Here is a 281,701-nt window from a genome sequence, read left to right on the forward strand (position 1 = left end):
GGCCACATGTGCTCCTGGTCCACTGGCAAGTCACACGGGAGGCTGTGTTCTTTCCTAACACTTAAAGAAGGTAATGCTTCAACTACTTTTTGCACTTTGTTACATCATTTCCAGGAAAAAAAAAAAAAAGCCTAACACATACTAGGATTAGAGAGAACATTTTTAAACCCCTTCTGTTTTGTTTCAGTGCCGTATTCTGCATTTCCCACATGTATTTAGGTTCAGGTTTCTCCTGTGCATGCAGATTTTTTTCCTCAGTAAAGCTAGTATTTATTTTTCGTAAGATTGTTTCAAAGGGTGAATAGTTTCTTCCGAAATTTACAATTAAACTTATAATTTGAGTGTTTTTTTTTGTTTTTTTTTTTTTTGTTTTGTTTTGTTACTGCAGTGTCTACAGACATTTCCCCACAGGAATAAGAGTTTTCTATGTATCAGTGTTTAAAATCATTTGCACTTGCAATTTACCCAAGGTGCTTTGAAAGTCATTAAGTATTTATCATATATTACCATGACTAACGTGTGATGCCAAGCATTCGACAGAAAAGTGTCTGAAAACAAAATAAAAGGAACACTACATGTGTATTTGTTGTTTAAGATTTCTAGTGCTTGATAATGGTTAAAGGTTTCGGCAGAAGCATACACAAAAACATTTGGAAACAGTTAAAGTCTGGTCTTAAATCTTGTCTTATGTTAAATGACAGTACAAATGAGAGAATTTGAAGTTCTAGACAGCTGGATACTTTTTCCCCCTTGGTATCTTTGTCTGAAATACAAGTTGGATGTTTGGAAGAGAGCGTGGAATGATTTTACATCTCTATAATAAAATACTGTAGCATTTTGTGTAGCTGATATCCAGCACTTTAACAAAGAGGGTGAATCGTGGTTATCAATCCTTTGGTTTGCAGCTGTAGTCGTGGTACACGTATGTCCATTTAAACACATTTTTAAAGACTTGGTGTCAGAAACCTGCCCGTTACACTTTTCAGTATATGAATGGAGACAACTATATTCGGGATTCCCAAAAGGGGAATGGCACAAGCAGTATTTGAAAATTTCTTGATAAGAAATAAATAGAGAAATTAGGTCACAATTTCTTTTGTAACTATTTTTTCTTTTGACTAGTCGTATTGATATTCAGGATTTGAGTATGCTAAAAAGCCAGAAGGCATGCTTTAATTTTCCTCATGTGAAATTTAGATTTGTGGTTTAAAAGAGATGTTACAAGCTTCCTATAGTATCATGTTCAGACTTAGGGAAGCACAGTTTTGAGGGATTCGGTACATGTTTTAAAGGCAGCAAGTCTGTGGGTATGGTAGAGAGAGGGACTGAGAACATTACAAGTGAGGCTACTATCCTGGAAACACGTCTCTATTTTTATCAGTCACGGAACAAGGAAGCTAGCGAGTTGGCTGCTAATGTGCTGTGGTTTCTGTTCCCTCTCTGGTAAATAGAAATAAGCTCCAGTAGATCTTCATTGGTAAGTGGAGCCAAAATTAATTTTGAGAGTTGAAATGTAGGGAGCACTGCTGATCCTGGCGGTGTTCGCAGAGCTGTTGCTCTATTTTCTTCTGATTTTGTTAACTTGTATGGGAAAAGAGTACAAACATCACAATTTTAACAAAAGCTTACCAAACTCCACTGGCAACTGCATTCTGTTTTTCCTCTTGGCCTTGTACAAATTTAGTTTAATAATCTCAGAGGGGAAAAAGAGATAATTGTCTCATCTGGAAGAGTAGTGAGGCACCAACAATTTGACATTTTCATCAAAGGACATATTTTACTCGTCTCCCAATGGACACAGGAGGCGGTGTGTTTCTGAAACCCAGAGGTGAAGAGCATGTGATCCAGGTGGGGAGCAGATGAACAGCATTTTGTGCCATGAAAATACAAAAGCTCTGAGAGAGGCCCTTGTGGCCTGCCTGATACATAAGAGCAGTGCGTGATAAAACAGGCCAGGAGCAGTTCTAATTTCATGCAGCCAGGGCTGACTACGGGGGGCCTTGTTTAAGTAAATGACAGCTTGGTGGAGTTGTGTTTATTGGGTGTACGACCTCTGGACATTTCATGATCCTGCACTTTTCCTAGATACATATTACCAGCCTATTCTTAAGAAATGCTGGTTCCCTGAATTGGGCTAGGCTTCAAGTACTAGGAGTAGTCACTGTGTTTCATGATCAGAAATTTCCACATTTATGGTGTGGAAATTGCACAGATGGAAGCAGGGGTAGGGACCACTCCATAGAGTGTCTCGACCCCTTCATAAATTACTCTTGCTTTGTGTTTTGTGTGTGGGTTATGCTTCCCCGTTAAACCTACTTCGATCCAGCCTCTGGAGGCTGAATCCCAAATTAAGACTGGGCTGTGTTAGGCACTGCACAAACATGGAGATAAAATGTAGTCCACCCTGTGCTGGGCAGAGCCTGGGCATGGTCAGGGGCTAGCAAAAGGTTGATTTTCACAGCCATGAGGCTGCCTTGCCTGGGGGAGAGAGTTCAGCTGTGCTCCTGTGGGCTGTGCTGGGCAGCCTTCCTTCGGAGCCACGGCAGCTCCTGTCCTGTTTTCCTGGCTGTAGAAGACGTAGATGAAGTCCCATTTGCAGCCCTGGCTGCTACAGGGAGTAGAGCATAACATTTTGGGTTTGTTCGCTTTTGTTGCAGCTGAGGGCTGGCCTGGACGTCCTGTTATTATCGGTGCTATCTGGATAGCATGAACGCGCAGCCTCGGTTATTGGCCCTACCGGGGTAGTGCTCCAGATGTTTTTCTTTACACAGCTGTTAAGCAGGAAGTAGAACCAAAACCAAAGATTGATTCGAACCATTGTTTTGTCAAAAGCCAGAACTGAAGCTGAATTATTATCTTCTTGTGACTTCATTGAATTCAGATCATCGCTGGCCACAGCTGGATGCAGCCAAAACTCAGAGCGAACCGAAACGCACAGACCCTAACCAGGCGTTTGAAGAGGTGAGACTTTGAGGGCCAAGAGTCTGCGTCTTGTAATGAGTGCAGCGAATGTTACCTTTATGCCAATACCAATTCCATTTTATCGTGCATGTGTGCATACATATTCATATGTGTGTATTTATCGAGCGCTGTTGTGTACACCATGTCATTTTAATGAAAAAAGCAGGCTTACAAAAAAAAATGCTTCTTGCTTAATTGGAAGATTAATGAAGGGTTAAAAAAAGAAGTCTACCTGGTAAAATACTGAGGTTTTAGCAAACAGATCTGTAGTTTTACTCACACAGGACTTGCACACCATTCAGACAGCCTAGATTTCCACAGTTCAGCTCTACTGCTCTCCCCTATTTTGTGAAAGGCAAAAGAGCTTGATTGAATGCAGACGACAAACTTGTTCGCTACAAACCTAGTTCAACATGAAATCTTGCCGGGATTAGCTTAATTGTTCTCTAAATAAAAAGGCTGCTTTGTACATAGACTATAATTTTATGCTTGCCAGATAAAGAAACGTGAACCTGTCAGGAGAGGCAGGGATCTGTCTGTGTAGGAGTATCACCGGGCCAACTCTCCTGCCTTTTATGTGATGCTGTGGCGTAAAACACCGCTCCACTGGTTTTGTTTTACAGAAAATAGTCGCTGCGGTGGCATCCTGTGGGAACTGAGGTATCAGGTTCTGTTTTCCCTTCAAACATCCAACTCCATGCGTGCCCCCCTCTCCCGAAAATGCTGTCCGCCCGCCGCACGGGCTGGGGAGATGCTCTGGCAGCACAGGGGGCTGCAGGGAACCTTCCCCAAGGAGCAGGAGGTGGAATGTTGTTTGTGATCAGAGTGGAAAATAACTTAGTAAAAGTGGAAAATGCTTCATTGTTTCATTTGTAATCTTCAGGAGTTTATTTGACACTTCTGATTTTCAGGCAATCTGGTTGCAAATTCCTCAATTCTTCTGCTGGCTTCTCTACAGCCTGCTTGAAAGCAAGAGTAATTAAAAAGTAATTAAAGCCTTTATTCTTTACAGAAATGTAACCACAAACAATGTGAAGCTCCTACCTCCCAAAGCTACCAGACCAAGCAAACAAAGACATTTCTGCAACCGCTCTCAAGTGACCTATTCTGTTTAATCTCGTTTCCTTTCCTCCCAGCCAGGCTTCTCCAAATGCTTCCCCGTGTCAGGGGCCAAAAGTTTAAAGAGGGCAAACACAGAGCAGAGAGGAGAGGCTGGCCGGGAGCAGGAGAGAAGCCGGGGCTCTGCAGGGCTCCAAACCGCTGCCAAGTCTGCGGGCCTGCCGCACACCCCAGCTCGATGAGCAGCACGGGGAGGTGATTTAAGTGGTAAGGTGTTGTTCACTCCTTCTTAACCCCAGGAAGGAGCAGTCTCAGTGCCCCTCACCCAGATGTTTAGCAGGGAGCAGTTACCTTGCCTCCATGCCAGGTGAAGCACTTCCACTGGGCTGTTCTCAAATCCACAGGGGCAGAGGCTGCACCTTCCCAGTGTGGTGGTCTGCACACATCTCCTGCTCATCTGCTTTGTACCAGAGGGCTGCTGGTGGCCAGGATGAACTGCTCCCACCAGCAGACGTGACCAGTTACACACCTTGTGTCTGCTAACTGGCCTTGCAGCCACATTTAAGCCCCCTCATGAGACACTCATGGGCAGATTTTCTGCAGCAACTCCTGGGCTGCTCCCAGCTGCGGTAGCTCACCTGTCACACAGACCTTCAGTGGAAAACACAAGGCCAGATTCTCTCTAAACCTGCAACCTGTTCCACTACGCACAGGGAGGCAACTGTGCTGCTGTGCACAGCCCCAGTTAGAGCAGCGGTTACTTGGCTTGGCTTCACCTCTGTCATGTAAAATCCTTAGGGGTCCTCCTGGTTCCAGTGTTCGGGACTGATGAGTCTTCCTTCTCTCGCAGCATCTTGTGGATAACTTAGCATTGTTTTTTCATGCTAACACAACTCCCTCTCTTCCTGGTAAATTGCCTCATTTTGTGCTATTGGAAAGTGCTTAAGTCTGGATTGGTTCAGTGCTCACATCTTACGGCTGCTGCTTTCTGTGTTACGGGCACGGGGCAAGGACGAAATACCTACAGATACCTGACACCACTGCAACCTCAAAGCAAGCGATAGTAGGAACTCGTCCTGTAGCCTCAGATGACTTTCATCTGCACCGCTTAAAAACACGGGATTGTTTTTGCAGTTAAGTGCGACACCGCTGAGATGGCAGCGGATAAAAGGGCGGCGCTATTGAAGTTAGGAGGAAAGCTTCATTTTGATTTGAACAGCACCAGGGTTTTACCTCTGGTCTTTCTGTGCCAGGGAAATTGGGAATGGTCTTTGCTAAGAAGATCCTGTCATGTACTGCCAGGTCTTGCTAGCTTTTAGTGTTGAGCTTTAGTGCCTCGTTTCATGGGTGGTCCCTGTGCCTTCGACAACTGCTCGCACCGCGGTTGGCAGCTCCGACCTGGGAAAGAAGTGGAGGACTTCTCTGGGCTCAGGGTCTGGCTTTGCGATAAGATGCAGGCAGCAGAGATGATTAATGGTTGTGCGAGTAACCAAACGCGTGAAGCTGTTTGGGTATTACCTTTGGGTTAATACCTAAGATTAGAATCTGGGAGTGAATTTCAATTCAAATACATCTAAGTCCTGACAAGCACATGACAGCAAATATGTATTGCTGATAAATCTATTGATTCTGTACCTAAATTGCATACTGTAAGTTGTAGGATTGCATCAAATAGGCTGACATGCCCTTTGCTGCTCAGCTGTTCATCCCGTGCTGTATTTCTTGTACACCTGTGGTGTGATCCCGATCACTCCTCTCCCAAGTAACCTCCCAGGTGCTCCCAAAACGGAGGCAGCAATCCCGATCTCCTAGCAATTAGTGCTGAATTCTCTAACATGGTGTTTCAGAGCAATTAACATTAATTAACCTTAAACCCTAAAAGATTTCCGAGTGTTGCCCTGCACACCTGCGAGGTGCCAGCTCGGCGCTGTCAGGCTCTTGTTGGTGAACCCACACGAAGCGAGCTCTGCTGGGCTGCTGTCTGCTCAGGCAAAGGCACAGCACCGTGTACTTCAACCTGTAAATTGCATATCTTGTTTTTTTCCTTAATACATTTCTGTGCAATACTTTCCAAACTCTGTTTTATTGTGTTCCACATTTAAAAAGCCACCTGGATATTCCTGCTCTTATTCTTTTTTTTTTTTTCTTCTTTTTTTTTTCTTTTTTTTTAAACTATCTCTAAGCCTCTCTGCATGTTTTTGTAATGTGTAAGGCAGACTCAGACGACAGAGGTTTCAGAAGACTTGTACAGCTGGTAGCCTTTTTGATGATTTCATTTCACAAATCTTTTGGAATAAATGTGGGTATTAACGAGAACAACGAGAAACATGTCAGTTGTACTAAATATAAGTGATCTGCTTTGGAAAAATATTAACAGTTTTGTCAGTTCAGTGACACCTGTGCATCATTTTACTACAGCGGAGTCAAAAATAGAGCCTAACAGATGTATGGTAAGTATACAAAAGGGGTGAACCAAGGAAATATCATAAATCCTTTATACTAGAACATTTTGTAAACGCTTTAAAGAGTAGCAGATGAGAATATATCCAGGTGTTCTTCAAACCCTGCTGGCTGATTAAAGTGAACAGTAAAAAGCTGAAGTGACAGGACTGAAATACGTGAAGATACATGCACAGCATTGGGATTTACACAAGAGGAATACTTGGTTCATAGGAATGGCAAGACTGCCAGGCATGGAAAATAGAGCCTAGCCTATGAATATTTACGGTTTTCTCCAAGTGGGAGAACTGGTCGTGGGGAACCTCTGTAAATACCTTGTTACACAAGAAGTAAATTTTTACTTGTTTATCTAAAGTAAAACATTCACTGCTCTGCTGAAAGAAAAATGAGAGAAATGATGAGTTGAAAGCATCCAGTGATCCTGCCAGCTCTCAGCAGCGTCTAGGGTCTTCATGTAGCAGTGAAATACTGAGTGCTAGAAGAGGATAATCAGTTTTATGCATTTTTAAATTAATACGAAATGCTACTCTCCCACTTTTGCTGCACAGCCTGGGTTTTAGAATGTCAAGAAACTATTTGACATTTACAAGAGACTGCAGGCACTAATACAAATCATTTCTATCCATTTATCCATTTTAACCACCATGCTGAGTGAATTGTTGGCTCTGTGCAATTAGTCTCTGTGCTCTGACAATATAGCCACAGATTATCAGGAATTCTATTAATAACGCAAGGTGGAAGCTCTGTTCTCCAAGCCTGTTATTTTACTTCTAGAAAAAAAAATCTCATTTCTTATAAATCCGATATAAATAAGCCAGCTGACAAGTATCCCAAAAGAACAGAGTATGCTCGGAATAGTGAGATTTGAACTGACGTATGTTTGGCCAAAAAAAAAGTTATCCAGGCTGTATTTGTCTGAAAGTTTAAAAATAGGAGCTTTTGTCATCTGTGGCAGGAGAGGCCAGGTTGAGTCATGATTGATGTCACTCGAAAGAACACTTTAAGCTTAGAAAATGACATCAGAATCATCAGAATTTAGGGAGATTTAGAGCGTTCCCTGAAGCCAGGGTGCTGGGGATTCTGGAAGAGGCTTTGTGGATGATACACAGCGTGCTGCCAGACGTCATCTGAATGGCAGCCAGGAGCCACGGTGCTTTCAGATTACATTTATAAACGATCGGTATCATTTGTTTTAGTCACATTCATTTTGAGTTAAATGCGTGTTTCGAACCGTTTGCAGTTTTTCAGCCTCGGTTCGAGCCCCAGCTTCACGCCAGAGCCGTCTGTCGCTCCCTGACCTTACACGACAAGCTTCCACGAGCAGCCCGGAGCGCTTTCCCTCTCACCACCAGTCTGCGCACACAGCGGGGGCTCTTTCCATTTGCTTTTCTCCCGTTTCAGTGCTCGATTCCCGACGACTTTACTACCGAGCTCTTAGAAGTCAGACTGGAACAGTCCACGGCTATGTCAGAGGTATTTCGTCTAGCTCCCAGGCTGAAACCAAACTGTCTGCCTGTCTGCTACCGCTCGTGCTAAGATGGAAGGAACACAGCAGACGAGGTGCTGGGGTTTCGCCGTGCCGCAGATAACCAATAAATCGTGCGGCGCTGGCTGTGCTCTTGGTCACGGCATGGCCTTGTGGAGCTCCTGTTGTGCACAACAGCCAACCTCCTTGGAAGACTTTCTTGCATTTCTCCGCTGATTTCCCACACGGAGCAATTCTTTGCTCTTTAGAGTAATTTCAGCGTGAAAATGAATGTATTTAGTGTAAGCGTGCAGCGCTACTTTTGGTTGGGTGAGACCTGTTTTGCTTTTAAATAGCTTCTAAGTGTAACGAAAGAACACTGCAGATCCCATTTCCAACAGATAAATTTGTACTTATTACAGTTAGAAGCAGCATCTTTTGTTCCTAAAAATGACAGGGATTAGTGACAAAAGGAGTGGTGCGGTTGCTCGGCTACACGCCTTTGACAACACTTTGTGCATAATTAGCTTTCACCCAAAACTGAGTTCATTCCAGGAAAAGTTCATCACGCGAGCAAAGCTCGTTTGTTTGCTAATTGCTGCCACTACCTGCCATTTAGATCTGTGCACTGTGCTTCTTCCTGCTTGGTTTGAGGAGCTGAGTGGTGGATGAATTATTCTTGGCATTCCCAATATTGTTTCAAGCCAATAAACACCTGTGCAGGACTGGCCTGCGGAGTTGTCTATCCCTGTTGAGCGTCTGGGCAAGCCCCAGTCCTGGTCCTGCTGCTGCCAGTGGGGCCCCATGAGGTGCAGGAATCATCACAGGGATCCTGCCCCCTGTGCACCAAACCCTCGTGGTGGTGGAAGTGGCAGAGAAAGGGAGGGGGACTCAGGTGGGCTACGAGAGTGGTGAGGGAGAGAGAGGCGCGAGCTATTCTTTGAGAGGGAGCCGCTTTCCGTAGGTTGCCTGTGCTATTCAGCACGTTGAAAAGACCTGCTCTGGAGGATGAATCACTGTGTAGTAAAAGCGCAAGATTTGTGGAAACAGCACTTTGTTTGCTGCAGCCCTCGGGACGTGCGTAGCATTGCGGCAGCCAGCTCTAGAGAGGAGAAGATGTTTTCATGATTAAGGCATGAGCGCAGCCCCGGGGAACCAAATCGTATCCCTGCCTTTGCCACAGATTTCCTGTGTGATATTAGTCACATCTCACATGTGGTTGGTAATTGTGTTTTTCTTGGTGCTCGGTATTTGTAGGAGTGCTGAGCACTTGCAAGTGCAGGCGGGAGGAGCAGGAGCTGTGCGTGGCTGCAAATGCTGCCCTGCCATGGGTACTAGAGAAACAGGCACTGCACATCACAACCAGGCGCTCAAGGAAAGCCAAGGCAAAGATTGCAAAGATAAATCTTCACCAGCTTGATTCATATGGCTGGAGAACAGCTGGTAGGGGCCTGTCCTTCCTAAACTTCTCCTTCCTTGCACCTAAAACAAGAACAGCGAATTTGAAGCTGAATACAGACACGGTGTTTGTGAACCATGCTGAGTTGAAGATACGTCTGCGGATCTGAGGATTAATAACGTTGTCTGTCCACGATCTCTCATGCTTTTTTAACCTTTTAAATGGAGATATCATATCACAGCCCAGTCACTAAAGATCATCAAAAAAACAATATTGTGAGTACATTACATTTTTACTGACTATATGCAAAGCAATCACCAAGGATTCAGTAGCCTCTGTGTTTTTTTTTTCCCCATAGTCTTAACATTGTACAGCAAAAAGACAACACTAAGAATACTATGCTGCTCTGTTGGTAGAAGTTGAGAAAGATACATGAACACACTTATCTGAAAGTACCCTTTGAAGTAAAGAGTTACCTGTCTGTTTATTCTCCAAACAAAACATGATGGCTTATATAATGATGTGATGTTATCTTATAAAATCACAAATTATATGAAAAAAATATGTATGGAATTGATATACAGAGCTATCCTTAAGAGGGGAAAGCAAAAAAAAAAGAAAAGCAGGTTTCATACAAAGCCAGAATAAGAACAGGGAAGTGTGTAACTGCAGGTTTTTGTAGCATAAATAGCTTTGTCAGCTTAAACATACTTTGTCAGTAACTCCTTGATCTCACATGCTGTAATCAAATGCCAAGGAGAATTACAATTTTTTAGAATAAATGTGCCATTTATTAGTTTACCATATTTTTTCAGAAAACTCTTCTATCCCCCTTAGTTAATCACACCTTAATAAAACATTGCATTTGGAAGTGTCTGTTTTATGTAACTACAAGAGGTGTGCTCAGTTCATCCAGAGGTGTCAGTTCCTTAGGTGACTAGAAAACTGCATGAATTTTTTTCTTTTAGAACTTCAGATCACATACTAAAATGGAAAAAAGCGTTATTTATTTCTTCATTTTGTTTATTTGAGATGTAGCCTATATTTTCCTTGGAATGCAGAGCCACACGCTCAGGATGCACGTAAGGAACCGAAAGTGGAGTTCAGGCGATCCAAATCCACAAAAGCAATTCAGAAAACCTCTGCTTGACTGACTGTAAAATCTGCTGTCCTGTTCCTGTCAGCCTCCTGAGTGCCAGTGCTTCAGTTTCTCTCAACTTCCCGCTCCAGCATCTTTTAATGCCAGGTCTGCATCGCGTCCCCATCAGCCCGTGCACCCTGGATGCACTTTTTGGCATCACAGGCTGTTCCTGCCTCTGGCTCATGTCCTGCACATGCAGCTGTGTGGTGGCTGCTGAGAACCAGTGTGGCATTGCATTATAAGCTTAAGTGGAGAAGGAAAACCAGCCAGAACATCCTGTACTCTTATCAGCATGGCAGACAGCACACAGCGCTTCCAGGTAACACATTCTACTTACACATAGAACAAAATTAGATTGAACTTCATTGTAAATTCTCAATACAGGGAGATAGAAATCATTTTCTTCCCCTGAAGATTGCACTTGGTCCCCCACCATTTGGAGTATTTAATTGCAGTTCTGCTTGCTTTAAGCTGAATGGAAGTTTTGTACCAAATTAGGGCAGCGAAGTCCTTCCACGCAGAAAACTACTGAGCTCACTGGATACTTCTCTGTCGCGCTGCCAAACCATACAGCAATCACGCTGAGGATATGGATGGAAGAAAGGTTGCTCTGCACAATAATTCCGTATAGGAATCACCATTGATTACAGAGAGGATACTTTATGGGTAGTGGTAAATTATGAGGTTTCTCTTGTAAGTGAGAACATTGATTTACATGAGTAATGCAAAGGCTCACATGTAAGCTGAACTCAGACTTTCACTGTCAGCCCTAACACATCTATTTATACCACAGATCTGTGCTTAGCCACTTATATTTAATTATAATCAGTTGTGGTGCCTCCATTCGCTGTGTTTACTCAGAGAATCGCATTTCTGAGGTCAAATGCAATGCCAGTTATACTGTAGTTATTTGGAGACAGGCTTAGTTGTACATTCTGCATGTATCCGAAGACAGATACTTTGGGGGAGAAGAAAGGATAGGTATAATTCATCCGTCCTTCCTTACAGGAGTCCTTTTCTCCCACATCACTTTTACTCAGGGAATAGCTGTGCTACACAACACAGAGCTGCGGAGAGGTGGCCAAAGCAGTTCGAGAGGAGCCAGCGTGGGTAACTGGAAGCAGTTTAACCACATCGCTTAGTGCTGCCTCCTGTCTCATTTACCCTGTTTCTTAGCAAAGTAAATTAGCTTTGGCAAAGCGTCGCACAAATGGGCTAGCCTGCTTCCAGTGCATGAGCTAGCTTTGGCATCAGTTTCTACACCACGCTCACTGTGCAGCACAGCGTATCCAGTAGGAGATGCAAAGGGCTTCTGGCGTACAAATGTGCAGCTTTGAGCCCTCAAATTCGATTCTGTGCTTCCTCATTTAATGGCACCAAACTTTTTTTAGCACTTAAATGTCACTGCTTCAGATGTAGCGGTGCTACCAAACCAAAATATCAAGAGAATAAAATGCCATTATAAATGAATCACTACAGCAATGTGTTTATATGATTAAATATGCTTGTATTTCCTTACTTGACTACTAATGGGCAGTAGATTCCATCAAGACCTTCAGCTTTACTGCTTCCAACCCCTATCGTAAAAAGACCATCCTCATTTCCAGTGTGGAGGACTTTACCGAAATCACAATAAATCACACACCTTTTACACTGAAACCTCAGCAGAAAAATGTCATTAATGTAACTAACCTACGTTTCACAATGTCACAGGTACTAGATATTTTGAGAGTGTGGTAACATCAAGTTTAGCTGTCTGCTGCTTGACCATATGGACCAAATCTTTCTTCCTGAGAAATCTACTGACACCAACGGCAAGGGGAGAGGATACTAAAGTCTTGCCAGGTATGATTTTCCAGTGGGGACAGAATCCCCTTCCAACTCAGAAGTGATTTCAAGCCACTCAATAAAACAGTCCTGGCATCATAACCAGCAATGTTTTCAATACCAAAGCAGTAGATGCTAGCTTGATATTCCAGGAAAAATTACATGCAAAATATTCAGTGCTGTTCTTCCCAGTCTAAACACAGCGCATGTATTTGCATTTTGAAAAAGTGGCCTGCTTCATCCCCAAATTTTACATTCAGAGTTGAAGGCTTGCTGGAAACCCACACCTCCTGTAAAAAAAATGAAATATTCATTTATGCATAAATTGGATGTAAAAAGAATAGACCGTTTTGCAAAATAGATTGTTTTAATTTCCATCTCTGCTTGAACTAAAAAATAAATGAAGATACAACTAGATGCAACTCTTTCTACAACAAAATAACTAACTACACAAAACGCGAGAGGGCTTCAGATCCTCTAAAACAACCTTAATGACTCTACATTTCAACTAAAATGCTTGATTTTCTACAGTTATTACAAGAAGAAGAAATGGAAAAAAATCAGAGGAATAAATGTACCCATATGGAGGACTCTAATATCCATGGCACAGATCTTGAGAATAATACCAGAAAATTGGCTGAATTAACTGTATCAGAATGTACACTATGCAAGAAGACATGTATATGTAACACGCACTTCTGCTTCTCTCAATAAAAATAATTTTGATAAAAAGACAAATTTCCTCCCCGGTTCGAACTTCTACTGTAAATGGATTTGGAAGGGAGCTATTCCCATCCATACAGCACGTATTTTTCATCTTCACATTGACAGAAGATGTCAGTATCATGAAATATAATCTATGGACGTCACAGAGGGTTGCTTTTTAATTTTATTTTGTTCAATAGCTTGCATAGTACAACCACTATGAGGCAGAAACTCAGATAAATTATTTTTCTACCAGGCACTGGATTAATGCTCAACCTTGCAACATCCAACTCTTGCTCCATATTAACTTTACAGCCAATTGCTGCTCGAACCCTGTAGCGATTTGGCTTTACTCTGGTCCCTACTCCTCTCAGAATTTCACATTTTCCCATATAATATTACCATACCACCATAAATGATAGAAGCAGTCTCTTCAAAACCCATGATTACTCCAAGGTGCTTGAATTTCTGCCTTAAAATGACCTACAAAGAAGAGAAAGCACCGTGATGTCTTTTCTTGGCCTTCTTTCTCATTATATAATGGGGGAAAAGTGATTTGGATTTTTTTTTTTTAATCTTACTTTCACAAGAAAAGTATGCAGGGAATTATCCAGAATTACTATTGGTGATTGTCTAGAGAGTGAAATGGGGCTATCACAGAGATAACTGCAAGCTGAATACCTGAAAAAGATTTTAAATTATCTCTCTCTCTCTTTTTTTTTTTTTTTTTTTTTATTAGAACTGTGTAGTGTAATATCTTTTGCTTGTTTGTACCAGCATCTAGTGTGAGACAGCGTTCTTCATGAAACAGCCAAACTCTCTTTCCTGATTAATATCGCCAAGTTATAGTCCCAAATACTTTCCACCAATACCTCTCATTTTTCCTCTAGGAAAAGAAAACCATAAATGGAGACTACTGATGCTTCTAATTTTAAAACAGTCTCCCATTCACACTCCCACCCCAAAACAAACAACTCAATTCTTTCTCCCTTTTCCTCCTTAAATAACGGGGACAATTTTTAAAAACCACTAGGAAAGCAAAGCAAAAGGCGTGTGGGAATGTCGGTAGCTTGCACTTGCAGAGGTTTATGTTTGAAAGTAGAAAACACTCTTCGATCACAGTATGAGACAAACTGGTCTGCAGTTTACTTTTAATATCAAGTTATTTCAAATGTCTAGCACCACAGCCTAAATTAACTAATAAGTGTAGCTGGCATTTTTTTTTCCCTACATTTAAAAATTATTTCTCATGTTCTGTTTTACTAACCAGAAATTCAAAATCTTTTCTAAAGTGCAAAGGGAAGTTTGTAGGGATACCAGTTTGTCCACTCCTGATGCAGACTGTTTTGGGTAAATATTCAGTATTTTTTTTTGGTGAAATATCTACTGTTTTGGAGAAAAATATTACCGCTGAACTTCCATTAATTTTTTATAATAGAAATCGGAGTGTCTTATTTATTTTGAAGCCTTAAAAGATTTCTGTATCTTTTTGATGACTGTACAGAAGCCATATTAACTTTTTACTTACAATCCATTCATAAAAGTAATTCAGTTACTGGACAAGCTTTAAAAAAAAGCTCAGAAGCTTGTATGAAAACTGAATTGCCATGCTTAGTCAGAATAATTAACTAGTTCTAGAATAAATGAACAAGTTCTAGAAACAAAACAAAACAGAACAAAACAAAACATTTTATATAAACATCAAAATTATAGACATTCCTTCTACCCAGAAAAATACATGCACAAGCAAAATATTAAATTTTGATGCAGGAAGCATCAATCAGAAATGTAAAGAGAATCGGCCATTAATCTTGTCTGTGCACACTGGGCTGTACTCCTACATGAACCACTTAACATGGCTTACGGTGTCAGTACTTGAGTGACTCCTGTAAAATCAGCATTTTAAAGCAAGTCATCAAGTGATTCATATAATAAATAACTGTGCTCCAGAATATCTTTCTTCACAGCTTTCCTTTTCTGTGTTATTATTCACACATTTTAAAAGGAGAAATTTCAAGACAAAATATTACTTGAAGAGGGAGTTGATTGAGGTTGAAGATGTAGAAGGATTGTAGGAATTTCATATTGTAGGGATTAGAAAGAAAAATCCTTGAATGTAATTATTCCCCAGTAAAGTATTACTAACTCACCATGTTAAAGCCCATGATAGCCTGAACTATATCTTCTTCTGATGCTACAAAGAAAACATATGAATGAACCTTGTCTTTAAAAATCACAGTCTTCTAACCTGGTACTCCAATCCTTATTATGACATAGTCACAGCCATGTGCTTATTACAATACTGATTTTTTTCTTCCAGATTATACTCACAAATATTCAAAAGACTTGAGCAGTAGAATGAAGCAGAAATGAACATGCGAAGAGAATAAACAACCATCTAAAAGTAGAGGGAATCGCAGTGCAGCGACAATTTTCATATTCTGAAATATTATATAATTTACTGATAAAAAACTTATTAAATCACATTCAATCTTGGACTGTAGACCATGATTCGCATCTGGAAGCCATTTCTACAAAAGAACAGCAGAATCTCTGTTATTGTCATTGCTGGGAAAATAACTATCCAGATATTAATCTATAACTTATTAACCAAAATATTTTCTTGCTTTATTTTCCTTGAAGACTTCAGAAGGAACTGTCTCTTTGCCAGACACCCATGCACAAACCTGCATACCTTTTTGTTCCTTGCACTGACTCTCATCTGAAAAACGGACATTTTTATTTTTTAATTTTGATAGTGAAAAAACAGTATATATTGCACAGTGTCCAATCTTTAATAAACCTCAATTCACATCATTTGACATTTTTGAAGCACATAGTTACTCAGAAAACAAGAGGTAAGTAGATCACATCATGGAAATCAGAGACTCAGTGAAAAATGAGTAGTCATTTGCTTTATAAGGATTAGATTTTGAACATTGTCTTCCTTAAAAAGACATGCTTAAAGAAGACATCAACAGATTCATCGCATCCTCTTTCTTTCTGTGTTCTCATATAAGCTCTGTTTGAGCTGAAACCCTGCCTGTTCATAAAATATGAAAATAGGAAACTCCCTATTAAAAAAAGATGGGACAATGGATTATTAGATTTTAACATGCATTACAAATGTTCATTACCAACTCTAAGCACCTAAATATTGCATTTAAACACATACAAAGTGAAGTAAATGCAGCATAACTAGATTTTTTATTTCCCTAGCTGAGCTCTTTTCACCACAACACTGGGACTTTTATTTCTTCTGTGAATGCCAAAAATATGTAAATAGTTGCAACAAAAGCAAGCTAATGAACAATAAACAGAAACCAACAAATACGATCTCATTTTCTCCTGATTTTCAACTTGTCTGACAAACTGCCTATGAATAGCTAAACTGCCACTTAACAGAAGGAATAGATGATATTATTTACCTTGAATGGCCTTTTGATTTTATGTAAGCTTCGAGAACTGTTTTTTACAACTTGTGTTACTGTTCTACTTTAAAAGCAATACTCTACACCCTATTCCACTATAATATGAGGAAAAATATACAAGAAAAAATGCTTACACATTCTGGCTGCAACTCTGAGATTGTAAAAAATTTTCCGACTGCATCTCTCCATGTTAAGAAATTCTTCATATTCCCCATTTCTTTGTGCCAGTACCTAATGATCTCATCTTTGACTAAGCTCAGGCAAACATTTCCCCTACTGTTTTATAAAATGTCTTTGACATTAAAAATGACTTACAGTAAAAAGTCTTTAGTACATAAACGTGCTACCACTAGTTTATAGCACTAGCCAAACACAGCGCAAATGCCATCTCTTGGTGGACTCAGCTCCTGAGTATGCTGGTTTTGAGACCAAATTACAACTTTATTACCTGGAAGGTTTTGCACTGGTTTTGAGTCACTGCAAGAACGCTTCCACACTTCTTTATGCAATTACTTGAAACTTGAGCTGTCAGACAAAATTTTCTAAGATAACCATTTATATTCTTGTGCTGGGAGGTATAACAGCACTGTTAAATCAAGTCTGCTAAAAGCAAAAAGTGGTATTAAATAAGAATATCCTTCAGTCCAGCTAAATAAGTGAGTCCCTAAGTGCTTGGTTTTCAGTGACAGCTGACTTAAGAAGGCATGACTTCTTGTCATCCAGGAAGACAAGCCCAAACACAACCAGAGGAACCACCTGGGGCTTAATTACCAATCCAATTAGCAGCAGCAATGATTTGCTACAGCCAACTTCTGTCTGAAAACCTACAAAAGACTACAGAGCATAGAGACTATGAGCAGAAATTGTTCATATTGCATAAGGGAATGAGTGAAGAGTTTTGGCACTGAAGAATGCTGCCTACAGGACCCAGCAAGGGCAGCCATTAGGTCGAGTGGCCGCAGACCCATACTCAAGTGTGGACTCCACCTGGAAGGGCCGGCACCTGCAAGCTCTGTCTAGGCTCCCTAACCTTCTCATCTGACTTGAACCTCTGGGAAAGAGTTCACCAAGTAAAACTGCTGGTAGGACACTGTCCATGTTGGACATAATTGCTCTCAGAGACCAGGTAAGCCAAGAATCCAATTAAACCTCCAGACACTGTGCGGCATTGAAGGGATGTTGTGTCTTGCTGGAGGACTGGCCATAGTCTTCCTCGTGGTAGAAAGAATATGTTCAGGTGGCACTGCAATGTAAAGAGGAGAATAAAATGATATTAGCAGAAGGAACTAATTATTCCATGAGCAACAAAAGTAATGAGGTCTGACTTCTTATCAAATTAGGGGCTTTGTCCCCTTAACTTCTGCTGCCTTCTCCAAAAAATACCCTCTGGGCCAGGCTGAGGTTACTCATACTAACTAGCTAGCACGGTAGGAACAGAATGCCTGGCTAGCTGCTTACTGCAGAACATCATCTGCAATTTATATACCTGCCTTTGCCTCAGGAAAGGCATTAAGTTTACTTTCCCCTCTATTCAAATACCCCAGGTTTTACAGAACTTGGAGGACCGTAATTATTTCTAAGATTACAATCCTCTGTGAAACAGAGCTTGAATTTGCTATCAGGACCAAAAGGTAGAGGCAGCATATGATAAATTCTTTTCTTTCCAAATGGACTTACATTTTATAAGACTGAACTGTGATATTATGCTTGAATCCTGAAGAAAGCTACAAACTCACTGACTGAAAATAAAAGTATCAAAGACACAATTGGTTGTATTATTCAACTTCAGGAAGACGACAACCCCTAACATGATCTGAAAAACAAATGTAATCTTAGAATGCAGAAGCTGAGGAACTTCCAAAAGAGATGAAGACTATTAATGTCATTTTAAAGGGTCCTGGTAAAAAATCCTTACAAATACTGCCATGGCTATTTAAGAAAAACAAGTTCACACTGGAACACAAGCAAATAAGGGACACTAAGATGGTAAGAGAAATTAGTAACTTGCAAGCAGAGACTGAAGGAGTTCACTTGTTTATCCTAGGAAAGTGAAGTCCAAGGGAAAATATTCTAACTCAGAAATTGGACATAAAAACTAAGGGGGTAAAATAGCTGTTGAAAATAAGGTGAAGGACCAGTGCTGGTGCAAAAACAAATAAACACAAAGTCGTCACACAAATGTAAGTTAGAAAGTCAAGCAGATGGCTTCCAGTCTTCAGAAGAGTTGGGATCTCAGCAGTCTTCCCATGAGAACAGCTGAGCTACAAAGCAGAAAGGGGAAAAGTACCTACAACCTGTAGGCCATCCATAGCCCTCTAATGTCTAATACCAGATTCCTTGTTGCTGGCTTGCAAGACGTGTTCTGCATGTTCATTTTTTAACTTATCTGCCCACAGGAAGCTCCACTGGTAACCGAGCCAAGCTCCTTTTATGGTCAGTGGAGATGCACACTCTTTCAGGGCAAATCATCCCATTTGTCTTAGCCACTGAAATATCTCCCTTTCTTGCAGTTCAGTAGAACAGAGTGAGCTCATTTAGGAATTCTATTTCTTACTCCACCGACTTCTTGCTTAAAATACTCATCTCTGTGTGAAAACTCACTGTCTTCACTCCTCACCGCCCGTGGTTGAACATACTTTTATTCCCCTTCACATTTTGCTGTTTGCACCTTCTGCCCATCAAGTTCAACCTTTAAATGGTTGTTATTTCAGTAAAAAGAGGAGATCTAATCTTTTCTGGAAATGCCTTCGTTGTAAGTATTCAAAAAGAAAATACACTAAGTCTTTACCCAGGCTTTTTACTAAAAATGCTCTTTCATTTCCACCTGATCAAATGATTTGCTTTCTGCCTTCTTGAAGTTATGCAGTGAAACAAGGAAAGCCAATGTTATCCTTGAGTCACCACTGTGTGGACTGCATGTACTCATCGGTAGTTATTGCTGGAAAGTTTCAGTAAGTGAAATGTACATGGACAATCATCTCAGAGAAAAAAATGCATTAATCCCGCACTGTTATTCTTCGAGATACATCCCACATACATTTCCTGACCTTCCTCATTACTAGCGGTTTCTTACCCCGCTGAGTTCTCAGTTGGTAAAATAACTCCTGGCAGCATTAACTCTATGCTGTTGGGACAGCTGGGCTCTTCTGTGGGGCTGTCCTTGAAAGGATCATTTCCTTATGCCTTCGGAAGGACACACGTACTGGGAAGCTGAGAACAGCATCCTCACCTCAGCTGGCTCTGCCCAGGGTTAAGCCAGTGGCTGCCATCTGATGGGTGTTGTGGTGGAGCCAGAAAATGGAACTGGGGGTGGGTTTATAGGGGCAGGGAAGGGAAGGGCAGGGAAGGGAAGGGAAGGGAAGGGAAGGGAAGGGAAGGGAAGGGAAGGGAGCGGAGCTGTTCCCATCCGACCAGCTCCACGAAAGGCAAGCCTGGTGGGAGTACATCAGCAGCCCTCTTACTTGCAGGCTCACCCACAGTGATGGCCTGTGCTTTCCCTTCTGTGTCTAAGGATGCTGCACTTGGAAGTCTATAGGTTTGTCCTGTCCTTAATATGCGAGGACTTCATCCATTGGCACTGCCTACCCTTCTTTCCTCTACTTCTTCCAAGAAACCCTAAATTCGCATTTTAACACCAGCACTTTGCACATCACCTGCCACACTGACCCAAGATATACAAACATCCCGTGTTACCCTGACGAATTCAAGCTCCTTTATTATAACGATCGCACTCAGGGGAAGGTTTAAGCCGTGCCCCTCAGGCGCTGCACCCAGCGCCGCCGCCCTCCCCTCCCCTCGCCTCAGCGGCCGCCCCGCCGCCATTGCCGCTGTTTACCTGCGGCTCCCGGCAACGGCCGCCGCGGGGCCCGGCTCCGTAGCAACGCCCGGGCCCGAGCGGCTCGGCGGGGCTGGGGGGTGCCCTCAGCTCGGTCCCGGCCGCTTTGCGGGGTCCCGGGGTCTCCTCAGCAGCGGGACCTTCCCCCTGCCAGCTCCTGCGGGTTTGGGGTGCCCCCCTGGCACCCCTCGGCTCGAAGAAAGGGTTTGGAGGCGGAGGGGGGGTCGCTGGTGGGTGTTGTGTGTGGGGGCTCCCCAGAGCACGCGGGGCTGTGCGACCCGACAAGGAGAAGCCTTTATTCTAACCCTAACAGGTCTGCGTCACCTCCGTCTAACAGAATTAATCAAAGTGAAAACTGTTTCTTTCCCACCTGATCCTCCTGTTTCTTTAAAAAATTTTGTTGGGTTCTCAATCCCCCCTTCCCCACTTCAAGGATTTACCTGGAGTAAAATCATTCCCAAATGTCTTTACACCTAATTACAGACATCTTTATGTCATTTTTATGACATTTTTAATTACAGACATCTTTACATCTAATTACAACATATTGTAGGAGTGGTTCCTTTTGATGGTGTTCCTTTTTTATTGGATTAGTAATGGTAAAACAGCATTTTCAGGCGATACAAAAGGCAATTGATGTTTAATGCTGTACATTTACTATGAAATATTAGTATGAAAAATAAAAGTATTCTGGAGTTATGAATTGATTTTGATAACTGAAATAGCCTCGGCGATCGTTTTAGCTTTAGGGCTTGTGATAATGCCCAGCATGTAGCAGAGCTGGACCTGCTGGGCAGAGGGGTGAGGTAAAACACCACAGAGGGTAGAACCGCAAGGAGTGGTGACAACGTCTGTGGTGGGCACGTGAGTGTGGGAGGAGGAGGTACATCAGCTACCCAACTTCAGCGGGTGACATTGGTGGTAGGGGGATGGTTGGACCAGGTGATCTTGGGGGTCTTTTCCAACCTTAATGATTCTGTCTGAGAGCTCAGTATGGTCATTCTCTGACTGTGTTTGCTCGTTAAGGTGTCCACCTTCTATACAAGGCAAGACCATGGGAGCAGCGTTGGCAAGAGCAGCTCAGTGGACTGCTGCTGGCTATGGAACTGGCACACTTGAAATCATCCCTTTGAATGAAGCTCTTTTAAATCAAATTATTAAGTTTGCAGAGGACTTCAGCACCAGACATCCTCAGGAAGCAGTGGTTGTCTTCAAGGAGCCCCTGGAGTGGAAAACACAGTTGGACTCTTCAGCCTTTGGAGAGGGTTATGAGATCGAGTAAGTCAGAACTGCAGTGTGTTTTGAAGTGTTGAAGGTGAAGTACAAAGCAAAATTTTACTCATGTGGCATTAAAAAAAGCCTCAGTATATTTGGGATGCTGAAGTGGGTGGGACTTCTTAGTGTTATATATGGATTTTTTTTTGAGTTAAAATGCATTGCTTTTTTGGAGAGTTTGACTATTCTGTTTTGGTTCTGAATGCAGACCTGCCCAGTTAGTATTTGTATGGCTTGCACTGTCTATTCCTAAGGCTTCTGACAATGTATCTAACTGAGTTATCCTGTGATTTCTATTAATGTTAGAAGTTGCTCCTGATTAAGCATAGGTTTTAATGCTGCTATTGGGGTGGATTAACAAACAAAACCTTGAATTTCAGCTTCTTTGAGAACAAGTTCTTTATAAGTAGTCAGTGTTAATGTATTAACATGGTTTCAGTCTTAATCAATGTAGCTGTTACAGTGCTATAACTTATTTATCAAATACTCTTAACAGTTCTTTTAGGATTTGAAAATTAGTGCTGAAAAAAATAAGAAGTTTATTCTTGTTTTTGAAGACATGAACTGGCTTTGTAATGATGCTTAAGACTTATGTGACCGTAACCCTACATAATTTTGGGGATTGTTTGAACAATGACATGACAAGGTGACCCAGATGCACAAATTCATTTTTCTTGGCTAAATCACAAAGCAACTAAAGAATTTTCAGAGTTTTCCTTGATAAGTAGACAAATTCCATTCCATTTAGATAATGCAGTAGAAATACCCTAATTCTGAGAAAATATTTTCTTCCCTTCCACCATGCAATTCTTTCCAAATAGAAATATACACCTAAAACATACATTTCCTAAAGGGTTACCCTATATCATCCTTTACATTTGGGGGGATTTTTAGGCACCATTTTTTTAAAGACTTTTTTTTTTTAGAAATCTGAAGAGAAAGTTCACTGTTCTCTACAGCTAGTCTTTAGTTCAAGTATAGTCATGATACTTAAGCTAAATAATATTTCCCCCAGATAAAATTCTGTATATGGATACATGTTTTTTTATTTTTTATTTTTCTATAGAGTCTTGGAACTTAATCTCGGACAGAACTATTAGTTATTTTTTCCTGACATTCAGCTTACTACAAGCCATTAGATGTCACTCAGTTACATGGGTATGAACAACATAACTAAAGTTTGCTTGAAACGTCATGCAGGACAGCAAGTCTTAGACTATAAGCTAAACTTTGTTTAAACTGTTTTTATCTTTTATCTGCCTTTGACTTACATGAAACTTCTAAGAATTCATTGACCTTTTTGAAAGAAGTAGGTTAGTGATCTATCAGCAGTCTCCAAAAAATAAACAGGTATATGAATATTAACCACAACAAAGATTCAAGTGGTGTATAGAAGAGCTTGTGTGGCTGTATTTTTAGCATTGTATTGAAGAGGAGAAGTTGAAGGAGAGAGGAAATAGCAAGCTTTGCTGTAATGTGGAAAACATGGTAACCTAACCCTGAAGAAAGGACTTTATAGAGAGATTCTGAAGGATGGTGACTGAAAAAATCTGATCTGATTCCACCTGTGGTAAACAGGATTTTCTACACTGTAAATTAAAAATGATTGAACCAAATAAATAACTGACATTATTCCTATCTTCTCTTAACAGAAACTACCTACAGGATTATTTTTATCTGTTGAGTTATATATCAGAGTTCAGTCTAGTTTCAGGATGGATAATGCAGAAGTTATACTAAGGATGGTTAATGGAAGCAGGATAATTGTTTACAGTAAGAAATCATGGCCACACAAAAAAAGGGAACTAAAATGGGAGTTGGAGGTATTACAAAAGGATTTAAAGCACTATCTGAAGTCTCAGATATAGATTGAATCAGTGAGGTAATTAGCAGCTTGGATGTCACAGACAGGAAGCTTTCTCTACAGTGAGAAGCAAGCAAGCAGTTTTGAGCAAGTAGATATTTACGTATGTGCTATGGAAGGGGAATTGACATAATTTATAGGGACCTTTAATACATACAAATACTGCATATTTACTTCTTCTAAATAAAAAGCATATATTTTTATATATAAAACAATTTATAATTCAAAGATGGTGGATATTACTCAGAGAAAATTGGTAAGGTTAAGGCATTGTAAGGCCTTAGTCAAGAATGCTTTCAATATTCTGTAGAGGCAAAGCTTGAACGCAGAAGAATCATTCCTACATAATTCCTACAGGTCGTGCTGAAATCTCAGAGCTTAATTGGTCTCAAGGAGAAACAACAGCTCAGATAATCCTAGAACTGGGTTTGAAAAATGTAAAATCAGAAAATTTGAGGCAAAGATTGCATATTTCTCATGCTAGCCATTTGGATCGTTTGGTCATATGATATATGTCATTTTAAATCAGTTATCAGTTCTGAACTCTATAGTCAGAAAATCACTTAGCAGTCCTGTAGTTGAACATGCAGGAGACGAGTGAACATTTTGTGAGACTAAACGACAGGTGTGACCAGTCCTGTTAGGACTCCTTTTTCACAAATCTAGTCTGTCAAAATTCTGTTAAAAGGTGTTGCCAAGGTCAAGCAAATGTTACAGGTGTTTGATTTGCAGTGAATAAAGTGGTTTACCTTGGAAGCTTTCTGAAAAAAACACATTAAATAAATTGTAAAGCTTTATAATGTGAAGCTTACATAATATTCAGGTTTCATCTCTAAAATTTGCTGTTTATTAAAGTTCCTCTTTTTAAAATATAAAATCTATTTTTTTCCAGTGGAGAAACTGTTAAATCTGAAGCCAGAGACAAGGATGGCCAGCCCTTGCTTCTCCTCACTGCATCAAATCTCAGAGTTCGCAGTTTTGACCAGCTGTCCCGTTTGCTACAAATCGCTATGGAGAAAAAGTTGAAGGAAGCACAGGCATGCCTTGAAGGTTTAATGTCTCTATTTTTTCTTTTTACATCTTTATTTTAAAAAGCTTGTCTTCTTGAATTTGTGTTTATGAAATTTGAAGAAAGAAATGCATGTCCTCATTTTAAGTATATGAAAATGTGTTGATTCATGAACGTGCCCCAAAGTTCTCATCCAGGACTTAATGAAGTTTCTGTTTCTTCTTTTGTTTTCACATAAATCAGTAACAAAGAAATCTGAAATAAAGTTAAAATAAAACTGTTGATTTTCATATAGAAATTCACGTATACTGAGTAATACACCAGCTATTGCAACAGACAGAAGGCTTAAATTTCAGCAGAAGAATGTCTCATTGGAAGCTTACAGCAATTTTTCCTTTGATTGCAGTTTAACCCACTTTTAAAATGTTACATCCCTTAAAATATTCAAGGAAAAAAATAATCTCATATGCTACGGACATTCATACCTGCACGACGTTCATGGTGAACATTTCCAGGTCCTTCTCACAGAAGCTTTTGAAATACAGGCACTGGTACTTTTATTGTGTCATATTCAAGTCCTAGTTTTACAAACTGACAAGACCCTTGGTATGCTGAACTGGATATCCTCCTCTCATTGGAGGCAGAAGAGATCAGTAATATTCCTTAGTACCATTAGTAGAAATTGGATCTGCAATACTAAAATATCAATACCTACACTGGATCAAACTTAAGATGCATCTAGCCCAGGGTCCTTCACTGGGAGTGATCAACCATGAATAATAGGGAAGAATAATATGGACTGAATATAGTGCTGAGACATTCACAGCTGCATGGGACTTCATTCTCAAGAACAGGGCAAATTGTTTTTGTAAAACCCACTGACATGAAGCTATATCACTGTATACCAAAAAAAAAAGGACAGCTGGCATAACTGAGGAAGTAATGGGACTATTGGGAATGTTGCTAGAAAACTTTAAACATGTTCTTTAACACTAAATCATATTTCCCAAATGATCCATTTTCAGTGAGTTAAGCCCACTGATTTCCTGTTTTGGTGATCAGCAGGGCAATTTTACACAAAAAGGGACTGTTGATAATTAATATTTACTTCTTGGTTGAATGAATCTTCATCTTTTTCTTTTTTTTCCTTTTTTTTTTTTTTTTGGTGAAATGCTGTTTTGTAAATTAATAGCACAGAAATTATTCAGCAGTTGAGATAAAAAGTGTTACTCTTACCTCATTGTTTTTAACGTAGTATCATCTTATACTGATTCTGTTTCATGTTTACAGCTAACAGAGACCCTATAGTGAAAATTCTTGGCCCTGAATATGGGACTGTTGAAGGAGAAGATAAGTCCATGTTGCATTTACTTGAAAAAGTGAAAAAAGTTGATGACCCTGAAACAGAGAAGAAAATGAAAATTTTTATTCTTCTTCATCAGCTGGATATGCAACTCCTTAATAGTTCTTTAAAACGGATTTCAAAGTAAGTGCATTTCAAATGCAACTTAAGTATGTCAGCTAGTGCATTTTTTCTTTTATAGTTAAGCTAGATTGTTTTCAACCCACAACATGTGCTTTTGGTGTGATATAGAGAAATTTATTGGAATGACTTTCACTGTTCACTGAGTTATTGAAAAAACACTTTTTTTTCCCCTTAAGATTTTGATGTAGGTGTGGGTATGTGAGTGTGTGCCTGCAAGTGTTTTTGTTTTTGTTGCATATGTTTTGCATTTTGGTAGCAAATTGAAGTAATTTGTACAAATAACAAACTAACAGTTAAATATTTTCAGGGAAATGTTTATTTCTTCATGAGAGCACTTTGAGTCTGGTTCATAGTTACAAGGCCTTCTTAGCTATGGAACTAAAATATCTCTGAACTAACAGATAAAAATCAAGAAAAAAATGGCAGATGACCTATCTCCAGATTTTTGTTGCTACTACTAAGACTCAGTGTACAATAAAAATATAATATTCTCTTTTGATATCTCTGTGCACATCCTTTTGATGATAGACCTTTTCTATTAATTGCAGAGATGTAAGACTAAGTCCAGCTGCTGTAAATAATGAAGTGAATCTTCTCAAGAATTTCTCTGGGAAGGGAGAAGACACAGTACTGGAATCACTGGAATATACATCAGGTCTGAATTTTATCATGTCTAACCCTTGCTTATACCCTTATTAAAGTACTTGCCTTCTGTGTGGAATGTGTTAAAATAATTGTGTTAATAAATATAAATAGTTTTTCTCCACCTCAATGTTATGAAGTAAAATAAAATGCTCTTCTTCAGCTTTTACTTACAGAAATAATCTCCAGTCTTCATTAGAATTAAAAGAAATAAACGGAGTCCCTGATCCTGATAAGTGCTAGGCATAGCTGTAGTTGTTTGTTGAATTGGACCATGGGTCACAGATTTTTGCATGACTGATTCCCAACTGAGTATGAGTGCTTAAGAGTAACATACTATTTTGGGAGCTTGATTTGTTTAAATTATATTAATCATCAGGAATAATTATTAAAATACACATTTAAATTGGATACAAATATTCATACTAATTGTTTTCAGATTACACGTTCTCTAATGGATGCAGAGCTCCTCCCTGGAGACAAGTGCATGGAGAAATTTGTTACTTAATTATCAAACCACATGACACTGATCCATTGTGTATCACTTGCAGCACGGCAGGAGTATTTTTGAATGGAGTAAGTAATAATGAAGGCTACTGCGAAGTGACAAATATTTGGATGTGCTAAAGTCAGAGATCCATCAGGTATAGGGGAGTGGAATTGAAGCTGTAAGACCTGCAGAGTTACTGTATTAGTACTGATGGAGAAGGAACAGTAATAAGTGCATGATAGTTTTCCCATACTTTTAGAGCTCTTTTTTCTTCAAGGAATGTGTTCTTTTTGCTAGGAGTGGTTGGTTAGTCTTCACATGTGCCCTCACTGTTCTTAACACTACTCCTATATAAAGTACTGTGGGACCAGATGCCTCTCTAGTCCCTCATCGCTCTTGATCTGATGTGTGGCTAATATTGATGACACGTGATACTGTCACTCATATGTACAGCTTGCATTTGTCTGTTTGTAAATCATAAGCAGTTCTTTCTCCTTTCAATAGAAACTTTTAAAACTTTTATTTCTTTTTGTCTACTTTTCGTTCTGGTTACCTCTTTCTTTACAGATGGGTTTTGTACAGGCATAATAGCCATACAGCTTAAGCATTAACCGAAACTTTGTAATATATTTAGAAGAGAGACTGATGTCCCTCAGGTATAACTCTACAAATTGCTTTTCCCTGAGAGTCTTTTAAGGGAAATTTTGATTTAGGATGTTTTTAATGGATAAAATTAGTAAAGCATATGCTGAGTCAGGTCACGTTATTTTCTGATCCTTTTAGCCATCCACTGCAGTGCATTGGAAGCTCACATTTAGGTGATTGTTTGCCATGAGCCCTAAACCCTTTACAATTGAACTGCCTACAGTACAATGAATTTTAACTGAGAGTAGTTATTTGCAGAATTGTCTGTAAGATCTTGGTTATTTGTTGGGATCTGTGGAGGTGATCCATGCACCTTCACTGACTGTTACTGAAGTCTGATGCTGATCATGAGGCTTCTGGACCTAATTGTTACAGTGTATGATGTCTGTGCTCTTTAGCAGTATTTTATGATACAGATTAAATTACCTGTGTACGGTGATACTGTTACTAATTTTATGTTTGTTCTTTTTTAAAGGGTGAGCTAAAGAGTAAAGGTAACATTGACTACGAAAGAAAAAGTGACATATATAAAGATATTGTTACATTTTTAAGGGAGAGATCACCTAGATTTGTAGAAAATATGGCTAAGCAGGTATGTATTTACTGAACTACATGTATATTGTACTTTGTAATAATTGGTAAGAATTACGCAATAAACTTGTCTGAACATACATGTTCTTTACCAAAGCTAACTGATTAAATGCAGAATTTTAAAGACTGAAACGCCTTTATTTTACTTCGTGTTTTTTCAAAGTTTCTACTAAATATATTGCTTTTTTAAATAGCTAACTTATGTAAAAAGACAGTCTCATTTAAAGAAGTAGCAAACTTAAAAATATTTCTTTATTTACAGTACACTTTATTTACTTACATTACGTTGTTTTTTTTTTCAAAATAATTTTCCCAAGAATGTGAAATGTGTTTCAATTATTAGTTTTATTTAATTTTACCATTTAATATATCTCTGTTGGGAAAAGTTGCCTTGTCAAAGTGCTGTACAGCTTTCCTTGGAGAAGCAGTGTGCATAGCTTCAAGTCCATATTTAATCATTTCTCCGCAGCCCTTTCATCCTATTTTCTGTGATACACTGTATGAGTTTCCCAGTTTGTCTTTTAAATTCTATCATTATAAGCCATGATTGAAACAAAATTCAGAAGAGTTTGTATGAAAGGCTATATGCAGGCCACTGTATCTTATGTATCTGGACTGTCCTCAGTTGCATGCTTCCTGAATTATTTCTCTCTCTGTGTCACCATATTTTAGTCTATTTGTTATCTGTCTGCAGGCATCACCCTTATTCTAATCACCGCTTGAGCTCAGACTATTTCTTATGCTTCTAAGAAGAATGTTGTAACCAACTTACTATTCCGATAATTGCAATGTAATTGCAATTTTAAATGCAGTAGCTGCCAGTTTACATTCAGGTAATTGCAGGTTAGAAAGTACTGACATCACAGACATTATTTTATGGACTGTCTAAACCTTGTGTGAAATTACTTTGGGCTTCCCAATGAGTTAGCTCCACTGTTGTGAGATGGAACATACAAGTCTTACTAAGCAAAAATTGTTAACCCTTGCAAACATGTAATCCTGAAAAGAAAAATACATTTGTGTTCAACAGTTCTATGGTAAAAGCACAAAATGTGTGCTTAAAAGAAAGTTCCATGTTAAGAGTCTTAGTGTCTACTTAAAAAGCCTGAAGTTGCCTGGAACTCAAGAGTTATTTGTGGAGAGGGCCTGTACTACATGGCCTATTTCTCTGTAGCATAGCTGCAAACACATCTTCCCCCAGGAATTATCCTAATTGCCCACTACTGGAGCACAGACCTCTGTTGGAAAGTAATGACTCTGGAAGCCAAGTGCAACTGAATAATGGTTCAACTGGACCTAAGTTTAGCATGTTTTAGCAGAACATGTTTTGTCATCTCATGACCAAAAAAATAAAAAAATAAAAAAATAAAATAATAAAGGCACAAGCCACTGTCATATGTACATAAAAGTTTTCTAGAGGAAATAGGAAGCATAATACAAGCAAAGATAGAACACTTACATTGAACATGACACTTGATATGTACTATTAAAACTAGATTTCGTAATACTTAATGTTATTAAAAAATGTTTAAATTTTGGAATCATGAATAGAGTTTTTTTCCCCATAATGTTTTGTGTTTGAAAGCAGATAACACACTATTTTAGTAATCATTCTATCATACAGTATTATGTGTTTTGATCCAATATGTGAAGTCAGCTTCTAATTTTGCATAAAAAAATCTGCTTGTATTCTGGTATTATTCTTTATGGAGCACTGGAAATGTTAAAGCAGGAAAATATGATATCCTTATGGAAAAGGTCAACTTTTTATGACAATATTTTCCTGTGATCAAAACCACTTGAATTTTTATCTTCATTCTTTCTGACCCAAACATAAATAATAGCCCAATGTTTTTACAAGAACTGCCTGATTTAAATTTCAGAGCTAAGAGTTATGTATCCAGCTTACACAGTTGCTGTTGTTCCAGTCACTCAAAAATGCAAGGGCTTCTGGCATTTACTTAAAGTGCTAAACTAGGTAGAGTGAGGAGCATCATATTTTGTCTGCTACAACAGAATCACACAGTACCACTACAATTTTAGTTGTTTCATCATTCCTGTCAAAAAATACTTTTTACAGATTTCTAGTGTGCATATAACAGATTGATAACTTTGTGGTAAAATTCATTACAGGTTAAGTCTATCAGAAGTTTTGTTGTGGTTATTTATATTCAATTTTAATTGTTGTAAGGAGGAAATCATTAACAGGGAAATTTACATATGCTTAGGTTCTGATTTTGGGGGTTGTAGTACTGATACTTGCTTTTTTGAAATACAAAAGCTTGACGGTTTTGAAAGAACAGCATTTCATATTGCACACATAAATACAGTAGCTTATAGTAACAGTAATGGAATTAAATGTTCAGTTCTTCTGTTCAGAAGAGCAATGAGTTCTAAAATGCATTTTTATCCTATATGCAAATATTTCTTTAATATTTTATCTCCATACTGAGTTACATTTCATAAGTATGACAATATATGAATGTTTTAGATATAGTTACTGCTTTAATGTATTTTCAAAGTGGTTTGGCTTCATATGATAGTCATGGAAGCTAAAATAAGGTAGTATTTTAAATAAATATTAATAAATATTTAAAATATTAATAATTGTAAATATGAATATGGATGTTAAATAAAGCGTGTACCCTTCTTTACTGTTTTTCTGCCCTGCTTATAAATATAATGTAGCTATTCAAGAAATGCTTACATGCTAGATAAGAGTAAATAAATAGAATTTATCCCATTTTCCTTCAGTTGTCATATAGAATCATAGAACCATTTATTCTGTATTTCCTGTGTAAATTACTGAAGAATGTAAACTATACCATTTTAACAGTTTATAAATATCATATCCTATTGCTTTTCTGATAATATAGTTCAGTACATTCTGCATTCTAAAGTTAAAATTTAAACAAGTTTAGATTGTAGAGCTGCACTGCATTTTATTTAAAGGAAAATCAGCTCTACTCTAGAATTCTAAAAGGTACAGAAGTATTTTCAGGCTTCCCTGTATAAAATAAAATATGACTAGAAATAATTTTGATTGATTTTCTGAGGAGAGGACAGCTTCAAAAAGTTTATTATGTATACATTTGCTGCAAAGCCAATTAACTTTTATAATATCTTGTTTAAGCTAACATTTAGAAGTGCTGTGTTGGTATATGGCACTGTAGGAAACATGCTTTGAAAATGTGTTTAGCTGGTCTAGCAACAGCATCAGTTCCCTCATGGTTTGACTATCATGGTAAGTTGTCTTGTTTAAAGTATGTTTTTAGAATGAGAGAATTAACTAGAATTAATTTACGATTGGGTGGTTGGGTCAGCAAGCCAGGAACAGCCGATTCTCATCAGAGACTAATCGAAGACAGACCATGCTGTGACAGTCTCCTTAAAACTGCCTTGAATCAGATACATAAAGGAATGTCTTCACCTTTCTGGTAGTGACAGCTGTAATAATAATAAGTAACGATCATATGCTGTCTTTCCTGTGAAAAATGACTATGTTCCAATAGAAAATAACGGTTGACAAGAGTCCTTTCTGTTCTGGATATTTTTGATCAGCTATGGTACCAGACACAGACAGCTGAAGGATTCGTAGGTGCCACTCAGCTCCATTCTTGCATGTGACTTGTTCACCAATGTCTTGTCCTGAGAGACAGAAAATGAAAAAAATTAAATGGATTATATTTATATTCTGACTATAAAACTATTCTAAACTATATCAAATTAAATTACTTGGAACTGAAGTCTAGCAGTTTATCATAGCCTATCTTCAGTTTTATGTTCATTATTTTTTTTGTGGGATTTTTTTTATAAATCCTTTATGCAGGGAAATAGTTTTTTTATATAAACAGTCCACTGAAAGCAGAATGACTGAGTCTTGAAACTCATTTGGAATTAGGTTCTATAAAAGCGCTTGTGTCACAAATTACTTAACACAGTAGAAATTGAGCAACACTCAATATTCAGGTATATTCAAGAAGTTCCAAACTTAGATCATTCATTTATTTCAAAAACTTTAGTTTGCATACAGTAACAGATACTTTTCAGATTAATTTAACATTTAATTCTTTTAAAGGTAATCTTATTGCATGCCTATACTTTAATTCCACATTTAATAAATACATTTTTTAATCACTGCATCCTGGAATTTTGCTTATAACTTATTGTTTTAATGTGCATTATTCAGACAGCAGTATGGCTGACAAACCCTGTCTCCTTCTTTTGTTAGGAATATACTTTTTTTAAAGAACCAACGCATGAGAAAAATTATCAGCATGTAGAAGCAGTTGATGCTAAGGTCTCTGGCCAATCCCAGAACCATTATGATCACACAGAAAAGAATACACATGAGAAAGTGAAAAGTTCTGTTGCAAAAAGCAAATCCATTGAAAAGAAGAAATTAGAACCATCTGTGAAGTGGAAGAATACTGGGCTTTCTGCTGCCCGCAGGTAAGTAGTTATCACCTTTGTAATTGAATTTTCAATAGATCTCTCTAACCTGTGCTATGATTGGACTGCCTGTTACAGTTTGCATTATTATCCCAAGTTAAGAGCAATAAAATGAAGTTTACCGCATGCAAATGTCTAAGGAAAGAGACCTGACTAGCAGAGGAATTTCTTACTGTTCTTTCCTATCATATAACAATTTTGATGATGTTACAACAAGACAAGGCAGGGAAATTTCTTGTAACCATCTGCATTGCTTGGTCCTTCAGGACTGTCATGTGATAGTTTTGCTGCAAAGTGCCCTTTAAAGCAAGAAAGAGTAGACTATATCATCTGAACAACACTTTCTAAGGGAGGCAGAGGACATCCAGGATGGAAAAACAAGATGACTCTTAATTATAATAACAATTTTTAATGTTTCCAAATCATATGAGCTACTTTTCTAACTCCTTTTAGCAAGTCTTCACTAATGGGGCTATCTCAAAGTTCGGATACCCAAAACAGAGTATATATTGGATACTCCATTTTAGATTTTTCATCTGAAATCAGAACCCTATTTCTGATTTCATAATTTCTTATTTTGTGTTAATAGATGAAAATTAATATCTAAATAAAAGGCTTTGATTGCCATCTTACAAAAATAAAAGAGGTCAATATCCTCTCAGGTCTGCCATTTTGACATGTTGACATGTTGCAAGAAATGTTTTATGAGGTTTTGGGTGTGTCCTACAGTCATCAGTTTAAAAAAAAAAAAAAAAAAAAAGTGGTTTGCCAGGAAAAAGAGCTTATTTTTTTCCACAATCATTATTTCTAGATGTAGATCTACATCTAGATATAGTCTAGATGTAGTGAAATTGGGTGTAATCATACTTTCATAAACAAATTGTGAGCATTCTCCCTTATTGTTATGACTGGGATAGTATGACCAACCCAGGTTCAAAAGGACATTTTGTTTTCACTATATTATAAATTAGGAACAAAAAAAGTACCAGTGATTTTGCCCAGCTGGGCCTGGGACTCCTCTTGGAATACGAGGGAAGGAAGATATATTGTATGCACTATGATCAGTATGCACTATGATCGTTTTTCACAAAATGTGTGGCTAAGCTCTATTTTTTTTGCCACAGGAGAGTAGAGGCTATTCAATTATGTGAGTTAAAAAAGCAACCAAGACAAAGTAATGGAAGAAATATCCGTAAGAAATATCCGTCCAAAACCGTTAACATAAGGACACTTAGGATTTCCCTGAACTAGAATTTGCTGAGGAATATTCTGGAAAAGTATTCCTCTGTCATTCTCCTGCTGCTACCTAGATAGATGCTATTCATCATAGTTAAAGACAGTAACCTAGGATAGATGGTCTGGCTACATATACTTATTCTTTGGTCTTGTGTTGCATACAGGTCAGCGTAATGCAGATTTTCTAATATTCCACTGTTTTCTTCAAGCAAAATTAGTTACTTAAGACACAGAACACTTTTGTTTTAATGAAGGTTATTGTGCAGGTTCATAAACTCATCTGATCTATGTGTCCAACCATAACTTTTGGTTATATATATGTAAAATAACATTTATTCTTTTTTTTTTTTTTTATAATAAAAATGAATATTTTAGTGCCAAAGCTGCAAAAAAAATAAATGAAGAACAACGGAGAAGTAGTAGTGTGTCTACAAAATTCAAAAAGAAAGTCAGTTGTATTTCTTCCGCATCTGTTAAAATGCAATCATCTTTGAAATGGTATGGCTTACTTATTTTTCTTCCTTCATTTTTTTATTTTTATTTTCTGTATCCACTGTATTTATCACCATACTTACTGTTTGGTAATGATAATTACATTTTGCCAATGCCATTGTTACGCAGAGTTGTCATATCTATTTAAAATATGCTTGTTCATTTTACTTTATAGCTGGGTGGGTGATGGTCTTTTTTCATTTTTAGTAAAGTATCAAGCAAGTCTGAAGAAGTTAGTGAAAGTTCCTCAGAGACTGAGGAAGACGAAGAACAGCCTGTACGTCATCAGGAAGGAAACACTGATTTGCCATCAGAATATTGGGGAATTCAGAAACTTGCAAAATATTTAAAGGTAGGTTAGAAGTGTTGTTTAAAAAAAAAAAAAAAAGCCACTTTTTCCCTTCTACATCTGAGGTCACCAGACCAGATCCTCATCCTTTTTTCCACCCTTCTTTCCTTTTTTTTTATTTTTTATTTATTTTTATTTTATTATTATTATTTTTTTTTTCAGTTGCCCTGCTATGTTGCATGTTCAGATCCTGGAGCTGTGTGTTTTCTTATCACCCACCCTTTCTCCTGCATTTTTGATCTGCTGTTTTTGGCTTACGTAGACCCTTAGATTAAGCCATCTGTTCAGTGTTATTTAATACTTAAGCTTGTATAATTTCTTTATTAATTATTAGGTTTCTGTTTTGCTTTTTGAAACTTTCCAAGATATTTCTTTATGTGGATAATAACTTTCAAGAGTTTTTATTAAAACTGAATACTTGCCTAAAGTCTTTCATCAACTATGATTAACGCATAACTGGAGTAGTTCTAACATGGTCTTGTGTCTGGATAGTTTCTGTTGGTGGGCAAGAAAGTGTATGATAAACAGGCATCCTCTAAAACAAACAAACAAAAAGTCTTTTTACACAGACCTGTTGAAAATCTTTTGGAGCCTATAAATACATATGTTTAGACTTCAGTGTATGTCTGAAAAAAAAAACACATCGCAAAACAAAGGCCTCTCCACCATTCTGGAAGACTCTAAAACTAATCATGTTTTTGCCTCAGGAGAAATTCCTTAACAAGTTTGTACAGGAATTTAAGTAATGTAAGTTACTAATAAAAGCACTGCCTTATCTGTTTCTTGGAGTACAGCTACAGCGTATGCTCATCCGACAGATAAAAACGACGGGGCTGGCATTTAGTTCAACGGATATACTAGCAAGGAATAAGAACAGCTTTGGCTCCTTCCAGTCCTTTAACCATTGCAGAAAAGTAACTCGGTCATTTAATGCACTCTCACTACTTGTTCTGTGTTTGTCCATGTGGCACCTATTCTATTTGCTGTAGGACCTATTCTATTTTCTGTAGCCAAAAAAGCACAGAAATGCTTTGATAAATACAAGTCCCTACAATTCATTACACTTTATCATTTCTAGGTTGGAACTTTATATTCTTGTTACTGTGGCTATGCTAAAGTAACCCTTTGCAAGTTTAATCTGGTGTAACATTCAGCATTTAACTTGTTCATCTATACACTTATGGAGAGCGTACTTGAAAATCCCTACTGTTGATAAATTCACAAAAATCTTTTAATTGGCCCATCTGTGGACCACCATCTTTACCAAAGTCTTTAAGGCTCTTCTCTCCTGATAATATATTTCTCAAACTCTATCTCCTCTTTAGATTCTTCCTCTAGACATGTTTGGATTTTAGTATTGGACGTGATTCAGTACTAAAACATACCTACACTTGCATGAAACCATTTTGAATGAAGTGTGAGAATAGCAAATAGGAAAATATATTTTTCATGTTCCTCCATTTTAGAACTGAGTATATTTTCTTCAAGATGTCAACAGGCAAAATTGCTTAATGGCTTAGAACTAGAATTAGGAAGGGGAGCACTGTTGATCATACTGTGAATACCTGATAGGAAGTATTTGTAATATGAAATTCTATCGTATGAAAAGCTTTGTTTTGAAAATTCAAATGTATACTTGTAGTCATGCACACCCCTGTCTTCCAATAGCTCTTCAAATTAGAAATAAATTAAACAAAGTACTTGAAAATAAAATAATTTTCTGTCAATTTTTAGCTACGTAAAGCAAGAAATCCCTAGTGTCAGATAAAGCTGAAAAGAGATGCCTCTGTGCCATACCACAGACAGTGGTTGAAATGCTTTATTGATGGAGTGCTACTTTAGCTTGCACATGGAATTCATTTTAATTCAAGTATAAATACTGCATTTCTGGCTAGACTTAGGAGATTTTTTGGCATTCTTGTTGTTCATGTAGGCAAGTGTTCATGACACATGCAACATAAGAGAAAATAAATTTATGACTATGTTATTTAAGTATCTACAAGCATATTTATATAGAAACACATTTTGGAGGACTCGTGTGTTTTCAAACATTGAATACATTGTTTGCACATCTTAAAAAAATCAAATAAAATGCCTTAAATAATAGATGTTGGATATACCGAGTTAGAAAATACAGTAATTCATAGGTGCAACAGTTTTTGAATGTCTGCTAAAGTAAACAGGATTCACAGTTCAGCAAGACTCTATAACAGATCAATTTGCAAATGCTAAACTTCCATAAAGCCTGAAAGATATGTAGGTTTTATACCACTCTTGGATCGCTGTCTTAAAGAGACAGTTGCTTCCTGTGTAAAGCAAACTTGCTGGGTCCTGTGATCTGTACCGGCAGATGGTACAGGTTTTGACATGGACAAAAATCCAGTGCAGGGGAAATTCCCTTCTGACTTTTTGCCCTTCCCCGTTTCCCCTCCTTTTTGGGAAGGAGCAGCCATGCTGGAATTGCTCCACTGGGAAGCAGCTGCTTCTGTGGTCTGGCTCCTTGTCCTACCTTCAGGCTTCCCAGGGCTGTGAAACAGAAGATAGAACATGTGTGCTCCTGCGTGTCTCCCCATCGGCTTAAGAGTGGGCAGCAAGGAGAGACCAGTGAGCTTGGTGATGGCATTGTGTTAGGCATCTTTTGGGGCTAGAGTAGATTAAATTGTGATGAGGCACTCTGCTGATGTGTATCCTGAGGGAATCTCACCATTACAGCCTGGTTCAGATTTTACATTATTTATTGAAATAGTCTTTCTGAAGTGTGAGATTTCTGGGGAAAGGACTACATTTTACATGTGGAAATTTTTAATAATAGGTGAAGAGGCCATATTTTACAGTGGCCTTTTTGCTAGAAATGGGGATCACTGGGTAGCGGTGCAGAATCTTTGCAGCAGAGCTGGGGTTGTTCTCCACTGAGGAAAAAAGAGAGAGAAAAGTGGTGAGAGCTGGGCACCATGCTTTGCGCTGCCTGCTGTCGAGCACCGATTATTGCCAGTTTTAAGATAAAATTGAGATGTTGAGAGGTGAACTGGGGCTAGTGACTGTGCCAGGAATAATTCTAATCTCAGAATAAGTCTTTAATCCTTTAAGCCCTTGTGTCGCTCACTTTTGGTTCCCTGTAAGGGTGTGATTAACATGTACTCTTATGCCAGGGTGCGCTCCAGACAGAGGTCTGCAGGACCATAGCAACTGCAGAATTCTTCCTTCAATTTCTTACATGGAAAGTCATTCTATTTTTGGCTCTGTTTCAGGGGTACACTAGTGAAACCAGACAGGTTTCATGCTTCCTGTAAAATACCAGCTGATTTTGTTTCTGTTTTAAATGATTCCAGTCTGAGCAAATCCTTTCCTAGAGCAGCATTGTCCCTTTTCTACTTCAGAATCATAGGTGAACAAACCTGATGCCTCTCCCTAGCTGTTTTCGTCTTTTGCCAGGTCCAGGAGCTGGAGAAAGGCTGTGGTGTGCAGAGGAGCTAGGGAGAAGGTACCTCACGTATGGCCTTGAACACCAGCTCCCAGGTGCAGATGTGCCCAGGTGCTGCATGGAAGCGAGCAGTGGGAAGGTCCCCCCAAAAGTCCTCATTTATTTCTAGGCAACTTGCTCAGGGAAATGAAAGTCAAAGAGATCAGAGCCATGGGTCTAGTTCTTTTAGTGTGTTTAGTGTGTGTGTTGCAGTGAGAATTGGTTGGGTAGGAGCTACAGCCCGTCGTCTCCTTCGCAGTGTCAGCAGAGCAGAGGCAGAAGGCTGTTCTGTGGCTGCTGTACCACAGACAGAATTTATTTCCCTTTCTCAGGGAGCTCAAATTTATCAGTCAGGGAAATGCAGCTGTGTGTTGGCTTGCAGGAAGGCACAGTGATTCTCTGGCTGAGCTTTTTTTTTTTTTTAGTACATGGAGGGCACTAACGTTCTTGGGGAAGAAATGTAGAGGTTAGGAATGCAGAAAGTCAAATAGACGGTGAAAATATGGAGGGAGGCTCTGCCAGGAGCTAAGATGAAGGATTTGGAATGAGGTGTTCACGTAGATATTGTTGATAAACAGTGTGGGAGGGTTTTCTTCCCCAGGAAAAGACAGAAAGGCATCTGGAGCTTGAAATTTAGGGGGCTGAGGCAAACCAGAGTGCAGGAAATCCATGTGTGCATGAAAGTTAGAAGTGCGGACAACGAAAGTCGAAACTATTACAGGAACAGGGAGCCTATTTCATGACGTTTGAAGACCACAGTCTTAAGTGGCAGAATTGTATATGTGGGGGAATTCTTTTGCAATCTGTACGTGCGGTTTGCACTGTGGCATTTCGCTGCTCAGAGGGGAAGGAGGAGCAGCAGCAGTGATTCACGTACTTCCCGACTGTGCATTAGCATAAAGTCAGTCACAATTTGTCTCTAAACTGAGCCTTGTCATATCCAAGGTCTAACATTTTAGCTATCTGAAACTTCCTCATAAAATGTTGTGACAGAAAACATCCAGTCTTTCAAAATAATTGATTCTTTTCTTTTGCAAATGAAAGATTAGCCCAAGAGTGTTATGTAGCAGTCTTAGCCCTCCTGCAGTTCAGCAGGTGGTGTATACAGCAACTCTTTTATATGAACCAATTATAAATTTATGGCACTGGGGAAGACATTGATGTGACTAATATATATATATATATATTTTTTTTTTTCAAAATTTGTGTGAAATAGAAGATAGACACGGTATTTTTTTAACTGTATAATGGAAAAGTATAGCTTTCTTAAGTTACAGTGGTGTTGGACGTGTTCCATATTATTAAGATTACATTAGTTCTCATTATAAAATTTTAAATCAACTTCATAAACTATGCATGGATTAAGAAATCAATTTTGGGAGTAGTAGAATAGTGATTCTGTTTTATTTTCAAACACTGAACCTCAAAATAGACCTGAACATTTTAGCCTAAGGAATAAAATGTGTCTTCCAATACTAATTCATTTAAAGTGAAACTAATTAAAAGTTATTTGAAGTTGTATAAGACTAGAAAAAAATGGTATTAGTGTTACAGTGTACCCACTAAAGTATTAATTTCTTGCTTTACTTATTTTACATGTTGTAATAGTGCTTTAAAGCTTTCTAGTATTAGAAAAAGTCTAAAATCTGATGTTTTCTGATACCCCTGAATTATTTGCCTGGAGAGCAAGTATGAGTTTTGATGAACTAACTGCCTTTCTTAATTTGGCTTCCATTTTATCAGGAAGATTTACTGATGGGTAGAACTTACAACCCTGGCTGAATACTTGGACAGTTAACATAAAAGTTATGAATTTGGGTAGATATGTAATCAACTTAGAAATTATTTTGTGTGCAATATTATCAAAGGAATTTATCAGTAATCTTGAAATCAGGTCCTAGATGTGCAACAGAGTCAAATGTTAGAACCTAATAGCAGTTGCAAAAAAATCTGTATAGGAAATATATTTCATATTGTATTATTTTTTCCATAACCTGTGGTTAAGAGTTAACTGTTTTTCCTTTATAATAATATATTAGCAAGGCTTACATGAAACTATTTTTTATCTACTAAATAGTAAATAAGTGTATATGAGGATATAGAGAATATTTTCATATATAAAATAAGTTTACCAGTGTAACGCATTTTTTCAGGACTGACCAAATTTGTGGATATTTTAGACTGTGTTATTGGTAGAGTATCTAACAATAAACCTTTTATCTTTCCTTAAGAAAGTATATGTTGGGAGAATATGAAGGAGGTTATTCAACTGAACCGAAGGATCAAGATGAAACAATAATTTTGCTGTAGTTTGGCAAAGGGGTAGACTGATATTCTTCAGAAAATACCAAATATATGAGCCGTAATCATGTGCCACCTGCTAGTGTTTCTAGGCACATATTTGGCTAACCTGTCAGCCTTGGCAGGTAATCTTTTTATATCCCTCTCTACTCCACTGTTCGTGAACATCTCTTGTTCCTATCTTCTGGTATTAGCCAAGATTTTCTTTTAAATTGCTGAAAAGAACATGCTTGCTGAAAAAAGAATGGGATAAAAACATGGAAAAACTGCATTTTATAGTTAAGATATGTATTTTTTAACAATCTAGCCAGTGCTGATCATGAAAAAGAAATCTTTTTTATGATAAATTTACTGGGTAGGAAATATTGGCAAATGGAGAACTCTCAAATTATTATTATAATTGGCAACTCTGAAGAACTTGCATAGCTCTCTCCTCAAAATACTGTACAAACAATCATTCTTCATCATGAGACATATAAAATACATAACTGCCATTTGATTTTTGACCATAAACACTGATTCTGAGGAATTTCTGTGTAGTGGAGGTTAATTAATGTTCTAAGGATCACCCATTCCTAAGTGTTTTGAAGCTGATGAGATGAAAGGCAAGATAGACATAACGAAAATAAGCAGGAGGAAAAAAAAAAAAAAGATTTCAATGGAAAACAAGAAAGAAGAGATGATCCGTCAAAAATTCAGGGCAAAGGTAAAGAATGTAAAATAACTGAAGTATGATTCTCCCCTTTCTGTGGAATCGTATTCTATTGTAAAAGCAGGTATGTTATATAAATTAATGTGCTACTGCTTTAACACCATAACTACTATACCTGTAACATAATTGTAAATCACCACATCTGTCTCAGTCTGACTTAAGATTTTATAATCGTGAAATAGATAATCAAGTTGTTGTCTTTCCTACAGAACATGATTGTGTCTGAAAGCTACCAAGTGTTTTAAGAACAACATTCCACATTGGTCTTAAATGTTCCACATTGGATCTCAGCTCAATTTAATCACAGTTTTCTATATACAGCTATTGCAGAAGCATGCCTGTGCTTCTGCCATGTCCTCATCTATATTTATTTTTCCTATGCTCTTACTGACTTCAATTTTTAATATATTTAAAAAAAAATTACTTCTCCAAAGAACATTTTTTTTTTTTAATTTTCACAGGCTATTGCTATCGTTTTGTTTTTCTTTTTTTAACTGGTTTTGAATCATACTGTCTTTTCTGTTTGCTCAGTGCTTATGAAACTTAAACAGCTTTGCTAGCTCTCAGTAGTCTATAAAGGCGCAGGTCTTTCTTAATTCAACCTCATTAAATTTTCTTCAAGGGTTCACTGTAATAACATTAAGGCTTTTATTCTCTTTGTTAGCCAAGTGCTATGCAACCTCTGCATTGCTCACGTGGTCTGACACTATCACACACAACCTAGACTAGTGTATGTGTATTAGGTGCAGCATAGGTCATGTCTCCAAGTGTGCAATCAGGATTTACAACTATCAATGTTAAATTAAAAAACAAGACTGTTGTTTGTGTAGGCTGCTGCTTCTTTTAATTTAATACCAGACCTTTTTGTCTTTCCAGTTCAACCCTGCTAATTTGTATACGTTCTTTTAAAAAATATAAGTGACCAAAAGTAGGGAGAGGTCTATATCTTTGTTCTAGTATCAAGACATAGAAGTCAATACGTAGATTAGATTCATCTCATCTATCTCTAAATATAAACAGAGTAGGCATTTGTAGCTGAGCCGGTCATTCAACACTACCTTTATGATCCATGGAAAAAATTAGGCATTTTAAGGATGTGATTCATCTGATATTTTAAATATCTAATTCAGAGTGAGATGGATCATGTTTTCAGCTTCACTGTTGACCTGATCTGAGTTAACAGGAATGTAGGATGGCTATAGATGACTCGATGTTAATTGTCAGGAATGTGGGATGTTTGTAGATTAGTGAGCTTAGTCAGATGACTTCCATCCCAACACTCGTTCGTGCATTTGAAGTCTTCAGTAGGTGTAATAGGAAATAGTCTTTTGAATGTTTACTCATATTACAAATTCTTTAGGTATTTGGCAATTTGGGGTTGTATGTTTTTTGGCCTTTTTGCTTCGGAGTGCTTTTCCAAAGCTCAGCTTTTTTGTTAACAGAAACAAATTGGCAGTTCTTAAATAGGGAAAATCAACTGACAAGCACCTGCTAGATAGCCATGGTCATAGCTTTGGCCTCACCAGTTTGGTGACTGTGCTTGAGCTTTGTTTACACGGACAGTATGTATGTGATCAGCATCTTACTGGTTTGTCTTGCTACTGCTTCTTCCGAAGAGTTTGAGTAGATCAGACCTAATGGCTTTGCACAGCTTTTTACTGTCTTATCAGCAAATGCTGCGCTGTCTTTGGAGTTCTTCCAGGAGTGGAATGCAAAGTATCCTGTCATTTTCAGGATGGTTCTTTTGACAGAGTGTTGGTGAGCAGAGGGAGAAACTATCAGGATTCTGGAGAAAAGCAAGTGTAAATAAACATCTGGAATGAATTTGCAAGAATTAGCTGTCCAAATAAAGCAATGTGGTGATTTTATGACACCTTCCTGAGACTGATGTTGAGTGAGCAACAGGAAAGTAAAAAAATCCCATAATTTCTACTCAGATGCATTCTGCCTTCTGATCACTAAAATATGTCTTTTCTTTCAGGAATTTTATGAATTTAAGTTATTGGCATACTGTTCTATGAGAGAAAGCACATTTAATCCTTTTACCCAAGAATCACTTTTAAGTTTATGTCTTGGCATTCTGATTTACCTTAGTCTGTATTAGCCCAACTGGCTGTTCTCACTTAGCCATACTGGCACATAATACCTCTGAGAGCTTGTTTGTTTTTCTTGCAAGCCAAATCTAGCCATATTTAGCGGTTCTGAAATCATTTTTTTTCCTGAAATCTTTTATTCGATTAATATCTTTTGGCTTTCTCAGCCTATTTGGTACCCTTAGCACTGTTCTTTCCTGTTTATCAGCTTCTTTTCAGTGTTTCTGATTCTTCTTTCCATTTCTCTCCACTGCAAAGCAGCACACCTACATGCAAACAAGGTCTGCAAGAGGGACATTGTTTAGAAAGCATAAAGGGCATTCTTACAAGATGGGAAGGAAGCACAGCTAAGGATAGCAGACCAAAGTGTTCGCTGTTCATGTCAAAGAGACACTGTGAAGGCCATTGAATCATTACGCCTGGGTAAGTTTGTATCAAGAGCTCGTGAATCATGAGCATTGCTTATGGCTCCAGCCAGAGGCTGAAGGTAGAAAGGGAGGAAAGAAGGTGGGTAAAGACCAAAGCCTGTACAAAAAATAAAATAATAAAAAAAAATGTTTGCATGTAACTGTGCTCAAATGTGTAAATTAATGGGGATAGCCCACTTGGAAGAGAACAGTATAGTACTGTAGCATTATTATATTACTGTAGTATTTATGTAGGCACTATTGACTTACAGCAGTATAGTGTATTGAGGCTTACCATCAAGGCAGGTATCTTACCAGCATTGATGTCGTCTAGGTCCAAAGAGAACACAAATGCTGCAGACTTGTGGTGCACACTCATTGTATGCAATATTAATGTCCCAGATGGTTCTCCAAGCTTGATTACAAAGAGAGCAGTCTTTTTGTATATATAGTTACCATCCCTTTAGAGCAGGCAGGAAGAAGGAATATGAATATATTCTTTAATCTCACAGTTGAAGATGTTTTGTCAAGTTGTGAATGGTATTAGTCATGTTTCTGATGCTCATCAGGCAGGTCAAGTATGTATTTGATGACATTGCATGTAGGTGGTGCCTGTAACTTCCCAAAAACAAGAACCTTTCACTGAGAATTCTGAGGTAAATCCTTTGTTCAGGGACTGCATCTGTGTTGGTGACAGTGACAGCTGAAGGCAGTGCACTGCTGAAGGGAAGCGATGGTACCAAGACCAAGGAAGGTGACTTCTCTTACAGAGAACTGAGGAAGGTCATGGTTTGTGCATGAAGTCAAGCAATGTGCATATGCTGAAAGGACCTACTGAGAGGAAGTCTTTGATGGTTGTTGAGACTGAGTTCTTTCATGTTGGTGTGTTGGGAGCTGATGGTTTGAGTTGGAGGTGTTATAGGATTTACTCCACGGATACAGTTACCTCAAGCTGCTTTGCCAGATAAAGTGAAGTCTAAACTCTGGTATGGGTACCAAAGGTACTACAGGCAGCCTGTGGTAACTAAAACCTAAGTCAGAGCTAAAACTCAGCATGACTTAGTGTTTACACAGTCTCTTGAATAGTTACATGTTGCAGTAGCAGTAGTTTAGATTAAATCTCAAATTAACATCTGTTGCAGTAATCTGATCTAGAAATCACAGTGGGATTGTGGGTTTATTGCCCACATTTTTTTTTCCCCTCCAAATTTATCTAGGTTTGAAAAGACTGGTCCATTGTCTCTACAAAATTATCCAGATGCAACTGGGGAACAAATACACTGCTAAAATGAAAACTTCAGAAATGAGAAGAAGATAACCTTGCATTGTTAAGTTATTATATATTACCTTGGCCAGGTTTCCTGAGTTTTTGGGTCAGCATTTCACTTCTCTCTAACTGTCAGGATTGAGAAGTTACTGGGAAAAGCATTCTACTGTTCCTAGTCCAATGAAGTAAAAGTTCATATGTTTGCATGTGAACTGCATTGACTCTTAATCTATTCTATAATTGAATCCAATTGCTATGCATCAGAAAAGGAAAGCTAACAGAATGGATACATGTCTAGAGAGAGTTTTCAAGAGGGAATCAAGTTCTGGTTCACTCAAAATAATAATAATAATCAACTTTTTCTTTTGTTTGAGAAGTCATTTCTTTTCACTTTCATAAAATATCGTGGCAAGTTTAACTCAGTGTCTGGGTCCTAACATATATGTCACTTCTGCCACTGTGACATAAAAGCAGGGTAAAGGAATTAATCTGCAACTAAAACCGTGCGACTTCTGTGCACTAAAACTTGTAGTCCAATATAAACGTTTTGGATTTTGTGATTTTGTGCTGCCTGTGATTTTCCACTGGCTTTAGTTATACTAATCTGTATGGTTTACACGCTGCCAGGCTGTAGCCCAAGAACTCCAGAAGATTCAGGAAATGGGGCAGGGAATTATTCCATAACTCAGTTATACTTGTCCATAACTCATCTCTAACAAGTTGCAGCTTGTATGTTTTATAAACTAAAATGAAAAATTGGAACTAGTATTTAAACCAAAACAATACTCAGAGTATTTAGAGGTTCACTAACATAGAAAAATTGCCTTGCTGAAGCGTACTGAGCATATCACACTGCAATACTCAGTCTTCCATTAAGCGTTATCGAAATGTATATAAGTTTTTGAGCTGTAAATTACAGAATGATCCAAGATTTGAGAGTCCAATTCAATACAAAATCACTAAGTCTTAAAGGTGTAAATTAAGAATTCTGTTTTATAGTTTACCACTTAAATTTTGACTTTACTGTTTTATGAAAGTGGCAGTTTGGGCTTGGATTCCACTTCAACAATGTTCTTGTTCTATGATTATTTTCATCCCATTAATGGATTTTAATTAAGTGATTTCTGATATCACAATAACAGTCCCAATAATTTGTTCTACTTTCTTTCAGATAACATAAAATTATTGGTTGTTTGGTATTTTCTAAAACTATATTGACTTACTACGTACAGTTTTATTTTTTTTCAAGTATATTGTAGTAAGCATTTAGATTATATATACTTAAAATCAAAACGAGAGTATTGTTTTACATAGGAATGACAAAACCACCCACCAACGGCAATTTTCATTCCTGTTTTTCAGTCATAGGCATATTATCACAGGCATGCACATTAAGGTATCCATCCAGTACTTTCCTGATACAGTAAACTTTTTTTTTTACAGTGAACTTTTACTGTGGCAAACTAAATTTCAGCCGTAGGTCTAAAGAGAACAAAAAAATCCCTGGCATTGCCCTTGCAGTTTAAAACAGTATTTCCTTTTCTGGAAAAAAGAAATATATTAGGTTATATGTTATTACATATTATGTTATATTCAGTCATATTCACTATTAATCCACATACTAAATGAATAGATTAATTAAAAACCCTCCTCCAAATAGATACCATATTTATAGAGATGTTTGTGAGCCAAAAGTTGTGTAATTTTCATTTTATTTAATCTTGCTTTCTTTGAGGAAACTGAAATGCACTGCAACTTCATTGTAATATTTTTATTTTTCCATGCGTGTACATACATTTTCCTATGAATTGGACAATGCACTTGGAATCAGTTTCTTTATAGTCTTGTTAGTACTTTTATTACTTGTACTCCAATAATGCCTTTAGATTTCAGTTGAAAGCAGGGAACAGAGATGCAGGGAGAAGGAACCTGGCCAGCAGCAGACAGGAATTCTGTCAAAGGACTCAGCTCACTGGCATCCTGAATCTAGGCATGGTGTGGTGCCTTTCTTGTAAAACCAGCTTTTCCTTAGTCTCATCGGTGACAATTCTAAATTCTGATATAGGTCCTTACTGTAGGGAGATCTATATAAAATGCTATCATATCTGTCAAAGTGGCACAGTTATGCCACAGATGATGTTGGAAGGTTCAAACAAAAGGAAGAGGACAATGCGTGCCATAATGTGGACTGAACCAGATGACAATAATTGGGTTTGATGTTCCATAGGTCTCCTGTACAGCTCCTCTACTGTCTCAGCTGTCTGAAAAGCTAATGTTTCCGCCTGCTGGCAGAACATCTGCAAAAACTTTAATGATATTTAGCCTTTCCAGAGATGACTCCAGAGGAAATTTTATATCTTTCTTCTTTAGCCTTACTGAAATGAGATCATGGTTTCAAAATTTTAAGTTTTATATTGACTGGGAAGGGTTTTACTTAGGATGGGATATGTGATATTGAAATCTTAAGCCTGCATATTTTGTTATCTGTTATCTGTATCTATTATCTCATTATTATGGGTATTTTTTAAGAAAAAAAGAGAAGGAAATCAGACATTTTATATTTACAAAATTTCATGTTAATAAATGTTCATTAGAAAATAAATAATAGAAAACAGGCCTAGGAAGATACTAACTCATTTTGCTTACTCACAAAACAGGATTAATTCCTTGTTTGTCAATTTTTACGTGTCATTTTGACAAGTATTTCTGTAACTATTCTTTCATGCAATGGAGATTTCATAACTTCTGGAAGCAATATATTCCAAAATTCAGATCTTCTTACAGTTTAAAAGATTTTTTTAGTTCCTAGCATAAATCAGGCCTGATACCATTTAACCCCCCTGCCTCTTGTCTTATCCACAATGGACCTGAAGAATAGATGACTGTATTTGTAGCTGTTCTCTGTGTGTCTTTCCGCCACTGCTGTTGCTGAGGAGCCACGAGAACTTGAGATCTTTGAGCGGTGTTTTGTAGACAAGCTGTATTTGAATGTGCTCCCACCAGAAGGCGTCGGGAGGTAACTGGATACTTCAAAAGCAGTGCCCAACATTCTCTGGGATCCTAAGGAACACGTTCCAAAGGCATGAGGGTTTTGAAATGGAGAAAGATAGGATGCTAAATGAGCTAGTGAAAAGGGGACCTGGATGCAAGCAAAAGTTTATGCATCTTGCATAAGCTTGCATCTTGTGCACTCAGCATGGAATAATTGATGCATAGTCATATCTGGGGAAACATCACCAATATTATTTCTATTATAGAACTGACTAAACCAAACACTGGTTAACTTTTTTTTTTTTTTTTTTTAAGAGTTATGGACATGAATATGAAGTCACTCCTGAAAATCAAAAATGGCAAAGAACGTGGAATAACAGGACAGGCTCTCAAAGACAGATCTGAATTGCTTGGCAGGGTGTCTCCATTCACATTCCATGTGTTTCATGATGCCCTGGTGTGAAGTTAAGTTGGTGGGCGCACAGAATTCAGAGCATGCCTGTACAGTGAGGGGCTGTCTTCAGGAAACAGTTACTCTAGAAATTTCTCAAAAGTTAACATGAAAGCAACTAAGAGTTGCTCAGTACTTCTAGGGCAAAGACAGCGAGTGCCCTGTTTCATAAATGGGAGCAGTGAGTAGGCTTAGGGAAGAAAGGTTACCTTGTTGTACACTGTTGGTAAGACTGATTTTGAACCAGCAAATCTTGTTCTGGTACCCACATTTTCAAAACATTGAAAAAAAAGTGATGAAGTCAGACAAGCTCATTATTTTAACACTAAAGATAATTAGCCTTTAGATTTCCTGTTTCTTGATATCTTAAACCAAGACCAAAAGCATGCCCTAGGCAGATGGAAAGTATGTATTATGCAAATGTTAGTTATTTTGCATTACACTAAAATAAACAGATAAAACTTAATGACCTATTTTTAACAGGCAGTCAAACTGGTTGGGCTAATATTCCTTTTGACATTAAATCTTGATTTACCTTTTTATTAATGAACAGATTATTCAGCAACTTCTGCACGACACCTCTGTAGCTTTCATCATTCCTGAAATGCCCTTTAAAGCATTTAAAGGTGAAAGAATATAATGGTGGGCTCCACACCCTGTCCTATTGTAATGGAGAAGTTTCATGGGGAAGGTCTCATACTGGTCTTTTCCTAATCTTTCACCCACCCAGCACAGAAAGTGAGATCAAACTCATAGATACCAGATGTGTATAAAATCTAATCATTGTCTAATAAAGCTGGCATTGTATACATATATTTCTATATCTTCTGTAATTCTCATCCATGAGCTCTGAGTATCAGAAAAGTGACATTACATACATTTCACAGAAGATGTTTTACTGATAGTATAACACTGATGCTCTTAAAATTTTCATTTAATTTGTGGACATATATGTTATACCACTATATAGGAAGAGAGACAGATTTTAAACTAAATCTGTGTTTAATTTGAAGCCTTAAAAATGATTGTTAATCTGCCAGTAGAGTTTATTTTGTATCCAACATATCAGATTTCAAATGTTATAACAACATGATGCAGATTTTATGTCAACTTAATGGAGAGGTAAGTATTTCCATGCATGTTAAATCTGTGTTGTAAGTACTGGAAGACTTGCTGTAATGATAACTTCAGGAAAGAAAAAAATAATCGTTGAAACCATTGGTATAATTTCTTATTTTGTAGAACTGATGCTTCAGAACATATGAAAAATATTTTTTTGTGGTTTTACTTTGAAAACATGAGTTATGCATTTTCAGCTTTCAGTTTTGAAGCTGAAAAAAATTGAATGCATATATATTTTTCATATACTGTTCTATTTTTGATTTAATGTAAGCGAATTAAAAGTTGTTTATTTTTTTAAAACTTTGTATTAAATGTCTCATGCCAGCCATTATGCATATAAGTGAAATATGAATTACTACATTATATATAAATGTAGTTTCACTACAGGAGAAGCACTTCTCAACAGAAGAGATGTCATTTGTCAGGTTAGTAATATCTTTCTTACAGTTATATAAAGTAATGAAAAGAGAAAATTTCTCTTTAAACACCTGTTGCAATTTTTTAAATTATTTTATAATTCAAAGCAAAATAAACCTCAAACTATTAAGCTATATGAGAAGACCATAAACTTCACAAAAGGACAACTGTTAGTTCTTTTGAGCTATAGAATATTCTGTGTAGTTTTGCAATATTTTATAGATTTTAAAAAAATTGTTTAAACTTTGAGATGTGGATAAACTGATTTCTAGGAAAACATCTGAGAAATTGCTACAATACTTTATTCTATAGGAGATACTGTACAAAATAGATCAAAGTATGTTCTTAAAGCTAGGCACAAGTGGCATTTTCTTCTGAAGTCAAGGCTATAATGACAGATAAAAAGATAACATGACAAATTTGTAGAAATCTTCCTTTAGGACAACATATGTTATAGATGTTAAAAAACAAACAAACAAAAAAAACCCACACCACTTTTAAGCAATTTGCTGTGGAAGTTCTGTGGGTATCTATAGTTACAAGAAATTTGAGTAAAAATTAGCTAGGAGGTGCCATCCACATATGCTTCATTGATTAACAGAAAAGTTTAGTCTGATATAAGTTACTGATCTGAAATTTTACCAAGTATTTTTCTCACATTCATTTTGGGCATAACAGCTACCTTTTATGGTATCTGCTGAAGAAGAGCGTGTTAAATTTAAATACTTTTAAATACTTTTTTTACAGTGTATCTGTTTTACTGCTATGGTTTACATTTAAGAAATATGCTGCAAAATGTCAGTGTTTTGGTTAGATCTACTTGTTTCACATTAGCAAACATTACTCAGTTTTTTAGTATTCTATATTTTGGAATGATGTACACAGATTAGCAAATTATTTTCTTCTGGAAAATGTTGGCTCAAAGTCTTTGACAGTTTCAAAGGTGTCATTAAAAATAGATGGGCTTGGGCAGCACAGTTCAAATCTGGGTGTCAGCCAAAGCTTCCTTGGAATTCAAAGGCGTTTGGGAGGTGGAGACAGTAGTTTGATTTACTATGTGCACTAAATTGTAACTTCCTCCTGAGCAGCACTTGCCATTGTTCATGCACTCCAGCTTCTTTTGCAGCTTCATGGTAGCTCAACCCTCCCAATTTTTGTGTAGCTGGATTTGTTTCTGATTTGATTAATAGTAAATCTGTGTTAGGGGTTCAAAAGAATCTATTGTTATCATATGGTTTAACTTTCTGCCTACAACAGGGTGTATTCTTTGATCTTTTTCTTGGTCTTAGTCTAGTCGCTGTGGCTGAAATAGAGCTTATCTTTTAGAAAAACATCCAATCTTGACTGAAAAATTTCCACTGCAGGAAAACTTATCGTCACCCTAAGAAACTTCTTCCAAAGGATAACTAACCACACAGTGGAAAACTTGCACTTTACTTGTCATGTAAATTCAAGTACCTTTTACCTCAAGTCATCAAACATCAGGATAGGCTGCAGAGCACACTGTGATCACATTCCTTTTTCTTATAGATGTATTCTTTCACTATGAATAAATCATACCTTAACTTACTTGTTAATAAACTAAATAGTGTTTCTCATGTCTGACTTCATGCAGCAGTTTTCCAGGCTTACAGTAACTTTTCTTTCTCTTCTTTGAATCATCTCCATATTTTCACTTTCCTTCTAGAACTGTAAAAAAGAAAATTGGACACACAATACCGGTAGTAGCACAAGTGCCTAAAAGGAGGTAATGCCTATATTCCTATTCAGTATATTCACTTATCTACCCAAAATATCATAAAATATCAATTCAGTCAAATGATACACTGTAATCTCAAATTCTTATTCAACATCACAAGTCTTTTTACATGCCCTGGTTTCCCGTATAGAACTCCTATACTGGGGTGTATCCTGTTTTCATTATTTGTAAGAGTATGACCTTGAATTTGGACATGAAAGAGACTTGTTTGGGGCAGATGGTAAGTCAGAGTGGCCCAATATCCTGACTGCAACAGGAAGGGAGACAGGATAATCACAATGGAAGTTTTCTGTGGTTAAAGCTCTTCTCATGCACTCTAGATAGCCTAACCTCTGATTTCCATAAATGTGGGAAACTTCACTGCATAACGTGTAGTAGTGTGAAGCTCTGCTTGTATTCTGCCAAGGAAGAAGAAACCCAGACCAATAAATGAATGCACAGGGCAGAGTAGGAACAGGGCAAACATGAGTGTAATATTCCTCCAACCCCTACCCATTTTTAGCTCAGGGAATTGGAAACTGAGTGAGATATTTATGGTTTTACTGACCTTCAATGGATCACTTTTCATGAACTCGTTGAGTCTCTTCTTAAACTCATAAAAACTTTCAGCTTTCATAGAATCCTTTCACAGCTAGTTCCACTTGGAACCATTTTATTTTATTACTTTTTTTTTTTTTTTTTTTCAAGAACCTACACCTTTTATTTATTTTTAAGTTCCCATTATTAAAAGAGTTTATATCTGTATTAAAAGAGACATTTAACATTTAGTCCCTATTTATCCTGCTCAATGCCATTCCTAACATTGCAGGCCTCTTATCATATCCCTTCGCTTATCCTTCTAGACTGAAAAAACCTTGCATTATCTTTGCTGTTTTCTCTGAAATATTTCCGGTGCTACAGTAATCTTGAAACTGAGGCTGCAGAAATGAAAAAAAGTTTTTAAGGTGCATGTGAAGCATGGGTTTAAACCGTGTTATAGTGACATTCTCATTCACATTTTTTTTTTTCCAAATCCTAATATTCTGTTTGGTTTTTGATTGTCATCTCACATAATCACAAAATATAACATCTAATTTTGAATAGTCGTTTGAAAACTCATCATTTCATCTGTTGATTTAGGATTGTTTTTTGTTGTTTTGTTTTGTTTTGTTTTTCTGATGTGCATCGGTTCTCATTTTCTCATTTGCTATTTTATTGCCATCTTAGCCTTAGTAGATTCTTTAGCAGTTTGCCACAACTGGACCTAAATGGCTTAGTTTAATTAGTAGCATAGTATCATCAGCAAATTTTGTTGCGTAACTTGTCCTTTTGTTTTCCAGAGCGTTTATGATTATGTCAAATTTCACAACTTCAACACATGTCCATGGAACTCCACTAAATCAGTCCTCTTCATTGAACTGACCATTTACTCTTATTCCCAGTTTCCTATCCTTTAGTCATTCTTTTTAATCTATGCAATGACCTTCAGTTGTATAATATAGTGGCCTAGTTTCTATGAAAGCTATCAGGGATTTTGTCTAAAGATTTATGTAGACATATCAACTAGTTAAACATATCAGCTAGACTGGCATTGCCACAAACTTTGAAGGTTTTGTAAGGCAGGACTTCTTTTAACAGGTCTATGCTGACTCTTAAATATATCATACTGTACCAAGAATGTCATATTTAGGCAGATGTCTTTTAATTCTGTTCATTATTACAGTCTACTGTTTTTTCCAGTACAGATATTTGGCTAACAGTCCTTGGATAACTACTGAACTCTTTTAAAAAACATCTGTTGTTTCCTGGTACTTCAGTGATCAGGTAGTTTCAAGTGACCAGACACGTACCATTTGTACTCAATCAACTATTTTACCCTCAGTTTTCTCTATAACTCAATTGAATGCTATCTAGTAGTGGCATTTTTTTTTTATTGTTCACTATGTCAGGATTTCTTTAATAACTTTATCAACAGTAACTTCAGTTTCAGGCAAATCTGAAATGTCCTCCATGAGGAATGATTCCAGTTTGGAGTCTCTTTGATTTCTTCTATAGTGAACACCAATGCAAAGAATGCAGATAGCTTCTCTGAAATGTCTGTATCTTCACCATGTGTTCCTTTGATATGTGCTCATACCAAAACTTCTAATACATGACTATCTAATTTACTTGTCCATTCACAGCAGGCTGTATTAGTCATAAGTCATCTGTGCTATTCATTCTCACCGTGATCTATATGTCATTTGCAGACTTTATCAATAATTCCATTTCTTATTATGTCTATGTCATTTGACAATATAGAATAAAAAATAATCTAACAAGTTTCTCCTTTAGTATAAGTTTTACTACTAGTAGTAGAAGAGATTAGGTTTTATATTAAATGCACTTTATATATGTTAAAAATTTGCTTTATTTTAGGGAGGTAATCCAACAGCTACAGTAATTGCATTGTGTTCAATGAGAGATTTCAATCTGGCTCAAGAAACATGCCAGCTGGCCATCAGAGACATTGGGTGTCTTGAAGTGTTAATTAATTTACTTGATACAGAAGAAATTAAATGCCAGGTAAGTAGCTTTGTTGAAAAGAGCTGTGAATATACCTTTTCTATTAGCATATGTTTTCAATTTTAATGGTTATATAGGATGAAGAAAACTGTTTTTTTTTCTTTTTTTTTTCTGTATTTTTTCAATTGCAAGAACTTATTAGATGAAAATCAGTTTCAATGATTTTCAATTGCTTTCTTCTGATTTGATTTAAAAGTTAAAATGTTCTATGTAACCCTTCGTTTTATAGATTTTTCTGCTTATGTACTCTTAAATAATGTTTAATGTCTGTTATCTTCCATTATTTAGATTGGTTCATTAAAAATCCTGAAGGAAATTAGTCAAAATACATTGATCAGACATGCAATTGCAGATCTTGGGGGCTTAGAGATCATGGTCAAAATATTGGACTCCCCAGACAAAGAACTAAAATGTTTGGCAGCTGAAACAATTGCTAATGTTGCTAGATTTAAACGAGCGCGAAGGACAGTAAGGCTTCATGGAGGAATCAAGAGATTGGTAAGTATATTTTTTCCCAAAGTGTCATTTTTTGCATACATGAGTCTTCAGATAGTATGTGCCATCATTAAAAAGCAGCTTAATAAGCTTAATATGACACATATTTGTAGATAAATAAAAAAAAGTTGTGTTTTTTTTTTTTTTTAGGTTGGATTGTTGGCATGTACTTCAGTGAGATCAACTGGTCTAACACCATCTCAGGCAAAAGATATTGAAATAGCACGTTGTGGGGCTTTAGCACTCTGGAGCTGCAGCAAAAGTACCAAAAACAAAGAAGCAATCCGTAAAGCTGGAGGCATTCCATTATTAGCTGAATGGCTCAAAAGTTCACATAAAAGCATCCTAACCCCAGTTGCGGGGACACTACAAGAATGTGCTTCAGAGGTAGGTAAACACATACAGCTAAGGTATTTCCAGTCATTAAAATAATTGACTACTGAAAAGAAGCATTACATTTTGACTATCATTTAAAAATGAAGCTTCTCCAGGACAGTTACTGGTACAGTTATCCCATCAGGAAGTTTCCACTCTGGATGTAGATACTCTGCAAAGTTTTTTGAGAAGGTTAGAGCTTGTAATAAAGATCACATATATATATATATATTATTTTAAAGGCTAAGAGTAGTTCACAAAAGAAAGTATATAGAAATGAAATACTTAATGAGTTTCATTTTTTTAAAATCATACTTAAGAAATGAAATTTGCGAAATTAAGATGTTATATTCTGGTTAATCAGTACATTTAAATTCTACAAAGCTAACCTGCAGATGTCGCCAAGAAGATCCAGTGCAGTACAGAACAATGTGTTTTAATGTTTTACATAATTCACAAGGACAATGTGTCTGATCGGTTGTCAAGAGAAGAAAGGGATATATGTGATTTCTCTACAGATTTCCTTGGCAGGTTTCACAGCTTTGAGTGTATTAAGTTTTAAAATTTGAATACAGTTATTTTCACCATAGCTGTCTGAGATGAGTGGTTGTTTCCCCATTTGTAGAATCAAATTTGAAAATATAGTGCATCGTGCTTATGGAAAAAAATATAAATAAATTCTCTTTGTGAATTTGAGACATGCGAGACATGATTTTTTTTTTAAAGATTTTGCATTGTGAAAGAGTTTGTCCTTGCAAAAATAGCTTCTTGAACTACACAAACTTATGCTTGCTCCATGTGACAGCATTTTGTCTTCAGTAAGTCTGTATTCAGCAGGTGAAATTTCCAAGGATTTCTTACCAGGCCAGACCTGGACATAATTTGGGGGGAACACTAAATGCATTTTTTTTAACGCAGATGTTTCCTTTCTCTTAAAAAATGGTTCCCTGCTCCAATTTCTGTAGTTGAAAAAAAATGGAAGAAAACATAACTGCAAAATTTTAATTCTAAGAACATATTTTTTCTAGACTTATTCTAGGAATAGATTTGTTGTTTTGACTTCCAGCTGTAGATGAAGTAGAGTGATTACTGGTTGATCCCATTCTGAAGCATCTGTTCCTTCCCTGTCTCTGAGCAGGAATGCTGGTCACCTTGTAAGTTGGGTGGCTACAAAGTAGGCATTGCAGTTCCTGGTTTTACTGGAGATTTGAAGACCACAGCCCCAAAGAGAATTTATGTATTTGTTTAGCTTTGAGAACATCAATCCAGGGCAATGCACATGGCTTGGTCTTAAAATAAAGTACAAGGTTTCAAAATATCAAAGACTTAAATTGTAATGCTGTGTTTTAATTGTGACTGGTGATGCTGACTGTAAACATACAGGGTTTAAAATGTGGAATTTGTATTTTTAGCCAAGTTACAGACTTGCAATAAGGACAGAAGGAATGATTGAGTACCTTGTGAACAATCTGAGTACTGAGCATGAGGAGCTTCAGATGCATTGTGCTAGTGCCATATTTAAGGTAATTGTATTAACTTATTAGATAAAAGCCAGGGTTAACACTTTGTTTTTATGTAGTTTACACATAGTATTTCTCAGTTTTACTATTTCTTTATTGTGTGAGATACTACTTTGTAAAAATATTGATGATCCTTGGCTTGATTTTTATGAGGATGTTTTAGCTGCATTTTGATATTGCAGTCATTTTCTTACTCTTTTTGTGTGCAAGCCCTAAATTCCAGTTAACCAGTGGAGAGAGGCAGGGCTTATTGTGCAAGAAGATGCATTTTTTTGTGTATTTGCCCACAAAGTGGACAATGTGACAGTGTAAACACTGCTACAGTAGCTGTTTACTGCCTAAACTCCCTTAGTGAAATGTTAGCATATTCAGGCACTTTAATAAAATACTTGCATTTTCATTTGTGTTAGATTTGACTAGTTAAAACATAATGCACGTAACTTTTGAAGACATTGCTTTACACATTTTGCATAATATTTGTATTTAATTTTTTTGTATAGTGTGCAGAAGATAAAGAAACACGTGACCTGGTTAGACTGCATGGAGGTCTACTACCACTATCTACTCTGCTTGGTAACTCTGAAAATAAACAACTTTTAGCAGCTGTGACAGGAGCAATCTGGAAATGTGCAATCAGTGGAGAGAATGTGTCAAAGTAACAATTTAGTTTTACAAATATTTATTACATTATCATGTTTTGATTCTGTGGGCCTCTATTGTTTTCAAAATATTATGTCATTATTCTGCAAAAGCATGTTTTATGATTCGTTGGATTTTCAACTTAGGTTTTATTGTACCAAATACTGTTGGTGACCTCAACAGGGTACATTGGAAACAGTGTTAAGTTCCTGGAATCTTAACAGTTAACGGGGAAAATTGGTGCCTCTGAACAATAGTTAATATACAGAAGACTAAGCCAGGAGGTGTACTAACACACATAAAATATTTTTCCGTGTATGTGTATCTTATATACCCACTCTTCTCTCACTGGCAAACTGCAATCATGGCTGCGCGGTAGAGTGTAGTCAGCACAATTAGCTTTAACATTTTAGGTTGAGAGAGAGAGTGAACATTATCTCACTCTGAGGTAAGTATCTAATATCCATTAGGTCCACCTGCTTTAGAAATACACTGGGTGCTAGGATAATTAGCCTCAATGCCTCTCTTCTTGATTACAAAAGGCGCTCAGAAAAGTAGCTTGGTCTGGACACCCAACTTCTAAAGGACTGCATTTAACTGTAGTGAGTCCTACCATAGGTACTTACATCCTCTTAGTATCATGGTCCAGAGTGGTTATATAAGAATTTGACAGCAGGAATTATCACTCTATCTTTTATGGAATAGCTTAATGACTCAGAATACTTGGCCCTTCTCATCTTAAATTAATACATCTGATTCATGCACCTTACCTCAAAAAAATGCCTGCTCTACTGGAGTATGTGCTAGGCTTCCTGCTGAAGTTATGCTGCTCTGTACAGAGGAATGAGATTCACAGACTGGGAGGAGAATCAATAAAAGCTAACCTCTTCCTGCAGCCCTAATTTTAGTGTACTCTGCTGGACAAGCAGATATAATAGATAAGTACTGGATAAAAACCAGAAAGAATTCCAGTAATCTGGGTTTACAGTGTAGCTTTTTACTATCCTAAATGAGTTCCCAAACTGCTCTTATACAGAGCCATGGTCTTTACATACTGTACTTCTGTCCTACTTCTTATTGCATTCCTCATTTCACAGTTACCTGGCTTTTCAGAAAGGTATATCCTCCTTTTCTGTGAGCTTTGGGTGTCTGCACAGAGGCATCCTGGTTCCAGATCAGTGACGAGATGAACTGAGTGGTTCTGTCTATACTGGTAAACTAAATAGGACCTAATCTCAGGTTCAGTCACTATGTTATGATTATCCATGCTGTTTAACTGCTAGCACGATCTCTCACACAGTTTGGCCTGTGCCAGCAAGAGCTCTTCCAGACAATGCCCAGACACCCCTTGGGAACAGCACAGGCAGCAGATTGTTTCCATTAGGCAGAATGGGTGAGGCCACCCTGAATTGTGAGGGTAAGAGATTTTAGCCATATGGATGCTACGTTGTGCTTCTTGTCCTCAGGGCTCCAGAATGAGCCATCGCCTGCTTTATTTATTAGTGTAGTTGTAGCCAATAATTCTGTGCAAATGCAAACAGATTTTTGCTGGGCTACTCGCATATCTTTGGCAAGGGCTTGAAGCTCCATGAAGGTTACTAGCCAGGCACAGCTCCAGACTGGAGCTGAATTCATGTATTATGCACTGCTGAGTCTGAAGCAATAAACCCAATCAAAAGTCAGGATGGGAGAACAAAACAGAACAGGGAGGAAGGATGATATGAAATCACGTAAGTAGATCTGGGGGGATGACTTTAAGTCTGGCATGAGGCTAGAACTAACAAACCCTGCTGGTTCCTGCAGGGCAACTTAATTACCTTCAGACTACTCTGCAATACTTCCTATACCTGAAGTATATTGCCGAGATTCTGTGCTGACTCAGCAGTGAGCTGGTACATGTGCCTACGCCTGACTAAGATTCCCGTTTGTATGCAAGCAGCCATACTGCTTCTGGACACAAGATGGCCTGAGCCAACAACTCTGTCAGACTTTAGCCTGCCCATCACAGAGCCAGCTGATATTATTCCATCCATGAAGCAGTGCGTCTGCAACACTCATAAAATAGTCGGAGAAAATCAGTATTTTTATTTCTGAAATTGTTTACTTGCTTTGTTGCTCTGTTTTCATGTTGTTGGTGTTTCCTCTTTAAAAAAAAATATAAATATAGGGACACTTCCAAATTACATTGAACAAAGACTTTCTCTTTAAGCAAATGTTTATCAGATCCAAGCAAATCCGACAAAAATAAAGTTTCTAATTTCACAGTATAACATTAATTGTTATATCGATAAGCCACTTGGAAAGATTAATTTTTTTATTGAAACAGAGTTCTAGATAGATCTGCTATCAGAATATTAAAAATACTGTTTTTGTTGTTGTTGTTGTTGTTTTTTGTTTGTTTTGTTTTTTGTTTTTGTTTTTTTTTTGTTTTTTTTTTTTTTGTACAAAAGAAAAGTCGTGTACAGCTGATTCCTGGAAAATGAGTAGCTGTAGTTCAAGTAGACATTTGCAGAAGCTGGAGGACGTAAGGGGAGCACAAGTGAAAACAGTTCTCTCAGATAATTTATCTTTTTAGGAGAGGAACCATGTATATTTACACAAAAATATATATCAAAGCATAATTAATAGGTGATATACAGGCTAGATCTAGTTTGATACACTAAGTGGAATTGTCAAGGTGTATCATAGAAAAGGTGCGAAAGGAAAATAGGATATTTGTTGAGCATTAAGAATCCTCTAAGTTCTGAACAAAACAAACTTAGCAATGGGGTGACCCCAGTGCTGAGAACTAAAGTACAGTTCCAGAAGATTAAATTCTGAGGTTTAGCATGCATCTGTTTGTAGGATGGAGCCCGCACAAGAAAATTCCAGGATTTTTACAAACGTGTTTTTGATCATCAGTACCAAAAGTGCTATGAGGGAAGTATTAATGTAAAAGTCAACTCAAATTTCTGTCAACTATTTTCTTAATTTTATTAATTCCAGAATTAAATCTAACATAATTCTAGTCTTACAGTAAGAAAATGCACATATTAGGCCTGAACTAGCTATAGAACTGATGAGGGTAAACCACTAAAGGGTTTGAATCGTCAGGGTGATCCTTTGGCTCCAGAAAGGTGGAAGAGGGTCAGATATACTCCTGCTCTACCTATTGTTAACATGGCAGAAAAAAGAAACGGAAGTTAGGATGCCACTGTACTTGCTAGTCTTCCAGTATGTTTACAGCTAGTTAAAGATGTTTCATCCGCATGTTAAATTTTCAAATAAAATTTAATTTGAAATACTAAAATAGAGAAATATAGTTAAAAAGGTAAAGTAAGAAATGATGCTATATGTCGCACTTACAAGAACTAATTGGAATGGCTTACCTATATTGTGCTTTGTTCATCAAGATAATTTAATTACAGAAATTAAGGATTACCTTACAGTAGTAGCATACTGATAATAACTACTTTGTTTTTATTGCTGTCATTTAGATTTCATGATTATAAAGTCGTAGAAGTTTTGGTAGGACTGCTCACTGATCAACCTGAAGAAGTCCTTGTAAATATCGTTGGAGCACTGGGAGAATGTTGCCAAGAACCAAGACATCGAGCTATTATCCGTAAATGTGGCGGAATACCACCCCTAGTGAAGTTACTCACTGGAACCAATCAGGCACTGCTTGTGAATGTAACAAAAGCAGTGGGAGCGTGTGCAACAGAACCTGAAAATATGATGTAAGCCATTCATATTGACATTGTGAATATTGCAAAAAAATACATATTTTGAGTAATTCTGAGAGAAATATTGTTAATATTTTGGGGAGAATATTCAAGGTTCACATGCAGTGATATTTAAAATTTGTTACAAAATACTAAAAATATGTCTCTCTACAATGAGATAACATGGAATCATAGAACCATTGAGGTTGGAAGGGACCTATTTAGATCATCTAGTCCAACCCCCCTGCTCAGACAGGGTCAGCTAAAGCAAATCACGCAGGACTACATCCAGTCAGGTTATGAATGTCTCCATGGATGGAGACTCAGCAGCCTCTCCAGGCAACCTGTTCCAGTGTTTGAACTTTCTCACTGTAAAATAGTTTTTTTCCTGTGTTCAAATTGTATTTTATGCCATTTTGATCACAGAATAGTTGGTTCATGTAATAGGGATGTTTGAAAAGCTATTTCCAGTTTGTGGAAATTCAACTCGGGGGTTTGAGGACTGCCTACTATACTTCTATCAGTTCATCAGCATTAGTAGTAGACTCAATTTCAGGTTAAACACTTTAGAAGGTTTTAGTTTTGTCAATTATAGTCTGACTTAAAAGGAAATTTTACTGTGTGGATTAGTTATTTCTTACTGTAAAATGTGCTAAATAGGAATACAATTTTTTCCTTGAGAAAATGTATAGAACATAAAGTTCATTTTATGAACTGTAGTGAAATTATTTTTATTAAAATTAAATTTCAAAGTTACAAAGCACCTATTTACAAGTGCTGTATGATAGGTACCTGCTTATGCCTCTTTTCCTTTTACATCTGTTCTTGAATCATAACTAATTTCCTAAATTAGAGAAAGCAATTCCAAAAGAAATGTGTGCATTTACTGTCATGAAAAATATTTTCAAAGTTTTTGAAATAGGGTGTTATTTGTATTTTATCTGTTCTGTCCCTCTTCGTAATTCCTTTTATGAACTGAGACTTTCTTGCATCCTTTTTTTTCCTCTTACTCCTTTGCAAGACCAAAGAGAAAGACTGCCTTTTTACTCAGAAAGTTGCTGCTCTCTTCGGTTTTGTGATGTAGATTTGTACAGCTTACACAGATCCTTGAGCTTTATGATTAAGTGTTCCAGTTAAAAGTTGAGGTGGGCATTTACTGTTCTTCCTGTTCCCTTACAGAGATATTTACCTCGAGATTCTCAGCATATTTCCCTCCTTATACATGTGGAAGATCAGAAAAAGAGTTTTAGTAAGCTCCTCCTGTTCTGATTTGCATAATTCACTTGATATTCATATAGCAGTGCAGGGAATTCTTTTCCTGAATAGGGCTTTTGTTTTCATGCTTTGGCTGTCACCCAGTGGCAAAAGGCTAGATGGTACACAACTGTAAACATGGGTTGTGTGAACAGTTAGCCATGTAGCAGAAAAGTACACATAAATGAGATCATCTTCACTGTGCATCTCAAATGAAGAATACTAAATGTCTACCTTTGCTGTAATGTATTAACAAAATTAACTCTGTAAATCAACCAAGAAATTTCAAAGCTAATAAATATAAATTGGTATTATGAAACCTCAGACATATGCCAGTACTCAGGACTACCACGTGTAATATCCAGTATGGATAGCTTCACACTGGAATGTGGTCAGCATAAGCACCAAAAATAACACAAGTTGCTGCTAAAATTGTGATAAAACAAAGTCCATCTTGTTTTTAAGGAGAGAGTACAGGTTGTTTGGGAGGAAACTTGAAAGAGTTTGCCAAGAGTGGGTGAAGGATTGAAATGTTGAATTCAGTTCATATGAAAAAAAATCTTTATCAAAGGTTCTCAACATTTCTTTTTATTTATTAATTTATTATATTTATTTATTTATTATTTTGAAAATATTTTAAAACATTAGCAAGGAACTTATTCCAGGAGCAAAATATACTTTTTGCTCCAACAGCAATAACAACAACAAAAACACTTACAGAAAAATTACGTTTATTACTGTGACATTTACCTGAAGTATTGTGCTAGTGCAAGTTCAGACTCGTAGCACTAGAAGAGATAATGCATTTTTTTCCAGAGGCACGATTCAGCCAGGTGCAGATAAGTTTGATCCTGATCCATCAAAATGTTTAAACAATGCTTAGTTTAAACATCAATATCAATGCAATTACTCACACATTTCAATGATTTGTTTGGTTGAGGACTCTGCCTCTTGCAGGCTTAAAGTATTAGATTCCCCTCTTCCCCCACCCCAAATCATGGGCCATCCATTCCTCTTCTCTATCCTTCTCCTTAGACCAGTATAGCAGGAGCTGAGACTAACTCCTCATACAAACCAATCTTCTTTTTGAGAAGAGTGGGTCACCAAACACATGTAGGATACCTGATCTGTAGTATCATTTTGTTCTAATTGCAGAATATGGGACTCAGACTTTTGTTTCTGAGATATTTTTTTTTAATTTTTTAATGTTAGAAAATGTTGATATATTGCTACTCAATTTATAAATTAGTGATATGAAAGCTCCAGAATGTGAACACTGCATGCTAAGGATGCTCAAATTCCGAGCATGCAGTGCGTTGTGTTTTTGTGACACAGTCATGGCACCAAGCTGCCAGAGTTCAAGAAGCATTTGGACAATTTTCTCAGACATGTGGTCTGATTTATTTATTTATTTATTTATTTATTTGGGTGGTCCTTTGGGGACTCGGGAGTTGGACTCGATGATCCTTGTGAGTCCCTTCCAACTTGTATATTCTATCACTGTATGATTATATGATAAAATAGTTCAGGTGCTAGCCACTCTACTATTCCCATTATTAACTTATTTATTCCTGTTTAATCTTATCGAAGTATTAAGAGACATCTAAAAGATCCATGTGGTAGCAAAGTACCTGGAAACATTTTCCTTCCTACAGTACTTTAACTTTAATTTGGAAAGAAGAGGATGCACAGTTCCACCATCTCATTCCCTTTTATGCCTTACACTTTTTTTTTCTTGTTGTTGTTTCATGAGTTGCTTTGTTGTGCTAAAAATAGCTGTCTTGAAATACATCTGAGAAACGCTGTTTGAGCTCTTCTAATGCTTTCTGCTCTTTACAATCTATTGCTCATCTTAACAAGAATGTAGAGATCTTCCAAGATGTTCTTCTGGAAAGAAGCAAAGCCACTTCGTAGCCTCTAAGTATATACACATGATGGCTTTCTATTGGAGTTTAATAATTATCTGTTTCTGGTCTTCCTGGTTCAGTTGAATGAATCATTATTACATTCCTTATTTTGTAATCATCTTTTCAAGGAATGTCTTGATGGGTTCTGGGAGATCAGTTGATCTTTTCTATTAGCTTTTCTCTTGTCAATTTGGCTGTTAGGTCTTAAGGCTTGTTTTATTTGTCACCTGGTTTGGACAAGCAGTGTTTAGAGAGATTCTGTTTTAATTTAGCACTACAGAAACACCTAGAAGTATGATGATTCTTATGGATCCTGCTGTCATTGACCTTGATATGTACTAGAAACCCAGAGCAAAGCAGGAAAATTTCAAGTTAGTATCTAACTCTCAGTAAGAATTGAGAATTTTCAAATGTATTGTCACATTCTATTAGCTGCATGTGCTTAGTAAAGTTTCCCTTAGAGCCTTTCAGCTGAACAGTCTTCTATTTTGACTGTTCTTATACTTGCAGCAGTAGGCATGTGGAAACCACACACTGAAAGGGTGGAGCTCATGAAGTTTCTGTGAGTGATTCAAGGGTATGTAATGAAGAGGATAGGATTCATGTAGGAAATAAAATTTGATTCTGGATTATAAAAAAACAGAGCACGTTCCGTGAAACAGTGGAGTTAAATGCTGAGGGAAATAATGTATTTTTATCATAGGTTCCATGGAAGAAGCATGCATTGACAAAGAGGAGTAGTAGATTGGCATGGGTGAATCTATATCTTCTGTATAAAGATTGGCAACCCAATTCTCTTACAGTAATAATAAGCTGAAACTGTTTTCCATACTCTGTCTGCTGCAGAGTGCTGCTGCAAAGCATTGACAGAGATGCCTCTGCATATCTTTTATGTATGTTTGTCATTTTAAAGAACTTTCACAGTTATTCTTTTTATATTATCAAAACCAGAGTATTAATGCTCATTCTTTAACCAACATTAGATTTTCATTTGTACTTTTCATTCGAAAACCCATAGACTTCAACTCTAGCATTCAAAACTGATATGTTAGAATATTATAACTTAAAATGTACAAATATTTTAGCCAGACAGATGGAGTTGAAGACATTTGTATATAATTCTATTCATTAAAGCACTCTAGCAAGTAGTGGAAGTTTTAAGAAACATACTAAGTTGTGGTTTCAGAAAAGACAAGATTACAATCTGCCAGAATTAAACCCTGTAATCCTACCAGCAAGCACAATACAGAGTCGGTTTAACTTTGTTTATTTATATCTGTATTAGTGGTCTAAATTGGCAGACAATAGAACTAGACTTCTCAAAAGTTCTGTCAAATAATACTGTAGCAGAAAAAGATGATAGATATGACAAACAGATGCCTATGCTCTTTGTGTGTGGTGTTTAAGCAATTCATTTTGAAGTGGAAAGATGCAATATTAAATCTGAATTCTAAAGAGGAGTACTATTTCAGATTAACAGTTTTGCTAGTTTCAGATGTATTTTAGAAAACAATGTAAATTCCTAGAATTGTGACCAAATTTTTGCAGACATACCGTGATATTCAGTGGCACTATGACATCAAGTTTCATAAATGCAATGTAAAAAACCTCTATTAAGCAACTGTGATCTATAAACAGCCAACAAAAGTCATTCATAAAAACTGTCTTGTTAAGTTATCTGCACTGGTCAAATAGCAAATAGCACTGTGTACTTGTAGTGAAGCAACAGATAGTAATTACCTATAATAAAATTATTATTCCTACTTTGGGTGAGTTTCATGCCTGTTAAAATTTATGCTATTAATAGTGTTCTATACATTAGATTCTTTAAGTGCATACAATACAGCTATTGTATAAACCAGTTAAATATTTAAACTTTAAATTATTAAATAGTAAGACTTTTTTAATATCATCTAAATATCACATTATTTCAGCTTTTTTTTTTTTTTTATATTTTTTCCCTTCAGCTTTCAATATATTCTGCCTCTTTATTTAAGGACCCCTCCTTTAACAGTCCCATGATTAATACAGCTTTAACTGTAGTTTAGTTTTGTCTTTGTTACATCAACAAATTATTAGAAAGCATCTCATCTAAGTGACTGTAACCACAGGGAAACTAATGTACTAGATATGAATGAATGCAGAACTGGAAGCCAACCAAAGGAAATTTTACAGTTTCTTTGTATTTATTGTGATAAGTAGCAATATTACAGTGTCCTGCTAATGATGTTATAATCAGTTTGGGGATGAAAATTAGATACGAAAGCATTATACAAACAAATCTGAATATTGGTTAGAGTGATGCCATCAGAGCTGAAATTTTCAAGATCACAGGTCTGTGTTTTGTTTGTTTGTTTGTTTGTTTGTTTTCAAGATTACAGGTCTGTCTTTATTTGTAAAGAAATTTGAATGCATATTTTTGCCCACTTTAATAAAGAATTTTCATATAGAAAGGAAACTAACATCCAAACACTTTTATAGAGGAAACATTTTTCAGGGCCATTTATTTTAGTGTTCCCATTGCTTTTATAGCAGATATGCTAGTTTAACATCCCGTTTCTTCATCTGCTACACTGAAACCACGGAAAGGTTAAAAAAAATGGAATTGAGAAGGGATTTAGTCACTTGTTTACTAATGTTTTCTTTAATTGGCAAATGTATATTCTTAGTAAGATGAAAATAAAAGGGTTTGTGCTTCTATGGTGACACAACCATAATTCTTCCAGTATGAAAATTTGACAGTATCGTTCTTCTGCATAGAAGAACATTTGAGTTAACCTAGTATAAATGAGTGAAAGCACTGATCGGTGATGAAGAATGTAATTTGGGGATTTGTTTGTTTATTCCATACCATTCTTTGTTTTATACACATTTAATGGACTGAGGACAACACTTTCAGATATTCTGAGCTATTCTGTTGGGTCTAAGACAACTCGTATTTCTGGTCTTCAACCAAAAGGCAAAAAAATTCTTTAGAAAAGGAACCGTAGAGTGAGGGTAGTTTGCCTTGAAAAGCTGAAGAGAAGACAAGAAAACTGAGAAGAAAGTGCATTTTAAATCAGCAAGAAGGCTTTGGAAAAAAAAAAAAAAAAAAAAAAAAAAAAAAAGAGATAAATAAGCCTAGAGGCTGTTTTCTTAAATGTGGTAGAAAAATCTGAACTCAGTGTTTGACTTTTATCACTTGATTTTTATATACTGGTTGGAGTTGGGTCATTTATATTTAGCCCCTCTTGGGAGGAAGTATCTCATGTTGGTAAGTGATCAGTACTCTGCTTGACTAGAAGAAACACTCATGGATCTTTTTTTAATTAAGTCCAATATAGGAAAAAATTCTTTGTGCTTTCTGAAATGACAGGAAAGTATTATTAAAATTGCTTGAAAGTTTTGGGGATTTGGAGAGATTTAAAAGCTTGTTTGACATTTATACTGAAGTCATCCTTATTATGTGGACGTATATTGGTAATTGTGTAGTTTATGATCATGCTGTTCTAATTTGTATTACGATTTCTGATTTTTTTCTGTTGAATTATGATATTCTTGCAGTTGATTTGGAAATGATTAAGTAAAATAAGCTGTATTAAATGAGCAGATCTTAAAAAAAAAAATACAACTTATGGTTTCTCAGCTTAACCAACCTTTTTGTGCAGAAAGTTATTGTTTTGAAAACATAGTTGTTTAACCTGTTTGCAAAAAATGTTGTGATTAAAGTCTGTGGTTATTTTAGACGGAGTCCATGCCCTTAATTATTTTCCTTCTTCACATGACGGCAGAATTGCGTAAATAAATGATTTTATAATAAGTTGAAAAATTTCCTGGCAAATGTATTTACAGTGATCACAAATAAGATGTAACCTGTATTTTATTTCTCTTATCTTGTACTTACAATTAAAGATGTAGACTTGCATGTATACAACAGAATTTTTTCCTTCTGAGGTTAGAAAAGTATACTTGCTTTCCTTTATCTTCAGCTCATCTGCTTTGGGTTAAATATATCTTTTTGAAAAATAGGAATGTTTGTAAAAGCTGTTAAGTTTTGTTTGACCTTCCTTTCTATTTAAGGTATTCACTGTACCCTAATGTGACGTTATGATCCCCAGGCCTGATTGATATGTAAACATAACACAGATGGTGTAGAGATGATTCTGATGATAATTCATTTTTCAGCTAGTCATGAAGATACTTTGATTACGGTGTGTTTAAGTAATTATAACATAATATTCAATGTTAGTCTTGTTGGTAAGGAACACATGGGAAACAAGTTACACGTTATTCATGACCAACAAAGGGTGCAGTGTGGTGTGACCATTTTAATTTCTAATGCTAGATTAGAAACGTAGTACCTTAAAATATGTTGTACAGTAAGGTAAATACATTAAGCATAGACTGAATAAAAAGTTAAGTACATAGTTTTGGGCATAAATATTTGTTTTGGAAAGTATTTGTTACTATATGAAAGAAGCTAGTATGCTTGAATTCAGATTTCAGTTTACATGCAGATCGTTAAAAAGTCACATGCTTACTTCTACTTTTACATGAGTTCTGGTTATAATGCAGTTCACTTTATCTTCTATAAGCATTTTAAATCACAGTACTGATAAAAGCGTAAACAACACTCATAAGATTTAGTTGGAAAACATATCCTGTCTTTACATAATTTATTCACACCCATCTACAATAGCAAGCAATGTTTACTGTGTATGTTGATGGCAGTCAGCTGACAACAGAACACAAATACTTACGTAAAGCAAAACAATACGCTAAAGAAAAGCATACCAATATTTCTTAAAGTAGTTTCTCAAACAAACTGATATAATCTAAAATTTAGCATTGTGTACTCCATAATTAATTATCTCTTTTTTTCTGATCGATTCCTTTGATAGGATAATCGACCATTTAGATGGAGTTCGTTTGTTATGGTCATTGTTGAAGAATCCTAATCCAGATGTTCAAGCAAGTGCAGCTTGGGCTATTTGTCCATGCATTGAAAATGCTAAGGTGAGAAAGTATTTAATAGCTTTGTTACATATATATTCACATACAGTTTTTGTATTTGTATGACTTACAGCAATACTTTGCTATTTGCCACTTAAAATGTATTTCATTCCTTTAACTGCTTTAAGTAATTGATGTATTCATTTGTTAAAAATAGAGTAGTAGCCCTCATCTAGAACTCATTTTGTGTTAAATGGAGGCATTCTGTTTTGCCTTTAGAGCACTTAACGTGTTTGGAATTAATTTAATAACTTGTCAGGATCCAAACTTCCTGTTCCCAAACAAAGTATGCTGAAAAAGCTGATCTGACAATGCTGGAAACAGAAAGCTTTTACTCATGGGCTTTGAATAGCACAGATAGTTGTAGTTGTTCACCACTATGAGGTACTTCAACTGCATTCTCAAGAGACTGTCTTTTGGTTTCAGAGCATATTTCAGTCTTGGTGCCAATGTAATCCATAGATTTTCTGCTGAGACTGCCAACAAAAAGTGCCAGTTGTGAATAGTGGTTGTTGTGCAGGTCAGTTTGCACAGAAGACTGAACTATTCATGTATTTCGTGTCAGTTCCAAGGTAGAGATAAAATGGTGTTATAATCTGTAACTCATCTTCAATGATTTCTTACCACTGACCTGTGGTAAAATAAATGTGGAAGGTTTTGTTTCTCATTAAATGTTTCCTAGAATATTAAGTAGACTTTTATCCTTATTTATTTTTTTTTACAGTAATATCTTCCATTTCTAATTTAGCTCCATATTCAATGCAACTTTTGTATCTTCTCTCTGCTATACTAAAAACACATATCCTTCTACATACAGTTTGAAACCTGACCATGTAAAGAATGGAAATTTCCTCAGAGAGGTAGATATCCTTAGGATCCTTTGCAGGCAGCATTTCCTGCCTGGAGCTGAGAACACTGTGGTTGCTATTTATGTATATAGATAGATGTATGTGTAGATATGTGGATGAAGGTATTTCAAGAACATTTGCTCCTGATTTTTAAAACTTCAGCATTTTCTATTTCTTCACAACGATTTCTATGAAGACAGCTTATTTGTCATTTTTCAAACATCCTGGTTATTCTGGATTATCTTTTTCTTTTTTTTTTTTTAATTAAAAAATACATATAATCTAGTATGAAAGTTTTATATTACCTGATGATAGGGTGCATGCATGTCTCTTCTGTCAAGATCTGACTATACCTGCCTATCTCTTGAACAATATTTCTATAACTAAATGTTAAAATATTACTTTATCTTAGTACTCATTATGCATAGGACTCCATGACCTGCACTGCCAGAGTGGAGCTCTGCAGTGCTAGAGGTTTGACTAAAAACACGTTTTCAGAAACTAAAGGGATAGAGGACAGCTACTGAAATTACAGACTACATAGATATTTCTTCTCTGTTTCCCTCCCCCAGGGTATTTGATGAGTGTAAGCTATGTACATCCTTAGTGTAGCCACTCTCCTTTCATCTCTCTTGGCTGCCTGCCCAAATGCTAATCTGTGACCCCACAAAGAGTCTTTTGTGTGAGACTGAGGCAGAGTGGCACACTGAAACAAACCTACCAATAATACCCTTTCCTCTGACACTGAATGGAAAGAAATATGTATAAAGCAGCAATTATAGCCAAACCGTGGAGATGCAGTAACTATTTCTATGTAAACAAAATTTTGATTTTTTATTCACAGTTAATAATACTCAACAATTTACATGGTCTTCCGAGAAGCACGATTTGGTTTATGCAGTGCTTGACTCAAAAGCAGGAATAAGTATATGACTTTAAATGAGTTATGTGCACTCTGGATTTTCCAAGCCTGTACTTGAAACTGCAAAACATGTTTCCAATAGCTTTGAGCTTGAAGTCTGAATTTGTTTTGTTTTGTTTTGCGGAAGCTGTAGTGCTTGTCTTCTGTAGTGTGGACCTTCACAGATGAAAAAGAACTTGTTAACAGTATCCAAAACAAATTTTATAAAATTTAATACAGCATCCATTTTCCTGCACAGACATTTTGTGCATATACAACTTAAACATTATTTGCTATGATACTTATAAAATCATAGAAGCTAATCTATCATACTGATATGGCTCTTTTTGCCATAGTGTGTGAGTACATGGACATCTCTCATGCATTTACTCCTACCATAATCTGTTTAAGATTAGAAAACCCACCATTTCTGTTTTACAGTTAGAAAGTAGTGAGTCACAGAATGCCCAGGTGACTTCTCAAAGATGTTTTTGAGCATTTGGGTCTAATTTGCCTGCTGTTAGGCAGGAAGTTAATGGCAAAAAAAGGGAGGAGAATCTAAGTGCCAATATCCTTAGGTTATATAAATTAACAGTTGCATTATGGTAGCTGGTTCAGGGTACTTCCCATAGAGTAGTATTGTAGAACTGGACTGACAATATTGCTGATTACATCAGGATGATATAGCAAAGTGAAATTGTTTATTACATCAGTATGATTTAGATCAGTTTCATTTGGTCTGTGACAGATTTAAGACTTTTAAAACAGAGGATATAAATTATACATTACAGTACATAAACTGTTATAACTCTGACAGTCATAATATTGGTTTGAGATCAGTCATGACCTCTGTATGCCAGCATTATTTCTAAATAATTTTAGCCTTAAGAGTGGCTTGTAGAGTGAAGATCTTACAGGTAGTTTGGCAGTGGCATAATTTAGGTGGTAGAACTCATGAGAAAATTTGTACTGCACCTATCAATGCTATTTGTGAGTCTTAGAAAAATATCTTACAATTTTGGATAAATTAAGGTATACCTTTATTTAAACTGTAAGGCTAGAAGAGCTGAATCACTTATTCAAATGAATTATCTTATTAGAAACATACTTGTATAAATTAGTTATTTCCAAAAGGAAAAGTTACTACTGCAGGCACATTGGTAACGACAAAAAGTAAGTATACTGTCCAAAAACCACAAATGATTGTGAAAAATTGCTAAGAAAAGTCTACTCAACTCTGTTGATGTTGGAACAGCAATATTTGGTTATGATGCTACTTTGAAAAAAACAGTATTTATAGTGTTATCCCAATGTACATCAGCCCAAACAGAAAAATTGAGAGAAACTCCACAAAGATGTTATTTGGGCTATCATAAAATTCATCCAAAGACATTATAGTGATGAGAGGAACACTGTCAACTGTTTCCTCACAGAGGAACGTATAAATAGTATGTTTTGAAATAAAAAATAAAATAAAAATAAAAATAAAAGTTTTAGAGGTTATTTTCCTTTCTTGTATTTAATAGAGTTTTGGGTGCAAACATAACGTAAGGCCTTATCCTTTCTTCTGTTTTGTCTGTGTTTGCATATCAGCTTTCAGCTTTCAAAGTTTAAATTTTAACCTTTGTTACAACTACAACTGTAAAGGCTTTCTTAAAGAACTTCTGGAAGTCAGCTGTGTATGAAGTCTGTCAAAATTATTCAAGTAAACAGTCTGAGACTGGGAATTTTTGGGAAGAGAGAGGGAAAGTTTTTTATCCTATTTTCTTAAAGCGTGTTTGTAAAATGACATCTCACTTTTCTGATAAAGTGTCATCCAACCCCCCCCCCAACACACACAAATGCATTTCTTCCTTTTCACCCTCTCAATGGAATTTCATGGGTGTGATGAAGGATGATCAGCCATCTAAAGATGATTGTGTATTTCCTACATAAAGGGAAAGAGAATGTCCATTCTTTTTCGCACACAAAATCTCTTTTCTCTTGCACACAAAATAAATGCAAAAGCAGAACTAAATCAGGTTTAGGAGGGAAGGGTCAAGAGATGAGCATGTGTGATGGTCAAGTAGCCTTCACTTTTGCTAAGGTAGTGACTTCTACTGGAGGCAGCAGTCTGGAGTTAACATGGGTGGAAAATATGCTGCAGATGACCCATGCTATTTAAGATTTCTATATAAATTTTGCTTGTTGAGGAAATTTTAATGTAACCATATGTATAAAACTAGAATGGACATTTCTGTATTAAAAGTAACAGGGAAAGGTAGTTGAACTTTGAAATTCTTCTGATATTTAACAATTAGGAAGATTATTTGCCATTGTAAATATTCTAAGTTACTTTTTTTTAACACATTTTACTGATTAATAACTCCAGTGTATGAAGATTAGCAGTTCCCCATAATGCAAACTGTTGTTCATTTGTTTATATTTTAAAAATTTTACTTAAATAGTTCCAATATATTTTTGTTTACGTACTTTTCTTTGGATAAGCCTGTAACGTCAAAACTCCTTGCTTGAGTATGTACAGCATTTTCCAGTTTCTTTGTTTTCCTTGTTATGCTTCTTGTATTTATATACGGAAATCTTGGCAGTTCAAACTTAATGCTCTTTACTGATCTCTTTCCATTTGCCTATTTGTTTTCTCTAGACATTATCGTATTTTAACATCATTCATACCTACTTCTCTAAATTTGATCTCAATTTTATGCCTTTTTTAATCCTTGATAATCTGGATGTAGTGTACAAATTTTTAGGCTTTTGTTACAAAGAAAGACATAAGAAAGACAAAAAGGAATTTTTGGCTTGCCCCTCAGAACTTACAGAATAGCAGGGTCCTTGGAAATTTAGGAAGCCTACAAAGTGGCTTGGTGAGTTCATAGTTGGTTGCCATACTTGCAAGGGCCACAAAGTGCCAACCTCTCCAATGACTCTTGCCACAGGCTGCCTAGAAGTTTAGTGGACCAGTTGTCATGGAGTGTTTGGGCTCCTACAGACATGCAATCCTAGATCCAGAATGAACTGCCATAAATTGCCCTGAGGTCCTTAGGAGCCCAGTTCCTCCTGTAAAACACAACCTGAAATCTGGGAAGCAACAGGAAACTAAGAACGTAACCTATGTCTCCCAAACTGGGGAGCCTCAGATCCTAAGTGCAAAGCAGCTGCCTGAGAGCTTGAAGAACTTAAGCCAAAAAGCTTAGGAGCTCCTGGAGACCTGGCTTTCCAGCTGTTTGGCAGCCCATCCGGCAAGAAGTCAGGGATTCTGTGAAAACCAGAAGCCAAGCAGCCTGGCAGGCTACTCACCAGCCATCTGGCTGACAAGAGAAAAGATGAAGAGGCACGTTGGTAATTTAGCCTGCCTTTATGCCTGGTTTCTGTCAAAACTTTTCAAGAAGTCGTGTTCTTATGGAAGGTTTTGGTTCCATTCCATTAGCATTTTCTGATGGAATACTGTTCCACTGGAAAATATTTGACCAGCTTTTCTTGTAACTTAGTTTATAATAGCTACACATACTAGTCAACAGCTTGTCATGTAGCTTCTGTACTTTTAAATTAGACTTGCTAATTAGATTTAAAAATCTATAAAAAGCTTAAACCTCATCTTCCTCCCATTTTTTTCTTTTTCATCTCTCCTTTGTTTTTTCTTCTTGTCCATCTCACTTTTTTTCTGTCTTTACCCTCTCTCTTACCATATGTGACTTCCATAGATTTTAAGGCAAGAAAATAGCACGGAGATCTTTGTGTCTCATTTGCTGCATAATACAAACCAGAAAATTTCAAGCAATCATTTTATCTACCCCAGAAGCTTTTGATTGTACTATAACATATTTTATACTTCATGCTACTTGTTCAGATTCTCAGTGGTCCGTAATTGTAATTGGTAAAATATGATATGATTGCCTTCTCAAATACCACTCTAATTTATGGAACCATGCCAGAGTTGTAACAAGACAAACAATAGTTGTTATAACTATTTATTTTTTTGTGTTGTCACTGCATTGATTGTTTAGCTAGACTGTCCTCAGAACATTTCAATATTACTTTTTTGCAATGCTACAATATGAAACGACATTAGTACCAGCTATCTCACAAATATGTTAATAATTATATGAAGAAGTTTACTTAGACACTTATTCAGCTTCAATGTTTTGAGCGCTTACTTGGATTCAGTTCAACACAAATCCAATGGAAACAATGTTTAGTTTTTTCAATTAGTCAGTGTCATCAGTTTCTCATGCTTCCATTATTATAATGCTTTTCAAAATAATCTAAAGCAAATCATGATGTTTTCGCTACAGTGGCCTCAAAGGACTCTGATATTAGTAGTTTCATTGCTTCTGTGAAAAAAAAAAAAAGGATTTGGCATTTATCCAATACTGAACTTCAGTGAGAGTTATGAGGAGTAAAGTGGAGAAAGAGTAGGTGTAGTCTGCCAGGCTGAAAAGTAAGGAAAACAATAGACAAAAGGACATCCAAAATTTGTGTGAGTGACCATGAAGACATGTTTTCCCCACCAACTTTCAGAGGACATTCATTGCACGCTTTCTTGGGCTGTACACTTGACTAATGGACTTTGCCATTATTTCTTGAAGCTATCAATAGCAAATATACATGCCAAGTATTTAACTGCGTGATGAATTTAGCCCTGAAGAGCACAGAGTAAGGGATTCTGCTCTTCTAGGCTATGGAGTAGCACTGGAGCTATGTTAAAACTACTAATGTAACACTAAACCTGCTCTGGCATTACCTCTTTCAGTGAGGTGAAGAGGACAGGATAATATGTGTTGATTGTCTGCTATTACTTTTCCAGCAGATTGCATTTTCCCAACACACTGTACAGAGAAAGAGTTGTGAATTATAGTAAAAGAGGCTCATCTTGCAAGGGTTTCTTCATCAGTTCCACTACAGTGGAAGCCTTCACAGCTCTATAGACAGGAATAAAATTAGTCTTTAAATATAAAATAATTTGAATCAATATTACCATTGTGTTGTTTAATTTGAAAAATGAATAGAAACATCCTCATGCATTGTGTTTGACTTTTTTCCTTTTTTTCAGCTGTAATTTATAAATTTAAAAAAAAAAAACAGATATAAATGTGTTGCTTTTCTTTATTTTGAATTTTTAATTGGTTTGTGCATTAGGATAAGTCATTCGGTTGACCATAGGGCATGCAAATGGACTGCTTCCTTCACTGAAGAAAAGGTAGTTTAAAGATGACTCTTGCTAATTAGAGTTTATTTGCACAGCCATACCATCACTTTTCTGGGCAAAAGCATTTCAGTTTGACAAATCAGGTTTGACACCTTAAGCTTTTTAAGATGTTCTAAGAGTGAAATACTACTTGTTTTTAGTGGAGAAACTTTTATCTTTCAAGTGGAGTATTTTTAAAGATAAACACAATGTGTTTTTGTAATACGGTGTTTAGCTTTAAATCTTTCAAATAAAGAAACCAGTATTCACTTTGGAAGAAATAAGAAGGGAATCCAGTTACAGAAGAATTCAGTAGTGCCTGTTCAAATACTGTATGTCTCAACCTAAGGCTGATGAACTTTATTTACATAATGAAAATAGCCACAAACACACACACACACACATACACAAACCCAACAACCATATAATATGATGACAAGAGAAGTCAAAAATCTCAAGTGTTCTTCTTGAATAAATACCGAAAAGATCAAATGATTTTTCCAAACCTGTCTTTTCTGCAAATATTGTAATGCTTTCTGCTCCCAATTAAAATAAAAATAAAAACAGTGTAAAGCTGGTCTATCTCACAGTATTTCTGCTCTTGTCAGAAGCCAGTGTATAAATATTTGAAAAGGAAAAGTTAACTAAATTTTGTTGATAGGCATGCTCTTTAAGATGGAAATATATGACTAAAGAGTAACAGGATGAAGCTTTATTAGTACTGCAGGTAACTTTGCTGTCCTCAGCATATATGACAGACATTATTTTTACTGCTTGAAATTGCAAACTCCTCCCTTTGAATACAGTTTTGAAATAATATTTGTCATACTTCTTGAGGATAAAAAGAATTTCATTTTTACATAACTGTATTTAAATTGAACGGAGTGGTATTGTTCAGGCAATAGAAGTAAGGTTCTGTCACAATAAGTGAAGTGGGGGGAAATTAGCTAAATTAAATAAGTTTTTGTTACCTTTTGTTTATTTATTTATTTTTGTATACATATATCCTAAGATGTTCTTGAAGCTTTTCAAAATACTTTAAATTTGTTGATTAGCTTCACAAATAACATGAAATTAAATGTAGTTTGGTGGCTGTATTAATAGATCAGAGTTTGCAGTATATAAATGCGAAGTATAACTGTAGTCTTGGGCTGGAAATGGAACACTTTCCACTTCAAGTTCAGTATGAAAGTCATGTTATTAGCTAGTAGTAACCAAGTTGTACAGCGCAGACTTTGAAACAATGCCATTTACATTTCTGCAGTGAGTTTTAAGGACTACGAGTAAATGTGAAAGCTTAACACACACAAATAGCTGGAAATGACAAATCCTTTGGGTTAAGTCTCACAAAAAAAGTTGTGTTTTGATTGATTTATAAGGTCAAATCTAAAGATAGCTTTTCTTTCTACCTGAAACAAAAAGTACAAAAATATTTCCAAAGACATGTTTTATATTATTTCTCTTCTCTTATGTTACAAAACTATAGATGGAAATGCCTGAAGGAACTCTTCGATTTGGAAACTAAAATCACAGAAATTTCTTTAGCCTTTAAAGTATGGACAGCTATCTGATCATTAATATAAGTATACTCAAAGATTCAAAAGAATTGAATCCAGACCTCTGCAATCAGAAGCACAACTTCATATAATTTCCTCAAATGAAGATATCTTTAAATGATGACAATTGTATATAATACATAAACATTTCAGTAAAAGTAAATGAAGTAGAAATTTACTGTACAAAGCAAGTATGTGGTTTTGCTAAATGATATCAAAAAGATTGCATTTGTTGTTTAAATTCTTTGAAAGAAAAAGTAACATAATGGATTTTAAAGCTCTCATTTCAGTCCTTCTTTCTGCTCATTGTTCTTCAAATTTCTTGCTTTTTTGCTTTTCCCTTTGTCTTGCACAGACCACCAGACTACACCCACAATCACACTTGGGAAACTTTCCTGACATGTGGTTTCTGCAGTTTCCCTCTGCTTTTCATCACTGGTAGAATGTTCTGTCCTTGTGTTTAGCTGGTTTCACAGACGATTATTGAAACTCCTTTCTTTTACTTACTGCTTGATTGTTTATATATTATTCTGTCAGTTTAATATGACCATACATTTTTACAAAATGTGGAAAGTGCAAGCTAGTCAGAAGAGAAATTTTACAAATAGGGTTATAATTATCTGGAGAGAAAATATGTACAGGTAGCAAAATGTAAGATTTTCATGTTAGTTCATTAGGGTGGGATACAGATTATCTTCTTTCTTCACAAAACTTCTTAAAGAACATGAATAATACACAGATAGCTGAACCATCCAGAAGAGCAGGATCATTTGCATTTATAGCTGAGCCCCTTACAAATCTTAGACACTTACTGTAGAGTTTACTTGTTGAACAGAAACCTTTCTTATTTATTGAGCCAATATTTAGACACGGCTTCTGGAGTAAGTTTCAAGAAATTGAAGTAAATGTAAAATATCCATTCTTCTAGCCATTTAGCTCTTTGATACATATAGTAAGAAATTTATTTGTAGGATTTTTCTCTGTGAGCCATTTTTTCCAGCTTTTACTCAAGTTTTAAAATTCCAAGTAAGGCATGAAAATGCCTATCAAGAAATACTGTTTTAATTCAAGTGATTGTCTGCAGGCTTATTTACATTGTGGTATATTCTTACTAAATATATACATAGTATATACTAGCGATGATAAACTTTTATCCTAGAGTACTCATGGGAAACATGCTGCAAGCCCACCTCACTTTACATGCAGCTCACATGGTAACAGGATTGGCAGAGTGCTGCCCTTCCTTCGTTGCTTCTCTCAGCTGCTTCTCTGAATCACAAACATATGTTGTCCTTCTGCATAAACATCTAGATCCCCTTTTAATTTCTGTTAGGACCTGTATTATTTGTTCATTCTGTTAATTTTAGGACTTCAGCCCAAAGTTTGCTACTGGATATTACCTTTCTTCACACGCCTTGGCTTCTGGTTTTGATCCTCAAACAGTATGGCTTTAACCTTTCCCTTCCAGTCTCAAGAATTTCCCTGCCTGTGTTAGAAAATACTACATTCCTGATGGGGCTACCCACTGCTTTTGCTTTCTGTGTGAAGGAAACATCACAGCTAAGAGTTCTGCTTAGCATGTAGACCCAGAACTAAAGAAGTAGGAAATTTTATTTTCCAAGACCATGAGCGATTTGATGGATTTGCTCAGCAAAACTAACACAATACAATTGGAGTCATACTCTGCTAATAAATCAGCTCTGAAAAAGAAATAAATATAATCAAAACCATTCTTGGTCTTATGGTCACTCCTTAGCCCTAGGAAAGTTCACACTGTCCATGTTTGCACTTTCATGAAGTCCTAAGACCTTTCAGTTCAAAAGGGTTTCAGGAGAAAGTCTGTTAGATTTTATTCAAAATTATCCTATTGACCTGTTGAGGGAAGTGTATAAATGAAATTCCACTTGTAGCCCTTTCTTTCCATCTCTGCATTTTTTTTTTTTTTACCATCACTGACATACACAGGCTAAAATTTCTTCCACAAATTTACTTCTGACCACTTAGCCAGTCACTTTTGCTCTCTTTCTGTGTAATAAGAGTTTGACAGCAGGCTGTCCAATGCCACCTTTGTACAGCAAGATGTCACGAAGAATCTGCTCAGATCTATTTTCTCCTTCAGAGTTTCTAACTGTTCTTTTCAGAAGAACATGCTCTTGGTGCTGATAGATGATTGCAGATCTTTCTTAGTACTAGTAATAAGGTTAGCATTCTTAAAGCGTATTTAGTTGGATCAGTTTTTGGATCCATGTGCCTTCACTATCTTATTTTTGCCTTGGATTTCTAAAGTATTATTGTCATTCAGCCCTGTATTTCTGTGTCCTGGCCGTCAGCTCTGGTAAAATCCAGTGTCATGCGGAATTTCATAAAGGAGGATGAATAAAAGGTCTCATCCCAGCAAGTGACACAAGTTTTTCCTTTTCTCCTTCCTTCCAACTTAGAAACAATGGCAGCTGCTGCCAAAGAAAGGAGTATGTAAACCAAAAGAGTCACTATATCCATTAGGTTGATAGAAGTTCTATCAGATCATCACTAGAAGGATTTTTCAATCAATGTTTGTTCTTCTTAGGTAACTTCTTGGCATTATCTGGCCGGCTGTACCCACAAAGATCTTACCTACATGATTTCATTTTCAGGCCTTAATCTACCTGAATTTAGCAATAGTCTTGGCACCATTCTTTAAAAGAGCCAGAAATACTCTGCTGATTGCAAGTAGAATAATTATTTAGAGGAAACAGTCTTGGTTTTATACCCCTACTCTATGCAAAGAAGTCCTGTAATGGAAGACTTTGCTTTTGAAGGTCCTTTTTGACAGCAAGGAGCTCTCTAGCTCCCCATAGAGAAGGTTTTCAAATAATTCAAAATGAACATGATTTCAAAAGAAGCTGTTCAAATAATTGAACAGCTATGCTAAGATCCATTGGAGTGCTCCAGTTCATTTTTAGAAGGCATTACTTAACTTAGTTTCTTACAGTCCATGCTATTTGTTGCCTCCTAGCCCTCTCAAAGTAGACACCAGGGGTTCTTCAGAGATGCAGTGCTCTGACCATCACTGCTCCTCAGCATCAAGTACTTCATGTTGCTCAAATGCAAACTGGAGATACAAAGAAATATCATCGTTTACATATTTCATGACTAGGACTTCTTAGATATTGTTATCAAGAAGGGTTTTATCTCAGAGCTCAAGATTAGCTCTTAAATCAAGTATACGTCTGACCAAGTGATTGGAAAGGCTCCTGCCTGGGGCCTTAATTCCTGCTGTTATTATCAGATTTACATTTAATATATTTCACTTAAATGCATCATTTAATGCATCCTCTAAATCAAAACACCTGCCACCTAAGTGTGTGCTTATCAGATGTCCTCTGAAGCTTTAATAGGCCCTGCTAATGTCACTGTAAACAGCAATAAAGAATCCACCACATACAGCTGTCTAAACAGTATCAATGGAGTTCTCAAAGATAATGCTCTCCAGTTTTATCTTGATAGTTGTCTTCAACTAGATACACAGTTTAAGAGCTCCTGCCTTTCTGTTCTTTCTTTTCCTATCAAACTTCACATAGTGATCATTTCATTCTTGTACCCTCAAGTTCAGGATTATTTTGTTTTCTTTTAGCCTGTTTCTAACAGATTTCTAAAACTCTTAATCCAATAGTGCTTCCTTTTAGGAACCAGATCCTTTAATGGGATTGTATCTAATCCTGTCCTTTTAATGCAAATGCTCTTTGATCTTGTTTACCATACTGACTTTTCTAGTTGTTTGTAAAGACAGTGCCCTGGTTCCTAACCCTTTTGCGAATAACAAGATTTGCGCACTAGTGGCATACTTTTGGTAAATAGTTTTCCATAAAAATTAGATGACCGTCAAAGAATACCTGAAGTTTTTGCCCATGGTGTTTCTGACTTTTATGTATTTCTTGATTAACAGTTCACTTGCTAAAGTTTTGCTCAACAGCAATCCTTTTTAGCCACAGTGTAGTCATTTGCTGGTTTCTATATTCACTGGACATTGAACTTCATGAGAACTGTTCATCTTTCCATATCAACACCTGAAAGGTTGAAAATCTACCAAAAAATGTTGGGCTGGATTATAGATTATGAACATATATAAACATATATATGAATATATATAAAGAAGTGCTAATAAAACACATATATCTATGCTCAGTATAAAGGTCTACTCAACTAAAGTAACTGAAGGGCCCAATCAAACAACAAAGTGATTTCTTCAGGTAACGTTATAAAGTTTTATACCCTCAGGTTATGCACTTGAAGTTCATTCCACTCCATTGTTAATTATTATGCTTGCAATAAAGTTTCTGGAAATGATGTTTCATTTTGCAGTGTTGTGTCTTAGGCTTTGTGTAACTAGGCATCCTAAGAACCTTTTCTAGGTGGTTGGCAGAATGCTGCTTGGAATTACCCACAGATTGAATAAACGTGTAAAAAAACATTTGAAGAAGTTGATGCTTTTATATTCTGGCATCGTTTCTGTCTATGAGGAAGCTGAAAAGAGGTTGACTAAAGTCACGTAATCTTACATGGTGGAACATCTTACCAAAGAAATGGCAATATGTTTCTTTTCAGACATTTTTAACAGACTGCGGTGAATCTTGGTGTACAGCATTGGTCAGTGACTATGTAATTTAATCAGTTAAGAAACTGTACTTAAACAAACTTAGATTTATATCCTGTGTGCTTTTAAGGGTACATGAAGTACTGTATGCTGCATGTCACTTTATCAGATAACTGCCAGTTCCCATTTGCCTGAGGCAACCAAATGAATTCCATACCTGTTAGTTCAGTCTTGCAGTGCCAAAGCTGACGGTTTTCTGTTTTACGCATTAAATGTAAACATGTGCTTGCTAATTTGAGTTGACTAATAAACACAAAAATGTGAGAGCAGCCAATTCTGTGCTAGACCACAGGTTCACTCACCCAGTATTCTGTTATATTCTATACTGGCCTACAAGGGGATGCCTAAGGAAATGTAGAAGAATGGGGCAAACTTGTAGCAGTGGCTCCCCTCCCAAGAACTCTCTCCCACCTTTGAGGAATCTGTGGCCCAGAAACTTTTCAAATCAGAGGGAATACTTTTCAATTAAATAACACTTAATTATATATTTTTTTCTGTGAAATTGTCTTGTCAATTTCAAACAAAAATCTTTTAACATCTACTAGGAGCAGCTGAGGGAACTGGGGTTGTTTAGTCTGGAGAAGAGGAGGCTCAGGGTAGACCTCATTGCTCTCTACAACTACCTGAAAGGAAGGTGTGGGGGCTAGGGATCGGCCTCTTCTCACAGGTAACTAGTGATAGGAATAGAGGGAACAGCCTTAAGTTGCACCAGGGGAGGTTCAGGTTGAAAATGAGGAGACATTTCTGCTCAGAAGGAGCAGTCAGGCATTGGGACGGGTTGCCCATGGAGGTGGAAGAGTCACCGTCCCTGGGGGTGTTCAAGGAAAGGTTGGACCTGGCGCTTAGGGACATGGTTTAGTGGGTGACATTGGTAGTATGGTGATTGTTAGAGCAGATGATCTTTTCCAACCTTGATGATTCTATGATACAGTTCTGCTGCAAGGACTTCAACATCATAACTATTCTCTGTTTGAAATTAATGTTGTTTTATTCTGAACATACCATGTTTAGTTTCTATTTTATTTTCTAAAAGCATATTTAGACATTCTTGTAGAGTTGTTTTTGTATCCACTAGCCACATTTTATGTTGATCATACTCTAAAGTGTACCTTGGTTCCCTCAGTTGCTGTCAAGACTTGTGTAGCTGCCTCTTGAATAAGTTTGCAAGTACTCCTGAATACTCATTTGCATTGATATAAGAAAAGAACATTACCACTCTTTTGTCTTAGCTGTCAGACTTAATGTGAGAAACAGAAGACAGTAGGAGAGCCTAAACAGGGGTGTCTATTTGGTGTTTAAGATGCCCGAGGGTATATGAGGCACATGCCTGGCAAGTACAGCAGGTAAGATAAACTTGCACACCTTTGGAAGTGACAGCTTGAAGTCATAAAGAATACCCGGTGTCATCTAAAATGGCACTAGATACCTTTATTTAGGCATTGAATTTCTGCTTACATGGTGCTATTTAAAACAGTCTAACTCTTATCTGTCAGTCAAGAGTTTTGAGTTCCAAATTGTCCATATTTCTTAGTGAAGGTGACAGAACACTACCTGCAGTTTTGAATAATTATGTCATGCCAATCTCTCTTTTTTTTAACATTCACATAAAATTTATATTAAATATTTTAAAATAATGTTTCTTATGAATTGTTTAGGATGCTGGGGAGATGGTTCGGTCCTTTGTCGGTGGCTTGGAACTGATAGTCAATCTGCTAAAATCAAAGAATAAAGAAGTTTTAGCAAGTGTATGTGCTGCCATTACAAATATAGCTAAAGATAAAGAAAATTTAGCTGTTATAACAGATCACGGAGTTGTCCCTCTGTTGTCTAAACTAGCAAACACAGTAAGTAAACATACTATATTAAGTATCATACTAAACATACTATATTAAGTACCTGAGTTTCTTATATCAATCTGCATTATACCCAACTAAAAGGTTGTGACATGAGTGATAGATTTTGCAGCAGCTATCAGGAAGAGATGCAGAATTCCTCCTCCACAAGATGTATATTGGACATGAAAGCACTCTGTGGCTGGTACTAAAATTGCTTTGGAAGATGAGCTTCATTTTAATAATCACTGTTGCTGAATATTGCTTTTCAGAAATGCAGCTGCTGTATGGAAAAAGTACAAAGGGTTGAGAGAGCAATAAATCTGAAATGCACAGAGAATCTTAGTGATGGGCTATATGTTAAATTTTAATGCTAATCTTACCTGATTTCCAGTCAGTCTAAAAGCACCTTTAAAATAATATAAAAATTCACTGCACTTCTTACAAAGAGGGCTCCATGCCTCATAGTGCACTCCAATTTTTAATTATATTACAATTAAAATAGGACATAAAAAATGTTTTAGAATACAGTACTGCTTTCCTATGAAATTTTTATTGTATTATATTGTTTTTAATTTATTATGTTTTTACCTTTTTCAGAACGATGACAAATTAAGACGTCACTTAGCAGAGGCCATTTCTCACTGTTGCATGTGGGGAAGCAATAGAGTTACCTTTGGAGAGAGCAAGGCTGTAGCTCCCTTAGTGCGTTACTTGAAGTCAAATGATCCTTTGGTTCATAGAGCTACAGCTCAGGCTTTATATCAACTTTCAGAGGATCCCAGCAACTGTATCACCATGCATGAAAACGGAGTGGTGAAGGTGAGGTGGAAATTTTCTTATTTGGCTCGATCAAAAAAGACCTTTCTTTTGAAATAGTTTTTGAATGCTGCTGTGTACCTCAAATATTCTGAGCTTTCCCTTAGAAAAGTTCGATTAAGTAGTGAAATAGGGAAGAGCAGTGCTAGAGTTATCACAGCCTGGTGGTTGTTGAGATGTGGACATTCACCTTTAGAGTGCTTGACTTGACTTGACCTCAGCTGGTAGTGACATTACATCAGCATTTTATCAGCATGGAAAGTTGGCCAATGTGACAGGAAGCCACCTTGGAACTGCGTGTAACCGGATTTGGGAACAAATTAAAATTAAAAATGAAACAAAGGCTTAGTTTACCTGGAGCTGTTTCAGTGAGTTCTGTATTCACTTATAAGAAATTGTATTTTAGGAGTTAAGCATGAGAATATTCTCCAAAGGCCTTTCTCTAGAAATAATTTTTCTATCAAAAAGATTTCTATCAGTTTTATCTCACAAGTTGAAGACAGTAAAGTTATTTCACAGGAAAGAGAAGGATTATGGCCTTAGAGATAGAAATTTTAGGAATTGTCAATTTTTACAAATTTCTGATGATGTGATTTTATAGTAATTCCATCTGAGTCTAGGTTCATTTTCAGCATGCAATAAAATGCATAAAAGCATTTATTTGCACTTGCAGATAAGTAGGGATATGCAAAAAATATCATAGGTGTTTTGTTTTTACATTGTTCACAATGTTCTGGAATTGCTACAGTATGTTAAAGGGGAGAAAAGAGAACTGATAAAAGGAAAAGTGAATTATAAAATAAATGAACTTGGATTAACTTAGTTGCATGCATCTAAGCATTTTGCTCGGGGTGCGCTTTCCCTTTCTTGTGTACAAGAAACTTGTATTTTTGTAATGAAATGGACAAGTGTTTGATTACATAATAGTATGTGGCTCCAGCACAGAACCAAAGTGGAAGTTTCTGCCACCTCATAATTGATGGATGGCCTAAACATCTGAGAGCGTATATGACCAATTCTCATCACATGGGCCATAATAGGCATGCATTTGTATTCTATAAGCACGTATACATTATTAATATGACAGGAAGCAGCTACATTTTGGTCCATCACAAGATTAACTACCAGGGTAGTGGTGGAGCTGAAAAGGATGAGGGGTTTGGTTCAGCAAGCAGAACATGAGCCAATGGGGTGCCCTGGGAGTGATAAAGGCTGACAGCATACTGGGCTGTGTTAGCAGCAGCATAACCTATAGGTCAGAGTTAGTGACTTAGCACTTGTTAGATCACATCAGGTGTCTACTTTGGGCTCCCATGTCAAGAAAGATGTGGATTAATCCGAGCAAATCCAGCGGAAGGCCACCATGGTGGTTGGGAACTGAAGTGCGTAGCTTGTGAGGGAACCGAACCTGTCTAGCTTTGAGAAATAAGACCTTTGGATAGGGATCCCTAATAGCAACCTGCCGGTATCTAAGAGAAATTTAGCGAGGAAATGGAGGCAGGCTCTTTACTGAATTGCGTGATAGGAGGATACGAGACAGGGATCATAAATTGAAATTGCTGGGTTCCATCTGGACAAAAGGAAAAAAAAATCTACCAGGAGGGTAATATAACACTGGAACATTTTCGTACGGTGGTTGGGAAGTCTCCATCCAAGAGAATTTCAAGACCTGCCTTGACAAAGCCATCAGCAGTCTGAATTCAGTGTTGACCCTGCTTTAAGTACTAGGTCAGCCTAGATGACCTCATGAGATACCTTCCAACCTGAGTGATTCAGATCATCTGATTTCTAGCAGATGAAAAATAATGAGTGATCTTTGCAAAACCCCTCTTCACTATGTTTTGTTAGTGAAGCAGTACACGGCTTCTCAGTGTACTTTATTGATCCATACCTGTGGCATATCCAATTAGCGAAAATAGCCGTATTTGTCATAATAGGGTTTGCCATTTAGTATGCAGAAGCAGCCACTCTATGTAATGTTGATGACACTGTACTTTGTCAGGTGGGTATCTCAAAAGAAATATTGTTAGAGGAACAGCTAAAATCACTCTGTTGTTTAGGTAGTTATGGAAATGTGTAGGATAAGGTAGCTGAATTCCACTTTTTATCATTAAGAAATGGAATATTCATTCCATGAACAGAAAATTCACTTGAATTTTAGGTCTGCTCTGCAAATGTAAGGAACTAAGAGATGGCAGTGTGTTCTCACCTACCTGGAAGTATTTCAGAACTCTCCAAGGTTTGACTAATCCTCCTCTGTAGTTCACATGATCTCATTGTGGGGGGAAAGCAGTTTGACTGTAAACAAAACTGGTTCCATATTGAATCTTTAAAATGCAGCTAAACCTGATCAAGAATTAAGAGCTTAAAGAAGAGCATTAAGATGAAAACACCTGTTACAACACTTTGTCATGAGGGACCTAGAATAATTCTTCATTACTTATAAGTATTGCAATGTGCAAAAGTCTTGGGAAGGGTTTTTGGAGGTGATGTAGAATATCATTATAACAGTCAAAGGCCCCACTGTTGATTCATGCCATAAGCTCCTCAGTTTGGTAAACTGGAATCTTCTCATAGCTAGGAGGTGACTGTGAAACAAATGCATAGGTGGGAAAACACAATGATTCCTTAGTGCTCAGTTATTATTGGCAGTAAAAATGAACTGTGCTTGGAAAGCATTAACTTACCTTGAGGATTAGCTTTTACCAACCCCCCACCAAAGCAAAAAGAATGGAAGTTTGGCAGAGTGTTTTTTCAGATAAATTGAGTCAAACTACTCAGATGGCAGATGCCGTCCAAACCAAAGCCTGACAGCGAATGCACAGTCAAATGTAGTAAGTTACTATAAACCTCTGAGATCTGTCCAGCTCTTCAAGTAAGCTGTCTTCTGTTCAATGTCCTCCCGCAGTCAGTGTGTATAGTAGAGACTCTGAAGCCTAGAGTCACCCACCCAGTTTGTAGCAATGGGAAATTTATTATTGTAATATGAGCCTTTAAAACAAGTTTGATGCTTTTAAAATTAAAATAAATGAATTATTGTAAGAAATCCATCCAGCTGAACAAATTCTTTAAGCATGTCTCATACTTAGGACTAAGAGCTGTACCTAACTAGGTGAGCTACATGTTTTTTGTTCTTGTTTTTAATTCAATGCCTGCATACATTTCATTTCTCTCTCTGTCACATTCCAGTGAACCTTCATGGAAGTGCTTAATTACAGATGCCACAGACATTTAATCTGGATAATATGAAAGTAATTACACATACCTAAACAAACAAATACACTCTTCACAAATAGTATTTCTGTACTGTTTAATTATTCAGATGTTTTAAAATTGCGTTTTATGGAAACTTTGTTCTGACACAATGACTATAAATACATCTGTTATAAAAGCTCTATTTGTTCAAGTCTGTAAGAAATCATTAACACAAGGTGAATTGATAAAATAAATAGGTATGCCTAAACAGGGGGACCCCTGGAGCAGTTCCCAGCTCTTGTGTCCAGGTGCACAGCCTGGCCACATACTGACTGCATATTGAGGCTAAACCTGGATGCACACCAGGTTGCATTCTGGCTTGTGCTGGAAAAAAAAAAAAAAAAAAAAAAGCAGGTGCAGAAGAAAGACTGGAACCACAACATGTATAAACAATTGGGAATCAGGACTGCAGGACGTACTACAAAATTCATTTGCCTTTCAACTAATATATACGCACAGAGAATCCACTACCAGAGTATGCATTGAAGTTACCATGACTCAGAGATCCGTGTTAATAAACTGCAAAAGTCTTTGACCCTGTTCTGTTCTCCCTACACCATAAAGTGACAGATGTGCAGTGAGAGGTCATCAGACCGAGTTTTCTGAGCTATCTTGAGATTTCTTATTGGTATAGCTTTGTTAGCACAGAGCTCAGTATTAGATTTACCTTATCCTAGTACTATAATGCAGTACAGGCATATCCATGTTAAAAAAAAAAAAAAGAGAGGAAAAAAAAGGTGTGTAGTTTGCTTTCAACCCTATCATATAAGGGATGGAGTTCTCCCAAGCACAAGAGGAAAATACCTGAGACCATCTGGAACTTCTAACCCTAAATAAAGGGTGTCTTAATTAGCAGTTATCCTGCTGTGAGATTTCCAATCATTTTCTAAGGCTTATACTATTGTGTTAACTACCTGGAATAGCAAAACAGCAAAGCAATGTAGAACAACAGATAGGCCTTTTTGTAGGATTTAGATACAAGTGGATATAGCAGATCAGCAAGACATAGCAGTTCTATCTAGTGAGGATGATCATATAATAAGTGAAGCTTGGTGGACAGTTTGAGAAAATATGTTCTGATGGACTTAAAGCAGTTTCTCCAGAAGTTCTAGCAAAATTGGCTTTGTTCAGTGTTGCCAGAGCTGAGCAGATCACGAAGCACAACATGGACACCATGATAGCTGGCCAATACAGCAGTACTTATGAACTTGACTTTTATGCTGGCATTGTTGGAGTTACCATCAGGAATCAATTACTGGAGTTTCAGAAAGGCTAAAGAGAAATTCCCAGATGGAAAGGAGAGTGGGTGGAGGAGGTTTATTAACTCAAATGGAAGAGTCAGTACAATGCTAAATCCTGCCTGATCTGTTCAGTTGGTCTACCAGGCACAGGTAAGACAAACTGCAGCACTACTGCGTCTGTGCTACTGGGTATCTTTGCACTGCACTTCTGTACCATGATGATCACAGAATATCTGGGAGTTTTCATTCTTCTAGTCCCTCCAATGAAGAGCTGACTGAAAGCATTCTTTTGTATTTATGTAGAGATTGTTGTGTTCAGATTCTTCCATAAATCATTATATTTTTGCTTCTGGAAAATTTGTCTGGGTTCTTTTGATTTTTTTTTTTCCCCATCCTTTTACCAGATTCTGGTATTTCGGTAATCATGCCTGGTTGGGTTAATGGCACAGCTGCTGTAGTTCTGACTTGGTTGCAATAAATGCAGAATCCCAGATGTTTTTTAGCACATATTCACGTGCTGTGTTCACATGCACAGAAAGTCTGAAGCTTCAGGGAAACATTTACTCTGCATGAATGACACAGTTGCTGAGTGCTTGAACAGTTGGTCAGAGACTTTCTCAAAGCATCAGACTTCTGACTAGTCACTGTGTAGTGTGTATGTACGTGTTTCTGTTCAGGACACCAGGAATAAATATATATAGGGAAACTAGTTTGAGGCAGATATTTATATTTCACATTTTTGCTACTGCTGCAAACAGTGTTTGCTAATTACTTGTGTCAAAGCAACAGGTGTATGTGCACAGCTGTGGGAGAAAGACAGGGTTCCTAGTTCTCACCTATTCATGGCTGTACCCAAAGTACAGGCAGTTTTCTCATGCAAGGCTATGTAACAAAAATGTCAGGAAATACTGGTGTATGTCAACTGCCATGTGAAATTTGGAGTGGGAAAACAAGACGATATTGGAGGAAGTTTAGAAAGGCAGTTCATGATTTTTTTCTTGTATGTTCAGTTCCATGCTCAATATTCTTATGACTAGGAATGAAACAATTGTTATGACCTGTGACAGACGAATCAATGCTTTCTTTCTATCAAACACCAGAAAATATTTCCTCTTTCTAAAGTAAAAATTAATGTGTGTACTGGAAAAGAAATTTGTTTTTACAAAGACCAAGTAATGACGTGGGACATTAGAACACAGGATAAATTTTTAGACGTTACACTAAAGACCAGGCATCACTGTGTTTTCAAGATGGGAAATAGCTGTCCACAGACCAAGGAAGAAGAGAAATCCAGCAGTGTATTAAGAGTTTATAGCCAAGATAAGCAGAAGCAGGCAACATTCATCGCACTTGAGTCTCTTACAATTGAGAGAAGAGAAATAGGAAACATCACAGACGACTAGAATTCTTCAGCCATCACCACATTCTCCATGGATACAGCAGAAAACCCCTCACAAAATGTAGCTGTTGCAAAGGAACAAAGATTTCTACCTATGGTTGAGTGCTATTGAAACCTTAGAACAAACAAAATTGTTCATGAAAAGATCTTGGCTAAAAAGCACAGGTTTTTACAGGGTTACTCTTTTAAGGTGAGTTGTAGAAAGACTGTTCTGCAAGGTGCAGATGGATGAGGAAGTACAATTTCTTTAGCAGTGAAAAGATGAGTCTAAACATGTGCTAGAGGAAGAATTCAAGTCATCTGAAAATCCTGAGAAAATATTTAAATCGTTGGCTTTTCCTAGAGGCCATGTCACCATATTAAACTAATACAACACTTCTCTGTGTTAGAGCCACATTTTTTCTTGGTTTTCTTGGCAAGTTGTAGAATGGGATATGCTTTTGAAGTGGATGAGTTGGGGTGGTGTTGTATATAGGCGCTTATGAAATGGCTCATAATAAGCCTTCTAAACTACTTCAGATATTTGGAAAGATTCAAAGAAATATGTGGAAGTGAGAAACATGTAACTGAGTATTCCTGGGCATTCTTACTTTGCAAATGAAGGAAGATGAAAGATATTCTTTTGTGAAAGTCAACTTTGGGCTTTGTTGGTTTTTTTTTTTGTCAAATATGATTATTCTTTCTGTAAAGATGGCCTAGGAAGCTTGAATGGCTTCATCACAGAGTTGAGGCCAGTCTTCTATGATGAGGCTAATGAGACTTCTGAGGAGATTATTAAAGTCAAGAGAAAAAAAAAAAAAAAAAAAAAAGTAAGAACAAGTGAAAATAAGCACACAAAATCATGATGTGAAAGAACAAAATTCATCATTCATCTTAACTTTAAATGTTTATGCTGTGGACAAACCCTTCTGAGGTAGTCACCTAAGTTCCTGTAGTAGTAAAGGAAGAGGAATAGATTCTTCACAGTGTTTCACTCTCCTAATTTAGACATATATGCAAAGGTAAGGCACTTTAGTGTCTCCCAGTAGTATTATCTGATCTCATTTGGTTATAATGGGAGTACAGGTGCAAAGATCAGATCTACGCATCTGCACTGTAGATATCTGTGCTTAAAGGGGGGAATCCCTTCCCAGGGCAGTGGAGAACATAAATTCTCTTATTCCTATGAGGACATAAGAATGGCTATGCATCCAGTTCGTTATTAGATAGGAATGACAGAATTCTGAACAATAGTACAATAAGGAAGAGCTATTCAAAAGCTACTTTATTCTTTTCTTGGAAAAATACAGATGACATGCATTAATGGTATGATTGTGATGAAACACTATCTGCCAACAGTAACTGAAGCACACTTTAAACGTGATCTAATAAAGACAGACGCTTTAAATTAGTGGATCTAACTTGAATCCAGGAATTTTGAAATAGTTCTTTGGAGTATTAAGGTTGGATTCCTTTCATCTAACTTAGTCCACTTTTAGGTATGGAGTTTAAAGTAGTCTAAACTAAGACACCTTCTGTAGCAAATGGAAATAGAAGTGCACCTGTAGACTTATGCTAGCTGAAAATAGATGCCCAAGGTCTCTGGAAGGAATAGACTCATGAAGGTTTCTAGCTTTCTCCATTGAGTATAGATAGAAAGGACCTAGGTGTCTAACTCAGACTAAACAGCTAGCTTTCAGACAGCTAAATTTGAATTAATATCCTCTTGAATGTTGATTTTCAGCAAGCTGTGCAGTACAGGGAAACTCGCAGGGCTGGAAGAAAGGTAATGTGCCAATATTTTAAAAGCCTAAATAAGATTATAGTCCTGTAAACTGGACACCATTTTCATGTTGAATAATCATAGATACACACATTATTGTACTACATTGTACACTATAATACTAGAAGAGACCATTGTAATGGTCTAGTCTGACTAGTGTTGCTCATACAAACCAGACATTGCTTCAATTTATTTCTGTTTGGAATAGAGTATATCTTTTAGAAAAACACTGACTCTTTACTTAAAAAATTCCAGCGATGGAAAATCCACTAGAGCCATCAAAACTTTTTCCAGTAGTTAAATACCTTCCCCATAAAAACATTTGCACCTTATTTGTAGCCTAAAGTTTGTCTAACTTTATCTATGCCATTACATGTATGATACTGTTGCTTTGTAAACTGAAAAGCCCCATATAAGTTCTGTTTTCATCTACGTTCTTATAGAGTAAGATCAAATCATTCAATTGTCATCTCTTTAATTAACTAAATAAGTGTAATCTCTCATGGAATCTCTATCTTTTCAACTCTTTATTTTGGTGGATCAGTTCTGAACCTTTATTTCTGAACCTTCTTCTTTGGATTGAATTTCAGCATACTTCTGAACAGGATTCAGTATTACAGTAATAGTTGAATGAATACTTAAAACAGGTAAAATAACTTCCCTGTTTCTATGTAAGCTCTGTTTGAACATCAGAGATTTTCATTATTCTGTTTGGCCACAGTATTGCCCTCAAAGTTCATATTCGGCCAATTTTCTACTTTGACTGTTTGCCAGGTTAGAACTTCTGTGCTATAATGTTGGCTTTCATGCACAGGGATAAAAATTAACATAAGGTAATATTGCTAATGTAAATCACCAGTGAATTTAGAACTTGTGAAATAAATTGATATCTTTTTTTTTCAGGGGTTTAAATCAGATTTTAATAAATGTCAATATACTTTCTAAATCTCAGATGAGTTAGCTGTCTTTTAGATATGAGTCATTCACAGTTTAAAAGCAGGCACAAAATTAATTCACACATTTTATTGTTTTAGAGAGGAAAATCTTAAGAGACGAACATACTGACTCTTCCTACAATGCCTTTAAAGCAAAATATTGCCTTCCCCAATGGAAGATTTTATTTTTGGCAGAGATATGATTTATTAGAAAACTCAAGTTCACTGGCTGAGAGTTGCATTATGTAGACACAAATGGATTAAAGTCTGTGAAAAGAATGCCAGTGGTTTTGATTGTAAAGTATGAAGCTAAAAACCACCTATTCTGCTTGCCAATGAATACTCTACATTTGTAAGCAGCTGATCAGGTGGTACATAAATATTTTAAAACATTTAGGGATATCTTCTCAGTGAGGTAATTTCCAGTATGTCAATTGAGATACTCCTTGTGTTCTGACTTTGAGTAAAGTTTGTGCTTGAACTCACAACAAGTTAATTAATAAGTAATGTTATTAATTTGTCATTTATTCATTTATTTATCTGTACTGTGATGGTGCTTAAAGCCATTGATCACAGTTGAGTAGTTCACTTTGCTGGGCAGTGACATATAGCTACATCAGAACAAGACCTCAGAATTCTTGTAGGACACAAGGTGGAGGTGAACAGACAGGAATGAAATGGTAGAAAAACATCTATTAAAAAATTATATTGCTCATACTTGATAATTCAAGCAAACCAAGATACAAGCACTGCTAATTCATAACTGCAGTTATCATAAGGAAAGTATAAATAAGAAATACTGATTATATACTTTTTGTGCAAATCAAGGCAGCAGGGCCACCAGATAGTATCCAGTCAATCAGTCCTTAAGGCACTTAACCCATATGAGAACCACAGCTGGTGCTATTTGCAGTTTTTTCCAGATAGTCAGAGTGCATTAGCATCTGTTGAGCTCTGTTTTGTTCTGAGCTGTTTTTGTTATCCAGATAAGTTCATGTGAAGATGGTATTTTGTCCTGCACTGTAAACAAGTCTTTTTCCTTCTGCTCTTACTCCATTGTATATGAGCACATTTGGGTCAGAGGAACCATTAACTCCATAATTACAGTGCATATCTGAAATGCAGATTAGACTTTCCATTTGTGTTCTGACCTTTTTTAATATTGAAAGTGTCTATTCAACCTGCCAGCATATAGAACTGGTCTTTAGCCTTTCTCTGTGGTCTCATTCATTGAATTACTTGCACTGCATGGAAATGCTTAATTTTCTTAATATTATGAAGTATCTGTAGATACTTTCCAGAATACTGGTTGCTGTAGCTAGTAGGAACTTGAGCAGGGATGCTGAAAACTAAGTTGAAGTCTTTGGTATAATAAGGCAGCAAAACAGAGCCTCGCGCTTCTAAGAGTGTATAAAATGCTTCTTGATGTGTGCATATACATGCTTATGAATATATACGTATTTAATTAATACATCAGATCCATTCTTGTCTTCTTACAGTGCTATAGCCTCAAGAGATGCATGGTTGTTTTTAATTTTGTTAACTTATTTTGGCAAACAAGGTGTAATAGCTATAATGTATTTTCTAAACTGTTCTATGAGTTACTATACAAAGTGTTTGTGCTTTTTGAGTCCTGTTCTTAATGGTAGAAAGGTTAATTAATCACACATAGGCTCTTTCATTCAATGTAATACTATGACATATAAAAAATAGTTTGTTTAACCATGATTTATGAATGTTATTGTGAGAAGCAGATCTACTATTTGGAGAGTTCTTTTATACTTTCTTATAATGACTTTATTAAAGAATACATTTTTGTGTTTTTTACTACACAGTGCTTCCAGAATATTGGTCTTTGTTTGCTAAAATCATAAATCCCTACAAGTTTTGGTGATTTTTTTTTTTAATGTGAAAATGCTTTCATAAGACCATCTTTGTGAAATAAATAATGTGAATTAAAAACTATGGTAGACAATTGCTAGAACTTTCTACTGAAATCTTTCAAAAAACATCTCTTTGGCATAAGCCATATATATCTGAGGTTCAGAAACTGAAATGCAAAAGCACTGACACCTACTTCTTTAGAAAAATTTTATTTCAGTTGTTGGGGGGGGGGGGGGGGGGGCATGGTCTTTAGGTCTTTGGTGGGAGTACAGAATGTAATTTTATGTTATTAAACAAGGTTTAAGAAAATACCTTGTAAAAATCCAAAATATTTAATATATTATCTATACATAAATATTATCTATGTACAATACACATATACTTGCATATTTACATATTTACATTTTTATTTTCAGTTTAGAAGCATCCTCTTTTTAACTGCCATGGTTGGCTTACCCAGGCTCCACAGTTAGGCTGGAGACGCAATGTGTTTGGCACATACTCCAAGCTAGTTGGTGCCTGTTGCTTTTTATAAATTAGTTGTTGCAGTTCTTGGATGTTAAGAAAGAGGGCACTAGATGGCAAAATCGCTGCATGACTGTTGGCTGTAGAAAGTATGCCCAGTTCCTTCACCCACAAATGTATTGATCTCATCACACTTTGAAATTTCAGATGTAAGAGGTTCCATAAACTAAGTCCAATACTGACATATTTTGTTTTGGTTCAGAAGGATTAATGATAACTGACAATGTTACATCACTACATTTTCTGTTGTGTTGGCAACTGCTGGGTGTGAACATTTTCCTTACAGTCTCAGCTCCAGGAAGCAGAACCCAGTAAGCCTCTACCTTCATAACAAAGCAGAATTTCACCATTCATAAAGTAGGGGTACTTATATGTAAAATATTTTGCTTTTGCAACCTTGCCAAAGGTAATGAAGTTTCGCTTCAATGTAGATTAAGCCTCAGACTTGAGGTGATTTTTCAAAATTTCACACTACTAAAGTTTATGATACGTAGCAAGTGTTTTGTTAAAATCTGGCTGATTCCAGATGGGAACAACCAGCAGCCCAGGGGAGATCAGCTTATCTTTGCCCAAACCCTGTGCTTCAGGAGACCTCTAATTTAGTAACGTTTGGATAACAAACCTAGAGGCTGGCATAGAGCTCCTCTTGGCACAATTTAAACATCTTTTAGTCTTATAAAAAGAAGCTTGTCCCACTAAGCTGTAGGTTTGTTGGAGCTGTTTAACAGTAGCTGTGCCCTGCAGCTCTTTTAGTGATAAATGAGCCGCTTAAAATAAGTGTGATTGCAGCCAACTGTGCAGAAGGAATCATTAAAAAAAAAAAAAATTAAATAGACATATTTGAAGCTTAAAAATGCACAAACAAAGTATGTTAAACCAAAATATATGCTGCTTCTTTTAATGGAAAAGATTGCTACTGGCTAAGTCTGCCAGCTTCAATAGGTGTGCCAAAAAGCCAAGGAATCTGGCAGAGTCCATAGATAGCTGTTCCATCTTTCATCTATATTTCTTTTCTGTATTTATCTTGCTTTAGAAAATTCAGAGAATGTCTTTTCCTTCCGACTTGGCACTCTTTCTAAACCACAGAAATACACGGAGCAGCTTCTTGCCGTTGTTTAACTCCCTGTACCAAGTCTTATCCTTGTGACTATGTGAAATATTTCTTTCTAATTTGGCAATAATAAGAAAGAAGAATATTGAAATATTTTAATATTTATGGAATAATAGCAACATTGGCAGATATTAGAATTATGAATTCTAATAATTAGAATATGAGAGGTACTGGGCTTAATGCACAAGGGCATAATGCCAGGTAATTATTTTTGGCATTCAGCTGATCAAAAATAGTTTCCTTTTATGTAAGAAGCTATTCAAAGAAGATGAGTATAAGAAGTAATAAGAACAATATATACACATGCGCATAGATTCATACTTAAACATATATATAAATAGAGGCTGAATTGTTGCTCAGGAGTCCTTAGTGGACCAAAGTATGTGTTGCATGTTGTCATCTATGAAAACTTCTTTTTTCTTCTTTTTTTCCAACAGAATCTATCACTCAGTTACACTTGGCTTCGGGCCCTAGTCATTGTAATCTCTTTTATGTTGCTATTTCAAAGAGCACTCTGCACTATCTTTTAGTAATATGGCACATCTTACTGCTGTCACTTTCAAGGTATAAATTCAAAGGAGAAGTCCTTTTGTAATGTGTAGATTATGAGATGAGCCCTAGTGTTAATGTTTCTGTATTTTGGCATAGTCTGTAGACGTGACCGTGTTTCTAAGGAGCATGAGCTCGATGAGGATTGTGTCACTGACTTCAGTGAGGGCTGGATCAGATTGTGAATCATAGTTGCAATGGTGATTATATAAACACCCATTGTATGTAAAAGCTAGAAGATAACTTCTGCTAGACCCATATGACTTCATTTTATTTGAAATCTCATTTAATTTTACATTTATCTCAAAGAATCATAATTGACTGTATTTACCAGCTACTAATCAGTGCAGGATTTCTTGCAACTGTTAATGATAACTTTTAATCTCTGGAAGTTTTTTAAAAAAATTGAATGTTAAAGTAAGAAAATATTGGTCAGTATTTCTAGTCAATTACCAAAGGAGCCTGATATATTGCAAATTATACATTATCTTTCCATCTGGGGAATCCAGAAAGCTAGATAGTAAGTGAATTTAGATTGTACCTAGTCTACTCATTGCATTTCTGTTGAAAATAAAGGTAAAAATCGAGAAACTGTCTGTGGTATAGAACTGAGAAACTAGTCATGCATAAAGGTACTTCCTTCCTGCCATGCATGTATTACAGTTCCAACCACTGGACTCAGGGTGAGATACATAATATAGGTTCCTGTGGCAATGTGCAAACATTAAAGATCTCCAAAATGTATTTAGAACAGCTAAAACCAGAACTGCCCTGAGGAGGTCCCCTCTTTCACTACCACTTGCCTACTGCCTGTCTTGTCCAGAGGTATGTGGGATGAATCCAGGTTAATTTGCTCTTTTTATCTGTGTACACTGTACCTGTGAAACCTGAACAAATCCCAAAGTCATTAGACTGGCTTACACCCTATACAGAAATGCAAAGACGTAATTGCTGGACTTAGCAAGCATTGTAGGCTTTATGGAGTGCATATATATCTCACTAAAGTCCATCATACTTTTGTCCTGGATTTCTTGGACATTCACTGTAGAGAAAATATTTTATTGGAATTTTGCTTCATAAAGCATTTCATCTTCTCATCAGTTGCCATATAATTTTATCCATGTGCAGTAATCCTCTTGCTATTTCTAAGTGTTGGATTTGCTCCTCTTGGGTTTTAAGAGAGCATTCAACAGAACTCTTCACCAAAGACTCATAAAGAATTCAAACTGCCATATCACGGGGAGGCAAAATCCTAGAAAGAATAAGTAACTGGTTAGAAATGAAGACTCAAAGTGTAAGAATTAGGAATTAGGATCAGGTTTTGCAGCCAAGAGATCTTGCCATTCAGTATTTCATAAATGATAATGGAAAGGATGGTGAAAGGTGAGATTGCAAAGTTTGCTGACGATACTTAGTCCTTCATGGCAGTAGATGTGACAGCTGATTGTAAACTGCAATTCACAATACTGAGACATGCCAAATCTCCAGTGCAAGTACATTACAGCTCAGTACAAAGTTTTTATCGTTCATGAAAGCATTGCATGTACTACAAGAGACCCTACGGCATGCTACACATGTGCAGCAGATGCAAAGGGATGTTCAGTAACAATTTGTTAGCACTAAAAATAGGCCCATGTTTGGGCAAGGCAGTAATGTCCTTGGACAAATAAAAATCTATTGTAACATAGTGTTAAGGACACCCTGAAGTCTGGACTTTGGATCTTGGGTTTGCTTCTGATTGCTCAGGCTGTTTCTGGTAATCTCTCTGCTCTTCATCTCATTATCCCAGAATTCTCATGCAATTTGCATAAGAATTGTTTCTCTTTAAATTCATGCAAACTTCCTAGGGAGTAGGGAGAAGAACTGTTATTTTGTTTAATTCTTGAGTATCACAGATGCATATGAGAGAATTGTATTTCTAGGAACCACTCTTTAACAAGCACAACTATTCTATGTAAAGATGCAAGAGTTGGTAAGCACCTTATTTTTATCATGATTCAAGCATGTGATGAAGTGTTTTTCTGAAAAAGGTCTGTTTGTTTGTTTGTTTGTTTGTTTCAGTTGGGAACTGAAGGATGAAAAGAGAATATTCCCTATATAAGAGTAGTTCTTCGGTTTACACCAACTTCCCCATAGTGTCATAGTTATGCTGCAATGTGCCCCAAGTATTCTCACCCCCAATCATCCAAAATTCTGTTATTAGTGTGCTTGTGCTAACATCAGCATTATGAAATAATATTTTGGGTAGCTGGTAAACCAACCTTTCAACCTTTTCATGCTACCTGGACTACAAAGTGACCGCCATGAAGAGTTTAGAGTATCAATAGGGATTCTTTTTAGCTTTCTGCCATAGTAGCATTCATAGGAAGTCCACATGATTTTTTTTTCTTCCATAATAAAATATAAGTTTGCATGTTTTTAGAAAATTAATTTTCACATCTTCCCCCACATGTTTTAACCAGCTCCGCCAGAGCTTTTATACTTGTGCTACAATCTCCACTTGCCCAAGCATAACTAGAACTTTCTATTTAGAAAATTAAAAATGCCCAAGCAAACAAATGAGCCAAAAACATCCCCAAAATTTGGAGCCTGGAAATAAAGTTGAGCAATTAATAAAAAGGTTGAACAACAGACTTTTTCTCTAATCCAATGGAAGTTTTAGATTTAACTTCTGTTAATGTATTTCTAATTCCCTGTGTCATAGTTATGTCCTTAGAAGATGAAGGAAGCAGATGAAGACCCCCAGTACTTCCTGACAGGCATACACACGGCAGGCAGGCAAGTATTATTGCCTGCCTGCAGGCTATGTAGTGTCTTTAAAAATCTCTGATCTCACAGAGCTTCAAAAATTCAGCAGCCACTCAAGCAATGGCCAGTGTAAATCCTGGACTGCTTTTGGGGAGATGTTTCTTTTTTTGAAAAATTTCTGTCTAACTTCACTCTTGTAAACTATATGCAAATTACAAGTAGTTTGGTTGAATATGACCTGGAAAAAAAAATTGTCTGTCACAATAAATGTCCATGGTAATGTTTTTCCACAGCATACCCTTTATGAAAGCATACAAATTTCCAGCACTTGTAAATATATTTTATGATCACTATATCAGACAGTGTTCATAAAGCAATGTTCAACTCATTCAGAAATTTGGGTTGACTTAAGGAAGTTGAATCCTCAATGTAAAATAACTCATTCCTTATGTTCTTGTCTAATAACAAAATAGAAGCAGTTTTACAATCTGAAAAAGTAGTAACTTCCACTCTGTGTTCATTGTTGCTTCTATTTTTTGACTTGATACCATATATTCAATTCTGTGTCTGTTGTCCTCCATACATCACACTAGTAGTGACAAAAAAAAAGAGTAATACAAAAATTGATAGTATATACAGACTTCAGCAAATGTGAATATCAATTTTAAGAGAGGAAAGAAAATTAAAAAATATTCCTGCAGCTCACCTCACTCTGTAATCCAAAGCAAAAACTTACAAAGTAGAAAACAAGAAAAGACAAACAACTTTTGAAATTTACAGATAGGAAATAAAATGTGGGCTATACACAGACTTTTGTCCATGAAAGGTCCTGGGTCATTTTTTGCTTTGTTACGTTCAGAATTTTGTATTTGTATGAATAAAGCTGAGCTGTGTTCATACTATCTATACAATCATTTATGCTGTGCTATTTTTTTTTCTGTTTGATGTAATTGCTGTTTACTATGTATCCTTAGTAGTGCCCAACATGAAAGAAATTAATACAGAAAGACCAACAAATAAATAATCAAATACACTAAGTAAAATACAATAAGTTCAAATGCACTTCTCATATTTTGACCTAAGATAAATTACTGTCTTTCCAGACTGGAAGACATCCTAGGTTTATCCAAAGGGATAGTGTAGTTATATATGTGCTTATTCTTATTTTACATTATTTGTTTTGGAAAATTAACTTCAGTTAGGAGGAGATCCAAATGTGAAGAATTAAATAATAATTAAATTATTGTTATTAAATTCTACACTCTCATCTTAGAATCTACCCAGAAAAAATTACAGGAGTCATTTATTAAATTTGACTATCTATCTATGTATATAATTGTGCTAGTTTCGTAAAGTGTTGTAATTGAATGTTCTCTGGTACATTTGCTAGTTTAAAAACAGACTATAAATCGAACAATGCCAGTCTTCTTCCAGTTTATGTAAATGTATGCACTGTTGCCACCCACACATCTAAAAACATGAGATTATAGATCAGTCTTCCAGTACACTACCAAAAAAAAAAAAAAAAAAAAGTCTTTAAAATACTTTATCTTGTTATTTGAAATAAATGCTATTGCATGGGTCTACAGTATGGCTGTCCTGCTTTTATCCCCAGACTTTGATATGTAATGTTTACTAGCAAAAGCATCCCACTGGTTTTGATTATTATGATCGTACATAGGCAGCGAGACAGACACTGAGACCATTGGATCTAAATCCATATTGACTTTAGAGATCAAAATCAGTACTTGGAATTGAATACAGAAGAGAGTTTGAAGTCAGTCCAGCAATACCAGTAGATGTAACGTACTTTTAAAATACTAGTACAGTAAGGCTTTGGACCTTGTTCTCAGTCTAAGATACAGCTTGAGATAAACACTGCAAAGTTTGTCAGTAGTCTGGAAATTGTGGTTTCTCTTTGCTGCAGTTCAATGTTGTCTTTAAAGACAGACTGGTTATGGTGCACTTCAAGAATAATAGGTAAACTAAAGAACTAAATGCATGATTTTTTCAGGGTATTGCTGAGAAGTCAAGCAGAACCATACGTGTGGTTTCCTGGACAGCTTTTTTTTCTCTGACTTGTTCCTAAGAGTTTATTTGCATCTGCCCTCTCTTGGCTTCCATGAAGCCTTTATATGACTGCTAGAGACAGACAGACAGAGACAAAATAACAGTATTTATATTAATAGTAATTAAAAAAAAATTGTAATTGGAAAACCAAAACTGAATTAGCAGATCTTTTTTTCAATTTCCTGTACTATCTCCTCAGTAGTATTTGGGAAGGAAGGGCAAGGTAAAAGTTGCACTCCTGTAAAATGAAAAAGAAAGCAAAATGTGAAAAAACAGACATATAAGATACATACTGAAAATAAGCAGGGAATAAAAAGAAAAATTGGTCGGGCTGCAGCAAAATAAGGGAAGGATAATCCCCAACATGTTACAGAATCAGACTAAATTTTGAAAGGAAAAGAACATCCATGGCATAAGCCTACTGTTTTGAACGCCCATTACATGTAGCAAGTAAGCAGGCTCCTGTTTTAATACAATGAATTTCCAGTGAATTGAAAAAAGCTTTTTTTATGTCACTGTATTGATGTTATGAGAAAGTTCTTTATTCTCTCTATCCCACCAAGAGCCTTTTATATGTTAATCTTTTCTTGAAAACTACAATGAAATAAAAATAAAATAGAGAAAGTGGTTCAAATAAAACTGTGCTGTAAGACCTTGGGCTTCATCACTTCTGGATTATCAGATCTGCCTATTGCTTTTTGTGGGATGAATTTCATATCCTGTAAGACTTTTGTACATTGGAATGCTCATGATGATTGAATTCTTTCTTAATATTGCACCAAACTTCTTACAGCTGAATGTAGATTCAAACTGTCCGCCCTTAAGGACCCTGATTGGTTGCATATAATCCTACCTTTTAAACAATGATTCAAAGGCGTTTTTATTGCTGGTTTTATTTAGCTATATTACCTTTCCATTATATGTTTATATTCAGTTACATCTGAAATTGTGGGAAATATCCCTCTGAAGTCCAATGACTAACAACCTGAGATGGGAAAACCTTCCAACTTAGTGTATTTTAAGATGGCTTGCAAGTTTACAAAGTTTTAAAACCTTTCTGCATTTTACCGTATAGCATTTTATTCACATTTTCCTTGTCATTGATAATCAGAATTCTCTGCCCTTTTGTTATGTCTTTGCGCAGAAGTGGGATGCCCTCCCCTAAATAATAATATGATTATAAGAAATAGACAGTTAATACAGTTGAGGTATAAAAAGAGCTGAAGAGTATTTTGTTCATATTTTCTACATGTATATAAACTTGCGAGTATGTATTTGTATCTAGAGTGTGTACCATGTTATAATTTCCTATAGGCATTCAGGTTTTATGTATTTTTCCAACAAGTGAAGCAATGCCACATTTAGCCTTATTGGACAGTAAGAGAGCTATATACATATATCTCTATTATTTTATTAGTGTTTGTCCAAGAGGACTTCTATTCAAGAGTGTAGTAAACACAATTCAGCTGTGCTGGAGAAAGACCCAAATGCTCTTAAGTTTGGCTGTAATAAGAGGAGGACGAGGGGGACCTGTATGCAGAAGAATTTTAAATTGCAGATCTACCATGACAAAACCAGTTGAAGTTCACTGAAACTGTTTATTTCTAAAGAAATTGTAAACATCTTATTACAGTGTATCATAGCCTGGGGATATGGTTTAGTGGGGACTGTTAGCGTAAGGTCAGAGGTTGGACTCAATGATCTTGAGGTCTCTTCCAACCTAGAAATTCTGTGATTCTGTGATTCTGTGATAATTAGATGTTCAGAATTCTTCACAGGATCTGTCAAGCCATCCTGTTCTTTCTCCCTTGTTTCCCAGCATCTTGTAGGATTCAGCTTACCTAACAGCTGCTTTGTCACAGGCAGTCACACAGAAAAAAGTAATCACTTGCAAAGGGTAAGTCCTAAGTTCTAAAGCAGGTGAGGTGATTTAATACCTGGAAGTATACCACAAACTGCAGACAAGTTTGTTTCCACCCTAACACGTCCTGCAGCTGTTTGCAGAAAGGATACAGGTTTCCCCCTGCACTCTCCTTCACTGGTTTTTGCTTCTTTATTTGTTTTAAGGTGTAAGGGAAAGATGAGAAAGAAGAGATAGCTCCTGCCCAGCCAGCTGACTGCCACCATGTTCAGGTGTACCTTAGCTTAAGCTGCATCATTTGGACCTTCTCATCCCCTAGTCTGCCTGACTTGACACTGAAGGGTTGTTACCCTTTATCCATGGCTGCTAGAATGGAAATGTGTTTCAGGGGAGAGAGAAGAGGAAAGACAGAAATGAAAGAGGAAAGGAAAAGAAGCCAGGTGGGATTTTGCTAGGATTTCACCCAGCCCAGCCAGAGTGTTTCAGTTCCTCCTCTTTGCATTCAGCATGAAGTGGGCCATGTCAGGGGCTGCTCCAACTTTAGTCCTGGAGAGGAGAGGTCTTGTGTGAGAGGCAGTCAGCACAGTGGGCGTCTGCCCTGACCATCTTTTGCCTTTGACTTTTGCCTTGTGGTGCAGGATTTTCTACCTCTACTAACTCAGTGTTCCCTGGCCCAAAGACTTCACATCTGAAATCTATTCTCTTTGTGTTACGTGAGGAGAAGAAAAAAAAAAAAAAAAAAAAAAAAGGAAAACACCGCGGAACTTGCTTGAGCATCTTCTTAGGAGGCTGTGCTTGGTACATGGGACATCCTTTCACTCCACTGAAAGAAGAAATCAGGAAATGGGCCTGAATTTTAATTTAGAAACTGACAGCTTAATCTTCATTATGCTTTGATTGTAGAGTTTGATTTATTATTTATAATCTAATTTTTTAAGAAATATTTTCATAGGAATATGTGTAACATAACACTCAAAGTAGGTGCTTTAATATTTTCCAGTGTGCAATATGGTGTTGAAAGTTAGCAAAATGCTGCCTGGATCTAGACTGATACTTTCTTGGATAAGCTTCCACCATATGCTTTTATTTAAAGTATTTTTTTAGGTTAGGTTTATAAAAAGCATGTGAAAAATGTCTTTTTTGGAAAAGAAGTGTTACGCAATTAGAAAATCACAGTACTAGAAATTTAGTATCCTTTAGGAAATGTTGCATGTAAAAGAAGTCAGATACTAAATCTAAATTTAAAAAAAGAAATGGCAAGTCCTACCACCAACTGGAAATGTTATGTCAATCTACAAGATGTCATCACCAGCACAGCAGATAGAAGCAGCAGTTGTGTTGAAGTAAATGTCTTTAGTTCCAGGAATTTTGAGCTCTATGTGAACTCTGACTCGCTTCCCAGTATAGATATGAATCTTATTGAAGGAGTTAGCCCATATTTCCTTCTGATCAGAAAAAAAAAAAAAAAAATCTAATAAAATCTGTTTTACAGGGCAGAAACACATAAACAAGCAAACAAATGAACAAACAAAAAATAGGAGAAACATAAAAGGTATTAAAATTATTTTAATAACTATTCTTTCTTCATCATTTGCTTTCATGTTCACAAGACTCCAGAGTATAGCTTAGGCTGATCTCTATCTGCTTTGTATGAGCATGGGAACCTCTGTCCAGCAGTGTTGTTCTACACTGTCCAATGCTTTGGAAAACTCATAGAAACATCAAGTGACTAACCCCTTATTTGAAGAAGAATACATGCAAACTATTCTTTCTGAAAATATCACTTCATATATTTCCTGCTTCCCCCACCTGCGAGGCTGGAGGCTGTCAATTTCTGTGTCTAAAGGAAAGTAGCAAATTGAATACGTATGGAACATTGTACCCATGTCATGGCACTATGGTTCCTTACAAGTTTTTGTCACATTTAGGATTTATTGATATAAAACTTGTCTGCACTTTTTCTGCATTAAAATCCCCTTGTGCTACTTCTTCGGTAGAAGTGAAAAATTCTAGAAAGATATCTTCATAGAAACAGGAATTGCTAGCCCATTTTTATTACTGTTGTACTTATCCAGGGAAACATACCCATTTTGGAAGGACACTTTTACAAGTTATTTGTTGATTCTTATGTTACCTTGTTTGAAAAAATGGGTTTTCAACTTTTCAATTGGATATTTTGTGACTGTAGAGATTCTACTGTAAGGAAGCTGTGCTTGCAACCAGTAGAAGGCAGCATCACTGGTGATGCATGAACATGCAAGCAAATGTTCTGCCTTACGCCCTTACTTCTTACTGTTGCCCTGAAGAACAATTGTTATGACTTTGGTATGCCAGCAGCATAAGACACAGCAATGAGGATTTGCCAAGCATGTCTTCAGAGCAACAGTTCCTCCTCCCGGTCTAGGAAACTACAGCCTGGTCAGCCTCACATCGGTCTCTCGGGAAACTATGGGAAGAATCTTCTTGGAACACATTTCTGGACCCAGGAAGGGAACAGTGACTGGCAACAGTCAACATACATTGACCAAAGGTAGGGGTTGGAGCACATCAACAGGAACATTACAAAATTAAGCCAAAGACAAAGGCCAAGTCCTGTGCCTGAGAAGGACTCATACTTGCCTTTGCACTTGCCCTTGCAGTGATGTTGGCTAAAGACTGACTGGTAGTGAGGGAGTTTTATTGAAAAGGGTATGGAGATTTCAGAAGACAGCCTTAGCTAGCAGTGTGTCCTGACAAGAAAGAAGGCACAGTACTGGGCTCTACTACCAGAAGCACAGTCAGAAGGTTTAGGGAAGTGATTCTTCCCACTACACCTCACCTGGAATATGGCACCCAGCTGTGCGTCTTCCTGTATAGGAAAAACATGGATAAACCAGAGCTAGTTTGTCACAGTGCCACCAGGATGGTGAAGAGCTGGTGCACTTGCCTTGTGAGGACAAATTGAGGGAAGTGTTTATTTCAGCATGGAGAAGAGAGAGCTTCAGATGGACTTAATAGCAGTCTTCCAGTACTTACAAGGAGGTCAGTCATCAAAAAGATGTGGCAAAGCTTTTCACAGTGATACATGGCTGGGGAATGAGAGGCAACAGGCATAAACCAAAAGAAGAGAGACTGAATATAGGGAAAGCCTTGTCTCTCTGGGGACAAACCCTGCAACAGGTTGCCTAAAGAGGCTGTGCAGTCTGTGACCCCAGAGATTTTCAAGATCAAGCTGAATAAAACCCTGAACAATCTGGTATAAATCTCAGGGCTGACCCTGCTTTGAGCACAGCCTTGGATGAGAGACTTCTGAGACCGCTTGCATTCAGAGTTACTCTGTGATTGTGTTACACTAATGGAGCCGCACAGTTGTATTTTAAAGCTGGGATAGTAACAGCAAAATCTTCTTAATTGTTCTGAATATTTAAATGATTTGGCTGTGCATTACTCCTGCTTTTGGAACCCATAAATGCTACATATGCTCTGTACGTTCTCCAAACAGCTTGTATTTGTGCTTATTTGCTGGTATGACGTGCTAACTGTGCAAAAAATTTTGGACCGTTGCCTTAGAATATAGATACCTGCCAACTGAAAATGAAGTCTACATAGTACTGCAAATGCTTTCTCTGTCTATGGAAAGTGCCTCTTATGTGCCAGAAAGAAGCATTTATACCACATGCTTTTTACTGTTCCTCACATCTGTTAACATTTACATGTGTCAGAAAACAATACCTGAACAGTGAGGGGAAGGGATACATGAAGTTCAAGGACACTGCATCAAGAAGAAGGACATGTAATATTGCACTTGTGCATTGGAATAATAATTTAAAAAAAAAAAAAAAAAAAAAAAAAAAAAAAAAGCTGTCTTGGACTTGTCAAATACATGCAATGTGTGGATACAATCTGTGGATACTATCTATGCATACATTTCCATAGCTGAATTTTGGACTGGTGACCCAAATTTCCAGTCAATTGAACCGAACCCACAAAAGGGCAAGAAGTGGCAGTTAGAAAGCAAGAGAATTGTAACTTTGCTGGTGTATAAGAAAAGAATAACATTTTATTTCATTTAAGATAGCATTTATATCCAAATCTTTGAAGTTAGATTCCTAAATTTATAATCACCTACTTACACTGAAATATTTTGCATTTTTAATAATATTTGCAGTTGCCCTCTTGTTAACACATGGAATAAGGTGACTGGAAAATAGTGCTGTATATCTTCAGTCCCCAGAGACAGCAACTGTATAAGACTGTGTTTCCAGGAATATTTCTTTGAAGTTATATTCTGAAAATCCTGAGATGCTGTAGTACAGGATTTTGTATAATGTGGCAGTTCTTATGGGTGTTGCATCTGACAAGTGGTTGAGAAGAATGAGAAATTAGAGAACAACTAATCCTTGATCCCCCAAACTCAGAAGGAAAAAATCAGTCTTAATAAAAATTGCTGTTTGCGTTGTTGCACACCACTAATTCTTTAGGCATCTGCAAAGGTACCTTGAATCCATGTCCTGTAATGTGTTCTTCTTTGATACCAAATTCTGATTCTCCAACATGCAGCAGCAATAAAAATCAGAGACAACCCTCCCCCTCCAGCCCCCACCACTGCCATTGTCATTGCCTGATACTGAGCTCACCATGGAAAATGACAAAAAAAAAAAAAAGTATTTATTTTCCTAAGTCTTCTGAGCCCAGAAGTGGTAGTTAAAAGAAGAAATAAATAACCTTGTATTGAAGACTACCTAGCATGGAGTCATAACAAAGGCAAAGGCTTATTTTCACTTTTTGCTATATTTCCATTAAACAATATATCTCCAAAAAATATTAATTTCATGATGAATGTCTACTCTCAAGAACTGATAAAAAAATCTCATGTTGAATTTATTATGGAAGTTTGAGTTGCACACTCTACACTGAAAAAGCCTTGCACTGGGTTTGTGAAGACGCAGTGAATAATCACATATGGCATATAGTTTCCTTCCTCCCAAATTTGAAACTTATGGCATTACCAAAACCACCGTACGAACGGTATGTGCATACATATTTTTGGTTTTGAGTCAGGGACATGAAGGATCTATACCAGTTTCCCTCTGTAAGTTATACAACAATGTTGTAAGGCACCCAAAGAAGCATTTTAAGTTAATGAGAAATCAGCTGGTGGAAATTAGCAAAGAAGAAGGAACTTCATTCAGGGGGATTTCTTTTAAGGCAGGTGTCTGATAAGACTTGCATTCTGGCCTTCGTGCTTTGTAGGGCAGCTTGGTCACTGCACAGAGCCATCCTGCTTTGTCGTGCCACCAGCTGAAGTCAGTGGTGAAACCTCCCCCGACTTCACTGGCTGCTGAACCTGGCCAAAATTTGCCTGCAAATAAAGCACAAGAATATAAACCTTTCTCTTTAATTGTCTTCTTTTCTTCTATACTGTCACTGGATACATATACCTCCAGTATAGCCCTTCAGAAGTGTTCACAACTTGAGAGCTCTTATTTAACTATTTGGACATAGACAGTTTATTACACTAATGGAAATTATAGGAAGAAGAATTACTAGAAAAAAAATATTTGATGCTTCATTTACATAATACTCTTTTTGACATAATTCAGGCATATTACAGGCACTCTTACAAGTTACATATAAGGGTCAAAGGGTGAAAGGTGACTGGCAAGATGCTTGTTTTGTACATTTGGCTAACACAAATACTTCCTCAAGTATAAAATGCTTTGATCTCTATAAGCAAATGCCATATGTGTGCAGCTGTGGCCCATGCCTCATGATTGCTGGAAGGTTAGAAAAAGGTAGCATATGAATTTGATGTCTGCATTCAATTTATACTTTTATATTTAGCAGTTCATAATTTTATGTAATATTTTAGCTGTATGAAAAATATGCTCTGGAGTTGAGTGATAACAGATTTCTTTGTGGTTTGACTCAACATTGTTTGGGTGAACACAGAATCCTAAGTATTGCAGACTGAAAATATAGGTTTTAATTAGAGCTGTCTGAGCTTCGAAATACCTGGACGCACATTAAGCTTGGCAGATTTTCAGAAATGTGAGGATTGTGTGGAGCTGATTTAAGCTAGGCAAGACTCTTGTGTTTTCCAACATATATTGCAGTTGCAGTTGCATCACTGACTTGCAACACACTAAGGAAAAGAGATCCAAAACCATTATTAATGATTTTCTGATATGTAAAAATGTTTTATCATCAAGGCCTGTGCTATGTCACGCTTGTGTTGAACAGTACCTTACTCCAAGGGAATTTCCATTGAAAACATTGAATGACTTCCAGAGTAAAGAATCTACTCCACATGACTGAAGAGCTGAATCTGCTCCAAACGTTTGGTGCCTTTGTTGAGCTTTTGTTTTTTCACTTTTACATGCAAATATATAAGAATGGCATGCCCAGATCTGTATCCCTCAAGAAGTTTAAAGTGAGTGCTTTCCTGTGACAATAAAGAAACCTACTACAGTCAATGGGACACGGGGGTCCCTTCATCCCTTCACATGGATCCAGTTTTATGATCAAAGCCAAAAAAAAAGCAAAAAAAAAAGTGCATGGTTTTGTTTATTAAAAATCTTGAGCAGGTACAAATATACTAGTATGCCCTCAGGAGAAACCATGATTTCGATTAACATGTACACAATTTCTACTTTCAAGAAAAAAATCCAAGTCAGATCCAATACGCAGATGTGATAAAATAAATAGAAAATTGGACATGAAATATCAAATTGCAGGTACAAATGTGATAAGATATAAAGTGTTGTGCTCTATGTGTATATTAATACATATAGGTATACAAAACTATACAAAAATAAGTGTATATGTGGACACGTATATAATACAATGATTTTTGTTAATATAATTTTCAATATTTTATTCCTTATATGTATGAGTAAATGCATCCAAATGTTCAAGATATTATTTGAATACTATTTAAATAATCACATACTTTTTTTATTTCTTATGCTGTTTTTTAATATTATTTTTGTAGCTCCTACTGACTATGGTGGGCTCTACAGATGAAACTCTGCAGGAGGCAGCAGCTGGTTGCATAGCAAACATTCGCAGATTGGCTCTAGCAACAGAAAAAGCGAAGTATGGCTGATGCTTCAACAGCTTTTACCAACACCCTCATTCTGCAATCCAGCTACATCTGAATGCGCGATTGCTTCTTCTAGCATTGCTATGTCATAGAACAGCTCATTTATATTAGAATAATTTAATAACAAAAATTCATCTGTAGAAAATAGTATTTGTTTTTATATTGATGGTTTGTCACACCTGGGGTTTAGAAAATGCTCACACCTAGATTTCTGGATCTTTTAGTATTGCATCTTTTAAAAGATTACCAGATAAGATATGGCTAAGGTGCCTTCTACAATTAGTAAGATTGTATTTGAAACTAGTTGTGGATATAAATGGTTTTGTCTATCTGTGACATTGCAATAAATACATTTTCCATCACCATGTGTGGCGTTGGGTGGTAATTTATGAATGTCTCGAACAATTCCTTTGTGCTAAATTTGTCTAATCATCCTGTCATTATGTTTTTGCCTGTTTGATCACTTGCAACTCACAGGAGAGGGCAAAATACAGATACATCAATCTCACATCTGGTGTACTGCAAACAGCTGTAGCAGTAGACATCACTCCAAATTTCCTGTTTCTACCAACATGAAACAAAATAGGGCTTAATTTATAAGTAGCTGGTGAAATGTGTTTTAATTAGCATATGTGCTTAAATCAAATTAAAATTTACCAGTTATAAATAAAAGTAGATTATTACATTTATGTTCACACATTATCTGTTTTTTTTTTTTTTTTTTTTTTTGTTTTGTTTTGTTTTGTTTTGTTTTTAATTTCTAAACTGAGGACAACATTGTATTGAAGTAGTTACTTTATTTTCTGCATAAAATTATATTTAAAATTAGAGCTAATTTCAATAATCATATAATCAGTTGTTGACATTATAGCAAGGAGACCTTCTCTACATACCATGCTCAACAAATAATACTAACATTTTATTTGAGAGCAGTAATGCCTTAATTACAAACACAGACATCTGACAAAACTGGAAAACAAAAAAACTACAGCAAATGTTCACATAACTTGTGTTTGTCAAGTACTTGCTTCTGAATGATTTTTTTTACTTCCCTTAATAATTAACTATTTTATTGTTTTGGAAGCAGTTTTTAATTCAATTATTGTTCCTCTAACTGGCAAGGCTACTAAAAGCAACTGATTTTACTTTTAGCAGAAGTTTCGAATGAAAGCATCATGCAAATCCAACTTTCATTTGTGTTTTCTCTAAAGCAGACACAAAGGCTCATTTAAAATTTCATTTTAGAAGCCTAATATAGTTCTGAGAAAGAAGATTATATCGGTTCCTTAGGGAAGGTGTAAAGAGTGTCTTTAAGGAAATAAACTATGGGCAGGTGGTGACAGTCTGGAGATCAAAATATGAATCCAATTAGTATTTTTTGGTAAGTGCAAACACCAACGTAGTTATGGGGTTGTCACAGGTTTTGTCAGCAGCCCATGACCAAGCTAATAGTATTTTAGTTATTTGCCAGCTCAGCCCTATAGACATGATAAGTTATTTTAAATCAATACATCCATATTATCACACTGATGTCACTGCTGTAGTAGTGTATGCTACGTTGCATATGCAAAAATACTTTTAAATAGTAATTGACTAATTTGGAAGAGGAGAGGCTTGGTATTATTTATTTATTCATTTGTTCCTGCGAGAGAGGCTGTAGATACAAACAGCTTGTTGCTGTCTTGCTTACAAAAGTACATAAACTGGTGTGTTATTCTTTTTACTGAAGTAGGGGAAAAAAACTCCCTGACAATAATTGTTGTCCTTAACATGACCTCTCAAGGCACTCTTGACTGTTTAACATGTATTTCATATGGAATAAGTTCTAAAGTAAACTTAATTTTATGATACAGGCGTCAGGGCAATAAATGTCATGTTCCTGACAATTAAATGGCCTCAGCTTGACACTCACACTCACGCTGGTAGCCCGTATGCCTCTGAGCAGTTCATCTGAAGTCTTTATTTTAAGGTCTCAGACAGTTAATCCCAGACTTAAGCCACATTATTTGTGCTATTTTCTTTTCCTGTGCCATGCCTGAAGTTTTAAACTTCTATGCAAGGAGAAGAAGTTTTGAAATTGATACAGATCGCCACACAGTCAAAGGATCAGTATTAAAAAGTACATCTTTCTTTGGCCAAAATTCCTGGATTCCACATAATTAATACAAGAAGATTTAGCTGTTGGAAAATGAATAAATGAACCTGGTTTCTGGCTCCCCTAAAGGCAGCAGTACAGCGTGTCCATTTGACAAGCTTCCACTTTCTCCGCAGGGCTGTGTTAAGTTTCACAACACCGCAGCCTCCTGAAAAGGCTGTTCACAAAGCTGGTCCTGGTTCCTGCTCACATCCCCCTCCTGGCAGCACCCGCCGCCCCATTCAAGCCTTGGCATCAGCTCCAGCAGCCACGGCCGCCCGGGCCCGGCATTCCCACCATTTATAACCGGGCAGCGGCGAGCTCACACTCCACTGCTCCTGTGCCTGACAGGGAAATGCCTCTGTCCCTTTCCCTTTCCACCAGCTACTGCTTGCCCACGTAAACCTGTAGCCTCTTAGGAAATAGGTTTGTGCAGAGTGCTGGAGCTCGGTACTGTTTTCAGTGCAATACAGAGTCTTATTTCAGCTGCAGAAGTGCAGTGACAAAAAGGCGGCCAGTCTGTGTGTCCTTCCTTTGCTGTCGCCTGCTCCCTCCTTGTTTTATTTCTGTATTGTTGCAGTCTTATAATAGCTTTTTTTTCCACAGTATACCTGCAGTTACCATCAGCATCATCTCCATGTTACCGTCAGCAGAGAGTATCTGTCACCTTTCAAAATTTCGGGCACCAGCTCCTCCACTTGTGCAGGGCACAATGCTCCAGCTCACAGCAATAAAGGCAGGCCTGCTCTTCACCAGCTGCTCACTTAAAGCTTTGCTCCTCATGCTCATTAAAATTTCACAAAATGTAGAGGCCAAGTAAGAAAAGTTGTCAGGAAAGTGTTGTTTTCAGTATGGAAATAGTATAGTCGGTGAGGAAAAAAAAAAAAAAAAAAAAAAAAGGCAAGAGAAGAAATCTTTCACCTTTATGTAATTACTTCTGGAACCTTAAAGGCCCACCAAATCTTTCAGTCTGTGCATCTGTCAGCAGCAAGATAGCTTTTCTTTTACCACTCCGTGAGTTCATGATTTATTGCTTGGTGACAGATAACCATTATCAATAATTTAATTGTCCCAGGATGTTCAAACTACACATTTAACTCTGGGATTTATGCTCATTTCCTCGTAACATTCATGCTAATGGCAAGTGCATGTGTTCTGACACACCATACTGTCTCCACGTTGTTGGGGAAACACAAACTTCATGGCCTGGGTGCACTGGATCTGCGATATGTTAGGGGCTTTGTTATTCTGCTCCATCACCAAAACCTTTCTTTGGCAAATAAATGAGTGTGAGATTCATGAAGCCGTCCTGAGATGTGAATCACTGACTTGCCTTAGGCTCGCCAATCACTTTGTGTGAAATTGTGCTATCTCCTTCATTCCACATCTCCTAAAACAAGTCAAATGAGCTGCTGACAGGGGGATCAGGTGGGAATCGACCCAGGAGGCCAAACTAGATAATATGTTAGTTGAAGAATTTCATCTCTTAATAAATTACATAGATGATCCTTAAACATCTCTATGAAAGTAATCTTTGTTTTACACATGACAGCAGAATGACTACAATGGAAACACGCGATGTGTTTCTTTAGCTGTGGTGTTCAAGTTTCCGTGCAGAGCTTATTTCCAGAGGCAGAAGCTGCCGGCTCCCCAACTGTAAATTGTGGTTTGCCTCTTCTTTAGCCACTTAAACTTTGCCACACACTGCTTGGTATCCAGAACAACAGAAGGAAGCAACGCTGTATCTTAGCCACTGCTAAATTCAGACAACCTGATCTGTGCTTTGGTGACCTGAAACATGCCAGGACCAAAGTGTCTGCAGCTGTAGCCCTGCCATGGGAAGTTACATTACACAGTTTCTGAAGGAAATAATTTTACCAATTATTGTTCCCTCCTCTGCTTAAACAGAGATGTTCCTCAGTGCTCAACATTTTGCTGCTTCGGGCATTGAAGCCAGCCAAGAGTCATCCATTTTCATGAATCTTTTCCTTGAGTGCAATTTTACACTGTAACGTGTGCTTCCCATCCTACTGCCTGGTTATCAGTTCAGTAGTACTTGTTGCTTGCTGGGAAGGATTTCCATGGACAGCATTACCACGGATTGTGTTTGTTCTCTCAAGTTGTTTCTATGCTATCTGCCAGGCATCTTCCAGTTGGCAAGGTCTGCTCTCTTTTCCAGTTGTTGTCATTGGCGAGTTACATGATTTAACCCAGTCTACAGGGAGCATGGTACCCTTCAGCTGTTTGATCTTTCTTTTATGACAACTGCAATCAATTTTGCTTTGAATACAAATGAAATGTTCGTAAACCCACACAGGGTAGCTTTGGCTTGGGTTACCAAATTATATAATGTGGCCTAGCCCTATCACTTTTACATCTCTCCAGCAGCACAAAACCATCTCCACTAATTTCATGTGTTTTCATTCAACAGTTGGGAATGCTGATGTGGTGACCAGATAGTAGTTGGCCAGTCAAACCCTCAGCATATTGTCACTTTGAGTGTATATTGGATGAGGGCCAGAAGAATGACATTATCCCAATGCTGAACCATGAAACATTAGGTCATGAAACATAAATTTCCAGGCAACTCCCCATTGTGCCAGTGCCTTTAAAGCTTCTTCCCTCTTCGTTAGGTGGGAATCTGCCTAGAAGCTTCCAGGGGGCCAAACTGTTCATTAAAATTTTGGTGGTAAATTTTGTCCAGCCATGCTGTGACACCCCTTGCTTCTCCAAGGAGCTTGGCAGTCACCGGAGAGCAACTCGGAGCACCTGTGGTCTGGTGGGCGCATCTGGCAGCAGAGTTTTGCTTCAATGGCCAAGCCTTGAACTGCATGTTCTAATGCCCGGATTAAATAGCTAGGGATTTGTGTACTGCTTCTGGGAAAAAAAAAAAAAAAAAAAAAAAAAAAAAAAAGACAGAAAAAAAAAAGAAAAAAAATCTTTAATAAAAATGGTAATTAAAAAGTTACAGATGCTGATAAAATTAAAAACATATGATATGGAATTGAAATGATTTAGTGTTGAAAAATGTTGGTTGATTCAGTAGTACTTAAACTTTCAAATAACTTGTCTTGAACAAGCAAATAGTTTTAAGTACTTGGCTATGTGTCTTTTTTTGTAAAAAAAAAAAGTGAACACAGATCATGTTGCCGGTTCCCTCTACCACAGACTGGTAAAGGCTGTGCTATAAAATTAGTGCAGTAAACCACTCATCTTTCCAGTTGCCGCATTCTCTTCTCCAGTTGACAGCCTTTTGGGGCCTCCTTGGCTCTTCAGCAAAAAGCACCAAGTGCAGTTCTGTTGCTCTAATGAAAAAATAACAACAACGTCTGGGAAGCCATAGAATGATGCAATAACTGTGCTGCTCTGCTTCCTTTAATGTGATGAAGCTTGCATATTTGCCTGGCCCCAGTGTTTCACTCCTGCCAGTATTGTACTGTAAAGAGACTTGGCAGAACACGTTCAAAGACTATTCGTGGTTTTTCACTCAGCATTAAACCTTCCAATGACGGAAGGGTGGGGGAACCCATATTGGGACAAACAGACACTCAAAAAAAAAAAAAAAAAAAAGGAGAAGGAGGCTGGTGGTAGATGGCCAGCAGTTTAGTAAGCCTTGGTTATGGAACTGGGGTTCACTGGGGCCAAGCTCGGTCCCACTGGAGGATGATGCCCTGTTTTAAACAAGTGGGTTTCCTCTGCCCATTTTTCAGGGGCAAGCAGCATAAAGGAAAAGAGCTTCTGATGCACTCAGTGAAGAGACACGTGCTGCTTCGTTCCAGCTAAAAGCACACCGTCATTCATAACTGCACTCAGTCACAATGGGTGCGATAGAGCAGAGGCTTGTGGATGGCCACCTGGCCACCTTTAGTGCTCTGTTTGCCCAGTCATGGGCAAACAGTGTGCCCAGTATGGAAAATTCCTTTCCCCATGGCTGCCAGTCCTGCTCTGCAGACCTTCATTACACTCACTTATGGCTGACTTTCTCAAGTAGGCCATTTGGAAAGCAGACTACCTAGCCCGTACCTCCGTGTGAGGTTAGGCAGGAAAATACTCACAGTGGAGCTGAAGAAACTGTTGGAGAGAAATACGCAGTGTGCACTTGCAGCTGAGGGACAAAGTGCGTTCAGAAGCAGAAGTTATGGTCAGATCAATGCCTCCTTCCAGCCCATTCCACAACTGTCTGTGGTGGGGTGTCATGTAAAAGGAAAAATATTTGGGAAAGCGGACATCTGTGGGCCAGCCTTGGTATGCTTCCCAGAATGTAATGACTAGGTGAATGTTTTTCAGCATAGCAACTAAGGAGTATAGGTGACTGCCAAGCACTGGATCCGATGTGGCACGAAGAGGTACAAAACAAAGAGGAGTGATTTCTCTGAAGGAACTGAGGCCTAATTCTTTTCAAACTCAGCACAAAGAAAAGAAAAAACTCCCCCAAACCAGAGCTTTCTTTGGTTCCCCCGTGTTGCTTTCCAGATTTTTGCATACCTTTAAGACACTTCCGTTGTGTGGACGTGCTCATATTCACCAGTCGTAGAGCTGTACAAGTACCGGTGTAGATTCATAACTGTCAACATTTCTAAATCAACACAGTTACTGAGAGCTATGTTATGATTTTAATTCCACTGTCAATTAACAATATCTAACTACTGCTTAATCCATTCTGAATGCTGTAGAAATGTGTAATAGAAAATGCTTTAATTTTTGCTAGAAGTGAATTTGAATTGTCTCCTCTCCTACCTGATTATCACAGCCATACCCACCACCCCAAAGAACTAAATCACATTTCATCTTTAAGAGTAAAATCCCCTGTACTCTGTCATGTGCAACCTTGCTCTGAAAGATGGGCAATACAGGCTCAAGCACCCTTCAGCACCCTCAGACCTTCTGCAAGCCCCAGAGTCTCCATCAGAGAAAGCCAACCTAAGAGAGGACCGCTGTGGCCTAGGAACAGCTATTCTGTATCATGAACAACCATTATGACCAAGACAAAATGCAGCTGTGATGTTGGGGCCTCAGAAAGTGCTGGCCAAAATGCTGAACTGCAGAAGCAGCTCTATGGCTGTGAGGCATCTCTTTGCAATCTGCAGTAAGTGTCTGTGTCCCTGAGAGGACTGAGGTTGAACACAGAGCTTATCCACTGTGTTTCCCAGTGCTGTGGGCCCTAAGGTTGGCAAATACGAGCATGTCCGTGCAGTGGAAGTGTCTCAAAAATAGGCAAAAATCTGAAAATCAGCATGTGGTGACTGAAGAGCTCCAGCACTGGAGATCTGTGGGCATCCCATGGCATGGTGAACAGCCTGGGCCATGTGCGTCCTGCAGTGCGTGCGCTGGGCACACAGAGGCATGTGTTTTCATAGCAGTCCTAAGTGGCAGCTTAGAAGGGCTGACCCAGACAAAGAAAACCCTGGAAAACCCAGCAGCATGAAACAATAAAACTGTCTAAGAATGTAATCCAATGAGAAAGTTAGTAATTGTTAGAAGTTCACAAGATTTACATTTCTAAACTAAACAGTCCAACGAATTAAGAAGATTGTGTTGATACAATCAACTGGTAGCAGTTTTACAAAGCAGTGAGAACGTGGAGGGAACTCAGCTGCAAAAGGTGGCTGCCACCTGCAGGCACTCCTTCAAGGTTCTAACCAACAAAGTTTGTGGAGAAATACACAAAATCGTGGCCTCAGTTCTCACTTCAGTTGGGCAGGTAACATTTCACATTGGCCAAACATGATCTGGGCAAACAAGTCCTGACTGCCTGCAACCCAGATGATGGTGCAAACCAACAGGGGCTGCAGGCTGCCCCTGGGAAGGGCCCAAAGGCCAAGGATGTGCTGCAAGCCCAGCCTGCCGTGAGCAGGGACAGGTCCCTTGGGTAGCTCCGGGTGGTAGGTAACAGCACAGAAATCCAAAGATGGATGTAAGGATATGTAAAGATATCCATCACCTACCACTGTCCTGCTGCTTCCCTTTCCATAAGGGCTTGAAAGTCCATGGCAATGCCAATTACTCTCCTCACTCTACTATGAGAAGGGAGCTCCAAAAGTGCTTACAGAATTTTTTCTCTCAGTGGGAATCCTGACACAACCTGTGAGTCAGGTGCCCTCCTTGCATCCCAGCATTCACTGACCTCCAAGGGGATGCACCTCAGGAGGGCATCCCACCAGTCCATCCCAGTCCTGCTGCAGCAAGGCTTTGCCATTTCCCATCCCTGCCAAGCAATGGAAAGCACAAGAGGACTTGCAGAATGAAAACAGGCACTTAGCTCCAGGGGCTGCCTTGCCTCCAGCTCTGAATAGCTCCTTCTGTCTCAGCCTGATAACTGGGCAGTCTCCCGAATCCTTCTCAGATGGCTGCTATCCTGCAGATCCCAGCAGAAGCGGTACGCGAGAAAGCTTACAAAGGGCTCGATATCTCCCCAAGCAGTCTCGGTCTCTGACAGATTAGCAATGCAAACAAACGAAGGCTTCCTGGAACTAGCCAGAGACTTTTGGCAAACCCGTGTGTTTGTGACTGCTACCTTCATTGGAGACGATTGACACGATTGTGTCCTTTCCAAGGATTTTGAGCATTTCTGCACTATCGGCCACCTGGTTCCAGGGCTGGGGAGTCCATCCAAGGGAGGACAGAAGCATGATGACTGCTTGAAGCAGCTCCATGGGTAAGAACCTTAAAAAGCTGGATCTTTTGTTTAAGAAATCATATTCCTTGGCCGCTTTGTAAATGTTCGTTGCAAACTATCTAGTGCTACTGTCAAACAGAATTACCTTAACTGGGACCTTATGGCTCAATCCATGGAGAGTCTCCCACATAAACATAGGCATGAATTGGAGTACCTTTTTGGGGGGAGAAAGCTCTCCAACCAGATGCTGGCATCATTGTCATTGCTTTTTACAGGACATTGGTTTTGATAACATTGAAAAACATCTCACATCTGAGTCCACTGATCTACAGAAATCCCAGCAGCTGTTGAGGGTACTTTCCTCAAGGGCTCCAGCTTCTTCAATAAAAGCAGCAGCATCACTTGTATGCTGCAAAAGACCGTCTGCTCCTCCCCAGATATCTGCATTCCAACCCACAGAGGGAGATATTACAGGTCCTGGAGGGTGGTCAACAAGTGTCCTGCTTCTGTGTCAAAAGTGATCAAGCAAGCACTTGAGGAAGAGCCTCAAGTCCCACGGAAAAAAAAACCTCTCCCCTGTCCTTTTCTGCTACACATCTCCATTTAAGTCCCACCAGAAAATGGGGAATGTATCAAGAATGGGGTCTCCTCGGACCACTGGGGGTGAATCAGCAAAGTCTGCCCAATCTTGGGTAGTTTAGGTGGTTTTAACACAGATATTGTCCAGAGAAAGATGATTAAAACCCTTTACCAGGCTTTGCCCAACCCTAAAGTCCATAGGCCATCACTTGATCTGAGATCCTGGGATTCATATCCCAAGGTTAGATCCATAAACCCTGAACTAGATCCCACAAGCAGCCTGGCAGACTGCAGCTTGCCAGAGCTGTATTTTCAAGCTTTGGTTCACCCACCTCAGGAAAGGTGCTGATGCCTCATCTGTCCTCAGAAAGAGTCATTTCCTCATGAAGAGGAAACACGGGCAAACACAGCCTTAAAACACGGCATGTTGCTTCAACCTGAAGGAGCAGGTGGAGTCCAAAAAGGCTCAGATACCCCGTGCTGTGCCCTGGGGAGCACCCGTGCCAAAGGTTTTGGAAAGCCTCGCTCCAAGCACCTCTCCCCTTGAAGAGCAGACACAACCCTGGCTGATACACGTCGAGACCTTCAGGGCAGAGGGGCTGAGTTGCAATTTGGGCACAGCACGCATTTGGGCTGCCGTTTTGGGAAGAGTCGGGAGCACCTCACATTACTGCCGTGGGTACCACTACGGGATGTGGCAGGCACAGCCCACGGGGCTGCCCTGGCTTCTGCAGGGCTGCTTGTATGGGGCACATCTCACCCAGGAGGAGAACACACATGCACGTATATATGCACACGTGCACATGCACACGTGCATGCACACGCACACGTGCACACGGAGCAGCAGCAGGCTGCAACCCCATGTCCTGCTCGCACTCACTGCCAGTATTTACCCTGGCAGCGAGGCAGGTAACTCTATCCACTTCTGCTACTTTGTGGAAACACGCTGAGGTGACTGGCACCTGAATTCGTTGACAGCTTTCAAGGAAACAATTTAATTGTGCAAACCTGAGGCTGATTCTATCCTTATGTCCCGGGGCACCAAATCATCACTCGGGCACCCAGTGCAGCAAGCACTCGCTGCGTGCTTATATCACACCCATGAGGAGTGCTTGCAGAGCCAGTGGGGTAGCCGGTGGGACAGCCAACATTCATGCATACAATCAAATAATGTGCAATTTAGGTCAGAACGCTCTGTCATATTCTTGGCGTGTGTTTAAAAAATAAAATAAAATAATAATAATAAAAGATGAAAACCCACAAATCACATTTAACCTAGCAGAATGATTTATTAAGAAAAAACACTGAAGTACTGAAAGGGATGAAATAGTCTGAATAGAATAAAAATTGACACAAATTTTTACCACAATGCAAAAGGAACTTGAACTATTCTAATAAGAGTTTGCTTTAATGCTCATGCATGTCTTCACATCCTGCTTTTGGCAATGGCCAGGAAAGAACTACCGAAATACTGTGAGAAAAGCTGTTCTCATGTTATTTCTGGCCCTGCTGTAATGCGTGAAATCAGGACATCTCATGAGAGAGACTGATACTCAAGATTTTCAGCCTATTTTTCAGACAAAAAAAAAAAAAAAAAAAAAGAGAAGTCTGCATATATATCTAAACTTCTGGTTTTAGTCATGGCTAGATCTAAAAGCAACAAGAAAAGTATCCCCAAGGTCACAAGTCAAACAGTCGTATTACGGGAGAAAAGATAATAGTTACATTCAAATAACTTAGAGGAAAAAAAACTACAAAGGCAATATTCACTTGACATGCTAAGGCGGACAACACCTCCTTCTCCCTTGAGGACGTTGAGGGATTTCTGAAGATTGTTCCTAGTGTGGACAGGGGCTGTGATTAAGCCTCAAAGACCCCAGTGAGTGTCCCAGGACTGGCACCATGTGTGTGGGGGGCTGTGCCCTATCTGAAAGCCATTCCTGATAAACACCTTCAGGATCCAGAGGAGCGCGGGGCTTGATGAACTGTATGGTTTCTGGTGCCCCTGCCAGCTCTGAATAAATACGCTGTGTGTGGAGCCAAGGTCTTGCAGAATTATTTCCTGAAAACTACTTTAGAACCAGAAGGAATTAATGAAGATGTGCCAGCTATTTCCTTTGCTGGCTCGCCTGCCTCAGCCTCACCAATAATAAATATTAACGGTTTGTACGCGAGTTACACTGCTGCACCGAACATTTTGCGCCCTGCAGGACCCATTTACCCCATACATAAACAGGAAAAAGCAGAACATGGGCTTGTTGCCTCTCCATGGGTACTGACTTTAGAGGCTGGCGAGAGCTACCAAAGCCAAACTGCTTTCTGAATCGCTGGCTGCAGCCTCGGCTAGCACAGCGTTTGTGCATTTTAAAACTCTTCACAGAGCTTTAAATTCAGTTCTACGAACAGAAGATAACACAGCTATCTGCACTGGTTAAACAGATTAATAGGATCAGCCTGACTTTTTAATCTGCTTGAATAAACATTTGTTTTTATTATTACTGGAAAACTCCAAGAAACCATCTAAGGCATCAGAGATTTATGAATGATCAATTATGTGAAAGCTAGAGCCACGAGGGAGACATTTTTATGTGACTGCAAGTAATAAGGAAGGAAATTTTCAAACTTGGGCCAAAAACATTAATTGCAAAGCATCTTTACAAAATCTTTCCGCAACCTTATTTTGTCCCCAGACTTTCTCAGGCTTCCTCTGCAGGAAACCAACCCACTGCTGGGGGACTCCAAGCAGAGATGAAGGGATCCCAGCACCCTGGAGGGACAAGCACCAGCAGCTGGCCCCCTACAGAAACTGGTGTGTTACCTTAGGGGTTTCCCTTCAAGACACAAAAACCCCTCGATTACATCCATGTTGCCCTGTAGCTCTGCCTGTCCCCTCTCAGACCTGACACCCACCCAGCAGCTTCCAGGCAGAACATCATCAAAACCCTGCCTGAACTGAGCAAGGTTTTAGGCAGTGCACGCAGCCAAGAGGCTGAGGATGTTTCGGAGCTTTTTATGCAGCGACTGGAGGGCCATCAAACTGAAGCGTATTATGACTCCGTCTCTCTGTTTAAAATCCTGAAAGTCAGAACGAATTGTGCATGCTCTCTGTCTTGTCTCCGGAAAGCACCTCAGATTTGGGGTTGAAAGGGAATACAGCCTGGGCTGACACATCGGGAGCCGCTGCCCCGCGCGGAGCTTTGTCAGTGCGAAGCAAAGAGGAAACGTCTCTGCTAGTATTATTAACATGTCAGTAGCACTGATAGATTCCAACTGAGATCAAGCCCTCTTGTATTCGCTCTGTGCCAAAAAACAGAGGAGGAAGCAGGGAAAGGAGAGGAAGTGTTATTATTCCCACGTTGCAGCTGCAGAATAGAGGCATGGAGATTGTGAAATCCTGGAGGTCACGCAGAAACGCGTGTGGCTTGAGTGGGAAATGGGGTCCCCGCCTCGCCATCGTCACTTCCATTCCCTCACCCCCCTCACACCTCCTCGGCATCACCAGCTGGGCTCACATTTTTGGTTATCATGGGATGCCTAAGTGTCCTGGGGGCTGGCTCCAGTGCCCGTATGCATCTCTGCGAGATGCTGAGCTCCCTCTGCTCACAAGCACCTGCTCGTGCTGCTGTCAGCATGCCCAGGGCTTGAGCAAGAGTTCCTCGTGGTTTGAGCCAGATGATTATTTAAAATGGTGGATTGACCTCTGTATCTGTGATGCTGAAGAATATCGGTGGAAAAAAATGCCTGACTTCATAGCTAGCTAGACAGGAAAACAGGAATAAATTGTAGAGAATTCAATAACACAGTGTGCGATGTTTATTTTTGCACAGGTGGCTGAAGAAAAATTACAATTATTACTATTATTGTTATCAACTATTCAATGTTTATCCTTACATTTTCAAAGCAGATAGGAAATTTCTGCATTGTGACCTGTAGCCTTTAATGTTAAATCCAAACAAATCCACTCTCATTTTTCAAGTGCAGAGCAGACATCATCTATTTGAGACACTGCATTAAATTCAACTGAGTCATTCTCTGACCAGTAAAAGCAGTAAAGAAGTGAATTGCCTCAGCGAAGATGAAATGCAGATTTTAAAACTCAGCTAAAAGCAACATGGTTAGGAAAAGAAAAAATATATATGACAGCAAGTTATCAATGTTGTGTATGTTGCTATATCACATTTAATGAAGAAAACCACTCATTTGGGGATGAATTTCACCTCCTATTTTGTTGTTTTTCTGACTGTTTTGGGGGGTGCAGCTAGAAGTCAGAAGAGCTGGGTTCTGGTCCTTGCTTGGAGATGCTGTTATGTTTTTGTTTATTCATTCTCCGGATGAAACACACAAAGAAGATGCAGAACAGATATACCTCTACCCTCCTAGATGAAGCAACGCTTATGGGCTGGGTTTTTATTTTGGGGGGGTCTGTGCTTTGTCTGGGGCTTTTTGCTGCCACAAATCCCAGTGCTTTTCCCAGTTTGGATGTCCTCTTTGGTCCTGGGGTTTAACAGATTTATCAGGCCACAGCATTACCAGCACAGCTGGCTTAGGGCTGGTCACACACGATGCCAGTGTGCTTGTTTCCTGCACACAGGTTCCCATTTCACCATGTCCTCCTACCAACGTCTCCAAACCAAATACCCATCCAGAATTAAAATAAACCCATGTTTTATCTTTTAGGTGCTCCTTCAGGTGCTGCTGAAAACCAAATCTAATTTCTCCACAGCTTTGTGCATGTGAGCAGGCCTGTGTTAAGTGGTGACTTCACAGCCTGTCTGCTTTCTAGTAGGCCAACCCAATTACCTCCTCCACAGATGTCCTATGAGGTACGGTGACCCCGCTGCTGTATGTTCTCCTAGGCGAGGTGTCCAAAGGGGAAGATTCTTCCTTCCTTAGGAATATGGTAACAAAACCCCACTGTTACAAGATTTGGCTTCATCCCTGCTTGATGTCTCCCCGGTGCTTTGGGGGCTGACAGAGGCTGGGGCTCTGCGGGGCCTGGAGGCCAGCCCCTGGAGGTTCGGCTCTCTTTGGTGAGCGTGTTGTCTGCATCTGCCTCTGGACTGAGCTCAGCTGCTTCCCGGGATGGCAACAGGCCTCTTCCCTGTGAGGGTGGATAACTTGCAGTGTAGATAAGCCCTCGTTTTGCATAATGTTAAACAACTCCTCACCCACACGGCTTCTCAGGCCCTTCGACACACAGTTACTGAGCCACCCAGCGTGCCACAGCGCGGCGTACCAGGGACACGGGGAAATTCTTTGAATTTCAAACATATATGTTTACCGTGAAGGAATCTGCAGCTGGAGGGGGTTGCTGTGAGAATGCAGTGCCAAGGAAATACTTGCTGAAAGCATTTAGAAAACAACCGTGAAGTCATGGACAAAAGCAGCCCCTCCGCTGGCTGCAGCGGGGATGGCACCGGGGAGCTCCACCGCTCGCAGCCTCGGGAGCAAATCCTCCTCTCAGCCTGACAGCGCCGTTGATTTTTTTCCTGGCTTCTCCATGAGACAGTTCAGACCCCAGAGCACCACTTCTAGGCTCTTTCTGCACGATATCCCTTGGAAAGGCGCCTCGCTGCCGCTTTCTGGCGTGCCAGCCCAGCCTGCTGCCTGCCTCAGGCTGGGCACAGGGGCTGGCTTTACCAGGGGAGCACAGAGCTCCTTGCACCCCAATCCTGGCAGGTGCCCCAGAGCCCCCTGTCCCCTAAACCTGGCCCCACTTTGGGGTATGGGGGACCCCTGGTGTTCCCATCAGTCCTCGGGGAGCCAGCCGTGGGCTGCAGCATGCGGCCAGCAGCCATTGACTTACTTTTCCGTGCGTGGTGGGGTAAGTAACCTTAATTAAAACCATGAAGCCAGCAGTTTGTATCACATTCGCGATGTTAAACAAGCTCTTGAAATAGAAACCCTGTTTTCATTTAAGCTTTTCAACTGTGATCTAAGTAATAAAATATGGAGGGGGCGGGCGCGTGTGAGATTTACATGTGATGATTTGGGAGATCTCGCTGCTTTAGAGGCTTGTAAGGCGCCGCGGTGCCAACTGCTCCTGCTGCTGCCTCGCCGCGCTTGGCAGCGCCTGCCCCGTGCAGGCTTTTGGTTTTTTCCAGAGCCGCTTTCCAAATGCTGATTCTTGCCCTCGGCTCTTGCTGCTGCTGCGATTTATTCTGGGTGCGGGTGGGGACGTGCCAGGCCCTCAGCAACCTGCTGCCCTGGCTGCCCGCTCCTCGAGGACAGCCAGGTGCCCTGCACCTCCGCTCAGCGTGGGAGCACCAGCAGGGGACACACCGGGGGGAATTTCTTTAACTGAACAGTTCCCATGTAGGAGACCTCTTTGCTGCCGTGGCACTGGGGAGAATTTGAGTAAAGGGGTGCTGCTGTCCGTGCTGCCCCCAGCCCAATGGGGCTTGCTGCAGGCAGACCCTGCTCACCCGCTGTATGCGTGGGGAGGCAGCTGTGTTTTGTTTTGTTTTGTTTTGTTTTGTTTTCCTGCAGAACAGGCGTCTACACCCAAAGGTGTCCAGAGGGAAGTGGAAAGGAGCATCTTGCCACCGAGGTTCTCCCCTCCTTGTTCTTCCCGAGCCACCACACAGGCAGTGGGTTTCCCTCCTGCCACAGCAGGCAGTGAGGAGGAGGGAGGAAAGGGAAGATAACGGGGCAAGGACTGGCGTGGGGCTGCAGGTGGCTGAGATCACCTTCCCATTTCACTGGCCAGAGCTCTCGGGAGCTTGGTGTTGATGAAGCCTCTCACTTTCTCAGTCCTCTCGCTGTAATGTAATTATAACAAACCTTCCCAGGTCAGAAATGGTTCAGCCAGGCACAGTAATAACCAGAACGGTGTGGTTTGCAGCAAGCAGCTAGGCACTTCAGCCCAGACCAGGAGGCACTCCTGTCCCCGTGTCCCCATTTGTCCCCCAAAGGCTGTTCCCAAGCACTCCGACCAGGGCACCCAGTGCAGGGGGGCTTTGCCCTAAAGCCCCTTGTGCTCCTGTGGTCCCTGCCACCCTGTTCTCATCGCTTCTTCTGGCTGAGGGCCCGGCAGCCGGGTGATTTTTCGACGGGGCGTCCCCAGCACGTCGCCTCTCCCAGCTTCCCTCTCGGTGAAAGGCTGTGGGGTCGGGGCCGGCGACCCCCGCGCCGGGCTGCCCCTTTCCTCCGAAGACCCCTTTCAAGACACGCAGGGCTGCGTGACGTCATGGCCGTGACGTCATGCGGCCGTGACGTCACGCTCCCTCCCGAAAGCCGGTGCCCGGCATCGGCAGCCTCTGAATGGCATCCTCGGGAGCGTTGCCCGGGGACAGCTTTTTCGGGTTTCTACGCACGGGAACTGACACGTTAAGGCCGGCGGGGGGTACGGAGGGTGTGGGGGGCGTGAGGAGGAGCGGGGGGGCCGCAGCACAACCGTGGGAGCGGGCCGGGGGCGCACGCAGGGCCAGCATCGCCTCCCGGCGGGGGCGCGCCGAGGATGCTACAGGGAACGGGGCGCCGCCCGGCTCGGGCTGTAAGCCTTGTAAGGCGGGGGGGGGGGGGGACAAAAGGAGGGGGAAAAGAGGAGCTGGGGGGGATGTTTCCTGGTGCAGTCTCATTAAATACTGGCGTTAATGAGCGGCGCGGGGCTGCGCCCTCCGCCGCGTCCGCTGTGCCCCGACGGGGTCCCCGCTGTGGGTAGCGGGACCCCCCCGTATCCTCCGCTGCCCCCCCCCGGCTCCCAGCACCCCGCCACGCACCGCCCCCCGACGGTGGGGTTCGTGCCCTTCCCGGGGCTTTCGGGGTGCCCTGGCCGGCGGTGTCCCCCCCCCCCAAAAAAAAAAAACCTCCCCCCTCGGGAGGGGAGCGGCGGTCCCGGCGATGTGAGTGGCTCTGCGCGGCGGCTGCGCCTCCGGGCGCCGGCTCTGCGCATTTGGTGGTCGTTAAAAACAATTTGTTTCCCTCCCCGTTTGGGGAGGGGGGAAGGAGAAAATCATTCCGGGGGAGGGGAGGGGAAGGGAAAGGGAAAAAAAAAAAAAAAAAAAAAAAAAAAGGAGGGAGAGAGAGAGAGAGAGAGGGAGGAAAGCACCAAACCCAACAGAGAAGCCGCGCTCCCAACTATTGCGACACGGAGCGAGGAGCGCGGCGGAGGCTGGCGGCGAGGTGCGAGGGGGAGCGGGCCGGGGGTTTTGGGGGTTTTGGGGGGGGCTTGGGGGCGGGCAGGGTTTGCGGGCAGCCCCCCGGGGGTGGGCAGGCGGCTGCCGGTGCCTCGGCGCTGCCCCCCCGGCGGGCTGCTGTCGGCGCTCGGTCGCGGCTGCCCGGTGACCGCCGCCGCCTGCCCGCAGCGCACAGCGAGCCCCCGCACCTCGGAGCCGGCGGCGGCCCCCAGCCCCCCCCCCACCATGAACACCATCGTCTTCAGCAAGCTGAGCGGCCAGGTGCTCTTCGAGGAGGACGCCAAGGAGCGGGAGAGGGGCGGCCGGCCCTACGTGGGGGTGGTGGAGGGCCCGCACCACGCCGAGGTGCTGCTCCCCGACAGCCCGTCCATCAAGGAGAGCCTCAGCCTGCGCAACCGGCGGACGGGGTACGTGCGTGTGTGTGTGTTTGTGTGTGCTGTGTGTGTTGTGTGTGTTGTGTGTGCTGTGTGTGCTGTGTGTGTCAGTGCCCGGCGCTCGGCTTCGCTTTAGGACTGCCAGGTGGTCCCTATGAGGGCTCCCCGCGCCCCAAAACCGTCCTCCCCGCGACTGGCATCCCGCTGATGCCGGCACCGGGCGGTGCAGACGCGTCCCGACTGGGGGCATCTCGCCGCACAGAGCTCTTGTCTGCGTGCATTTAGCCTCCCGCCTTCCCTCTGGCTCGGGCAAAACCAGAAGGGGGGCACCGCGTTTATTTTCCTCTTTATTCACAACCCCCAAGCAGACGCGCGGGGCTCCCCTTTGGAGAAAGCGGCCCCGGGCTGAGACCCGCGGGGCTGGACGGGACGGGACAGGACGGGACGGGACGGGACCGGGAGAGCCCCGGCAGCCGCTTCGGGGCCGGCTGCGACCCCCGCACTTGTTCCGCGGTGCCCGCAGCGCCCGGAGCTGGGCTGGGGCTGGGAATGGAGCTGGAGCTGGAGCTGGGGCTATGCGGGCACTGCGCTCCCCTCGCCGCCCGCCGCGGCGATGCTGGGAACGCGTTCGTGCAAAAAACACCTGAGGCTGAGCCGTCTGCGGCTGTTTTTTTTTTTTTTTTTCCTCTTGTTTCCTTCTTTTTTTTTTTTTTTTTTTTTTTTTTTTTCCGGTAGTTGTTGTGGAACAGGTGAAAGGGGAGGTGATGGCAGGACCCGGTAGCTCCGGCGTGCTGCCGGCCGTAGCTCGGAGGGTTTGTACCGGCACCAAGCATCCCGGGGCAGCTTTGGAAATTAATGTCCGAGGAGACGCGGAACGCGAGAAAAAATCCCGAGGAGCTATTTTTACTCCCCGTTTCCACCTTAACGATTGCATCAGCTCATACTTTCAGCGGCGCGGCTGCTCGGTAGCACGCAGATTGTGTTTCATCGAAATGTTATTACCAGCTCATCGCGGCGGAATTGGGTTTCCGAGGGAGCCCTGGGCGAGGCGGCGCCCGCGGCCGCCCGGCTCGGCCCGGCACGGCCCGGCCCGGCTCGGCACGGCCCCGCGGCGCCCCCTGCCGCCGCCCGGCTCTGCCTCCCGGTCCCCCGGCTTCGCTCGCTTTTCACTTTCAACCTTTTTTATTCAAAAAACAAAACAAAACAAAACAAAACAACAACAACAAAAAACATCAAAACACCAAAACACCTTTTTACTTTTTATTTATTTATTTATTTTCCTATCGGTACCTGAGATCCTTTTTTCCCCCTTCCAACCTTTTTGTCCCGATACGGGCCGTTGCGAATTTGGGAAGGTTCCTTCCCGGAGGAGCGCTCCTCGCCGCGGGGCTGAGCAGGGATGGAGCGCCGGGGTCGCGGCACTTTGCTCGGCCTGGGGGCTGCTTCCCCCCGGGGACATCCCCTCAAGGAAAACCCCTCTGCAAACACACCGAAAACATGCCCGGCAGTCTCCGAGCACCGAGGGCATCTCGCCCCGAGGCTGAGCCCCCCGCACCCTCCGCAGCATCCTCGCTCCCCGCGCCCCCCGACGGGCAGGGATCGGACACCCCGGGTTCGGGTCACCTCGGGGCTGGGGCCACCCCCCGGGACATGGCACTGGAGAGGCTGAGGGGGGCTCAGGGTGCCCGGCATCCCCCTCCTGAGCGCCCCTTCTCGGCGGCAGGGCTCGGCAGAGCGGCGGCAAGGTGCGGCACAAGCGGCAGGCGCTGCAGGACATGGCGCGGCCGCTCAAGCAGTGGCTCTACAAGCACCGCGACAACCCCTACCCCACCAAGACCGAGAAGATTCTGCTGGCCCTCGGCTCCCAGATGACCCTGGTGCAGGTAAGGGAACCCCCCCGGCCGCCCCGACGGCCCCGCGGAGTGGAGGGATGGGGACCGCGGCCACCCCAAGGTGGGCAAGGGTCTGGTGCCCGCTGTCCTTTCACCCGCCCGGTGATGTAGGGGACATTTCTGCCAGTGCCACCTGCGTGGAAGGAGCTGGGAGGCAGCAGCGAGGCCGGGAGCCCGGGCACATCCTCCCCCTGCCAGCCCCAGGGCTCCCCCTCCGTGTCCCCAGAGGGATTTCGCACGGCTGAGCCCTCCTGGCTGGGGAAAGGCTGAAGACAGGCAGCTAAACACAGGTGTCTTCCCTTCTTCCCTGCTAGAAGATGCCCGCATCCTGCAGCCTCATTCATAAGCACGGCAGAAATTTTCTCTTCGTTTAAAAAAAAAAAACCCTTCAGGTCAAAAAAAAAAAAAAAGCCAATAATGGGAGATTTCAGCACAAAACAGGGCTTGTTCAGGAAGTTGTAGGGAGCTACTCGTTTCCCTTCTGAAAGGAGGCTAGAACGGAAACAGCTATATTGCTCTGATAACGAGCATCACCTGCTCCGCACTATCAGAGCTGCCGCACACGCTGCGCTCGCTGCTCATGGAGCAGCTTCTGCTCCAGAGCCCTGCAGCAATGGTCATCACACGGCAAAGCTGGGCACGGGGAGCACTTGTTTCCCTCGCAGGCACAGCCCCCCTGAAATGACTGGCAGTCGTGGTGCAGTAAGAGGTATAAAAGAAGCTGCAAATGTTTATAGCTCGTACTTCTTTGTTTCCTTTGCCATCTGGCACCCTATTGAAACGCGTGGTTAAATGCTATCAGTTGCTGAGTGATTCTATCTCAGGTCTGGGTGCTGCAAAGATTTATGCATCGTGAGTAGTCTGATTTCCTTGCCCGGAGCTACTGCTGGGTGCATGAAAGGAAACACATTTGCAGGAGGGGTCCTCGGTGCTCTGCCTAGCACAGCATGTGTCACTTTGCAAGGGACGTGAACATACCAAAATAACACGAAGTATTAGAAAAAGACAGTGGAAATCTAGAATTATTATTTTGAGCGCTCCTTCAGAAAAGGCAGTGCTATGAACTTTGCTTCTAGTAGCATTGGCAAAATGGGATCGTTTTATGCTTCCGTACCTCATTGTGGAACTATTGCACTAGCGAAAACATTATCACTTTGACAAAAATAATATTAATGTCTCAGAAAATGCCAATTATAACTGGAAGATGCTGTTAAAATAACTTCTCTTGCTTTTTAAAAATATACATGAAAGGTTTGCTCAGACTTCTAAAAATATGATTGCATAAACACTGTCCATTCAATGCCGCAATTCAATCTGAGTAGCTCATTGGACTATGGCTTTTAGAATATTCCCATATTTTCGCATGAGATTTAAAACATACATCCAGAATACACGTCTGGAGAATCTCACGTTAATGACATATTGAAGAGTTCTTCTCCTCTTCTTTTATAAATGCCACAGAATGAACATACAAGGGAAAATATCTGGTGGTGTTTTTTACAGTTTTTCTCTCATGGCAGCTTTGATAAATCCTGGTCAGGATATGCTGTGTTAGCCTCTATAAAAGCATCAAGGGAGTCATGGCCATGACTCCTCAGAGCTTTATGATTTATGTAAGGTGTAGCATAAAAATTAAAAAGAGTCTTGGAGGACTACACTTATCCCTGCTAGACCCCCACGACTACTGGATTTACACTGGAGCTGAATTTGAGCAGCCGCATTTCTATGAAATGTAATATTTGAAAGAGTTGTGCGAACCAGCACATCTATCTTCATTTACAGAAGCACACCATCAAAAAGAAACCCCAGATGTTTCTCCCATCACTTGGGCGCAATGCTCTTTTAATCCGGGAGTGCTATAGCATCTGTACGAGAGGTAAATGCCTATGTCTGGCAACAGCAGTAATTCCCGAGCCTCTAAGAACAAAACACAGACCACAACTCCACTTTTCAGATGCCCAGGGAGAACAAGGCTGCAATCCAGGTCAAAATCCTTATTCTCTGGGAGCAAGAAGGAAAGCACCAGGCTGAGATCTCAGTCACGCTGGGTGCATCCGAAACAGCTTCCCCGAAGCCGGTGCTGGTATAACCAAGAGCAGATTTGGGACTGGGTTTCGGTATCTGGTGGAAAGCTTTGCATCTCTTCCAGGAGGGACGCATTGCAAAGGCATCAAACAGTGTCTCCGGTGATTGCTTCTCTAGCCTAACCGCATGAAACACCACTGGAGAGCCAGGCATCGATCAGTACACGATCTTCTCTCTGGGTTACATGCCTTCATGCTTGCTGACCTGTCTCAGGTTTCCACTCCTCTTCCATTTTCCAGTGCTGGTCTGCAGTGCTCACGCTGGGGGGAACTCAACCTTGACTACCATCGAGGCAGCTCTGGGCTGACAGCTGCTGCCCACCCTGCATCTCCCCTGTGCTGGTGCTCTGGAAGCACTGAGGGAGGCAAAAGACACTGCTGAAAATCCCCTTGAGTTTCCACCAAAATGTCATTTAGGGAATGGGTGGCTAGGAGTTTTGTTTTGTTTTTCACTCCACGGTCAGCCTTCGAAAAGGTCTTCGGCAGCTGCCTGGAATATGATATTGGCCACAGTGATACTGATAATAAGGCTGTAGCCCCTCTCCCATGCTTTTCGTCTATCTAACAACCCCCATTCCAGTATTTTCCATATTCCAGTACCTGCCATCTATCCAAAGGAGCTTTTGCAGGGCTGTGGCATGGATATAACCAATCCTTCTGTGAGATAAAAAGGTAAACTTTTTTTTTTTTTTTTTTTTTTTTTTTACTATTGTTATTAGGACGGAATCTGCATGTCACATTTTCCACTATTTCATTTTCATTATTTTTGCTCTCACCTGGTTGGCCGATTTTAAATTAATTTCATCTCCCTCAGCAGTACTTTGGCTTAGACCTCTGTTCCTGGGTGCAGTGGGGCAGCAAGGGGGCTCTTCCATCTTCAACAGGAAAGTCAAATTCTTTCAAGGAGGTAGGATTTTGCAGGAATCCTAAACCATCTTATTTCTTAACAAACAGTAGCAAAGCCTGGTGCAAATTCTGGGCTGACTTATTCATGAGCAGTCCAACAAGATTTTCAGAAGTCCTCAAGGCAAATGTTATTGCAGCTTGCAGTCCAACAGCCCAAAGTTTTCTGCTTCCCAAACTGCCAAAGTAGGAAACCAAAAAAGCAATATAGCTTGAAAAAGCATTTTATGTTTTACTCCAATTAGATTCCGATTCAGAATCCAATAATTTGTCCTATTAATATGCTATTAATATGCTACGTTTTCATTTGTATCGTTACCGCAGTGCTTGATTTATTTTATTTTAAATTTTGTTTTAGAAGTTCTTGTGAAATAAAAAAGAAAAATGGCTTGATGTTCCTTCCAGAAAGAAATATGAATGGTTGTATTGTAGAAGAGCAGCTTTTTGCAATACTGGGATTAATATACTGGTCATGTGCTGCTATGGATTTAATGGTATTCAGATCCATACCGGCATATCAGGACTACTGGGGGAGGAGCATTGGTTGATTTGTTCCCCTTCTGAAACCTTGGCTGCTCTTAAGCACTGTAGCAGAACAAATTACAACAAGTTTGAAGAGGCTCTTCAGAAGCAAAGCCAGAGGGTCAATATTTCTTGATGCTGATATAAGTACTTGATGCTCTCTGGGCTGCTGTAAAGTACAAACACAGGGAAGCACTTCTATTATTGTTCTCCTTGGTTTCTTTCTTTCTTTCTTTCTTTCTTTCTTTCTTTCTTTCTTTCTTTCTTTCTTTCTTTCTTTCTTTCTTTCTTTCTTTCTTTCTTTCTTTTCCTTCCTTCCTTCCTTCCTTCCTTCCTTCCTTCCTTCCTTCCTTCCTTCCTTCCTTCCTTCCTTCCTTCCTTCCTTCCTTCCTTCCTTCCTTCCTCTCTCTCTCTCTCTCTCTCTTTCTCTCTCTCTCTTTTTACTTCTATAGAAGAACTGTATGATTGTTGCTTTGTACAAATAATGAGTTTCATCATGTGTTTTTTCAGGATACTTAGTTCTTGAGAGGTTTCAGAGACAAAAAGTTTTCCCACTGTGTCTTGTATGTAAATCATTGTAGATTTTCTGTTTGTTTGTTTTTTTCCCTCTCTCCCCTTCCTGAGATTTTTGAGATTGCATTAGTGCAACTTAGGACCCTTGTAAAGGGCGGGTGACTTCTGGCAGCTTAGGTTATTTCTTTTTGTAGCGGGTCAGACCCTGAGCAGTAGGCTCACAACTTTTAAAGACTATGTGGATACAAAAGGTACCACTTGGGGATGGTTGAAATTAGTGACAAAACTCTCCTGGGCTCTAAAGGAGCCAGAAACAGCCCCTCACAGCTTGAGACAGGTGAGTGAGCCATCTGGCAAAGCTCCTGGCCCTGCAGCCTCTTCTCAGTCCACATGCCTGGATGGTGGCCAAGACTGAAGAGTTGGGGGAGATGTTGAACCTCTTCATCTCTTGGAGATCTGCAGTTTGCAGCAACATATGCCAGTGCCCAAGGGTAGGAAAGCATCCCAAGATACCACACCACTGATATATCCTAAAAATCTCCTGAGAGGATTTTCCTAACTTACCTTCATCTTCAGCATGCCTTGCTTAAATGGCATTTGGGATAAGTATCTAGTGAATGCTTGCTGCTTTGGGCTTTGGTAGAAAGCCTCTCTTGTAAATGCTGACTTAAAGTTATTTCACAATGATCAAATAACTACTATTGCCTCCTTTCATAAGAGAAGAGAATATGACTCATCTTGTCACATTGATATGCAGGATGCAAAGAGTTGGCATGGGAAGAATGAGCCCAAAATAAACCAAGAGTACCAGGCAAAAATCACTTTTGCTAAATTTAATTGCTTTTATGTATGAGTCACGCTACACTACCCTTTCTTTCTTTTCTGCACATGGCACTTCAGTGATGAAAGATTTCAATGTGTAATGAAATGTAGCATAATGAAATCTTTCTCGTGAGATGGTGGGAAGCAGTTGGCTTTGTAAGATGCTGATCCATCCTGGGCTGATCCATCACGATCATTGCATGTTTGATTTCAGAGCTCCATGAAACCACACAGCAGTCAGGTGACTGCTGCTTCAGCTGAGTGCTCTGGAGTCAGTTTGTCAACGGCATTAGAAAGTGGCTGGGTGCCAAGCCACCCTTTCTGGTTTACTATAATGACTGCTGTGTCAATATGATGAATATAAACAAGTAGCCTTGGAAGAGAATGAAATTGCTTACTCTTCCCTGCCAGCTGGAGTTTTGGTCTTCTAACCTGTCATAGTGAGCTACATGGTTTGTAGAGTTCTATGTTTGGCATTTGAGCACTGATCCAGGGCTTGCTGTGTTTTTGGTGGAGCCCTGTTTCATGTAAACGTGATTTTAAGTAAAGTTGAAGTGACAGGCTTAAAGTGCCACTGCTAGCTTCTGGGTAGGACTCTGAACTGAAGTTCTGTTTCTCCTTCAGCAGATAGTGTTTGTTTTTCTCATAATCACCCCAGAAGAGATTATCGATCCTGAATAATTAGCCAAACACTTCTGTGCAATTTAGGAAGCCTTCACTGCAATAGGCAGATGACAAGACTAGGGCAAAGGTTCAAATTTAAGGTCCATGGCTTGGCTTTCCAGTAGGCAGGGGGTAACATGTGTTGATAAAACATGTGTTAGCTGTCTTTGCAGGTTACATGAGTTAAGCTGTGTGATTAATCCCAGGTCAGAAGATGGCTTCAGCAATCTCCAGCCTCCTTTGCATGCATTTCCACCGCACAAAAACACATGTGGGGCTGTGGATCACCCTGAAATTCTTCGTATTCTCCTTCTCAAGCAATGCCACACTGCCTCCTCCTTGCAGAGGTCGTGTCAAAATACACTTATTCCTACAAGGAACAAATAGCATTTTTAAGACCTGATTTATCATTAGATAAATATTGTTAGAGCTAATGTAGCTTGCCTCTGCTCTTGCTCATAGTTAGGTTACGCTGAGGTCACCCTGTCAGTACCGTATTTTCTATTTTGTATATTTTTAAGTTACAGTAAAATCAAGGCCAGTGTTTTCTAAGGTACAGTTTCAAACAACGTCACTGAGAACTGAGAAAATCCATAGCTTCCCATCTTTAGTAGTCCCTTTGTAAGGAATTCTTATTTTTGCTGTTTTTTTTTTTTTTTTTTTAATTTATTTATTTAGGATTTCCATGACAGAAGGAGTTTGTGAAAGTTGCTAATCTGTAGAGCAAATGGATGATTTCTGCCATGACTCAATGCGTGCAGTGATCTGTGTTGGACTGTCCTGATACTCACTTGCTGCTGGTCTTCATGACCTGATAAAACACAAGGAAGACTTTTATATAACCAAATGCAGAATAGGTTTTTCTGTTCAGCACATTTATTGTAGCCTACATAAATGTCAAAGGCAAATTACCTAACATTACTTATTAATTTTCATTTAGGATGTTATTAATACTTCAAAGATTTGTATTGGAAGATCAGGGCAATATCTGTAAAAGAGGGAAGATGAATATAAAATGAATACTTGAGGACACCTTAATTAAACATTTGTTAATAAATTGTTGAGGCTTTGCTGACACTTGTGAAGGACAGAAAGGCTGAGCCTGCTGAGTTATCCAAGGTTTCTGCTCTGCTCAGTGACAGGTTCACAGACTCCTGGTGCCCCATGGTTGAGGGATGTTTCCCTTATTTGCTGTCTCCTTAGGGCACGCATAAAACTAATGTGAACTGTATGGGTTGGATTTGTTTATTTGCATTGTTTTCAAGGGGAACTAACAGATTCATTTTTAAGCAGGTGTCGAACTGGTTTGCCAACGCAAGACGTCGCCTTAAGAATACGGTCAGGCAACCAGACCTCAGCTGGGCTTTACGAATAAAGCTGTACAACAAATATGTTCAAGGAAATGCTGAAAGACTTAGCGTGAGCAGTGATGACTCGTGCTCTGAAGGTTTGTTGAGGCTTTTAAAATCAATTTTACACTGATTAAGATATATTTAGAGAGTATCAGGTACCATAAATTAGCTCTGATTTCTCACAACATGCCCTCAGTGGAGCCACCTGTGTGAATTAGGGGCCATTTTTGGCTCACAAATACTACTGGGAGCAGTTTCAAAACACTTGCAAAATGGGATTGTGTAGGTTATTCAAGGGTAACAGTCTGGTTGCATGTTATTTGCCTGCTTTGTGTAGCTTTGCTACTAGAAAGATAATTGCCAGTTCATTCAATTCTATAGGCATGTTCTGCTTTAAAGGAAAAAATGATTTCATTTGTCAGTGTAAGGAAATGAGAAGTCTCTGGGCAGTTATTTTCCTAGATGGAAGGGCTACATCAATATCACATCATTGAGAGAATCTGATTAACTTCAGTGGGGCTTATTGTGTGCTTAACTAGAAATTACTGTATTTAGTTTGTATCTTACCAGCAAGCCTTAAAGTTTCTCTGAAAAATCTCTCTTGCCCAAATTAATGAATGTAGGAACTTTTTTAATAGTAACCTATATTTTTTTAATACAACTTTGTTACTAATCATGTCTGTACTCTTTTTTGCCAGTTGTGAGGAAAAAAATGCTTCAGAACATTGCCAGAAATGTGTATGTGAATTTTTAAAAGAATGGTTCAATTTGTACTCAGCTTCAATTCTATTTGTTCCCATTTCAGTTTGTTCTCACATTTCTTTGGTATGTACTTTCCTTTGAAAAATTGTTTGCAGGACAGCTAAAAGAGTACAGTTTAAGAAAATATGCTTAAATTTTCCCCAGTATTCAGGAGAAGCAAATTCCAAGTTATGATAATAAGAATTAAGTTTATTCAACCAGATATTGAAAGGCTTAACGTTGGTTTAGGGCCCTTCTCTTCTCTTTTTTTTTTTTTTTTTTTTCTTTCTCTTTTTCCATTTTTTTCTTTTTCCTACCTGCTCTGTCATTAGCCAAGTAATTGGCTAATGTTGAAGTTTAAAATATATTTGTCTAGTTTTAGTTATATTTATAGCAATTTAAAACACGTAGAGAGTGCCTCTTGTTAAATATTAGGTATTTGACGTATTACTGTATCTTTCTGCCTTTGTTTTCAGATGGAGAAAATCCTCCAAGAAACCATATGAATGAAGGGGGATACAACAAACCAGTTCATCACACTGTGATTAAAACTGAAAGTTCAGTCATAAAAACAGGAGTGAGACCAGAAACAAGTGCCAATGAGGATTACGTGTCACCCCCCAAATACAAAAGCAGCTTATTGAATCGCTACCTGAATGACTCGTTGAGGCACGTCATGGCTACTAACGCAGCTATGATGGAAAAAACAAGGCAAAGGAATCACTCTGGTTCATTTAGTTCCAATGAATTTGAGGAGGAATTGGTGTCTCCATCGTCATCAGAGACAGAGGGCAATTTTGTCTACCGGACAGGTAAGGGATCCTTTCTGCATCATTTCTAATACAGCTTTGGTGGTTGGAGTTGCTGGGAATGGTGTCACCTGGCTGGACCTTTTACAAAAGTAACTCCTGTGCATCCTCTCCTATAAGAGTGGGAAACTCCTGTCCTTACTGTTGTATGAGAGTGGGTAACTCCAGCCTGTCCTCTCTTACAAGAGGGGATAGCTCCTATTGACCCTCATGTTCACTGAAGAAGTCCTCTCTGTAGTGTTGGAGCTCTGTGCTGTTACTGACTGCTAAATGGAGCTACAGGGTGGGTTTTTGAAATGACACTTGTGGGCCTGTTTGCCAGCACTGAGGCAAGCCTAAAGAGGGAGAAAACTTTAAAGTATTCTGGAGTGAAGTACCCTGTGGCTCCAGCTGGAAGGGATAGGACTTTGCATTTTCAAAGTGGCTGTTTGTGGCACCTATATGAGCCATATGTCCCTTGGTGGTGTGCACGTGACTTTCTTCCCCTGTTGTACATCTTGTTTGCTGTCCTTAGGGTGCCTTCTCCATTGTGTGGCCCTTCCTTCTTATGATTATGTGGATTAATTAGTTTGGACCAGTTTCTGTACCACTCTACAGGCACAGTGCACTGAGCTAAGGAGCCACAGACTTGGCCATTAAAGATCTTGGTTTAATGCTTTTGAGAGGTTACACATGACTTATAGCTTTTATTTTATCAATAAAAACATAAAAGCATGATTTCTGTCATCTGTTGTGTTACCAGTCAGAGGAAGGCACATGGGGCTGCTGGGTTCATGCCAGCAAATTGCTGTAAATCAGGGCAAGGTCAGGACCTGCTTGGGTCCCTGTGGGTCAGCGAGTGCTGGAAGGCTCCTCTTGCAAAGCTTGTTGTGAATTTCCCTGGGGACATAAGGCAAAGGCTGTCCACTCCTCTTTGGGAAAAAAAAAAAAAAAAAAAAAAAAAAAAACGAATTTCTGCTTCCAAATCTCTGAAGGTCTCAGCTGGCAGCTCAGGATTTCCACTCATCACAGCAGCCCTTTGTATTTTCCCTGTGAGACTGGCCCTTTCACAGGCATCACCACTTCTGGGATGGATGGATAGACATTGCTGCAATGTGCTGGAGGACTTTGCACTGAATTCACTGTAGATTTAGATGTTGTACTTGGTTCCTTGTGGCTTCCCTGGCAGCCAGGCTGGGTTGCCCACCTCCTTTGCAGCCTCTCAAGTCTGCAGCCTTTGTCTGCCTCCTCTCTCCAAGCATATTTCACATGATTTTGGTCCCTGTGAAGGGGCCACCAGCTTTTCAGAAGGCCAAATGCTCTGGTGGGGGTAGAAGAACGTTGGTACGTGCAGGTTGTCAGGAGATGACCGAGGCAGGAGTGGAGGCCCCATAGAGAAACAGAATCTTGTGGGGAGCAAGAACACGTTGCATGCACGATGAATACATTTCAAAATTAACTCTCTCTATTCATTTAGGGATTTTTTTTTCAACATACCAAATGCATTTGGTCTGCATTATGGGTGTGTTGTCTGCCAAGTTTTATTTTTAAGTGAAAAGTTACTCAAGAACAGATGCAGCAGCTCAGATATGTAAACTTCTGTTTTTCTGTACTTTTATACCGTAACTTAAAAATGGACACAGTGACTTTTTAAAAATTGTAATAAATTTGCTACTGGATTAAGTTCTTCTTGCCAAGTTCCAAGCTGCACTGAAAAATATGGTCTCTAATGAGAAGGCTGAGACAGGCACGTTGTAACTGCAGTGAGTTCACAAGCTGGGTTGGAAAGACTAAAAACCAGTATATTTGTCCTTAAACTTCATAACTGGCATATATGGAACTCCTCTTGAGATCGTAATTAAGTCACTTCTTAAACATCTTTGTTAATGCTTTGCAGTGCCATGGCCTCTGGTGAAAACACACTAGCAGCTCTCAGGATGTAGTTTTATTCTTTTTACACCCCCAAAGCAGACAAGCAGTAGCTTGCCAATAGAAAGAAAAAGTTCATGTGCATGCTATATATTTTGATATATCCTACCCATATGTGAGTGCACATGCAAGAAATAATAGGTACAGTAGGCTTTTTTCAGCTATGAGGTTACAACCCCACTAATGGTTTTCTGATGATGTTGTAACATGCAGGAATTGACTCCTTCATGAAAAAGTAAATATTTTTAAGTTATCATCCCTTCATAAAACCTGTTTAGAAATAGATGAAATCAAAGAAATGATTGCTAGGATGGGAGAAAATAAGGGCATTTTATTTTTGTTGTCTTCTCTGTGTAATTCGAACACCTGGGATTTCAGCTCTCAGTGCAGTCGTACAGCATACTTGTGTCCGTGTTCTCAAAAATAGCTGCAATCCATGTTGGTTAAGCAAAATAACAGCGTGTGTCCGACTGTGCCTCTCCTGGTAGCAGCAAGTGGATTTTTCAAGCGAGGTATCTGTGCTTAAAATGACTTTGCCTCTGTAGTCCTTTGTTAAACGAAGCAGCTAACTTTTAACAGGAAGGGACTGAAGTGGAATTTTGAAGTTCCTGATAGATGTTTTAGTTTATGAAGATATTTTGAATAGGATGTCAGAAAACAGAACATCAAAATTGATTGACATTTTATTTTTGAGAAATGTTTGACTGTGTTCATAGGAGCGGGAAGTCATTTGTTTTGAATGAAATTCTTTATTGTGCTTTCCTGAAAAAGCACCTTTTTGTAGCAGATTGTGAGCAGAAAGTTTACTGGCGGGGTCTGCTCCACACCATGGGCCAGGCTCTGATTTCGGTCGCTTCAGTGCCTGCAGTGCTTGGGGTCAGCCTGGCCACAAGCGGCTCAGTAGCCTGCACCAAATTAACAGGATATGAGCGCAGCGTCTGGTGACAGAAACAAGAAATTGCAGTTTAAAGTTTATAAGGAAAAGGGGTAGTACAATTTCCCATTTCAGTCATTAACATGCTTATAAACACTGGACCATATGCTACTCTGGGTTCATGCAACCGGGAAATCCCGTGTAAAGATCAAGGACAGGCTGTATAACTGGCAGTCGGGAGAATGGCCTCACTTTGTACCTCTGCACGATTCCCGTGAGCTCGTGAGAAGCAGCTTTAGTGCTGGAGCAGAAGCAGCAACCACAAAATCTCTGTCCCTGCACGGACGGTGTCTGCACCGCTGCCTCCCCCAGCCCTGTCCTCCCTCTCAGGCTGCGGAGCTCATGCAGCAAACGTGCACAGAGGGGATGCGGTGTGGGATGTGGGGGGACAGGGTACAGCCAGCTCAGAAAGAACAGACCAGAACAGGCTGTGAATATACTTGGATATGCCACATATGTAAGCGGTTCTGTCGTAAGCTGATACGCTTATATATATATAATGTGGCATACATGAATGTGTTCGCTTAAGGCAGAAATTTTCAGTTCAGATTAATCCTTGTGCAGGTATAATATATAAATATATATAATTGGCCAAATATGTCTTAAACTGACCGCTGAAAGGCTTGCTTCAGTATTTTTGTTTAGTTAAAAATCCATGTTAGAGAACAAGTTTTCATTAAGTCCTTGGCAGGCTTTCACTCGCAGCAGGTTCTCTGTATGACAGGAATAACTAAAACCAGACTCGCCTATCTCTATCTGTTGCCCAAATGCACATTGAAATTACAGTCCGGCTGCAACAAGCGCTTCAAAAAATATATAGCAAAAAGACCTAATAATGTTTGTAGTGAAGGTGGATGTAAATCTGAAACACCCACCCCATTCTTTGTTTCATGGATTACCAAAACACCGACTTTGTTTTTGTGGTTATGGTCAGTCGGTGCTCTGCAAGTCCTGTGTCGTTGGTCACCTGCAGAAACAAAACACTCTGCATTGTTACAGTTTGAGGAAATGAAAAAGCCCAACTTTCTGAGATATCGCTGTCTGGTGAGCTGTGTTGTGTAAAAGAAAGCAAAAATTAAACCGAGAGGGAGAGAAAGAGAGTTGAAATGGCAGGACAGGGAGCTCTCTAACTTCTTTATGCAGGCAGTTTTCGTTGATTTCACTTTATATGTTACTTAGCACAGCAAAAAAGCCAGAACAAATAAAAATAGTGAGGAAACTGAAGACTTACAGGCCTGGGAAGGAAGGTGGCTTTAAAAAAAATCTTGAATGGCTGTTTGATTTTTGAAGATGTTTGATCTCTATTTTTAGGCATTTATACTCAGGAGTGTGTTTAGTTTCTGATGTTTTCATTACTGCTGCCTTTTTCTTTCCTCTCGCCTTCCTTTTTTTTTTTCTTTCATTTGGATCCTGCAAAGTCTGTGATTTATAAAGCATGACCCTGGGATGCTTACTGCAGCACACTGAGCATCTCTGAGGCGGCGCTCAGCACGCTGCAGGAGCAGGCCCACAGAGAGCCCCACTCAGATATTAGGGTGTAGGCATTCACATACACACTGTGCAGACACAAAACTGGAGAACAGCCCTGTGGTTTTGTGTGGTCCTTGCCAAATTTTCCTCTCAATTTAACATTTTTAGAAATTAACATGTAATTTAAAAACGAGCTATAAAATTTAAAAGCATAATGTGAGCACAATGGAACCTGTTTTCAGAAATGACTCGAGGGACCAGCAAAAGCTGCGAGCATTAGTGACTTTTGCAAGTTCGGTCTAAACGGTGCTGGAGACCTTGGGGATACCTTAAAATAAATGCAAACCTGGGAGAGCTGAAGGAGGTCCTTGTTGCAGATCCTAATGCTCTCCAGAAGTGAAATTGAAAAGGGGAATGTCGAATACAGTACTAAATGCACAAAGCAGCGCAACTGCGATTTGAAGGTTGCGCATTTAAAATTGTATTTCTGCAGAAATTTTCTTATTACATGGCCAGATTCATCGACACTGAAATAGTGTGGAATTGAGAACTGGGCAGCGGATTGCTTTTAATTTGTTGTTCTGTTGTTTTGTTTTGTTTTTCCTAAAGAAATATTAAAAGGAAACTGCTTTGCTACAAGGACAGTGTCAAGTTTAATATTTATAATGATAGCCCAAACTTGAGAATTTTAAAGATCCTGCCTGCTCCCCTCCCAGTTAAGTTGGTTATTTGCTTCTTGCACTTCTTTCAGTCTGAACAGCGGAAATCAAATAAGTCCTTCTTTTTAGTTCTTTCCAGCCTCCTCTAGTTTCTTGATTTCTCAACATTTATCTTGCAAGTGGAATGGGTCATTATTTCTACATGACAGAATCTTTTTTTAATTTTATTTTATTTTTTGGAAATGTATCGGTTTCAACCAGAATGTCTCAGGTAGCAGCATGGAGGAAGATCATGCTGTGTCGGGCGGCTCAGCTGAGAGCGCAGGGGCCGAGCATCCTCCCCAAAGCCTGGGCACAGGGGCTGCTGTGGCAGGGGAGACCTCCCCCTCTTAGGGACGGGGGAGAAGCTCCTCTGTTATTAGCTTTTTCTCAGCTATTTTTCTCCACTCCCTGTTTTGAAACGGGCAGTTCTGTGGGAAATTCTTCTTGTTTTCTCAGAAGTGCTCAGTGCAAACACCATGTATCCTTGTTTTTTTTGTGTGTTCGTTTTCAGATGCAGATGATTATGCATGTTTTGGGCTCTGTTTTTGTTTTTGTTTTTCTAAAATCCAATGTTTTAAAAATTCTGGAGATTGGGTCAAGTGTTGGACTTCTGATAGCATGTTCGTGGATACAACTGGATGTCATTGCAGTGCAGACAGCAGGGAGCAGGGAAAGTGCCCGTGCACCTCTGCTGCTGGTTTTGCTTCAGTTGATGCTGCAGTGAATTTTCTGTCTACTTTGGTAAAACCGAGCTCACGGCAGCTGCTTGGCTGCAGAGCATTTTCTCCAATGTAGCTTACTTTAAGGCAGCAGCACACACACACAGCAGCTCCTGACAGCATCACAGAGAATTGCGTGAGTGATTTGGAGTGGAAAAAATGACAAGATTTGACCAAAAAAAAAAAAAAAAAGTGAGATTGAAGAACAAGGGGGTTGGCTGTGTTTCCATGGCCCAGCATTTCTGCTGCCCATGCCCTCACAGCAGCTTGCTGGGGCTTCTCTGAGACCATTAATATTTCCCCAATGCAAATATTCTCAGCAGCAGCCAAAAAAGCCGCACATCCCTGTGCTTGCCCAGGACCTCTCTTAGACATAGCAAGGAAAATGTATGGTGCTGTCACCAGTTGCTAACAACTGTGTACTTTAATACTCCTCTTTAGAGTTAGGAAATGCTCCAGGCCAAGCCTCAGGACTTCTTCATTTAGCAAAGGTGTGTTCAAGAGAAGAAAATATTTATCCCCATTTCCCAATTGTTCAAAACAGACTCAAAAGTATGCTTTATCTTAAAACCTGAGGTCAGCCCAAATGTGAATGTTGCAGGAAATTGTGTGTGTGGAAAAGTACATCAGCATAAATCAGAATGTTTTCCAGTTTAAGCTGTAGGCTACATGACTAATAATGAATATAATAGGGAAATTAGTGAGAAAATTTGCAGTTAATTCAATGAATATTTAAAGACTGTGTGTGAAACTACCACCTGGGAAAACTGATTCAGTGAAATGGATGTGTCTCCTTCTGCCTTTCCAGTGCTAGAGCAGGATTTTCTTGGGTAGCCAGATTTCTGAGCAGATGACTTAAACCAGGAACGCCAGGCTCACATGCTGCCTCGCCAGCACGGCTTCTGCCCTGGTGCCTACGAGCGCCGGCGGCTGCAGCTGCTTCTGCTGGGAGTGGTGGTGGGCTCTGCAAAGGGAGCACTTTCCTCCCTTCTGGGGAAGGTCCTCTATAATCACACATTTTACTCAATATATCACTGACAGGAAAGTGATTTTGAGTGTACAGCTATGCCTGGAGGCAGATGGCCCCAGTACTGTGTTGTGAAACGTACCCACTCTGCACCGTGCGGCACCTGCATGAAGAAAGAGAAATTCCAGGGACAAAACCCATCGTTTTTTTTGCCCAGTGAGTTACTTTTACATATGAAATACATATCCTTCATGAGCAAATACTGTCTTCGGTGCCACATATTAACACAGTTATCTGTAGGCAATACTCTGAATGTGAGCAGGAGGGAAGGGGTACGGGAAAGCCAGACGCAGGCTGTGCTTGTCCCATCCTGCGGCAGTAAATGTGAAGGAATGGGGAGCCCATAAAAATTTTCACTTCTCTCTGGAAAAATGTCTGAAGTGAAACTTCATACCTGGCGTGGGGTTCCTGCGTGTTCCTGTATCCCCGCTCTGCTTGGGATAAATACGGCGGCTTTTGGTAACCTCCTGGTGCATCCCGCACGCGGTGTTACGGCGCTGCTGTTCGTGTTGCTGCAGTTAGGGCTGTATCTGTGTTTCCATTAGAACCCTTTTAATCCACAAATTTATGACCCAGCTGTAAAAATTCAATCCAGACTGAAACTTGGCACGGGCAGCACTCGTTCTCCCATCTGTGGAAGGGATTTAAGCAGGTACATCCCAGTCATAGCCATTGCAGCTAGGCCTGTAAATCTGGAGCATGATGACTGCTGAATAGAGCTGTAACCTTCTTAGTAGTCCCAGAGTTTGAAATAGTTTATGCTCATGATGAGACTGGCAGAAAGCAGCTTGTTTGTGTTCGGTCATATACATAGTAAATAAGGATAATGTTTTGAGTTCAACTGTGTTTGCTCACAGGCACAAGCACATGCACTTTCCTTACCATGTTAATATTTTGACATGGGTGGCAAATGCATGAACGTCTGCAGGATCTTGTTCCAACGCAGGGTCTGATCACTCTCAGGTAGCGCAAGAAGCTACCAGCACTAATGGAAGAATGTATATTTTGATCATAATTAAAGAAAAAATAATAATAATGAGAAATGAAAAGACCAGGTTGTTTTCTCCTGAATTGGATTTTTGACTGAGATTCTCTTAAAATATCTTCAAAACTCTTTCAATATTGAACTGCAAAATTCATTTTATTCACCATCTCTTGTTTCTATTTATTTATTATTATTTTTTTTCTAAAAAGCTACAAGCTGGATGTTGCTTGACCAGATAGACTAGTAATCTTATCTGATCCAGCAAATCCTATTTCCCTTTGCAGGTTTGTGGTTTTTGAAAGTCATTCCACAACTTAAAAAACTCCTTTATGTGTTTAACTGAAATTTTTTAGGTCATTTGTCCATAATGTGAATACCAGAAATGTAATGATGAAAGCAGTTTAGTGAGACCAGACTTCTGATCCTCCGTGCGCATTCACAGCAGAGCCCTTGGGAGGGCTTTGGCACAGTTTGACGAGAGGATTGAGGGGGACCTGGAATATCTGCGTGGGCTGCAGATGGGTCTGTACCCTGCAGCTTGGAAAACTTCTTGGTCGTGTTCAGAAAATGTGGGGATTCTGTGGGTGGTGTGTATGAGATTTTTGCCAATTTGGTGGAGCAAGGGGAATGCTTGTAGAAACACCTGTTCCCCCCCCAATGTCCTGCATCTGCCTCTCTGAAGTTCAGTTTCTAGTTTCTAATTATCCCAGAACAGAAAAGCAGGGCTGGATTATGTTTCGTTCAATCCACTTCACTCCAAACGTAAAAATTTGGGTGTGAGATACAACGGGTAGGCATGGAAATTATCGACGGGTCCTAAAGACTATTGCAGGTGTTGTATACTTCATGGCATTAAAACGGCATTGGACAGACATTTTAGATCTGTTAAAGGAGAAATATGTCAAACAGTCAAAGAGGACAAAAGGCAATAATCTAAGTAAGTTTTATGTAAGCTACAAAACAAAAGGAGCGGGTGTTTAAAGCAGGGAATTACGCTGGAGAAGTAAGCGGCATTGTAGAAAATCTGGAAAATGTAAAAACAATTCAAACAGAAAAAGATCAGATAAACAGCTAGAGCTGGAACAGAAACACACAAAAATAGGTAAAGCAAAATTGCAACGAGCCATGAAATGCGTTTTCCTTAATTTTTCACAGTGGCCTTGAAACCTGATGTTGGAGCCTCTATCTCTGTTCTTTTGCTGATGGCCAGAAGCTGAGGTTATGGTGACCAGATCCTTTGGTATGGCACTGACATTTCAAGTTAAAAGAGATTGTCAAGACTCTCAATTATGACACTAAAATATACCGTTATTTCTAAGGCCAGTTTTCGGTCCCTCCCTCATGCCTCCACATTGATTTAGGCAACAGATGCATGAAAAGCAAAGCAGCATTCAAAATAATCCCTTAGCTGAAGCTGGAGGAAGGCTGGCTAGTGGGCTGTAGCCAAAATTCCTTAAATGTTACAATGTTTTACATTTCTAAATGTAAAAACTTTCTTTCCAATGTGAGGTACCAGCCAAACGTCTTAGTTACGGTATCTCAGAGCAAAAGCTGGCATGAGGCCTTGCGGTCATTTGCGGGTATTGACAGATTTACACCATTGAAGATCAAGTTAAATGTTGTCGGTTTCTCCATCTCCCCTTTACTTTGTCAGGCTTTTTTTTTTTTTTTTTTTTTTCTTTTTTTTTTTCTCTCAGTTACTATTTGTCAGCTTAAATCCAGTTTGCTGGAAAAACGAAGGCTCCTCACGACCTGGCTCTTCAGGAGCGAATTGCCTCAAATTCTTCCTGCTCGCCAAGCTATTTTGTAATGCATTGCAAAACAGCAGCAGGATTGCTCTCCCTGCACTGCATGTACTTTGTGGGCTAGACACTGTGGTCAGTTATAATGAGGTCTCGGTGTGCTGGAGGATTTGTCTCTGCCCCTGACTGCAGGAGTTTCATCCCAAGTCCTTTCTCCTCCAGCTACTCCTCCCAACCCGAGGAGCGGGACGTGGGGCTGTCCCGTTGTGGTCAGATCTGTGGGGAGCCTGGATGCTTCCCATTGCTCCAGCGTGTGCATTGCACCATCTGCTCCTGAACATTTACAACAGCTCTGCTCCCAAAGACAGGGGTGACAGATTGCTCGTTACATGGGCACACTCAAACTCATCATCCTACTTTTCTCACTTTTCTGGTGGTTAGCTGGTGTAGCTCGTGGTTACTGCCTAATTCCCTTCCCTGGCACTGACTTCACATTGGTGCTGTTTGTGAGCAGCATGAAGCCCGTGACCCTTTCCCCTCAGCAATATCAGGAGGTGCAGATTCCTAATTGTTGATGCTCGTAGTACTGGATGGTTAGCGACACTTTTTGAAGTGGGGAGAAGCCAAAAAATCTGTTTTGCTCTCAGCTCGAGAGACTATAGTGATGTGTGTAGACTGTACAATCTTTCACATACTTATATATATATATATTCATATATCTGTTAAATATATTCATACTTCCATATGTATATACCTCTCTCTCTCTCTATACACACATCTCCTCAGTGCTCAGCAGTAATCTCTGCTGTTTTGCAGTCTTGCTGCATTTCCTCCTTCAGCTTGGAGCTGAGCAGCATTTCACACAGGCAGTGAACTTTGTAACAATAGGGGAAATCAGGCTCCCAGTTGTATTATCCACAAATTATTAGGTATCTCCTGTTCAAATCCAATACTGAAGTACTTGCCCCAGCTCTCCTAGAAAAACCCCAAATCCCATTCATGGTGGTTAGCAAAGAAAATGAGGCTGACCTGCAGGTAGTGATCCCAGTGGAGCTGATATTTTCTGCAAAGGCCTTTTTTGCGTGCCCAGACTTTGGCTAAACCAAGGTAAAGAAATGCTTGTTTAAACATTTTAAATGGAATAAAATGTCAGGTATCTTTATAAGCCTGTTTTCCTTTTAGTACTGCCTCTAGCATTTCTGCTGCTGTTTTCAGTTCTCATCTAACAAGACTCTGAGTAATAATAATTTCTCCTGGCTACCAGCATGTGTAAGAATTAATTTGTGTTTGTTACACTTGTTGTGGATCTCCATATAGAAAAGATCACTAATATTTCTGAGTCCTCTATACCCCATTCAGTGCACTTACAGATTCATATCCCTGACTCTCTGCCACATTATTTCAAAAGGGGCTAATAATTACATCAGACGGACAATTCAGAGTGCATGTAGCTTGACCTGGTAATGAATGGACAGGCACTCAATGTTTTAAAATCAAGCCCTTAGAAGTGCTTGGTGTTGGACCAAGCAAAAATCCAGTGTGCCAAGATCTGGTCTGGTTTTTTGAGTGTTTTGGCCCCAGAGCACGCTACATGGTTTGACACACAAAGTTCATGTGTTTGCAAAGCTTTCCAAACTTCATTTGGTGAACTCCTGCTGCTTTCAGTGGGATCTTTGCTCACAGATCAAAGACTGTGACCCTTGGAGAATGTAAGTGCTTATATTTGGGTACTGCTCTTCCTTCATTCCTTGCACAAAATAGGAAAAATGAAGGCTTTATTCAGCCCCACATTACTGCTGCACTTGCAGAGGTTTGAGAAGCTCTGTCATGTCTCTGCAGGAATCACAGCTGCTTGCAGACACCCCATCCCTGCCCAGAGCAGCAGCAACACCCGGCCCCATATGAGCCCTCCAAAGACCTCTCCATCCTTATGGCCATGTCCTCTTCCCATCCCCTTGTCCAGACTGCCTCCCTGCAGCAGCTCTGCACTCCCACCATGTCCACCCTCACCCACGTTGAGGCTGAGTGCCATCAACCCGCATTACCCGTGTGCAAAAAGGAGGATTTGGCAAAAAGTCAAGTCTGGGTGAGTCTGAGAAAAGGGGAGCAGAGGGGGTTGTAATGAGGTGCCTGAAGTGGGAAGGGCAGAGATCTGGGTTCATGCTGTCCATCAGCCCCTGTGTGTCTTTACAGATGGATTATGTCTATAGGAAAGTCAAATGCCCCAAAATCTCAGATAAAGGGTAAAAGTTTATAGAAGAGACCAGGAGATAAAGAAAATCAACAAATTCCTATGATATATTGTATGTCATCTGTATGTGACACTCTGATACCTTCATATGCTTAAACTAAAGACTTAAATATAATTTAGTTTGTAAAAATATACCTTAGTTATAATAAAATGATAATAGTGGAACTTGGCAACAGAGCAGCTAATAAATACTACACTTCTGAAATGTGCCTGGGATCCAAGTACATACTCTTTTACTGTGCAGTTAAAGCATGTGGCAGGACATGCTAGACCAAGATTTTCTTTTTGTCTTTCCAGTGGAAAACTAAAGTTCTTTGTTTAAGTGAAGCCCATTGGGAATTTTTCTTAAGTAAAACAAGGAGCTAAAGAATTCCATTCCTTTTTGCCAACTTTCTTCCTACTTCAAGCCAAATTATCGATTAATGGGGCATTAAATATCAAATACTGCCTACTTATATTCATACCCATTTTCATTTAGGTTTCTTCAATACTCTCTCATTGGTATTTCAAACACATCTGAATTAAAAGATGAGATACGGTATTGGGAAAACGCTACCCTTTCCAAACCTTTTTGGCCTTATAAAAATAAAGGTCAGAAATATAAAAGTCATTACTTTTGCATACTTAACCTTACTTCTGATTTTTCAAAAAAAAAAAAAAAAAAAAAAAAAAAAAAAAAAAAAGAGCTCCTTTAAGATCTTCTTCCTGAGCTTCATTCTTTGCCTTCTTCATTAGCTGTCTCCATTTCGGTACCCTATAGTTTTGCCAGCAGAGCAGCCAAGTGAATGCTTGACCATATTTTTGTCTGGCTCTAGCAAAACCGTGATCTGACAATAGAATACTTTTCTCTGGGTTTTCCTTCTTCCCCCAGGGAACCATACTTCAAGGGCAACCTGCTTGTCCAGCATATGAACATGTGGAAAATCCACTGCTATGCACTAATGATTTTCAGATGGGCCATTGTTGCTGAAAATCATCCCAAGAGCAGCAGCTTCTCCATTGTGCACCTAACCGCTTTGGGATAGCATTGCTCATAGCTTATCTGGAATAAACCCTTTGCATTTACGTATAGTGTGCTGACATGTGCTGCAGCACACATACGTAGTAACAACATTTAGGGAAAAAGTGGGTAAAAGTTACTGTTGTGGTTCTTTTTTGGCCATTGCAACATGCATCAAAATCTGACATTTATTTTAGCGTGAAAACATAAATGTAGGAAAAAGTTGAGCTATGCCAAAGATCCACGACAGCAAGGCAGAAGCACCCGAAATACTGTCCACAAATGAATCACTTTCAAGCTTTTGTTTTAAATATTTACAAGGAGACTTGTCACACACTGGGGGAGACAAGAATGAGTTTTAATTTTTAAATAGTTTCTATTACTGTTCTTCTCAGAATTTGCATTCCTTTTAAACAACTTTCACTTTTAATCTGTAATTAAAGCCAAAGTTTTCTTTTAATTTTAAAAGCTTGTCCTTGGACTAAAATAACATGGAACATTTTTAAACATTGATCCAAGCTGCTGTAGATACATTTTATTTAAACCACAGAGCCTGCAGTTGGATTCCTGGCGTTGCCAGATAGACTACGAACTGTAAGTGTGGCAATGATGACTGCGGAGTTCTGGATGCTGCTCTACCAGCAAGGAGGGTTGTTTTTCTGGAGTTGTTCCTCCCTTTGGGTCCTATTCATGAATGACTTAATCTCTGCGTATGATCAAATGTCGTGCAAGTTACTGTGCACAGAAAATCAAGGAATGCTTCTCTTCCCTGTGCTCCTTACATGGAATTGCTGTGCCTGCCCGGCGAGCAGTTGGAGAACAGTAAGGTTGGGAAGTGAACAGCAGCAAAAACACACACCAAAAACCACCAGAAGTAGCGTAAAAAGAGAGAGACAAAGCAAACAGAGAAACCTTTGAAAGATTGGGTGTGCAAGTTGGATTGGGCCATGCACAGGTGGCTCGAGCTTGCCCAGGCAGCACCAGCTGGAGAGGGAGCAAGACTTTTGTGTTACAGGGGCGATAAATTCACCAGGAGAAACAAAAGTGTTCCCCTGTATTTTCTCTGGAGCATTGGCCATAAAGATGCTTTCCAGCGCATGTTTCTATTAGCTTGTTTCATCTTGGAAAGCAAACATTTACTGTTTTGATGGGCAGATCTCAAGAAATTCAGGGAATCAATGCAGCTTAGTCTTTTTATCCTCTCGACCTAACTGCTTGCGTGGTGTAATTCTGTCCCTTCAAGGGATGTTAAGCCAGGAGTGATTTTCACCCCCTTCCCTTGAAGCCAAGACAGAGACAAGTCTCACAAGATTTTCATTAGCTGTGATATTAATTACACTGTACATGTCATACAAGGAATTTTTCTCATGATGGTATGATATTTTCTTAGAGATCCAGCAGAATACAAGGCATGAAGCACTCTCTGTGTTCATACAGACTTCTTCCTAATTCTTTTAAGTTTCAACAGAATTTTAGCTTCTTTTACGTGCTGTGCTCAGTCAAGAGGGAAGAAAGGACTTGCATTATCCGAGTTGTTTTTCTCATCACCAACACCCTGCGGCCACTGCAAGAAATTCTGTCTGTCTTACCGTGCCCTGGTGTGGGGAAAGATTGCTATAGCAGGACTTGTGCACAAAACAGTGACTGGTAGCAAATGGGGAATTACTTGACTCAGGTGCTGAACTTCTCCAGCTGTCAGTAGCAGCTACACTTGTTTGTCCAGGGCAGGGACTGGAATAGTCATTTAGCTCTTTTCGAGACACTTTCCATCCCTTTAGTACTGACAATGGACTTAAAAGATGTAAATCGCTTTTCAGGTAGGTTATTGCTGGAGTATCACGTTTGCTCTGTGAGGCAAAAGATAGAAAAAAGGACAGAAAGGAAAGGGAAAAAGGAAAAATTGCAGCCAGGAAATAAATACAGGTGGGAAAATGAAGGACAGAAACTTTTGCAAGGTAGTAAAGAGTGGAGAGTGGATGAGGAAAGAGGAATGCAGAATCAAGGGTAAGAACAAAAAGGAAGAGGAGAGGGAACACTGATGGAGGGGAAGGAAGAAAGAAAAGAGATTGAAGGGATGAAGGTAAGAAGAGAAAATACTGGGAAAATGTTTATGATGGAAATACTGGTAGGAATCTGGAGTGTAATTGGAAGGGCTCTAGAAAAAATTAGAGAAGCATAGGTGATATTAGTATTTTTCACAGTTCAAAATGAGGTTTGACATTTTTCCCTTTCAAAGTGTTTGATATACAAGGACAGATGTGCGTTCAACAGATATATTTTACCACTCTTCTTGGAAGGCACCTTTGAATATAATTACTATGTCTTGGCCTTTTTTTTTTTTTTTTTTTTCATGTTACTTTGGCTAGGAGCAAATTCTCTTCTAGAAAAAGGTATGATCTTGCTTAAAATGCAAATTATTTAAAATCTGAAATCTTAAAATGTTGCTCAAAACTCAGTGAAAAACCTGAACTGAACTGAAGCTGAGAAATACTCTGGTTTTGGTGGTGAAGGGAGGGCTGTTTGTGTGGGGTGTGTGGTTATTGATTTCCTAGTTTCTCGGTACACCCACACTCCCTGACAAGCTGTATGCAGATGTACAGAAGAAATTCCACACATTGGCTTCATCATACCCAACCCAGACGTTGGAGAATCCCACCAAGACCTATTTTGAAAGCTGTAACTACTTTTCAGGCTACTGTAAGACAGTTTGGCAAAATGTGGAGGCTTCTCTGACCCAGTGATCCTGAAAGTTTGAACTTCTCCCAGGGCTGCTTCTTTCTGTAAACTTTTCAGATCAGATCTGTTTGAAAAAAATTCAGTTCACCATTTGTAGTTACAGGTAGAAAATCTTCTTAACCTACTGCATAGTTGGCTGGGGACAGTTTCTTTGCGCTCCCCTGAGATGAGCATTGGTCAGTCGCACAGAAAGGACATCACCTGGGATGGACAGATAGTCTGATCTGGCATGGCAAATTATGCATTCCTATATAGTTCGTGGTATATGTGAACCTGAAATATGTAATGCCAGATCAGATTATACATATAATTTTCAAGTTCAGCAAAAGGCTTTGTTTCTTTTTCCTCCATCATTTTTTAAAGAAACAGAATTTATCTGAATTAAAAACATGATTGGTGATGACGAGTGGGTGGTTCTGTTTACCCTGCCACATTATATAGTACCACTTTTACTCCTTGTTTGGATAGCAGTCACAAGACCCAGATATCAAGCTGTGAAAGTATTTTTCTTGCAGCAGCCTTTCTTTTTTTGGCAGGCAGTGGCTTTGGAGATGCCTCGCATTTTGTCATGTGATTGGACTGCTGATGAGGTTTCTGTGCTGCCTCATTTTCCTGGATTCCATCTGAATTAACTCTTCTTTGGGTTGTGACCATTAGCACACTTCTGGATGAGCGGGGTTTTGCATCACAGTGGAATGAGCTCCTAACGCATGGCCTGTGTAAGAAAACAACCCCTATAGAAGGAATTTGCTGTTAGTTCCATGTGACAGAAATCTGTTTTCTGTACCTCCAGCTGTCCACATCCAAAACACATTCCATCTTCACAGTACTATTCCTTCCTGAATCAAGGGAAAATGAGAGGAAATGACTAGTATATAATCATTCCATCTAAAAACATTCAGCTTAGTCTTGTAAACACATAAACTAGTTCTTCGTAAACAAATGTCTTAATTTTCTTTAAACTGAATATTTAGATGTCAAAGATAGAGAAGCTGGATATGTCAAACACATATGGTTCCTATTGCATCAGAGGCTTTCTTAATTTTGGTATTATAATTGAAAAGACATTTCTGAAAGCATTCTAACCTTACAGAAACTAATCTATCTGTCTCTCTGTCTGGTCTAGGTTTTATTCTTCCATCTGTCATTGTACTCTAGAAACATCTTCCACTTTAAATGTACAACAGTTACAGTGTTCCTAATGGGCTTTGAATTGCTCTCGCTTCTTCCAGGGCTTGATGTGGAAACACTGTTTGGGGTAGTCAGTGCTGGGGAGCTGACAGGGGCTTTAAGAGGAGAGAACTAGGAAAAGGCATCAAAGGAAGAATGGGAGTAGGGTCTATACTTTGATTGTAAGTTTTTACTTTATTCCTAGACAATTTATAGCACAAAGTGCCTTGGGCTAAGTAATATTTTTAACTAGACACAATTTCTATCTACACCAGAAAGCAGCAGGTCTGCTTTAAAATATAAGTTATTTTATAAATGTCATGAAACATCTATCTGCCTTGAATAAGGCAAAACTTCAGTTTGGCATCCAGAAGCATGAACAATATGTATTCATTTTTCCTCCTACATATAATAAGCAGAAAGCTATTAAGTTTACATCTGAAATAAGTACATTTGAAATAGAAAACACATTTGTATCTCAGGCACTGCCATTAGGTTTACCACTAGTGTGGGCTTTAATGCAGGTGCATACTCTGAAGACAGCTCAGCACCATGCATTTGTTTGCAGGTTGCTTTGGTGGGATGCCTCATGCAGCTATTTGCAGCACGGGGCTGTCTCTGCCCTGTTGCTGGGAGTGTACCAGATGTGCCATGGGCATTGGATGGGGGCAGGCCTGAATAAATTCACATTTTCCAAATATACAGAAGACTTAACAAAAAATTACTCTTTTTTTCTTTAATTTTTTTCGCTCAAGTGAACAATGTAAAGTCCACAAGGGTCATAGAGGTCAATTTATTTGTCAAATGGAAATACTGGAATCCAAAAAAACATTATGAATCATTTTGGTGTTTTAAGTTCAGGATGCAAAGTAAATTATTCCAAAAATAATGGTAGCCAAATGTCATTCCCTCCAAACGTTTGTGTAATATCTATTTATCTGTGGGCAGATGACTGCTATGTATAATCAGAGGCAGACTTTTGTCAAGTTGAGACTAAGTAAACACAGCTGAGCACAAGCAAGTTGGACTATAACTTTTTTGAGTTTTGCCAGCACTGTTATGACCTTGAAAATGAGCATTTTTACAGCGCAATCTGCTTTCAATACGGAAGAATTCTTTGTGTTTCAAATTAACAAGTGTTGATTGGAAACTCACTCTGTTTATTTTATTTTATTTTATTTTATTTTATTTTATTTTATTTTATTTTATTTTATTTTATTTTATTTTATTTTATTTTATCGTATTTTATTTTATCGTATTTTATTTTATTTTCCAAATGAATGAAAAGTGTGTATTTGCCCAAAGCAGGGCGTCATTTCTGCTGCTTAGAAATTAGGAAAGTTTTGTAAAGGAATGTGTCTTGCACGTATCTTTAAGAATAACAATGGTTATAGAAAGAGCTGTCAACTCATCTGAAGCTTCTTTGTATAATCAGAGAAAATTTTCTTCTGTTTTCATGAAAGATAAATGCATATATTTAAAATGTGCTATGCAAGTACACAGAGCATTTAGGCAGCAGATTTTATACCCCTACATATCTAGATACAATTTTAATGAACCTTGAAAAAGTCATACTTCCATTTATAACTTTTGTCCATTTTTCTAAAATTTGCTCTCCTATTTAACATTTTCCACAGACACAATTTTTCTCTAAGACACAGGAAGAAACCGGTCCCATTTTATTGTCAAACAGTAGTACAATTTAAGCCTTCATTTTAATATGCTAATTTGCTATGCCAGTCATTTGAAGAGAAAGCATTTTACTCTCTTGATTTTAGAGGCCACGGCATTTGGAGTCTTGAGGAGGCTTTGGACAGAAGTGAACCATGCAAAGTCTTGCTCAAAACTTTGCCTTTCAGTAATTACAGCAAATTAGTCTCAGCCCTTGCCAGTATCTCTGCTTCCAGGCACTTCTGACGGGATGTTTTAATCATTTTAAGTGCTGTGTATAAGCCAGCCTCGACACTTAATGGAGAGGGAGGGTACAAGTAAGCAAGGTACTATCCCACCAGGTGGTCTTGTATGAAATACTGGCAGTGGAAGTCTCTTCTTGCTTCAGGTTTTTCTATCCCTACCATTGTACCAAAAGAAAAGTAAAAATGCAATTGAAAATAAGGCTGAAGAGGAAGATGTTAGAAAACAGTATGACATGACTGAGAAGCTATCTTAATTGAGAACTGTGAACAGGGGGTGTTCCTGTACATTCCTATACATTGTTCTCTGTACCAAAATGCAGATTTTGGAAACAACACAGAAATTGCTGTTCCCAGGCCTGTCCAAGCAATTCAGCTTCTTAACATTAACCAAAATCATCTGGAAAAGGCCACGATGCCATGTTTTTTACATGTTTTCTTGTTTTCTCTAGGCAGCTCCTCCATGGGGGCTAAGGGTACAGGCACACATATAAACATCCTATTTCTTATTTTATTCTGAAATTTTTGCTTCACCACAAAGACCTGTAAAAAAAATATTAAATCATCTTAGCCAATGGAGAGGGAGCATGGAGTGTGCCAGGCAGGTACTAATTGCAAAGCTTAGCAGCATCATGGAGGACCTGCCACGAGCGTTATCTTCCTGCAGCAGCTGGCTGTGTTGGAGGTGCGAGGGGAAGGGAGAGCTCTGGGTGGTCTGCAGCCTTCAGGGGGCTTGGAGCACCCCTCAGGATGCTCCTACCCAAGGTGGGAGTTGCCTAAGAACTGGCTGGGTGGGCCGCTGGGTGGGCTGTTTTTGCCTACTCTTCATTAGTTTGTTAATCTGAAGTAAAATGGTTCGTGGTAGCCAACTATGTGGGTTGTGTGGGTGCTTTGTGTGTCCTGATGAATCTGTACCCTGAAATACAATGTTTGCTGTGGCTGCCTAGTGTTGCGGAAGGAGAACAGGGAGGAAAACAGGCATTGTCCACACGTGGGATTTGCTGTGCCCTCTTTGCAGACCCTTTGCAGGTCTCCATCATCTTTGCAAACTCTGGTGTACAGCCTGTCACTCTGCAGGAAAGCTTTGGCTAACAGGCAAAAATAAAAAGCAAAAACCCTTGCAAACTGAAAGAAAAAGCTTTTATTATTCTAAACATGGAAACAGAAGTACTACTAATAATAGCAATGAGTTAATTAGAGAACATGAAGCATTTAAATCCACAGACCTTGAAGCCTTTGTGTTATAGCTGCCTGGCTTGCATGGCTGCTCCGGGTCCTCCTCTCGTCTTCTGTCCAAAGACTCAGAGCCTAGAGCTGGATCGTGTTGGAGGCATCAAAGCGTCTCTTTTTTTTTTTGTTTTGTTTTCACCGTAGTTATTCCAAAAATATGAATGTTATTTATGTTTAGAGCCATGGCTGCCTCTCTTACTGCTTTTCTTTATTGAAGTGGAAATTTGGGCTCTTAATTCTTAAAGGGAGATGAGCATGCAAGGCTGTCTGTACAAATATAAGATTGTTCCATACACTGGTTACCCTTCTGAAGACATCTAACCAGAACGGGGAAGACACATGAGCAAACTACAGAAGTGTGTGTTATTCTGGGATAAAGTTAATTTTGTTGCTACATGATCAAAAAGACCACAGTGATTTTTAATTGCATCTGTGTGAGGAATTGTATTCTATCAATGCAGACATTTTGTATGTTCTCATGCATATATCTAAGCCCACTTTCCCCTGATTGCAAACCCTGCTGGGCAAAGGTCTTTTAATTGATGGTAACAGGTCTGGTTGTTCACCCAAGCTGATAAGGCTTCTGAGTTGATTTTGATCTGCAGATCTTTTGAATTATTCATGTTTTGCCAAAAGACTCATTTTTCAAAGCATGTCACTTGATTTAACCATAAATACCATATGGCTTTATCATAAACATGCATGTGTTTTTAAAATCTCTGATACAGTAAATTGTAACAGAGGAGGATTCCCTAATAGAAGTCTCTTGACTTCCAGGAAAACTTGTATGAGCTAATGTAAAATGATATGTAGTAAATGTGACATTTTTGCTCTCTGCATCTGTCTTGCATATTTTTGACGCATCCTGTCTCTGAATCAGCAATCTGACATTTTTAAGAAAAGAGTATTTACTCTATTTGGAGAAAAAATGTTTTGAGGGACTGCTTTTGGTAACACCAACTTTGATCTTGGAGGCTGATCTTTAGAGGAGACTGTTGGTTTTAACTCCCTTAGATCATGTTCACTGTTGTGACTACACTGGTCAAGGTAGTTAGTGCCTTTTGGGGAGAAATATATCTAATGTTGCTGGATAATATGTTTGTCTACTGTGGTAATATTACATCATGCTGTAGTAATTTGTTGGTTTATTAGTACAAAGGCATGGATTCTTTTTTATCACTTGTTATTTAAAATAGATGTGTTATTACTGTCACTATTATTATTACTACTACTCAGTTTCCAGTGCCAGTGAAGCTTTTTCAGGTGAGAACTGTTTGCAGTGATCTCAGAGAATCGGCATCTTCACTCAGAGAAACAGCCTGGGCATATTGCCCATGGTTCAGATGCTCTCTATTTGAAAGCAAATCTGTTTGGCTTGAAATACCGTGGCTTAGGGTCCTCTACAGCTCAGCAACTGCATCTATGCAAACTGTTCTTCCTGAGATCAGTGGCTTAGGATCTGACTATACCTTGCTGTTAGGCAATCTATTCTGCAGTTAGAGGAGCCAAGTGGAACAGCAATAATCTCTGCAGCATAACGGAACAAGTTTTACAGGGGCACCCAAATTCATGCAATCCTGCTATACTGAGAGCCACAGGCAGTAAGTATATCAAGGTCAGCATGAGCTGGTAAGCCCTGCCTTTCCACAGCAATCCTTGCTACAGTATAGGCCCCCTGATATGGCATAATGTTGCTTTTGTGGCTCAGGCAGTGTCCCCACATGGTGCTGTACTATGCCACGTGGGTAGGCAATGCCCCGCTCTGTGGTGCATGTTTATTCAGGCGTGCCTCATGCCCTGAGTGCTGAGAAGTCTGAATTCAGCCCCATGTTGTTATCAGTTGACGATGCTTCCCTGCTGCTGAAAGCTGGTTTCTTGAAAATTGCTGTCTCCAAAAGCAGCAGTGTGTGTTGAATAACAAACCCCTTCACATTCAGACTCTTCAGGTTTGGGAACGGAGCCAACATTCTTGAAGAATGATTTAGTGGCCAATAAACATCTGCAAAGTCTGTAAGACTGTCAGAAGCAGTAACGTTGAAAGTAAAGATCATATCAGTAGCAATTCCCCTGTCCTGACAAGGCATTCAGTGCAAATATTTGTTCAGTCATCCTTGCTCTCATTCCCGTTATCACAGACGGTTTCACATGTTTTGCCAAAAGAGCAATTCCCTTTTTCTTCCACAAAGCTGTTCACATCCAAGGCCTTTGCAATGTTAAATGCTGGCCTACTACTGTTTCAGGACCTCCCACACATGCACTTTTGGAGTGCAGGAGCCTCATCTGTCTTACGCAAAGCCTCTGCTGTGAAGGGCTCTTACAACTTTCAATTAGTGAGCATCTGCAGTGTTAAGGTTTTGCTGCTCCTTGAGGATTCGGGCTCAGCCTGGGTGATTTATTGCACTGCACCAATCTCCGTGATAGCCAAGATAGTCTATCAGCTCTTCCTGCTGAGTAACTGAAATTGCACCGCACTAGGACTCAAAGCATTTGTAAATACAAGATGATGTTTCAAGAAGAAAGAAGTGTTTCTTCTTCTTCAAAAATTGTTGGCAATCGGGTACAACTTCCTGAATAATTCTGGGCACAGGGTTCTTCTGCTCCAAGAGCCTTCCCCCCTTTGCCTACTTTGTTGCACTGTCTTTCACTGGCTCGGTGAATAGGAAAACTGGAAACACAGCCCTTCTTGAGATACCTCCCAGTTTACTCGAATCTCTGCGGGCCTGTTCAGAAGGTGTCTGGGAATATTTAGGTTTGGGAAGAAATACTGTAATGGAAATAATAACAGTATGAGTTGTGGTGGGCAGGAGCATGAATGCTGAAGTAGCTTCACAAGGGAATGCAAAGGCAGCAAAACTTAACTAAAAATTGCATTCAAACAGTAGAATATTTTTTGTGCAGTTGGAGAACAATCCACAGGCAACTATTCCCCCTGCAGTTCATTCAGCAACGTTACTTTCTGCTATCTATTCTATGTAAGTTCAGGCGTGTGTGTAACTACAGCTTTCTGTGTAGGTTCCTGTAATTCCTCTGAATGCAGAATAAAGGGGTTTCCATCACATTTCTAGCTAGATGAGGAAAGGGATACTTTTTCCTTTTATATGTGAGGTAGCCCAGTTTCGAAGAAGCATCAAAAACCAGCTCACATCCTCACCAGGTGCTCGTTACCCCTTCTCTACTGGCAAAGCAATAACGTGAATGCAGCTGAGCATCTCTGATGACAGGATAATTAATTTAATGATGTGCTGTTCAGTGCTTTTTGATACATTCCATCTGGTCCTTCACAAACTTGAATAAAGTTGTTTTCATAAGATGTCTGTAGGATCTCACAAATGGGGAATTGAGGCAGTGCAGAATTCTGATTTAAAGTCATTTTGGCCCAGCTTTGGATACCTAAGACTTCGTGGATTCACATAATTTCATGCCTCTTTATACAGTCAAAGCACAACTCTTGTTGACCTCATTTACACCTGCAAATGCTCAGCACTGCTGAAGAAGAGAGCCCAGGCTCTCCAGTCAGAGTCCAGAGACTGGAGAATGTTTAAGGGCCATCTGTGAAATAGCTGGTTAGAACAGGTCATCCAGCCCCATGCACAAACTTGTGGCACAAGCAGAGAAGACTGCCAATTGTTGTCATGATTTACTGGCTGGTGTTAAAATCACCTGAACATCTTTTATCTTCTTGAATTCCCTCCTGCAATGGCCTTGCAGTGGCTGCACCATGATGCTGAGGTTATGCAGGGAATGGTCTTGGCTCCCACCTTGGGTTTGACCCCAGAGCAGGTCCATCCTGTGTCTTCAGGAGGTGGCCACCATGGCAAATACCATGTGTGGTCATACTGCTGTGTCTCACAATGTGCTTGGTGGGAAGGCAGACTGCTTAGGCATTCTCATCGTTATGCACATATAGTATAGAAACAGACACAGATACAGAAATGTATAAGAATGCTTCCTTATAGACATAAATTTATATATTTTAAATTTCACATGCAATCCATCGATTTGTTGGATCTTTTGTTGTCTGGGATTACTGTGATGCTCTTCCTCAGCTTACAACTAGTTTTACATCTTTTTGACTGTTGGACACCTATATGTGCTTATGTACTACCTTACAAGCTACTTGATTTTTTTTTGCTTGTGGTCACACAGTAAGTTTGAGCTACAACTTAGGTATCTGGGTTTTATTATTTGGACATAAATGCTGTGTACATCCCAGTGGATGCACAATTCCCTGTGTAATGGCTGGAAGTAGGTAGGCTTAAAAAGATAATATTTTTCTGTCTCTTCTTTATCTTACAGTTGAGTGAAAGAAGCAGTGAATTTCCTCTTTCTTACAGACTTGCCCATTCTTTACTCTGTTCTGCTGGCTAAGTACACCCTGGAAATCAGTTCTGGCATTCATGCAGAAGTTCCTCCACTTGCCTAAAAATACAGCACCTTGTAATTTAAATTGCCTTTGTGCAGCCTATGCCATGTCTGAGATTGCTTGGCAGCCCAAGGGCAGGAGAGGAGCTGGCTCCTGGAGCAGTTGCAAAGAGAGACACAGGAGCCGGGGGGCACATTTCTCTGAATTGTGCAGGAGGCTTCTGAAAATATCCTGTGTGCATGCATTTATATCATAACCTTACACCGCACATGTAGGGTCTGCTCCCAAACCCGCAGCCAACTAGCATAACAAAATCAGATTTTACTGCTGTAGTGTCAGCCTAGGGTTGAAATATGGCTTTGAAACCCTCCCTTTCACCCTGCATTTTTAATGAAAAACAATCGGAATGGAGTGTAATAGTGCTTACCCTGGCTGCATTTGACTTTAGCTTTTTACTTTTAAAGCCTTATTTTAGGCTTTAAGAGCTCCCAATTAAACTTTTCAGATCCAGAGTGAAAGACTGAACGTGCCTGCCTGCACAACAGCGAGATTCCTGGGTGGGAAAAGGATATTTTTATATTAAAATAAAGAAAATGAACACACTGCTACATTTTCTCCTTTCATACTTCTTACTCTTCTTTTTCCTTATGAATTTTCATTTGCCATTTTCTCATTTCCTTTTTTTTTTTAACATCTACCATTGCCTTTCCTTTATTTCTTTTTTTTTTTTCCTTCCTCTTCTCCTTTCTTCTCTTTTCTTTATTTCACCCTCCCCCTCCTTGCTGCCTAACTTGGTTCTTACTGTTAACCCACAATGGTTTGCAATAAGAGGGCCAACTACTTCATCCTTCCAGTCAGCACAGCACGTGCTGTAAATCCCTTTCCAAATAACACCAAAAAATGAAGCCCAAGTCAGATATTTGTTTATCCATTATGAAGTGCACACAGGAGACTATCACCAAGGTATCTGACAACATTACACGATTAATTACATGCCAACCCAATGAGGAAAGATTTGATTTCAGTCAGCTTTGCCGCAAACCTGAAAAGAACATAATACCATATAACCGTCAGTTCGTTAACAACTCGCCTCCAAAGCTACATGGCACAGACTCCCATTATAAGCTGTACTAAAGCCTGGCTGAAAAAACAAGTCTCACACAGTGCCCTGAATCTCAGTAAAGAGAACACACTGTCACTGGTCATGGGAAATTTAGAGCTGGCCATGACAGCCCAAACAATGAAGTGATTTACACCAGGTTTGTATCTAGTTTGCTAACTAATAAATTCTTACATGCAGGTGCATAGCCGAAGACTGTGAGACCATTTGCACCGAGCCTACTATTATGTGGTGTTTTCAGTGCACTTATTAATGCAAATGTTAATATAGACCTGCAAACTCAATTCTATTTTATAGTTTATAAAATATACCTATCCTGGTCTCTGTGGGCATGTACACTCATTTCATAAAAATCACATGTATTAAAATGTAACTAGATGTTTACTCCAAATTCAGCAAGCTCCAGACTACACATGGAAAAATACATCTTCATGTTTTTAGGTATGCAGAGGGAAAAAAATGAGTGGTACCAGTCCCTCACAGTTAAATCTTATATCTGATATTCCTGTGCAAGAAGCAAATTTCAGAGAGAGATTTCACTGAAAAGCCTTGGTCTGGGGCATGATGGCAAAGTGAGATTTCCAACTTCAGGAAGACCCCACCTATGGGTCTTAACAGAAGAGGTCAGACCAGTGAGAAAAACCCAGAGAGAACCCAAGAAAGTATTTGCTGTTACTCTGACTGTGAACAGAAGTTGTCATTGTGCAGTTTGCTTATCTGAATGGATGATGGCTGGTGACAGGTCAGTCGTTATTCTTGGTCTAACTGTGAAGCCAAAGAAGCGAAGTGTTGGGGTTGTGGGGTGACTTCACAGCAAGCTGCTCCACCACCTCCTCCCAGAAGAAGGAGTGAGCAGTGGTAAATGAAAGCTTTGCTGAAAAGGAGCTTTCTCTAGAGCTTGGGCCTAGAGCTTGATCCTGCAAGTTTCTGACAACTTTTCTCCTCCTACCCAAAAAAAAGGACATACTAATAAATCCTTGTCAGCAGAAACCCAGTGTACCCCCCAAAATGGGACCTGCTTTGATGGGTGCCAGGCATACATGGAGGCCATGGCCTGATGATGCCTCAGCATGACTGCAACCTCAGGTCTTCTGAAACACAAATGGGGACTTTCTTCCCTTTCCTGTCTGTGCTTCTCCGTAATTCATCCTTAACAGGTCTGGTGTTCACAGGGAAACACGGGAGGATGGTGTGAAAAGAAAAGGGCTTTAAGAGCTGCCCTGCCAGTTGCTGGATCAGATGAGTCCTGCTTATGTCTAGAAAGTCTTTGGTGGGGTGGTTCATTGGCTGAGCAGTATCTGCATTCAGAAGTTCCCTTGTCTGTCCACATCAGGCACTCAGAATGGGAGTACCACAAGTGCAAGCATGGGAAGGCCAACTCCTGCTTCCTCCAGTTCAAGCTAGAGGAGCTGAGGCTTGCTGTGCTTGGATTTCTCAGAAGGTGCTACAGTCTTTTACTGAGGCTGAATGACATTTCTCGTAAGAGGAAAGGGCCTGGCCTGGAGCTCTGGGCTACAATTTCCCCTCTCCCGCCCTGCTGAGCAGCCTGTGCTAGGCCACTTTCCCTTCCAGATGTGGGAGAGTGTTTGTGATGTTGTGTGATAAATCATTTACTCTGGGATCCTCTGTGAGGAAAAGAAGGTGGATCGATGTAGAAGAGCAGGGAAATATTAAATACAGCTAACCCAATTTTGTTCTTTAGAACCAGAGATCTGAAAGTCATATATGTCCTGAAATTGTGGTTTGGAAAGTGCTAGACAGTCAAGGGATGGTGTGTGTGTTGTGTGTGTGACCTACAGGAATACCTCATCTCACCACTAATTTACTCACATATGTAAACTTCATTTTTCATTCAGCTGCCCCATTTATTTCCTGTTACTCCCTCTTTTTCCTCCTCTTGCTTGTTTTGAAAATGCTAGTCAACACATGCTAAGCCAGAGTCTCCAAAACCAACAAGAGAAAGTTCAGAAGAGGCAGAGAGAAACAGCTGAATAACACTGCCAAGTTTTAAATGAAGATAAGTTATACAGGACCTTTTATTGAACCGACAAATATTTTATAGTATTCACCATTTGAGGCCAGCAGTTCTTTTTTTTCCCCTCTGTTTTGAGCTAGAATAAGTGGTGTGTAAGTCATAAGGAATCTGTACATGTTTAAGTAACTTCAAGAAATATTACAGTCATGTGGGACCCCCTTACAGCATCTTGATTTCCATGTCCTTTTTTTTTTTTTCTCCCCACTTTATAATATTTAGTGCCCTTTTCTCTCTGTCTCGTTCTCTCATTCACACATTCTTTCCCCTCTTGGTTTCAAGCCATTTTTGCTTTCTCAGTGTTACCTGATAACACCAAGTAGAGGTTCAAGCCAGTTGTTGCAGTTCAGTTTGAACTGTGTGGAAGTAACACTGAGTAGGAGAGTAACGTGGATGCTTCTTGGTCCTACATAAGTGGTCAGTCTTTCCTTCACTGTTCCCTGCAGGGCCTTTAGCTGAAGTTAGTTCATCATCACACACGTGATATTCTTAAATCAAAATTCCTAGATCAAAGGGATAAAATGTAACTGCAATTAACATTATTTACTACACCCCTAGAGGCATCCAAGTATATGAAAGTTATGAGTCTGGGCTTAGAGAACTATGAGGGTCTGAATTGTTCTGAAATACTTGAACATGCTACAATGCTGTGTAGCCAGAGAGCCCTTGTATGCTGTAAACTGGAGTAGACACATGTGCTACAGTATTTATACACTGGCTTTCTTCTCTTGTACTGGATACAGTATTTAAAAGTGTACTGTGTATGTATACAGCTGTAGATTTCCTTGTAAATTGTTTGCATATTATTTTGATAAATAACAGTCAAATGTAATAGCAGCATACTGAAGGAAAGTGATGTTATTGTCCAGTTTGTGGAGAGTTTGCCTTTGAGAACACTGGAATTTGTTTTCCTTGGGTGAGCCTTTCCGATAGCAGAAGAAAATAGAAAAGGTTTTAAATATAGGAGAAAACCTGGAGAAGTCTGCTCTTAAATGCTTTTGAAATGGTCAAAGTATTGCCTAGCCATGTTGTCTTTGGACTTCTGACACTCATTTCCATCTCTGCTAAAATGGGACTGCAAGCTACCTTGTAAGCGAGCTGTCAGGATCAGCTAGTGAATATTTATGAAGAAATTCTGTGGTGAAAACAAAACAAAACAAAAAACCCTACATATATATATATATGTGTGTGTGTGTGTGTTACATGTATTATTAATAATTAAGTGAGTCCTGAAAAATACCATACTGTATCACAAAGCTGGTATTGTCCAGTGACTACACTCTTGGCACTGCGTGCTATGGTAAACTGTATACTGAAAACTCCTACTAATGGAAAGGTATACAGGATTCCATCGGTAAGTGATTTATAGTGACTTCCTATTATAAACAAGAGGGAACAAATATCCTACCTCGTTGGTTTCTTTGGGCGGATGGTGAGAGCAGAATGAGACATTCCTGGCCAGGCAAAACTGAATCTCTGGATGCTTACAACTGGAAGCAGAATGAAACAGCAGAAAGTGAAGTATAAACGACAATCCCCAATTATAGGTGGTTCCATTTTCATAATGCTTTAAGATTTCCATTTTTTAAAGTGATTTCCACATTTTAAAGTGATTTCAGAATTTGTAACAAAAAGATGTATAATGTTAGATTTCCTTTAAGGATGTCAGTATACATGTATGCTAAAAGTCCCTTGCTTTCTGAGGCAGAACAAATCACCTTCATCAGCAGCTGATAGATTTGGGTTTCAGGTAAAAGCACAACTATAGTTTGTTTGGGAATGTTATTATATTAAAGATAACCACAGTGCTTGGGGAGGGCAGCTATGGTTCTACCTTGTATAATAAAACCATACTGGGAATGCTGTTCTTCGGTTGCATTCATGCAGCAGTCTCACCATGCTGCTTATACAGTTGAAATACACTGTGTAATTGTTTTACATACATGTAAATGTCAGAAGTTTTAATTATTAGAAGCTTCAATTTGTAGCTGGGGATAGAGCAGGTAGATTGCAGAAGATGAAGACTAAGCTAAATGTTGGGCAAGATTCACATCATTATTTAACTTGATAAAATTTTATCATCAACATTCTCTCTCTTGTCAGTGAAGAGCCAGACATGGCTACAACTCTTCCAGGCTGAGCTAAGCAGTTCAGGCCATAGCTACACCACTGGCTTAATCTCCAGAGGTGGCTTAATCTCCAGAGGTGGCTTAATCTCCAGATGTGGTCCTCCTCTCATCTGGCTCACAGTATATGCATGTGGATGTTAATGCTGCCCGTGTGAAGAAGTGGCCATGAAGGAGAGCTGTGCTGTCTGGTTTTGCAGGAGAGCTCAGGGTTGTTGGACTGAGGTGTTAGATAGGTGAGCTGAAACAACTTATTGGAGGACATCTCTCTTATTTGTGATTGGAGTCCAGGCAACTAGCATAGATAAGGATATATAACTTTTTGATGGCATGTTAATGGCAAGTGAGATGAAACCCACGACTATCTCTTCATTCTGAATTGGATCAAGTTGGCTTGACCTGCAAGATCAGGTCTAGGAAGATCAGTTCAAGGAAGGCCTAGGAACATGGGCAATGGTCTTTTCCCTCTGAAGTCAAAGGGACGTGGAGATCAGTGTTCCCTGCAGAACCATTTGCCTTTCTCAGTATGGCTATCCCCATCCACAAATGGTGATAATACTCACTTCCTTCACCAAGGGCTGTTCAGACAGGTGTGGGCTCCTGGGACAGTATGGCAGTGCCAATGAAGATATGCTGTCATAGGTTTGGTATAGCTGAAAAGAATTTTTGGCAAGCAAAAGGGGCCCTGTGCATTTAAATGATGGATTTTCAGACTTCGTTGTACTAACATGCTTTTACAGCAGTTATTAGCAAGAGCTTTGCAAATTATCAGTGATAGTTTTACTGTAACCTAGTTTCAAATTTCTTTGACATAAATTATTTGTTTAAAAAACATAAAATCTGAATGGAATTTAAAAAAAAAAAAAAAGTCCTCTGTCCTCCAGCAAAATTAAAGAAGGTGTAACTCTTTGCTCCTGGATTGTATTTTTTTAGCTTTGGTACTGCTTTTTTATACTGTGGGCAAGTCGCTTTCTTTTGGAGCTGGCTAAACACCACTAAAAAATATTTGCAAATACTCCTTCAAATAAACGCTGGAATTGGAATGTGTGTCACCATTCACACCTACTTTCCTCAGAAGTTTGTACAAGCAATTTTTTTGTTCATAGGAAATATTTTCCAACAGCAAAAGAAACTGACAGATGCTTGAGAGAGGTGTATTTATATCCAGGTTTGCTCTGGCAATAACATTCTCTATTACTTGCCATTTCCATTTCTATACCTACTGACCTATTCAATCCTAAAGCTCCTCTTTAAAATTGTCTCTATTTAAAAAAATAAATGGAGCAGGAATGAAAAACAATTTCTAGCCGAGTACAGCATTAAGGAGGAGACTTTTGGTGTCATTCAGTACATCTCTGCAGATCAAATGTTTCTTTTTTTCCCCTTCAATCTCTCCTCTGCATAGGTTGAACTTCCCCCCCCCCAAGCATTGATCTAGGGTAGCTCAAGAGATACTGACTTAAGATGTGCTGTTTTAGAACAGAATATAAACCTGAGGACTTGGTCATTTGTGGACATTTATAACTCTGTTTTGCAAAAGCCTGGAGTCCTGTTAAATCAAACAGCTTGGCAAACATCTGACCTCTGAAATTGCAGATGGTCTGCCTGCATTTCTTCTGGTGAGCCTGCGGTCTGTGTTGCTCACCTGCAAGTGCTGAGGAGCGCGGCTGTGCCGAGGTGTTTGGTATGTTGGCTGCATGAGACAACTGGCTGCTCTTGTGGGGTGCAGCCACTCGTAAAAGTAGAGCTAGCAAGGGCTGCAATGTGCTTTGGGACCCACTCTGCTGGAAGCTCTGTTTAAAGAACGGATCAGCTTTTAATTTATAATCCTGTTCAAATCTAGCAATAAGGTGAATTTCCAGTTGGGAATCTAGCCTCGTGAAGTGGTGTACTTCTTTATGAGATTTAGGGGCCCTTTTGGTTGTGTAGCCACCAGTGTTCATGCCGAAGCTGTTTCTTTTGTTTGACTCACTCTCCATAGGTATTGCAGTTAGGCATCAGCTTCTCAATCCCCTATAATGCGTTTCTGTGTCAGGATAGCAGACCCACTGAATAACGCTTACACATTTCTGCCTGGTAAATATTTCTGGCTTCTCTGCGATGCGAGGACTTGATGAATGAACAAATGTGACTCTTGATGGGAAAGTGTAGCTTATGCCTGTGATGCAATTTCTCCTTTGAAGGCTGTTAGCCACGTGTGCTTGTTACTTGTATCCCTCTCAGCCTGCCTTTGGGACTGAGTTGCAGCCTGGGCAAGGGTCGCCTTAAAAACCACACACATCATCTGTGTATGGGTAGAAGTCCTATTTTTAGTGCATACAAGAGGGCATTCACTACAGGGCGATGAAACTGATTTTTATTTTTAGTTTTTTAATTCCTTATGTCTTTGGGATTTATGGATGAAAAAATTCACTCCATCACCCTACAAAACTTAAGTGAACCTCCAAGACCGGCTTTATTCTCACTATTGCCAATATAAGTAAAATACGTTTCCCTGGACTGGGCTGGCAATAGACAAGGTTCAGCACTGGTTCTACTGGTGTGGTGCTGGGAAGGATCAGTGAGGCTCTGCCTCACCAAAGCCTGTTTTTATAAGGTCATGGCACAGGAGCCTTCTCATGGTAGAAATTTCCCCAGAGTGGGGTTTTTTGACATGTGCTCTGCTCCAAGCTCAGCACGAATTTCTCCAGAGAGATACTTGGGTGAATTTGACCCTTTATGTGTGTTCAAGCAAAGATTTTATTTGGTATCTATTTTGGAATTAACCTTGGATTATTTTTCCATGTTACCATTTTATGAAATTGCATGTTTAAAAAATACTAGAGGAAGATGGACATAATTTTTTTTCCTTCTGTTTTCAGAAACTCTGGAGAATGGACCAAATAAGTGTGAAAGGTGAGTAAGGAAATTTGCCATTTTCCAAAATTATTGTTATTACAGTTTTATTAGCATCACATAGCCACTGTAGGTATGTAAGCTATATGTGTAAATATTTGTTATTGCTTGAATCTAGCGCAGCTAACAGAAAAGGAACCAGCAAAGATGAAACATACTGGAAGGAGATCAACGCAGCCATGGCCCTAACGAACCTCGCCCAAGGGAAGGAAAAACTGCAGGGAACTACCAGCTGCATCATTCAGAAATCATCACATATATCAGAAGTAAAGACTGTCAAAGTGCCATTAGTTCAGCAGTTTTAAGAGATGGGTCCTTTTTATTTTTCCTGTCAAGCGGACATTTTCCTTACAGGATTGGTTTTCAGCAAAATCAGATTCACAGATATGAGGCAAATGTGGAAAATAGGCCCCCTTTTACAGTATGTTCAGTTTAAAAAAAAAAAAAAAACAACATTCCTTCCGACTCAGACGTTTTCATTGTATTAAATGAAATGTTCAATTGCTTCTATAAAAGGCATGTAAATTATAAAAAAAACCTGTTTTTATCAAAACATTAACTTATTTTATGTTAATCAAAGTGCGCATAAGATGTTTGCATTGCTATTACAGTAAGTGCCTTGCTTTCAAAAAATAAGCTATAACGTGGGCATAGTACAACAGTATTATGCCTCAAAATGACAATGCCATAATGCTTAAACTTTGTATATTATTCCAAGTGGGCTTAAGCAGCCTAGGGCTAAACACATTACTGCTGGAAGCCCTGGAGAATTGTGCTTATTAGACTTGAATGAATTGACAAGTCTTAATGAAATTGTTACATCATTTTCTCTCTCTCTTTTTTTAATCAACAGTGTTATAAAAATTGTACAGTATGTTTTGTCAAAGTGACAATGAGGTTGTTATGCATGTTTCTTACCTGTATATGCAGTATATTAAAATACCAAAATCATTCCTTTGAAAAGTGCAATACTCTAGAACACACAAATTTAGGAAATAAGTTAATTGTTCAGATTATTTTGAACTTCTTATACATACACTCCCAGACATGTTGCTTATTAAAGATTTCTAGTTGAGGAGGTTCTAGCCAGACTAGCTGTAAATCCAAGTTGAATTTCTATTGTTTTAAAGCTTTGCTAGTGACTTACTGAAGTTTTTATACAAGTAAACAAAATCAATCTCTTCTTGTACAAAACTGAATTTATAGTGCCGTTTATTATTTGCAGTAGAGCTCAAAAAGTTTCCATGGTGGAAATTATTACTTCAATGTGTTCTGAATGTTTTTATTTTGTAGGTACCGCATACATGAAAACAGTTGGTTGACAGTTCACATTTCAGTGAGAAAAAGCTATAGTATACACTATCAAAGCCCAAACTAAAAACACAAATGGGACTTGAAGCATTGAAAAATCCCAGCATTTAATGTGAGAGGGTTTTAAGTAGATACTAAAATGTATTAAATGTCATGTCTGTAAACTTGACTGCTGTTGAGCATAATAACTAGCATAAAACCAGGTTTATGTTTAAGGGTTTTCTAGGGTGTACAAGTTATTCTTAAGTCATATAACAATAGTCTAATGAGGTTTACATTGCTTGAGTGGAATTTACATGAAAGCAATTTACAGTGGCAAAGCCAAATATGATTTATACTGAAACAGTTACAGAAAACTGGAAAAGAGATGATTGTTGCTAAGATCTGGATTCTTTTTTTCCTGTGGGTATCCTGTCAGGTGTTTTCCTACTTATTCCTCTCCCCTTTTCTCTTTTTGGTGAGCCATCAATGAACAAGATAAGACTTCAGTCCTGCTCCCACTGAGTTTAATGGCCAAATTCCCACTTCAATGGAAGCAGGACTGTGCTAACGACAAAACTAACTTGCAAGTATAGGCTGTTCCAGTTGCACTAAAATAATCAAGATACATTGCAAATATCAGCCTTGGTGTGACTTCTTAGAAAACTTCTTGATGTAACATAACATGTTGTTGGGTTTATTTAGTGTACAATGAAAATGATTTGATATGAAAATATTTTGTACATATATATTTTTACTTTGTTTTCTAAATTGCTGATTTGCATTGACTTAAAGTGCCAAGCAAGAAATGTATGTCATGACTGTATGAACAGTTGAAGTATGTTTTACTGACTTGCATCATTATGTGTCTAAGATACCATGCATTAATTTTTGATACTTTACTGGATTTTGACATAATAATGTGAGTTTATAACTAATAGCAGAGAGTTAATACTTCACTTTTGTTCATACTATTATAAGTTATTCTGGTATTAAATATTTTATGACAATAAATTGATGGTTTTGAAAAACTTTTCTGTTAGGAATACTCACAGTGTTTTTGTCTGCATAAATGACAACAAAATTTGTTATGTAAAAAAGGTACCTATGGTGACTTCTCTGGAGTAAAACTGGAGAAGACAAGCCATAGTATAAATAACTTGTTCATGGTTCTTTTTTCAAGTGATCAAAGCACAAAGAATAATCTGTAAAACACACCAAGTGGGTTTTAAATTTAAGAATACTTGGCATAATTTCTTGTTATCATTTCCTTTAATTTATTTTTTTTCTACTGCTGCTTTAGAGTTTTCTGAAAACACAGATTCTAATGAATTACTTGTGTGTCTTTTTTTAAATAACAAGAATCACGATCAGTGCTGAGCCAACAGCTAATGAAGACTCAATAATTATTTATGATATTGGAAAAACAAACATTATTACTATTGCTCTTCTTTGTTTCAACATATGTAACCATTTTAGTAAAATAAATAACTGCAAACAACATCTTGCTGGTTTGAATTAAATATTCATTTATCTGTCCTTAGTCATTTGCATTTCTGGCTTCCTGTTATAGGCAGGATTACTCCATAACAGGATATAAGCATGTGATAGGCAAAGGCAAAAGAAGAGTGTTAGCCTTTTAATACAGCTTGACAGGCACAGTTATGCAAAGTAGTTTAGCATGTTCCCGATGAAAATGCCCACCGAGTTTAGGCTAATGACTGCTAACGACAACACGGCATGATGCTGATAAATCCTCCACATTTGAGGACTGCAGAGGGAAACCACAGCTAAACACTGTCCTGAGTCATTGGAGAAGGTTCACAAGTTTGGAAAGGCCTTAGTCATACAGGGTATTTTCTGAATGTGGACTACCTTTGTCCACAGTACCATGCATGGATACACTGTGGCTGTGGGGTCTTAATGACAAAGGAGGTGCAATCAGCCCATCTAGAAGTTCAGAGCTCACAGTAATGACAGCCCAGTGTAACCAGCCTCCTAAATTTTGTGCCTCAACAAAGTTGCTCCAGTTACGTGGGAAGGGTGATAATTAAAGTTTTTGTTGGCAAGTGGCACTTTAAGGTTTTATGTCCTCCTTACCTCTGATATTGGTATGCCACCGTAACATCTGTGGCCATCCAACACAACAGTGGAGATTCCAATATTCAGTTGGCACGTGAGTTCCTAAGGGGATACATACAGCCTGATTTTTGCTGTTGGGAACACACAGAAACTCCCACATCATAATGGTGCTCAGCTTCTTGCCATCTACTTTGTGTCCAAGTCTGAGGTGATGAAACCAACTCATTCTGTTCCTGCCTATTCTGTCACATCATTTGCAAGATCAGAGCACTCCTGGCCAGAGCATTCTCAATAAAGCAGTGAAAGCAAGGGGAGCTCCAATTCTGCCAAGCTGCTCAGTAGGTAGCGTATAAAATGGGATCAGTACAACAGTTTTCTCCTCCAACATCATACAAAGGCTACAACCTCTAAGCAATAGTTCTCACTTTGTAGCCTCATGGTGAAGCAGTTCCACCAGAGATACTGAGAGCAAGTGCCAAGACAACACATAGGCCATTGGGAGGACATCTGATAATTTGGTGTCTTGGATTTAAATTCTAACTGGGAGTTTGGTAAAGGACAGCACCTGGACTTGGATGCCCACATGTCACATGCATGAAGTAATCACCACACTGTGGGTTTGAAGGAGAAGATGTGGAAGAGAAGTTGATAGCACCCCTATATTGTGCAAAGAAGAATGTAACATAGCTTAGGTACAGACAAGGCTGTATGGGCTTAAACCTGTTTCTTCATTTTCATTTCACTAAGGTTATTTTTCATTATGTGCCCTGGTATTTTATCCACCTAAACTATCCTTCAGAGGAGATACACAACACCAAGCATGAGATGCTATTCCAGGAAGCGGCCTTGATTTAAAAAATGGGCGGGATCACTGATAATCATGAGCATCTGGAACTCACCAGAGCTTCACACATCTTATTCACAACTTCCACATTCAAAAGAGCACTGAGGACCTCAGGGCAGCTCTAGCAACGCCAAGATCCCAGTACTGCCAGGAGAGAGCAGCAGCTGCAATAGCAAAGCTTTTACTGCCCCAAATGCATGCTTACATGTAGGAAAGGGAAAGGTGAAGCTGTCTTCTAGCACAGCCAACTTACTCACACACATTAACATTTTTTGCTGTGAAATCTCAACATTTTGCTATGAAGCCCTTCATCTCAAGGTGTCCTTCATCCAGTCCTTAGGGCAACTATGCTTTCTTAAACCCTGGCCTTCTACTTGAAGGAAAATGGAGTCTGGACTCAGCGTGGACTGAGAATACCAGACTCTAGTACTCCAGAAAGCTCTGAAGTCCAGTGGGGACCAATTCAGTGGTCACAGCAATAGTATTAATCATGGCAGATCCCAGTTATGTTTCTGTTTTACTGCGAACAATCTGTGAGACTCTTGGAGAATCAGAAAGAACCTCAAAGGGAATGAGGCTCCTAACCTAACAAATATAACTATTTCTGAAGATCTGTGGGCCAAGGCATGTTTCCAGGGACAACTGCAGATTGCCACATGCCTGATCTAAGCTACCTGGGTAGAAATGTGTTCTAGTTCAGAAACTGGGTAACTACTTTAGTATGGCATCAAGCCTGCGCTGCTACACCAAGGTCCTTAGCAGAGCATGGACTGGAGTCAGTACAGTATGGTATATCTGTATAGCTTTTGGACCATTGCTTGCTGTATGCCTGCACTTGTCCACAGCACTGTCCTCAAGTTTCTGTGTTCTTTGGTTTAGCATTTGAGAGGTTAGTACCACAGCTCTGCATGGCTGAGTTGTTGTATGTAGAAGGGCATTGCCAGTTGGAAGCTGCTCTGGTGAAATACCCACCTAGAGAAGCTAGCTAGGGCAGGAAAGTGAAATAAAACCTGATGCAAAGGGCTGAATTGCCTGAGAGAACTGTTTTGACACTGCAAGAGTCAACAAGAGTCCAGCCTGGATGTGAGTTCATGTTGTACAAGCTGGTTTGCCAGTATCTGGGTGTACTTGGTCTGTTAGTAGCAGAACTGGGACTCAAACCTGTGGCTTTCACAGTGCGGACTTGCTGAGCCAGTGTTTAGGTTTGGGCCCCATCTTGAAACTCCTCTTGTTTAACAAGAAGGGAGGGGGCTGGCTAAAATACAAGTACTTTGTGAAAAAAAAAAAATGTGGAAAAGAGACATGAATGCCTAATGCAACAGAAAAAAAAAACTAATCCCAAACCTCCTTAATGTTGCTGTTATGTCAGCTTGGGTTATTGGCAGTGGAAGTGGTTATTGGCAGCGGAAGTTAGACCTGGCTCGAGGCTAATATAACTCGCGCACCTGACTTTTTAAAAGGAGCTGAGATCTGGTTTCTTTATGGATGGGCTTTTTTTCTTTTGTGGTGTTGGTCCCTTCTTCAGGTTTCCTTAGCCTTCCTTTCAGCCTGTTTTGGACTTGGTTCTCCTTCTATCTTTCTTCCTGTCTGAGAAGTCTCCTGTTACATGCAGACAGCAATGGGATCCTTCATGCCAAAGCTCATACTTCTGTCTGGCTTTGCCGTTTCTAGACCTACATAGGTGAAGGATGCATGAATCAACAAACTGGTGTTCAGTGACAAAGTCTGATATCTCTCTTCTCCTAGCCCAGGGTCAGTGAACATATGAAGTCTCAGGAGTGTGCTGTAGAGGTTCTTCAACCAACAAGCTCTACCATCTATCACTTCACTCCTAACTACTACTGCTTTTGGCTATCTTAACTCCCAAAAGGACTGTCAATTTAACCATAACTACCTAGGAACTGCCAAGTCTCATTTTATGAGCTGCTGTTGAGAGTTTAGCTATTTAAGGCTGATTTTAAACAATTTTTATTGGTACTTCGTGGCATGTGCCTGATTTACAGTGCTGTAAATAACCACAAATTAGGGACATTTCTTTCTTTACGGTAAACATGCATTATCTCGAGTGTAAGAAAGATACCATGTTGGTGACTACAGGACTACAGGCCCCATTCTGCTGCAGGCTTCCTGTGTGAGTCCTGGCAAGCTTCATCCAGGGTTTGGTCCATGTGGAGGGGCTGACACTTCCCCCTGGGGCTGCTCTAAACACTGTGGAATGCCAGGGGGTGGTAGGATGTGGATCGCACCTACAAGATGTTCTTTGCAGCTCACTCTGCTGCTATGAGGCTCTGAAAGTAGGAGAGGGCAGTGCTGTTTTGTATGTGGCACACTCAGTTTGGTGCAGTTAAGGAACTGTTGGTATCAGATGCTACCATAATTGAAAGCTGTATCTTGGACACATGTCCCAGAGCAGGCACACCTTCTGCAGCATTTCCATCTCTTCACTTCACTGACTGCAGCAGGAGAATAAGCTGCTAACTGAGACCAGAAGCCCAAACCAGACACAGCTAAAGTCAGGAGAGACAAGAGAAACAGGTCATTATGTCCTACACCATGAAGCAGCCCGCTACACTCAGGCCAGCACTATCTACCTTTCTCTGCAACGTCAACTGAGAAGCACACTGATGCAACTGAAAAACCTCATCCAATGAAGGGGAAAATGTCTCTTTCCAGCTGAAAAAAAAGAAAAAAGGCCTTTGGCCATTAAGGACTTTGTGGATGTAGTTCAGATGTAAGATGAGATGTTTCACTCAGAAGCATCCCTGTGACTTGGGGATGTTCATCAAAGCTGTCTCATCTTTCTCATGGTCTTCTTTCTCATTCCTTTCTTCATGGTCATCTTTCTCATTTCTGATCTCATTTATCTGGTGTGAGGATGGTAATCTTCACTCTAAAGAGTTTTATGTTCCTTTTTCATGCCCTTTTAAGAAATTGTCAGCTAGATCTGAGACCCTTGGTCTAAGCTCATTACATTGAGAAGAAATGCATAAGTCATGCAGCAAAAGACAACTCCACTCTGTGCTGGCATCGTGGGAGAGGACAGCAGAGCTATAGACAACATACTGGGGCCTTCATTGCCCCCACTACACTGTACAGATGGGTTCCACTTCAACAGTACCTTTTCTATTTATGTTTGATAAGTCCACGTGCAAAGATAAATGAAGCCAGACTATTCAGAAGGAGGCATGGAGAGGGGTATATCACTGATCTGGACAGCTAAATGCTTTGGGCAGCAGTTAAAATATGAATCTAACTTTGGTTAGAAATGGCCACAAAACATGTGGCTAGATATTAAAAATTTCAAATACTCAACAGCAACCAGTGTAGACATCAAAAGTGGTCAGCATCGTTTCAGCTAGACTTTTGCAAATTAAATGCCAGGTCAGCAAAATAGATTATTTATTTATTTATTTATTTATTTTGTGGAACACAACTACTTCATTTAACTTCTTTGAATTTCTTTTAAGAAAGCTTGGAGATGATCAAAGCTCAGTTTTTTATTTTTTTTTTTTTAAGAAAAAAAAATCCATTTTTCTGTGTTTTTTTTTTTTTTTTTCTTTTTTCTTGCAATGTAATATAATTATAATAAGAAAGGTTGAAATCAAACCCAAATAGAAATCACTGAAATGTATCAAAATATTGAGGTCACCATATTATGTTTACTGACTTTTTTAAAGTGTTTTTTTTTTTTGGTTCTTCGTACTCATTATATGTTTACACTTTCCAATACAGTTTAAAACAAGAAAGTTTTGACAGCTCAAAAATTTCCATGGGATAGAAAAATAAAGCCCCCCAGAGTGGCATGGAAGGGCTTTTAATGCTCAGCGTACAGAAAATCAAAGCAGATTTACATGGCGATCTGTGGATATCTGAGTCTACTTCCAGGTACTGTTTTGAGAGTACTAGTTTTGGTGCTGAATCATTTCAGCAAGCACAATGCTGCTTTTGCTGAAGGACACGCTTGTGTCTGTGTCTTGCTGCCTTCAGAAAAATACTACTTTAGGGAAGCCACGAGACTTTTCCTGTTGTTTGGGCTAATTAAGAGAATTTGCTGTGACCAGAAAATGAAGACAGCAGGTAGAGACAGCATTTACTAGTACTCCTCATCCTTGGATGATAGGTATCTGGTGTGGTGATGGTTGAAACTGTGTGATGCACGTTTATGCCTGTTGATTGCAAATAACAAAGAAAGTAAGAGAAAGTAGAGATGTCCGACTAAAGATGATATCCCCATCTCTAAAAAAGAGAATAATAGCAATAATAACTGCATTTCTCAGCTGGCATTGAACATTGTAAAGGTAACCACAAAACTCAAAATTGTCTAAGATTTGCCACAACATTTCACTAGCAGTGAAATGTAAAAATATGGAAACAAACAAACACAAACAAATATAGCAGTGACTCTCCACATTTCAAGATGTACAGCAAACAAAATCTCAGCCTCTTCCAGTTCCTCAAGCCCCTGACTACATTTCTGAAGCTGATGTCTGCTGAACAGGACGCCTGTAGTTGGGCAGCAGAAGGGTCTTCCTGGGAGTAGCCTGCCCAGGCTGTCACCAGCATGTGATGCCCAGGGCCGAATCGGAGGGGATTCCAACTGGAAAGTGGTGCTTTTGTCACTTTGAAGTGTGAAGTGTTATACAGTTATAAGTTGTATTTACTCACCCTCCCTCACATTCTTAATAAAAGCTTTCCTTTGATCTAGGATTTTTGATCCTAGAAAAACACATTTCTGTAACTGCTATCTCAAACAAGGCTATTTGCAATAAAAGTGTTTACTATGCAAACAACTATAAATACTTCTTTATGTAGTGCAGTTGATATTAAGCATCTTTTAAGAAGCATCAATCAGATTCCCTTTCAGGAACAAAAATACAAAAATGTTGCAAACTTTTTAAATTTCCTAATGGGCAGCTGAGGTGGGAACTCTATACCCACTTTATAAGATGAAATACTCCCTGTATCTGTTTCACAAGGGCATGTACCAGCATGAGAGTGGGATTTGGTAGAGCCTAGATTTACAACTGGAAATTAAATACAGGCATGTAGAAACATTACTATGTAAACTAATACTTAGCTACTTCTTGCTCCATTCCCTCAACAGCAACAAAATGGTAGCATGGAAACCAAATGCCAAGTGTAATTTTTTTTAAACCTGTTCTGTGAGAATTAAAAGAAAAACAGTCCTATGTAGAATGGGGAGGACTTGTTGCTTTTTTTCTGTGAAGTCTTAAATGTCACAGCCCCTCGGCTGAATTCTTTTATCAAAACCAATGGAGCTTTGATATCAGTAGTTTGCTCTGCTGGCTCCCATTGCTCAGGTAGGTCACGTATTCCAGAGAGGCTGTAGTTCAGGGACAGACAGAGCCACGAGGCCCTGGGTGCTGGTGATTCGGCATCACTCTAGCCTGAGGCACTGCTACACCAACCCAGACAGAAGGACAAAGTGCTCTAAGATGCAGCCAAGTTCCCTTCATCTGTGTTTCACCTACTTCTTCAGTCCTTGAAGATCAACCAGGAAACCACCAGAAAAAAATCCTTAAGGCTCATCTGCAACCAGGATCTGTTCACACCTCCTCTGCGATGCAGTTACAGACAGCCTCTCTCAATTCTATAGGTCATGTAGGCAGACCCATTTTAGAGAGCAGCTGCACTGTACAAAAGTGCCTACTGCCTCTCCAAAACATGTTCTGTCTATCTGCATATGGAACAAACTGGGGAAGTCCAGAGAGTTGGCTGCTGTCTCAAGAAACTGCAGGAACATCCAGCCAAGTGGTGTGTAAGCACCTAGAGGACAGCAAAGTGATAAAAATAACACTCATCATGGGCTTCTCATAAGCAAATCACATCAAAACATTTTAATTTCCTCTGTCAAACTATGTGGATGGAAGAGTCACAGTACACCAAACAACCACCCTGACTCTAGCTGGCTTTTGGCACTGTCTTACCTGATATTTTCATAAATAAGTGGAGGAAATATCATGCAGCTGAAATTACCATTGTGAGTGTATAAAACATGTTGAAAACTCAGAGAGCTTATTAGGAATTCATGGTCAAAATGAATATGAAGTATAGAAAAATGAAAACAAAGTATATATAGATCAATGAATGTATAGAATGAAGTATAGATCAATGAAATTAAAATTAAGTATAGATCAAGGACTTCCACAGAGGTCTGTCCTTGATTGGTTTTGTTCTATATTTTCAATGGTAGCTTGGCTAGTGGAATAAAGCAGAGGTTCCTCAGCCGCAGGTGTGGTGCCACTGATGGGCATCTAAACTCTACGCTTGCTTGCTTCAAAGGAAAACAGGAAGAAAATGCAATGAAAAATTGGCATTGTCTCAAGGGTTGAGATAAGGACAGGGAGATCACTCACCAGGTACCATCACAGGCAAAACAGACTCAAAGTAGGGAGATTAGTATATATTTTTTGCATATTAATAACTGATAAGAACAGTGAGAAACTAAAAACAAACTAAAAGATCCTTCTCTCCATCCATCCTCTTCTCCCTCTTCCCACTGAGTGGTACAGGGGAACAGGGAATGGGGGCTGCGGTCAGTCCCTGACGCTTTGCTTCTGCTGCTCCTTCATGGTCCCTGCTCCCCATGGGGTCCCTCCCATGGGATGCCGTCCTTCCCAAACTGAGCCTGCAGGAGCTGCCCATAGGCAGCAGCTCCTCAAAAACTGCTCCCACACAGCTCCGTCCCATGGGGTCCATCCCCCAGGAGCAAACTGCTCCAGCACGGATCCCCCATGGGTGGGGGCAGCTCCCCCCAAACACCCTGCTCTTGCGTGGGCTCCTCTCCACGGGCTGCAGCTCCGGCCCAGGGCCTGCTCCTGCAGGGGCTCTCCATGGGCCGCAGCCTCCTCCAGGCCACATCCACCTGCTCCACCGGGGGCTCCTCCATGGGCTGCAGTGTGGAGATCTGCTCCATGTGGGACCCATGGGCTGCAGGGGGACGGCCTGCTCCACCAGGGGCCTCTCCACAGGCTGCAAGGGAACTGCTGCTGAGTGCCTGGAGCACCTCCTGCCCTCCTGCTGCACTCACCTTGGGGGCTGCAGGGCTGGTTCTTACTCCTCTCTCTCCCACCTGCTGTGGCGCAGCAGTTGTTTTTTTTTTTTCACCTTTCTTCAATCTGCTCTCCCAGAGGCCCAACCATTGTCACTCACTGGCTCAGCTTTGGCCAGCAGCAGGTCCCTTTTGGAGCCTGCTGTAGCAGGCACTGATCTAACATGGGGCAGCTGCTAGGCTCTGCTCACTGAGGCGACCCCTGCAGCCCTCTGCTAGCAAAACTTTGCCATGTAAACCCAATACAGCAGGATATATGCTATTAGTTTTATAAAACCAGTTCATAGGGGGCATATAGCCCTGCTAAGACCTCTGGCTGCTATTGCCAGGGCATGCTCCCTCTGCCACTGCTTTTTGCCATGGTGGTCAAGTAGAGCTGTTCAAGTAGAGCTGTTGCAATGCAGAAAGCTGTTACATTTTTGTTCTCAGGTTAGTGTTTCTTGCAAGTACATCAGAGGTCAGGGTTATCAAAATCATCTTGACATAATGAAGGTATGGCCTAAAAATAACAATATGGCCTGAAATAACAATATGGCCTGAAAAATGAACAGTATTGGAAGGGCCTGTGGAAAATATTGATGAACTGCACAGAGCAGTGTTTTGCAGGAGAAATTACAGCTGATCACAAATGGAACATGATCCAAAACCAACCTGTTGTTCCAAAAAAAAAAAAAAAAAAAAAAAAAAAAAAAATGCAACACTGCAACAATGCAACACTGGGTTGCATTGTTTAGGTGTATAAGACACGTAAGTTAATTCTTCGGCTCTGCAGAGTTCTTTTGAGGTTGTGCTGAAACATGTTGAGCATTGCACTTAAAGGAGATATGAACCAACTGGAGGGGCCCACACTCATGAGATGAAGAATAAACATGATCTGGGAGGGAAAACTGATTGATCTTGGGTTATTAAGCATAGGGAAGATAACAATCTTCAAATATATGTGGCCAGCAGAAATATGAAGGGGATAATCTGTTCTTTGAACCACATCACAGCTGATTGATAATGGGCTTTAATTGCAGCAAAGGAGACAGTAAGTTACTGGGTAGGACATGCCAACAGAAGAGGGATTAGATGGAGAAGCACTGGAATACATTGCCTGCGTGGGTGGTAGACTTTCCATCACTGAAGATTTTTTTAAAAACAAGTTAGAGACATATTAATCAGGAGTTAAATAGGTGTAATTGATCCTACTTGGGGGCAGGTTGGCCTCTTGAGGTTGTCTCTCCACCCTTATTTTCCATTTCAGCAGCCTGCCTTATAAACATGGCATGGAAGTCTGTTGCTCAATAGATGGTTAAAAGAGTGAATAGCAGCTGGTTTATCCCTCTGTTTTTAGGAGGTATGTTTACATTCCAGGCGTAAGAGTGGAGGGGAAGGACAGCGAGTTCTGATCCCACCAGCCAGCCAGCAGAGGAGACCGGGCAGCCATCCATCGGAGGCTGTTTAACTTTCCCAGCCTTTCAGAGCCTAACATAAAGGACAAAGGTGGCTCCCAGATGGAAGACAACAGACTTGAAAAACATGGAAGCTGACAGAGAGGGATGTACATTTAACATGAAAGTTAAAATTGCCAGAAGAAGAAAGCTAGGAAATTTCCAGTTAGGTGCAATGGAACGACTCCTGAAGGATCTCTGAGCTCTGTAAGTGTTTTTGGCCTCCATAGAAAATACTTGGGCAGAAACCCTCCAGAAGGTATGTTTGTTTTGAGCAGAACCTGGAGTTCTTGCACTGAGCTTTCTGAAGGCTGCACTGCAGTACTAGCCTATATTCCCCCTATTCAGTGTCATGGGAGACTGAACATTTTCACTGTGTTCTGGAGTCTAACACAGGCAGGCAGACCACAAAGAAAAACACAGGAATAGATCCTATAAGCTGCTTCAAATAACACTTGCTCCAGAGCCTCTGGTGATTGCTGAGAAATTCTAGTTTCACAAAAGACGCCAACAGGGGAAGAAATTATTTCACAGTTTGCCTCGAGCTTCAAAAGGGGTTGCTGAACATGGTAACTGACACCCTTTTTGACAGACTGGTTTGCGGTCAATGCCGCTAACTAACAGGAAAACAAATGCCTGTAGTCCAAGTCGGCAATCGCACTGCGCACCACAAAGCCAAGGAAACTGCTGCGGGAGAATCCCCAGAGCCACTCCACGAAAGCACGCTGGCCAGCAGGATATTTAAAAAACATCAGGAATGTTCCTCATGTGACAAGATGGATCATTCAGAAGTAAGACTCTGCTGGGTATGAAAAGGCTTGGTATATTAACTCAAAGGGACACTTTGAATATGTTCCTAGGTATGAGCAGCTTACTGCAGAAAGAAACGAGTGGATAGGGAAATGGGGAGGCGGGAGTAGGAGGCAAAGTCAAACGTTGTACAAAGATGGAGATTGAGCCAGAAATAGAAAGAGGGAAGTAAAATCAGAGTCTAAGAGTCTTGCATATATTCAGTATGATAAGACTTTTTTTTTTTTTTTTTTTCTTCCAAGGACGGGCAATTCCATTATCCAAAGAGATACATAATCACTTTTGATACAAAAGAGACGAGAATTTTATTACCATTGTATCAGATCCAGTGACTAGAGCAAATACAATCCCCTTTCTTTGCCAACTACATGATTCACAAGGTGTTCGCTGCAAAGACTGACAATCTGACTGCTAGTCTGTGCCGAAGGCTGAGCTATTCTTGATGCAAAGGACTCTCATAAGTGGTCAGAAACATTCAGGAGGACGATGAAACGTGAAACGGATCCAAGTGTAGCATGATAGAAATAGGCCTTGGCTTTCAAGGTAGGAAAAAGGAATAAAACAGATATTGCTAAAGAACGTTGATTATTAAACTGAACTCCTGCTCACTAGGAGTCAGATGTCCTAGACTTGAAAGATCTGACCAACACTGCACACAATCTGTTAGTGACAGAATGTGTATTCCTTGCTCCATCTCCACCTTGTGCCAGAGATTAAAGAGACTGACTATGATTGTCAATATTTCAGTGAGTCTATCAGTGAGTGTAGGTCTATATTTTTTTAGGCCAACATCCATTTTCTTAGATTAAGATTCTGCTCCTCTAACAAGAGTTACAAAAACTGACTTGTGAAAACATACTTATGTATAGAAATGGCTGAAATGTCTCATGAGGTCCTCACAGGAACAACACATTATACTGATACTGGTGTTTGTCTCTTGGCACCAACTTTTTATCAAATGGCTTTTGAGAGGACTGTCTTTGAAGAAATTACAGTCTTTGAAGAAATTGCAGCCTGGGAGTTTGTAATGGCAAGTTTTTTCTCTATTATTTCTTAGAACTGCTGGACCACCTATTTTTCAAATTGTCAGCAAAAGCAACACTGGATGTTCCAGTTCCTGTCAATCATTATTAATAATTATTTAGTTGATTTCTTAGCACTACTGAATTAAAGTGGTGGCTTCATTCCTCAGTTAACTACAGGTCTGAATCATCTCTGCCTTATAGATCAAGGGAAAATGTGAAACCCTAAGCCATCACAGTACATTTACTTGCAACTTTTTCTCCCTCACTCCTCATGCTTCCCAATCTGTCCTTGCCACTTTGCAGACGAAGGCTTTTCAGGGTTAGGTTAGCTTTTACAGAGCCTGGTTCTATAGGACATAACGTCACATTAAGTGATTACTACTAATCAAGAATAAGCTATTCCCTCAGGATTTAAGCACAGGTAGATCTTAATTTACCAAAGCACCGACTGTGCTGTATTTTTCCATTGAGTGGAGGCTGCATTTTATGATGATGGGGTGGGGAGGGAAAGGCTTCAAAGGAAAAAAGCTATGAACACATGGGTAAGATTTGTATTTTGAGTGCTGCTAAGTATTTGTGTGGACAAAAAGATGATGACTGTGAGATAACACTGGAGCTCCATGGAGGGCCTGAAAACATAAAAACCAGCACCAAATGGAGCCTTGAAACACAGATCCAAACCCACAAGTAGCATTCATGATCCAGCCAAGAGTGGCTTTTTAGTTACTTTTGCATGCCATTGGGTACAACAATTCATTTACTCCCAATACATAAATACACACACACAAGACACTAAGTAATATCCTGGTGATCCAAAATGCTCCATGGGCCTCATGCCCTCCCCACCACCTCTTCCGCTCTGGAGCAGAGCAGCCCTGGGGTACATAACTGAGAAATCTCCGCTTCAGACAAGGGAGAAAGCTTCATGAATCACCAAACAACACTTCTCAGGTGGGAAAAGCACATTCTTTGTTCCTCTATGTGGAATTAGAAAAATATGTGTAGAAGTAAAGCCCTGAAAGCCCCAGGAGAGCAATTGGTTTTTCTTTTTTCTCTTTCTTTCTCAGTTTTGTGGAGCTTGTGAGTTTTGGGGTGGTTTAATTAAAGGTCTTAAAATTCTTTAACACTAACATTCAAATGCTTCATATTTTTCCTCCGGTCTCACAGAGTTTCCGTCCTCCTCTCCCTCTCTCTCTTATGTCACTTTCACTCTGCAATAAAACAATTGAATCACACACTGGTACATAAATATTGGCAGTTTTTTAGGTTTGCTGTTTTTTTTCACTCAGCCTGTTGGGCAAACAGCCTAGAAAGGCTAAGTTATTTGCCAGAGTTTGAATTTCTGGCAAACAGTGCAGATCCAGTACAAATCTCAAATCATATTTCAGGAATGCTGTGCTTCTACCGCACCTTTCCAACTCTTTTCTCTGTGCACTAATGACTATTATGGGGAAATGCGTTCCAGAAATGTGAAAATCAATGTAGTGGGAAATGTACCAAAACCACCTTTCCACTTATACAATCTCAGTTGTCCAAGAAACACAATTAATTAGTGTTATTGAGCTGTTTAGCTCCCCAATAAAAGCTTTTTGAGTGATTATATGAAGAACCATTGGTACTGGAGACTTCATACTGAAGTAATTAATGGAAGTTGATTATATTCTGACAAGTTAAATACACGTTTGTTTGATATTACACACACATGGAAAACACATGCGCTGTTGAGCTCAGTACATAGGAGTTTAGATTAATGGTGTTGATGAATTATGTGGAGATTATATACTTTGCAGACACATAACGGACCTGATTTTGAAAAGCAGGGTCTCATTTTGCTCCTGCAATTTTGAGGGTGTGAATAATTGCAGGTGATTTTCTAACAGCTAGACATCTCACTGCCTGGTGGAATTCCTTCAAGCGGAGGTCATGCCTGCCTTTGTGCAAGGCACCAGAAGGCACTGTGAGAGCTCGTGCAGACACATGAAGAGCAAACCTGCACTTGTGCCGTGTGTTGGGACCACAGTGACCAGCAAGGACAACAAGTTTCATGCGCACCTGTGGCAGTAGATTTGGAACCTTCAAGAAATATCTTCTCTTTCCACATGTAGGAGCAAGTTATCAAGTTGAGGTTCAACCCAGCTCCAAAAGATGAAGGAGGAAGCTGTCACCAGGCTTTTTCCTACCACCAGGGAGAGGCTGGTGACAGACCCTGACACCAGCTGCTGAAGCACTCTCCATGGGACATCTCTCAGGTTCAGACTAAAATCTTTGCCTATCACTTGGTGTCTTTCTCTTGAGGATCTGTCTGAAGGTAACTGGATGACACTGGGATGAGGGCAGAGGTGGAGGCACACATCAGGGTTTAATTGTTGCAGAATATAGTTGGGAGGTAGAAGGCTAGGTTCAAATGAGTAGCCTGATTCAGGTAGGAAAAGGACTAAGACTTTGGCGTTAGCTGCACTGCTCTGTCATGTAGAGCAGCCCGCACAGACTGGTCAAGTCCAGATCTGATGGCTTCACATCTTGTTTACAGACAGGAACACACAAAGGTGCCCCTAGAAAGCCACAGCTGCTATTACAGGGCACTTTCTGGGTGCTTTGAGCACCATCTAGGCACATTCCTTTGGGGTTTTTCCTAGGAATATGCCCAGAGTGAGCTGGGACTGCAGACACCCCAAACCTGCGCTACAAAGACAGGATGGCAGCAGGCTGCAGTGGGCAGCCTGGCTTCCACAGCACCCTGGGGCCTGTTTCCAAGGTCTTGAGCCAGTCCAGAGTTAGATGAGTCTCCCCTCCTGATAGCAGGTCCCTGCAAGTATAATTCATATCAGGATACCAAACCTGGGAGTCTAAATGCGAGTTTCCATGTGAGGCAGGCACTCAAATTCCCACATATATGAAGGATATCTCATCCAAACTGCCAGTGGAGCATGCAAAGAGAGACTCTGCACCCAGTAGCACAAATTCCTCTTGATAAGATGTCTACACCTCCCCTCTGCCTCCAACACCTGGGGACACCTACCTCCAGGGACCCCCACGTAGGTGCTGGTCACAAAGTGAAATCTGCTCTTAGAGATGTGTGACAGCTTCGGTGCAGAGCCAGCAGGCTTTCTGTTTCCAGGACCGCTGTCATCCCTGCCATACACTGGCTGCTCTGCCCAGGTGTGTTACATAGACAAGGTAAAGGGAAAGACATACAGACCTGCTCTGGCCTGGGTCTTAAAGGCATTGGGGGGAAGAATATGAGGCACCAGGATGTTCCTATGGAGGTACAGTAAAAGGAAAATTAAAGGGTCACACAGCTCCTCTTTTCTGTGCTTGCAGTCCACGAATCCAGTGCTTGGTTCTCTGTGCATCATTAGAAGGTGACTGCTACCATCATCTGTGAACAAATACAGATGTGAATCCTGCATGACAAAAATGATCTCCCAGACACAAATCCCAGAAGAGGTCTGTGTCCCGCTAGGTAGTCAAGCTCCAGGCCCACTTGATGTGGCTTCCTTTGGCACATGCCCAGGGCAATGAGACAAGCTGTATGCCTGCCTCCCCACCACTGGGTGGTTGCCTAGCTCTCAGCAGAGATTTCAGTATCCTTTCTGCCTTGCCTGACCTGGGGAAGTCCCTGGGTATGGATGCAGTGGGGCAGGCAGGGCACATTGGGGTGGTGAGGGGTAGAGGGAAAAAGTGAGAGGTGAGCATTGGCAGTGCCTGGAGATGCTGAAGATCTCAAGGTACATGGTAGGCCTACAGATGCCCCAGATGGTGCAGGTGTGATGGAGGAACTGAATGCTGGGGGGCCAAGGAGACTCGCTGTGTGGCTTTAGGACAAGTTGTTCCGTCTTGATCCTTCCACACGGAGGTAGCAGGACCTAAGGCAACAGCACAAGTGCAGGCACTGAACCAGTTTATTTGGCCATATAAATACCTAACCCCTTCCTAAGACTGCTGCGGCTTTGATCTCCCACTGAGCTACAACCCTGCAGGAAAGACAGAATTAGGGCCTAATTCTGCAATTATTTACTGCCTCCATGAAAGAGCAATCGTTGTTGGGGATAGCTTTTAACTACCACTCTCCTGCCTGCTGCAGGCAATGGTAATCCTGGAGGCAGGCCCCAAAGCTTGCTGTGCCAGTGGACAGGAAGCTGTCCTTTCCGAGGAAGGGGAAAGATCTGGCTTCAGCCTCCAGTTCTTAATTAGCAGCTGCAGGTGGAGAACTGTGCAAGTCCCTCACATTGCTTTTATAGCTATCACATCTTTATGTGGCTGAACTGTTTTTTTCCACTGTAACTTGGCCATTTTTTGGAAGAGAAATATTTTGGGTCACATTATCAATTTTTCCCCCATGGAAAGCTTATAAAAATTAATCTATAAGCAAATTGATGGGAGGAAAAAAAAGTTAGCAGAAATGTTTTCAAATGGATAAACTTCAAAGGATTTGAGCTCATTCCATTTGAATTACAGAGTCAGAGCTTTGGTCCAGCCACTCTTTGCTTCTCTACCTCTCTTCCCCACCCGTGCTGCTTTGCATCACACTTGAACAGGTCCCCAGTGAGTATTTTTTTCCTAATGATCGAATTTAGCATTGGCAGAAGTGCCTTGATGGGCTGTGCTAGCAGTTGAAGACCCCACTTGCTGTCCACAGCAGGCACAAGAAGCCACAGAGCCGCTTTTCTGACTGCAGTGTGCCAGTCTGCATCCAGATCCTCTCAGATGGGCAGAGAAGGATGCTCCTTCCCCCACACCTACTCATTGCAGTGACCTGCTGTTAGTGGTCCCAGCATAGCTGTCAGCCAGGGCAGCAGTCTGTGTCTGCAGACATCAACCTAACTGGACGGGACTAAATCCACCTCCGCCACAAAGATCCACGACGAGTTATTTTGTGCCCTTTTAGTTTGTTCCAAAACACATTAGTGACACTGAGGTTGAATGGCTGATAAAAACCTACGTAAATGCAACCTTGCCTTTTTGTTGAAGCGAGGTGCCAGTTGCAGTGCCAGGCAAGCACTGAGATTGTCCTCAGAGGAGTCAGGGAGCAGTGTAACAGCCACCATCTCTTTGGGATAAATATGAGAAACAAAACCCTTCAAGATGCTTTGTAGATCCAGAAAACTGAAGCAAACTCTATCCAAAGACATGCATTCCTGCATAAATAAAATAATTACCTCTACTTACAGGTGTCTCATGTCTCGCTGGTTATTGTTTTTGTGTGTTTATGGAAAGAAGACAGAGCAGATCGGAGAAGCCAAGGACACGTCCTAAACAAACATGAGGATTGTGGTTCCAAGAACAGAGAAACAGCGCGGGGGTAGGATGGGGGAATTTTAGCTGATCAGAAGCTGATAAAAGGCAATTGTGACAAGAAAAATCGGCTCCTAATTCCTCTTGCATCCAGGGGATATGGTACATTGTACATTCCTTGTAAACAGAAGACCACAGTGAAGCCTGTCTCTATCATCATCTGCCTCTCCTAACCAGCACAGCCCACAGCACTGAATTTTGGCAAGGGCAAAGCAATATGGTACGCCTCAGGAGCACAGGGGTCCGGGAAGAGCTTGGGAGAGACAGGGTGATGGAGATACCATCAAAATAAACCATGGTGGAAGCAGACGTGACAGCCAAGTGGGAAGCATGGAGCTGACAGGGTACATCTGATCTGCAGCTGCACGCTGCTGAGCCTGCAGGCAGCCAAAGTCCTCGCTCTGCCTCCATCCCTCCTCCTGCTCATCCCCTTCTCTGCCCAGAGCTCCTCTCCCCTTCCATCCTCAGCTCCTCTGGCTCCATGGTGCCAAATTGGAGAAGGGACAGGGCTGTCCTGTGTCAGCCATTTGGCTGTCACTGTTACCTCGTGTTACTGGTGTGGTAATGGAAAAGGGCTGGGACCCCCTCAGCACATCTGATCTCATTCAAGACCACCCAGCAAAAAGGTCTCCCTCCACCAACAGCCAGCAGTGTGATGCATTGATAAAGGAGAAAACATCAGATGAAGAAGGGAAAAGCATCCAGAAGTCTCTGGTGCGGAGATGACTTCTAGGTGGAGAAGAAATTGCTTTTGGAGCAACAGCTACAAAATGTCTAGCCAGACTGGAAGACCTGTAGCTGGGAGCAGAGACCTGCCTGCTCTGAACGAGGGGGATTTCCATGGAGCCAGGGAGACTCAAAGATGTTTTGACAGCCCCAGACCTGCTAATAGACGTGAGCAGCAGCAAGGAACGACAGATCTCAGAAACTGTGTAGAGAAAGCAATGAAAGGGGCACAGGTCAAAGCAGACCTCACTCGGCCACCTGGCTGCACCAACGAGGTTAGCCAAATGACCTCAGTAAAACTATTTTCTACCCCATTTGTAACCCTCGGAGGCCAATCAGGGAGAGGAGAGATTGTCCAGTTCAAATAATGCAAAACTCCATTTCTTTGAGGGAAAGCTCCTCGTCAGGCTTCTTGGCTCTGCTCAGCGTCTCACCCAAGTGAGTGGCTAGGAAGAGGAATAGGAGAGGTTTCCAGCAGCCAGCCCACGTACGCCAGCTCCGTCCGTGCTATGGAGCAGGTCACAAAAGACGACCGAGCGCTCCAAGTTTGCAGGAGCTGTTGAGATGTGGCCTGCAGGCAGCCATCAGGCAGAAGGAGCCAGGTCAGAGAATGAGCAGCAAGGGGAAAGCTGAATCCTCTGGCCTGGCTGTGGACCAGGCGCGACCTGTTCTTGGCATAATCTGGTGCAAACAAGGACTCCCAGGATAAATGGGCAGTGGAACAATTTATACACATTTAGCTGGACTTGGACTTTCAGGTCCAGATCAGCAAAAAGAAATTAGACACCCCAAGGGCCTGGGGAATATGCCCCACAATTTGAGTTTTTCTCTGCAGCAGCCAACCGGGAAAGGAAGCAGCTGCTAGCAAGAAAGATGGACATTAATTGCCACAAGCCCCATAAGCACAGATATGTCAAATGGAAAAGGTGACTCTAGTCTGGTCTGTGGCATTTTTGAACAATTAGAAAAAGTGATAGATTTGGTTTGTAAAACAAGTGAAGTTGGCTATAATGCAAAAAACCTGAAGAAAGTAGTTGAGTTAAGTGCTGGTACAGTGAGAACGTTCACTATAAAATGTCAACTTTTTATAATAGAAGGCTGGGCCAGAACAAAACACCACAAGAGCCTAGTAAAAAGCCCCTTTCCCCAGTCTGAGTGTTGCAAGGACTCTACATCATGTCAGCGAAGGCCAGAGGTACACAAATGAGGCCTCAGGTTTTTGTTTAGATCCGCGCAGTAGAACAACAGAAGGAGAAGAATGGCTATGAACCCACTGCCAGTATCTGGGAAATGCATGGAAAAAGTGGACACTGCCTCAAGGATAACCATTAGTAGAACAGACATACTAAAAACAGTAAGGGGCAGACTGTCCAAAAGTGAACCAACTAATTGGTCTCAAATGGAGACAGTGACAGGGAAACATGCATTCGTCCAACAGTTGGGAAAGTTGGGTTTGCAAATTGGACATCTGGAATTTGAGCTAGATTTCTGGATAGCCGAGATAGTGGATGAGCTAATAAACAGTTTGGATTTCATTATGCCTAATAGCCGAGTAAGTGCCAGGAAACCATGTCTTACAGACACTGCCTGTGAAAATTCTTTATAACTATGTGGCACAGGTGAGCAAAATGATTTGTAGGCAACTGGTTTGCAGAGAGCAGGGAAAGGCACCATTATAAGTGACATGCCATGGGAGCTTTGCAGTCAAAGAAATCACTTCCCAGAGGCTGAAACCTGTTTAGAGACCTAGGATCTCAAAAGGATTTTTTTGCTCAAGTGTTGGTATATTGGAAGCAGGCATCTGTCTTCTTGTGTGCTAGACATTTCTGATTAGGAGCTAATAAAAGGGGAGAAAAGAAAGGAATGATGGCCAGAAAGCATGAAAAAAGTAAACTGGTGTATTAAATATACATAAGGAGACTAGGAGAGAGAAAAAAGTGGAGATAAATGTGGGGAGCTTACTATTTGGTTCTGAGCATTTTTTCAAGGAGACAAGGGTGGCTTGTAAAGCTACTGAGGATCCTGGAGTTGTCCTCCTTCTCATTGCCAAAGCTGCACAGGAACAAAACACAGGGAAGTGGCCACAGAGCAGCCACATCTCAGCTTAATAAAGGCCAAGTGTGGGAGATATTCTGGGCAGCTGGGAATTCCAGGAAGGCAAAACTGAGCTCTTACCTTGGGCTGTCCAGAGGAAGGGCAGCCCCATGTCCCCTTCAAGGACCACAGTTGCAGCCTTGTTTTCTGCTCCAGATCTGACGAGCAAATGTAGAGCCAGATAGGTCTACTTCAAAGTGGCAGAATAAAACCCTCAGCTTACTCTGAGCCTCCTCAGCAGTCATCGTCACACGGTGGTGACATGCCCTGCCACCTCCTCCGGCTCTTTAATGGGGTGGCTCTGCTGCACAGGTCAAAGGCCATGGCCCCTGTGTGGTGGTTTTAAAGATGGTCTGAGACAACCCTAAGTCTGCCAAGCTGCAATAAAACTCCAAAGAAAGAGAATATTTCCTAAAACAAACAAAATAAAACAGTTTGCTTTGGGCAGACAGGTAGTGAAGGAGGAATCCCTCTGACAAAATGACAGTGGAGCTGTCCAGAAACAGCCTGGGTAAGCAGGATTGGGATGGACTTTGTTTCCTGACATGGGGATTACTTCTACATTTTCAGATACTGCAGAACACCAGCTAGCTTGGGTGAGTTTGTGATGGAAAACCATCGCAATGGTCACCAGAACGTGATATAGCATGGAGTTAGGAAGGCTCTTGGCACGCCATTCACAGTTCCTTTTCTGTATTGTAAAACGCCTTTCATATGGGAAACAGATGCTAACAGATACTGAACTTATAGTTTAGGGACAGTATTGCTACAGCAACACAAAGGGTTTCAGCACAAAGCTTTTCTTTGAGATGATCTGTTTTGTTACTGAAGCACACCTTAGGGTAAAGGTTTTATTTATGTATCTTCACTGCTGCTTGTATGGGAAAATCATTTTGGAATAGCAGAATGAAAATAGTCTGACAAAAGGGTGTTGCATAAGAATGTAGTAATTCATTATTTATTTAATATCTACTTAAAATGTGATTACAGTAGACAACATTTTTCTTTTTGTCTAAAATATACTCTTTAGACTACCACCATTTTATGGATGACAATAAAAGGTGTTTTCATGGGTTGAATGTAGCTTCTGCTTTCACCTGGAAAGAGCAAATTCCTTTTGTGAAACTCAACATCATCAGCATCCACATAAAACGTGGACAATGCTACACAGGTGTATATGGAAAGATATCTCTTGGTCTTATTTTATGAGACTTGGGTCTGCAGTAGGGACAGTATAAAATCATAAAATTATTTAGGTTGGAAAAAAACTCTAAGACTATCAAGTCCAAATGTTAACTTAGCACTGCAAGTCTACCACTAAAGTTTAGTGAAAAACTAAAACCAAAACCAAAACAAAACAAAAAAACTATGAGCACTATGAGCACAATGACAACCCTTTACTGTTAAATTCATCCTGTGCTGTGAAGAAAACACTGTATAACACTGTGGATGAGCACTGTGAATAAAGAAGCTAGCCTCAAAACCACACAATTCAGTGAGCAATTTCTCCCCCTAACAGAACCTATGTACAGGACTCCAAGTTGTGACCACCCAGGTCAAAAAGTAACATTTCCATTTTTTCTTAAACCTGAGATCAGAATTAATATACATGAATTTTACTTGTAAGTACTAAGCCGACTTATTTAGGGAATTCTCTTTAAAAGGCTCTCTTCCTCTATTTAACACAGCATCAGATTCTGTCAAACCAATTGATCTTCATTGTAAAATCAGCTGACTGCTGATAGAACTACCAGTGACTTTTTTTTTCCCTATTGAAAAGAAATGTCAAATCCAGTTTTCTGTACCACTAGCAGAGGTAAGACAGGAACCTGTCCTTTTCCAAAATGAGGTGACACACACCTGTGTGCTAACAGTAACCTTGTTATCTAGAAATTCTTTCAAGCCAGCAAACTCTTTTAGCCCTATTTTATTCCCAGCTTCACCTCCCATTGCCCATAACAAAACAGCAAATATTATAATTGTGTTTGTTTTTTTTTTGTTTTGTTTGGTTGGTTTTGTTGTTGTTTTTTAATCAAATATAAAGTTATATATTACCATTGTGCCTTTGAGAACTATGGTAGTGTGCTATAAGATATGGCAAGCTCATACTAAAACAAAAGGACATAGCACATTCATTATTCTCCCCTACTGAGTAATTGTATCACCTGCCTTCTATGGATTCTTTATGCTTCAGCAGAGATGCAATTTCTGGCCAGAGCAGCTTCAGTACAGAGTCTTAGCTTCTACGGATGTGTAATCATTTACACCTGTGCAAAGTAGATGTAAACTCACTTTGCACTCACTTTACATAGGTGTAAATGACTGCATGAGGTGAGAAGCAATGGAGAATCAAGCCTGTAATGACTACAAAGCACTTAAGCAGGGTATGATGGAGACCAACAGGGGCACATGGGATATAGTGATCAAGAGGTGAACGGATGTCAGCACCGGTTTGGGAGTCTATTCTCCCTCATTGTGTGAGCAGTGTCTATTATTAGCAATGGAAGTCATGCATGTGTGCCCAGAGGATAATAAATCAGTTGCTGTGTGAATGCTCCAGGCCTGCTCCAGCTTCTCCAGTACTGCTGTAAGGGTTAGACCACAGCAGGAGACCTGCCTTGCCACCCGGGTTGGAAGATGCTGGCTGGCTGTGCAGTTGTGAGATCGATTTATGCGGAGAATCACACTAAACCTAGGGGCTCTGGCTCGTTTTAGGGTGTATTTCTTGTTGTGAGTCAAACAGGTTATCCAAAAACCTGTCTCAATCACTGCTGAAATGGTACAGGTGCTCCTGGCCTCCTAAAGCTGCCTGGCAGCTGGGGAGCACAACAGTTTTCAAAGGAAATTTTACTTTTTATGAGCTGTTGGACAGGACAGAGTAGATAGATCAAAAATTAATCTGCTTCCCTTTGTAAGAGCTCTCTGACCATAAGGTTAAAGTCAGTAATTACTGCAATGGGCATTCAGGGGGATACTGGGGGAGGGGGGGGGAGGGAAGGGGGAGAAATCTTTTCATGCTGAATTTTTTTTGACCTAAAGAGTAGGATTTATATAACAACTTTGTTTGGTAGTTTGAAAAAGACCTTCTGAAATGTGTTCCTCTTAGTTTTACACCTGCCACCTTTCCTCACTCTTCTTTCCTTGGCTTATTAATAGCAATGGTAAATGCATCCAGAGAAATACAGTTTCTATAAAGTACCGAAGTTTCTTTGTAGAGTGACACAGAATTACTGAATCTGAAGTAAAGTATGTGTGTCATTTTTCCAAGGGACTTTTAAAATGTGCCTCTGGATATATGTGAAAATATAAAATACTGTGCACAGAAAAAATAAAGCAGAAAGCATGTGCTCAGGAAGGAAAACTGCTTCATTTGTTACAGCTATCTTTTAAAGGCAGAGCAGGCACAACCTGTGAGTGGCGGGCTGGGAATCTGTGTGTCCCAGCTGATTTTGCTGTTTTTGCAGTACTTGGTGTGGGAGAGGGCTGGTCATTAATGCACAAGTGTTTTCTCATGGCCCTAGGGTTCTGCAGGGCCAGCACCGAAGTCAAACCCAACATTTAGCTGCATCCCACAACAGTCAGGCTAAATCTGATTCACAAGTGAGATGATGACAGCTGGGACAAGGGATTGTTTTTAGTTGTAAAACAAGCCCTTTTGAGCACGTGATTCTTGGCAAATAATCCAAAGGGTTTCTTGTTTTATGAAACCACTTACAATGATGGCATCAAAGACTTGGTGTGAAGGGCGGCTGGCTGAAGCCTGGTACTCAACTGTTGTGGGCCCCTATGGGCAGGAAAATCAGGCTCTAGAAAGGGAGAACTGCCTTGATAGATACATTAACAATAGAGTGAAAGAAACCTTTATGTTCAGGAACAGGCTTTGTGCAAAGAACCTTTACTCTCTGCCCCTGGTAATTTACGACAGGTTTATTTTACCCCACATTGGGTACACTCATTGGCTTCCTTTGTAATGGGCATTTAGGTTTGTTTTCAGCATGACCTATGATTGTCTGAGAGAATGTGTTAACTGTTGTTAGATCTGTTGTTCCTAGTGGCAGCTGGCCTCTGGCACCTGCTTCAGTGTCCTAGTCCTGGTCAATGGCATGCATGCTCCTCAGCTTCTACAGAGGAAAGTGAAATACTGTCACTGGATTCTGATATACCTATGCATTTATCACATAGGTCTACTCAAAAGGCAGGCTTATGGTAGTCTGGGATCAGCAGCATCTGCTGCTGCTGACAAACAACCCAGTTGCCATGAAATTCTTTTGATATTTGCTGAAGGTGTATTTAAGCTCCTAAAACATGTTTTCTTTTAAAGTATGGGTACTTTTGGGTATTTTTACACTGAAACAATTTATCTAGGGCTATGATGTACTCCATACTACTTTATGATTTTTGAATCTAAAGCCAAAGAAGATTTAAATAGTTAAGTCTAAAACAAACTGTCTTGAAAATGGCCCCTTATTAAGAGGTTACCATCATAGTGCTTAACTCGACCCTTCAGCCCCCACCTGTCCCACCTTATTCCTAAAACTACTTGGGACCCAGGGCTTGAGCTATTTCTCTTTCTACATCTCCAGAGGATTCAGTTTGCTCTCAGAGCATACATGCCTCCTAGAGTATGCTGTAGTTGAAACTCCTGCAAAAGTCCTGTGCTCCAAATGTGATGTGAACCCCGATGCTCCCACCTAGCACAGTGGTTAGAGTGCTTTGCTGGGGATTAGAGGATCTGAATTCAATGTCGTTGTTGGCTGGAGGGGACTAGACCCCATCTCCTGCAAGCAATCAGAGCTGTCTAACAGTGCTGTGTGGTCAGCTTGTTGGAGAGAGATGAGGCCATAGGAGCAGAAGATAGGGGTCTGCTCTGAGAGAAGGAGGGCCCTGTAAGCTCCTTGCAAGGGCAGGGCGGGCAGCCAGTGTGCTCTCCTCCCTGAGAAGTGCCCCAGGCAGTGCTCGCATCCTGCCTCTGCCCAGCAGGAAGACAACTCTCCCTGCCACAGCAGGTGGCTGCAGAGCCCCTTGCTGTTTCTCACACTGGGGCTATCTGACAGCCTCTTCTGAGCTCCCCACACCACCAGGAAGCCGCTCACTGCAACTGCCTTCTGCAGTGCAACGTCACTATTTACTTTATCATTCATGTGCTTGTGTACATTCCTCGCATTTTAACCATAGAAGCAGAACAAACTGAGCATGTCAACCTTCCTTCCCTCCCTCCTGTCACCCGGCTTGCCTCTGCAGCTTTTTTCCCCACTCGTAAACGCTACTAGAGTATGCAAACAGATCAGTCTCCAAGTATTTCCATTTGCATCCTTTTCCTTCAGTTGCAGTTTTATCAATCTATAGGGGAAGCATTCAGCATGCCCTTAAAGAACAGTAAAGTGAAGAGCGTTGCTTCTATGACCAGCTCATTTGTAAGAACAGATCTGCTTAGTCTGGAGTTATCAACACTGATTGCAATCCTAACACGTATGATCTACCCGCTACCTTTGCTGTAAATGCCTGCAAAAAACAGGGGATGCCTGATGACTTGTTTTGTTATGCCTCCTGCTCTCCGTCACTCCTCCCTGGAGAGTGCCTGAACAAAAACGAACGGCAAATGGCTTTTTTTTTTTTTTTCCTCGATGGCTTCCTTGTGTCTATGTGTCAATGACGTGTTTCCAGATTACAACTTCTGAAATGCCTTGCTCAGCGTGCAGCTGAGCAGATCAAATGGAGACAATTATGCTCTACTGGGTCTGTCAGCCAAAAGTATACCTCTTTTTCACCAGTCTCTTCTCTGTTTTAAAGTATTTTTTTTACAAACTAGTGCATACAAGTGTGGGTGGGTGCTAATGCAAGCACACACAGCCTGAAACAAATGAGTACATCTGGTCCTGTGCTTGTCTGTCAAACCATCTGCTTGCGCTCGTACTGCCTGGTCCTGGTCCTGCATGCAACTCAGGCTCTTCTCAAAATGCAGCCTTTTAATTTTTCTAACCAAAAACACTGCTAAAGTCCAGCAATCACTGACATCCAGTGGTGACTGAGGATAATTACAAATGTTTATTTTCTGAGAGTCTTGTTTGCTACATGTGGAAACCCAACATAAGATGAACACTTGCTTTTCAGCTCTACAGAGGGGAGACGAGTCAACCGAAACATAGCATAGCTGGCATTTTGCAAACGGGAGAGGGCAGGTACATGAGAGCCAGTACTGAAAGCATCTCTGTGTTCCCTGTACAAAGGGGCTCCAAGTCCAGCTGCACTCATCTATATAATCTGGGAGTAGCCCCAGATGGCAAATCGAGCTCTGATTTTCGGAAACTGCATGAGACCAGACCTGAAGTTTCCTGCCCCAGGCAGTTTGGCGCATGATAAAATTAAGACCTGAGCAACACTGATCCCACTATGCTGGCCCAATAAAATCACTGTGTGGCAGGGTGAGCCCTTCAGGCCCCCCCAGTAAGGTTCAAATACCGATTAAATCCTCTGGTGGGTGATCCTGCCTGAAGAAAACAACATCAAAGTTCCAGTTTTGACTTGATTCCTTTCAGCACAGGTAATTAAATATTCCTTTATGGCTGGGGGAAAGCAGGGGGTACAGTGTACTTGTTACCCTGGTGCAAATACTATTTGTTCCTAAATGTTTGTGTAGTCTTTCTTTCTTTATGAGACTGGTGCAACTGCTGATGAGGTGATCTATTTTTCTTCTTGCATGCAGTCACTCCAAGCAGTGTCTGACAGGACATATTATTATTATTATTATTGTTGTTGTTGTTATTATTATTATTATTATTATTATTATTATTATTATTATTATTATCTTTTGGGATGGGGATGGTGAGAGGATAAAGATAAAAGAAAACTTAGCATTCGTTTTTATTTCTGAAATTCTTTCAAGAGCAGGAGGTGGACTTTGACAAAGATAAAATGCTTCCAGTGCAGCAAACTTTAATGGTTGCTGACACCACCATAATTTAAGCCTTGGGCATTCATAAACAGTTTGAGCAGAATGCCGTGTAAGCAATACGAGCTCGTTGCAAGGGCTCCTGCACTTTCTGAATGCAAGACTTCCTCTGTCTCTTCCCCTTCTGCTTCCAACCTTTCCTCTGCTCTTTCTGTGCTCTTTCCCTTTGCAGAGAGAATATTCCCCAAACTGGTTTGCCAGTTGCCATGGGCCCCGTCACACTGACATGTTTCATGAACCTTTTAAAGTTTTGGCCATAAACAACCCCCATTAGAGAGCATCAGCCCTATGAGCGATGGTCTCTGCTGCAAGGGGTCCAGAAGGGAAGGGTGTGCCAGACAAAAAAAGGAAGAGGGGACCCAGAGCTCATGCTAAGGCCTGCCTGGGATGTGAAGCCCCTTCAGCCCTGTGTCCTGCTCTACATGAGATGTTGCTCTTAGCTGCTGAGAAAGCTGAAAAGGGAGAAGCAGCAACACACCACACACCTGGAAGCTTTAAAATTCCCTCCTCACCTTGAGTTTCACAGATTTTTGTTTTGCTTAGGGGTAGTGTTGTTTTGCACTGCATGGAGGGCCAAACAGAAGAGTCATTGGGATAAAGGAGCAGCAGCCCCTGCCTTGCAGCCCACGCGCCCACCCTCCCCAGGTGACCAGGCTGGCAGAAAATGACAACGAACCAGGACACACTCAAGGAGATGAAGTAGCCGAGCTTGCTCCGAGGCTGATACAAGTCTCCACGCAGCGTCACTAATGAAGAATTGCTCTGCCCGTGGCTGGGGAGAAAGCCAGAATCTCTTTTCTGATGCTGAAATAAAGCAGCCCCCTTTTAGACCAGTCAGGAAAGTAATTGTTCATTCCTCAGGTCGAGCAGCACATGTGCAATCTCTTTGTTAAGTAGCTTTCTAAATTTTTGCGCCTTGGCTGCCGCCACCGCAGCCTGTGGGATCGCCAGCCCCGAGCGGCGGCCAGGAAACCCACTCCCAGCACGAACGGGACTAACGTGGTGCTCTGCGCCTGCTGCACAGCCCAGCACCAATGGGACACCGGCCACGGCCGCTGGAGAGGGCAGGAGGAAAGACCATCCCTCCCAAATACAGCTTCTAAAATTTGGTGTGGCTCCTCTGGCTATAGAGCCCGCAGAAACTTAAATTGTGAGAGACCGATGTGTGGAAGAGGGAGACTTGGTGGCTGTTGCTGGCCAAAGGAAAAATGAAGGGAAAAAGCTGGAGGATACTTTTTTTCTTACACAATAGCCATCAGCTGTAAGGTCAGCATGCTGTAGGTAAACAAGCCCGGGTAGAAGGCTCAATGGTGAGAAAGAGCAGGGCAACTAGTTCAGATACAGGGGGATTAAATTCACTGCAAGCTAAAAACAAAGTCAAATCTCTTTGAGGTATTTAAATAACTTTGCTACTGCTTTGTACACCAGCCTGCAGAGTGGAGGGACTGGAGTACGCCACTGGGCAGATACAGGTGTCTCTTAAAATACCTGCCCCTCTTCTAGTCTGTTTCCTGAACCTGAAAATGTCGTTAATGTAACCAAAATCTGGTTCCCAGCTAACTCACAGCTTGCAAAGTCACCATCCACCTCTGTAGTTTTGCTATATAACACCACCATGCCAGCAGTGTCATTTTACACTGGTTTGTATAGCCATAAGAGCTTCAAAGACTTAGAAAAGTGAGGGATGACAAATCCTTCTCCCATCTCATTGCCAGTGTATTAAGAATCCTGCTCTAGAAGCAGGCAAGCATCATCGCTCAATTCATTTCCATTAGAAAATAAATGTGCTTCCACATTCCTGGACAGCAAATGACAGGAGGCATTGGCTCACAAGCTAGTCTGCGATTTTACCATGACTGGCTAAAGTACTTGGAAATAAGAAGTGTTTTTCCGCATGGGCCCTACTGAAACGTGAGGCTGGAAGCTCACCCAGCCAGCAGCCTGCCTTCACACCTTTCTGTGCTTGTAGTTCTCAGTCTCTCCTCCCAGGGCAGGTGTTATCTGCCTGCTTGATAGCTCTAAGACAGGAGAAGGCCTAGGCTGAGCTGAGGAGATCTGCCTGAAAGCAAATCATAATATCAGGGTTAAGAAACAGGCAATTTCTGTGGCTGTGCTGTACTCTAACTTCAGTGCTGATCTCATTATACTCTGAGCATCCCTGGCTAGTAGCTAGAATACTGGGCTACCAGGCACCACATTCAGGGCAGGCAGAAGGGGCTAAAAGTAACTTTTCTGTATGGTTCTTTTTCCTAACATAATGCTTGACCAGCTCCTATTCTTTGTGACCATGAAGGCTTCTGCTCATGTCCCCAGCCTATATTACTTTGGGGAGCTCTACAAATGTCTTCCTCAGAATGAAAAAATGGTTATTTCACATTTTTTGTAGAATCAGAAAAAGTGAGTCTGCAAGTCCAGAACACCAGTTTTGTTCACCCAGACTGGGAAAGACATGCTTTCAAGTCCCTGCTCTTTCTCAGGTGAAGGGTTTTTAAGTCTTTGCCTCATACAGAGCAAGAGAAAAGCTGCTTGTTGGCTAGTGCCTGTTCTGAACAGACCCACAGCTGGACAGACACAGCTTGTAGCTCAATGGCTGGGGTTTCATCTTTGCTCTGGTTAATCCTTACACAAAACAGAACAGCTCTAGTGACAGACAATGAAAATGAGAGTAAGCGAACCCTGGTGCTCCTGGCAGCCAGGTCCTAGTTTGGGATTTGCCACGCAGATGAGCAACTTGAGCTTTCCTCCTTCACATGTTAAATCAGTACTACACCCTGCTGGGCTCTTCTAACTGCCTCCCTCCAACCAGAAATATTATCATGGCTCTGAGAAAGCATCCCGTGCAGTCATTGCTTTTCTTCTTGCTTTCCTGATGAGCAGCATTAGCATGTGAGGACTCAGTGGTGGAGAACGTTCCATCTTCCCATTCCTCTTGCTGTCCTCATCAGGACCACAAAACTAGAACAGTAATTTAAAAATTAAAAAAAAAAAAAAAAATATGTTTTGGCTCAGATCAGACATTTGAGCAGTTCTAGACTTTTCAGCAAACCAGAAACACTGTCTCCTCTTGAACAGGTCATCCTACACTCTGGCATGTTTTTTTTATAAAATCATCATTGATGGGCCTGCAGATCCATGCACTGTTCATAACATAGGGCATGGTGTCTTGCCTGTGTTGGCCTCCAGAACAGAAGCCAGGGGGCTTGTATGGGGAGGGGAGATGGGATTTTACATCCCTATGCCTCACTCCAAATAGGGTTTCTCACCAAAGCAGGTTTGCGTGCAGCATGCCCTTGCCACATGCCATAGGACCAATGTGGTAGGACCAGTGGAACAAGAAGTTGGGTTCAACATCCCTAGGCTTTTGGGTTGTAGTTTGGTGGAACAAACCAGTGCACCAGCTGGCACACTTCTGATGTCCTCAGTTTTCACTGTATGAAATTTATCTTGGAAAGAAATCATTTTATCACTTCCAAATTTTTCACTTCATATTGCTAATTATTTTGGGTTGGTAAACACTGTGTTGCTGTTTCTCTCTCCTTTTTTCGTTTTGGCATATAAGCATGTGGGAGAAATCTCTCAGCCTACTATTTATGACTCTATACGCAAGGCTGGGGCGAGATTTGGAGAACAAGCAGTGAGAAAGACCATCTCCACTGGCTCACAGTGATGCAGAGCATGCACACACATGACTGAGGGCAGGACTTCAGTTCTGTTGCATTCTTTCTGACTACACTCAATGCCTTATGTTGAGCTGTGCTTGGGAAGAAGGAAGGAAAGCAAAAGGATCCTCCTTCTAAGGTTTGGTCTCTCTGTTTTCCTTTTGTTTTCCTTGAAGTAGAGATTGTCATTGTTCGTAGTACATGAACAATTCCAAAATAACTGCATGCGAGACAGCCTTGGGGTTTTGCAGGCTTGATCTCCATGGGGTGACTGGGGCAGCCTTCAAGGGGGTGTCTCTGCATGCTTACCTTCTGCAGCATACTAACCTGTATCCACTGGCTAGCCTTTATGAAACATTTAATTTTGTAGTTTTAGAGCTGTTGAAAAAGCAAAGGGAAGATTTATAACAACATTTGCTAACTCTAGGCCAACTGGTTTGGCACAGGAAAGAACTATGTTTTTCAGAACAGCTTTTCAACATTCCACTGTTAGCTAAAATGTATGAAAATTACAGTTTTGAAATGACCAGATGTTTTTGCCGAGAAAGAAATAGATGACCTGAAAGGGGAAGATGAGGCCTGAACTCAGGCTTCTATGCTACAACTGTCAACTTCTCAGCTAATGGATGACCTACTACCATCTAAAACTACTAAATTTGTGTGATTAATGCTGCTAAATTGCAGCTACAGTATATTTATAATTTTCTCCGTCAGCTTGATACCATTTGTGCAGCATCACTATAAAAGGTGAAGGAGAGAAAAGGCGATTAATCTGGTGTCCTTGTACAGAACAATATGGCATAGCTCTCCTCAAAGCAGAAGCTTTCAAGTGAAATAAACTAATGGTTTCATCTGTTTCGTTTCCAGCTCTACTTTTTTAAATCAAGACCAGCAGAGCCTTTCAGTGTTGTCTGTTTTTCTAGACAGAAAGTGAGACTTGAAAATTTCTTGCTTTCAGCTTCAAATAGCTCACTACAACATGACCATCTTGGACTTTATTTATTTGACTTATCAAGAGCACAGCTATCTTATTTTGGCCACCCATAATAGTCTAATTGGACTGGCCTGCGCTAAAAATCTGTGCTGGCTTGATGGGATGCTTCGAATGCTTTTCTTATTGCTCTGTTGAGCAGTTAACAGCAAAATGAGATTAAGAGCAGAGAGAAAGACTTTGGAGAGAGATGAGATGGTGTTGGGTTACAATCCTCCTGCTCTACTTTATAGCTATTGTTTAAGGTGCCCAAAAAAGTCCCATGATAGAGAAGCTTGCTTTTTTTTTTTTTTTTTTGCCTTTTTTTTTTTTTTTCTCCTCTTCTGCTTCAAAGCAGAGATCTGTTAAGGAGGGCATTAAATGAACTTAACATGGTGGAGGATATATTGAAACTATAATTACAGCAGCATCTTTCTCCAGTAAAAAGGAGCTGGTTCCTCACAAGGCCCAGCTGCCTGTCCCCATGCCTGATTACCAGGGGTCCTTCAGTTGCCACCACTGCTCAGTAGGTGACAGCAGGAGCACCGTTGTGCTCCATTTCCACCCCCCAACAGGTCCCCATCCCACAAGGTGCAGATCTGCAGATCTCTGTCTCCAGGTGGCTGCAGGAGAAGCCAGGGCAGCCAGCACCTTGCTGGATCAGCCGCAGAGAGCCGTCGCTTCTACTCCTGAAAAATATCATCAGCTGGCCCTGCTGCTCTTCCAAGAGAGCTGACAAAAAAGCTATTTAAAAATCTGTTTGAAATTATGTATTCTCTGCTTTAGGGTTTGCTAAGCTCATTATAGAAGTGGAATGAAATTCCAAAGCACATTTAACATTTTTATTGTTCTTATTTTCTGGGCTTTTCCAGCCTAATAGAGAATGACTGATCCCACTGGTGATCTGAGAGGGAGAAGGTGTAGGAATCACAGCAGTCTGAGCACCATAGCAATACTGTGACTACCAGTTTGGCTACTTCATTGTGCAGGCTGATCCAAGCAGGGATTAAGAGGATTTTGTTTTCCATTTTTTAAGTTGAATGGGCTGGGACGAGAGCTTTTTACTGCATTTCTGAACAAGTCAGGGTATTTAGAAAAGCAATAAAAATGGACTGCACCAGAGCTGGACTTTGAGCAATATAAAATCATTCACCACAGGAGATTCACTCTATGAAACCACCCAACTTCCCCATCTTTGATCCTTTAGTGGTCACTGATGACCTCTTGTCTTTCTCAGTTCCTTACAGCCTTCTGCACTGAGCCACCCGGCCGCTGTCTGGCAAGGAATGGGAGAATGCAGCCCTGGAGCTTCTGGCTGCCAGGATGTATTAAAATATGATGGGTGTGTGGTGGCGCAGATCAAATACGAATCAAATATAAGCCACATCTTAAATCCAAGTTGACCTTCACCCTCTGACAGGCTTGAAGATGATTGATTGTTTTTCATTTGCTTACCCCCTGCCTCTCCCCATAGATTCCTAATTAAGGGCAGAAGCAAAGGGAACAACTAATTGTTATCACCAGTTTGGATTTCTAGACTAAGATACTTCAGTTCAGGGAAACGTCCAAAAGTTATGCTGAACTGACCCACAGCCAGGAATTTTCAACACTGTGCTCTTTACTAATCTATATGCATCAAATCATGCACATTTTTCCCTTTTAGCACCTACCACTCCTGCCTGAAGACCGTTCAGGTCTTGACAAAATCTTCTGCCGAAGAGGCGGTGTTCGCCTTTTCCACTAGCACAGGGAATGCAGGCAAGAAGAGCGTAAACCTCACATTTCATGAGTGATATCTCAGTTTGGATTATTGACTTGCAGTACTCGCCACTGTAGCTGGCTGAGACTTTGTTGATGTTTTTGCAAAACCAAGGCCACAGCTGCTCAAAGATATTAGCTTCTGTGACCTTTTCAAGGCTATTGCTACTTCACTTGGATAATTTGACCCATATACCTGCTGTTTAATATGGAACTGTTGTATGCAATTAAAATAATGTAACTGCAAAGCTCTTAATCAGGCACAGTTTTACAGAAACCAATTAACAAGGCTGTGCAAATGGGCTGGTAGAGCTGAGCACACTTTTGGCTAAGCAGGCACATTGGCTAATCTGGCACATTGAAAAGGCGAAACAAACCCCTTGATTTGAACAAAGCAAAGCACAGTGTCAGTTTGGTGATTAAACATCCACTGCAGCTCCTGGCAGTTTGCAGCGTAGCACAGTCAAATGTGGAAGATAAGTTTCATGAACCTGCTCCCAGAATTGAGGAGAAGGCAATGTTGTCTTCCTTGCCTCCCTTCCCCTCTTCTGTAGCCCAGTGGTCCGGTTGGCTGGCTCATGTTATGAAAGACCCAACTTTGGATGGCTCCAGAGGGTTATTCCAGCTTTTAATTTCTCTTACAAGGAATAGCAGACATCTGTCTGGGAGTCGTTTCATAGGTCATCTTGCAGCAGTCTGTTTGTCCTGCCTGTGTCCCACCCTAGGAATTGCTCCAGTCCTTGCAGCTGGGGGCTCTGAACAGGCTGCAGCACTGAAGCTGTGTTTCTGTTTCAGGCACTAGCAGTAAAAACCTAGGCCAATAAATCTTCTATCCTTCATGCATACAAATTAGTCCAGAAAAACCTGTGCAAAATCTTGTCTTGAAGTAGCTCACCACTAGGTTGACATACTGAATGTCAGGTGCATCAAAGAACATTTTTGGTTTTAATTATGTTCATCAGAAATCTACCAGATTAAAAAAAGAAATGGAAAATTCTTTTTAATATGTAGATGGGAAGGGTGTCAGAAAGACAATGCATACTGCCAGAAATCACATGTAATAATTTAGGAGCACGTTGTACCTACAAGTGAAGCATGTCTATTAGTATTCACACATATAACAGTGTCTGAGTTTATAATTAAAGTTCATAAATCATTAGGGAGCCGAACTAATAAAGTACATGAATTCCATAAACCTAAAGACAGCATGACTATACCAGTATAAATTGTCAGGTATAGTTTATAACTTTGCAAAATTTTGGAAAATAATTCTGTGAAAACTGGCTATCCAGTACTGGGAATTTCTTCTAACTGGCTGGGGTCAAGCATAAATCTTAATCAGATGTGTTGGTGTGTGTCTGTAAAGACACATAGGAACATGTATACAGGTATAAGTGCATGTCTATGTATGTGTAAACACAAAGACCCCCTTTGAAATTTTTTAATGATGACACTTTCTAAAATTCATTTAGATTTTTCCTAACTGATGTAATGAATGAGAAATAAAACAGTTTAAGTCATTATCAGTATAATCCATTACTGTTCAATGTTTTGAATACTATCCATGGTTTTCAAGAACATTTAGCAAATTATGACTGAAACACTTAAATACAGACCCTTGCTCAGTACATCTGGAAGCTAACATTTAGTAACACTGATATCATAAAAATTAATTAGAAAGGAAGACTTTGACAGTGTAGTCAGATTACCCTGCGTGAATGAGATTATACTCACAGAAACACATGCATATAATATATGTAATTAAAAGACCAAATAAATCTAAATTTTGTCAAAGTATAAATCTTTTTCATATATTCTTTGGAAGAACCCACACAAACTTCAGCTGTGAGCTTGATCTCAGCCAATAGAAGAGATTTGTTGATGTTCTAGGGTAGCCAGTTTTCACAGTTCTCCTTTCCAAACTTCCTCAAAGTAATAAATTTCACCCGACAATTACTACTCATGCGTTGTACTTCAAAATTATGTTGGGTAAAAATGCAGTTAAGCATGGAAAGGGATAACAACAGTACCATGTCATTAGTTTGGATTACAATTTTGGAGGGCATTTCTAGTTGGAGGTTTGGGGGAACTGCTCTCTTTTAATTGCATACATGATAAGTAAAATCGACCACATCCACAGCTGACTGTGACTCTCCTGAACCCAAAAGAGCTTCTTTCATCAGCAAATGGAAGGTCCAGGATATTTCTGGGCAGACAGTATAAAATTAATAACCTTAAAGATACTTTCCTAACATTTAAGTGGTTGGCCTCTGTAAAGCATGCAATCATTATGTCTATTCTCAATATTAATTTTAATCCTTTAAAAAATATGCTCAAGTGTGTTCTCTGGTTTCAGTTTCCCTTCTTTTATATTTGAAGTTCCCAGCTGAGATTCTCAGGAGAAAGATTCATTCCCACCACCTGTTGGGTTCTCTTCTTCCTAAACCAAGGACAAAATCCCCATCTCTCTGAAATTACTAAAGGTCTGACTTCTGCTAGGCCAGAATCCCTGAAGCAATGTGTGTGTTGTTGTGTTTTTGTGTTGCTTTGCTTTCAGCCGTGGGTGGTTGGGCTGGAGGTGTCACCACATGCGTAGGTCCCAGGCTGGCCTGGTGCTGTCCAAGGTAATGAGGTCCTCCCAGCTCTCCCTCACGGAGGTCTGCTCCATGACAAGACACGGATGTATGCTGGGGCTGGGAAGTGCATTACTTCCATGGCAAAACCCTCCAGGGGTTTTGCAATTCAAGTGTCAAAGTCATGATGCACATGGGTCAAAGTGCCTTCTTCTGAATCTCTCCAAATCTCAACGGGCCCCCTCAGAAACAACACAGAACAACAACAACAAAAAACACCAAGCTTAATATTTCTGTTCGAGAAACCTATGTGATTTTGGCCGTTGCCTATTCAAAGGAAGTCAAAATACATTTCACAATATTTGAAGTTTCTTTAAACTTCACAGAAACATTCTTCTTTGCTGTCTCAGTAAATCTAGCAGGTCTGAAAGCAAACTCAAAATTACAGGGACGCAAAAGTTGCCTTTTTAACTGAGACTGCATGCAGCCACAGAGATCTATTTGGCAGGGAGGGAGAAAAAGAGATCTGTGTGTATGCTTGCATACACCTTCACTGTTTCAGGCAATGTATAATAATTTCCCTTGTGAATAGCTATAAAGTTATTGTAGCATTAAAGCTGGATAGACCTACAGTAATGGTATTTCCTGACATTTCCAAATGTTAAAAGGTCAAGAAAAACAGTACGTATGGAAACAATCTCTTGTCATTACACTCTATAGCATGAATTAAATAAACATTTCCTCTTTTCCTCCCTTCTCCTGTCATTCAATGTAAAAATCTACTGTGACACCAAAACGGCATGAAAACAGTAAGAGCTTTAATTAAAGAACTTGATAAATGCAATCTATCCTGCTGCAGTCAGATCTGCCTTTTCCTCACTTACTGAGGAGTTAATTAATTTCCAGAAGTAACCACTGGGACACAAACAGGAATCTGTCCAGAGAAAGTCTTCCTCAAAATGGGATGACAGGAGCTTCTAGCGGAAGCCACCCATCTCCAACCAGTACAGAGGCTGGTGTCTCCCAGTGCCAGTGCTTTACACGCTGTGCAAGAGCACAGCCCCCAGTAAAGCAGTAACTTCAGCCACTGCCTGGTACATGCTGAGATGTTCACAATAACTTTTCAACTGCTTTTGAAATCAGATTAGGATCCAGCTGCTCATAACACTGCTATTAATCTGTATGTGTCACATATTAATAGGCAGCTCAGCACCGGTGCTCGGTATAGCTGGGCACTGCCTGTGAGCAATGTCACAGCCTGATTATTTGGCCCTGGAGAAAAATTCAGCAGAACGGATCCAAGACTCCAGTTCTGCACAGTAGTTACCCTTTCTTAATAGATTTTTTTTTTTGTGTTGCCAGACAGCATGGATTATGTTTTCAGAGTGTTGAGCTGTAAATGCTACTGTATGTAAATATCTTGCTGGGCACAGCGATGCTCTTCCAGGGCTTGACTGGGCTAAACCAGTAAAGGTGTGACTTATCTGACCTGATATTGCTGTCCTGAGTCATCTGGCAGTCTGGAACAAGGAAAGCAACCAGCATGACAGATTCAATGACGAGCTGCCATTAAAGGCTGGACCAGACTGTTGGCAGTGATGCTCAACACAAAGGCTGAGGCACTGCAAAGTTCCCTGAAGCTGTGTGGAAAACATCACCCTCCTGCAGGATGGGACTGAAGGTTTTGGACAGAAGGCAACCACTGCAGCTGCAAGAGGAGTGGAGATACATACTGGTTAGAGAAAGAGGGATTGACCTGCTGTGACATGCTGGAGACCCCACTGTGTTCAGAACTGTATAGACATGGTGTGCAGCCTATGCAAAGAACTAAAATAACAAGAAAAGATGATGGAGAACTTGTGTCATGCCACTGATATTGCTTTTGTTTTGATTCACTGAAGTTCTGTGTGGAAGAGCCAGCCTTCCTCTCGGTCAACCACAGAAGCCATTCAGCTCCTTTTTCGACCCACATAGAGAAATCCACTCCTATCACTTCTCTATTGTTCTTGATTTCCATTATCAACCCTTAAACACTCAGTTCTAGTTGTCTCTACCCCAGTTTTCCAGTTTTCACCTTTGATTGACCTCGATTTATCTGACGATGATGACAACGTTCAGAAAAAATGCATCAGGAACACTTGCATTAAGTGCAGGCACTCAGTCCTGCAGCTGATGCCAGCAACAGAATTCAGAGCAGAGATTTGTGCTGAAAACGCTGGGACAATAGACCCAGGGCACTGCACAAATCAATCTTATGTTGTAAAAACATTTACCAATCAGAACCACTCAGTGGGATGTGGTTGCCTGTTAGACTGAGAGAAGCAACAGCACGTTGAACCTCCATTGAGCCACTGCTAAAAAGGCCCTAAATGCTAGGTATGAAGGAGCAGTTAGTTCTGCCAAAGTCTTTGGCTAGTGAAAGTCTTGGAGATGTCTTCTGCTGTTCATTTTTGAGTTTCCTGTGCTTTCTCTGCATAAAAATAAATAAATAAATAAATAAATAAAAATCAGACTGCACCAAACATGCTCCTCATTCTGTCATCAATTTTTCTCTTCTGTATAGAATAACCTGGTAGAACCCAAGTCAAAAGGGAGATTTCTAAGCTGACACCATCAGCTCTGTGCTTTCCAAACTGCAATCCCCAGGCAGTAAAACCCACCAAATTATCTATATTCCCAAAATAACATCCAGCTGTGTAGGCTGAGGAATACCACAAGTGTTGAAATAAAAAAGCAGCAGCTTTGAGTCTGTTGGGAGTCCAGTTTACTGTAGACACCTCAGATCTTAGGCTCAGCTCACCACTCACATCTCCAGAACAGCCCATTTAATGCTGAAATCTTACTTTGATCTTGGGTTTTGTGCTGGTGTGACAATAATTCCCATTGTGGTTCTACACTTTTGTCATTAGTGCCGTTTCTCGTGCTCCACATTGGAAACAGGGGCTGAGAACTGCACTCAGAAGCTATTCACCACACTGGCTTTGGCACCTTTTGGCTTTCTGCACATCCTAAAAAGTTGTCTCTGAATTGTTTTCCATACACAGCAAATGCATAAACACACTCAGTGGCTGCAGTGTTACCTCGGTCACCCTCTCTGCTCTGGGGCAAATTTTCCCTCTGGCAGACAAACCACCTTGGAAAACATCTGGAAGGAGGCACTCTTGCTATCTAGACCCACAGCATTCAGATGCACAGTAGCACACACCTCATCTACGTGCAGATGATGACACTTGCTCGCCTTCCACCAGACATGTAGACTCGCACACATGGAAAAAGGCAAGTCTGGTAACATAATGGTGCTGAGCATAGACAGCTAGTTAGATCTTCAAACACACCCAATATTCCTCAGTTTAGAGGAAGACGCATGAGGCTCTGAGGACAGATTAGGGTCAGCTACAGGAAGTTCCATCCCAAACGTTCTTTTCAGGACCTGGACCCAGAATGAATACGGTAGGAAAAGCCTCCCTAATAAGTCAAGCTCTTTCTTCTTTCACTAAATAAAACAAACATTTTTCTAACCTGTATTGTTTCTGGCTCTGCTTGCTGCTCAGCCCCTTACTACGGCTTACTTCAAAATTCCTCACTGGGTGTTTGGCAGAGTGAGTATGATCTATAGCGTGACCTTGTAATTCAGTGCACCGCTGTCATTCCGTATAATGCACTGTAAAGCGTAGCTTTTATTGGAAATGAAACTGCATAAATAAACACTCTCACTTTAATGTGAAGTAAAACATTTTGCATTACAAATGTGCAGATTCGGGTTGGGAGAAATTAGCTACCAGAGAGCCAAAAATCAAGCAGCGATGTGCCTATATTATTTTGATCTTTTTAAAACGTAGCCAGTGTCTAATAAATTCTGCTCCAGTTTTGTAGTCTTTCATTAGGGTGAAGATTTGTCTGCACAGTACAGAGAGCTGACTAGGATTAAACCCTCCTTTGGGGCTCTCTTCTTCCATCTGAGCTCCAGCCCCTGCTCCACCACAGTGGCTACAAACAGTCCCTGGTCAGACGAAGCAAGGAGAAAGCACAGTGAGTCCAGCCCTACAAAATGGATCAAAGATGAACTTTAGTTATTTAAATGTAATCTTTTTGTCTACCACAGTAGCCCTACTTTTCTTATACATACCAACTGACAGCTTGTTGAAAAATTATCTAGCTAATGCACGTGCTCCAACACATGCTTTAATTTTGCACTTTTCAGCCCATTATTAACTGAGCCATCACTGTTTGTTCAGAATTCAAGGCTGTCTGCTTCCAATGCTCTTAAAAAGCACTTGGGCAAAACTCACAGGCATCAGTTTTGCATACCATACGGCATGAGAGGTGACGGTAACAATTATGTGTCCGGAAGGAGACGCCCCAACCAGGCTACAGACAGTTAGCTAATATTATTCCAATGTGTCACTCAGAGAGGATAAACCTGTCCTAGTCGTCAACTATGTAAAACACTTGGATCGTTAGGCTAGCTCTGGCAGTATCTTGCTGGTTGGGTTGTTTTTTTGGTAATATGCTCGCAGTCATTTAGTGAAATGCTTGTGCCAGGCCTTTCACCCACAGAAAGTGCTGCTGCCTTTCCATGCACCTGGGTGCTTCGCTCGGCAGGTTGCAGCACCACAGCTGGCACCCTCTGGAGAGCCAGGACCTGGCACTTGACCTCTTCTGCCACAAAACAGCTCAAGGGAGCTTGTTTGCTCCAGAAAATATACCCCAAAACAAAAATAAGAGTGACCATAATGAAAAACACAGAGCCACTGGATAGCAAATACAGCTGCTTTTTCCTTTCTCCATTACTTCAAGGCCATCCCTGCAATATGGATCTCATTAATGGCTCAGAGACAGCATTGCAGAATTACAAATTCAAGATGTTATTGGAAAAGCCACCCCATGACTCTTATTATGTTTGTGTTTTTTTTTTTTTTTTTTTTTTTTTTTTTTTTATCATCTTTAAAACCAACTTTAAAAAAAGTGATTATTTGGTGCACTGTAGCACTGCCAGTGATTGGGTTGGAAGTGAGTATCTGCACACACACAGAGAACATAACTGACAGCACAGTGCAGCTTTCCACAGAACAGAAGAAAAAAGGCAAAAATATGATATGCAAGTTGGGCTTAAGCAGCAACAGAGCACAACTGGAAGGCCTCTGGATTGGGGTCAGTCACTTCATCTGTGCTCATACACAGATTGATGAAGCTCTAGTCCTCCATTCACAGCTTTCTACTAAATCACCCATATGATTATTTCACTGTGCAATCATATTTGGAAGTCAGATGCTATAACAATAAAATATAATGATGTCAGACAGACTGATGTTAGTGAACTAATAAAACCCCTCCTTTTCTTGGAGAAATATATGGATTTCACCTGAAGAAAAAAAAAAAAAAATTCAACTTGGCCAATTACCGAAGTTTTGAGTATATGAAGTAATCAGAGTGGAGGTGCTGCAACAGGTTTCCTTGGTTATTTGTGATCAGCTGTCCTCAGCTGTCCTGGTGCTGCCTATTAAAGAAAACACTGAACATTTAAAGACTGCTTAGGTCTTCTCACACACCACTGGTGTAAGAATATTAAACTCAGCCCTTCAGCCTTGTATTATATATGCTCTGCCAGATTATTTTTTAATTGCTTTTGTGTGTGTGCGCAAATCCCAAAGCGTATGTGCAAATTAGGATTCCTGTCCCATGCCAATCTGGGCACATGCCTCGTTTACATGCTCATTTAAAAATGTGAGTCTTGTCATTTCAATCTGCTACAGTAATTTAGCTCTAATGTGGAACTGGTGCCAGGGTTTTGAAGGGTTATTTTTCCTCTCCATGGACAAACTGCTATACTGGAGTGGTTACATTCCTACTTAATGGCATGAAGCCACTTAAAAGAGTTAACCTTCTCCATGCAAATGTTAACAATTTTCTGGTAATACTGTTCCACTAAAATAAAAATAAAATAAAATAAAATAAAATAAAATAAAATAAAATAAAATAAAATAAAATAAAATAAAATAAAATAAAATAAAATAAAATAAAATAAAATATCAATGGCTGTTACTACAGAAATAACAGGTACTCTGAACCAGGGCACAATGGCAGAGTGCTCTTCAGCTCACATCTATGTCACAGAAAAATGTGGGGCGTAAGCTCTGAGAATAATTGGATCGCTCTGGATGAGTTTGCAAGTAAAATGAGCTTACTGTTACCTCCATATAATTGTCTCTCACAACATTCCCCGTTCTTTTCCCTCTGCATAATGTTATAGAGAGCATCACAGGAATCCAGAGCTATCCACCACAGCGAGAAGAGCATCAGCAGCAGTCTCAGAGACAAGTAGACAGCTCTGAGGCCAAACCTGAGGCCCAAAGCATACCAGAGAGTAAGAAATGTGCTGGCAACTGGGTGCCATGTCTGGAGACCTTAATTCTGAGATGTATAACTTCATCTTGCAGATGCTGAGCTGAGTGGCCAGAGCAGTTGTCTTCAATTATGGTGAGAGCCAGAGGGTGGAGGGAAACAAAGAGGGTAACCAGAACTAGATGCTGTTCTGCCAGCTCCTGAAAGATTGTATGTTTATTCATGTAGTTAGTTACCAAAACATCAAGCTTTTTCAAGAGAAAGCTAGACTTTGTATATGTCTGTGTGCAACACAAGTGCACAAACTAATCTTCCTCCAAAATGGTAGTTAGCTGCAGTGGATGGCAAAAATGCTGATGTTTATTATAAATAATACCCTCTTGGTCAAAATCCAGGAATCTGTCATATGTACTGAGGCATTCTGAATTTCCCAAAAATTATCATCATGAGTAACTCAACAATTACTATCTGCACAGCACCCAAGTATGTGCTTTGTAGCACACACACTGTCCCTGTCCTAAATGCAAATATTCCAGTCCTAAATGTCACTCATCAGGAGAGAGGCCATCTGGGCAGGGAAGGTTTAGGATCAGAATTGACATGATTTATAGCAGAAAGACCATACTTGTGCTCAGTAAACATTGGCACGTCTTAAGGAAATATTGATTAGATGGTGAAAAGCTTTGCTTTCTTCTTTGTGGAACAATTTACTCTAGCTAGGCTCTTCACATTGAAATATATTGTATATGAAGCAAATGACAGGCAGAAAACATTAACACAGACTCAGAGGAGACTGCTAACACACCCACATCTTCACCATCTCTGCCTTCAGCATTGTCCTAAGCCATACAAAAAGTCCCTTCAAGGCACAGACAGTGCAGCTGCAAATATGAGACCAGTTTTAACTGTGTCCCTGTGAGCCTCTGCACCTGATGCCACTCACAGCTCCCTTTCCTCAGGCAGCACAATATAAATTGCTCCCAGGGCTCTGTCTCCTGCTGGCAGATCTTCTATTTCAGGACAACATCACTTGGTTTGGGCATGAGCCAGCCTTCCAGAGGTGCTCTGCCACCACTTTCCTCAGTGCAAAGCTACCAGAAGGCCACCTGCTGCCCGAGGCTTACTAAGAGGTGAGACCGAAACAAAGAGATGTATGTCTGCCTGTTGGATTTGTCTTACCATGCAAGGGCAACTTTCACTGCTGGCACTCAAGCATCTGATGATTAATGTTTTTCCCTTTGCTGTATCAGGTCTGTTTTAAGTTGTGGATGTTAGTAGTTGACACTGCCCTTTTGCTTATAGTCTAAGCCACCTTGAAAATGCTGGGTGGCATTAAATAACAAAGCAACTATGCCTAATAAAATAAATGCGTTGTATACACTAGCAGAATAACATAGTTTAAATGTCTGGAATCCTAAATAAAACATGAATAAGGAGCAGCATATCACCTTTGGATAGAGCAAATCTGAACCAGACAGATGACGGGTTCTTGGCTTTTCAGCATGTCAGAAATTAGTAACGTTATTTGTTATAACTTACAACATGCTTTGAATGTTTTTCTCCTTCCTTGACTAAAATAGTAAATCAGAAAAATACGCGGTATCATATGCAAATGGAGATACTACTAGTGCAAAACAGAAGGAATACTGCTTAAGGCCTGCCTCTCTGAAATTTAAAACTTTTAAATACGGACTCTAAGACTAGTATGATTAATTTTGCTACTAGTTTGGGGGCGGGGGGGGGGGAGGTAAAAGATTGCAGCAAAGAAAAATCTGTGGAGCTTATATCTGGATATCCATCAAATGCTGTAAGTAGCAACACTGCAAGATGTTACAGTCAGCTCACACCCTTCTGGTGGATTGAAGGTCTTTTGTTAAGCCTTCAAAAGTTTCAAAACGTGCTGTTCTGAGGTCCACAGCCTTCTGAAGCAATGTTTTGTGAAAATAATTCCCCAGTACATGCAGTGCTTCAAACACTATGATATATAACACAAGAGTATGGGCTTGCATGAGTCATATGCTTGGTGTTCAGCAGAATATATTGTTTAATGTAAATTGTTTACCAAAGAGAACACTACCTGGAAAGAAAAGCCATTGCACAGATTAACGTTTTTCTTCCAGATCAATGAATGCCTTACATTTGAAAGTTACTACTACCACCAAATTGTTCACATCTGCAGGGCTACATTATAACAAGGACACCATTGGAGTTCAGGAGATATTAAAAAAGCAGCAGGCAAAATCCTAGCCAAAGAGGTATATCATCTTTGTAAGGACAGAACTTGGTAAGCTAAGTTTCATGTTTTCATCATCTGATTTCTACTCCCAATCAAACACGTGGAAGATAAAAAACAGGAGATTGTTCATAAGACAGCTGTCAAAGTCTATTACTTTTATGCAAACATAACCTGTAATTAGACAAATGAACACAATTTATTTTATGCTGTTACAATTAATTTTTCTAACTCTAACCATGATGAAAACTTTGAATAACCAATACATAATTTGCACCTGTTTAACGTAAGGCTGATTTGCTAGAGCTAGAACTGATCACTAGAAACAGTGTTTATCTCTCTCTTTTGCTCTGTCCTCTCCTATTTACAATCTGATAATCTGGTTTAGAACAGTTAGCTTATAGATTTACAAGAGTCATATATGGTCAAACAAAGAACACACCCTTTAAAATATATATTTGAAGTATTATCCCAAAATAATAAGTCATGTTTATTTACCTAAAATGTCTCACACATGCAAAGTATCAAAAGTCATTTGAAACTTAAAGATTCATAATAAAGTTCTGAACAAGAAAAATAAAGGCTATGAACGTAGGCTTACAACCACTCTATAATTATCAACAAGGCTTTCTTTATGAAATGTCTTGTTTCTCTTAGTTGCTGCTTTAGTTAAATCCACACAGGACTACAGAAAGGGAAACATCTCAGTTCCTGTATAAAATACAATCTTTTCCCTCAATGGCAAGAGGAAAATCATGATGCATAAGAATTCTTTAGTGTATTTGCCTTTAGAGTTTATTGACTTTACTTCTACTGGTATTTTACCATGTAGGAATAACATTTAGTTACCTAAACTGAATCCTTGCCGACTTAAAAACCTATCCATTCAACTACATTTTTGGACAAGTTGTATTAATTTAAGCAGCATGAAGCTAGCTGGGCAGAGAGCTATAGGTCAACCAGCTATATTTTAAATGTTTTCCTTCTTAAAAAATAAAGCCTAGAAATGTGTACCATAAATCAGGATCCAGTGACTGAAAGGTGGAGCAAACATCCCTCTGGGATAATAGATCAAGTTAGTACTTGAATTTGTATCATCTTAGAATATCTTTCAAATTTATTTATTAGGTAGCTGAATGATTTTATCTTATCCATGTGTAGCCATCCGGCTCTGCCTATGTCAAGCTGTTCCAGACTACCTATATCCGAGCAGTAGTAGCCTGTGCTGCGTTGGAAAGGGGTTGCCATTGATGGATATGGTTTTGATTTTGGAAAAGTGAGCTGTCTGTCTTTATCATGGATTAAGGTATCATTCAAGGGTACACAGCGTGCTGTGATCTGAGCAGGCCAAGGTAGTCTCCAGGCCCGCCAGCCCTCCAGCCAGGCCCTCCATCTGGTTCTCATAACGCTCCCCAGCTACATTTCATCTCATAAGCTGGAGAGACGACACGAGATTAAAAGCAGGCCCAACGGTGATGGATTTCAGGAGTTGGGGCAGGTATTCTAATTATGTAACACGTGTAGTCATTTCTGGTACATAAATTGGCTTCTTACTGGGACGTATTTTATTGGTACCACTTTCTCAAAGAACGGGCACTTTAAGCAGCATCAGCCTGTATGGATGCAACCAGGGGAAGAAAACTCCTGTTTGTGTTTTGTCTCTTTGGCCCGGCCTTTAACCACCTTAAAACACTAGAACAGCAGCAGACAGCGAGCTGCTTGAGCCCTCGTGGCCATGAGTACCAGACCCAGGGCAGGATGTGCTGCAAGGACTCGCCTTTCATTAAGTACATTTTGCTCCTGACTTTTGACCGCAGCCTCCACCTTGCAGCAAAACCCACCTCATACACATCCTTAAGCTCACACTAAGCTCCCCTGGCGCTGAGTCGGATTCAGGGGCTGCAAGATTGCTAACTGGCGGATCCTATTGCAGCTCTAGGGACAATTTTACTCCCCAAGAAATCTTATTTAGCATTGCTGTAGGGACAATTTCAAGAGAGAAGCCATATCACTTGCTTAGTGATATCTTTCTGAGTATTGGTTGAAGTTGCTTGCATTGTTTTTGAAATAAAAATGATTTATTTAGGCCCATGTTCAGGAAATCATTCAAGTATAAATTTAAATAAAATAAGCTAGAAGCAGAATAAAATAAATTGTCTAAAGTACACTGAAATATCTGGCAAGGAAATTTTCTGAACCCTTTTCAGCAGGTTTCTGACAGCTAAAATACAGCAGAATTAATGAGCATCCTAATGCAAGGAACCACATGGCTTCTTCAGTAAATAAAAAGTTAATAAACTTTTGGAGTTGAAAACTGACAACTTTAAAGTATAATCCCTTCAAAATCAAAACTTAGTAAGTTTTCTAGAAGTGATGCAAGCTGGGGTGACCGAGCAAGCTATTTCTCTACCTAATAAAGCAAACATTGCACTTTTATGTGGTCTGGCAGATAATTGGGCTTATCAAGCAAAACCCTGTCTTTGTATTGTTTTTGCTGCAATGAAGGCGGTCCCTAACACTAATGTCATGTCAGGATCTTCTTGCAGAAACACTCGTATTTGTACCAAGTCCCAGCACGCACCACCACAGGCCAGCTGACACAAAAGCTATCAATAGCTCTGTGACTGCTTTTCCCCCCTGAGAACACACAGCGAACAAGAAAACTGCTTGTTTTGGTAGGCAGGAGTCTTGAGGCCTCCACAGGTTACCTCCACCTGGGAGGGAGATACTAGCAGATTTCTTGGATTTCTTGCTTGTCCTTCAAACCAGCATGTCAATAAACAGAATAATTCCATGCTTAGCATGAATCTCTTCTTTCTCCTGAGCTGTCCTGGAATGCTGAGCTTCCACCTGCCTGACACGAGGAGAGCATTTCACAGAATTTACTGTGCAATGGAATTTACCCTACAGGATGCTTTCTTCCTTATCCCACAGGGGGTAGGTATCTAAGACCATTGAAAAGTTCAGCAGGGGACAGCATTATACAACCTCTGTGTACATTGTGGCCCTATATTTATGAACACATTTAGTTACAAATTATTTCCATGGCCTGTTTTCTTTTTCAGCAGCCTGTGTAAATTCTTTCAGGATGACATTAAATCATTCAGCTGCACCCATTGTGTTGGATTCAATATAACGCAGACCAAAGAACATATAGGCCAAATGCCCTCTGTCTCTCAGGAATTACATGCTTGCTAGGAGTAAATTATGGTGTATTATAATAGAAAAATATTGTCGTGAGTTATTTGTGGCTAAACACCAAAACAAAGTACTATGTGGCAACATCTGATACACAACTGACTTAAAGCCATTTGCCCGAAGGAATTAGTTGCTAACCAAAATCATTATCATTAACTTGTTCTGTAACACAACTTTGCACAAAGGAAAAACAAAGCGCTTCAGGCAGCCATGAAAAGCTCCATCCTTAGGCTAAAACGTAGCTAGATGTTGGGCCACACTCCTCAGCCTCCTCCACTCCATCTAAGCTGGATAAACTGGAGGCTTCACTTTGAACTCAGTCCTCCCTTTTCAGCCTCCAGCTCCACGCTGATCTGCTCCCGTGCTCAGTGCCACAAGCCAGCCTCATACACCCGGTGTTCCCCGTACACTCTGAACTGCTCTCATTTACTTTTCCATTTCATTTCACCCAATTTGTTTCCCCGGGCCCTCTGGAGCCATCCTGACCAGAGCCTCTGGATGCTATCACAATACAAACAATTCGAGGTGAAAAAGGCTGCGTTCTGAAAATGGAAGAGGACTCTTGGAAAGAATTTGAACCTTTCTAGAATAAATAAAACATCTTAAATGTTATTCAAATAACTTGCTTTCATCTCTCTTTTTATTTCCTTAAAGTTAATTGGAAAGAAAGAAAGAAGTCACCAGGACACGTTCCAGGAGTCTCCTTGGTATAAATCAGGCAGCACACACTGCAGACCAGTAACAATGAAATGACCCCTTAAAGTATTACATTTCTTGCCAAGCATAACTTCTTCAGGCACTTTAAACTTTACCATTGGCTAGAATTTGAGAGCTGAAAGTCCGTCTTTTCCTAGTTGAAGTTGAGTAACGATTGAGACACGACTGAAGTTGAGGCACAGAGGAAGGAAAAAGAGCTAAAGCGACCCATCTCGGCTGCTGTTTTCAGTAGAAAAGCAGGTCCGAGATTTAAGAAGGAGATACTCTCAGCCTCTAAACCCCCAGATTCTCCTCCAGGGTTAGACCATCATATTCCCATCATCTGTAATTTGGGTGCATCTCTTTCCCAGGATGCCTGTAGAAATTACTTGCTGTATTGGGCCTATTTACTTTCAGACGAGATCCGGTCCTGGGGTGCTCAGCAAGCTGGAGGTGAAATGAAAGGGAAGGGGAAGGATTCACGTGGGACCTGGCTTGTGACAGACCCCTCCAGACTCTGCTCTAACGTCTTATTCCACCAACACAGAAATCGGAATCACAGCAGTCAGGCAGTTCTATTTACAAATGAGTGAAAGGCAAATACCACAGAGTTTTATTCCTCCCACTTTTCAAGTTTACAACTTCGTTACTGCAGTGCCTGTGCCCTTGATGGATTGGTTTCTAATGGGACACAGGAAACACAAACAGATGACTAACATTAGCCAGTAAATGTAAGCACCAGGGAAAGCCAAAAATAGGTTGCTTTTAGCTCCTCCCATGTTATCCCGCAATTCAGAACAAGAAAAAACACTGAGAAAAAAAATCATAATTTGCACTTAAATAGAACCTTCTGTTAGAGGGTATCGGAGCAGTGTATGACTGTTAAATATTTGGTACTAATGTGAGGAGTGTTTGATACCCAAGTGCAGGGGTAAAAATCCATCAGAAGAACAGTAGACAGCCAACCTGAATAAAAATGTATTGCACATGCGACTGTGGGTGTCACTGAAAACATGGAAAACATTTAGACAGGAAAATGAAAATACCTGAAATATAAAATTCTTTGTGTCAAAATATTTCAGAAAATCATTCCTCTTAAATATTTTTCCTTTAACTGCCTTCTGTTATGCAAATTAATAATAATCCACCTCTCCACAATCCCCTCCTTCAAAAGAAAAAGTGTTTGGCTCGACTGTGGCATTAAACAGATCTCCAGGTTTTTAGGGAGAAAATCCCAGCTGTTCTTCTACCTCTCCTGCTCACAAAGCTCAAGTTGCTTTGTGCAGTTATTAACAAAATAACCACATGAAGTGGAACACTTCAAAAAAAAAAAATCCAAAATAGTTTAAAAAAATGAGTAACTTTCCCCTGCATTCTGCACACTTCGCTGCTGTGCATGCTGAAGAGTAATTTGATACTAACAAGTCTCTTGCAGTTTGTCTTTTAGCATCTCTGCCTGTTTTAAAAAGTATATAAATATAGGTATATTAAATCACCTCTGCATCAAATAACAGAAAATATTTTATCACATGAAGCAAGGTTCCTGACTAATCTGTGTGAAGACAACCATAAGGGACATGTACCAAGCAAGTAGAGATAAAGAAGAATGAATGCCTGTTTTTAGGGCTTCCTGAAGCTACACTTTCACATCAGTCTCCCAGCCCAGTTCACAAAATAAGCTGCTGCCATCTTATGGAAGAGACTCTGAAAAGCATTTGGTATAAAAACAGCCCTAGTCCTGATCTCTCTCTCCCTTGCTGCTTTTTTTTTCATGACATTCAGTTTACTCTGTGATTAATAACGACTTTTTTCCCCCCCTCCAGAATTTCCTTGCTTTGTAACTATCTGTCTATTGTAGCGAGTTATTCTTTGTGGAAGTCACTTTCTCAGCTACGATTTTACTGCAATTTTCAGAGCATCCAGGAAGTCACACGGAGCAGTGCGCTGAGAAAGGGAACAAACCAGCCAGCCTCTGAGTTCTGACACCGCTTCACAAAGAGGTTTCTTGTACTACACCACAAAAGCCAGCTGGAGCCATTCAGCCACTACAGGATAAAGTCATCATTTTTGCTCAGTCTTAAGGAAGTCATTCTTTGTGCTCCGTCCCTGTCCTTTTCTACGTGGTCTGCTTAAACCAGATTAACTAAAGGTGTGATTTTTTACATGCTTACTAAGATAAATGAAAATACGCTAGTGTAAGCCTGAAGCCAGCAAGTATACAAGAATTTAATTTCTCAATCTATAAGCTATAGCTACATGTGCAGAACTTGAGGGAGCTTTGCTGAGGTATTTTGTCTAACTTATAAAAGGGAAAACCTACAAGCTTTTTTGCAATAGGTACTGCATGTTAGAAAAGCAAGATTTCAGACACCTGAGAGAGGACAGCGGTCAGCAAGGCTAAGACATTGCTTTTGATTTAAATGTTCAAAATGACTATTAAGTTTTACACCATAACAAGAATTGTGAAGCTGTGGGAGTCCTACATTCACACATACTTTTTTTTTTTTTTTCCCCCAAAAATTCCACAAAGTCAAGAAGTTACAGTGCTGTATCAGTATCCAGAAAGGCAAACAGAAAAATCTGGAGGCCAGCTATACATGTGTAAGTCCCTGACAGTATAGTAGAAAGATACTAGAGTACACCATTGGGAAAGAATGAAAGCATATTTTAATCAGTACGCAGCTAGCAGGCACGAACCAGAGAGCAGAATTGGGACTGAAAGGCCTGCTAAGGATTTTATATCCTTCAGAATTTCATGTAACTGTACAAAACAGATCGATTAAGGGACAAATGGCTACACAAGAGTAGTCAAAAGCCTGTCTTTAACTAAGGTTGGCCAGAAGGTAGCTGGCAGAATTAAATATTTTTAAACACTGTTTATTGGAAAGAGGAAAATCTGGTTTCCTTCTTTGGGGCAAACATGCAGTAAGGGAAACGATGCAGGTTTTCAAAGAGTTTGACACATCATCATCAGGTAGGCTAAAGAAAAGCAGTGATATCGGTACACTATGTTCATTACATGATATCAGTAAACACTATGTTCAATAGATCAAACTGACATTACTTACAAGGTAGATGTCAACCAGGAACCTCAGACAGTAGTGCAGGCACAACACTGCAGACACTTCATTTTTATCAAGAGTTTGTAAAAATGTTAAGTTCAGAAGTCAAATGTTAGGCTCATTACAGCCACTAATAATAATAATAATAATAATAATAATAAAATTGATAGGCTGAGGAGAGGGGCAAGGAAACCCTATAGAGACATCAGAATCATTTGGTAAAATGAGGACAATGTAAGAGCATACATTGAGCTGTACTTGTGCTGTACATCCAGCACAATTTTTTCTTTTCAAGAGCAAAATTGTAACAGATCTGTTCTAATCCAGAGGAAGCATAACATCCTCTCTCTTACCTAAAACCATAGCACTATAACAACAGTACACAACCACCCTTGGCTACACAAACTAATGGCTCCTGGGTTAAGCCATAATCCCTATTTCCCCATACTCCAAGTGCCCCTAAGTGAAGTTTATTTATCTCATCACTGAACTTCTGAGAAGCTACCAATATCATACTAGAGGAACAGAACTGGTTGGCTTCACCCTGCGAGACCTCAGTCATGCCACTTCAAGCTGCAGGTTTCTTTGTCTCCCCGGGGGATTTTACACAAGTTTGTATCCAAATCCTCTGAAGCTATTTTGCCACCTAAATCCTTCTAGCAGCCTTGCAGTGACTTAGCAGGGAGAGCTCACATCCTGCAGTTATGGATCTCTGCAGATGCCCAAGACAGACTATCTTCCTTCTCTTATATCAGCTTGCACAGTCTCTTTTTGCAGTGTTTCTTAGTTATGCCTGCAGATATCTTATTACAATGTTCGTGTTGGTCTTTAAATAAAAATCCCAGCACTTCCATTGCCCCTTATTAACTGAGAAATATAGAATTTCAGTGAGGAAAGAGACTATGGTTTCAAGGGTCCACTTAGTCTCTAATCAGACCATTGAAAAAATATTTTTTTAATATATATAAGATATGAAAAACACATTGACTTCTGTCTTTGTCTTTTTAATATATTTTTTTAGATTTTTCTAACAGGCTTCTCGAAGCAGCTCCATTTAAAATGTTCTTTCTATAGTGCCCAATGTTTTTCTTGGCAAATTTGGAGAGCTGGGCTTAGGGATAAAAGTGAATTGCACCAAAAGACCAAAACGGGATTAGGAGATTTGACAGGACTTCATAAAAATCAGTTGTGCACAGGCAAAGGGGGAATTTTTCAACCTGTCATTTTAAAGATAAAGGCTCTGGAGGAAAGGGTTCTGCTTGGTGGCAAACTCCTCTAACCCCTGCAAAGCCTACAGGAAAGTCTACAAGGGAGGCAGAGGTTACAGAGCACGAGAACACACACAAAATCACAGTTTAAAGGTATTTTATACGTGATTAGATATCATTTTCATATGATGCACACATGCACTTGAGCAATTGCACAGTCCTAAAAATGGACTTTCATGTTAATTCTGCTTGCAAGCAGATTGGGGCTGGAGAAGGCAGAATGGGCTGGATTCTGTCTTTAGCATTCACTTTTTATTTATCTCTTCCTAATTTTCTCCTTCACTTCTCCACATCAGTTAAGCTATATAAATTTCTGGGGATCCTGGGGAAAAAAAGGGCAGGCTACTTGCAAGGTGGACTTCGTCCACACCATAGATGTAGGTCAAGCAGCAGAGCGCTTCTCTGCCAGCCCCTCTGCTATCACTGATGGTTTTGAAAGTGCAGGGTGGATTTCGGAGCGTGACAGGAGAAGACAACACCCTTTCAACATGGTGCACGTTTCTGGAGTGTGATCAGAGCAGCAGAACATTAGAAGGTACGTAACCACTTGCGTAACAGATAGCAACAGTTTGCTTTAAATAGATCCCCTATAGGGACATCAAAGCAACCCTTCTTCCAGTGCTGCAATCGTGTGTTTGCAAGTAATTACAAAACATCACAGTATTCCTAGGATAAGCAGCTATTAAATTACATTGCTGCCTCAGCAGCACCATGTCATTTCTCCCCTTCCCCATTTCAGACATGCCTAGAAGATTGGACATCCCTAAAGCATTCTTTTATTCCTAAATTTACAATATACCTAGAACTTTCCACTGAGCATAGAGAAATCATGCTAATGACCATCACTTACACACGGTTGCTACCACACTGATAGCAGCAGCCACTCTAAAAGGATTTAAAGCACGGTGCTAGTGGGGCTAAAGGCTGTGGGGAGGCACACAGGGTCATCAAGGAACGGCACATGGGCCTGGGTGAGGACAGAAGTGTGAGCATAGAACAAATGAGAAAACATGAAGTTAAATAACTGAAGTGGAACTATTTTCAACTGTATGGTTTACTTGGGCTGAAAAAATGCTCAGACAACATCTGCCAGAGAAATTAGGGACTCTTCATCATTTGTTTTCCCTTAATGTGTTTTGATGCATTTCCAAGTCCACCAACTTGATGCCTTCAGCAGGGCACTGCTGGCAGTGATGATCCCCAAGGATCTGCCTCCCCTCAGGAGTCCCTAGCAGCAATGCCAGAGCCTTTTAGGAATCAGCTAGGATGCAAAACTCCACCACAGGCATTCTGAAATATTCAGACTACCACAGGGTGATTGAGATAAAAACTCAGCTTCTAATGGACAACAACAACAAAGCCCTAAAGATGTTTCCCTGTATAGGAAATAGGGCCAGCAAAGTACAAAGCAGTTAAGCTGCTTTCCTTAGAGTCGCACCGAGAATTAAGTCTATTACTAGGTTTAAGCTTTTTGATACTATTCGTATCCACAGAGACTGAGGCATGAAAGAAAGGTGCAGGCTCAGAGAGAGGTTACATTACTGGTTCTGTACTGGATTACACAAAAAGTGGAAAAACATTGAAAAGGCATCACTTTGCAACGAGCAGCTTTCCCGTCCAATGAGAAATTTAACTGCTTCTTGTCATAAATGAAACAATCTTCCGCTTGGTTCCAGTCAGCACATAAGCATCACCTGGCAAACGCTGCTTTCAGCAGGAGCCCCAGGGAAAGGAGCACGCTCTCCTTACAGAAAAGGAAATAAAGGTCGAAGAAAAGCAAAAGCATCCCCCACTGAGGTTCCAAAAGAGTGGTAGAGGTCGTCTGTGGCAGCAATAAAATCATCACCGTTGGGTTTTGCTTAATAATATTTTAAATGTGTGAATGGCTTGAGTTTACTCGATCCTTTCTTGGGGTAGAAAGACTACTGTGGTATCTTAAAGTGTTTTCCAGCTTCAGAAGACTGCTGCTCATATTTTAAAGGGTGAGAGAACAGAAGCATATCATTGCAAGCCTTCAGGTATCGCTACTCTCTGCCTAAAAGTTGCAGGAGAAACCCCATTGCATCTCTTTCTGATTGCTCTGGCTTCATGTAGTTAGTCCCTCCTCTCCAGGCAAATGGAGATTAGAAGGCCAAAAGATGGCTTTTTCTTCCTCTTTAAAGGAAGAAGAGTATAGCAAGCTGCATATTCTATGGTTAAACTCACCTTTTGGCTCAGCCCATCATATTTCATTACATATTTGCTTGTGAAATAACAAAAATTTCCTTCCTTCCCTGTGCCAGCAGCTCTGAGCCCTGTGCTGCTCCAGCTGCCTGCACCCAGCATCTGAACCCACTCCCACATCTGTGCTAAGTCTATCGATGGTTTTCACACCCTTATTCATTTACCACGCTTGTACCTGGACTGCTCCATTTGTAGAGTGAGGCCTGGGCATTCAGAGCTGACACAAAAGGGCCCCATCACATCTGCTGGTTCCCACCTCGAAGCAGAGAAATGTGCTGCAACAACAGCTTCATCGCAGCCAGCCCACAGACCCGAAAAGGACCTCCGTGCCTAAGCTCTCGTCTCTTCCAACTCGACCTGTTAATTTAATGTCTTCTCTCTCCTCCAAGCTTTGACTCAAACACTAGGTCACAGAAAATGAGCATGAGTAATGCCTGCAGAGTCTTGAAAACCAATAATTTTTTAGTTCAAACATTACTGCCAAAGCTTGAATGCTGTTAGTGCTCCAACAGATTATCATGGAAACCGTTTGAAAGACCATTATTAATACTTGACTACAAAACAGAAGGTCCTGTACCAAGCGAGGTTTGCTCTACAACTTTTTTTCACTCCTTACATTTACACTTCACCACCCAGGAGGACATTTTAGCTCCCAGGCTCGCAGAGCTCAGCCACCCTCCAGCTCCAGCTCAGGATGAAAACTGCTCCGTACCCTTGCCTTGTGCAAGGACACCACGGCAGACGGGAACCGAGTGCCATTCCCGTTGGATCCTCAGGGTGAGCAGCCAACAGAGCAAGACCCCAGCTCCACGGTTTTGAGGCACACAGCACAGACTGCCTCCAAGGACAGATTAAAACATTGTGGGAAGAGATAGGAAATTGCTATCTGTCAGACTCCACATCAGGAGGATGTGTGCTCTTACTACTAAAGGTACATTTTTCTCCTACCTAGTACTTCCTACCCCTCCAAAAAAGCTACTCAGACGCACTCTAAAACAGTTACCCACACATCATCTTGTGCTCAGGCAGTTGAGCTGCAGGATTTTGCCAGCAATGTTGTCAGCAGCACTCCAAAATGCAATCTTGCAGAGATTGCTAAACTTTTAGAGCAATTCTACCATTTTCAAGCCAACATTTTACTGCATTTTCTTTATCAAATTAACAACAAAAAAGAAACTAGAAACTGTATTTTACCGGTTGATTCTCTGAGGTGGTACACCTATGAATCTTTGAAAAATAAAGGTTGAAGTTTGACCACAAAATTTTCACTTTACCTTTAGACCTGGCCAACAACCACCTCATCTCCAACCTCCAGTTCCCCGAAGCAGTGAGAAGGCTGGGGTCGCAATCAGGGATGTCTCTCATTCTGTGCACATCCCTGGCACACACAGCCACCACCTTCAGCAGCTATCGAACAGAATCAGGGATTTATTTTTTTGGAAAATAGCAGAACATGAGTCCCTGTGGCGCAATAGGCTAGCGCATTCGGCTGTTAACCGAAAGGTTGGTGGTTCAAGCCCACCCGGGGACGATGCCTCCCATTTTAAGGGCCACTGGGAACCTCACAAAGCTCAACAAGAGAGAAGTGGAAGTGCTGCACCTTGGGAGAAACAACCCCAAGCAGCAGTATACTCAAAAGCTGTCCAGATGTGTGGTGTTGGGCAACCGACTCTAGGTGGCCCTGCTTGAGAAGGGAGTTGAAGAAGATGATCTTAGTCAAGTCATACCTAGGCAGATGTCTCTGTCCTCTGGCACCCTCATTACCCCATGAATCAGGAACTTCACCTTTGATTTCAAACCAAACTGAGGCATCATCAGCATATCAAGCCCAACTCTTGCCTCCAGTAGAGTCAGCCTTGCTTCTGTTCTTGTGGAGGAGATCTAGCTGCAGGCTTTGTATCATTGTTGTCATTATCTACCCTGAATTGCAATAATTCATTACATTTGAAGATGAGGTTCAAATGTATTTAACTGCGGATAACATTATTAAAATATTTGTATTGCCTTTGCAGTTTGGACTATTGCTACCTTTCATCCCTGAGCCCTACTTGCTCCTATTCCTAAAAAGCAGTAAATGGCTCAAACTTAAGTTATGTTAAAGTTTCGTGCTGACATCAACTTTCCTGTTGAAAGGATCCAACCAGAAGACACTTACAGAGCCAAATAAACCCAGAGCCGATCATCCCACAGAAAACACTAGAAAAGATTCAAATCGCCAAACACTTTTTGTTGTTATTTTTAAGGCTTCTGTGGTTTTGTTTTTGGAGCTTGTAAGATAACAGAAGCAGAGCCACAGAGTTCTGGAACTTCAATAGGAATTTTGCTATCACTTCATGTAAGATGTGCATAGATGCTACAAAAAGTAGTATTATGAGGAGAAATCTTTGGTAGTTAACCATGAGCATTTCAATTTAAGCAGAAAGGACCAGATGTTACTCTGGCACAAGCACAGAGACAAAATTTCTTACTCCCGCATTAAAAGTGGCCACAGAAAGCAAGCACAGCAGTTTGGAAACACGGCTTCACAATTCTGTGCCTGTGTAAGCCTTCAATTTTTAATTAAGGTGCCACAGGTACTCATGAGCAAGGTATGTGGAAACCTTACAAAATGAGACAGGTTTAATGGAGTGCTTCTCCCACCCTCCGAAATCTAACACTGCTGGAAAATGACCAGGAAAAACACTTTATGTTTTGCCCTTGAAGGCTCAACTACATTCATAAACCACGCAACAATTTACCTGGCAACACAGAGAACCCCGTATTAATGCAGATACTTGACACCCTCGTCGAGGACAGTGAGACACTAAAATTACTACAGGAGTTTCAAACAAGATAGCACAGGCAGGCTGGATGCAGTGCCTGGAGCATTTATATCAGCCCTCCAGTAGCTAAATAGCAGTAACTCGTGCTGTTCACAGCACAGGCTGGCCAAGTTTTGCAAGTGTTTAATAAAAAAAAACACATCAAGTTTAGCCTCAAAACATGAGATTATTACACTACTCAAAATCATAGGACAGGATGAGAAGAATTATTGCAATTCGCTATGTATCTTTCAGGTAGCTGGCAGGCAAGGAAAACAAAATGAAGCATACAGATCAGTTGCCACTGCAGTATGTAATGGTGGCAAGAACACCACTGCTTCCTGAAGTTCTGCCAAGGTTGACGAGACAGTTGATGGTATTGTTCAGGGACTTACTGAATTGACATTTTCATTTTGTTAAGGCTCACTTTGAGCCAGCTGCTGATCTCATTATTGCAGTAGGAGAACAGGAAAAGTGATGCTGTCCTTTGGATAAAAGCCCTGCTAGCAGAAATATTAGCCTGATAAAAAGAGCATCTTGAAGCCTCCACCAAAAGCCTGTCCCATCTCCCTTCCTAAAAACCATAGAAGAGGTAATCCAAGACAAAACCATAACAACACTGGGTAATATTCACAGGTGTAAATGATCCAACTGCTCTGCCATATTATTCCAGGCTGTTGCAAAGGTTATAAACAACCTCTGCCAGCCACAAGTCAATGTTTTTAATATTGAAAACAGAGTAAATGAACTGGAAACAACCTAAGGTTTAATTCTGTTTCATGATCGCGTAAGACTTCTCAGCTATCTCACTCCAGTTCAGTGCTTTCATATAAAAACCATCTGCCCTGGAAATGGACACATTCTCATTACCTAATGAAAAACAATAGCTATCCCCTTTATCCCTCAGCTACTTATGGAGGTAGACTGAACAATCTGTTACGCATACTTCTAACAGCATATAGCCTTAAACCGGTATTAAGTAGGAATTGCGATGCAGCTTGTGATAGTTTTAGACATAGTTGCATGACAGCCAAAACAGTGAAAGTGCACTTGGAAAAAATACTAATACTATTCTGACCTGCAAAGAAAACATTGGAAGTATGGCAACAGCCTCATTTGAAAGATGGCAGTCAAAAACAAAAGAAAGGGTTCAAAACAAAGAATGTAGCAGAGCTAAATTGATGCTAAATTTGCTCTGAAGTACAGGAAGCACAGGAACCTACCACCCTCCAATATGGTCTTCTTGAGGAAGGAGAGCAGTGAAACTCTAGGAAAAGCCATTCCACACATACATAGCTGAACAGGCTTAAAAGAGGAAAGATAGAAAAGCTTGTCGCAAGTGCTTGTTGCAAGTCAATTAGAAAGTGTCTTTAAAAAAAAATACAAGACAGCTAAATGTTCTGAGTCTTACTAAGTAGATTACTAAGTAGGCTGTTTCAGAATACTCCTCCCCAACCCCCCCAACCTCCCAAAAGAATTTGCAGGGAAAGAAGGAGCAAATGAGTTTATTCTTCACAGAACAATCCCTGCTATTCAGAGTACCCTGCAGTTCCTCCCTTTGGGAAGGGAAGCTGTCAGATCTGGCAAAGTCAGAATAAAAGATGAATCCTGGTCCTGTGATAAAAGGACCTTTCTGAGATAAACTAAAAATTAAGTCTCTTCCTTATACAGGGATGTATCCAGACTGAAGGAAAAAACAGGTCTGGCAATAAATTACAGGCCTCTGCCTGTATTACGATACTTGCCCAAAATTACTGAAATTAAAACTGAGTAAGTTTATATTACGTTTCTACAAGTTTCCTCTACTACTAACATACACAGAACTGGTAACCAGTGGCCTCAATACTAACAAATAAGATTGGTTCAGCCCACATATTCTGCATTATGAAACAGTAATACAAAGCTAATGTTTTAATACAATATGTATGTGTATTTAATATCAATTACATGTACATATTTAAATTATCCTACTACATTAACAATACTATAGATACAATATTTGGTAAAAACAACTAGCACGGTTAAGTCTTCAAATTTGGTATTGTTTTCTAGCAAGTGTCAAACAATAGAAAACCAAATTTCCATGTGAAAAGTGTATTTTAACAGAAGCAGCCAAGACCTGCTGCAAAATACAGATCATGTATGCTAACATGTACACAAAACCTTGCAGTAATAAAAGGTAGTCATTCACTGTATTTACAAGAAATTGCCCAATAGTTCAGTTACTGATTGCACTACAGTGATTATTTAAAAAAATTTAAAATAAACACAGCATCCTCATCTCGTCCTTCAAAACTCAGAAACAATTCTTGTGTGAGAGGTGACCTTGTTTAAATTGCACGTGCTGGAAAATATACAACTCTACAATAGAAAGAGGTTAGAAAAGTTGAACACTGTGGAAAAAAAATTTATTAGCCTATACAAGTCTTCTGAAACAAACCATTGGCTCTGATACAGTAAATTCAAGTGAATACTCATTGCAATAGTATTTTCCATACAGAAGCCCTAGAGCTTCCCACTTAGTGTCTGTGACAGGAAGTTATATTTCTGAACAGGTAGTCACACGAAGCAGACATGTAATAGAGGTCTTCACAGCCATAGTGAGCTACAGTTTGAGATAGTTATATTACAAACATTTAAGAAAATTAGGCATCTGTACCGAAGTGTGGCAAATTGATTCACAATGAAAGAACAAAGATGTCATTTAGACCCCGTGCCAAAATGAAGACTTTCTACAGCAGGTCTAGGGTAGACTGCGTAATAAAAACTTAGAGTGCAAGAGTACCACAAATTTAGTATATAAATATCACAGGATTAAAACTCCAGTTAAGCCATCAACTGAAGTGATGATTAAAAAGAAAAAAGGGCATCTCCCAGCTTTGCAAAAGAAGCTCTCAAAGCATCTCTTCCAGAAGGTGCTGATACCAACTATGGCCTGTGCCAATTTGTATGTTAGACAGCTCTGCTGAAAGAAAAATTCAGCATTTGTCTAAAAGCTGTATAATCATGCTCTTTTTAATATCATAAAAAGCATCGACTAGAAGAGATGAAATGTAATATAGCTGACATTGTTTTTAAGATCTGTGCACACTATATAGTTCTGTAATTTAAACAGTATTTAAAAACAAGAGAAAAAGCAGACAATGTAGCAATGTTTTAGATGGACTTGTTTAGAATAGTTACATGATGGATGTATACAGTCAAAACTTTTAGTGCATTTGTTCTTGCACATTATTTATGCTACTTACAAAAACCTGAAGATCGCAAATTGGGCATGCTTACCATAACATTTTCAAACTGGGAAAGCTGCAGAACAATTTTCCTACTAGTGTTCACTGCCATGATACAAAACAATTATGTGCAAACTGCAAGGTCCCTAAAAATAGCATTTCATGAATTTATTTACAGAACGATGTCGCTATCTGTTTAAATATGCAAATAATAAGCTTCCCAAAGTTTATAACATAGAACAATATCCACCGCACGCGCTTCCTGCATATCCTTCTTCCTTGTTTGTTAATTTTACACCTCTGTTTTGGCTCTCACTCTCCCACAGTCCCGGAGTCTGAATGATTTTTTCAACGAGTTCTTCAAAGGCACACTGTACACCATCACATGTTTTTGCGCTTGCCTCTGGAAAAGGGACACAAGAAGTCGAATGTTAGCATAGCTTCCAATAACTTCAGTATTTTTTTCTTTCAGTTAAGTCTTAACCTACCACCTAAGACTTATAACTTCTACAACAAATACTATAACATGTAGCAGTGCCAGAATTAGCAGGAATGCAGATTTTTGTTTGCCACAAAGTCTTTTGAGCTGCTGCTTTATTAAGAGAGCTTTCAAACTGAATGTCACTAGAATACATGGAAGCAGGTTATCTTTTTCTGTGAAAAGCAGTTCAATAAAGGGAAGAAAGTCTGAAAAACCTGGTTGCTTTAAGAAATTAAGTACTACTACATCTTAAGAAGCAAAGGACTCCCTATTGTAGGATTCTAAGTCAGCCTCCATAGAACTATTCTGATAAAAAGCAATAAGTGATCTCATTTCTTCTGCAGTTAGCATAATTCTTGGTAATCTCATCCAGGAGCCTTTCTTTCATTAAACTCAAGGAACATTGCTTACAGTGTATATTATGTGAGCAAACAGATACCATCTGTAACTGTTCAATTCCGCTAAGGCTTGCCCTGTTCTTCTATACAGCCACGCAGACACTTAGCTCACACGCACACGTATACCTATTTTCAGTTTCACGTTTCTTTATATCTTCCATGTACTTAACAGCTTATGCCTCAACTTTGAGCTTTTTCCATTTTCACATCTGACAATGAAGCCAGAAAGAAACACTGCAGGATTCTAGACAAAGAAATGTCTTTAGTCAAAGATGAGGAACACAAGTTGAAGTACAGGACATGTCAGTGAACTGCTTTGGTACTGGAGTCATCCTATAAACTATTCCTTGCTGATCCTTAAATGAAACAGGTAATAAACTTGTGCATAAAGAATCACTTCACCACCCCCTTTTACTTTATCATTACAAGGCTTTGCCTACAAAACCCATCTCATTTGCAAGAAAGATGAGACCAGCATCTTTCCTTCAGTCATGACTATGCCACTATTCCAAGCCACCCACCATTTACAAGTTAATTATATTCCCACCTATTTTTATATCCAAGTTCTAATGCAGATTTGTCATGTACCAGCTCTTTGCTGAAGAGCTGAAATACTGAAATCAAGTACTGAATACTGCATACTGAAAGCTGGCTATTAGTACTAGTTTTCCTTCTTTCATTTTGCATCTGTTATTAACTCAACAACTAGGTCTGGACCAAAAAATAAATAAAAAAAAACAAAGCAAAAACAGGTTTTGTCAGACTACAGTAGATACTGTACTCCACCCTTAATCCTTACTCACCACTTCGGTATATTCATCCACAGTTAGACTAGACTTTTGGGCATATTTAAAGACAGTTTTAAACAAGAAGGGTATATCTATCATCTTTGTACCCACTGCAGCTGAGAAATACCACTAGCTGAACTGCACGTATAAAAACTATGCATCCTACAGAAACAGTACTTTCATTATGTAACAACAACAACAAAGTAAAATCTCTGCAAATGCATGTAACTTACCTATGAACAACATGGAATGTTTTCTTGCAAATTTGAGACCTTCATTTCTGTCAACTTCACGGTTTTCCTGTAAGACACAATATTAATATGTATTGTTAACAAAATATACCAACAGAATGCTCACTGCAGCTGAATTCAGTTTACCTTATCAATCTTGTTTCCAACGAGCATTTTCACTATGTCATTCCTTGTGCAGTACGTTTCCAGTTCATTTAACCAGTTATCCAGCTTGGCAAAAGTATCTCTTCTTGTGACATCGTAAACTGAAAGATAGCAGCAATATTAAGTCACAATATCTTTCCACAATATAAAGAAATCGAGTTTACATTTGAAAAGGTATAAAAATTATGTTTTTTGAATTAGAAAACCAAAGGAGCCCGAAGAATTCCAGTTTACATTTCATTCACCAGTTCCAATCTTATAGTTGCTCTGCATTAGTACCTACTATTCTCAGATTAATTTATGTTTAGACATCTTAGTTTAGATGACAGAGTCTACCATTCTCCAAAGAATCCTACACTTGCAAACCCCTGATACAGGATACTTGTTAACACCAGTCCGTCTGTCCACACATCTCTTAACACCACGAAGGCTGTGGACTCTACCACTCACTTCCCTGGGCAGCCCATTCCAATGCTTGATCACCCTCTCCATGAAGAAGTTGTTCTGAATATCCAACCTAAGCCTCCCCTGCCACAACTCGAGACCCATTTCCTTGTGTACTGTCACTTGTCACCTGAAAAGAAAGATCAACACCCTCCTTGCTGCAACCTCTTTTCAGGCAGTTCTAGAGAGCAATGAGGTCTTCCCTCAGTCTCCTCTTCTCCAGACTAAAACAATCCCAGTTCCTTCAGTCAGTCCTCATTTAGCCAACAAAGTAAAATGACCACCAAATCCTCACAAATGCTAATAAAATACAGAATCCTTGGCATTTTAGTGTTCCAAGCTACTTAGCACGTGTATGGGATATAAGTTATAAGAGGCACCAGGAGCAGAAAGGGCAGACAGAAAGCAGACCTTGTTAGTCACTGCCTCATGGAATTTAGATCTAATAATGGCAATTTCAAGCTGTGAAAATCTTTTTTCCTTCACTCTTATTTCCCATGTGCTAATGGACACAAACAGTTGGTTTCAATCAAACTGATAGTTTGGCTTGCAAGAACAGCCTTATTTCTAGGGAGCTGTTTAGTAAAGAAATAGCAGGAGATTATTTTTTATTTTTATTTTTATTTATTTTTTTAAGTTAGAGGACTAATCTCAACAGCAGAACTTTCTAGCTTCTAAATAGCACTAGCTTACTTTTAAAGCTTTCAACACTAAGTGGCAAGTTCAGTGACAGTGACCAAGTAACTTGACAAGACATGCCTTGACAGCGTCTTCCTACAGCAGGAAGATAATGGAACTCAAACTTGAGAAACAGCATGTACAAAACCAAACCTACCAGGAAGTCATGGCACAGGTTATTCTAAATTAAACAGCTGGACTGGACACAATAATTGAAAGAGGTTTAGTCAAGAATCTCTAAAATCAGAGAAAACAAAACAACAAAAAAACACCATTCCCTGCCCTTAATCTCTTTAATTAGCTCTTTAATTCTAGCAGGGGAACAGCAGAACTCATAGGTCAGTGCCTAATAGGCTCTCCTATACAAAACAAAAACAAGAGATACTTCACTACGTAGTTGCAATTACGGGTTTTGTGCAGACTGATGCATTGTATGATCCAAGCTAATCTGATTCTGTAAGATCACAGCAGTACGGAGACTCAAATTGCAAAAAAAGTCCCAGCCAAATTCCACCACGTTTACAGTAATTTCATTATAAAAAAAAATGAGTCTTTTTTTTTTTTTTGACTCTTGGCTTAGTAAGCACGGGCATAAGACAGAATTAGCAATCAGTGGGCAAATTCCTGGCAGTACAAGGAGAGCTCCAAGCTATCCCTTCAAAAAGCAGCAGCTTTTAAACTCCTGCAAAAATCTGTGGTTCTCAGAATGGTGAGAAAGACTACCCAAGAAATTGGTAAGGCATCAAACTCCAGACCATTTAGTATGTGAGCTGTTCAACACACATATAACAACTATTAATACTGATTCACCGTTATAGAAAGGTGAGTTTGCATAGCCCCAATGCACAAGAAAAACACCAACTTACTCAAAATAGCAGGCAAAGGAATACTTACCTAGGATAACACCTTGTGCACCTCTGTAGTAACTGGGCGTTAGAGTTCTGAACCTCTCCTGACCCGCAGTATCCTGAAAAGCCATTCAGAAAGTTCCATTATTCAGAATCTGAGCAGAACCTAGCTCTCAGCTCTTTAGCTCTCAGGTATCCTGCTTATAGCAAACACAAAATAAGATTCAGAGTCATTTAGCACACACAACTAGCTGAATAACTGAATTTATGGCTGCCTGTCATTTTACTGCACATTAACTTTGAGATTCTGTGTAGTCTGTTCTGGGAAACACATTTAAACTGTTAAGTGTAGTGAATAACTGGGCTATATAACAACGAGATAGTTATTTCTGCTGAAACATTTGTTATGCAGCTAGCAGGGCAGCAGCCAGCCAGAAAGCAGCACTCTAAGATTTTATAACAAGTGTCAAAACCTATGGCCACAAAAGCAGTTCCCTCGCTTCTAACACCTCTATCCACAGAGCCACAGTAAATGCATTTAGCATGCTATGACAGAGCAGAAGCAGAAAAGTCTTTTCTGTTTGTTATTAAACAAAGTTGAATTTACAACCTCAAATCTGAAGTGTCAACAGTTTTGCAAAAAAAAAAAAGTATTAGAATGCTGATTTCTCATCAGAGATGAAGTTATAATACACACTATCTCAGCATTATACACACTGCAGACTTTATGCACCAAAGATTTAAATTAACTTCATCCACATTACCCCAGGTTAGAAGCTTACTTAAACTTTTTGTCAACTGAAGTCACCTTCATAAAAAAAAATAAAGTGCATCAAGAGAACGAACAACCCCACAACCTTTTCAAGGCATGAAACGCTGGGGGTTCAAAATGGTTCCCTGCCAAAGAACCTGAGCAACTCTACTTGTCTTTCCAAGTTTCTACAAGTCACTCACTGAATCCTACACATCTCAAGCTATTTTTGTGTCATGATGCAGCTTTCCATGCCTTTCATTTCCAGTTTACCTCAGACTTAGTTCTTCCTAGTCGCCAACTGGCAAGTTGTTGCGGGATTTTTTTTTTTTTCTTGTCAAGCCTATGTTCTAGCGAAGATTCCTATTTTCACATTAAGACAGAAGTCCCACTTCTTACTTGAGATATGATGCCCTTTAAAAGCATCATAATTGTAATGGATATTTCATGTTCCAATACTTTCCAAGGAAGCTGAGAATCAAGGTTTTCTTGTTTCCTGCTACAAGAAACTTGAGCTTGAATAATCAAAAGGTTCAACTCACACAAGCATGGAGCTGCTTTGCAGAATGGAGTATGCAGTGAAATAAAGTACTTTTTCTTCCTTCACTTGCCATGAATCTGGAAGCCCTACTTTTAACTAAAGCAAATGCTGAACACTAAGGCTAAGACAACAAACTCTGCCTCTCCCTTTTTCAGCTGCATCTGCTACAAATAACAATGACTCAAGCCTGTAAGTCTTTGTGACAGCTAACATTTTTAGGCTACATTACTTTGAGAGGTAACATTTCTGAGCATAATTTGAGCATACAACACAGTAGTTCTCAATTAGTATACTACTAAATTTAATCTAAACCATTTAGGTTAAGAATCGCGTCCTTTTAAAAGCTGTCAAGTTCAGAGAAGAACCATGCATGCAGGTAAGTCTCTGATCAGTAAGGGCAATAGCTGCATTTTCAAATGTTCTATAAAGACATAATAACATCAGGCAGGTAAGTATACTCTTTAGAAGTTAAACAATATTTTACACACTTTAAAAAAAATATCAAGGAATGGCCACATTCATACTTTTTAAGTCTGAGTGGTTCAGAACCATCCTATTCCTTCTCCTCTCAGAAGAAGACCACCCAGAATCAGTGCTGCACAAGAAGGGAACAGGCAACAGAACTGCTCCATCAGTCAACTGTCCACAGTTGACAACTGGACTTTCTGAACGGTCCAGGATTAACCTCCCACTCCTTCAAGTTGCCTTCATATTAAAAAGGATTCTATACAACTTAGACATTATACAAGCCACCATTATTCCTGAAACAAAGCAATATGTTAGTAACACGGGCAACACTTACCCATATTGCTAGTTTAGCTTTGTTTCCATCAACTGAGATAGTTTTCACCTTGAAGTCCACACCTAGGGAAGAAAAAAAAGGTCTTTTAGTTCTTCAAATATACTCCATATTTTTGGAAGAGGAAAAAAAAAAAAGCTCAGAAAAAAAGCTGTGGTCTGACAGGAGTAATAAGAGAGCAAGGTATTGAAGTAACCAGTGAAACTTAAAGCTCGTAAGGTTGTATAGATTTTGTAAAAGCCCAAGTTTAGGCCATTGACTCAAATATTATATGGAAGTGAGGCAAAAAAATCCTTTCCAATATTAAAATACGTATTTCAGAGCAAGTGTTCGAGTCTTTAATCAAATGGGTTAACTTTCTATTCATTACTCATACATGTGTTCTCATTGAGCATGTCATTGGTCTTGAACAAAATACTTCCAAAATAAAGGAGCAAACTGTATTCAGGCAGGGAACAGAGCAAATCCCTCATCATCTCAAACCATCTAATCAAGTCCCATCAAGGTGATCAGCGAGAGGTAAACTGGCACAGGCAGAGAATCAGACATCCATCTAATACGTGACCAGTGTCCTGTGAGAAGTAATGTTAGATGACAGCAATTCCTCTAACAGGCACGCCAAATAATCCCCAGACAACTTGAACGTGCAGTATGCCTCTTATCAGGATTCCAGCAACACCAGGGACTCTCTGGTATCACACACGGCGACCAAGAAACGAACAGACAACAACAGTTCTTCTGTTGATAACATACCTCAACATCTGAGGAGATTTTTAATTTATTTTTAAATGTGTGGGAGCTAACAGCCTATCACCTACCCGAGGACAGGCAGTACAAAACTCAAGCCAGGGAGGACAAAATAATGACTGCACAAAGCTAAAGTACAGGTAATACAAGCAAGTTCAAGAGGCCAGGTACGGTCACATTCCATTTTATTCTCCACCAGACTGTAGCCCTGAAATTAGGTAGAGTAGTTTTGTGGAAATTTAACAGCTTTATGTGGAAAAGACTTTCAAGTTTAACAGAAAAGTTTTTTCATTTTGAGTTAAGGTAGCACTATATTTGCTATAAGAAATTCTGTTTTAGTTATTCTAACAGAACATTAAGTAGGGTTTCAAGATAAGTGTGCTGCACTTACATTCCCAAGGCCATGCAGATTACAAACAAGTCTAAGTGGCTGCCAAAAGCACTCAATTTATAAAACCACAGAGTGGACATGGGATGCCTAAGAAACAGTATATTGCAAGCAGATTTACAAAGTCACTACAGCTGACGTTTAAAAGATCTTCATTAAAAAATAATGAATTTATAGTACACTATTTCATAGCTTGAGCTTACTAGTTTTCCTTGAAGTTTTAAGAACAGATAAAAGCTAGTCAACTGTGACTGCATTCTGCACTGGAAAGAGCCCCTACTCTTACTTTAAGTAAAATTTTGGCAATGTACTTTAACATTTGCAGTAACTGCACAGAACTCAGAGGCTAAGGCTCTTAATCTCCAACTAAGCAGTAATATAACACGTTACTCCACACACATGGATGGTGCTTTATTTTAGAGTTATGTTCAAAAAACCTGCCACTATTAACTTTTTTCTTTTAAACACCAGTTCTTAGAACTTTACCTAGTTCTCAGAACATTGCTATGCTAGCAAGTTTCCTCAACATGATCCTAAAGAACATCCTGTCATGCCAATTTTGTGGCATTTAGCAGTAACTTCCAGACTAACACCATCTCTTCTTCCACAGCAATGGCATATTTCTTTCTCTGAACTATAAATACCACCATAGCTCAGCTAGGACATCCAACTGCCCGCAGTGCATTCATTTACCCATTAACCTGACATCAAAATCTGTAACTGTAGGTATTACAAGTCTATCAGATCCATACCATAAATCAAAAGCATGTCATTGTAGTTTTCAGAAGGAATTTTCTCTTCCTTAGAGCAAACATTAACTGCCTTTTGAAGCCGGGGTACCCTGCTCCCACTAGGCAAATAGCCCCAGCATCTTGTGCCTGTGCAGTTCTGCAATTTTCATTTAATGCCTGTGCACCTTTAGGTTAATTTTAAGCTGGCAGCAAGCTTAAGAGATAATGCTTTAAATTTTGCATGAGCAATATGAGTAAATTAAGAAACTTAGCAAATAAATCCCACGTATTACAGACTCCTGAAAGAAGTATGAAAATTAACAAAGAGCACAGTAAAATATATCCTTTCAGATGATAAAGACATGGCAAAAGTTCTAGCAAACAGAGGAATACAACACACACAAAAGCCACTTAAGGAAAATAAATCTTTTAACTAGCTAGGTTTTTGATAATCGATGGTCTATAGGAGGACACAGAAAACTGCAGCGCCCAACAAAATCAGGTTAAACTGAATGAGCTGGGTATGTGCGTTCTCTAAGGCTTCAGTGAAACGCAGACATGTTTGTGTGACAAGAGTCAGCTCTAAGCTTGCAAGATGAGGGACATTTCCAGCCCTGACAACAGAAGGCTGGCGGTGATTTCCACCATGCCCTGGAAGGCAGCCAGAAAGGAGACACCGTGCTCCTGCACACTGGCACCTCCTGCCCTCCCAAATGGACTCAGCACTACACGCCAGCACGCTATGGACTCGAGGTCTGCAAGTAGCTGACACTTTCACACTGCCCTCCCTTTTAGGAGAGCTCTATTTACACCAAGGGCAAAATCAGCTGGAGCTTATTGGTGTTAAGGGTAAGTGACAACTTGGACATCTGGGAGTTGCAGGACTCCAAGTGCAAGGAAGGCCAACAAGTTAAGAGAGGCTTGTATGCAATACATTGCTTCACTTATGAAATAAGGCTTGCATTTAGCATTTTATCTAGAATCGTTCACACGAGGAACAAGTAAAGACAAGTATGAGCAGTGAGGACAACAGAAAATATCAGGGTATAGGGACCCATTAGATGAAGCCCTGTGAACAAGTTCACCTCAGAAGAATGCAAGGATGACAGCGATCTGGTAGGCTGAATAAGACATGGTTAATCCAGCAGAAGCTACTGAAGTCAAAATATTTGTCAAAGTCACCTCATACTCCTGAGGGAAACACAGGATTTTTAGAAAATTTAGAATAAAAAAAAAAAATATACAAATCATCGGTTTAGGGTTTAATTTAAATTGCATCCAGTAGGTGTAGGTTTGTGCAAGACACACAAATAATGTGTCCTTACATCTCAGCAGGCAAGGGAACAGTCATGCTGCAGTCAAGCCTTAACCCAGGCTCATGCTTTCATATTTATTTTCTAAAAAAAGACAGACTTAACACCTTCTCCTCGCTTTTTTTCTCCAAGCAAGAAGTATAGTTCAGCAGTGAGTAGAGATGACATTATTTGTAATCAGTACACACATTTTGGAAAAGCACAGTACTCTGCAGTCTCAACATAAAGACCTTAACATTAAAAACTCTTCTGTCCCCAAACTCAAAGTGAAATAGTGTTTAATCCGCACAAAAAGAGATCCAAGCCCAGATTCACAAAACATTTTGGCATCTCACTATCTTGCAAATCCCAAAGTTTTGCAGCTGGGATCTGTCCTTATGTAGCAATAAGAACTCACTCACAAATACTTTATCTATATGAACAACAAATGCTGCCCTGAATTGAGAGCTGAGACGTTGCCTCTCAGTAACACAATCATCAGAAAAAAGGAAATGCCACAGCCTAGCGTTAGGACAAAAGGAAACTGCTATTCCTCAAGTGCTCTACACGCCATGCTACAGACCTTTCACAGTTGGGGCTGCAGAAGCTCCACTCCACAACACTTCACCAACACCAGCTAGAGGGGACCTAACAGATGGGGCAGTTTGTAGAGACTAAAAGGATTGCCTTCATCACTTTTTCTTTTTTTAAAAAACAAAATGATCACATTCATTCCAGGTTAGTATATTCGTTTGAATACTCTGTAGTGTGCAAGTTTTATATGAGCTTGAGTTCATTCGACTTTCCTACGTCAGAAGCAGCACCCTACCCTGAGGATGTAACGTAACCATGAGTTACAGCTACTGAACAGCCAACAGTTAGCTATCACGCATGCTGCTGTGCAGCAAGATAAATCCCAAAGAAAAGGAATTACTTCAGGAAATATGTACTTAGTTTCTTAAATAAGTTCACTGACGTCAAGTTTTGACACTGGTAAAAAGTCTCACGTACAAACAGCAGATGTTAAGACCACTGAAAGACTCCGTACATTCCTCCATTTTTTCCTTTCAGCTCAAAGTTGCATCATGATCAACTTTCCTTTTAACATCATTTAACTAGCTCATGGAACTTTATCATACTTCCTAGCAAAATTGCTATTAAAACTGCTATTACCTGTCACAAACCACAAAGCCTAACTTCAGTAGATTTAGGTCAATACTGAGTAGAGAGAATACCGGTCCTGTACACCATCCAACTGAAGATGAGCACAGTGACACTGGACTACCTGAAGGCTTTATTTTTTAGAACAACCAAATTAATTTGCATCTTCAATGCACAAACCAGCAATTACTTCCTCATGGCCTACACTAGTCAAAGGGAAACAGCAGCCGCTTAAATGAGTGTTTTGTCCTTTCTGGAACAAATTAAAATAGTTCTTTTGCTGATGAAGCACTGTATTCAGGCTTGATGGCACAGGAAAACTAGCATTTACAAGTCCAATGCCAGCTCTGAAATTTTGCCATTGCCTTGTTAGAGAGATATATAAAGTTAGATTATAGGTGGTATAAAAATATCTCAATCTGTGAGTGGATTTCAGTCTTTCCTGAAGTTAAAAAGCCTTCAAAATGCCACGATCCTTTGGTTTCTGGAGAGGTCAGCAGTGTACGATGTCACTCTGATTTTAAGTGGGCCAGCAGGCAGTACTGTATCAGTAACGTCACTTGGAAAAACACAGCTTTGATGTCTGCTCAGGAAACTATACAACCTTACCAGGAAAGCCTTAGCAGTGCTTCATAGCATATGCCTGTTTACTGCCTTTGCATACGATCATTCTCCAACCTTAACATGCTTATAGCGGGGATTCCCAAGTGGAAAGGAGAAGCAAAGCAAGAAAAGGCTGAGTAAACAGCATTAATACACATCCTGTCAATTCCTTATCACAGTGTTTCTCAATACCCCATGTAAAACAGCACTCCTGTACCTTATCCACATTAGTGAAAAACAGATCAATTTATTTACTTCTGAACCAATTAGGCAGAGCTGACTGAGTATCAGAAGCTGAACTTAGGGAATTTTTTAATCCAAGTCCTCAGCCAGAACTCTTCCTACAGAGGAAGTAGGAAAGTCTGTGTTTTTTGTTTTTGTTTTTTCCTGCAATACATTATATGGAAAAGTCTCCTTTATTTTCCAATACAGCAGTTACTCATTTGGGACAGACTGACATAGGATGCAAAATGTAACTTCTAAGAACATGATGCAGCCATCTCACAGCGTATCCCACACTCTGCATTACTCTCCTCTAGCACAATTGATTTCACTGCTGGAAGGCATCACATTAACACAGCATGACACGTCACTCCTTTTTTCCCCAGCAGCTCTAGATTCTTGGCTCTTTCTGTATTATTTTTTTCATTTTCAAGAGTATTAGCTGCCAAGGAACTGCTTACTAACTAGGAGAGAAAAAAAAAACATTGTAATTTCTTTCCTCTAGAAGAAAAGCAGAAGCCACACGTTGTGTAGTGCACTCTAGTATTGTTGGAAGTTGCAAAAGCTGACATCCTCTAATAGAGTCCTAAGTACTCTTAGCACTTAAGCTCCCCAAGTATCTTGTTACATAGAACAAGTTCTGGACAGCAATGTTACTACTCAAACACAAACAAAAGTGATAAATCTGTAGGAGACATAACAGTTGCTGCTACATTTCCATTTTAGCATGAATTGTTGGCAAACACTGAACTGCAGATTGCTGTACTAGACCTTTCCTCTACCCATACTTACAGCTTCCACCTTCATGAACAGTTACATTTACATCTCTTTCCTTAGCCAAGACAATATTTCACTACAAAGGGGACAACTGCAGCCCAGCACAGACAATACTCCACACCAATTAGTGCTACACATTAAAACTGCGTCCACATCACTCTTTCCTCACAGAACCGAGATGACTGAATTTTGTTACCGGTTTGGCAAGTCTGAGCTAACTACTGTTTTGTACTGCAGCTGGTACACATTTTTTTCAGGTAGCATCAGCACATACTTACCAATTGTTGCTGCAAGTTCCGGGTCAAATGTATCATCTGTGAATCGCAGCAGAAGGCTGATAGGGATGAAGGAAAAAGAAGAGTTAGCGTTGGTTACTGCAGGACAGCCACAGGAACCAGAAGCCTGTAAATTACAAGTCTAGAAGTATCAGCAAGACCACAGAGATAAATAAAAATATGCCCCATTTTCCATCCCTTCCATCCTATACAAAACAAAGAAGGGAAGAAAATCTAGTAGCCATACTCTGAAAGGAGAGCCCATTACAGAATGTGCCTCTCTGAAAAAATTACCCTTCTAGTTGTCAGGGCAGTTGCCTGAACAGAGCCACAGCCCGCTTCTCAAAGTGTTTTGGTGTTTTGCTTCTTTCTTGTTCTATTTTTATTCTCCCAGAATTCGGTACAAATGTAAGATTGTTTTGGTTTCGTATTGCCTCACACAGTACTTCTGTAAGCTTGAGAAGAAAATCCCAAGCCAGCTTTTTATCCCAGAAATAACTCCTTGTACTGGGCAGGCAGCAGAACAATAAGGACTACACCCATCACAAATAAAGGCACAGAAGCGTAACAATGGAAAGAGCTCCACACCATTTTACAGTTTTGTACCCTTTCTGCATATCTAATGGTTTTCACACACACAGTATGTCCCCCCATCCATGGATATTTGCTACCAATAGAAAAGCCACAACCAGGATTTACCAGTACATCACGTTACAGTAGGAGGGTCCTTCCTAGAAGTACCCATAAAGCCACAGTGCTTATACCAAATGTAAATACTCCAGCAAGAAACAGAGCTTCTTAGTATACTGCTGGTTTGGTTTTGTTTGTTTAAATTAGTAACCTTATTCATCTGTGGCAAGTGCATATTGCCATGTGGTGGACAGCTGTTGGCTGTGACTGACAGCTTCTGTCCATTTCCAGGGCAGGGAAACAAAGCAAGGCCCTGTTTACTTTTTGCTAGATGCTATTTGAGAGCGGCTATTTTTAGCACAACCAGAACTAATTTTGCCATATTCAAGCGAAACGGAGAACCTTCATATTGCCACTAGAATAAAAACATCAGTTTACAAGTCCTGAGATCTAAACTCAGCTGACCTCTCCTTTCCCTGCCATTATTTCACACGCAGGTATGTCCTACAAATACAGCACGCTCCTAGGGACCAGGTGTCAGATGCAGCATTTGGACGGGATGTCAGGACTCCAGAAGTCAGGACGCCAACCACATCCCATGTCAGGCTAATGAGTTCAGCAGCTGACACTTCCTACTCAAGGAGCAGGTAAGCAATGCCAACCTAAGAACAGCTCAGTATTAACTCCCTGTACCTGGATGACTGTGGTGTTATGATTTCATAGCAATTTTATTCTCTTTACCTATAAGCAGTCTCTTGTAATAACATTTCTGTTTTGCAGAAATAAGCATATAAACAGGCGTATAAAATTTGGGCATGCTATGTCACATGCCCACACATAAAAGAATCACATCAATTAAAAGAAATTATACCTGTCACCAGATTATTGATTCAGTAGCTAACTCAAAGCAGTGACTGACAGGTTTTTAATTAGTGGGGCTTGTTTTTCTTCTAATTAATGATTTATATGTTATTTAGGGCCATGAAAGGAGGCTGAGATTGCTGCCATAAAAACAAGGCATCAAGCATGAGTAGTGCGGGACATTCCCAGACTGCGCCTGCCTTTTTGTCTCGTTTCCTTTACTAAAAATACGGAAATGTCGTAGAATAAGGAGAACGCATTAAGACAAAAAAAGGCCAGCTTGGACAAAAGCCACCAAAAGGGTACCACACGCGACCCCCAGCCTCCGAAACACGCCCATTTCACACCCAAGGCCGTGAGGGAGGCCGGGATCCCCCTGCCAGGGCTCCCAGCGCCTCAGCCCCCCCGGCTGGGCCAGGCCTGAAGGAGGCCGGGCCGGGCCGTGCTGAGGGCAGGCCGCGCCCAGAGGCCGGGCGTCCAGCGCGGCGCCCCCGGGCTTTGTGCCCAGCCGGGAAACGCTGGCAGCCCCTCACCTGGACTTGCCGACGCCGCTCTCGCCGATGATGAGGATCTTCAGCGTGGTCAGCACGTCCTCGTCCATCCCGCACGGCGCGGCCCTGCCCGGCCCCTCCGCCGCCCGCCCGCCGCTCCCTGACCAGGCCGCGGCGGCACCGCCTGCGCATGCGCGTCCCCCCCTCCCCACACCGCCGCCGCCGCCACAGCACCGCGCATGCGCGCCGGGAGCGGCGGGGTGGTGAAGGCGGGGGAGGAGGGGGGATGGCCCCCCCCGCCCCGCGTGTGGCGCATGCGCAGAGGGGAGGGAGGGGGCAGCCGCTTGTTTACAGCGGGCGGGGCGAGGGGGCGGGAGCGGGGCGCGCATGCGCGGTGTGGGGAGGGGTGTCAGGGCTGAGGGGGGGAATTATGGCTGACGGGGTGGCAGCCACCCGCCTGCAGCCCCAGGCAGTCACCAGAGGGAATCTTCAGTCACCAACCTCTTATATCCAGCAGCGCAAGCCAAGTGGCACGGCACTGCATCCTTTGTTCCACCTCTAAGCATGTCACTAACGCTCTACCCACTGATTTCTGCTTATCCTTTTTTCCCACTGCGCGCATCCTGCGTGCTCAGTGGTGCTGTGCTTCCAGGTAAAGGTGAATCCTTTGGCTGGACACGCTTTGCTATGGAAACAATGAAGTTGAGAGTAGAAAGGTGTGGTCCCTGAAAGGCAGTTTCTCAGACAAACACGCAGTGTATGTTTGCGATTCTCTAAATTGTTAGGGAATGAGCTGGGTGGTGCCTCTCAGCTGCTGAGGGAGGTTTGAGAAAGATAAAAAGACTGTAGATAATTCACAGAAAAAAAAAACATACCCAGCAGAGTCCTCTATTAAAAACACCTAAATGTTCTTCTAAACCTGATTGCAATGAGAAAAAACTCTTTATACCTAATTTAGCTACCCTGCTATTACAGCTCAAAACCTGCCTCTGACCATGTGTAAGCAAGTGAATTGCCTTTAATATTAATCCAATGCATGTCTGATGTGGGGCTGAAATTGTCCTTGGTCTTTGCTGTCACTCTTGGGCCAGCAAGGCAGCCTCTTCTCATCTCCAAACACTGACTCTGCAGCCTACGTGAAAGGCCTGAGGCTCTTCTGCAGTCACTCCAAATGACAGACATCAAGCCACGTCAGCATTTTGCACAAGGCAGGTGTGCTTGTGAGATACTGTGGTTGTTTTTGTCAATATGCTGGCTACAGAGGGCCTAGTTCTTTAGCAGAATAATGATTTTGCTGGGTAATTGTATTCAACCGAGTTACAGGGTCCAGCAGTAACAATGCTTTTGCTCTTGTGAAGTAAACAGTTCTGGTGCCTTACTCCTTCCACCTTCAGGATCTGCTGTCCTGCCTCTTTTGTCTCAGAAAATAAACTCCTGGGACGAGTGCAATAACAATAATTATCCTATTAAGTTATCGAGGCATATTCTATAATTAAGCATGTGCAAATATCTGGCTGTGTGTAAACTGTGCCTGTTTATTAGTAATAACCTGAGATTTGTTGAGGGTGTGATTTAGTTTTCTTGGTGTGGATTGTGCTTTGGAGTGACACAAGAGGAGAGTGTGTCTATACTCTGCAGTCTGTATTGCGGTGTGTAGGAGCTGTGGGATCTTAGCAGGATGAGCATTGAATTTGAAAGGTGGACCGAAATAGCAAAGTATTCTAGTAAAGATATTGAATCTTTTGAAGTCAAAGAGCATTTGTTTTTTAGATGGATTTTTTTTTCCATCATAGCCATAGAATCAGATTATAATTCTATATCTCACTTGGAATGAAGGGTTGGCCTTCAGATCCTTGCATTCAGATACTTGACCTTAAAGATGAGCAGACAAAGGAAAGCAGCCAAACTTGCCCTAAATGAACAGTTCCATAGCTCATGTTTATGGATGTGGTGCTTTTTAGACCTTCCCAAACATGCCCTTTGAGAAAGGTGTTTCTTTGAGTTGTCCTCCTCCAGACCAAGCCATGTAGTCCTTCAACTCTGAGATCAACTCTGTCTGCAGCATATGATTCTCTTTGCTGTCTGTGTTTCATTTCAGCTCTGGAAAGCCAGGCCATGTTGTGCATGTACCAGCCGTATTCCAGGAGCCAACAGTACTGGATGATTAATGCATTTCAGATATAGCTCCTTCAAAATGAAGTGTAATTCACTGAACAGCATACAACTATCAGGGCAAAATGTTAATTCGCTTTCCCACCAAACATTTGTAGGATCTTTTCATGGAAGCTCTTTCTGGTTTGGGAGAGACATGTGGCTTGCTGTAATTTGTCTGCTTGTTTTCTTGTATGCTTTTCAGGACTCATTAGGAGTCTTCAGTTATGATGACTAACCCAATCCTTTTCTTTAATAGCACTGAAAGTTTTCTTCTGTTTATCATTTACTATCCCTTTTGATCCTGACCTCAGATGTGGGAGGGCCAAGCTGTAACAGCATCGGTAGCCTTACCTGATTATTGCTCTTCCTAGAAGAACACTGGAGATCTTTTGACTGCATTTTAATTTCTTACTCTGCTTACTCTTGATTTCTCCCAGTGATCCCTTTGAATTTCTATCAGAATAGTACCAAGCAGATTAACTTGTCTGCATATAGTATTCATAAATAATTATACATAACTTTCCTCATCTTACACTGCTAAGGGAAACAGGCTGATGGTAGAAAACTAACAAAACTGGTTCCAAGTCAGCTCCTCCCGCATATGGAGTTGTATAGTGAGATTAAATTTGCACTTCAGAGTTTTTCCTCATGCTTTTACAGTCTTTTACGGAGACTCCCTAGTTCCTGCCCAGACCCAGGACTCAGAAAAGTGGAAAAATGTCAGCTCCATCTCAGCTACAGCAAGGATATGAGATCATTGTTCCTGAAGTTTTAATTACTTTGGGGATGTGAAGGGAAAGAAGGGGAAGCATCCTAACAAAGATAGTTCTTGTGATGATATTCTCGGTATCAAAATTCCCTGTCCAATGTGTTATGGACTTGGGGCAACCTTTGTTATAATTATGTAGTCTTGGAGCATCCAGATCCTACTCTATCTGTCCAGCTGGTATATTCTGCAACTCACTAAAGAAGCCAAAGCACCTTAGTCTCAGCTTAATTAATTCTCAATTTAAGGAAAAGAAAGTTTATAGGCCTTTTGTTTTCAGCTATATCCTTGACCATGAGAAGAGGCCATAAGAGTGAGTAACTGTGATAACCTCTCTCAAAAGGTGAGCAGTCACTTGCAGTCCCTCCATTAGGGCTGGGATCTACAGTGAAAGGGCCACTGAACTTTGTGTGTCCTCAGGGGACCATGCATAGCACGTTGCATAGCACGGGGCCCTTAGGCTGCCACTGTGGGCAAGTAAGGGCTAGAAAAGACCTCCATCCAGCTCCTCCCTGCTGAGCTAGCTGCAGTGTAACCTTAGCAACAAAGATGAGTGTGTCAGAAATGAGTCAGTAACATGAGAGACAACCTGGAGTAAACAACTCGGGCTCATTCTGTGTCTGAATTCTGTGCCTGGGAGCCTTTGGTCACTTGACCTGAACCATCTGCTTTAGCTTCTGTGGCATAAATATGGAAGTAATTATATTTGCTACAGAAGACAACAGAAATAGCAAGGACTGATTTGATGGGGGAGACACTGGTTTGTGTTTTCCATGTAAGCACTGCCTAGTTTAGCTTGAGCTGTGACTTTCCTGATGAGAGAGTGGCTACATAACTGTATGGCTTTCCTCCTGTCTCTTGTATCACTAATGCCATTACCAGTAAAGTCAGGCCTTGAAAATTATAGGTTCTGTTTATGCTGTTTAGGTATACAAAAGTTTCAGGAGGATGCACACCTCTGGGTGCTAAGTCCTTGATTCATTGATAGCTGCAAGGATATTATTGGTTGTGCCAACTCTGCACAATGTCCAGCAGAAGCCAAGAAACTCAGCCACTTCAGAAGGATGTTGACAGCACTCTACCGTCTCCCGTTGTAAAGACAAATCCTGCTATCCCATTTCCAGATCGTGTGCCTGACCCACAATTTGTATTATCCTGGCAGTGGGTCAGGAGTTATGATTCATGGTGAAACACGCTGGATCGCTAAGCTCATCAGTCACTCCTAGCAGAAACAATGCACATACACGCGCTCATTCTTTTGCTCTTCTTCACACAGCAATTTGCAAAGTTTGTAAGAGTGACTATCATCACGTGCGTCAGATTCAGGGAAGTTCCTTTTCTGCGTGACATCCTTAAACAAAGCAAGCACATCTGTATGATTTCACATTCAGCAAGTAACAGCAAGGAGTGAAAGTGCTGCAGAAGTCCCAGAACTCCAGGCAGGGCTTCTCAAGACCATATTGAAATGAACGTGACCTTGCTGTAGCTGGCCTCTGCTTTTCTAAAGAATCCAGCCTATTTTTATGAAGCAACTGCATAGGTTTCTCTCCTTGTCTCCCTCTCCAAGAGCAGCTAGAGCTTGGCGCTCCCATCTGTTGATTCCTTCAGTGCCTGCTCAGTTTCTGTGGACAGTAAGGGGGGTTTAAGACTATAAGCACATTAGCTCTGGGCAATTAAAATACACTGCTTATAGTCAACACAGTTTTAAAAAGTGGATTACACACAGCACTGGGGTCGCAACAGATGGGAGGCAGCAGTTTGGGGAAGAACAACAACAAAAAAAAGGCATTGCAGCCACTCAAAATGCTAAGGCTGTATATGAGAGTGATAATAACAGCATTTTTCAGAGAAAACCAGCATGTATTTTGAAGATCATTAAGTGAATCTTGCATAATGATCATGAGTAGATTACAGATTCCATGCTGGAATAACCTGCTTGCTGAAGATAATAGAAAAATGTAGTTGCATGCTTTGAAATGCTGTTATTTTGCTCAATACTTAATGTAATATGCAAGACACACCACCTCTTAATTCCCTACTGGAAAATGGTGAAAAAGACTAGCCACCTCCTAGTTCCATTGAATTTTGTTCAGGTAAATTGCTTAATCATTTAATCCTAACTAATGCAAGCAGTAGTCTTAAAAATTACAGTTTATCTTCCTGCATGAACTTTTAAACCAAGGGCAGCTATTAGACTGGATGACCTAAATATTCTGTTTAAGATATCTCTAAAGCAATTGTTGAAAAACATAAATAATAATGATATGGAAGTGGATTCCTGTTTATGATTGTCAGATTCCCTATAAAACATTAATTACATTTTAAATAAGAAGAAAACAGGTTTGATATTTGAAGTACATCTACCAAATACTGTACATCAATATTGAAAATGGTGAGACAACAGTTTACAAAGGACACAGAAAGAACAGGATATTAGAGTTTTCCTGCAGCTGAACTTGATGTGCACTTCACGAACATATTGAGCAGTTGGTGTTCTGAATTGTTCTTTGTTCATGGCAAAGGTATTTGTATCCACAGCAGCACAATGTATAATGTATCTACCACAAAGATCAGAAGAGACACACAAAAAGTGAATATTTGGCAGACCAGGTTCACATGAAGTATTTCCTCTGGGTCTTAATGAAATAAGAAGTAGTGATACTTTTCCAAAGCTTACTATTTCCACATTGCTTCATGAATTTTTCAAAAGCCACTTTAGGATTTGCTTTGGACTTCCTATGTTGGTGGGAGAGCTGGGGATGCTTTTTATGAATACCATAAACTTCTAGAGGAGGCAAAGCAGGCATGTATCTGTATGCAGTACCTTTCTGTAAAAAATTGTATTTCCCACAAGCAAGGCAACTGGCATTCCTGTTCAGAAAATAGTTGTTCTGAAATAAATGTTCTTGTTTTTCAAGAGGATGTACTTTTTTTTTTTTTTTTGAGGTTTAACCTGGCTGGCAGCTAAGCACCACACAACTTCTAATGATCATTTTAAGGGAGGAAAATTGGGAATGGAGTTACTTTCCATTTAAGAAATAATGAATTCATTTAGCCTTCTCCAATTGCTTTTAGTAACAGATAACATTAAGGGGGGAAGGGAAGGGATAACCCCATCTCTGCTTTGGGATCATCTTATCGATAATCCCTTCTGAAGGTTTAACGTACCTCATCTAGCCTGTGGTCGCATGCACCTGCAGGATTAGCTGTTAAATTGGCACCGGATGGATTAAGTAACCCCACTCGTCAGCATCTCACCTTTTGCACAACACTGCATGAAGCAATCGTGACAAACCAGAGGATCCGGTGGGCAAAGGACAGAGACACAATATCAAGGCAGTGATTGCCAAGTAAGCCAAACAGCAATCTTTATTAAATCTCTAACAATCAATAGAAGAAATGCATGCAGAAATTGAAATTCAGATGGGGTCAGACCAAGGCCTACCATGGCGAACAGTTTTGTCAGGTCCGATCAAAGTCCGTCTGTCTCCGGTGACTGGCAGTAGAGCCTAGGCAAGAGCAAGTAAAGGAACGTCCCCAGGATGTTACTGCAGCCTTCAGCACTTTGTGACCCAGGGCGTTTGGAGCCTGTGGTGATGGTGTCATCATACATAATAGCTGCAGTTCTCTTCAACAGTAGCTGTGTTTTTCTTCATCAAAGATACTTTCTCCTCCATGTATTTTGAACCCATAATAACATATACCATCTAGAGCCTCCTGCGACAAAGAGTTGCACAGCTTAGCTGCATAGACATCCTTCTTTTAGTTTTATTTCCCACCTGCCACTTTAATTTATTTTCCTTCTCATATTAGAAGCGACAGTGAGCAACTGTCTATTAATTTACTCTATGCCACACATGATCCTGTAGATCACCATCACGTCCTCTCATAGTTCTGTTTTTTCAGCCAGAGGAATCCTGATCTATTTAATCATTCCTCATTTTGATGTCGTTATAATTTTAATTATCCTGTTTTCACTTCCTGTACAGTGACTGTCCTCCTGGATCCTTTTTCAGATGAGAAGACTAGAACTATACGAAGTACACAACATAGGAGTGTCCCCAAGGAATGGTGTGTTTTCTGTTTTATTCTATGGGTATTTTCTAGTATTTTCTAATGGTCTGTTTGTTTTATTGGCCACCATGTAGGCCTGTGCTGATATTTTCATAGAATTATGTATTGTAATTTTTTCTACTTCCTTCCATTGCCTCTTTATTCCTATCCTTTGATTCCTACATTTTAACCAGTGTTTATGCATCTGAAATCCTGCCCACTTAGTCATTTTGCAGTGGTAACAACCACAGCAGAGCTCTTCACTATGGATGGATGTCCTTTTAGTATTTTTAAACAGAATCACGGGTGAAAAACAAACAAACAAACAAACTCCTTTTTAGATGTGTTCTTGTTTGTTTTGGTTTGGTTTGGTTATTCTGAATGTACTACCATGTCTTTCCTGACTTCCTTTGTATAACTTGCCTGATCATGACTTCTTTGGTAAGTTTCCTTCTTCTGACATGTTTGATAAGGAATTTATTATCATTTTTTTGTGTGTGTGTTTTGTTATTTGTTCCTTACATTTTTTAAAGTTTTGCATTATTCTGCTTTTATATATACTTGCTGTAGTTTATATTCATTTGTATTTTCCTCATTTCAGTGGAGCTCCACATTTTTGCAGTATCACAGAATTAGTGAAGTTGAAGGGGACCTTTGGAGATTGTCTGGTCCAACACCATGCTCAAGCAGGGTCAGCTAGAGCAGGTTGCTCGGGACCATGTCCAGTCAGGTTTAGAATATCTCCACAGGTGGAGATTCCACAGCCACTCTAGGCAACCTGTTCCAGTGTTGGACCACATTCACAGTAAAAATAAAAATAAAAATAAAAATAAAAAATAAAAAAGTGTTTTCAAATTCAGGACAAAATGAAGCATTGTTCTTCCACTTGTCACAAGCTACCCGTTTAATGGAGAAGTTATTTATGACATCCAAACCTTCAATCCTAGCACCATGTCTGGACATGTGTAACCTGCCTTGGAGGTGACTGAAGTTTTCACTACATACGTGAGTTTCCTTTCCTCTCAGCCTCTCCAAGAGACTCACTGTGACTCAGAGGTTCATCATGTCAGCGTTCCTGTGATCTCCTCGGTCAGGCAGTCAATTACACACTACGTCTTTGTTGTTTGCATGTTAAGTAATTGGTTTCCAATAAAAAAAAAAGCCGCAGTACTCATAGTGGTAATAACCATGTGGGTCAAGGGTTGCCCAAACACAAAAGCCAGCTGATAAGATAGGAATATTGCGAACCTACGAGAGAATCCATGTAGCAGCTACTTTAATGTAGCGTGACTGTGACAAAAGGAGGCAGTGGAAATGGGCATTTGGCACAGGATGGGCTGTTTGTCCATGGTAGGACCTCCAGCAGATGGAGTACCTGGCTGAAGTGTCTCCAAAGTTTGGGCATCACTGAATGTATGAGATTACAAAATAAATACAGCTCAAGGAATGTGACATCCTCCTCTCCTTCAGGAGCACAGCTTAATTTATCCACCAACATACTCGGCAAAAGACCTTTATTTCCACGTCCAACAGAGGACCGATGCCAAGGCTGGTGTAGCTGTGCCGCCTATATTCACTTTCTTTTAAGCACTTTCCTCACTAGGTGGCCATGGCAGCACAATAACAAACAGTGTGCATCATTAGATCGTCCCCTATAAAAACTGCACTACTTCAGGGTTTTGGAAGCATTTGCAGTAGCATGGTTGAGTAACTCTTTTGCACTTTCATCACATTTCTCTAGAGTTTGTAATGTTATTATTACAAAACTTCCCGTTGAGGCACGCTGGGGATGTGTTGCAACTCTTTTTTAAGAGGTGCAGGTAGTCAGTACTTCTTCCTACCAAGCCCATCATAAACAATTATAATGATTTTATAATGTATTTGTATAATCCCTTTCTTCTGAAAGTTATATATAAACCTTGGAGGAGGCTCTAACAACTGCTGAAGTGCAGCTCTGAGGTAGAAGCCAACCAGAAATCATGTAACACATCAACCTTGAACAACAATTTAGAAGAGAAAGCAAAGGCAAAATACAATCTCTGAAGCCAAAATATAGATGGACACAGTCAAAATGTAACGATGCTAAAACTACCCTTATACCCTTGCAAAAATTGCAACGGGAATCTACAGCTAATGTTCATAATCTTTTTCCTTACCTCTCAATTGATATGAAACAGTGCCAGTAAATGAGCAAGCCACTTTAATACCAAGCTGAGGTACTGATTTCCAATTATTTCTGTATTTCCACTGCGCTAATGCCTGGAGACCTGCATTAGAACAGGGTCCAACGGTATTCATTTCTGCAAAATCACAAAACTTCTGAAATGGTTGAAAGATAAAACCAGCCCTACTTCTGCAGGCAAGAATTTTCCCTACAACAGATTGAGTTTTTCTTGGTGACATCTGTCTCCAAACAGTGCTCAGACTTAATGTCCTGGATAGCAACATTAAGTATAATCTTCTGTCATCTCCTCATGACAACATGTAAGCCAAAACTCTTGCAAACAAACCAAAATATTTTCTTCTGGATCAGGAGTTTGAATTAGATGACTGAATTTTCCTGGCATGAGAGGATTATTCCCTGTCTTTCACCTAATCCTCCTCTGTTATACAATATATATAGTTACACATAGTTTTTTGTTCCCTTGGGTTTGAAAATATTACTTTTCCACTGGGTTTCCTGCATCACTGTAATACTTCCCCTTGATTCTCTGGTTTCGTCTGCTCAACTTGCTGTTTGTGGTGCATCCGGTAGCCTGAATGAAGTTACAGTTTTCAGATCTGTCATTTAGTCTTTGGGTATACTACTGGGGTCCCCAAGGCCTTGTATTCTGCCTTTAAGATCTTTTGTTCCATCATGCACCATCCATTGTGTCAAAGTGTTTTTTCCCACAAGTGTTTCAATTACAAATTGATATTTAGTATTTGCTAAGGACTTTAAAGCCTTTGGTTTCCATTTGTCATTTGAGCTTTCCACCCCAGGCCCTAGAAGCATGCTGCGCTTTGGAAGCACTTTTGCAGGTCTTCTAGCACGTATTTTATCCTTTGATCTTTTGTATCTTTTGCATTCACAGTTGCTTGAATAAGATAATACATGTTTAAATCATTCCAATCATAATTGGAGGTGATGAGGCACAGTATGTTCATCCATTTAAGTGGCAGGAGATTCCAAAGCCCTGTGATATGAATAATTTCCTGTTTTCTTTGACCTTTTAATAATCTGTGCACAATCCTCAAACAAAATATTTTTTCAAGGCACGATGCTTATGTCTCTGTCATGACTAATATTTGACGATGCATAAATATCTGTTGATATTGCATCACAGCAAATGTGCTATGGGGCTTTTCTCCAGCGAGCCAGTTCTGGGCTTCCGTGGGCTTTTGAGTTTGTTTGGTTGTTGTTTTTTCAGTGAATTTCAGGTCTTCTATGTTACCCAGCTCTTAGCAGACTGCTAACACAGTGGTGCCTTTTCATTTTCATTACTGAATATAAAGAGTTACAATCACTACATGTTTTAAACTTTTTTCAGCTCCTGTGAAGAACAGTGAAAGTAATCTCTTCTTGACTGAAATGCCAGCAAGACAAGGTTCATGTAAAATTTTTAATTGCAGATCATTTCTGAAATTTACAGCCTGTTTCAGCGTGTTTATGTGCAACTGTAGTTTGTGAAATTAGGTAAATTCTTCATAGGGTATTAAGAAATTATTAGACCTTCTCCATAGGACAAAAAAAAAGCTTGACATTAAATTATCTTCTAGGAACCTAGCAACTTTTTTTTAGAACTAATTCATCATGGGCTTTTGCTATTTTGAATCTATATGTCTTAATATCTGAATGCACACATTGAGCATGGGAGGATGTAACTCGTTAGCAGTCCAGTACCAGACCTCCTGTTTTCATTCACTGCCCACTTATACAGGGCTTGGTGTTGTTCCTGGGGAGCTACTAATAAATCTCACAGTGATTTTCTGTATAAGCAGAGCTAACTCGTAATGTTTTCCCCTCATACATCATGCACCCTGTTTCCTTCACGCTCCACAGTGATTCCTTGCACGTATTTCCTGTTTTTTAGTCTTCTGTTGTTTTTGTCTCCTTTAAAAAAAATAAAATATTAATATTTGTTTTCAACTGTGGTTTCTGGTGCATCACCTGAATATTTAAGACTCAGTCAACAAGCAATTGCAAGCATATATTTTCAGTAAGCTTTTGCTCATTTAATCTGATTCAGTGTGTTGTTTCTCAGTGGAGAATGTTCAACGCTACCCAGGGAAGTATTTTCACATAATATTTTGCTATTCAGGATGTGCTCATGGACTTGTGTAGGCAGAACTGGCTGGAAGTTTCTCTTTATTTTCAAAAATAACACATTAATGTTAACCAACAGTCACCATCTTGAGCAATTTGAGGTACTCCAGTATTTCCCTGCATTTCTGTAGGAAGGATGATGTCATTTATCAGAAAATATTAGCTTCTTTGTATAAAGGAACATGGATGTAGGAAAGAATTAGGGCAGAGGTGTTCTCAGGGAGGTCTTGTTAGAGTTCACCTAGCTGTAGGGATCTTGGCAACAGGGAGAGCTGTGGCCTGAAGTCAGGATACAGGTTTGACCACAGAGGACAATTTGTGGAGAGGAGGTAATGCAGAGGAAGCTAGTCAGGAAACCAGAGGAGGCTTTTCCACTGGACTGAAAGGTCTGAAAGAACCAAAAACTCCCTGTGCCTTGAAATCTTAGCAACAACTTAATGTCTAGCCAAATAAGCAAACACAGGTTCTCTAACATTACATTTTCTTAAATACGTATGCAGGCCAACAGTGCTTAAAATTGCTTAGGACCTCTTCTTACTTTACCCTTTCTGTTTAAAATAAATGATCTCTCCTTGAACAAGGCTACAGGATGTTTCATGAGATACAACTTCCTATACAAACAATAGCTATAACACTCTGGCTAAGCTGAGTACACACAAGAAAGTCCCTATTATGTAGCTGCTAGATCACACCACGGGGATTTTGTGGCCAGGGTTCAATTTTGAGGCAGTTGGCTGGGCGACCTATAAAAATGACAGTATGTATTTATGTTATTATTGCCTGCCTTTCATTATCTGCAAATTTGGAACAAGAAAATAAGCTCCTTTACAGAACATTTCTAGTGATGGAAAGCATCTTGAGAGAGCTAGACATTGCTAGAGAGCCATACTGTGCAGCAGAATTAGTGTGAAACTTTAGCTCCCTGTGCTGGGTTGTGTGTTACAAACACTACAAAAGCAAAGAAAGTTGATATTAGAAAACGTCCTTATGACCTGTAGACCCCATAAGCCTTCTGCTTGACAGATTGACAGATGCCTACTAGCCAGCACATAAAAGTAAAGCTTTTCCCATATTACAGACATAAGCGATGCTGGCTCCTTCTTCATAGCTTCCTTTTATTCTAAAATTGCATTTTCTGCTAAGATCATATTCTAGTCAAACTCAATCACATCCTACTTCTTCCTCGACACAAGTGGAAAGCATGACCCTGCTGTGCTGCCAGGGACAGCAAAAGGAGACTTTACATGGTCTCTGTGCTTTGGAAGTGGACAGTGCAGGGGCACACCCTGCCTGGTTTCATTCATACTAGAGAAAGCAGGGCTCCTCATGTCTGCTAGCCATTCCCTCACAGCTCTGTGGCATTGCCAAAGATTAGCTACAGAAGCTAATATAGCCCTGAGGTTCCAGGAATAGAAAAAGATTGTTTTTTACCCCACAGCTCCTGTGTAAAGGCCCTTCCACCAGTTTGAGTAATCAGGCTGAGGGCAGGTCCCAAGATTTATCCTTTAAAGAAATAAGACTAGAGGAGTTTTTCTTCCTCCCATGAAAATGCATTAAATTAAGATTTGAGGCTATTAACAATACCCTATCAATCGACTAGTATGAACAAAACGAGCTTCACCCCCCTGTGCATATCTCGAAAAAAAGCATGTAAGCTCTGGCTGGGTGTCACAGGGGGCTGTCGCAGGATGTACAGGCTACAGAAGGTTATAGAATCAGCAAAAACTGAAGCATGGTCTAACTATTAATTTGTACAAGAGGTTGGATAGGGCTAGGGCAAAAGCTGAGATTGAGACCTTCTATTTTTTCAGAAGCACGACAGGCTCATTTTCTCACCTCTCAGACTGAAGATCGCTTTCCTAAGCCATCATTCCTCAGCAGTACTTTTTCAGAAGAGAAATCTACTTGCCAATACAGCAAATGAGTTACATGATTCAAGTGCTATTATGTGAAGAAAAGAGTTTGTGCAGCTCCTAAAATCCTGTTTTGACTAAAGCTGGGGTGGCTTTATTAGCTGCTCAGACAGTCTTAAAATATCCTCCACAGCACGGGCACTCAGGGAGCACTCCACAGGCTGCAGAAGCCTCTCTGAGACCAGTGCTGCCAAAAGCAGGGACCTTGTCATTTTCCCCACTGTCCTGGGAGATCTGGCTCCTGATGATGTGCAGTGGGCAAGCTCTAATTCCAGCTTGAAAACAAGCCCTGCAAAAAGAAAGTTCTGTTGCATCAGCATCAATCTCAAGGCTGCACCATCTATCCTTCTATCTCCACTAGTTTTCTTCCGTTATTAGTTTTAGCTTTATTGCTGGGAAAAAATGTACTAATATTTATGCAAACAAACAGTTTCCACTGAGATCTATCTCAGTTCCTGAATAGCATCTGTAAGTTCTGTCTTGTGGTAAACAGTATATCCACCTGCGTGGAGTACCACTGTCACAGATTCTGCAGGCAGGTGATAAATACAACCTCTTTTAGTGGGAGAGATGAATTCAACCACACTAAGGTAATTTCAGCCTAGAAATTCCACCCCCCGAATCTATGGAAAGAGGATATAAAATTTCAAACATTACATCATCATAATTATATCTCCTAATAATACCCTGGTGTATGTGAAACAGTAACCAGCAGCTCTGGGCAGTGGATGTCATCCTCTCTAGACATCATTTACACTACTGCCCTCATTGCAGTGTCCCGGGAGTTCATAGCACGCAGATGGCTTATCTACAGGTGGTATAATTTTCCATTGTTCTTACATTAATTCAGGGGCATATACAACTCCAAGCTTGTCCAATTTATTTTTTCCAGATTGGTGATATGGAGACGGATACAATCCAAGTGAAAACGGGGTTGTTTAGGGGAAGAAATAAAAGGTTTTAGGAAAGGTGTTCAAAGACTGATAAAATCTGACCACTTGCTAATAACACAGGCAATCCTCACCGCCATGTACTAGATGATTAACTATTCTTTTACTGATAGATGTCAGAAGAAAAATAACACATTGACTATTTAAGTATTTCAAGTTTAGCAGTGATCCCAAATTCAGAAGTTCTGGACTACTAAGCCTTCACAAAGGACCACAGATTATTTTCTGCTAGAACAGAACTCCCCAGGTGTTGAAAGTATAGAATTTGCTTGAACTTCTTGAACTCTTGAGGAATAAATTGAGGGAAGAATAACAAACAAACCAAAAATGGCTCTGGTAGTGTGATGTTTTATTTATTGTTCCTACAGCTCTGGGATTTTGCACTCTCCTTCCAGAGCTGGTTCAACATGCATCTTGGTCACGCCACAGAGCGCGCCTTTGATCGGATTTGATGTGTTATAGCTGCGTGTGTCTGAATGAATGGAAGTACGGTACAGTTCCTGAGGCGAGATATGGGACTGCATATAAACTCTATAATAATTCTTCAAAGTAATCAGCCAAGGGCTGGATGTACTTCTTTCCATAGATCCTGTACTTTCATTGCAGCTGAAATCCAACACAAAATATTTCATTATAAAGATACGGGCTTTTCCTCCTCACTCTGTAAAGTCTTTGCTACTTTCTTTTATCAAAAATCATTGTAATGTGTCTTTTTGCTCCCTTTTCGAAGCCTTGAGTGCCTAATCCTAGCTCAGTAACTTTTTTGCTGTATAAACAGTGTCATCCTTACATTTTTTTCTCTACCTTCCACCTTCACATGGTAGAAATCCTCCTGCCTGGCACATCCCCTTTCCTCACAGCAAGTGGTATATATGCCTGTAGTGGTGAAGTAACCTGACCATGTACGGTGCACTCAGTGCTCAGTCTGCTGAGAAAGAGAACATGATAGGTTCATAAATAGTTTCCTATGCTCTGACCGGATCCGTCTGAAGTCTGCTTTTGCGGATTGTTTTATAATTGCTGTCTGGAAGCTTCTTTCCTCTTTGCTTCCTCAGGCCTGGCATGAGCCCCAGCTCCTGACAAGTGTTGTCCCAGCAGAGAAGCATTGTAGAGCCCTTCTCCTTTTGCTTTCAACTTCATGCTGAGCACAGAAAGGTGGAGGAGGCTGCTGAGAGGAAATAGGAGCCCTTTCTTCTCCCAGGCTGTGTCCTGTCCCTGCAGTGCTCCCGCCAGCTGCCATCCGGGAGATATCAATGGCTCTCCTGTGCATCACAGCACACTGGTGCAAACACCGAGATGTGGCTATGTGAGTCCTACCCTGCATAATTCAGCCCATCTTCTTTCCCTTTTGTCTGCAAATCAGGCTAGACTCCTGCAGAACTGCGTACTCCTAGGTTAAGTACAGCTCACCTCTGAGCTGCCCTCCCAGGGAACTACACGTGGTTTCACCAGGAGCCCTGGAAGGCTGGAGTTATTTAACTGAAGCCAAAGAGTTAGGGCAGCTGAAGGAGCTGCTGGGGCAGCCACAGGGGCTGTCTGCTCAGGCTGGGGGTGTACAGAGGCTACGGTTATCTGTACCACACTGGGGCTTTCCAGACAACCTGTTATCCCTGGCTAATTGTCCCCTACTGCAGTCTCAGCCTGTATTTCCATAGATAAAAAAGAAAAAATAAAAGTAAAAAAAAAAAAAAAAAATCCTTATATTAAGCATTCAACCCTATGGACAAAAATTCCACAAGTTTTTTATGCATGTGCTGGGCCCTCTGCCTTATGGAAATTCATGATGCATTATGAAATTACTAGCAGAAACCATCCAGAATCAACAGCAATGATAGCTCAAACTCACAATTTCCCTTGTTTTACTGCTCTCTCATGATCCCTCTGTACTTTCATGATTAGGGCTGTTATTGATTTCCTACTGGCTAGCATGGAGAAAACACTATTGGATCTGGCAGTTTCTAGTGATATATTTGACAGTCTGCCAAAAGCATTGCAACAGAGCAAACCTACCAGGTTTTGGTTTTGCAGCATTTTGTTTCAGTGGCACTAGCCCAGTCCCTTTCAATGGTAACAGCAGGAAGAAAAAAATGACTGAAAGAGCACATTGACTAGACACTAGTATGGGAATTGCTTTTAGGTTACTTGCCCTTTATGAATACTGCTTTTGAGGTCCTCAGCTAGCAGCAAACATCTCTGCTGTGCACCTGGTAGCAGCAGCGCCGCTGGCTGCTGAACCCCAAGATGCCAGAGAAGCCGTGGGTGCAGAGCTCACCTCCGCAGCACTCCACAGGGCCAGAGAAGATCTTTGCTAGATCAGCTGTGAGATCAAGATGAGGCTTTTCACGCCCCATCCTTCTCACCTGAAGAGCAGGGCACTAGTCCAATTAAACGAACAAGCTGAAATGATGTCTCACAGCAATCCTCACATATATTTTCAGTATAAGGTAATACTATTGAAGTTGCTGTACTGAAGAGAAGAGAGGAGTAATATATGTGCCATTTTGTACCACCCAAGGCAGTCAGAAGCTGAGAGAAGATGCACACAACTGGATGATTAGAGAGTTTTTGCTTTCTTACAGCAGTGGTGTTCCTAAACTGCTCCTTCCCTCACAACTGCTCCTGATCCACCTCCCCAGGCGCATGTTGGTGGTGAGGGCTCATTTTGGCTGAGAGCTGACAGAAGGAAATGAAGAGATTTGTGGCAAGGAAAAGCCAGATACAGCATTTTCCCAACACTACCTTTAGTGATTCCTGCCTTCTCCATTTTCAGCTTTCAAAAAGGCTTTTCAGTGGCTCATATCTGCCCTATTACACAGCAACATCCAGCTAGCACCCAAAGAAAGTTTGTCAGACTTTTAGCCCTAAACACCAACCATATATCATCAAACATCATCATCTCTTATCATTGTATCTCTGAGGAGCTTATAAATAGAGATGTCCACCAGCACCACAGAACCCTTCAACTGCAGTGACAGGAAAAATGTAACTAGATTTGTGGTCAGGAAGGGTCCACAGACCACCTGCTCCACTATGACACAAGAACTGTGCTTACCAGGTGAGACTTACCTGTTAGGGTGGCCAGTGCTGATTTCTTTTCCTCCTGCCCTAGGCTTTGAAGCACAGACCTTCTGCTATAGACGTGAGGTTCTGCTGCTCTCAGTCAGTCCCAGTGCCCTTGATAGCTCTGATAACTCACTGATGTCAGCATAAAATGTGGCAAGGCAGCCCTTAACAGTGGTAACTGTGAAATTACAGAGTGCTCCAGTATGACCCAAAGAGCATGCCACCGAAACTGCCTGATCCTCCCCGTGTAGCAGCACTTAATCAGGGAGCTGTCAGCTGGTCAGCCTGACCTCAGAGCAGTTCTGAGCACACAGGGTGACCGTGTGGGGCAGTTCTTGTGCAATACTGGTGGCGTGGAGCCTGGAAAGGCCTGAGCAGCTGGAAGTGGCTGAGCCAGGAAGGCTTCAGAGGCCTTAATGTGCTCTGAAAAAGCAACGTTAAATACCTACTGCCTTGCCAGCTAATGGCACTGCAGTAGGATCAGAGAATCAGGGAATGGGTTGGGTTGGAAGGGACCTTAAAGACCATCCAGTCCCAACCCCCGGCCATGGGCAGGGACACCTCCCACCAGACCAGGTTGCCCAAAGCCCCATCCAGCCTGGCCTTGAACACCTCCAGGGATGGGGCCCTGTGGGGACATCTCAACACAGCAAAACTAAGCTCAGTAGAGCCCTCTGCCATCCGTGTAGGAGAACTGGGATGTTAGGCTTGGCAATATACCCTATTATCTTGTAAAAAAAATGCATCTGTGAAAAGTTATATCAGACTTTCTGATGACCAACCTTTTTTGCTGTGCTAACAATTTGTGTGAGTTTTTATGTTGTAGTAGGCACTAACCAAGCTCAAACTCCCACAATTTGCAGCAGACTTTTTAATCAGCTTGTGGAAACGGCCAGCTCTGTACCCTTGGTTTTCCTAAGGGAATGTATGGAATTACAACAAAGAGAACATTGCTGATTAGATCTAAGCCATGATCAACTTCTGACACAAATATGTAAATGTTTGTGGATAGAAATATACTACTCTGCAGCAGCAAAACATTGTTTTGTACTGCTTAATGGTTTTTAAAAACAGGAAAACAGTAGGATGCAGGGAAGAAAAAGACGTGTTTCGTTGGGTATATTATGAATGTTAAATCTGTTGGTTTTGCTTATTTGTTTTTAAGAAGACCCAAGCATCTTTAACCTTTAATTAGATAGTGATATTGAACCACAGAAGACCAATGGATCAAGCCTTTAGTGGCTGGTGAATTGATTCTGTACAGATTCCCCCCTTCTCTCCTACCCTCCATTGAATAACTAAATATATCTAGTTTGCTTTCCTATAGAAGATACTTCTCTCTCTCTCTTTGTTGTTGTTGTTGTTGTTTTGTTTTGTTTTGTTTTGTTTTTCAATATTTCTGCTCCCCTATAAAGGAACTTTAATTTCCCAGTATCATTAACACTCTCCCAGTTCCACTGTTCCACGGTGTCTTTCGGGAATAGCAGGACACTGAACAATTCTATTTTGCATGCAAAAAAGGTCTAAACCCAACTAAAACTTTTTGTATGTCAGTAGCTCCTGTAGCTATCATAAATTGTTGATCGTCCAAGAAACAGTTGATGCAATAACTTAGTAGGGGAAAATGTGGATGCAGCCTGACTCTTAAAAGAGAAGACCTGAAAATGGTCCTGAAATTGTACACAGTGTCAAGGTACTTGCTGTTTTCCAAGTTTGAACCATATGGTGGATGAAATAAATGTTCTTCCAATCCCTGATAAAATCTGAATTTTGTCTGTAGCAATTGAACAGATATCTTTCCTGATGGCTATCTGATTTCGATATTAAATCAGATCCACCCTGGCTGCACTCACTGCACCAAACAGCCAGCAGTGCCAGCAATTCCCAAAATGAGGTTGTGACCCAAAGTGGAGCTGTGGCAGCCTTTAGGTCAAGTCACAAGCCTGACAGAAATGCAGTTGTTCACACCAGTAATTTGTGATTGTGAACCTGACCGATGGGGACCTGCAAAAGTCCACAAAAAGGAAAGGTTGAGTACTACAGATCCAGCCCCAAAGGAGTTGGTTATCCTGATCAAACACACTTGCTTCAACTAGAATGGAAATTTTGTGGCTTTCTTAAAAACAAAGGACCCACATCAGATTTCATTGTTGTCCGCTGTGTTCTGAGATGCTTCTGTGGTCCTTTGTTAAAAGAAAAGAAAACACTGGCAGCAAGATGTTGAAGGGAGCTGCTGTATAAAGGAAAATGTCTCCTCAGTAAAACATTCGCACAAAGAAAGGGGAGGGAGGCATTTGAAAGCACCCAGGATACACTGTACATAGAATAATGGGACATAAATGGAAGAAAGAAAAGCCAAAGGTATTAAATTATGTTTTGTCTGTCCTTGATGTTGAAAATTGTTATTATTCAGCACAGTCCAGTCCGTATTTGTTTTGTTTTAATGTCTGGAATACTTTGCATTTCACCCTAATAATCCACTCTGTTCTAAATGTTTATACAGCATGATTTACTACAATGTGGATGTGTAATTATAGCGATGATTAGACAAAACATCTTTGACAAGAAAGGAAAACAGTAGTTAATAATGTTTTCCATCTGTTTGGTAAAACCTCACTTTAAAAGAAAGAGCCCCTTAGCATACAGCAGGGTCCAAGGCAACACCTATGCAAGTACATGACAGCAGTATAAATGCCTAATGAATTCATTCTGATCATTGCTCACACATTTTTGAAAGCACTACCATCTGTTTTATAGATAAATATTACAGTAATTAATGTCAGCACATGTTTATATTATATCATTTCCAGAGTCTTATTTTAGAGTTAAGACCTTTTTCTTTTCAGGGAGAATAACGGCATATTTTAAGCTATTGGCAGGAAATGCAATGTTATTAGGATAAAATGAGTGAATTTCAGTAATGGCTCGCTTCTTTATTGGAAAACTTTAGAGCATTTAATGCTTCTGTTCTTCATTAAAGGCCAAATACTGGGTCAGTGCCTACTCATGGAAAGCCCAAAAGAAACTCAAGCACTGCTGAATGAGGTAAAACTATAGTGGCTAATACCACGAGGCCTCTGAACTCCTGAAATTGGTATTTTAAGTCCCTTTGGCACCCTCCTGATGGCTGGGCATTGAGGGTTTTCTAATGCCTGGCACTGGGTACTCTGGCTCCAGATTAGCAAGTGATCCAGGTTTAAATTAAATGCACGGGATTTTTGCATCCCTCCTGGGCTCTGCTGCCTCTTGCTTTTCATAAGGCTCTGGCATTGTTGTCTTCATCACAGACAATGGATTAGTCTCTCATGCATTGCAGCAAAGCAAAATCTTTTCATTAAAATTTTGCTGCTTCCCTATCCAAAATGCTAAGAAAGGTGTCCAAAACAGTGCAACCCCAAGGAATCAATTTGATTCTCATTTAAGGCATCTGCTTATATGATGTGCCAGTCAAAGCCTTGGTGAAAAAAACACTGAAGTCAATTTAAAGACTTCTGTTGACTTCTTTGGGCTTCAAATCAGGATTTATCTCTTCTTGTGCTCCAAGAAAAATATGTTCCAAATGCACAAAAATGCGGATGACAGTCCTGAAACATAACTGTTTTCATTGTGTCCATGATATCAATAATGTTCTCTCTCTCCTAGTGAACTTGAGTCACAGCTGAACATTTCTGGTTCTTTTGCCAGTACTTCATGTACCTGTACAAAGACCTGCTGTTTGGAAATCTTTGCCTAGTGACAGACATTGGTGAAATTTGTTTCTGATATGGTTTCAGTTACATCTTGTTTCCTTTCTAGAATCTGTGCTACCAGTTCCACCTTTCACGAGTACTGATATTTCAGTTTAGTATGGTTTGCTAGTATCTGAAGTTTATTTGATATTTTATTTTATTTTATTTTATTTTATTTTATTTTATTTTATTTTATTTTATTTTATTTTATTTTATTTTATTTTATTATTTTTTTATCAAGAGCTGCAGCAGATGCTGCAGTTGCCGAATCTAGTTGAGATTTAAGCATCTCTGGAGAGACTTAAATCTTCTAACACTACTCAGTGCACTCTGAGCAGCCAATAGATTTTCCTGGATGTCTTCCACCGTGGATTCCACTTAAGCAAGGTTCCTAACTATCCATCTAAGTTTCCAGCCGAGTAACTGTAGCTATGATGTCTTGCAAAGAAAGCCACTCCATGCTTATTTCCATTAGAAATAGAGAAATAACTGGAAAGGGCAGAAGAATTGCAGAATAAGGGGGAATTAGAAATAAGTAACAACCCTATCTACTTGCAGAGCAAATCTGCTTTTCCCTGAATACCAGTTACCTGCTAGTTAAAACTTCAGTAATTACTGGGTGCTTGGAAGAGCTTCCTATGGGATCATGTTCTCCTGGAGGACACAATGTCCAAAAGCTCTGTAAGGTATAGTTGAAATACACACTCAATGAACTCAATGACATAAATCAGGAAAATACCCACAATGATCCACCCTTCTCTTCTTGAAAAATCCAAAAAGTTACAATAATTTTTAAAAAGGCAAAGAAAGTTGGCAGCAATCTGCCAAAAGCCACCAAACTAGCACATTACTTTCAGTGCTCTCACATCCAGTAAGAGAAATCCAGCTACCAACCTCCACAGAGGTTATGGTGACCTTGGAAGAATAAACTCCCAAGAGGATGGCAAACCAGTCTAAAATTAGGAGGGGCTGTGAGTAGTGTTACAAAGAAGAAATCAAAATGATTTTGAAGATCAACTTAGAGCCAAGACTGTGTGCTGTGGTTGATGGTGACACCATGGGACTGGATTCCGTGGCCTAGGAAGCACCTCCTGTTATTATTCCTGTGCAAAGAGACCAAACCACAAAATTCACACTCATGCCTAGAGCTGACCTATTTTATATTCTGAGGGAAGGGGAGGAAAAACAGCAAGGTTTCAGCAATTTGGTTTGTATCATTAGTATGAGTGTCCTGCAAAGCTCTGCTCTGGATTTAAACTGCTGCCAGCCACAATTGGTGCTCAGCTCTGGAGTTACAGAACAAGCATTAAAATGCACGCACATTCAGGTACACTGCCTTCTGTGTCTCCATCCTTAAGGTACTGTTGAAGGCTGAAATATTAAATGTTACACAGTAGCTCCAAGAGTTAGAGGCTGCCACCCCAAGAGAGAATGCTGTAGCTGCTTAACAATGAGCTATTATGAGAATGAGCTTAGAGTCAGAAGTAAAGAGAAGTATCAAATCCCTCTGAAACAGCCAAGGGATTTGGGTAGGTGGAAGGTAATGACATGAGGGGCTCTTGGCCTCGGCATTGGTGTTGACACTACAAAGGCATTTTGAAGCTCTCTGATGACCAGGAGCAGGGAGGGTCGCCTTATCTAAAATGTAGTGAGTGCCTTCTTCAGAGCAGCACTTCCCAGAATAGTCCTCAAACCAAACAGCCCATTTGGTCTGCTCTATTGGTAGCATGCAACATATCAAATCACCCATGCCGTTTCCGAGGCATGTTCCCCTGAGAATTTGCAGCCAAGCAGTAACTTGGATTAATTCTGCTTATTGAAATAGCTGCTTGGAGACCTCAGGAAACGTCTCTTGGTTACAAAGGAAGTATAGCAAACAAAGTGCACACAAAACGTATTGCAGTGATCAAAGAAAATTTTATGGCCATGTTTTGCAAATATTAGTGTGTGCACACGGAACAATAACTATAAACTGTGGTGCTCCTATCTTCACACATGAAATGTGAAACAGGTCAGGTTCTCTAGAAGTGTGGTTTCGAAATCTCATAATATGTGGACACCAAAAACAAACAAACAAACAACAACAACAACAACAACAACAACAACAACAAAAAACAGGTATAACATTGGATGTACTCAAATCATACAGAATAAAGGGTTGTTTCTATAGAAACAAATATATTAGGAAAGTAGAGCCTGGCACACAAGATAAAGCACTTGCAGATCCAGGAGAGCTTCAAATAGTTTTTCCTGTTTACTTCTATTTCAACATTCAATTTCTAACAAAGTAAAAAAAGCTAAGATTGGATTCCTAAGACAAAACTCCCATGTAACAGAAATCTCTTAACTGTAAAAAACACTCAATTCAGCCCAAATGAGCTGTTTTATCATCATTTCATTTCTCAAGGTAAAGAATGACAGAGAAGTATCCAGCAATTTCAAGGTTAGCGTCACCAACTCTTCCGATATCACAGCTGCTCACTGTTATTTTCTGCAACGGGTATGACCGTGTGCTTGCTACTTCTGTATTTCTGTATAAATCTGCTGATTTAGTTTAACAGCACGCTGGTAAAATAAGCAGGAATTATGACCGGCTGAAGACTGCAAATCTACCAGCACCACTGATAAAAAGGGTGTTCGTGTAGATGTTTTACCCTTAACCCACTGCTGAGCTCACTGGAATAGATTTTCTTGTGGACACAGCAGATGCAAAGGACATCATCAGATGCAGGCGAGAGGCTGTTAAAAGCAAGGCAGCCAGGCAGGGCCAGAAGAGCAGAGCAGTTTGGAACAGTCCTCGGCAAGCTTTAGTATGCTCGTAGTATTTTAACTGGCCCAAATGGCATGTGGGACAGCTATCTCACCTCTCACCTATGTCTGTGTTTTTGTCAGCAGTGTGATCCAAAGGATAAGAAAGCAAAAATGAGAAAAAAGAAAAGAAGAAAAAAAAAGCAGCCTACTTCAGAACAGGCGAGGAGCAGGCATGTCCTAGGGATTGGAACAAGTGTTCCTGCAGCCTGTGTTTTCAAAGGGACAGATAGTAAATCATTTAAGCCATCAAGGGAAGACATGAGCCAACTAAATCAGTCTGGATGGTAATACTCGTATTAGCAAGCGGCCAAGAAACTATAGAAGATTATGATTAAGCACTTGATGAGTAATTTTGCATCCTTCATTGTAAAAACAGACTTCTCAAATGAGGCTTTTCAAAACTTGTTTCTTTTCTGGTAAACTGTTTCTAAACTGTACCCCCTAAATTTTCATATATTTTCATACGTTCCTTCTCCATCAGCAGGGATATCTCATCAGCAGAACATACATTCTCATAAATCTCAGTATTAGAGCTTCCAAAAGATTTAGATTGCCAATATTAGCAGTCGATGTGTTTTTTCCCTCTTATACATTTTCCACTGGTTTTCATAAGGTACGTATTCTTCTACTTAGATCCTTCCCTTCTGCTGAAAGAGTGAGATTTGTCAAGATAAAAAGGCTTAGTGTGTTTTAATTTTCTGTAAATCACTTCTTTAAATTAAAGACCTGACTTTTGACCCATGGCTTTAAACAGCACAGAGGCATTCGAGTAATTTGTATGAATACTAATCAGACACACAAGAAAAAAGCGGGCATTTAAAATATGCGGGCTTGGTGTAATGGTGTTCTGAGCACCCAAAAATAGCAGAAACCTCTGTAGTCTTAGAGTTATGCAAACACCATGTACCTGCTCAGACCTCAGACAAAGCACACAATGCCCTGTTTAAAAAGCAATTAATATTATTTACAATACAAATGAGACTTTCAAACGAATTAAGAGCATTGATATCATTTTTGAACTAACTGGTTGCTGTTTGATTTTCCATCATTTTTACAGGCCTTCTGCCAGTAAATCATTAGAAATTATACAAAAAAAAAAAAAAAAAAAAAAAAGACACACTACTATTCATCTCTTCTGCCACTGTGTAGCAAATGGGTATAATCCATCATTTCCAATACCCCTTTCAATAGTATCCTTCATATTTCAAATAACTTACCAGTCCAAGTGACAGTCTAATTCTTTCCTTTGATAGCCAAGATGTTTTCAAAGGTAACTTTTTTTTTTTTTTTTTTTTTTTTCCCTAGTAGCACTTTCTCTACCAAAATAGTCTTTAGATGCAAAATGCCTTCCCTTTTTTGGCCAACTTGAGGAATGTTGGAAAGATCTGGAAAAGACATTTTCATTTCTCAAGTCTCTCCCAAAAGTCTTCACAATCTTCCTGTCATTTCTATTCCTTTTACAATCCATCTGATACTGGATCCTCATCAAATGCCTTAAAATATTTAGGTAAAATGTTTTGTCAATGGCAAGCGCAAGATATTAGATTGGGAGCTGACTCTTCTCTTCCCTCCTGTCAGAATCCATTAATGGAGCAAAAGTATTTTTACTAGCAATGGGCCATGCATGGCTTATTTGACTGAACTGGGTACCATCATCCTTAGTGGAAAGAGCATGGAGTGGTCTCAGCCTGTGACTGCATATTTGTGTAGCATCAGGACTTTTATATTGCAAAGGCTCCCTGCTAGTTTGCACAAATAGCACAAAGCCCACTGCCTAGTACCTATGAAAACAAATGGAAAAAGAAAAAATAATTCAGCAATGAAGTATAATTTACTCACTCAACAACACAGTTTGTGCACCAATTTAGCTCTCTGCTGGGTTATGCCAGTAAATTGACCTACTTGAAGCCTTCTGAACAGGTCTATGCCAAGAAGAAAAACTGGCCCCAAATCTATTGCTTTTGTAACTTCTTTTCATAGTACAGGATGGTTTAATCAAGTGTACTTGTAATTGTGCTACGAGTACAACTGCTTTGAAATGTTATATGCAGCAAACGTTCGTGGTTCAACGTTCAATGCTGATACATACCCAGGGGGCTTATAATGCTAAATACTTGTCATTCTCTAAAGGAAGAGCAGACAAAATCAGGACACTATGTGCTTCCCATCCATGCCTTGGAGTGCAGTTGCTGTTCTCTATCAGCTTTCCTGTGCGTGATAATCCAGTACATTCTGGTGTTCTTCACTTAGGCACAGTGATGATTGCAGCAAGCAAAAATACAGTAAGAAATTGAGAGGTTCACGTCTGCTGCTGTGGCACTTTATGCAGCTCCCATTTATCTTTGAAGTGCTGTTGCCTAGCAGGGATTTCACGTGGCAGCTCTTTCTAAATACTGTACTGGAAAAATCCTCCGTATCCTACTTGTCAGGACCTTTTCCTTTCTGCAGCTGTATGGCATTGCTGATCCAACGGCAGCAAACTGGTGTTGATATAGCAGTCCAGTACATAGCATTTACATAATATCTATTCAGACCAAGAATCCAGATGCTTCTCACAAAGAGGCAGCAAAAGTGAAGCACTGGGGATTGGTTTTGAAATTATGTAAGTGGTCTGACAAAAACTTCACTGAATAAAGGCCCCTTTCAGCAAGGATGAGTTGCAGCGCTACTTGTATCAGGAAGCAAAGCATTCAAGAGGGCAAGAAGTGCAGCAGCACCAGAAAGAAGCATTTAAAAAGAAAAACAGGAATGGAAAATACTGTTGGTTGCCACGTGGAATAGTATTGCTACGAAGAGTGTCACTTTTTCACCTTGCACTTGTAAATGAGTGGCTTTAGATTTAATCTTAGATTTTTCCATTTTGAATTCTGCACTTTCTGTAAAAACAGTGGGAAAGGAAAAAATAATAATAAATAAAATAAAAATAAAATATCCCCTCCCTTTGTGCTGTAGGAGCTCAGGATCTTTGTAATTCCTCCACAGCTATTACAATATTCTTGTTAATGTTTGTGTGCTCTCCTCCATTCATCCTTGTCACCACTAGCCAGACTACAACTACTTCATTCTAGTATACTTTAAGAAGCCACTATAAATATGTGTTTTACATTAACCAAGCACTTCACACATTACCCAAGGAACAGCTTTGCTGCAGGGTCTGCACAAGGTTTTACACCACCCTTGGCAAGCAAAAACCTTCCGACCTAACCAGTCACAGCAGGGAATTCCCCAGAGACCACCTTTCCCCCCAAAACCACCCTTGGTATCGTAGGTGCCCTGGGAGCAGACACAGGAGGTTTGCAGCCCCGCACATCTCCTCAGGCGCTGCGAAACCTCGTAACACCGCCAGCCTTCATCTTCCTCCTCTTCCTCCGCGCTCAGCGCAGCGACCAGCCTCCTCTTTCCCCTCTATTCCCCCCCCCCGACACCTTTCCCCTCTCGATATTTATCACACTCGGAGGTGTAAATTCAGAGGCCGAGGAGCTGCCGTCGACGCCATCCCGCCCCCCCCCCCCACCGGCGAGCAGCCCGAGCCAGGCCCTGCCCGCCGCCGGGCGCTTGGCGCCATCTTGCGGCCCCGCAGCCGGGGCGAGGGCCGGGGAGCGCGGTGGGGAGCGGGAGGGCCCCGGGGGCCGGGGCCGAGGCCTGGCTCCCCCCTGCCGCCCCGGGGGCACCGGCAACAAGCTGTTTGTTTGTTTGTTTGGTTGGTTGGTTTTTATATTGTAATAATGGGAACGACAATTCTCGCATATTCGTTACAGTTTGAGAAACTCAGGCTCTCCAAAATAATAAAATAAAATAAAATAAAATAAAATAAAATAAAATAAAATAAAATAAAATAAAATAAAATAAAATAAAATAAAAATGGTATCATATTTGTGAAAAAAGATGACCAAATGGCCACCAGAAGTTCAAAAATAATACCACTTATTACACATAATAACGTCACATAGATACTGAGGAACGTAATTAGCAAGCTCAAAAATCAGCATCAGATTTGGAAAGTTCTACCATGCCATTAATATAAAAAATATATAAATATATTTTAAATGTTTAATGGTGTTCTTCTGTCCATTCCCTTCCCCCCCCCCCCCCCCAGCCCCGCATGACTTAAGATATTAGACTTAATATCTAAGATATTAGACTTAAGTCATATAAGGCAAAGACTTAAAATATTATCCCTCCGTACTCTTTCCTTCCATGTCCTCCAACTGGCCTCCACTTTTTGGAATTCAATGTGAACGTAATAGCTGAACTATCTACTATCTCCAGTGCAGTAGTCTTGCAAGCATTTAGAAATCATCTGCAAGAGATGTTCCTGCAGGAAATCAAACTGACCATGCTCTCAGCAACACTTATTTTTTGTTTGTTTGTTTTGTGTGTGTGTTTTTTTCCTCTGTGATGAAAACATGGGAGCAGGGCTTCCTCCTAAAACCACATCTTCTGAAATGAAGTGAAACCCCTGAAATTAAGTGAAATACACTCCATTTGTATATTTGAAAGTGGGATACATAATTTTGCTTTCACATACATCTCTTCCTTCTTCTCTGTCCTTCAGGTCTACCTTCTGATTTTCAGTTCAAAGACGTGATAATGGAAAGTCCTGAGGTGCCACTGACACTGGTCTGTGCAAGATGGAGGCTGTGGCACCTATAAGGGGTGAGTTAGGATGGCAGAATATTGGAGATGCCTGAAGAGGAGTGAGGTTCCTATTTCCAGAGTTTCAGACCTTTGGGTGGCAGTAGATAAATTCATGTTCATCTCCTTGAAAACCACAGTGAAAAAAAAAAAAGAAAAAAAAAAAGTAGGTCTTTTAGCTTGGTAAATTTTGCTGACTAGTTTAGTCCCAGTAGGTTACTACACAATTTAGCTAGCTGGAGAGTTGTAGGACGGTAGGAGAAGGTGAGAAAGAAGATCCTTTTGAGTTCTTTGAGTCCTTTTGAGAAGAGGCACAGATCATAAGGGAGAGGCAAGAAATGTTGAGGAGAGATGAGGAAGCTCGGTTATGACAGGAAAGACATATGGGTAATCTGAGGAAAAACTATCATCTAATGTCATCTTCCACAAAGTCTAACAATGAAAAGAAATATGATTTTCATGTATTCCTACTAAGAGAGGACCTCTATATAGGTAAATGCTGCCAAACAACAAGCCACCATTTTTTATTTTTATTTTTTATTTTTTATTTTTTTTTCTGTAGGAGGACTGCGATAACTTTTCCTCAAACAGTCAAAAGGAAGCCCAGACAATTTGCCATGGATAACTTCTTAGTATTTACTTACTTTAAGATACTCCAGAGTCACTATTTCAAAAGATACTTAATATGTGAGTTTTGTTGCAGCTTTTGTACAGGAGTCTAGAAGCCAAGATTGGCATATTTAATAAATGAGAAAAACAAATAATAAATTAATGTCATCGACTAGGTTGATGGACGGAGAGGTTAAATATGGCCCAGAGGAACATGGCAAAGGGTTTTAGTCTTGTTGGAGAAGCTGTTGGTTGTTTCTGAAGACAGCTTCTTTACAAATAAATTTGTGGCAATCCCAAAACCAGCTGTTCAAGAAAACCCAGCCACCAGCTGGGTGCCCTGCTGAGCAGACATCTCAAAATGCTTGCATTTCTGTGTAAACTCATCATGGCTGTTTATAAGGACTGAATTTGTTGATACAAATACCATAGCTATTCATGTGATGTTTCAGGAGCAAACATGGGATTATCTCCTCGTGTGAATGCATGCATAGACATATGTGACATCTATAATGATTTTTAAGTTCTGGCCTCTCAGCCTTCTCTTTCCTTTAGAGCCCAACAGAAAGAAACTCCTGCTGGTAGTTTATTAAATATTAATTACTGCATTTCTGCAGGATTTTTGCTACATATAGAGTGAAATATGTAAGGAATATTACACTCTTTGACTAAGAGTTGCTTCTGTGTAGTAGAATGTGTTGTCAGTGGGCTGAGGAATGGCAGCTCACTGTGTACAGAAGTAGCTGCCATAAAAAGCACACTACCTAATTGATGTGTCCTTAAAGGCACTTTGTAAGCAGCACCAATTTGACTCTTTTAATTATTTTATGATGAACTATTATGGCAAGAGGCCAGGCATTGCTGTGACCTCTGCTCACACTGCAAATTCTCTCTGATCTCAGGAAACACTTGTGTGGATTTGGGCCAACTTCTCTGATGGGATTTGTGCCTTCTGTTAAATCAGCCATTTTCTAATTTAATTGCAGGCCATGGCGACCTGTTTATGGATTCTGTCGTCCAACCGTGCTGCTGCAGCTTAGGCCTTGAAGTGCTTCGTTGCGACTGCTGACAAGAAATATATTGCAAAATCCTCAGATGATCAGTTCACAGGAGGGTTTCCTCAGCACACACATTGGAACTGAATTAACTACATCTGGATTAATTCACACTTCCAGCAATTCTGGTACAAATTTGAGGACAAAACTAAGAAGCTTGACTTAATTTAAGAAGTTGTTTGTTGTTGTTTTTTTTAAGTAGCTTTAATTAAGTCAAGATAGGAAATTCTCACTCCTAAGTGTATGTTTGCACATAAGCTTACAATGAAGTGTGTGCAGCTGTGAAGGAAAACAGATTCAGTTACCCTTATAAAATAGATCAACTCTGTTAAAAGTCTGCTTGCATCTTTGCTGGAAATCTCTGTGCATCTTGCTGCCCTGGTGGAGGACCACCCTGGGGGACCTGCCATGAACCATGGCATGGCTTGGCAGGAGGTATCTGAAAACAGAGGAGCTCAGACCTTTCTCGTGGTCCATCAACTCAGTGTGTCAGCCAAGGAGCCAAACTATCTGGGCTGCCTTTGGGCAACATCCTGCCAGTCAGCTGGATCATCTCTGAGAAACACCTCCTTTGTTGTCAGGAAAGTGTGTGTGTTTCATCAGCCCTGTGAATAAATGACTTTGGCACTAGGAATTAAGAAAGCAGAAGACCAGAAGTCATTGTACCAAAATGTTTGCTCTTCTCACTGTAAATCTTGCAAAGAATTAAATGTTTCTGTGTGGGAGAAATGAATGTGTGTGTTAGGTTGGAGGTTGGACTCGATGACCTTGAGGTCTCTTCCAACCTAGAAAATTCTGTGATTCTGTGATTCTGTATTTCTAACGTCACCCTCTCCACACCGTGCATGCAACATAAGTCAACAGCACTAAGAGAAGGGTAAACTGAAAGTTTGGCTGTCTCCCTGACTCTTGCCCTTTGGCATGGAAAGATGCAGAGAGACACTGAGTGAGGCTGAATGAAAGCAAAAGTGCTTTTGTCACCACAGACATACATCTCTAAGTCACTGCTGGCCTAAGGGCCCAAGGCATTTTGGCAGGTTTGAAAACATTGCCCAAAGAGTTACCACTCCATTTGGAAAGGTGAAGTTTGCAAAGCTTTTATAGTGCTTAATACAGTGGAGCCACTCACTATGATGCAGTCTCTTAATAATATGGCAGGATTAGTGCTGGCAATAACAAGAGGCAGGGAGAATACACATCCCAGGGGCTTGTGGATGCAGAAAAAAATAAGTAGCAAGTGGTGTTAGTGACAAAGTCATTGCAGAGCCTGGAGGATGAGACAAAATGGATGTTTCCCCTCTGTGCCTGAAATGCAAGCAGAGGGAGCCTGCATGAAATAGTGGCATATTCTTTCCCTTTTTGAACTAACGTGGAAAAGTCCTCTGATTTATAAGTTGGTAGTGGTTTATGTTCCTGCCTTTGAAGCAAAAGCATCAAAGCAACTTACTGTACACCTACAGTCATGATTCTTCCTATCTCAGACTGGGACTTCAATCCTCACCATAAGCAGTTTCCAGGTATTTCCACGTCTTTCATAAAGCAGGATATTTATAACCTTTCCATGCATATATCTCTTGCTTTGTTGAGCTGACTGCAGGGAACCGAACCAGAGTTTCCTCTTTTTTTCTAATGTAATGCCAGAGGCAGTGACATTGCTCTCCTCATTTTTTTAGGAAACTAAATAAATAAAAATCTAAACATACTACTTTGTCATTGAGGAAAAGAAGACTTGTTCTCTCCCACCTCTAACATTACTCTTTGTATCCACAGTACATGAGGAGAATTTGATTTCCGTTGCCTTTGCTCATTGTGCAATAAGTGTATTTGCTACTTCTGTG

General features: G+C 40.1%; 3 protein-coding genes across 11 annotated transcripts; 2 read left to right on the forward strand and 1 right to left on the reverse strand.

Annotated features, from left to right (window-relative positions):
* Positions 1-15,987: 15,987 nt before the first annotated feature.
* ODAD2 (outer dynein arm docking complex subunit 2) lies at positions 15,988-111,787 on the forward strand. 6 transcript variants are annotated; one of them, XM_084507380.1, is made up of 22 exons: positions 20,327-20,596; positions 21,310-21,561; positions 24,315-24,472; positions 25,722-25,917; positions 26,466-26,572; positions 26,999-27,135; positions 28,170-28,286; positions 32,517-32,737; positions 34,349-34,471; positions 34,673-34,817; positions 54,192-54,338; positions 54,627-54,836; positions 54,984-55,220; positions 56,621-56,731; positions 57,229-57,383; positions 60,844-61,086; positions 69,113-69,227; positions 84,003-84,191; positions 84,780-85,001; positions 92,617-92,658; positions 93,246-93,302; positions 93,690-94,029. In XM_084507380.1, the coding sequence occupies exons 2-21, from the start codon at positions 21,338-21,340 to the stop codon at positions 93,276-93,278; spliced, it is 3,132 nt and encodes a 1,043-aa protein (XP_084363506.1). In that variant the 5' UTR covers positions 20,327-20,596; positions 21,310-21,337; the 3' UTR covers positions 93,279-93,302; positions 93,690-94,029. The 6 variants fall into 6 exon arrangements, with proteins under 6 accessions (XP_084363504.1, XP_084363506.1, XP_084363503.1 ...); XM_084507378.1 differs by lacking the exons at positions 20,327-20,596; positions 92,617-92,658; positions 93,246-93,302; positions 93,690-94,029 and adding exons at positions 15,988-17,574; positions 111,312-111,787; XM_084507377.1 differs by lacking the exons at positions 92,617-92,658; positions 93,246-93,302; positions 93,690-94,029 and adding an exon at positions 111,312-111,787.
* Positions 111,788-127,322: 15,535 nt separating this feature from the next.
* On the forward strand, positions 127,323-174,679 carry MKX (mohawk homeobox). 4 transcript variants are annotated; one of them, XM_084507383.1, is made up of 7 exons: positions 127,324-127,341; positions 129,058-129,296; positions 130,987-131,146; positions 137,956-138,109; positions 139,232-139,567; positions 171,853-171,886; positions 172,010-172,131. In XM_084507383.1, the coding sequence occupies exons 2-7, from the start codon at positions 129,115-129,117 to the stop codon at positions 172,011-172,013; spliced, it is 870 nt and encodes a 289-aa protein (XP_084363509.1). In that variant the 5' UTR covers positions 127,324-127,341; positions 129,058-129,114; the 3' UTR covers positions 172,014-172,131. The 4 variants fall into 4 exon arrangements, with proteins under 4 accessions (XP_084363510.1, XP_084363509.1, XP_084363512.1 ...); XM_084507386.1 differs by lacking the exon at positions 127,324-127,341 and adding an exon at positions 128,074-128,096 and having other exon boundaries at positions 172,005-174,679; XM_084507385.1 differs by lacking the exon at positions 127,324-127,341 and adding an exon at positions 128,801-128,875 and having other exon boundaries at positions 172,005-174,679.
* A 59,099-nt stretch (positions 174,680-233,778) lies between these two features.
* Positions 233,779-250,014, reverse strand: RAB18 (RAB18, member RAS oncogene family). The gene is made up of 7 exons (XM_084509906.1): positions 249,863-250,014; positions 247,842-247,897; positions 241,646-241,707; positions 239,598-239,670; positions 237,564-237,682; positions 237,420-237,486; positions 233,779-235,922 (listed from the first exon to the last, which is right to left on the reverse strand). The coding sequence occupies exons 1-7, from the start codon at positions 249,928-249,930 to the stop codon at positions 235,747-235,749; spliced, it is 621 nt and encodes a 206-aa protein (XP_084366032.1). The 5' UTR covers positions 249,931-250,014; the 3' UTR covers positions 233,779-235,746.
* Between the last annotated feature and the right edge of the window lie 31,687 nt (positions 250,015-281,701).

The sequence above is a fragment of the Aythya ferina genome, assembly GCF_964211825.1.
Source record: "Aythya ferina genome assembly, chromosome: 2".
NCBI lineage: Eukaryota > Metazoa > Chordata > Aves > Anseriformes > Anatidae > Aythya > Aythya ferina.

Coding starts and splice junctions, on each gene's coding strand:
- ODAD2 (XM_084507378.1), top strand. CDS start 21,338: ATGGGAGCAGCGTTGGCAAGAGCAGCTCAGTGGACTGCTGCTGGCTAT. Junction 84,192..84,779: donor TGTCTAAACTAGCAAACACA/GTAAGTAAACAT, acceptor TACCTTTTTCAG/AACGATGACAAATTAAGACG. Junction 85,002..111,311: donor ATGAAAACGGAGTGGTGAAG/GTGAGGTGGAAA, acceptor TTATTTTTGTAG/CTCCTACTGACTATGGTGGG.
- RAB18 (XM_084509906.1), bottom strand. CDS start 249,930: ATGGACGAGGACGTGCTGACCACGCTGAAGATCCTCATCATCGGCGAG. Junction 239,671..241,645: donor AAGCTAAACTAGCAATATGG/GTAAGTGTTGCC, acceptor ATGGCTTTTCAG/GATACTGCGGGTCAGGAGAG. Junction 237,487..237,563: donor TTGGAAACAAGATTGATAAG/GTAAACTGAATT, acceptor TGTGTCTTACAG/GAAAACCGTGAAGTTGACAG.
- MKX (XM_084507386.1), top strand. CDS start 129,115: ATGAACACCATCGTCTTCAGCAAGCTGAGCGGCCAGGTGCTCTTCGAG. Junction 131,147..137,955: donor CCCAGATGACCCTGGTGCAG/GTAAGGGAACCC, acceptor ATTTTTAAGCAG/GTGTCGAACTGGTTTGCCAA. Junction 139,568..171,852: donor CAATTTTGTCTACCGGACAG/GTAAGGGATCCT, acceptor TTCTGTTTTCAG/AAACTCTGGAGAATGGACCA.